Consider the following 279,897-nt stretch of genomic DNA (forward strand, 5'->3'; position numbering starts at 1 on the left):
TATATCCTTACAGTCACCGGGCACAGCTGATCGTATGATAAAATTGGCCATTTTCGTCTCTTGCTCTTTTTTCCTTTTCTGACAAGTCCCCTGTACGTGAAGTGTAGTAGAAGGTGTTTCTTCATTCGTTTCCCAGGGGCTTCCGCTCCTTAGTCAGTCTGGGACCCTGACCCGGCAGAGACGCCACAAACAAGCCACGGTGCTCTGTAAAAATCCAACGACGAATCGTAGAAGCGAAGTCCAGTCATCCGTATTTATAAATGTCGAAAAGCCTCTAGCCACGCCCACCTTTCTGTCATAGCCAATTACAAATTGTATTACACAATTCCTTCGTTCTAACCCAGCCTCTTCGCGTGTAGATAAAGTTCGAACCCTGACGACACAGTCCCGGAAATTGTGACGCACCCCAGCTATGATCTGCTATTACAACAGCGCCACATAGTGGTCATAAAGTTATTCTCTAGACAGAAACCATCACTGTTTGAATAAAAACTAACACTGATGTAGGTTTAATTACATTTTTTATCTATATCTATCTATATATAGATAGACAGATATATATCTTTATATATATAGATAGATAGATAGATAGATAGATAGATATAGTGATTTGATACAGGTGCCTTGTACTATCTCCTGGGGTAGATGGTGTTTATAGCAGCTAAGAGAATTCGCACACGTCCACAGGCTCCGTGCAGCTAGCTTCAGCCAGTTTCATTCAGTACGAAAAACAAATGAAAACTCCTTGCCAACTTGCTCCAACTAAACATTTGTTACTCTTGATGTCACTCCATATTTGCCAACTCTTCCGGAATGCCCGGGAGACTCCCGAATTCTGGGTAGGTCTCCCGGACTCCTGGGAGAGCTGACAATTCTCCCACATCTGCCCACTTCCTAGTGAAGTGGGCAGATTTGAAGTCTCCATGATGCGATTCTCCGGGAATCGCATAATTTTGGCCTGCCCCCGTGCTAAAATGACGCGTTTGCGTTGTTACATCACAGGGGACGGGGCCAAAATGACGTGATTCGTGGAGCCCCGCCCCCTCATACCCACCTCTACCCAGAGACACCAGGAGGCCAATCGTTAAAGGTTGGCAACTATGTGTTACTCTTTAACTAATAAACTAAAATAAAACACAAGCAGCATCAGCACATTTCACTTACAGGCAAATATCAGGCTTTTGTCTCACAGAGACTCTGCAGCCCCTGTCCCCAGGCAGTGAGAGATTGACTAAGCAGTCTTGCAGCCTTTTACCTGCACCAAAATATATATCTCGGCCACAATATTAAAACCATTAAGAAGTGAATAAAATTGATTACCTTTTTACATTGACAACTGTTAAGGGGTCGGATATATTAGACAGCAAGTGAACAGCCAGTTCTTGTAGTTGATGTGTTGAAAGCAGGAAAAATGGGCAAGTGTAAGAATCTTAGCGACTTTAATAAGGGTCAATTTGTGACGGCTAGATGACTGGGTTAGAGCATCTCCAAAATGGCAGGTCTTGTAGGGTGTTCCCAGTATGCAGTGGTTATTGGGCGTCTAAGACTCATTGATGATTGTGGGAAGTGAAGGGTGGCTGTCTGGTCCAATCACACAGAAGCACATAAACAATTTATTCAAACATAAAAATACCTAAAATTAATCAAATCGACATGATAAAAACTAGACAGCATACAGAGTAATGTTAGCTAAATAGCACTATGTATTCATCAATGGAGACTATGATTCATTATCAACCAACCAGGTTGGTAGCTTGTTCAAAAAAGTTTGAGGATTAATGTGGCATCTTATTCAATCCAATATGTAGAGAATCCTCATCGGGTGATAAACAGAATACGGCAGTTTTATGAATAGGCTGCAACACTATGTTGGAAGCTCCCTGTTGACAATACTTATCAGTCGTTATCTACTTGTGCTTTTTGCCCAGAATATATTGCTTGATTTTTAAATATTTTTGGTTATTGTAACAATTTTTTTATTGTATAAATAATACTCATTATTAGTTATATATTTTTTTATTATGTTTTCTATATTGTTGTATTTTTATGTTTTATATGTATATATTTATATTTCTTTTTGGCTTGTTTATATATGGATGTTTAGTATGTGAATATACTTCTTGCAGTAAAATCCCTTATTGGAATAATTATTTTATCAAACCAATTACGGAAAAAAAACATCAGGGTCTTGCTGATTTGCAACAGATGAATTTAAGTTGCCTAATGAGAGTAATTCCCTCTATTTAAAGACAGTCACTTGGAGGTCAAGCTATACTGCTTGAGAAAGTCTGCATGAGGCAGACAAAAAACACGTCGTAATCTGTGTGTTTCAATCTTTATCTCCAACCAACATTATTTGTATGCGAGAACTTCAAGCAGTGGTGATATCTTGTAATCCAGAGCTTCTAATTATGACCTGCTTCAGAAAGGAACTTATTTGCGGTTACTATCTGTCCGGACAGTAAATTTGGTGCGCACCACAAAGGAAGTTCCGCTTTCATTGTGTCAGTGAGCCGGTATTATACCAGAGGAGGCTGTAATCTGAAGATCACTGCTGCAGTATATATATTTATCTGCAGCAGTGATTCCTCCCAGGCCTCCGTATGGTTGTCAGCCACGTCAGTATATATACACACTCCCCCTCTCTGCTGCCAGATACTCCATCTGCCACACTCCCGAACCCTGCTGCCACGTAGTCCTCATGCTGCCATTGGCTCCGCTAACACATTTGTCCTTCCTTCTCCCAGACATCCCCTGCTGCTGCACCTCACCTGTCCCACTGACCCCTACCAGACTGTAGAACAAAAACAGAAAGTGCTGAGAGTTGTCCGAAGCCCAAATAACAAATAGAACACCCATGCAGATTGAATACATATAAAAAAAACCCAATAATTTATTACATAACCATTTATATTCATATATGAATAAAAACAATCAAGGCTGTGCTGAAGAACATAAACCAAAGTCATACCGCAGCAGGAAAACCGTTCATCCTATTAGTTCATTCATTATTATTCTCTCTAGGGGCGGTGCACTCACACCGTAATTAATCATATAACACATGAAAAAGAAAAGAAAGGTATATGTATCCAGGCACTCCAATGGTTATATTTACATAAAATATTAAAGCATTTTATTGATATACATTAAAAACTGATTAGCAAAATATTTAAAATCCTGTGTAATGATTGACAGAAAACTTTTATAACATATGCTAAAAATAGCAGTTGCTCACTGCTATGCCATGTGACATAGCATTGGAAATATAACCATTGGAGTGCCCCGATACATACACCTTTCTTTTCTTTTTAAAGTGTTATCTGAATAAGAACACACAATATTATGTTAAATAGATGGAATAAAACTCTGCTGACACATCAATATCTGATATCATACTTGACCTAAAACAGTGGTAGAAAAGCCTGACTGGCTTGATTAGTGACGAAACACATAACCAATAACCTAGACACTTAGCCAACTGCAACCTATATAGAAATCAATGGAAATGTCACTTGATGTAGTAAGGATAATGCTTCTAATGGAATTACTGATTATATACCGACTGAAGATTTGTCTTTAACAACAATGAAGTTATGCACGTAAATGTTTCAGTACAAACTCGGTCATATGTGGGTCCGTTTGCTCCTCTGGCCACAGCAAATACCGGCTCTTCTCAACTGCAATACGGCCGGAGTAATAAAGTGATCAAACTGTCGGAGGAGGAGGCAAGGGATATTTGCTCCCACCACTGTAAGCTGCGGGGTGCCAACTACTCAACCCGCAGGACAGTGAAGATGGATAGCATGCAGGTCCTGAACTATCCACAGGCGCTCCAGTCGGAACAACCTTCTTTATAGTTATGTTTCAAATAGCATATTTTTCAAAGGAGAAGCAGCTGGCCAAATCATTAGTGTAGGCCAGTGTTGGCTAACCTGTGACACTCCAGGTGTTGTGGAACTACAAGTCCCAGCATGCTTTGCCATTATATAGCAGCTTATTGCTGGAAGGGTATGCTGGGACTTGTAGTTTCATAAACACCTGGAGTGTCACAGGTTAGCCAACACTAGTGTAGGCAGTGTAGAATCAGACACTATAAGCAATGCAACTTCCAGATAGTGTGATCAACAGCAGACACAAATTAACTGACTGGTAAAGCCATGCAGAAACCCAGTCAATAAGCTTTATAAGAAGCGACGATCATTTCAAATATCAATATAAATGAAATAAATCAAAGGAATGTATATCAACACTTGTGATCCATGCACAGCAATTGAATTTTATTTTTATTGACTATATTATTATTTACTTTACACAAATTTGTGAAATTCGATTATTGGGCCATATGGAGCAGCATTAGGAGGCTGTGTGTTTTTCTGTCTATACCCTACCAGACTCTAAGCTGGACTCCCTGCTCCTGTATCAAAAGAAAAAAATAAACTTAATTCCGTGGGCTGACCATGCTCCCTCTGGTAACTGGCTTTACCGCTCTGGTTGCTGGCCATGCCACTTAAGTGTTGCTACCATATCACGGGCCCCTTCCATTGCATTTCCCTTGTAATCCCTTAATACCCCAGTCTGACACTGCATATGTATCTACATCTTTACATCTAAAGAGCGAAAATTAAAACTCTTGAGAAACCAATGTACCCAAGCAAACCTCAAAAGGCAAATTTATGCGCTTTAATATACGTCTAAGTTTGAACCTGGGTTTGAAGCATCATCAGTGTGGAGCGCAGATCATAACTATTTTTTTATTATATTTCTATTTACTAAGTAACTTGGTCTTTCATAGCCACAACATTGTGGAATTATTAAAAGGTGAACCTAACCTAAAAAAGTCCAGACAATTTATTTTACTGGGACTTTTATTTCGGGAATGGTGGGGTATATAGGAAGAGGGTAATCTGCCTCTCCCCCTAAAAATGCTCCATTTAATTTACCCCTACTCAGACTGAACATACTTCTTTACTATATTGTAATTTACTTGGCCTGCAAAATAAACCATAAGACAGTATACAGTTATAGTGACTCTGCTGCAGGGTTTTATTGGTGGTTTCAAATCCCTAGCTTTTTGGGGAGGAACATACGTTCTCTAGCAAGTCCTGCAGATACATTCTGACATTACTGTATAACTGTATTTATAACATTTAAAGGTAAGATCAATGGTATTTTCCTGAACAGTTATAGGATTTTGGGTAAAAGCAATATCTTTATTGCAGCAATGTGTCCCAACCAGGTGATTTCCTAGTTAATCCAAGATTTGTGAGTAAATAATTATGTTCAATAACATCTTCAGTTGATGCAGGTATTTGGATGCCTACATACATCACTTAAGGAATTGGGTTACCAAACATATTTAAATTTCTCTTTCATACTGCTAAGGGTGGAAGAAGGAATATTAATAGGTAGCGCTTAAGATTTGGTGGTGTTAAACGTATAGTGGGAGACTGTAGGGTAGTCTTGCAGAACTTCGTGTAGAGTGGGCAGTGATGCTTAAGGGCTGCTAACAGACTAAGTTTATGTGTGGTTTAATTTGTTTGGGATCCTTTGAAAGCATCTGTAGTTCTTACTTTCCCGGCCAGTGGCTCAATAGATAGCACAAAAGTTAGAGGAGAAATGGTGCATTCCTGGAGGGTCCTAATGCTAATCTCAACTTTTGAGGACAAGAAACCATTACTAAATACCCTAGTGGACTGGCCATTAAATAGTGTAAGTATAGATTGGAGGAAGTGGCCTGAAAACCCACATTTAAATAACACTTGTTTCATATATCACCAGTGCAGCCTTCCGAATGCTTTGTCAGCATTGAGTGATAGAAGAAATAGTGGTTTTAGAATATTCTTGTGAGAAATAGGTAAATTAAAGACTCTCATGGTGTTATCTGCTGCATATCTCCTACTTGCAAAGTCGTCCTTTTCCTGGCTGATTAAGTAAAGAATAATTGGGTTTAATCTGTTGGCTATCAAGTTAGCATATGTTTTCAAGTTGGTATTAAACACTGTCAGGGTTCCCAAGGCAAGACCACGGAGAGAGAGTAGGTGAACAAAATGGTTTATTAGAAATACAGGTACTACAGGTTCAGGATGCAATAACTGGTAAGGCAGTAATATATCCACAGTTCTTAACAGCGGAATATGCAATACTGTAAAGTGATTGAGAGATGCAGTAGCCAGTGGGTTGCAGGGTGGATACCTCTGGAAAGATGGTGAGATGAGCAGCCTGCGGATTGCTGGGTTGGCTACCTCTGGAAAGGTGGTGAGACAAGTAGCCTGCGGGTTGCAGGGTCAGATACCAATAGAAAGGTGGTGAGGCTCAGAAGCCAGGTAATGCAGAAACACTTGAGAGCAGACAGCAGGTAAGAGTGGAAGTAAGGTGAACAGGTTACACTGAGAAGCAATGAGCTGTATAGAGCAGAAGCACAGAGATCCACACATGTGTATAACTCAGGAACTGGATGATGAGCTCTGTGTGCAGCAGAGGAATGAACAGCAAAACCACAAGGTCAGGTAAGCAAGTAAGAATAACCAGGAACAGGAGTCAAAGGATTGCTTCCTATCAGGTAGAGTGACTGTTAGGAACTCCCAAGCCAGTACAGTGAAACTCGGGGACTACTCTGAAGGCCCGGTGTTTGCTGGAGCCCCTAGTGGTGGGGACAGACTGGGCTGCGGGCCGACCGATGGTCGAGTAACGTATACTGACTTAAAGGAGTACCCAGGAGTGGAGTGATTGGCGGGCTGCAGTTTAAGAAGAATCCTAGGTCAAAGGGTCACAAGCACAGATGCAATATCCAGAGACAAGCGAAGGGTCAGACACACAGGCAGAGAAGCAAAATCCGAAATCCAGGCAAAAGGGTCGAGGTCAGAAGAGAAGGGTCACAGGTCCAAGAACAAGTAGGGGTCAAAACACGGGTAGTCAAAACCAAGGTAGCAAGAACCAAAAGGAATAGCACAAGCAGGCAGCAGGACTGAGGACAGAACGCTATAACCGGCAGTGAGGCTGCAGACCTCACTGCCTTAAATGTACAGGTGAGTTAAATCAGTCTAGCTCTGCAAATACTCCCAGGAGATGACTAATGAATAAATTACAGCCTAATAGCCAGCAGGCTATTAGATCTCTCTGCGCACGTGCCCGGCTGTCCCGTTGCCGGGATGCGGCGCTACACTGCTGGGCGTCCGGCTGTTGCCTCAGCAACGGTCGGGAGTTAGAGGGAAGTGACGTCCCGGTCGTCATGGTGACGGCCGGGACGCTGGGGCAGGCAGGAAGCGAGCCGCGGCGGCTGTGAGTACCGCCGCGGCTCGTGACAGTGACCTGATGATATGGCCCAGACTGCTGGGCGAGGCTGTCTTTTAAGGAGTAGCAGCAGGTGTAAATCATGCTGAGAAAACAAGCTTAGCTCAGCAGTAAGGAAAACAGTTCAAGTGCCACTGTGGCCCCTTTGGTGGCATGGTGGTACTGCAGGCTATATATATCCAGAAAGACCAACATAGCTCCTGGCAAACAGGAGCTGCAGGAGGCAGATCGTGACAAACAAGACTTACCTTCTCGACGTCCAGAGCGTTCTCCCTGATCCCACCCACTGTATACAAAGGGTGTGCAGCTCTTCTGGGTTGATATACCTGACGTCATGTGTCCGCTCTTGCAGGGCTGGTCTTTCAAATTAGAAGCACTATTTAAACCTGCTCTGACCATTGTATCAGTGTCAGAGCAACATGTTTCCCCCATAGAGTCTGGCTGTTTACTTGTGCTTTATCTAGGTTTATCTGGCTAGTATCTAGTAGATTTATATTTGCCTTGGCTGTGACTAATCTTTTTGAATTCTGATTTGGTACTTTTTTGATTCTTCTATGCACTAGTATCTGGCTCATCTGACCATCTTAATTTCTGTTTATTGCTGCATCTGAGTATACGAACTGCATTATGCCAAAAGTTAGTACAAAAGAGTGCAACCTGCAAGCTCCTTTTAATCCACACTACCTTGCAACAATTCCCGATGAAACACGGGGGTCTTTTAGACTCTGCACCTAATGAAAATTTTGGTTAACAATTGGAATCCACCTTATTCAGAGTAAGTTTGTCTCAGATTGGTCTGACCTTCATATATGGATTCCACTGATAATCCCGTGTCTAGGGATCTTCTACAACACCTCGTGGAGAGAACTTTAAAACAGCAGGTGAACCAAGATCACTTAACAAAGTTCCTGCAAGGCCTAACGAGTTGTTTGGATACCCTCCAAAACACTTTGACTGTTCAGGGTCTTTCTGCGGCATCTTCTGAGCCAGCTGTCCCTCCTACTTCTCAGCTTCGTATATATAATCACCCTAAACTTGATGGTCACAAGTTGTGCCAAGGATTTGTAAATCAATATGCCATTCTATTTAAGCTTCTCCCTGGACATTTTCCTTTTAAAGAAAAAAAAAAAAGTTGTTTACATAACTTCTCTCCTGTCTGGACAAGCCCTTGCCTGGGTTTTACCCTTATGGGAATGTAACTATCCATTGTTACATGATTGCACTGATTTCCTGTATACCTTTAAGAAGATTTTTGATGAACTGGGTAGAGCATCAAACGCTGCCTCAGGTATATTGTGCCTCCGCCACTTTGTCATGATCAATTCAAGACAATGGTCTCGGAGCTCCCAATGAAAATATTAGGCTTTGGTTGCTACTTTTTTCCAGGGATTATCTGATCGTATTAAGGACGAACTGGCTTTCCAGGAACTTCCATCCACACTTGATGATCTCATTACACTGTAAAGCAAAGTAGACATTCGTTGTAGAGAGCAAACTTAGGAGAAGGAACGCTCCTGCCATTCCTCCTTTTGCCTAGCAAATCAATATTATTAGAGCTCTCTGCAACATGTGCATATAATCAGGGTGGGCTCCTTTCATTGGTCCATCAGTGTTTTTAAACTCTTAGGGGCATATTCAATTCCGATCCGCGGTAACGCGCGTTACCGCGGAAAATGCGCACTACTGCCGGTAATACGGTATCGCAATAACGCGGATTTTTGTACGCAGCCCTACGGGCTGCGAACGAAAATCCACGTTATTGCGGTACCGCGGATTAGGTTTGCGGCCATTCCGGCGCGATCCCGCGAATCGGGATCGGAATTGAATATGCCCCCTAGTGTCTATCATTTGTGCTGGAGATAGTTTCTACTAAGTTAGTGTACCTTAAATTGATCTGTTGGTTTCACATGGAACGTTAGTTGACCTTGCTAAGTTTATCCTGTGCTTGACCAGTGCTTGTTATCTGGATTTGCTTTTGAAGTCTTACTGCCCTGACTTTGGCCTGTTGACCATATTTATCTCTGAACTCTGCCAGCCCTCACCTCAGCTTGTATTACCGATTATTCTCTTGTATGCATTCAGCCCTGACCTCAGTTTTTCGATTGATCTCTTTACGGATCTCAGCCTGCCCTGACTTTAGGCCAGTATCTGCTACTTCCTTCAGTGTCCTCTCCCCTCTATCAGTAATATCTTGTTTAATAAGCCTCTACTACCACAAATTAAGACCTGGAGGCAGCCGACTACTTTTGGAACATATTGTGTTTCTTGGAAAGGGAGCTGCTAGAGGTGAAGACATCATGAAGAAGGTTCTAGGGTTTTATTGCCTATTTCATAGTTGTCTTTTAATTAGTTTAATCTCTTTAAAGCTATTAAATTGAGTTTATGGTTATGATACTTTCTAAATGATTATTTATTATCGCTCTTACAAGATACTATAAGGCTTCACATACACAAGCATTGAAAAACCACGCTTATTAAAAGCATATTGGACTTTGTCCTCATTTTTCAGAGCATTAGCAAAATGTTCTCAAAGCTTCCATGAATAAAAGTGTACTATGTATTTAATGACCGCCCCCATAAAACTCTATTACAAAATACTGAGCTTTAATTGTTCTGAACACCACAGGCAACTTTGACATTGATCTAAAGCAAAGTGAATGATTGTCAAAGTGTTAAAGCACATTTACTAGGATTTACTATTGTTGGTTGACAGTGCTTACTCACATCTGTTAGTAAAAAAAACCAAAAACAAAACCAAACAATTGAAGTGTATTCATCAATCCAGTCCAGCCGTAGTGTCAACTAATAAATACTGTGTTTGTATGGAATTTAAGTGGGTTGGCTGGAACTAAGCGTCGTTTAGGTGGATCAGGGGGGCGACTTACTGGTGTCAGAATTTTGCTTTTTACAATGTTGGGAGGTAATAATAAAAAATAAATAGCAGCATCAAAACACATATCTAATGGGAGTTTTGCCACCACAACTTCAAAACTGATTCAAGTTCTGGAGACATTAAAAATGAGGATACAATTAACAAAACACATTGCCATGGTTTCAGGAGTTCACATTAATATTCACCAGAGCAATTAACAACAGTGAAAAACACCCATCTTACATGTCCTCAGCTGTCTATTCATTTTGCCTATGTGCCTTGGCAGCTGGGACCTCTGTGTCCTTCAATATGTATAGTGCAGGAAGAAAAATATGCTTTCAAGATCACTTTACCTCAAACATCTGCAATTAATGGGTTCCCACAACACACACACACATAAATATATATATATATATATATATATATATATATATATATATATATATGTACATACACATATGTGTGTATATGAATGTTATTAGCTGTGCTGAAATATGCAATAAAGGCATCCAAAAATATAAGAACATTGGGGTTAGGAAGGGGTAATAGAATAAAATGGCGCAACACATTAATAACGCAGATGTGTTTCTGGTCTGTGCTTTAAGAACAAGCTCAACGGTAGTTCCATAGCATAGTAATACTCCACAGTATCCATTTCATTGTTGCACGCAGGTCACATAACACGATTACCGTACTCTCTGCTATTAGGACGCTCTGCACTCTGCACCAACATATCTATGGTGTTGGAGGACTGGATTTGATTGACAAGTAACACGTGGGTGTGTCTTCGACAGTAACTTGCTGTAAGCCACAGAATTCGGCATTGAAGAAGAGGCTGATTCAGTCACTGTGACATATATCAATATGCTGCTCACATTCAGGTAGAACTCATTTCTGGCATGTATATATCTTGCAACGTATGCTGTGTCATGTATATGTCTCGCACAGTATGCTAACGCCCTTAGTAGAGAGAAATGGAGAGGAGGAGGCTGCTACAATTAGATGTTTGTGAATAAAATGTTATGTTACTAGAAATATTATCTTATTATGTCCCGTGGCTAGTACTGGTGAAATGTGGGCAGTGAGGGTGCGCTGAAGACAGCAAGGGCAGGGAAGGCAAAATAGTTGGTTCTGGACAGGGTGTGTACTTGTTACTACTGTGGTTGGGCTACAGGAATGTGACGGTGTTTGTGCCAAAATGCCATATGCAGGAGTACCTAGAGAGCATATAGCAGTCTTTTCTGTATTGTGGTGCCCATGGTTATTTATTATGAATTTGGTGATTATTGACATCCCTTTTACTGCTCATTGGTATTATACATTTAAACACCTTGAAATACCTATATTTTTATAATTCATAATTTGTGCCCAGAAATTAAATGATACTTTGGGTACAGTAGACAGTCTTGTTTAGATAAAAATAACAAACATTACATACTGTAATCAGTGTATCAAATTGACTTCACAGAATAAGTTTTCTTCATGTTAACTTTGACAAAAATAGTTGTTTATGAAATGTTTACTTGTGAAAATATAGAGCAAAGTTTACACAGTTATTGTGCAATTTGCTGTAACTAGTAGTGTGGTGGTCCCAGTTCATGGTATGTCAAACCTGCCCGATGACAAGAATTGCACATTGTAATAAAGGAAATTGTAACCAGGAAGCATTAATACATTGTTCCAGCAGTAAGGGGATTCAGAGTATGAGAAATGTTTCTATCTTTCAATATAGGCCCTGAAGTCACATGGTTTTATATTATAAACCTGCCCAAATTGTCACTAACTGAAGAAGACCATGGTGTCTCCTACATTTAAACATTTCTTCATCAAGCGATTGTCTTGCTCTCTACAGGACCTGATATCCCCACTTTGGACCAGCCCATGAACTACCTGTTAATACTGTAATGTTCAGGCCTCCTTGGGAGTTCATCTTGCCAATCAGTTATGGAATTCAGGGCCACCTGCATGAACTTCTCTCTTAAAGGGCCAAACATCAGAGTCCTTTAGGAGGTCCCGCTTGGTGCTCTCTTTCAGCCAGTTCCTTGTGTTTTCTCACTTGGAAGGGTGTTGCTTTTGTTATAGCAGGTGTCTGGCATGGCAGTTTTTCCCCATGGGTCTCTTTTCCTGACATTCCATGTAAACAAGGCCGTCTTGCATATGGTTTACTTGTTCCAACCAAAGGTGTTTTGGGTTTTCACATCAACTAAGAGTGATTATAACCCTTCTTGTGCTCTTACAGCTCAAATAAAACAGCATTTCACTCTTTAATAGATCTGCACTGTTTGCAGATCTATCCAAAACTCATGGGTTCTGTCGCTCAGATGCCCCGTTTGCCCTTTATGAGGGACTTAGAAAGGAAAGCAACACCTCCTATTAGTCAACCTCTCACTGCATCACAATAGCAGTCTGACAGGCCTTTTGTGGTGGGGTACCACAAAAGGTACCACAGATCTATGTAGGCTGATGGCAGACTTGACCAGGGAGGTAAGCCTTTCTCAGGTGGTATGTTATAAGATCATCATCATCATCATCACCATCATCAACAACATTTATTTATATAGCGCCAACAAATTCCGTAGCGCTTTACAATTGGGAACAAACATTAATAAAACAATACTGGGTAATACATACAGAGAGGTAAGAGAACCCTGCTCGCAAGCATACAATCTATGTAACAATGGGAGTTTGAAACACAAGGGCATGGGCTACATCATATGGCACACATATATTGGACCAGCTAGAATGCAAAGGTAAAAGTACTGAGTGGGCTGTGTGTGTAGCAATGTTGGTCAGAGAGTTGTTGTCTTGTGTTAGCTGTGTAGAGGGTGGTAATAGGGTAAACTATGGAGATTAAGATGCTGGTTGAGGAATATCATAAGCTTGTCTGAAGAGGTGGGTTTTCAGAGAACGCTTGAAGGTTTGAAGACTAGAGGAAAGTCTTACTGTGCGAGGGAGGGAATTCCACAAAGTGGGTGCTGCCCGAAAAAAGTCCTGTAACCGAGAATGGGAGGATGTGATGAGAGTGGAAGAGAGACGCAGATCTTGTGCAGAACGGAGGTGTCGAGTTGGGAGATATTTTGAGTGAGGAAATGTATGTTGGTGCAATTTTGTTGACGGCCTTGTATGTTAGTAAAATAATTTTATATTGGATTCGTTGAAAAGATGTCAGCAGACTAGGTTTGTAGAGCAGCCATATGGTTGTACACACATCTCCTGTAAATGTTACAATATTGAATATTAAGCAGAGGCCAGCTTTGTTCTTCAAGCTGCTGTTCTTTCCTCCCCTGTTGATGGTGCCTTTGGGACAATCCGTCTGCTTTATCCCCCATACTGCTGAAGAGAAAACGTTTTGTTTTCTTTTTTGTTTTGTTTTTTTTGTACTTATTGTTAAATACTTTTTTCTCCTGAGGCTAAAGGGGGACACAGAATAACCCACCGAGAAATGTGTGTGTCTGTTTATTTTGCTTTCTTTGTGTCATTGCTAGGTTAATTGAACACTGTGGAAGAAACAGGAAACAGGGTTTTACTCCTGATTCTGAGAAGTGAAACATAATTCAGTCTGTGTCCCTATACAGAGAAAGAGATTTAGCAAGTACAAAAATGACCTCCCTGAAAGCTGATGGTTGTAAGGGAAGCTATCCTTCTGCCTTGATGTCTCATCGTTTTGGCTAATAGTTTTCTTTTTCTCTCTCACTTGGGTGTATATTTGCTAAACTGCAGGTTTTTAAAAGTACAGATGTTGCCTAGTTATCATTTATTTAGTACATTCTACAAAATGACAGCTAGAATCTGATTGGTTGCTATAAGCAACATCTCCACTTTTTCAAACCCGCAGTTTAGTAATTATACCCCTTGGTCTTTTCTTTTCTTTCCAGACTTGGTGTGACCTGTCAGATGTCACGATTTCTCAGTAGATCTCTGATGACAGCTAGCACAATGTACTCTAAGGACCGACTACCAGACATGAGTGAAGGTAAATAAAGAAGAAAATGTGACATTTGGTTTTATTATTGAGGAAACTAACAAAACCTATAATATTTACAAACGTGAAAGTTGCGACCTGAAAGAAATTCTGTCTGCATTAGTGCCAGTTTTCACCCTCCAACTTTATCTCAAATATGTTCTGTTTTGATAAGCTCTTGAAGTCTTTACACTTATAATTGGACATACTGTACTATTAATAGCACTTAAACATATAACCTATAAAGCAACTTATATTTTAGGATTAGTGGGCCATCTATTGCAAGTTAGAGAATGACGGCAAACGTCTGATTACTGCCTGTTATCGTACATTTGTAATTTTGCACTTTTTTTTTTTTTACCAAAATAATCACTGTCTGGACAATAACTCTACAAATACCAGGGGAATGAAATTGCTTTCTCTTGAGAGCCTGGTTTAAAGAGTTTGTTAATCCAGTTGGGAGAACTGCTGCAGTGCTCGTTAAACTATGAAAAATTTGGAATGAATGTAAAATGTATTCACGTGCTGCCAACACGCACCTCATCGCAACCACTATTTAAAACTCTTTTTGGCACTCCACAGAGCACAGTACCTTTATGAATAATGTGCTTGTGGCTGATCCAAGTGTTCTGATATTCAGAAAAAGTGACCTCTTAACATTTACAACCACAAATAATTTCTATTGTTTTCTGTGACTGCCACAATGCTAATTTCATGTGGTTATATAGATATATGTATATATATGTGTATATATATATATATATATATATATATATATATATATATATATATATATATATTATTTATAAATATATTTTTTTTGTTTTACCAATGTAGTTATGCCATTTATTTTGAAAAACGACAGCCTTGTTTTCTGTTAGTGAATTTGATTAAAATAATAAATGATTATTCCAACACTCATGTTCTTCTTTAGTCAATGGTATGCTTGCATTGGCATGTTTATGGCATCAGACTGTACCAGCACTGCTGGAGAATGTACCTCTGCATGATGTGAGAACATTCAGTTTTAGTGCTGATAGCGCAATGTGCTGCCAGGTAGAAGTGTGAGTTCCTGCCGTTTGTTTTTTTAAATATTTTTGCATGTGTATTACATTACAGGTACTGTACTCCCATCGCATCCATAACATGTAACATTAGCAGGCTCGGCATCTGACATCAACTTATTTTCTTTGTTTTATGGAGACCCGCCCTAAATGGCATGGGAACTTCTCATTTGGATCGAAGTCTGCAATAAGATGCTTGTATCTACACCGGCAGTTTTCAGTGCATCTTAAATCTCCTAATCATAGGAAAATATGTTTATCAGTGTGAGGTCCAGTCATTGTGCAATATCCTCATCTACTACTAAATTATCTTCTTGTGACAGAGGTGGAGCCTTTTAATTGTGGAGACTTCAGCATAGTTTAGAACTTAAATGAAATTGATTTGTTAAGTTGCTGTTTGAGAGATTGCTGGTGTATTTTTAATGTCAACAGTGAAGCCTTCTTTATTCCTTGTTTTGAATAAAATATATCTTTCGTTACAGGATGCATACCTGTCCATGTGAATGACGGTGTGTGGTAACTTACAGCATGTTTATACCAGCTCACCTTTCTTTAAACTTTTTGCCTCCTGTGCATTTTGTTCTGGATTGCTGAGACTCAGGAAGTTAGTTGTTAAGCTGGGATTGTCCTAATCGATCACACTGATTGTCCAAAGCATAATGTTTTTAGAAGCACTATTGCAGTTTAATAAACAACTAAGCTGGATGTGTTGCTCCATGATTAACTTTTGACTTTTTGTAAATGAACAAAGTTCATTTTCAAATAGTCATTAATGTTCCAGTGTGAACACCAACTTAATGATAAAAAAATGTAAATAAATTTATTGTTCTAGTGACCATAAGATGATGATCACTTAGATTGTCATTTTCTGTCTTGGGTCATGGTGCACATGGATGACTATTTTACTACAGAAGTTTTGATGTACATGTGTTTTACAGAAATGGATGACTAGCAGAATAATGCAAAATTCTATCTTTTTCCCTGTTCTTATTCTATAACCGAGGAGGTAAATTGCTTAGAACTTCCTGACCAGAGCTTTTCTGGACATCAGGCCATCTGACCATTTTTGCCATCAGACAAATATTGAAGAAACTTGTAAATGCCCTCATAAATTATTCTTTGTTTTAAATACCATTTAAATGGTAGTGGTTCACAATCTTAACCATAGTTTATCAGGGAAATAGAGCTTTTTTCAATTACCCAATTTAGTTTTCTGGATAAATTAAAATTTTCCTCCTGTAGTCAGATCTCTCAACGCATTGCAGGCATCTCCCGCACAGGATGTAAGCAAAATTTTGACTTCTAGAAGGCGATATAGTGTCTCGAAGACATCTCTGAAGTGAGAACTCAATCAGCCTGACTGTATTCGGTCATACAGAAATTTAAAAACCTTTTTTGACAAACAGAAGTAAGATGTAGTTCACCTATTTTGTGGTGTGTGTATAGAAATGAAACTTTAATTAAAAATCAACTCGGTGAAACTATTTGTTTGGAAAGCAGATCCAGCCAGCAAAATGCTTTGTTTAATGTATTCTGAATTCCTGCAAGGCTGCACTGAATAGTCACTGTATCTTCTATTTACTCACTACTATACTTGCCTGCATTTAAGTATTAAAGTGCTATTTTTTCTATTTGCTTATGTATCATGTTAAGGCTGAGAAACAAGGGTGGCATGGCACTCCACTTTAAAGTATTTTCAGGGGTTTTTTCTGTTCTATATTTTGAGGGCTTTTCTATCCTTTTGAGTTCTTCCTATTGAAATTCAAACTGTTTTTGAAAGGATTCAACTTCCAGAGAGTCCTTAGTAGTATAATGCACACTACATTCCACACCTTGGTGACTCAATTAAGCTAGGTACACAGCTATGGCATTATCGTGCAGATCACACGATTCACGACCATTTGTTCAGATATTGCACGATCATGTTGTATCGTTCAAAGCACATCGCGACCAACGCTGAAACGATTTTGGGCAAACGTGGAAGTGTGTAAGCACTCACAACCAGCAACGTAGGCAGATTTTGCATCTCAAGTAAGAGTGCATTAGGTGTATACCCAGCTTTACTGTATTTCTTTCATATGTAGTAGTGAAGAGATTTGGATCAGTGACAGAAACACTCTTTCCTTTAAAATTATATGTGAGGTATCTAATTAAAAATTCTGAAAGTGGTACATGGGTATTTTGCATTGACTTACATTAGTTATACAGGCACAGCCCCTACTAATTTAGGGCAGTCATTTGTAATGTATATTATTGTCTATTAATTGAACAGTGTGGCGCGAAAGGAACTTTCACAAAATTAAAGTGAAATCCAATAGCTCTTGAATGATTTTCTAACAAATTAGACTTTTTCTGACATTCTAAAAATGACAAGACAATACAGATCTCTAATCCGTACAACAGATCTACAATGTTTCATTTTTACTTTCACTTTACTTTAGGATACATAAAACATTACTAAATTTGTATTTAAATCATTGACATTGGCATAGATCTTTCACTGTAAATTGTTATGATGTGGTGGGAGTTTCTAAATGCCGCTTGTCTTTCTCCTCTTCTTTTCTCTTTGCATGTCAGTCAGATTTGTTTTCCCCTGCACATTATTTGTGACAACCAGTAACCATGTCCATCTGTTTCTCATTTCAGTGCGTGATAAACTGAGGGAAATAGTTGGAGTCTCTACAAACTGGAGGTATAGTCCATTAACCTAATGAAACCTCTGGTGCATGGTTACCAACTTTTTGTAACTATTTTTACTAACGTAACATAAATTTACTGACAGCCAACTTTGTTCACTGAAATACTTTTTACAGAACTCTTAGGACCTAGAGGACAAAGGGGGACACGTGCTGAAAATAAAGGGTTAGTAACCTTATTTAGACCCAAAACAACACGGCACACATTTTGTTCTGCACTCATCTCCCGATTAAATGGAAACTTGGGGCATGCACTGGATGAGCTCTTTATATGTCACACCTGAGCGACTCTCCCAAATCCGTTTTGTTGATCCTGAAACTCCAGTTTTCATGTGTAAGCTTGCCTCAAAGTGGACCTCCAGAACCTTGCTGGCTTCCGCAGCCTGACTGCTTTGGTGTGTGGCGTCGATTGAGCCCTACGGACGGCCAGACTGCTCACTGCCGCTGAATCCTTCTGGTGGTCGCAGTGTGAGCGGAGGGATAGAGTGCGGAGATCCACTTGTGTGGCCACTGCTCTGCGATCTGGAGTGGCTGTAGACGTGGCTGCTGCTCCTTTCACGGCCTTCTGCCTTCAACATCCTCTAGCCTAACAAGCTGTGAGTGTTTTTCTCACCATTGTAGCCGCTATTATGCACCTCCCCGCCTCCACATAGAAGCAGAGGGCTGCAGTATCAGCTGGGTACGGTGACTGTGTATGCGAAAGGCTTGATGGCTAATCTGATTTCCCTATACATGCCATTGCACTTACCTGAATTGTTGCAATATCTGGCCACATAGTGAGGTTCTTCCTATTACATATATTGGGGAATCAACACCTCTGCTACTTATCTGTGCTGCAGCTACACTTTTGAGGCTGTGTCCCTTACTTCTGAACTGTGCCCTCTGAAACGGTTTTCTCTGCGAGGTTACGGCGGCATTTGGGTTTGGCTCTAAATTTGTGGGTTGGGTGAAATTGCTTTATGCTGCTCCATTGGCAAGAATGGGCATTTATGGCTTCACCTCCAGTCCATTTGCCCTGGGGAGTGGCATGAGACAGGAATGCCCTCTCTCTCCTACTCTATTTGCTCTTGCCATAGAGCCATTGGCCTGTCTTGTTCGCAGACATCCCGGGGTGTATAGTCTGCCAGTGTGGAATGTCATCGATAAAATAGCCTTATACACAGATGATATGTTTCCTTATTTGAAGTATGCTGATGTATCCCTTAATAATCTGCAGAGATAATTGCTGACTTTGGCACGTATTCGGGTTTCTGAATAAACTGGACCAATTCCAGTATGTTCCCCCTCTTTGGACACATACCCCGGAATGTATAGCTCCAATATATGACTCGGTTCAAGTATTTGGGGATACAGATTTCTAATAACTTGCTTGACTGTGTTACTCTTAACACCTAAATACCTTCTCTCTCTGGTCTGGGGGGACAATAGGGCGCGTATATGTTTGGATATACTTTGCCGCTCCAGGGCTTCTGGTGGCCTGGCCTTCTCTAATTTTAAATATACAGGGTTATACATACAAAGGCACTTATGGATATCCACGTAGACAGGATGACAAAATTCTTCTTGTGGTTATTAATACAACCGATATAGATACATGAAAGACTAAATCAAAAGAAACATGGTGTTGTGTGTATGTACTGATGGCTATCCTTCATCACAAACAATAGGCAACAGAGTTCCCAAGAGGACAGTGAAGAAATAAGACCACTCTTCAACCCCGTGTCATGAATATGCAGCCTTTTCTTTCAATTTATATGCTTACTTGATGAAATCTTGATTACTTGTGTTGTATATTGGCACAAACTTGTATTCTGCTCCAGTATGAACATCTATGGAGACTCCACTCTCACCATAATGGATATATGGAAAAGGGATATAGAACTTTCTAGTGTATTACCACTTTTAATTCAAAAGATGTATGATATACAAAAAACCAGAGTAAAAACCTACATAAATAAAATCCCTAATGATAAGGGAGAATGCCCGTTCCAGAAGTCCAGGTCTCACTAGCATGTAAGAAATACAGTCAAGATGTGACAGCAAGTCTTCTTCCCACTGGTGAAACTGGCTGGACACAGGGTCCTATCGCAATATGCCACCGCGTTTCTACTCCTTACTAGAGTCTTTTTCAAGGCAAAGTATCTAATTTTAAAGCCTATTATTTTGCAGCCCAGTCACACGTGAAGTGGAGGGGGGGGGACACTTACACTCTAACATGGGCAGACAGGGTCGTCCAAGTGTCCGATGCAGGTCCTTCTGGGGACCACGGGTCTCCAGAGGTACGGCCCCCCCTTAGACAGGCACTTGTGGTTTGGAACTTGGTGCATGACACCATGGATTATCTGGGCTGGGACCTGGAGATGCCACTCTGGGGAAACTTAAGTTGAGGGAAGTTCTTAAGTTGGGGATGGACACCTCCTGGCTTCGTTATGGAATAACATTCTTCCTGATCTTTTACAGAGGGATTTGCTTGTCCTTAAAGGTAGATAGGAAGAAGATTAGGAGGACTGGAACATTATGCTTGGTGTTGCTACTTCATGTCTCAGGTTTTGTCAGATCAAATTATATCTGCTGCACAGAGTTTACTACATTCCTGTGAACTCTCGAAATTGGGTAGGAGGTGGGACTCAAACTAAGTGTGGTACAGGGGTGCCAGGTTTCTTCTTTGGTTCTGTGCAGGGTTCAGACGCTCCAGGTCCCCCTATTGTCCCCAAGAATTTGCCTGCTTGGCCTCTCCCTTAATCTCCTTTTGAATACGTCATCCTCTCAGTATGTAATATATTTGCTTGCACTGGCTAAAGTTACTATAGCTAGAAAATGGATGGCTGCTGATGACCCTGCTTTTGGTTGCTGGGCTGCACTAGTGAATGACATAGTTGACCATGAGCGCTATATTTGATATAGCTAGGAACTCCATGCCCAAATATTCATATAGCTAGGAACTCCATGCCCAAATGTTCATATAGCTAGGAACTCCATGCCCAAATGTTCATTTAGCTAGGAACTCCATGCCCAAATGTTCATATAGCTAGGAACTCCATGCCCAAATATTCATATAGCTAGGAACTCCATGCCCAAATTTTACAAGATAGGGTCATTGTGGGTTGTCACGTCATGTGTTGCTGTCTCTGAGGACTCCGATGTGGATTCCTCCTAGGCATCCGGTCTGGTCGTTCTGTGTATACAATGTTGATGACTTACAATCTCTATACCTGGTGTTTGGTTATTCGTTTTCCAGACAGATGTGTACGGTGCTCGTATTTTGTTTGTTTAATACCCTGTTGATTTCCTAGGGTTTTGAGACTCTCTGTTTAAATGTTTTCTGTTTACATATGCCTTGCTCTGTGCTTTCTACCTGCAGCACCAGCGGATCTCATTCTAATTGCTATGTTATTGTATTACTGTACCTTGGGAAAGTGGGTTTCTTTTTTCTTTTGTATTGTTTTTTTTTTTTTCTGCATTTGAAAAATTAAATTAATTGAAAACAAGATTTGTTTTTAAAAAGGAAGCTAACTTTGGTATTGTAGTAAAACTAGACTAATGTGGGATAACCTATATAAGATAATAAATTAAGGGTCTTAGTAGAGCATTGTACCTTGAAGAAAAGCGAGACATTTGAATTAATATTTCTTTTTCATATGCACTTCGATGTGAAGAGTGGGTTAGTGGAAAAGGGGGTGGAGCTTATGAGCAGAATTGTGTGTGCATTTGGAAAGGGTAAGTAGTGCATGTGTCAAAATTAAGGCACCTGTGCTATACCAGGCCAATCCAATCAGGGCATTTTCTACTGATTTATTATTTACAGTTTTTATGTAGAAATAGCCTCACTCTCTCTATTTTTATTTTTTTTACATAATAGCAAGGTCCTGTATTCTATTCTGGTTGATTTAAACATGGCTTATATATAGGAATATATTTCTTTTTTCAATTATTTGAAAAATGACCATTTCAGAGAGAAATATGAATTTGTATTTAAGATTGTACTTGATCAGTGTATTAAAGGTAATGTCAGAAAATCATTTGAAGTGTAGCAGAGTAAGATTTATATGATATGTGTGCATGTGTCAAAATTAAGGCACCTGTGCTATACCAGGCCAATCCTAAATTTGCTGAAAACTTCTGCATTTTGATAGAGATCATGTACAAGCCATGGAGGAAAGGAAGACTCTACAGTCCCTACTAGCCAACAGGCAAGAAGATCTTCCCCCACGCAGGATGAAGGACAGTTACATCGAAGTTATGTTGCCACTTGGTAGTCAGCCGCAGCTGAGGGAAAAATACCTGAATGTATACAGCAATGTCCGGTAATGAGAACACATATAGCTAAAGAGTTTCATGAGATGTACCAGTGCTTAAAATTCCAGGCAGCATTTGAGAGTTTAGAGCCTATTTGTAAGGGTGAATAGAATAATCCAGAGATGCTGTTACTTTTATCTAATAAGACTGCAAGTTTTCTTTTACCCATTGAATTTTTATTACTATTAAACCATAGTTTTGATAATTTTAAGTAAATATTGCAATCTATTGTTTGTAGGTTTGGTAGAATACTTGAAGATCTGGACAGCTTGGGAGGTACAGTATTCATCATCATCATCATCATTTATTTATTTATATAACGCCACTAATTCCGCAGCACTGTACAGAGAACGCACTCACATCAGTCCCTGCCCCATTGGAGCTTACAGTTTAAATTCCCTAACACACACACATACTAGGGTCAATTTCATAGCTGCCAATTAACCTACCAGTATGTTTTTGGATTGTGGGAGGAAACCAGAGCACTTGGAGGAAACCAGAGCATACACGGGGAGAACATACAAACTCCACACAGATAAGGCCATGGTCGGGAATCGAACTCCTGACCCCAGTACTGTGAGGCAGAAGTGCTATACAGTACATTGCGATCCCTTTATTAAGCTTGGTGCCTGAACAAAATGTTTAATTTTAAAAACATGTATAATATACTCTAAAAATAGGCGTCCAAGTTTCCTAATTGTATTTTAAACAAATAGTTTCCCATCCAATGCAAAGTGTTGCCAGTCGCTTAGTATTTTGCTTTGTTGCTTTGTATCTCCAACAGATGTCAGCAAGTGAGCGAATACATAAGGGATTCTGTAACTTTTACTTTTTGTAGGTCCTTTAGATGGTACATGGAAGTTTGGTAAATATTTATTGTGTATATTGTAGAGCATGATGATCTTATGTTCTTTCTGCTACAGTTCTCATCTGTTACACTCACGCAAAGTCTGAATCCCTTCGCACGTCTCCTCTGTCAATAGTCACTGCCTTGGTGGACAAGATTGGTGAGTCATGCCGATATTGCCTTTACTTAAGAATTATCTAAAATATAAAGGTTGTTTTAGTGATTAACTCTTTTTGAGTACTGAAGAAAGAAGAGATTGCAATATAACTTACTGAATGATTTAATTAAATTTAGGAGCAATGCAGACCAATGTTTTCTCTTACATGAGGTGATAGCTTAGCGGTTTTGTTGCCATGGATACTGTTATGCTCCAAGTATCCTGGTACATTCTTCTAAAAAAATCATCATGGCGGCTTACCTTCTGCAAACTGATTAGATTTTACATGCTAAAAAAGTAGATATGCACTTTTTACATTTGTGTAGTACATTTATCAAACTGAATTCATTTGCAAATCTTGTCTCTTAATGTGGGGAGCATTTATTTGTTTTTAAATTTTATTTTGAAAGGACACATGTATTAAATAAAATCAGTACAGAAGATAATAAAAGTAACTTACACAAGGTCCACATTATTGCTACAAACATTTAAAATGGTTTTGAATAAACAGTAACTTCATACAAGCAGGATTTAGGGAGATGGGGAGGAAGTAATGGAAAGGGATTATCACGGAATAGGAGTTAAATACAGCTATATATTTACTCCCTGATCTCTTGTCAGGTCACTTCATCCTTCATTGGGGCGTATCCATTCACTTGAGACATTTATTTTAATTGGTTGATCAAAAGATGGACATTTTCTGTGCTCTAGTTTATGTAAATATCCCACATTTTAGTTTCATTTATTACAGAGAATCCAGAATTTCAGAGCTTCATGCCCAGCCGCTCTGATTTTGTTTAAAACACAATTGGAACGGCCAGGCAGCACAATTCAGAGGAATATTTTTATCAACTATTTTGTAAATGCAAGTTTTTTTAGTAGTTTAATTCTAGAAAACTCATTTTAAAAAGGCGCTTGGTGTGTGGCCACAACCAGCTGTCCTCTTCTAGGAATGAAGTGGGGCAGGGTCCATCAATCAAAGTGATGGCTTTCCCCTAAGAAAATGTCTAGGTCCACCCCTGTGCCTTGTAGATATACTGAGGGACAACTTTGGTAGTGGTTTTTTTTTTCTTCAGAGGGGCAGCCTCTGCCCACAGGAGAGTGCCTTAGTGGTGTAAGAGATTCCTCCCATCTGCCTGCTCCTGACATGGGAATCCTTCATCTTCACTCCCATCTCTGTACCTGCCATCAGAAAAGTGTCATGTGGACTCCCTGGCTATCTAGGATGAGAATGGATTAGTTATGTCTCTGGCTCTTTCATTCATGTTCTCCTTTTTGATTTAAATATGTATAATTTATTTTGCATAAAGATAAAAAAAAACAGACATAAAACACTATATTTAAGTGTACAGGATCGCAGTGCAGCTGAAACACAATACACCATGAAACATAAATTGGTCATGCTTTATAGCACAATACAAGACATTTGGCATACAATGACATCCTATACTGTAGCGCTATTCATTCATCACTTAAACAACTGTTTCAACAAAGAGCAATGGATGTGAGGGGAAGGCAGGTGAAGAGTGTTTAGGGAGGGTAATCACAGGCCCAAAGTTTTTAGCATTCAAGTTGTTCTTCCCCACTCACTTCAGTGCCGTGGGTAAGCAGTGCTCTATTGAGGCCTAATATTCCCCATCTTCCCATGTGAGCCACGGTTTCAACATAGGGTGGAAATAGTAGTACTGATGGGGAAGAGGGGACGTACCTGTGGGCATGCATAAGATGGCAGCTGCCAGTGGAAGATGGCTGCAGCATACAGGAGGGAGCAGCAGGGGCACCAGTGTCTAGAGGCATGTCCATTGGATACTCCTGAACAAATAGGGCAGGACCTATGAAGTGTAAGGAGTGAAATTCCAGTTGAGTCCTACACACGTGACATCATCTACCAAATGGTATCTTAGCACCCATCAGGTCCTGCTCATAGTCTCCAGCATTCTTGCAACACACCAGACAGCTCTTACTGGCAGCCACCCAGTTGTCCAGCCTACAAAGGGAACAGTAGAGCTAGTGACACAGACTCTCTGGACAACCTCTAACTCATGGAAGTATACCTATTTACTTCAACTGCCTTTTTACTTGCTCTGTTGTAGAAACCTAGTGACATTTCACTTCTTCCACTGTAGAGCGAGGCAGGGCAGATTTGAAACTACATCTTTTCCTGGGATGACATATGAGAGCCTGTGCCTAAGACTGGGGCTCCTAGGACTCTCACATTGGTGGTGCATAATTACATCTGTGCTAAATGTATGACTGTGTAGTCTGTAGGACGGCTGGGCCCTCTCTGCTGTACCTGCACAGCAGCCTCATCTGCACCCCCATTAATGCCAGAGTCAGAATGAGCCCAGTCACTTGCTGGCTATGCACCAGATTTCCACCTCTCTCGAATAGCAGGAGACACTGTAGGGCCAAAGTTGTACATTTAAACCCCAGGCTGAGTGCCCTGGAGCATCATGGAACTACATGCACTGACAGGAGTGAGTTTCTCCCAAAGTGCAGGTTCTTGAGCATGGACACACACCTCTTTGCTAGTTGGGAAGAGGGTGGTTTATTACAGAACAAATAAATTGGGGGGATTTTTTTGTTTCATTGAAACAAAAAAGGGGACGTTGTTTAATCATCTATATTTCTTGCAAATTCCCTCTTTAGTGAATAAGCTTTGTGTTTCTGGCTATCTATTTCAGATCTTCGTCAGCAATTAATTTCTCCTGACTGTGACATAAAGCTGACAGGCCATGTGTCCTGGGTTGGGAAAACATCAATGGAAGTTAAAATGCACATGTTACAGGTGTGTATAAAAAAAATGATCCTACAGCACAACTGATAATAGATTTTTTTTTTTTAACTTGTGTCTGACTTGGAGAAGTTTCATTAGGTTGGAATACATCTGTAAACTTCACTTGGTTTTCTGCAGTTAGTTATGGCATGGAGGCCTCCACCAGCAGTCCACACCAGAATGTGCATCCTAACATGAGCAGAGCATACACAAATTACGTAACTCACCATTTCAAGATCAGAGTGTAGAGAAAACATATCATTGCAAGAGTAGAGTAGAGCCTGATTCAGAATGCAATGTATGCCCGTTTGCTCACTGTCTTTTCACACTGCTCATGCTCAGTAAGTGAAGGCAAATCAGGCACTTCTCTGTTTCACGTTACGACCATTGGCCTATTCCAGCAAGGCAGGGGTGTTGTCGATGTCGCTTCCCATTCCTGCAAATAGGAAATTCCCAGGGGACAGGCATCGGCAACTTTGCTGCCTCCTTCAGACCAGCATAGAGCAACGATGAAACTTGGAAATATTGGGAAGATGCAGCACCACAGAAAAGTAAAACTCTGCATTTTTGCTTAATATAGTAATCGCAACCAAAACTAAATTTAAAGTTTTGTGTGGCATTTTTAAATTCCAGACATTGCCACTTGTAGGCTTCCTATACATGTTTTGCTTGGCCTGATGATGAATCTTGACTGATTGAGCTGTTTGGTTAGCCCTTTTAAGTTTTAATCTTATAAATCGGGCAATACTTATCATGTGAAGGAACCATAATGACAGAAATGCTGCTCAGTAGTGAAATATGGTGAAAGTGTATTTAATTTAAAATTATTAGTCCTGGGCGTATATTTACTAAACTGCGGGTTTGAAAAGTGGAGATGTTGCCTATAGTAGCCAATGAGATTCTATCTATTGTTTTGTAGAATGTACTAAATAAATGACAGCTAGAATCTGGTTGCTATAGGCAACATCTCCCCGTGTTCAACCCTGCAGTTTAGTAAATATACCCGCTGGTCTTAAGTATAATAGAACTGCTTACCAGAAGGACCTACTGCATTTATTCACTCTGTTCAAGTAATGTCTCATTGCTTGGTCACATCCTAAAGGGCTGCTGTCAAATTGAAAAACGTATGTTCTCTAGAGGTGTAATATTTAGGTGTGTTATGGCTGTAGCTGATTCAATCATGTGTATGAGTTCTACATAGACTCATGGATGTCTTGTGAGTGAGCAGTGCCTGACAGAATGGACCTACTAATTGGGTACCATCTCTTGGATGTGCGCTGTCCAGCTAATGTAACGTTTCTACATGGATACCTTCATGTTCATACATTTTCTGATTACAGCTCCATGGTGGTGTTTACAGTCCAGTGCTAGAGGCAACCTTTGTTATGGTGGCCAGAGATCCCGAGAATAGGAGGTAAATGCACCTGTTCATTATATCATGTCATCACTAACAAATCATTGGCTTCCGATGTTGTCATCACTTCAGTGCCCATTATTTTAAAGAAAACAAATTTCCCAAGTATAAATCATTACTGAAACTAGAAGTTGCCTTTGAGATCCATGACCCTTATAAAAGCTATCTCTCTATTGCCTCAGTGTATAATATCCTTGTCATGTACGGTAGGGGGTACATTATTCCCTACATAAATATTTAATACACAAGTTATGTTACTATATGTATAAACCCTTATAAATAATATCTGTATAAACAGTGAATTCGGATGCTATCACTTTAGTATCCATTAGGGAAATTTGTTTATTATCAATAATTAGAGATTAAATCAGAAGAATAATACACCCAGTACTGTACATTATTGTGTATAAAGGATTTTGCCCCTCATTCTATGACCTGCAGTCTTCTGCTTTTATGTGGTCACAAAACTCCTTGGTGACTTCTATTATCACTAACTAGTTTTACGGCAGGGTGTGCATTAGCCTATATATTAGCTGGTAAAGTTTTTGGAATAGGCAACTTTTCCCTATTTCATTCTTAAGTTTGAACTTGCTGTTTGTCATTTATGCTATAAGGCAATGTAAGTTTGTAGCGCAACCTAAATAAACCTATACATACAATGTAATATCTCTTGATACTGTTGTAAATGATATGAGATGAGAATCCTATGCTAAATGTGGAGCTGGTAGTATTGTAGAAAATAATGGTCTCCTCTTTCTCTATAGCTGTAAGCATACTACCCAAAAAAGTTTTAAAACAATGAGCAGATGTATGTTAAAAATTGCACTTTACTGGCATATAAACAAATAGTAATTCACTATAGTACATGACAAAAATGTGTAGAGTACTACAATCTTGCTAGTACTAATTGTCTGTGTGGTGTATTTTTGTAGGAGTTTACTATAATTAATCTCCAGAGGACATCTTCTCATATAGCTTTTTATCTTACCACATTCAGGCCAGCATTTGTTAATCCATTAGTTCCTGATGGAGCAGAAGAGGAACACCTTCTCAAGCAAGGAGAATGTATGTGGTTTCATTATTGTCCTAATAATATGGTGATCATACTAAGGTTTTATTCATAAATGACATGATTGTAAGCAGTCTTCAAAGTGGAAATTTAAAAGTGGCGGTATGAAAAATGTAATGGAAATGTAAGAATGGAATTTAGTAGTTTTACAATCATAGCAGTAGGAATAGTGGTGTTATGGCATGCCACAGTATAACAGCCATTTCAGCCGCTCATTGTAAGTAATTTCCCCTATTATAAATGAGCTATGGCATATTCACATCTCTACATGTATGGCGTGTTCTAAACGTCTCACAATTCCAGTTGGTACATAGAGGCTGCAACCGTTTCTGCACTGTTTTCCATAAATTCAATATGTAAGGAGCAGTCCAACAAGATGTAATTTATGATGTACATGTCTGCATTAAAATCTCCAATGAAATCTTTGGGGGGGAATTCAATTGTCGCAGGGGGGGGGGGGGAGGGGGGGTTTCCTGCCGAGTTAAAAAAAATAAAAAAATACCAGCACAGGTTTTGACATGCTGACGTGACCGTTTTTAGCTGCCGCCACGTAAAATATCTTGCAATTCAATTATAGAACAGGTAAGCCAGCCCCCACGTGTTAATCATTGGTGTTTGCTAATTTTTGAGGGAGTGAAGGGTTTAACCTGGTCATCTATAACATAAAAAATGCTTTGGCATACATTTAATTGTATTACACAACCTTTCTATTTTATAATATCTACATACAGTATTTTTTTTTTTTACTTTTTTTTTACTATACAATCATCTATACCATGACAAAACACATTAGTACATACATATTGGTACATATAACATACATAAATATATTAATTAATGATTAGTGTGTTTATTTTTATGAATTTTTTTTTACCTGCTTTTTGTAAAAGAAAATCACCTTTTTCATGTTATGCATTACTGATAAACATAATTTATCTTTTTTTTTACACTATTACATAATTTCAAATAGTTTTCTTATGTTTTTAATTTTTTGCACAGCCATGAGATGTGTGAGATAAAACTGGAGATTTGCAGTTTACCGCGCCGTGTTAAACAATTGAATAGCTTTTTTACTTGAAACCCGCGGTCAATTCCCCCCCTTTGTGTCATATTATGTGCTCTGGTAGAAGCTATGTTTATTATATTGGCTTTATTCACATTTTAGTCATCTACTTCTTGGGGTACTTTATTTGAATATGGGTGACGGTTTTTAATGACATTGCACATCAGCACAACTTTTCTAGTGTACAAGTACAAATATTTTGTGTTTTGCACTTTCTCTAGTGAACAAGCACAGGAGAATTGAATTCAGCACCGCATCATTACTGAAAATGGCTCCAACAGCAGAAGAACGGAAGACTGTACATGACATGTTTCTGAACACATTAGATACAAAGTATGTGTAAAGACCTTCATAACATACACGCATAGACATAAGTACCAAACCTGCTAATATGACTCTTTTTAACCAGGGGACATTGGCCTAGTCCTGTTTTTTTTAGGTGTTTTTGACTAGGGTGAGAGCACCTTTTCGTTATAACTGATAGTTGCCAGCTCATCCAGATGTTCTTACTTTGCTGTGGGTGGGGACAGAACAACCTCAATACGAGAGTATTTCAAGAGAGGAGTGTGCTGATCTTGTAGAAGACTTACCTGTCCACTTATGTGATTGTGAGTGGTGTCATGATGTGAGAAGGGGGATAGGGCAAATGGGAAGCCACTGAGAGAGGGATCTGCTACAGGGTTTGTTTATTTTTTCTCAAATTTTTCTTTAAGTTTTTAAAAATCAATCAAGAGTCAGGAAGGAGGAGCAGGGTCCCCAACAGCACTTAGTATTGGTGTGATGTCCTTGTCAGATTGTTATTCTGGACATGGTTAAGTAACTAAAAAAATCAATTGCTTACTTAAGCCCAGGTTCATTTAAACTACAATAAAATGGTAGCACACCAAAGTATGTGCATAAGGTATAATGTAAACTGTGAATTTTCAGGACAGCAATTATGTTGCCTCATTACCATTGTTTTATGTCTCCCAGACACTTATTAGGAATATTACTAAACTTTCAAAAAGATTGGCATTTGAATTCTAATATTTCTGCTGCATCCTCTTCCCAGCACCATCCTTCATATGACGGAGCCATGCCAACCATGGCAAAACCATACTTGGTTTTGGTAAACTTCGAAGCGTAGTAGAGAAGGTTCACTCCTTCGTGTCACTATATCATTGATGCTGATTAGGCAGCTGCCATTCCTACTGATCAGTCTTACTGATACAATTGCACTGAAAGTTCAATGATCTCCAGGGTGCTAATCCTTTATGAGCTGACTTTCTACTGTACGGGTGAGAATATTTGTAATTAAGAGGGACGGGACATCAGAACCTTTTTTTAAATAAATCAATAAACATGTCTGCTTGACTTAATTTTTATTAACTAATTAGTCCACTAGCTATTTGTGCTGCTGTACAATAAATGGCAAATTGCTATCCTACGCTCAGATATTGACTTATATTTGGGGTGTACCTGTTGCCTGCACACAGTGGAGGCAGCTATTTTGTGGGCTTAAGCAATATTTATAAGAATGCCACCCTTCAAATCATTCAAGTCAGTGATATCGCTGAGGCATGATGGGCTCATAAAGAGAATGCAGCCTATCGCAACAGTCCAGCCAACAACGATTGCCATCATTTTGTGTAGGTTGGAGATGCAACTCAAATGTACTGTCGACAACACCTCTATCTCCCCTGTCCCCCAACTTCGCTGCCTTGGTGTCATCCTCGACTCCTCTCTCTCCTTTGGCCCCCACATCCTCTCTCTTGCTAAATCCTGCCGCTTCCAGCTGCGCAACATCGCTCGCATCCGGCCCTTCCTCTCCCAAGATGCCACCAAATGCCTTATCCACTCTCTGATCATCTCCCGCCTGGACTACTGCAACCTCCTCCTCACTGGCCTCCCCCACTCTCATCTCGATCCCCTTCGATCCGTCCTTAACGCTGCAGCTAGGCTTATTTTCCTCTCTCGCCGCTCCTCTTTTGTCTCCCCCCTCTACCTAGCCCTTCACTGGCTCCCATTCCCCTTCAGAATCCTCTTTAAGCTCCTCACACTCACCTACAAGGCCCTCGCCAACTCCACTGCGCCCTACATCTCCACCCTCCTCTCTATTCATGCTCCATCCCGCCCTCTCCGTTCTGCCTCTGACCGTCGCCTCTCTTCCCCCCTTATAACCTCCTCCCACGCGCGTATCCAAAACTTCGCCCGCGCTGCCCCCCTCCACTGGAACAAGCTCCCTCCCTCCATCAGAACTTCCCCTAATCTGTCCAGCTTCAAACGGGCCCTAAAAACCCACCTTTTTCTTAAAGCCTTTCTGTCTCCCACTTAACTTCCTACCTTATCTTCTGCCTCTGTCCCCCTACTCTCCCTCTCTCCCCTGCGTCTCTCTGTCTGTCCACCCCTCCCCTTAGATTGTATGCTCCTCTGAGCAGGGCCATCTCTCCTCCTGTTTCCACCACTTCTAACTCTGCTCTCCAGCTACTTAGCCCTCCTCCTCGAGGGTCCTCCACCCCACGTCCACTCTCGCTCCCTCCTCCCCCCTGGGGGTCTCCCTGTCTTCCGCGCCCTCCTTCTTGGGCCCCGTCGTTTGCGGATCCTCCCTCCCCCTTCCCCGCCCTCTCTAGCTGTGCATTGAGCGTACTGAGTTGCTGTGTTTACTGTACTGTGCTGTCTCCCATTGTATTGTGATTTTGTTTGTCTCTGTACGGCGCTGCGGATGCCTTGTGGCGCCTTATAAATAAATATTAATAATAATAATAATAATAATAATAAAAATGTATACGTAAGCAAAAAATGTGCATTAAATCTTTATAATGTCTTATATTTCCTGGCGTGCTTTATGGATGTTGTGTTGAATTGTTGTTATACAGGACAGTGAGCTTCAGAAGTCGTGTTTTGCCTTCTAATTCAGTGTGGATGGAAGATGCCAAACTCAAAGGCTTGGAAATCTGTCACCCTCAGGTATTCACCACGTGGCATTAAAACATCACATACTACCACAGTGGTTTTATGACCTTTTTAGTGGTGTGACATAGTGGCGGAACTACCATTGGTGCGGCAGGTGTCGTGCACTGGGGCCCATGGAGAGAATGGGGCCTGCTGCAGGGGGAACTAGCGAGCTGTGGGCCCTGGCTCCTTCCTTCCCGCCACCCTCACCGGGGCCCACAGCTCGCTAGTTCCGCCTCTGTTTTTGTTATTTATTTTATTGGGTTCACAATTATAACAAAATTATAAAAGGCAACAAATAAGTGACCACACGTTTTCTGTCATGAAAGTTAGCATAAGAAATAACATAAAGTACATGAAGAAAAGATAGAAAAATTCTAATAGTAATTAACAATTACTAGCTGTGGGATAAGGGTCACGGTAAGGAGGAAGGGCAGCAGGAGGGAAAGGTACTACAGGATCATCCTGTTTTATTATACCACTGCAACATTGGTACAGAATTACACAAAAATATATTTTTGAGCTGTATATAGGGACTGTATGTTATGCATTTCACTGAAATGTGATGTATGCAAAGCAGACACTTTTTGAACTGGTTCCCATTTCTATAAGTATATTTGTTACTTTACTGTTCGTCTTTTTCTCTTCAGCAAAGGAATATATTCAACAGAATCTTTGGTGGCTTTCTAATGAGGAAAGCATATGAATTGGGATGGGCTACTGCATGCTCCTATGGGTGAGTTAACTGTGCACTACTGCTCCTATATCCAATAGGCATATGTAAATAAATGTTACAGATTTAGTTTTTCATGGCTCATCTCAATGATGATTATTTATGCATTGATAGCCAAAATAGCGATGAAGTTCTATACACAGCTATGCTCTACCAACATTTTAAGTGCTACAAAGCAATTGATTTCCATACACGGTTTCCCTTACCATGTGTATCTTTGTTCACATCCTGCTACACTCATGTTTCATGTCAGACTTCTGTGACTGAAAAGTGTCCAACTTTTAAGGCAAGAAAAAATACAATCACTTAAATGTAGACAAGCATCTATCATTTTAAGTAACATTATATTTATTGTAAATCTAGCTGTAACCAAAACAATTATTGTACTTGTCGCCAACAGTTTGACAAAAATAACAAAGGGAACAGCTTAGTCCTCTATGGGTAGATTTAATAAAACTTCTGAAATGGAAAAGTGGAGGTGTTATTCTTAGCAATCACTCAAATTCTAGTTATCATTTGCTAGGGTTGACTAGATAAATCATATCTAGAATCGGATTGGTTGCTATGGGCAACACTTCCACATACCCGTTTTAGAAGCTTTAGTAAATACCCCCTAGTCGTGCACAGTTATAAACCTATGTACATGTATAATACAGATGAATAAATAGATGGAATTCTTGTGATATTTGGCTACAAGTAGAGCTTTTTCTTTCAGTGGTTCTAGACCTTATGTTGTAGCTGTTGATGACATCATGTTCCAGAGGCCGGTGGAGATTGGATCTTTACTGTTCCTGTCCTCTCAGGTAAGGACTTCTCTCTAATTAGTAAGTATAGATATTGGAGTCAGAGATGGTAATTTGACCCATTTCATCTGGAATTTGGCTGTTCACAAGTGAACAATCTGCTCAGTTAATTAGTGAAGAGAGCTCTGGTTAATTCAGTAACGTAGTCGGTGCTAAATTTGGAAGCCGACAAATATCCCCAAGATGGGACACATTGCCATCTATGTAAAGTGTGCTTTTTCCTTTTTCTGTTTTTTTTTTGTTTTGTTTTTTTGTACATTCTGCTATGAAACAAAATATGTGTAATTAGTTGTTACTCAAATGAACTTATAAACAGTCAAATATTATACTGTATAGTGCAGGCCATACAACAAATATTGCTTTAATAGGGAACTAGTATCAGACATCTAGCCCACCTTAAAGCATTGGGATCATGTAGAATTAATTAAAAGAGTTTATAGATATATATAGGTAAAATAACCCAGAGGGACTGTCCCCAGAAATTTGAAAAGGTGTGGGCCGAAAACCCCTGGAATGTCTCCTGTGACGCTTCTACTGAGGATCCTAGTTGGACTGGTGATATTGTAGAATGTTTTGTAGTGCATTAATATTCTCTAATTGGTTTTAATTAGCCTAATTGCTGAAACTGGATAATCAGATCTATACTGGCGATATTGTATTGATTCAGTATGGATTACTGTTTATTGAATTCTGTGCACAACATATCAATACTTTGTATTAATGAGGTCTTTGTATTGTTTGTAAAATACACCTGATACGTTGTGCAATAAATGCAATAAGTGACTTTGCTTTTGGCATAATGCACCTAAACATGCAGATTTTAGAGCTTGTTTGTTAGCTCATAAATATCTGATGTGATTTAGGTGGAGGGGAACTACGTTAAACTTTCCCCTCCTAAAATATATATATTTTGCTGTAGAGTTTCTTATCCCATCTAGTCATTTCACCAACATCCGTTTTTCTCTGTTTTACATAGATATGTTACACAGAGAATAATTACATGCAGATCAGAGTACACAGCGAAGTATCGGATCCCATCACCAGAGAGCACCACACAACCAATATCTTCCACTTTACCTACATGTCAGATAAAGATAAAGAAGTGCCACAAATTGTTCCAAAGACATATGGAGGTGAGTATACAAGTGTACACACTGATGTTTCTATAATTATTGAAATCAGTTAATAAGAATAATTAATTTAGTGTCCAATATTTTGTTATCAGGAAGGTTCTTTAAAAAAAAAAAAAAGTTCAACTTAGTTGAAGAACTATTTCTTAATTAGAATATGCTGCCTACAGTGAAGAGGCAGCTCATGTAACCTATTACCTAACTAGAACCCAGTTCACAAGTACACATATTTGGTATAGTCCTAACCGATTTAGCTTCATGGTATATTTCTGGGGTTGCACTAATTGCATGAAAACAACTATGGGAAGAATTGTGAAAAGGTATCCCCTGCCTACGTTTTTTTGCCTGATCTACTCCGATTAATTGATTCCAACATGTGTGGACAAAGTAATATAATTCCAACCAATGCTAGTGTGGGATTGAACCTTCTCCTGGGTTTACATTCAGTACCACCAAAAATATTACACTGACTGCACATGAATCATTTTATTTGGAAATTGGTTTTGCACTTTCCTTAGGAATTGGCCAAACCCAGAAACATAGTGTTAGAGAGTGAACTTACTTTACCACCTTATTTTAGGATGGGTTGGTATTACAGATGTGTCTTGGGGTTCCTCTGCCATTACTGACCATTCCTCCTGGAACTACTTAACCACATTATAATCCCTGGCTGTAAATGTCAGCTGCACATCACTGTAGTGCCCCCAGTTGTAGAATAGTTGTTGCCCCTTTTTAGTCATGAAGACAGACCTCTTCTCAAACAGGTAAGATTCAAACACCGCAATTTAATACAGGAATGGTTGGTATTGGGGTGGTCACAGGGATCAATGGTGTGTCTAAAATGGGATTTAAACACCATTTAGTTTATTTTCTGATTCCTTGGGATAATTTTCCCTACTAGCCTTTCCTTATACAGGAAGATCCCCCACTGGGGATCTAGCACTCAATCAAAAGAATGTATTTGTCAAAGATACACACACAAACACTCCTTAACTCTATCATTTACTCTACATAATATCCATGAAGTTAAATCAAAATATTTAAAAATAAATACAAATTTTGGTCTCTCATGTAGGTAAAAAAAAAATTGCTTGGAAATCATTCACTGATCAAGTGGCTAAACATACCTGCATGCTACTACATGCCATTGCTGTGGCAATTACAGGATTAAAGGAACCTCAAACTCCCATATAGCAAATAGGGTATCCCCTCTGTTACATGAAGCTTGAGCCAGATTCTGTGACAGTGTGCAGCTCCAAGTCTCTATTACAACGTGTCCTCTCCAACAAAGCTGTACAGGGCTTTGCAACATATGTGGTTTTCTCCTTACATTTGTTTTGGATATAAGGTCATTTTTATTTTTGTATAAATGTGATTTTTGTTTCCTTTTGATCCAGAGTCGATGCTATATTTAGATGGAAAGCGACATTTCAATGCAGCGGTGCAAAGTAGAAATGGTCAGAGTCGCAGCTTGTAACCCATGAGCTCCATTCTACTGCAACATGTAAAAGACTTTGTTCCCAAAGAGAAAAATGCACATATAAGAGAACGACAGTGGGATTTGTCTCTTCTGCAATGTCTTCCAATTTGTTAACTGCAATTCTGTATATTCATGCTTGCTTCTTTAGAAATATTTTCAAATGTTATATTCTAGTACAGTGGTGTCCAACCTTTTAGCTTCCCTGGGCCACATTGGAAGACGACGAGTTGGTTTGGGCCACACATAAGATACACTAACAATAACGATAGCTGATCATCCAAAAAACCATAGAAAACATAGTTAACATATATATATGAGAAAAAAAGTGAGATATATATATATATCACTTTATTTTCAAATCCCCCTATACTTACCTTTCAATCGCCCTGTTCAAAAAATCCTCTCTAGTTATTATACTATAATCACTTTTTGTATTGTTTCAATGCAATATCAATAAAGTGCATTTAAGCCAGGCATTGTATATCAGGGTGCCCTTACCAGGCCTGCGGTACCTGACATATACATCACTGTGACCCCAAATTGTGACCTGTTTTGCTAATTACACCACTATGCTAGTTAAGGGATAACAACTTATAATGGGCCAAAGAGAATAATATATAATGCCCCATTAGTATTACAAGTAGAAGTATCTAGCAGGGAGATAAGGTCCATGATGCTCCAGAACCAGGTGACTTTTATTCACTGGTCAGCGTCCCTTGAAATAATAAAAAAAATCCCCCTTAACTTACCTTTTAATCGGCTTGTTCTCCTGTCCTCTTCTCTTCTTTTCTCCAATTCTGTGCTGCTGATTGTTCTTCTCACGCGGGAGACTCCTCTGTGCTGCACTCCGCAATGGATGTTGGGCGTGATGACATCACACCCGACATTCACTGCGAGCACCGCACAGAGGAGACAAGGGGAGGGAGCCGGAGTACCAGCTGACGTGACTGCATGGTAAGTATTTTCTTTTCTTTTTTTGCAGGATTTTTTTTTTACATTAACAGTGCTGTCCCCTTGCCACAACCAAAACTCCTTCTGGGCCACATTCACAGGCGTGCTGGGCCGCATGCGGCCCGCAGGCCGCGGGTTGGACAACCATGTTCTAGTCAGTGTTTGTACAAACAAAACCATTTTCTATGTCTGAATGCTTTAATATAATTTGCTGTTATTTTTTCTTTTTAAATGAAATTGGTTGTTATAAAATATCTTTTTCTGAACAACTGTAGATCTAGCCATTTGTTCTGTACAAAGCATCATCTTTTTGGTGCAATATTAACTGTAACTCTGCTATATTTCTTAAAATATTGTAGTTACTCAGAAAATTATTGGTCATTCACAAAGTACCCATTTGAATCCAACTATAAATATGGGGTAGTGGAAAGAATGTCAGGAATGCTTGTTCAGATGTGTCACAACTCAATATATATATGCAAGATTGGCTGATACTGAGGATGTCCACTCAGAAATGGCAAAAATTAGATTAATTATTTAACTATATAGTAGGGATGTGCACTGGCCACTTTTGGTGTCTCGTGTTTTGGATTCGGATTTGCTTGAGGTTTTGGGTTCGGATTTGTTTTGCAAAACACCTGACGAAAGGTTTTGGTTCGGATTTAAGGTTTTGGATTCGGATTTATTTTGAAAAAAACATAAAAAGTGTTAAAATCAAGTTTTTTTGTTTATTTTCACTCCTACGCTATTATTAACCTCAATAACATTCAATAACAATCATTTCCACTAATTCCCAGTCTATTCTGAACACCTCACATCTCATAATATTGTTTTTAGTCCAAAACGTTTCACCGAGGTAGCTTTCTGGACTGCATAGTGCAGTGGTCCCGGTACACAATTTGGTACCGGGGCCACAATACCTCCGCCTTCAAATGGTCTGAGATCCACTGCACAGCTGCCTGCTCCTACATCCTCTGCAGCATATACAGGGTGTAGTTCGAGCGTGTCAATACCTTTTTGTTTTTGACGATGACAGGTCATTTTCATTAATTTATGATTTGGCAGCAACAGTCAAAGTTGTTTAATATCTGATACGCCTCTATCTGGACTGCATAGTGGAGTGGCCCCGGTACCCAATTTGGTACCGGGGCCACAATACCTCCTCCAGCTTTCAAGTGTAGTGTTTATAATTTATAAAAACTACAGTAGTTATAGCACGTCAATAACTCTTGTTTTAGACGACCATGGTACAGAGCATTCATCATTGAGATCCCATCAAGTATGTGAAAGACAGACAGCGTCGAAGTGTTATTTGTTGACTTTGTTAACCAAAAAATTGTCAATAGGGTGACTACTATCGTATTTTGTGGTCATGGCAAACGACTGTTGGACGGTCAATTGTTTTGTGAAAGACGTAGCGGTCTTACGACTTCCCCTCTGGGAAGATGACCGACTAACAGCAGCAATGGCAGTAGTAGGCGTACCGCTGCAGGATTCCTCGGATGAATCCCGTATAGAAGAGGACTCAGTCTGGCTGGTGACATGGCCTGCAGTACTAAATCTGATGGAGATCGTGGAGGAAGTTGACGAGGAGGGTGTTGCTGGTGTGTATCGAACAGGACCAAGGGATTTAGGTGTCCCTGTACTGATGACGGTCCTAGGCCCAGTTCCTGAACTAACCACTGAACTATGAAGGTTATTCAGGTGACGTATAAGGGAGGATGTTCCTAGGTGGGCAAGATCCTTACCCCTGCTTATTTGAGCTTTACATAAGCTACATATGGCCATACATTGGTTGTCCGGATTTGGGTAAAAATAACTCCAGACCGAAGAGGTGCATTTTTTGGTCTTCTGACCAAGCATGACGATGGGCTTTTTCATCCCATGGACATCAGCTGTTTCCCCCCCTGGTGCCTCATTTACAATAACCACATCACCATCCTCATCATCAAGTTCCTCCACAGCGCCAGCTACATCAATAGCCTCCTTCCGATGTACAACATTGACACCTTGATTATCCAAATCTGGATCTACACTGTGGGTGATCCTTCCAACATATGCAGAGGGTGTGCTGCAAATGCTGGATGGAGTCACCTCTTCCCGTACAGTGATGGGAAGGTCAGGCTTCACAACCACCAACACCCTTGGACTCGCCTTGGGGATTTGTGAAGTCATCTGTTTAGAAGGCAGAGTTCTTTGCTGTTTTGTTGTTGTTGCTGACAGCATAACTCTCTTAAATTTTTTGTGGGGGGGGGAGGAGGAGGGCTTAGATCCTTGGGTGAAGCTGGACCACTAGTCATGAACACGGGCCAGGGCCTAAGCCGTTCCTTGCCACTACGTGTCGTAAATGGCATATTGCCAACTTTACGGTTCTCCTCAGATGATTTTAAGTTTCTCTTTGCTACTGTCGAAGTCAGCAAATTGGATAAAGTCATTTCAATTAAAGTCGAGCAAACTTGGTTGTCTTTGTCTGAAAAGATGCGTACGGTACGCTACGACGTACAAGGGCACGCTACGGCGTGAAAGGGCGTACGCATCCACTACACGTGGCAGCAACAGTAATTGGTCTTTTACCATACATTTGCACAAACACGCATACTTATAAAATAGTACACATTAATGGTAGTTGCAACACATAGTCTGTTGTGTCGAAATATAGTAGTATTTATATGTTATATTAGAGTTACATGCATATTAGTGAAATACATGGAACAGGTTGAAGGAATCATATCATGAGTGGTATCATAATAAACCTCTTTACATATCCTACTGTTTGATTCATTCTCTTTTTTTTATAATTATTATTTTTTTTTATAACTTTTTTTTACATTTTTTAGAACTTGGGAATAATGGGGAAATAACAATGCCCTTAGAAGGACAGAGCACAGGACACAGCACAGAACTGAACAGCACAGCACGAGATATAGCAGGACAGAGGACCACCTAACACAACCTCCCTCTACCCTGATCAATGCCTGAGTGAAGATGGCGGCGGCTAGCTGGGAATTTAAAGAATACGAGTATTGCGAGATCCGACAGCGGGATTATGACTCAGAGCCTCGGTTTCAGTTTTGCAATTGGCGGGAATACCCGGATCTGTCTCAGATCCGGCTCGGATCGGCAACGTTCAGGTGGGCTCGGATTTCAGATATCCGAGCCCGCTCATCTCTACTATATAGTAAATGGTGTGCAGTGAAGCGTAGGCCGGTTGTGGTGGTATTTGACTCAATTACCAGGAAAGTTTAGATCTGTGTGGTACAGGATCATGAATGTTAAGCAGCAGCTGCTGTGTACCAGATGTAAAGCGTTCATCATATTAATGTTTGAGTTGATTGATTCATGGGCTGTGAGATGCAAAGGATTTCCGGAAACTAATTTGTGAACAAAAAACAGGCATTTTTATTTAAATACTCCTGCGTGAAGCTTGTGGTCTACCTCTATAGGATATGAAACTCCCACCTTGATGGATCTGTAATTATTGGTTTAAAAGCCATAGTACAACAGGTCTATCTGGACCTGTACTCCCCGTCTGCTGCCTTTTTCATTCTATGACCTATCTTAACTTTCCACATTGCAGGAGGAACATGCCCCCTTTCTTGTAGAAATTGATTCCATCTTCCCCTTTGCCAACAGAAAAGTCCTGGGAATGAATTGCCTTCTGATTGAGTTTTACAAGCTTTACAAATATGTCCTTAGTCCTCTTCAATTACAAATGACTAATGAAGAAGCAGGTATTTTTCCCATGAGGGAATGTGATAGTTGTTCACCCAAAGTTTAGGAGAGTTCCATTCCTTAGCTCCAACAAACCCATGTGCCTCCTGCAGACTGATATTAAAATGTTCATAACATTGTTTCAACTTTTCTAGACAGTATTAACCTTTGTGTGATGCACCTGAACCAGTCAGGCATGATGCCTGGTAAATGTACATTGATCAACATCATGCGACTGCACACCTGGTGCAGGTGCCCGGGGTCCACCCTCATTCAACTACACTGTTGGTTCTCTCAGTTCATGTGGCAAACTCCAGCGCACTAGGGGCAGGGAATTTCCGGACATTCGCTTATACTGCACTGCTACTCGCCTGAGTCAAGCGGTGGCATGGTTTACCAAAAGACAAGGCCCTAGGTGGATTGATTTGGAAGCTTCCTGCTGCCGTGTGCTATCCCTTAGCTCGGCATTTGGAATAAAAATGGGCAATAGATCTCCCTCACTACGATCTCATCCAGCTGCTTTATTCACCTGTCAGATATGGGACTACTGCAAGCCTCATTTTGAAACCACCTGAACCCACTCCCATATAACGCCTCTCCAGGACAACCCAGCATTTCCCCTAATGCAATTTCATTCTCAGTTCAAAGCATGGCAGAAAAAGGATATCCAGATGGTGAGGGATGTTCTCACAGCGGACCAATGTATCTCATTACCGCTGCTACAAGAGAAATTTGATTTCCCTACTATTAGCCCATTTGCTTACCTTCAAGTGAGACACTATGTTGACTCTCTTTTCTAGGTCTGATATAGCGAGACCCCTTACTCCCCTGGAATATGTATGTATCCATTCTCCATTGCAAAGGGGAATAATTTCCACTTTATATAACCTCCCCATCTCCTTCAAACAACCCTGTACCCCTACCCACGTACTTTGATGGGAGGCTGACCTGGGTAGAATGCCGGATGAGGATATATGGGAGACAATTAGAGAAAGTGTCTCCAAGAATTCTCTCTCATCTCTTGTCAAAGGTAAATGCCTACAAAATGTATTACCTCTGGTATTTGGTACCTACCCAGCTGAAGAATATCTACGGGTCCACTTCCGATCTATGTTGGAGGGGCTGTGGGGATCGGGGATCCTTTGTCCACATCTAGTGGTCTTGCCTGGGTATAGCTTCTTTCTGGGATGATGTGGCGGCTTTGATAGAGGCCCTAGACAAACACTCATTAAAACTGTCTGTTCAGATTATCAACGCGGCCAGATGCCTGGTTTCGAAACATTGGAAAAGTCCAATCCCTCCTCCCAGGCAACAACTTCTCAATAAAATCTGGTATTTTGCATCTATGGAGAAAATTTCAGCGTACCTTAAGAAAACCCATAAATTCTCCCAAATTTGGGGTGATTGGTTAATTTACAATGGTCCTTTCAGTCCCAATTCACCACCTGATCAAACACAGATTCTCAGCCCTGTTCCTGTGAACAGCTCAGTTTCGGGAGATGGCCACATAATGCTCTTTTAGGTTTGACTTCTGACCGCCGGGGAGCTTAGACCTGGTCTTAATTTCCCCCCCTCCACCCCCACCCATCCCCTTTCTCATGTTCCCACTATTGCGTACAAAGTCACACTCCACAGCGTCTCTTTTAAGGTTCTTCATTGTTATATTGTTACAAAATTCTTCTACCTGTTTATGAACTTGTTCTCTTTACTCTGTTACTCAACTCACAATGTAACTTGGGTGTCGCCCTCTTGGGCTTCAGTTGTTTATCTACTTAATGTGTGACAAAATTCTACAAATAAACAATTTAAAAAAAGGATTGATGTATCTTAACCCACCCATCTGTACAAATGGTTCAACCTCTTGGTAGGTGCATGTGTCAAGGGTACCCTCTCTTTGCTATTGTAGATCATTGCAGTGGAGCCTCTAGCCAACAACATGATTATATACAGTATATTCAGTACTCGAGATTGTTAGGTGCGGTCTGGAATACAACAAGAAATCTCTAAGTGGATTTTTGTACTACACGTAAAGTCCATTTCTCTGAATCCATTTGAGGGACACCGCTTACCATGGGGTATAGAGGCTCCCTCCCTCTATGTCCCCTGAATGGAGACTCTTCAGTTTTTTAACCAACAAATCCCGAAGGATCGGACAGAAAGAACAATCAAACAACTGAAAAACGGAAAGAAGAACATAAAGGGGTGGGAGCGTAGTCTCCCCAAATGGATTTAGAAAAATGGATTTTACAGTGAGTACAAAAATCCTCTTGTTCTCTCTGAGGTTTAAGATTGACAGATGGTAGCCTTAATCCATCTCGCAACTGTCAGTTTCATTGCCGGCCATCCTCTTGTGTGTCTCGCACAGAACAAGAAAGCTTTCTGTTCTATGCAAAGAGACCAATCGATTCACATAAATCCTCAACGCCCTAATCACATCCAACAGGTGGAGTGATTCTTCCCTTTTAGATGAAGTCCTGGCCTAGTGCAGTGATAACCTAGTGCAGTGATAACCATATCTTGGTTGAGATAAAATCTTGTCACCACCTGGGGCTAGAAAGAGGCTTTGGTGCGCAGAACAGCTATGTTGTGAAAGGCAAAAAAATGGTGACCTGCAAGACAGAGCAGCCAATTCAGAAACGCTGAAGGGTTTGACAACAAGATTCCAGAGGCTGCTTCTGTAGCGTTGATGAACCATGGTGCTACTGGTGAAACAAAGGATTGTTGCACAAGAAGAGCCCCCAGAAGACAGGTCTGGACATCATGTATAGTAGCCAGTTTTCTCTGGAAGAAGATGGCTAATACGGACACCTTGATGCTAAGTGAGGCTAATCTATAAGAATGGACAAGAAGCAGGCCAATCTAAAGGAAAAAGTGGCAACACTTAAAAGTACACACCAACCTATGCAAGTTTTTCACATTCTGGCCATTTTTAGAAGAGACCGATTTCCTTGCCTTGATTATGGTATTGGTGACCTTCTCAGATAGGACTTCAGCAAGACGAATCATGGCCTCAACCACCATGCCCTCAAAGTCAGCCATGCTAAGTTCTGGTGGTAAAACGGGCCCTGACTGAGACTTAAGATCTTCTCTGAGTGGTAATCTCCACTGTGGTGCTACTGCCATGATTAGAACATCTGCGTACCATGATCTTTTTGCCTAGTCTGGTGCTACCAGAATTGCTGCTACACCCTCTCTTGGCTTTCAGTACCCGTGGTAGGGAGGGATAAGACACACTAGCAGGTACTTCAAGGGGACCGTCATGGCATCCTCTAAAAATGCTTGTGGATTCCTGGTTCTTGCACAGTACTGTGCTAAATTGTGGTTCAGCTGAGAGGCCATCTTGTCGACCTCCAGCTGACCACACCTCTCCACAATTTGGTTAAAAACCACTAAATGGAGAGACCAATCCCCAGGATGAATGGCATGCTGATTCAAGAAGTCAGCCTCCCAATTATCCACCACTGAAATAAAGACCGCCAAGATTGTAGGGACTTGACGTTGCACTCCAGGGCATGATCTTGTCTGCCTCCTTAATTGTTAGAGGACTTTTGGTGTCCGCTTTGTGATTTATATATGCCACAGCTGCTGTGTTGTCTGACTGAATTCAGATGGGTGTGTTAAAAGGGACTGAGCTTGCAACACAGTGCTGAGAACAGCTCGTACCTCAAGGATGTTTAGGGGTAACCTTGCTTCCTCTCAGTACCAAAGCACCTGAAGACAGATTCAGTGTTGCTACTCCCCATCCCTGCAGGCTAGCATCCGTGGTTACAATGGTGCAGTCTCAGACAGAGAAGATGTGGGTATGGTTAAGTTTCTTCTTCCTTAGCCATCCCAGAAGGGACTGATGAGTTTGCAGTGACCGTTTGAAATACTGTGCTGCCAAATGAGGATTGGACCTCAATCACCTGGCTAGAATCTCGTTCTCTGATGTCTGGGAGTGGAAGCGAGCAAACTGCACCGCTTTGAAGCAAGATCCCATCGTCCCAATCAGCTACATTCAATGGAGTATGGAGACCTCCCTGAGGAACAACAAGGCTTTCACTTGTTTTTGAACGGCCAGAATCTCCTCCTCTGTTAAAAATACTCTTTGATACCCGGTGTACTGAACTTTTGATAAATTATGACCTAGCTCTGCGATTGCAGCATTTCCGCTGTCAAGCGTGAGTGGGTTAGAAGAGGGGCAGAGTTTTCCTATATCAAGATGTAGTCCAGGTACGGTATGACCGTCCTAACTTTTGTAAATACCCTTGGTGCTGTAGCCAGACCAAAGGGTAGGGTTCTGAACTGATTATGAGAAGTCTCCACCGCAAACCTGGTTTGTCCTTCCCATATTGAGATGTGGAGATACGCATCCTTTACGTCCATGGAGGTAAGAAGTTTGACTCACTCCATTGCGCCGATTAATGATCGTATGAACTCCATCCTGAATTTGTCCATTTTCTAGTGTAAGTTTAGAGACTTTAGGTTCAGGGTGTGGCAGAAAGACAAGTCCAGTTTCTGCACAATAAATTAGGTTTGAGTAGTAACCCAATCACTCCTGATCCTTTGGGATCAGAACAATTACTCCTGACGTCAACAGTCACTGGTTGTCCCTTGCAGGGCCAGTATCCTGGCTTTGTCTTTCTGAAGAGGAGTGGATAAGAAAGTCTTTACACGGCCCCAAGAAGTTCATGATGTAACCTCTTTTTGCTATGCCTCGGACACACGTGTCTGAAGAACAGATCCATTAGTCCAAAAATTGCAGAAGGCAGGCCCCATCATGACGCTTTTTAGGTGGAGAGGTGACCAGTCATGCAGATTGTTTTTCAGTGGGCTTGGGACCAGGACTTCTGCCTGCTCAAGCCTGCTTACCTCTTTAGTGAACTACACGTGGGGCAAAGATTGGCCCCTAATGGAAGTCCTCTTGTTTTACCATCATAGTGATAGGACCGTAATCTCCAGCCTCTAGCCTTTGGGGTACTAACAAGAAGAAAGGAGCCTTTTCCTCATGTGGCCTGAGATATGATCTTGCCCAGTTCTAGACCCTCAAAAGGTAAGACCTCCAGAGTGTCTTTCAATCTTCCACCCATTACTAATGTCAGAGAGTTCGTCTTGCTCGATAAGGCCGAGGTTCTGGATAGATCCGAACTTCATTAAGTCACCAAAGCACTTGGACTCCCCCTTTACATGTTCCGCCAATGGCGTCAACTCTGAGGGTCTAGAACTGAGCAAGATCATATCTCAGGCCTCACCCAAGATTTCAGATAACTGTGGGGAGGAAGTTATCTTCTTCCTTTTGAATAGGGAAATGTCTGGAACTACCGGTTCTACATCCTAAATATGAAGGGTCTGTGGGACCACTACAATCAAATCCTCAATCGTCTACTGCAAGATTCATTCTCCCATCCAGTCAGGAAACTCAAAGTCAGAGGAGTGTTCCGGTTTGGAATCTCCTAAAATTTGGACCTAGGGCTGTGCCTGACGCTTAAGAGGCTTATTGGATGACAATGTCTCCAACAGCCTCGCCAGGGAGGTAGACACTTTAACTAGTCCCTCAGCTGACCTTTCATGGTTACAGACCCAAGGAGGTTCTTGGACCACTGTTTTGGAGTCACAGACGCAGCTTCCTAAAAAGGGGTATCAACAGATAAAAGAGAAAAGAAGCGTAGATAGAACAAATTCACCTACCTCCACAGGTCGTATTGCATTCCTTTTCAGCTCCATGATGGTCTAAGCTAGGGCCTTGGCCCAGGCTGGTTTCACAGACATACACGGACCTTGCTCCTCACACTCACAAGTCGCGCATCAAGCATCTGGTTCCAAACATCCACTAGGTAACTTTGTCTGACATTTTAAACAGGTAGTGTCTGATTCATTAGAGAAAGTAAAGCAAAAAAATTAGTAACTTTGTACTTTGTCAAAACCATGTTGCACTTGAGTGGGAGGCAAATTTAAAATGTGATGGCATATTTATAGTTTGGGTAAGGCATGTTGTAGATCAACTTTGAATTTCAGTGTATAAATAAAGCTATCAAGTATCTGTGTTCTACATGACAAAAAACAGTCAGTATTAATCTTATGTGCAAAACAATTAAATAATTTGTATCCCTTGCATTATAACATGGTTTTGTGCAGGAGAAAACGTACTCATTTTTTTGCCTTTCCTTAATGAATCAGGCTGTAAAGTACAATACATATCTTCCCCCGGCAGCCTTGATCTGGAAGTTGACCATTTTTCTGACATAATGAGAAAAAAAGAGGGAGAACCCGTAGAACCACAACTAGGACACAAAGAGTGATCTAGCAGGCTATGTATCAGTATATAGCACAATAGTGTGTTATTTTAAATAAGAGCACAGTAACCCAGTGTGAAATTAAGCCAGTAGTCAACCACACGTAGAGGCAAATACAATGACATCTAAAGAAATTTCAGTCAGTACTCAATGTGAGCCAGAGAGCGTACAGTGATAACAGAGTGGTGAATAAAGTCAGTACGCAGTAGATAAAAAAGAAAGTTTACAGTGACAGTAACTAAGAGTAAGAAATGGCTGGATAAGACTAAATTCACAATACGTCATAGGCTATTTTACAGTGAAAAACTTTTCCCACATGAGGAGCAACCAGGCACTGCAAAGGTGAAGCGCAAGTGCTTAATGGTGGACTTTTCTGTGCAGAAAGCCACCAAAGAGGGAGGGGCTATTGTTGGTAGAAGAAAGCACCTCCTTCCCTAGATCCAGCCCAATCATGGCTGCCTTCCATGCCACAATTGTCCCTGGTATAGGACTTACCCTGCACAGCCACCACCAGACCATTCCCCAGCTACCTGAAAGTCCAATGCTAACTGTTGTGTCTCTGCTCTTCTGCAGAGCTACCACGTTCTTAGGAGCAGGGAGAGCCCACAGCCAGACCCGTCTCAGCCATGCTGGAAGAGAGTGGGTACTTGTGCATTCCAAGGCTCCTGGATGCGGTCCGATGCTGTACTCTCCATTAAGTGCAGATCCTGGTCGCTGATCTGTGCAACCAACCAGGTGATCCTTCTCTGGAAGCCAGAAATGTAGAGTCAGGGAAGCGGCAAAGAAATGCAGATGGTGCCTGCCCCTCTCTCATGCAACTGTGTTCTCCAAAAGAACACTGCTATTGCTAAAATACACAATAAATGAAAACAAAATAATACAAAAATAACTAAAAGTGCTCTACTCTTTGAGCACTAATAAAAAAAACTGAAGGGTCTCCATACAGGGGGCTTAGAGGGGGAGCAGCAGGCTAGACAAGTCTTTAGTTGCACAGTGCTCTCTATACCCCATGGTAAGCAGTGGAATGAATGAGCTTTGGTCATATATTTATTTTTGTTCCAGCTGCATCATGATGGTTCCTTTAAATTGTTTCCATAACTCAAACATGAGTTAGGTATCCCCAACTGTTATTTATTTTGGTACCTACAACTCCAGCATGTCCTCTGCATTCAATTACACATTACAACTCCAGTTTGCAAAATTTCCTCTCACAGACATGTTGGATCTTGTGGGTGCCAAAAGTAAAATACCAAATTTGTAGTCAACTAAAGTTTTTGTAATTAAAGAACCAAGTTTAAAGGGGAACACAGTGTGGATGAATTGGATAACAATGACTGGGATGAAATACTAGAATCCCCTGAGCTGGTTTCACCCTAGCTTCTGGATACGCTATGACAATTTTTTGTTGTACACTAAGTATATTTCTGTGCCCATGGTTGGTCACCTTGCTCACAGTGACTTATTTCACCTAATTTGGATCTGTCTCAAGATGCATGTTTATTGGTCCCACATATTTTGCTTTGCACATACGACCTCGGGAACAGTTTACTAAGAATTATCTCCTTGTTCAGTCTAAAGTCCAACATACTTATACTACTTTTCGAGGCACTATTCCTGGACAGGGAACTAGTAGTTAACATTGGGCCTCCTATGAATGAAAGTCTAGCCCTGCAACAATGGCCCTGATAAAATCAACACTGTCCTATAAAGAGTGGATTTATACTACAGGAAATTGCTTATAAAAAAAATGCTGAAGTGTAACAGGCATAGATTGCCAGGTACTGCTACCTTGGCTCTCTGTGCTCATGAGAATATTATTATTATTACCATTTATTTATACTCTGTCTGCCCTTGGCCTCACGTTCCTCCTTAGTGCCACTAATAATGCATTGATAAGTATGCTTGTTGTTTTAATTTATTAAAGGGACTAGCTCCATCAACTTATTTATATTGTTGTTATTATAATTTTCTCTTATTTATAAGGTCGCCACAAAGAGTCTGCAGCACCGTACATGACTTATACAGAAAGCAGTGATCCATAACACATAACATGATACATGAACAAAGTACAAAGACCAGACAAACTGAATGAATAAAAAATACAGGTAACATGATAATGCAGATCAAATTATTTGTAGGACAGTCAGTGAGAGTAATGATAGTAATCAGTGAGAAGTAGGCCTCAGCTTAAGAAAACAGTTAGGAAAGCAGGCCTATATGGCCACAGAGGATGATGGAATATTAGGAGAACATAAGGATATCAGGCCCTGCTCACGAGATCTTGCATCCTAAAGGAAAGGGGGAGACACAAATAGGATGGTACTGATTTGTGGTGAAAGCCGGGACAAGGGAGCTAGGAGGAGGGCTAATAGACTTGAATAAATTAATGAGTCTTAAGGGCACGCTTGAAGCCTTTGAGAGTAGAGGCTAACCTGATGGAGCATGGGAGATCGTTCCGCAACTGGAGAGCAGCCCAGGCAAAGTCATGGAGGCAGGAGTGGGAAGAGGTGATTAGTGAAGTAGTTAGGCGGTGGTCTTTGGCAGAGAGGAGGGGACAGCGAGGAGTGTAGGAGGGGAGAAGATTGATTGAGAGCTTTGAAGGTGAGTTGTTTAAATTTAATTCTGCAGGCCATGGGGAGTCAATGTAGGGACTGGTGGAGAGGGACAGCATTGCAGAAGCCTATAGATTATTTTTATTATGGTTTTCACTTTGAATAACTACTTCTGTTTTAAGCCTAAAATGAGTGTATATGCAGGGAAGCCTAGAGGTAAAGAGGATAATGCAACAGATGAAGAAGAGCACAAGAAAAGAGGGCCCTGCTCATGAGTGCTTACATCTTAAAGGGAAGAGTAAGACATAAATAGGATGGCACCGAGTGGGAGAGTGGAAGTGATAGCTGAGGCAAAGGAGTTAGGAGGAGGGTTGATAGGCTTGAATAAAGAAATTAGCTTTAAGGGCACACTTGAAGCCTTAGAGCGTTGACGGCAATCTGATAAGGCATGGGAAATGATTCCACAGCCATGGACCAGCCCAGGCGAAGTCATGGAGGCGGGATTGGGAAGAAGTAATCAGTGTGGTAGTGAGGTGACAGTCGTTGGAAGAGAGGAGGGGAGGAAAGGAGTGTGAGTAGAGATGAGGTTGAAGATGTAGGGAGGGAGGATTTATTGGGAGTTTGCAGGTGAGGGTGAGGAATTTAAATGTAACTGAGTAGGCCACAGGGAACCAATGTAGCGACTACCAGAGAGGGACTGCAGATATAGTGTCTAGAAAAAAAAATAAGGCAGGCTACAACATTGAGAATAGATTGAAGAGGGACAAGGTGAGAGTTGGGTAGGCCTGAGAAAATGAGGTTACAGTAATCAAGACAAGAGAATACAAGGGTGTGAATAATGACGGCAAACTTGAGGGATAGAGAATAGGGTAGTGTTATCAACAGAAAGAGATAGGGGGAACTAATATATGCCATTATATCTACAGATACACCAGTTGCATAAATATAATAATGTCCAGAGTGATCATGGATGAATTGCATATTCTTTTACAATCCAAATAAAAAAAAACACAAGTTACTACCAAAACAAAGTACAATTAAAATAAACTATTACCTATACTTCAAAAAAGTTAAATATTAATCTGGCCCTAAAATACCGTATTTAATTAATATTCTACTATGTTTTGTGAATATTAAAATTGCATACTTATTTTAAACCGACAAAGTATAAACAAAGCCGTTTTTTTTGTTAACATAAAAAATAGAAAACCTAAAATGCGTGATGTATTTGTTTTGACAACTCATGTCCTAATAATCAAGAAATATGGTAGGAAAACCTATCCTCACTGTAGATTGCATCATCTGTAGTCTGCCGACAGAAAAAAATGACCTCTCATTGGAACCACTTCCGGTTCATATCATTTTGCAACCCTGGCACACTTGCTGATTGCTGAGAGAAAGGTCCATAATCGAATGAATGAACACACACGAGTCCACCATTGGTCTATCAGTTTACCCGAATATTCTCCCCGGTAGTGAAAGGGTGCACCACGCCTTTCAGCTGAGCGTCACTGCCTGTGGGCCAATCACAAGTTAGCACTCACTGTGGGCGTGGCGTGTTTCCAAATCGAAGACGAGGTATGAAACGCAGCATGTCCCGGAAGTGGGTGTAGTGAGCATTCTGGGACTGGCTGCTGTGTGCCGGAGAGTTCCTCTTCACCAAGATGGCGGGCGACGAGTCTGGAGTGACGCTTGGGCAGCCTCATTTATCGAGGCAAGATCTGACTACTTTGGTGAGTGCTTGTTACTTTATGAGACGCCGCTTGCTGCCTGACTGGCGGGGCCAAATGATCGGTGTACGGGAGAGTGCCGAGCCGTGGGTATAGGGTTAGAGAACCCATGACTGTGCGATATGCCGGGGCTTATCTTCTGCCTCGTGTGTCTGCCGGACTACAGACCCAGTGGTGAGCGCCCGAGTTACATTATGCCTTTTAGATTTTCCGGGCCTCTCCGCCCTTCCCGAGGCCGGCTGCCGTGCAGGGCCCAGCAGTTCAGCAGCTGTGCATGGACTACATGCAGGGCTCGGCTCATGCCTGGGTCTGTGCTGACTTGTAATAGTATATAATACTGCCAAAGGGGAATGCTATAAGGGAAATTAGACAGAATAGACCCATTTATGTTACCTACTTATACTGAACTACCTGTAACCATGCTGATTGTATTTACAGATCCTAGAGTTATTGTCTTTGCACTAATACATCATGTGTTGTGCTTGATTCCCACGGTTCATTGGCACATCGTCTACCTATAGGTAGTGGGTATCTTCTCAATGAGACTTATACGATCTTTCCAAATTTCTAGTTATGACTGGAAGCTGTATGATATGTTTTACTGGGTGGGTAGATGTAGCACAGCACATTATTTTTTTCCTCAAACCATATTGAAAAGCATAAGAAGTAATCACTGTACTTAAACTGTTTCCACATTGTCATTGACATCACAAAAGAGAAAATAATATTTGTTGCCTCATGTATCTATTTTATGTAACAAAATGTGAAAATGCCAATAACGGTAAAAATACCAATAGTGTGTAAGGTTTATGCTAAACCAAGGTGTATTCAAGGTCCTCTATGTCTTGCTGGTTACACATGCTGCAGTATGAGGCAACTGGACCGATAACCACCATAATACTGATAATTATCCTACTGCAATCAATATGATTACTATCTATCATACTGGCAAATGCCGCCAGAAGACCTCTGCTTTTAGCCGATGTCTGTTTCCAAAGACCCAGGAAGTGATGTGGTAGATTTTCCCAAAGGGCTTGCATCAGCTCAATTGTCCACCAAATTAAATGTGTGGCAGCTAGTTTGCTCTTGTGCAGGACCTCAAACTTTAACCTCTCTTTGGTCACATTATTTTTCCAAACCAATATTTTTCCCTTTGGAGAGAGGAATTCTGTTTATCAGGGCTGGACAATTTCCAGGCATTATTATTGACCATTATTTATTTGGTGCCAATATATACACAGTGATCTGCAGAGGATGTTCATTCACACCAGTCACAAAAGCGCGTTCAAATATTACAACTGTCCCCTAAATTTTTAGAAGACCAATAAGGCAAGAATTCTGTGTTGCACCAAACGTTAACCAATTTAAAATATTATGTAAATATTAACAAATAGTTAACTAAATTTGCACAGTAAAATAATTCAGCTAAAAATGTGTACATATACAAAATAAATTGTGCTGTGATAAATTCTATCCAGTTTAATAAATATATATTAACAATTTCTCTTACAAGTCCAAGTGACTTCATTAAATGGATAATACAATCAATAAGCAAATCATGTGCAACATCATAATTCATACACTATAATAAAGGTGACCGTATATAAATCAGCAATCAGACTTATTTTGTACAGTTGTTACTCTATCATTTCCATTAATGCAGTTTAGATGTGTAAGTAGGATCACAATCTTCTTTATGTAGTAAATTCAAATAATACCTCCTGTGGAGAAATAGTAATTCCTTGTAACAGAAAATATAGCACTCTCTGTTCTTAAGGTCTACAGTTAAGTGGAATAATATGCTATATTAATAATACGCTTAATCAGACTTTCCCACAGCCTTCAAATCTTTAGACGCTCTTTGAAAACCCATCTCTTTTTTAGAGGTGACTTTATCCAAGATAACACTAATGCGCCCTCACAACTGTCCCACTCTCCACTTGTTTCAGCTATGCCCTCTTCCACTTAGAATGTAAGCTCTCTAATGAGTAGGGTCCTTCATACCCTTTGTTTTCATGTGTGTTTATTTTGTCTACCTTGTATGTTCCCGTTTTATGTATGTACTGTACGGTGCTGCGGAGCACTGTAGCGCCTTGCTAATCTACCATAATAAAATTTACTTACCTCTGATGTGAGAGTGAGTAATACAGTTTGAAAATTAAGCTGCCATGTTGGGGTGGATTTTTGCAAGTTAATTAACAGGCAGCAGACAGATTCCAGTATTCAATAAAAAAAAAAAAGCTTTAATTCCTATAAAGAAAAATAAACCATACGGCTGTGTCCTCATTAAAAGAATAGTATATAGTGCCAAATCGCTAATGTATTTCAGAGAAGTAGCCACTTGTAGTCTTTTAAAGATGCATAGATCAGTGTTTTTGTGGTGTTCGTGTATGATTTTTCATTTGTTACTATACTACTTGTTTTATAAAAATACCAAACTATGGTGGGGGAGTTTTAACTTGGAATTTTCAATTGATAGTTTTAAACAGTGGGTACAAATAAAGGGAAAAAGCATAGAGGAGGACAACGATGGGGAGTAAGGTTATATAGCATTGCAGAGTACATAGCAATGGGATATATACACTATATGGACAAAAGTATTTGGCCACACCTGTTAATTATTGAATTGAGGTGTTTCAATCAGACCTGTCGTCAGAGGTGTATAAAATCAAGCACCTAGCCATCCAGTCTCCATTACCGAACATTGGTGATTCATAATGGGTTGATCTGAAGAGCTCAGTGACTTCAAGCGTGGTACTGTGATAGGATGCCACTCTTGCAATAAGATGGTTTGTGAAACATACAATTACACATACAAGCAGAAAGCCATGGTTGACGTTGACAAGCCAGAACGGAGGTGTCTAGTAGACATGGAATGAGGATGCTATGGCGGTTTTAAGTTTTTTAGAAATTTATTTTTAATGTAATGAACTCTGTCTACTGCTTGTTGTAAATGATATTGTAAAGATCCACCATAAGATGTCACACAGAAGTTTCACTCTGTACTACTCTCACGTCATATCAAAGGTGAGCAGTATATCATATTCCACCTAATTCTTCATCTTGAAAACACTGGATTGTATTTTTATTTATTTTTTAAACACAATTGCAATTTCCGCTCCTATGGTATTATTTGCACTTAATGTTTTAGAACCATTTCTGTTGGTCCTGCTAGATAGATGCACATCTACCGGGTTTCTTCAAAAATATGCTGGTTTATAGGGTTTTTTTTACTCATTGCTTGTGTTGCTGTTGCTCCCAGACTTCCACTTGTTAGTAATTTGATAAGACACAGTAAACTCTCGATAATACTACATATTTGATATTGTGTGCAAATTATTTTCCTCCAAAAAACTTTACTGCTTTAAATCCTGTTATAATGACATCCGGTTTTCCAGAGCACGTTAGTCTTAAAATAGTATTTCTGTAAATCAGCTGGACGTTTCTCACCAGAGTTTTTGGTGTGTTGTTTTAAATGTGCATATGATGTTTTGTAACAGCTAGAAAAGTATTTGAGTATAAGAATGTAATTATACTGTTTCTTTCTATAAGAGTCTATTGGTTTTAAATACACATAGAGTGAAAGAAAGTTTATGATCATCATTGGGTATTTGTGTGGGAACAGGAGCCAGTGTAAAAGTGATAAATTGTATGTATACATAAAAAAAAAAGGGTTCTTTGCATATGCACTTGTTCTCAGAAATGTGACACACCTTGAGTTTAGTTCTATTATACATATTTTCTAATCAACACTTTAATATTTACAGGATGTCTCCAAGCTGACACCCCTTTCGCGAGAAATCATCAGCAGACAAGCAACAATTAACATAGGTAATATTTGTAGACATAGTACACATGTATGCAGGTATCAGTCTATACTTGCCCTATTGATCCCTTAACCTTTCCTGTGCTTTCACATGGCTTGTAGTTTTTTTATGCAAGAAGGGCAGTGTTCAGAAGCCAGAATACATACAACTGTGTAGACCAGTTTAAATTGTGTCCAGTGTTCTCCCTAGCACTTATTTTCCAGTTGTTGCACCTGGTTGTTTTTATTTGCCACCCGGCTCTTGGAGCCCAACAGAGTCCTATTATAATAGAATAAACCATTGTTTCTCCTATTATAACAGGTCACTACAGCCAGCAGTGTGTGTTAGACCACTGACCACCAGTCTGACCAGTCCTGGCAGGTGTGGGGAATAACCTGCAACATTTTTCATTATTACAACTTCTCCTAACTGTCTGCTTTTAATGCCACCTGACTGGAATTTTTTTCTGGGACGAACACTGGTGTCAAACTGTATCATGTGAGCTAACTTCATAACGTTTTTAAGAGTGTGTTTATGACAACTGTTATATTTCAGCAAGATTAGGGTTAGCACACAAGTGATTTTGTGGCCTTAACACAAGCCCAGCAATAATCATATTGAAATTTATTACGGTTGTGTATGTAGTTTTGACTAACAACTCTGACTGTTTGGATATATTGGGAACAGCAGCCGCTGAACTGTTTACTTCTGAGCTCATGTGAATAATACAAAGGAAGACAGTTGGGCACATGATATACATATATTTCTTAGAGCATGCTGCTAACGTCCTCTGTGGAATTATAAAGTAGTCCACAAATACTGCAATAGAAAATCTTCTCAGGCATGTGCAGTGTGGTCATCTCCCTGACACATTAGCTGGCCTCAGCGAAGAGAGGTGCTATCTGGCCTTTCAGCTCCAGATTCCAACCAAATGGAGCCTTGTGTCACATACTGCAATTCTTTCATGTCCTAGACCAGTGTGGTTATTTGAAAGGAAATTAGTATTATCAATGGCTAAATATTTTCCCTAGTGAGAGACGTTTGGACACTCTCTCCTATAGTTGGCTGTAATGTAAACATGTATAAAATTACGCAGAGATTACACATTACACAAAACATCCAGTGTGTGTGTATATATTTTATATACATACCACTATTTTGAGTTCTATTGGCTCGGCTGAATATATGTTGACTACTCCAACTTGGTCCCTTTACCTGCTATCACAGTCTTTGTGATGAGTTCACATTACATTTGTTTTATTTTTTCAGGTACCATTGGTCATGTAGCCCATGGTAAATCAACAGTCGTTAAAGCCATTTCTGGTGTACACACTGTCAGATTTAAGAATGAACTTGAGAGGAATATTACCATCAAGCTTGGATATGCCAATGCCAAGGTCAGTTAATTGTTCTCTTGTATGACACTAGTGCTTGCCATGCCAAAATATCATTGGCAGTATCAGAAAATTGTCATCCTATCTTCACATACATGGCCCTTAATGATTGGCATGCCAGGGAAAAAAATTAAATCGATATGATGATTTGTGGACATACTCTAAAAACTGTTTGACATGTATGTGCTTATGTGCAGTCATCTGAAATGTACCCTGTTATGTATACACGGTCTTCGTTACTTGATTAGAGTGGAATCTTAAAGGACTATTAATAAATAATTATTAAAATATATATTCTTAATCTTTGCCTGCTATTCATTATTCAAATGTAGGAAAACTGCCAGTAGTTGATTAGTACTATTTACCAATTATATGATTGTCTTTTTTGAGTAGATTGATGCAAATTATAATGGAAGATTGATGGAATTGCATTATAGTTTGGGTTTTGTTACCATAAACTCTTTTATTATTTCAGATCTACAAACTTGATGACCCTAGCTGTTCCCGGCCTGAGTGTTATCGTTCTTGTGGTAGCAGCACACCTGATGAATTTCCTGCAGACATGCCCAACACCAAGGGCAATTTTAAATTGGTCAGGTAATAAGCTGCTGTTGGAAGTTTTGTTCTTTTTTGCTTTTTTTTTGCTTATGGCAGAACATTGAAATGATTTGTCTCCTCATTATCCAGTACTTATTAATTGCAAATGGCGTGTTCCATTTCAGAGAAGTACACAGGTGTTGCATATGTAAAAAAATAAACCAAACAGGCACAAAAGGTTGAAGAGTAGCTTGTCTGTGAGAGAATACAATCTATAGAGAACAAGTGAGATGCAAGGTGTGTGCCAGCAGTTTGAAAGGTTGGTGAAAAGACGGATGGTGCTTTATGAAGTATTTCTGAAACTCTTGAGGCAATTCCTTTTTCTGGGAGCGTTTTGTTTGGGCCGGATCTTGACAATATTAGTCAGGTGACAGGGTGAAAAGTACTTCCCTTTCTGTTAATACTCCAAGCCTAGGGTGTCCAGGTTTGGCTCCTTTCGTTCATCAGACAGGTTGTGGAGTCAGTACTCCAGAGGTCAGTTGTCCTCCCCCAGGGGTGGCATGTAGCGTGAATGCCAGGTCTAGTCTTCTTTTAATGAGCTGAACATCACACGACATCATGGCGGTTGTCATCCCAGAGGTGGAAAATTTGGAGGCCGGGTTTCTGAGCAGACAGACTCTTTACCACCCGGAGGTATTTTGTGAGTTGGTGGACAGGTGGGGTCAGACGTGGACATGATGGTGTCCAGTTTGATCCACAAAGTCGAGCTCTTTTGCTCCAATGCATGAGATCCTTGGGCAGTCTTCGTAGACGCCAAGTCCATTTACTGGCGTTTCCACCTGGTTGACCTATTTCCTACTGTAGCCATGTTGCCGAGTGTTTTAAAGAAGGCATAGAGAGAAGGTGTTCCGATAATTCTCGCATTGCCAGATTGGCCTCGGAGGGCCTGGTACACCAATGTTCTCTCCATGGCGGTGGGTCTGTCGTGGCTTCTGCTGCTCTAGCCAGACCTGCTAAGTCAAGGACTGTTTTGTTTTTTTTTTTGGGGGGGGGGGGGGGTTTCCATCTGTTCAGTCTGGTATTAACAGTGTAGTTGTGGAAGCTATACTCCATTGAATTTGTCTAAGCTTGTGGTGCAAACCATACTTTGGGCTTGGAAACCAGGTTTGGCCAAAAGTTATCTTTGTGTCTGGATGGCAGATATTGTCTGGTGTGAAAAGAAGGGGTTCCCTGCCTCTTTCAATTGTCCATGTTGCTTCTGTTCTTATATGATCTGGATGCTGATTTGTGCCTTAGATCTTTTACGGTTCTGGTGTCTGCTCTTTCTGCCTTCTTTCAAAGAAGACTCTCATTGATGCCTGATGTGCAGACGTTCTTGCAGGTGCTGCTTCGTGTGTAGCCTTAGTATATTCGTCTGGTTGCCCTTTGGGTTTTAATGCTTTGCAGCATTCCCATTTTGAACCCCTTGTAACAGTGGACTTGAAATTCTTTACGTGGAAGACTGTCTTCCTTTTTGCTCTTTCTTTTGGTCTTTTATGATATGCACAAGAGGGGCTGGCCAGCCTGTAAGGTGACCATTGCTTGATGGATTACTGCTGTAATTCGTCAGGATTATGGTGAGCCAGGGCAGCCTGTTCCGGAGAATCTTTGGGCTCGCTGCACCGGGTCAGAACAGCATGGTGCCTCGACTGAGCAGCTATGTCGGGCGGCTACCTGGTGCTCTATTAACACTTTTACCTGGTTGTACAGGTTTCATGTGTTTGCATCCATGGGTGCCAGTTTTGGGGAAAAGGTGCTTTGCGCTGTTTCATCAGTGTTCCCGCCCGTGATTGCGTCTTTGGGACGTCCCCAATGGATATGGGAGATCTAGGGTCAAATGCTAATTTATTAAAGTGCCTGGATCCCCTACATTATACCCCTATGGGCTAAGAGAAATCCATTTTATGCAAGTTTAAAAATGTGTAGCTTATTACACAGCCTTGTACATTGAGAGTATCATGATACAAATAAATGAAATACGACATGAAACCAAAAATAAAGATAATCCTGCCCAAATATACTTTCAATCTGAGATGTGTGAGGAGCAATGGATACATAAGGTATTTGAATGACAATTGTAGCTGGTGGTGGGGAAAGTGTGTGTGGCGACAGTAAGGCAGAAGCGTTATTCACTATCTGTATTAGAGCAGTCATTGGCCACTGATATTTTTGTGCAGCTTCTGGTGATGTGGTACGTTCGGAATGAGGAGAGATTGTGGAAGGTGGAGACATGAAAGATAAACTAGTTATTGTAGAAATCTTCAGAGTTTAGTGGGTTGTTTACAAAAATGGTCTTGTAATATTAAATATATTACAGAGGATTACTTGATGTACAGTTATTTTATGTTCTGTTCCTGCACCTCACAAGTTCCCCTCATTTTTGTTTGACAGGCACGTGTCCTTTGTGGATTGCCCAGGCCACGATATTTTGATGGCAACTATGCTGAACGGTGCAGCTGTTATGGATGCCGCTTTGTTGTTAATAGGTGAGTTTGTGCCTTCTATTATAGGCCAGGTAATCTGAAAGTGGGCAAGAAAAGGTCAATGCTAAATAAGAGCACCACATGAATGGTTGTGACTGCTCATAGCCAGTTGTATACCATCTACCACGGTGCTGAAAATCCCATGTCTCTCTTCCAAACTTCTCCTGGGCTGGTTAATGTCAAAGGCGATAACGGGCATATAAATCTTTAGCAGGTAATTCTGCTAACCTCTTACGTTGTCCAATGCTAAAACTTCTGTGTAATGTGTCTAGAAATAAGCTTCTATCAAATTGCTTATTGATTATTTTCCTCTTCCACTTCTTTTTGGATTTGCAGCTGGTAATGAATCCTGTCCACAGCCCCAGACCTCTGAGCATTTGGCCGCTATTGAAATCATGAAACTAAAACACATCCTCATTTTACAAAATAAGATTGATTTGGTTAAAGAAAGTCAAGCTAAGGAACAATATGAGCAGATTCTTGCATTTGTACAAGGTGAGATATGATTTCTACTCTGTTTATGCATCAAGAGCAATATATTCTGGGGGTAATAATCACTTTGATTTGTATGAGTTGCTCATGTAATTTGCAGCTCTTGGTTAGAGAACTACTATGATGCACGGTTTATTGTGTGTTCAGGTTGCTTAATTTCTATATGAATTTTACTGTGCTGTCTTCTGGAGGGCCTCTGCTAAACTACTGATTATCAGCCATATCTCTGTTCTTCACATTCTTTAAAGCCAAGCATCATTCCAGTAGCTAAAATCCAGTATTTTATTTTTATTTATTTTTTTAAGTTGGTTAATATATTTTTATATATATTAATATGATTTTCTTTGGATCATACACTAGATTTATTTCATATTTTAGTTGTGTTTCATAACAGCATTTTTGTGTGCCACCTTCCCCTCATTTAGTTGTAGAGTAATAATTTGACATTGTGTGTTGGACATGTTTGTCTACGACTCTGTGTAGTAATTTGTCCGTTGGATTGTTGAGTTACAAACATTTGGAATCTGGTGCTGTCACAGGTACAGTTGCTGAGGGGGCTCCTATCATTCCGATTTCTGCTCAGCTGAAGTACAACATTGAAGTAGTTTGTGAATATATTGTAAAGAAAATCCCAGTGCCTCTACGAGACTTCTCATCTAAGCCAAGACTTATTGGTAAGATTCTGCTCCATCCTACAATACACCATTTTATGTTTGTTGTGTCTACATAACCATATTTACCTTCACTTTCTTTTAACAATATAATATTGCATATAAAATAAGGTGACTACTGTACTATATTTTGCTTTGCAACAGGAATTTCAGCTTTATAAACAGTTTATTTGTTTCAAGTGTATTTACCAATAGGAGATACAAATTCATATGTGGGAAGGGTGACTTTTTTTTTTTTTGTGCGGAGAATAGTAGTAACCTTTTAACCCCTAGGAGGGGTTAAAAGATGAAGTCACAGACACAACTCTATGCCCTAAGTGCTGGTACATTGTAAAACATGGGGAGGGGGGCAGTTGAAGGGACTAGTATAAAGTGAATCATTAGCACACTGCATATTTAGTCATTTTAATGGTTAAGCATCATAATTCACATACTGGAGCAGCGAGTGATGGAGCCAGAATTTGTGAAAGGGGACATTGTGTTTTACTATTTGTCATATACACCCTAATAAGGAATTTATAGTGCTCTTTGTATACATGATTTTTTGCTGTCTCCAGTCGGAGGGTACATTAACTGATCTCTGTATCAGTACCATGTGCTTGTGTTGGTAATGGTGGTCCAGGGACCATAAATTTGTTAAAGGAAAACATTGTGTAAAACTAAATAGTATTGATCATTGAAACTTAAGTTACTAGAACTGGTTATAAAGATCTTACTGTGATATGTTTTTATTCTTTCAGTTATCCGATCTTTTGATGTCAACAAACCAGGATGTGAAGTTGATGATCTAAAAGGTGGTGTAGCTGGAGGCAGTATTCTAAAAGGTGTATTAAAGGTATGTCACTACTGCCCTGTGTGGCTGTGTATGGAGGGATATAGATAGTAGTGTTGCGTTAGCGTACAGGAAACATGTTCATTATCACTGCCCCATTACGCTAGCATATTCTTAGTAGACGTCTTACTATTAGAAATATTTTGTAGGGTGTTGATTGCTTTTTTTTTTTTTTTTTTTTTTTAGCTTTCATGAAACGTTTCTTTATTTAAAAATAATTTCACTGAGGGCCTGCAGTGTGTGTAAATAGCTGTCTGCATACACTTAAGCATTACATTAAAGTTCCCATTAATGCATTTACATAGTACCAGCTATGTGCAGCCTAGTTTTGTTCTCTGTGGAATGCTCACTAGTATGAAGGGTGTGCTTACAGGACCACACATACTGTGCATATGTTGCTTTGCAATGTGGATTTATCTTGTTAAAGGAATAAATTGTAAACTTGTTTCACATTGCCCCTTTAATGTTCCCCACTACATAAAATATTAGCTCCTTAGTCTAATAAGGATACTTATGAACTACTAAATAGATCAGTGCTGTGTAATTACTGTGGATGGTTTTCAGTATTTATTGACCTTGACATATGACCATTTCTGCACTTCCACTAACATCCGAGAACCAGTAGTGAACAGCTGTACAGTTCCCAGTTATCTGATGTTTAGTAGGATTATAAGGCCACATTTGCAATTTTTTTTTGTTTGTAATATTTAAGATCCCATTATCAAATCTGACAGTGGGTTGGCTAACATTAATTAGATCATAGTAAATTAGAAAGAATTCGGGCAATTTTAAATGGTGATTGTCATTCACTTTGGGAACAGACACATGCTAGTTAACATTAATGATTAATGCTGGGTACACACTACAGAAATTTTCTCCCAATGACTGATGAAAGGAAAAGCCCCGATCAGCATGCTGGTTCATTTGTACACACATGTTTTACAAGATTTACCTTCAGTTTCGTGCTCTTCATCTGTCAACCATCGGCTACAAAAATCATGACTCTGTAAACTCTTTGGAAACATTGATCATGAGTGCATACACACATGGTTCCATTGTTATACAATATTTTTAGTCCGATTTAAAAAATCAAATGAAGCGATACGATATGCTTTCAAGGGAAATCTGTTCATTGTTGCAGTGTACACACTAATGCAGTATCAGGCGAGCAGTCATTTATTGGATGATTTGGCCCGTTATTTGTCTGAAAACCCTGTAGTGTGTATCCAGCTGAAGTATTCAAGCTGTCTCAACATACATACTGCGTAGCAGTATAATTACGAAGTACTGTGTCGCCCTCCCACTTAAGTGGGCTGACTTGCATATTTCTTGCAATTTTCCAGGTGGGACAAGAAATAGAGGTTCGTCCTGGCATTGTTTCCAAGGACAGTGAAGGAAAACTCATGTGCAAGCCCATATTTTCCAAAATCGTTTCTCTGTTTGCTGAGCACAATGATCTACAATATGCTGCTCCTGGAGGCCTTATTGGTAAGATACTTCACTACTGCAGTCCTTCAATCCTAATCCGAAGACAATGTTATATCTCCTATAGTTATGAATTTAACTTTCTTTGTTTTCTGTGTATAAAGGTGTCGGTACCAAGATTGACCCAACTCTGTGTCGCGCTGATCGTATGGTTGGACAGGTCCTAGGTGCAGTTGGTGCTCTACCTGAAATATTTACAGAGCTGGAAATCTCTTACTTCCTTCTCCGCCGTCTTCTCGGAGTACGCACAGAAGGAGACAAAAAGGCCGCTAAGGTGAGGGCTTTTTCGCTAATTAGTAGCAAATTAGAGATCTTCACATTTGATTATTTAACTGGCATGGACTTGTTTAATTGTGATCTTGCTTTTAAAGAATTTGTATTGTCTTTCAGGTGCAAAAACTGTCTAAGAATGAGGTTTTGATGGTCAACATTGGTTCCTTGTCCACCGGAGGTCGTGTTAGTGCAGTGAAGGCTGATTTAGGAAAAATTGTACTCACAAACCCAGTATGCACGGAAGTAGGAGAGAAAATAGCTCTTAGCCGAAGAGTTGAGAAACATTGGCGGTAAGATTCTTTAGATATTCACTCAAAATTAAAATGGTTGGCTGTGATGGCGACTGTTGAGTTAACCTATTAAATTAAACTTTGTCATGTTTGAGGAGGTAAAACTTGGACATATACCTACTGAGCCGCGATGAGGTAACATGAGTAACAAGTTTTGTTGGGGTTTTTTTTTTTTTATTACACTAAAATATACCAAATCTATTATAGAACAGTTGAAAATTGCAAGAACAGATCAAGCGTTCAGGATATTAAGACTTGTAGTTAACGTTTGTTGATATGTATATAATAAGTGTTGTAAAATGATGACGCAGCAAGGCTGTCACCAGTCGTGCCTCACAAGAGAAAACTGCCCTAATTACTGTGACCATATTTGCTTTCCAGTCAGAATATTTGTTCAGAATCGCGTGGAGGCAATACATAATAAATGATATGCTCCTTATCCTATACAATAGTGTATAAGGGTCCAAATAACACTATGAACCATGAATAAATATAAATGCCAAAGTTTATTCCAATAACATCAGTAACCACGACCAATAGTGGGCAAACATCACTATCATGTATAATTAGACATTAAAATTAAGAAAATATATGTATAAATATACAATAAAAATTATAAATTGGATCACATGTGTGAAAATACCAAATTAGTTCATGTGGCTTTAGGAATCAACGCCCATATAAATTGCCCAAAAGCAGTCATTCAGTTAGAACCAGCAATCCGAAAAATATATAAAAATAGTTATGTTGCACTATTGGCAAATATGATCAGCGGAGTTGTGAGGGGGTAATAATAAAGGCATCAGCTTGCCCGATATCAAACCCACCATCAATGCGTGGGGTAATGTAACTGTGCAATGTATAGTCACTTGCCTCCTTACCAGATACCTGGAAATTTAATCCTTAGATGAACTGAGAAAGTGATGAACAGATGTAACAGTCTGATCCTTAAGATAAACTCTGCAGCCGTGGGGAGGAAGATAGTGAACAAATTCCTCTGGCAACAATGGTTACTGATGTTATTAGAATAAACTTTAGCATTTATAGATTTATTCATGTTCAATAGTGTTATTTGGACCCTTATACAATATTGCATATTTTATATTTAGATTATTTTTGTTATTGGGGGATTGCAGACCTCCTGCAATTAGTGTTTTTGGTCCAGCCCTAACAGTGCCAAGAGAAACATTTTCTTGTAGCTGCTGTTTACATTGTCCATAAACTGCAATCTTAATCCAGCAACACCACAAAGCTTCAGTGTGCTGCTGTCTTAAAGCCTTTTATATTAGTAACAATTGCGTAAAAGATCACAGAACAGCTGTGATGTAAAGAAAAGGTTCTCAAGTTACTCTTTAGTTCACGGACAGAAAGAGTTTTAAGCTACAGCTACATGATGTAGATGATACGCAAGTAAACAATTCCTTTTCAGGTGAAGTACTTATTTGTAAATGCAGTCCTTTGAGTCCGTGTTTTACCCTCTGATTACTCAAAGCCTAACATGGGCCAGTATGGAGACAGAATCCCACAGGATGTATATACTGGAATACTATTTTTATTTTATTTTTTGTCCCCCCCTCAATATACATTTTGGTAAGTGTCTCTTCTTTCTTTGCAGTTTGATTGGCTGGGGTCAGATAAGAAGAGGCGTGACAATAACTCCAACTATAGATGACGACTAGCCAGCAGAGACAAAAACCCCCAATGCTGCGAAAAATGTTTTTAGAAAATACTTGCCGTATACTTATTGAGGAAGTGCTACCTACCTGGATAAAATAACTCTTCATTCACTAGAAGTTCAACAGTTATAGTCCCAATATCTCATTTATAATTGAGCAATTTTGCAGCACAAAATGAACACTTGAAGGTTGGATGCTGTCAAGAAATCTGCTGTGTAACCCATCAAGTTCTATGCTTTTGTTACAAAGTATAATGCCATACTCTTCATTCTACCTGATGAGGCCCCAGCCTTCAGGACTTATATCAACAATGAATGAATGTCAACCGAATAAACTTCAAAAGACCAACTGTTTAGTTTTTTATTTAAGTACTTGGGTGCAGCTGTAAACAATGTAATTAGTGTTAAAAATGGCAATACAGCAGTCACTGATAAACCTTTCATTTTACAAGTAACCTAAACATGCAATTTTTTTTCTCCTCTGTATAGTATATATACATTAGTGATATACCTGATGACAAGGATGTAGTTGTGGAGAGATCTCGACCACCTTGAAATTTTAAAAATTTGGTTTTTGAATTTAAGTTTAATTTGTGTAGTTGAATTGGAATTATATCCAGTTATTCAAATAGTGTGAGCTTGCAATTACTATTAAATGTGTGAGGCTAGAAGCTAATGTGAATTTATTCGAAAGAGGAAGGACAAATATATTTTCAAGTTAATCCTTTTTGTTCTGTTTAATATGACCTAATATACATTTTATACCCATATATTTATGTTCCTGTAATACAATGCTATATAAATGTACAGTTCTGTGCATCAATGTGGTGCTGGCAAATGTAGCAGAATATTATTTGATGTATATAAATACATGAGGGAATATCCAAGTGTTGCCCCAACATAAATCCTGCAATATGTAGTGTAGCTTTGATCACAAACTTACCGATTTGACATGTAATTTGTATCTTATTACATTAAGGGCTTGTACTGAAGGTTTAGATTCCCTTTTAGAGTGCTGGTGTTTTACATGTCTTGCACTTTGGCCAATACAAATTTAAATAGGACATTCCACATGCTAAAATTGTAATACCATAAACATTTTAGAATGCAATGTTGGGATCTAGCACATAAGCAACCATGCATATTGTTATCAATACAGTTTTCTGGCTTTAGTTAGCAGATAAATAACATTGGATAAGTGTGACTGAGCCCTTAAGAGATACAATGGAGATAATTATTTGAACTGTGACCCATGGTTTGCCATCATTCAGCCCATCACTGAGGCACTAAGAGGTTTCATGGGACTTGAATTGTCATGACTGTGTTTAGTCTACAAAGTGACTGCCTCCACTTGGCGGTAGGTACATTTTAAGAAGTACAAAAAATGTTACCCACAAAGTGTGTTGGAACGTGTTGAAGTGGGTTGAACGTGGCACAAAAATTTTATTGATTTTTCTTTCTCCTGCCACTGGGGGATGCTTTGATAACAGGGTATAGTAAGTGGATCTGGAGTAAAGGCACTTTATCTATTTCTATTTGGATTGCTACTTCCCTACTATGTCCCTCCCATCTGGAGCCATATTCAGTTTTTAGTAAAGTGCTTTCTGGTGTAGGGTATAATTTTATTTTTTTTATTTTTATTTTTTCTGTTCGATTTGTTTAGTTGGTTCTTGCCCTGTGTTTAATGGTTTTTCACTTTCCGTATTTCAACAGATGAGGGATGCCTGCCCAGTGGTGAAATGCCTGTCTGCTGCTTTCATCCTGGTCAAGGAAGAGTTCCCTCTCCCCTGCAGCCTTCCAGCTTCTTTTCACTGTAGCAGTGACCGCTACGGTGGAGCACTCCATGCTATACCTTAGCCGGTGCACTGCTCCCACTGAACTCCTGTGTGTGTATATAATATATACTACACTCTACCGTCAGGCATGTTCTATTGGTGTCCCTTTTCACTTCTTTTAAGCTGTATAGGGGTTACAATCTTTGTATTGAGTTTGACATCTGGCTCACTTAGTACCGTATAACTTTTTTATAGTGTTATAATAGGGGAGGTCTCGTATTCTTCTTTTATTTCTTAGTGTATATTTGTAATTTGCTGCATCATATCTGAAAAAGGGCCTTCCAAGACTAAAGGGTTTGCTGAAAAGTCTGCAACACTATACTTATGTCAAATGTAATGCAAAATTATCTGACCAATCTGACCCAGATGCCATGTGGGCAATCTGTGAGATGGACCTCTGTGAACAGAGTTAGTCTGCGACTGCAGTGTCAGCCATTGAGGAACTGGCTTTTGCTAAGTCACATCCATAGCTGCCAGGGTAATGTCTCACAAAGAGGTAGGTAACCCTTTTCATTCTTAACCCGCACCACACATTCCACCTTCACAGCCTGTACCGTCCACTATTGGGCCTTCCCAGGCTAAGGCAGGTTTGGCATTGACTCAGACCAAGTTCCCCCAAGGTTTTACAAAGGTTCCCCCTCGGAGGCCATCAGGCAAACATCTGGTTTCTTAGCACCTGATTCATTATAGGAAAGTAAAGCAAAAAAAATGAGTAACTTTTCACCTTGGCAAAACCATGTTTCATTGGAGCGAAAGGTAAATTTAAAATTTAATGGCAGGTTTATAGTTGGGGTAGGGCATGTCTAGATCAATTTTAAATTTCAGTGTACAAATAAAGCTATGAAGTATGTGTGCTACATGACAAAACAGCAAAAAAACTGCCAGTATTTAGCTTATGTGCAAAATAATAAACTAATTTGCACTCCTTGCATTGTAAACATGGTTTTGTTCAGGAGAAAACTTTCATTTTTTTGCCGTACTTTCCTTAATGAATCAAGTCCAGAATGTGGAGGATTTAATCCTGTGTGTAAGAACTCTTTTCTGCCTGTCCGTGGCATGATTGCTCCAGTTCCATCTTTAAAAAGAGGGTTTGGGTTTCCCTCCCACCTCTTTCTGGTCCCAAAGCTGGATGGCTTGTTTTGCTCGATATTGAATCTCAAAACTCTCAACAAGCAGTTTCAGGTTTTGGATTTTCAAATAGTTGTTGCAGTCCGTGATCGCAGGCATGAAACATGGGCAGTTTCTGGCATCCTTAAACATCAAAGATGCTTACCTGCATGCATATCCCAAAATGGGAAGGACATCAGTCTTTCCTCTTTCTCCTCCATGGCAGTATACACTATGGTTTTAATCCCCACCCTTTGTACGTTAGGACAGGAAAGAAGACACACCCGGAGAGTATATAGGGCCACGCCTCCCTCCTTCCTGTGTCTTTCCTGTTCTTGTAGTAGTGTCAGGCAGTTCAGGTTTGTTTTTTTTCTCTCTTACCTACTTTCATGACCAGAAGAAGCAGAAGCAGAAGGATAGGAGTTTGCGCCTCATGAAAGTCTGGCAGTTGCACTTGAGTTAAACAGTGCATAGGTGGTGGGACCGGCCTACTCACGGAGTGACGCCCTCCATGGGAACTTGTATAGCAACAAATTGGAAGCGACACCTTTTCATATGGGAGCGTGAAACCTCTGACAGCCATATGAGCCTGCATGGCACCAATTTTAAGTGACGCCCTCCATGGGCGCATGCATCCTCCAGCAGCTAGGTGAGCTGCCTAACAACAAATTTTCTCTACTCTGGTGATACCTTTGCCCTTGGTGCCTCCTACAGCAATGGTCGCTGTTTTCTTGCTTCTCTCTTGTAAGGAAAACATTCTGGGAACTGACATTGTGACGTCCGGCACACGCAGTGTATGCTGAAAGCAAAAAATCTGCGAATATATCGCCAAAAGCAGGAGTGGAGCATTGTATGTAACGGGAGATCCACACGCTGTGTACCAAACAACAAAAACAGGCAAATATGGAGGAAAAATCCCAAGATTCCAAGGATGCGGTTAGGGTAAGCACCTTTATTATATTGGCTTATGTTTTTAGCTAGTTCGTATGCAGGTTGATTCAGTATGCAATATTGTCTCCATGTCTCCAGACCAGAAGTGAGAAGCTTGTGGAGGAAGCTGCACAAAACAACAAAAACAAAACCACAAAATCTAGTTGTGGTCATGGCGAAGCAGAGAAGGAGGGCATGGGAGTGTGGCCTTGCCTAAACGACATCCTAATGGAAGCATCTTCAGCAGAGAATGTAGAGAGCCACCAGTTGCATGCTGCAGGCCATGAAAAACCAGGGCTGGATAATTAAAACAAAAGAAGGAGTTTATATCTTCAACACAAAGAATAGAATTCTTGGAAGGTGTACAGATAAAGCATAAGGGAGGTCTTTTCTGACCTCAAAAAGAACAAAGATCTAAACGGGGTGTTGTGTCTCAAGAAGAACACATTGACCTATGGCAGAGAACTGCCTCAAATTGTTAGGGCTTATGGCTTCGGCCTTTGAGGCTGTGCCAGGGGCCAGATTACATATGAGAAGTCTTCAAATCAAATTGCTCTATCCAGGTGGAATAGAAGTACACTGGATCAAAGTCAGCTGATTTCATTAACAAAGGTGGTGAGACATCTACAGTGGTGGTCCACAAACAGCAGTTTGCAAAGTGACAGTTCTTTACAAATCACGAACCTATAGTCATTACAACAGACACGAGTCTATTTGTTGGGATGCCACACGCGTACAGATAGCACAAGGCCAGTGGCAAGAAGAGATGGCCACTACCCTCAAATGTATGGGAAATGAAGGCTGCGGTCAAGCATGCATTCACTCCAGGATTTTATTACAGGTTAGCATGTCATTATACACTCAGACAACCACACAGTAGTGTCTTATACAAATCATCACGGGGGCACAAAAAGCCATGTTATGATGGAGGTACAGCCTGTACTGCTGTGGGCAGAGAACAACTTGGCAAGCCTGAAAGCAGGGGCTGGCACTATCAACACCAGTGCAAATTTTTTAAGCCGAAACATCTTGTACCCAGGATAATGAGCACTGAACAAACAGATATATTTAGAAGCTTGTAAAAAGGTAGAGCCACCCACATGGCGATCTCACAAAATGCCAAGCTTAGGAGGTTTTATGCAAGGCATATTGGCAAAGAAGCAGAGGCTATCGATGCCTTCTCCGTAAACGGCAATTCCATCTGGGCTATGTGTTTTCACCAATGCCCATGATTTCTCAAGCTAATAAAAAAAAAAAAATAAGAGACAGGGTAACAGTAATAGCATTATTACCCCTTTTGACAGAGCAGACCTTGGTTCCCTGATGTGTTACAGCTAGTGGTGCAGAAACAGTGTTTCCTTCCACTACAACCAGACCTGATCCATCATGGTCAGGTAAACCAGCCAAACCCAGAGTTCTGGAAACTAGTGGTATGGCTATTAAGAGGAGACATTTAAAATACCAATGCTTTCTAGTAGAATAATTACTACGCTTGAAATGCAAAGAAAAGGTCAACATTTAAGATCGATTATGGAAGCTGGTCCATCCATAGGTACTATTGTTGAATTCCTGCAAGATGGGCTTGATAAAGGGACTAGTGGTTAATACACAAAAGTTCCAAATATCAGCTCTGGAAGCATTCTTACACTGAAGATTGGCCCTAACTAGGTTCGTAAAGAAGTTTATGCAAGCAACAAGGAGAATAAGACCCTTTCATCGCCTTCCTTTGGCTCCATGGGACTTGAACCTGGTAATGGAGACCCTGACCGAAGCATTTGCTGAACCTTTAGAAAGAGTTCCCATGAAATACTTATCAATGAAGGTATTTTTTTTCCTAGTAGCAATTACCTCAGCGAGGAGAATTCAGACCTACAAGCTCTCTAGGCAGAAGAATTTTTTTCTAATTATGCGTGAGGATAAGGTGGTGGTAAGTATTAACCCACCATTTCTGTCAAAAGTGGTATCGCAATTCTATTTTAATCAAAAACTTGTTCTAACATCACTATGTCCAAAACAAAAAAACTCAAAAGAATGGAGATTCCATTGTTTGGAGTTGGAGTCTATGCCATTACGATTTATTTAAAGAGGATCTGGATGGGCAAACGACCGCAAGTAGGGTTGTGTGTGCTTCAGAGATCCCCTAGGGGTGGTTTTTGGAATCCCTGAATTTCAAACGCTATTGTCTATCAGCTCATAGCGCTCAATGTGTCTTATGGTGCAGCCACGCCGTCCTCCAGGGTCTGGGTATCTGTTGAGACTGAAGGTCTGGGTCTACTCACCCATGCTGCTCTCCTCTGCCTCTCACGGGCTCGCCGTCCCAAGCAAGTACTGACGCATTCGACGCTTGCACCGTCCTTAGCAATTCGGGATTTCGCATCCAGGCGATATGGTTTCTCTCTGCAACCTTCCCCGATTATCCCTCTATTTAATTTTCCAGAATACACGCCGAGCTTACTACCCCCTGAATTTTCCGCATGGCACTCTTGGGGTGTTTGTTATTTAAATGATATATCCCGCTCTACCCTCTTTCTATAATTCATTGATATTCAAACAGCCATAGGTATCCCATTTTAAATACTTCTACCAGTATCTCCAGATTCGTAGCTTCAATACTTCTATCAAATCGTGCCTAACTGCACGCCCACTCAGTACGATTGAGGCAATGTGATTGTGCAGGGCATCCATGCCTGGTTTAATTTTTTGCTATATATTCTGAGCTCTCTCACCCATCCGAATTCACTCGGGACCCCTACGAGTTGGCATGGCAGCGAGATCTGGGTAGCCCTTGGATGATGATGAAGACTGGGCTGACATACGGGAAAATGCTGCCTCCAGCTCCATGTGTTCAGATCAAAGAAAATGTCTATAAGCTCCTATATCGGTGGTATTATGTTCCTTAAGGACTTCGCAAGATGTTACCCAATGCTTCAGGTGGGTGCTCTGTAACCCAGTTTTAGTGCAACATTAAGAACCTAATCCAATGTTACAGTTACCTCTCCTCGCTCCAGCGGCGTGATCGCTTCTGCATCGGGCTGGCGCTTCCGTGTATCGGCAGGTCACATGATTGCATGTCGGGGTGGGAAATTTGAATCGCCTGTGTATTTAAACCTCTCTGATGCCTGGCCAGCATCAGAGCATCTAGTGTGTATACTGACTCTGGCTAGTACTGTGTCTTGGTGCTATGCCTATCTTCTTTACTTTCCTGTGTTTTAGTTACTGCTTGTCTGACCACCCTGGCTTCCCTGCTCCTGTGTACCATTCATTGCGATTATTGTGTACCAGACCCCGGCTTATCCGACTACAAGTTTGCCTGATATTTCTGCTTTACTATCAGATTGTGTACCAGACCCTGGCTGACCTGACCACGTCTTTGACTGTTGATTCCTCTTATCAGACTGTGTTCTGGATCCTGGAGTGTGCATTTGTGTCCACGGATTCCTGCATTCCTCAGAAGTCTCCTATTCACCTCTCCCACAGTGCTACCTCTAGAGGCTGACCAGTGGACTGCGAGCCTCAGCAGGTAAGTCTATCCCACCTTTCGGAAGTTCTTGGTGAATATCAGGGGGTTCGTTAGATTCCGTTCCACTGGCCTGCCAGTGCCAAGCTAGTGTAGCGCAAGTATCCCATCAGTATGTTACATCCAAGCCACTCGGATTCCTTGCTGCGACTCGTCATCAAAATAAACTAATGCATCACATAATTTGAGCCGCCACAGTATGGGATCCTTGGCTGTCCTTCTTTCAATACTGTTCTCCCCCCCCCCCCTCTATAGCACAATGAGAACCATTGCCCTCTAAATCCGAATTGTAAAGCGCTATGGAATTTGCTGGCGCTATATAAATAAATGTTAATGATGATTAAATAACTATTTCCCCACCCCCCCCCCCCCCTCTGTGGTTTCAACCACACAGCCTCCTCCTCTTCTCCAACTATTCTCTCTCCTTTTTCCCCCTTCTTGTTCTCGTCTCCACACCTCTTCCTTTTTTTGTTTCCCTCCTTTTAGTCACGCTCTTCTGTTTTTTTCCTGTACCAAACCCCTTGAAAAACTACGGTTTCTTTAATTGGTTAATCCACATCTTCATATGCTGTAACCTGTGTGTATATATATATATATGTTTATTTTGTTACCATCGCTGATAAATACTTGTTGTTGGTGTATCATCTGTTTATGTTGATGACCTTTAATAAATAAATCTTTTAAAAAAATGTTTTTTTAAAGCGGGCACAGGAGTTTAGGAAAACAAAGCAGATGTTTGTTCTAATCAGCGGCAATAAAAATTGGTGCAGCCTCAAAGGCGTCAGTGGCAAGATGGATAACATCTTGCATTAGAAACAGATAAATAGTAAAAAAGGTGGATGTGCCTCAAACCATAAGAACACAGTCAACAAAAGCCATGGCAACTTCATGGACAGAGAAGGAATATGGAGGGGTTATGTAAGACTGCACTCGGGTCTTCCAAACATATTTTCTTTAAACACTGTCCGTTTAATGTCCAAGTTTCAGCCGATGCCAAGTCTTGAAGGAAAGTGTTAAGTACGGTAATATGACTTTAAAAAAAAACAAAACAAAAAAAAATAATAAGAAAAAAATAAATATATATATATATATATATATATATATATATATATATATATATATATATATATATATATATACACACATACATACACACACATACACACACACACACACACACACACACACACGTGTGTGTATATACATGTTAGGTGTTCAAGTTGAACTTCAAGTTACATTACGTTATAGGTCCCGCCCTAGACGAAATGTAGCTTTTGCATCACCCCATAGTGTATGCTGCCATGGAGGAGGAAGAGGAGACAGCAGTCTATAAAACTGGTTTCCTTTACTCCTCCATGGCAGCATGCTGCCCGCCCTAAGTTTTTTTTTTTCTTGTTGTTTGCTTGTCTCTGATATGAGTTTAAGATATTTTTCAGCTTTGGGAAAACCAGAAGACACAGGAAGGAGTGAGGCGTGGCCCTATATACCCTCTGGGTGTGTCTTCTTTCCTGTTTTGACTTAACGTGCAAGGGGCGATTAACCACATAGTGTAAGCTGCCATGGAGAAGTAAAGAAAACCAGTTTAACAGGTAATAACCTGCTGTCTCCTTCAATTTTCAATCAGAGAGGCGCATTATCCGTTCTGGGCTTTACCATTTTGGTCTTGCTCCCGCCCTGAGATTTTTTAAATTATGGCCAACATGGACGGTATTCTGTGCCATCACTATAGTGCCTTATTTGGATGACCTGTTTAAAGGTGCCATCTGAATATGTCTTCCTCCACCACATTCAACTATCAAGTTTCTAGAATCTCACAGCTGGATTCTCAATTTGCTCAAGTCATTCTTGAGTCATGCTTAACTGATGCAGTTCCTGGGCCTCTACTTCAATGCGGTGTGTCAGAAGGTGCTCCTCCAGGAGAAGGCCAAGGGTCTTTCACTTCAAATCAAGACCAGGTACCTTCTGCCCAAGAGGGAAGAGTCCCTTCTCTGCTGCATGGAACTGATGGGAATAATGATGTCTGTGTTTGAGGCTGTGGCCTTTGCCCAGTTTCATTCCCAGCTGCTCCAGTGGGAGCTTCTGACAAAATCTGCCCTTTATTTGGACAGAGTTCATCACTGAACTGTAAATCATGAATTTATTTAGTGCTGAACAAGTTTCCAAAACTGATTAAATGGAAGACAAGATACCCAGTTGATAGAGATTTGCAAGCAGCTAGATGGACATCCATATCTTTACTAGTCCTTATGGCTGAAGCCTAAGCTTGTCTTGCCTAAGATGTTGCTACTACTCATGTTGAGTGAGCTTGCAGAACCTCTGGCACTTTATGCTTTTATAATTACTTCCCTGATCCGTCTTGAAGCCCTGTAGGAACAACAAAGAGTTGTTCTGTACTTCTAAATCCTTTTGTCCTAGATAAATAAATTGAAGTTGCCCATAGTATAGTTTTCTTTCCTTCTCATCACTAAGGTGTGGACAAAAAGATAGCAGTACGAACTCCTGATTAATGTGGAATGTAGATGATGCTGTTGGCAAAAAGCTGGATTGGCTCTAAATACTTCTCTTCATAGATGTTCAGAAAGGGTTGCTTGCAACTCAGTGCTTCTAATTCCCACCTCTGTGAGCAGAAGTAAATACTACCTTCAGTTTCATCCATCCCAGAGACACCTCTTGTAGTGGTTCAAAAGTGTCAGACATAGCGTTGTGCAAAATTGAGGTACCATTGGGCATCAAGGACCAAATAGAATGACCGGTTCTCTTCATTACTTGAAAGAAGCAAATAAATCAACAGCAGCTAATTTGGTATCCAAGAACACACAATTACTTGTTGAAACCATCCTGAAAGAAGTCAAAGACTTTTTGAATGGCTGTTGCAGTTGGAATATATAGAGTAACACCAGGCTATACAATTCTTCCAAATTCTGTAATAGATTACTGAAAAGTGTATTGACTACCTTGAGCTGAACTGCTCAGGCATAACAGATTCTCTTTGGATGAAAAATTTGACCTTAATGCAGTAGATTTGACTACAGAGGCCATGGCAGCTCCTGGGGGCATCTTCCAGGCTACAGGAAGCTAAAAATCCATGCTTAAAGCAGACAGATCAATATAATTTCTGCCTTGTTTCAACTTTGTTCTGAGAGAAAAATCTGTGTGCCTTGTAATTTTTTTATTTTTTTTTGCTTTTTGCCATTATGTCTACTTGAGGAAGCCCATATTTTCCTATCAGTAGCTGAGATTACAAACTCGGCTATTACAGTCTGCTTATCTGCTACACGCAACATTGAGAATGCCTCCAGATTTCTCTCTGCTAAATACATGATTCATGGTTCTGCTTCTGGTACCTTCCTGGCGTGCTACAAACCGTGTTTTGTCTGACAATTTCTGAGATACTTCTTGTGACTGGATCACTAATAAATAACTTCTGGTATAAATTTATTTAAAGGAAATAGCGCAGGGCCCTTATTTATATAATTGCATATGCACTTATTTTTTATATTGTGTATATTTTGAGATAGGAAATCGTTATTTCTGATACCAGGGTAGAAAATTAGTTTTTCTGTTTTAACCTTTCTAAAGGAAATGCCTTATTTCTGATGCATATATCTGATATAATGAGCCTTTGTGGATAGAGGTCTTTTGTGTATTGGGATGTGTTTTGTATGGAGGTGTCATTGTTTGGGGTTTGTAAGGTTGCTAATGGAAACCTCCACTTAGGCATATGGGGAGGGAGTGTGATAGCAGGAATTGCTAACTAAGTTTTGTGATGAAGTGTCAAATGCCTGCTCTGGCCAAAGGCCCAGCAGGTGGTGGTTACTGTGTGGCCTTTTGTCAGAGTGTTCAAACCTTTCTGAACAATGTAAACAGCATGTGATGCAGGACATCACAGGGTCTCTAGAATTCCATAGATAAGTGTAAATATTGTTGGCTTTGCAATGCATGTAAATCCATGTTTGTGTAAACACATTGCTTCCTGATTATAAAAATAGCCTGTGTCCAAACTGTATAAAAGGCACTGGCTTGTATTGAAAAGTTGTTCTTCTTGTTTCATCTGACTTGATTACTGGTACCTCCAACCAGTGTGCGAGCAAATAAACATCACTTGCTCAAAGACCTGCTTGAAACCATCTTCAATATTGCTGTATTCCGGTGACCTGCAGATAAGACCCTAAATCTAATCCGTTCTCCGGCTGTTTCTGAGGTTGGACCCAGCTTTTCCGGTACCACCGCTCTGCTTGCTACCCTGCAGCCCTGGTCAGTGTGATAGGCCGGGGGGATACATCCACAGCATCCCTGATCCAAGAGGTCAGGTGTACCAGCCCAGGTACACCAGCAACGAGATACGCTAGCAGCGTCAGTTTCCCAGAAGAAACTCTGTTCTGGATGCCGGTATAGGAGTCCAGTGGTGGCAGCATTTGTAAGCCCCACCTACTGCAGCAAGAGGGATAACAAAAGGGAATGGTGGCAAAGTAAGTCCAGCTGGTTCCTAGCAGCAACAGACAGGGTGGCATAGGCGGTCCATCCTGTCACACTTCCCTTCTAGATGAAGGTGCAGTGCTGAATTGCTTTCCACACTGCTCTTATTTCCAAAACATTTCTGTGAATTCTTTTCACATTTCGTGACAATATCCCTTGTGCTAACTATCCCTGAAGATGGGCTCCCCAGCCTGTGACACTGTCCTCTGTCATGAGTATCATTTATTGCAGTTATAAAAGTGACACTGTTCTTGCCCTTAAATTTCGGCTCCACCACCAACTGAGAGATTATGATACCAATAGGAAACTCTGCATGTGCTACCTTGCTCAGGGGATGATCTGTATTGTAGAGTAAACCATTTCCAACAAGTAAAGTCCTTTCCTTAATGTTATTTGATGATGAGTCTGCAGTTGATATGCCAGAGACTGGATCTAAATACAATTCTTCTCTGACAAAGAAGCCTGGTTATGTGTCCCATTCATCTGCACCTTCAGAAACTTTATTTGTTGTGATGGGATGAAATGACTCTTTGCTCTTTTCACAATCCAGCCATGCTCTTGCAGAAAGGCTAACAATTGAGCGGGTTCTGAAGTTGACAAAGTGCTTCAAACTCCCCTCTACAAGGATATCATCCAGATAGGGCCATATCATTGCTCCTTGCTTTCTTAATTCAGCTACTAGTGCCTTGTTAAAAGTTTCTGGATTGGATAAATCTGTTTCCCCTTGTATATGTTAGGAGCAGCGGTGGCCGCGTGCACCGCCACGACTCGCTTCTCCCTGTCCCTGGCGTCCCGGCCATCTCCATGACAACCGGGACATCATTTCCGATTCTCGGCCCGACCGTTGCTAAGGCAACGGCAGGACGTTAATCTTTTCAGGTTAGCACGCGTCGGCAAAACAGAGCAGCCAGGCGCGTGTGCCGGGACACCTACAGCCTGCGGGCTAATTGATCTTTGCATTAATTAATTAAACTGCCTGGGGATGATTTCAGGGCAAAGCCCTGATTGGCTACCTTCTGTATTTAAGGCAGGGAGGGCTTAGCCTCCCTGCCGGTTATAGTGTGGATTCTGTCTGTTGCTGACCTGCTCCTGTCCTGTTCCTCTTTGTCCCAGTGCTCCTGTAGATACTCTGCCCGTTTACTATTGGACCTCCTGTTGTGACTCTATTGCTTGTCTCTGGATTCTGCTCTCGTGCTGGTGACCCTGACCCTTTGGCGTGTTATATGACTATTCTACTTGCTTGTGACCCCTGACCTCGGCTTACGTCTGACCATCCATTATCAGCTTAATACATTTACCTCTTCTCTGGGTGCACTCATCAGCTTCTTCGGCCTCAAGTACCACCTTTATGCTGATGACACTCAACTCTACCTTTCCTCTCCTGATCTCTCTCCCTCCCTTCTTTCCAGGGTATCCGCATGCCTCTCTGCCATCTCCTCCTGGATGTCCTCTAGATTTCTTAAACTTAATCTTGCTAAAACTGAACTCATTGTCTTTCCTCCCTCTCGTACCTCTTTCCCCTCTGACCTCTCCATCACTGTTGACAACTCATCTATCTCCCCTGTTCCCCAACTCCACTGCCTAGGTGTCATCCTCGACTCCTCTCTCTCCTTTGCCCCTCACATTCACTCTCTCGCCAAATCCTGCCGTTTCCAGCTTCGCAACATTGCCCGCATTCGGCCCTTCCTCTCCCAGGATACCACCAAATCTCTCGTCCACTCTCTGATTATCTCCCGCTTGGACTACTGCAACCTTCTCCTTATCGGCCTCCCCCTCTCTCATCTCGCTCCCCTTAGATCTGTACTTAACGCCGCTGCTAGGCTTATTTTCCTCTCTCGCCGTTCCACCTCTGTATCCCCACTCTACCGAGCCCTTCACTGGCTCCCCTTCCCCTACAGAATCCTTTTCAAGCTCCTCACTCTGACTTACAAGGCCCTCGCCAACTCCACTGCTCCCTACATCTCTAACCTTATCTCTATTCACACTCCCTCCCGCTCACTGCGATCGTCCAACGATCGTCGCCTCTCTTCCCCTCTGATTACCTCCTCTCACGCACGTATCCAAGACTTCTCCCGCGCCGCTCCCCTCCATTGGAACAGGCTCCCCCGCTCTATCAGAACTTCCCCTAATCTGTCCTCTTTCAAACGAACATTAAAAACCCACCTTTTCCTTAAAGCCTTCCAGTCTCATGCCTAAACTCCCACCGGTCGGCTACCTCTCTTTCTCATCCCTTCTTCCCTTCTCCCCCTTCCTCGACTCCGTCTCCGTTTCTCCCGTCTCTCCATCTCATCCATGTGTCTGTCTGTCTTCCCCTCCCTTTAGATTGTTCGCTCCTTTGAGCAGGGCTCTCCTACCTTCTGTTTCCATCACTTTTAACTTCGCTCTCCAGCTACTCAGCTCACCTCCTCTCAGTCCCTCTGCCCTCTGTCTCCTCTTGTTTCTCTCCGCTCCCCTCAGTGACTCTCAACCTGTCATCCGTGCCCACCCTCTTGGGCCATAGTTACCTGCCTGTACTCACTTTTCCCCTCCCTCTCTTTCATGCTGTGCCTGAGCCCCCAGAGTTATAGTGCTTACTGTTACTTGTACTGTGCTGTTTCACCTTGTACTGTGCCATTGTTTGTCCTTGTACGGCGCTACGGATACTTTGTGGCGCCCTATAAATAAAAATTAATAATAAAAAAAAATAATAATAACCCCCTGATCTCAACATAATCGAGTTTGTCTGGGATTACATGAAGAGACAGAAGGATTTGAGCAAGCATACATCCACAGAAGATCTGTGGTTAGTTCTCCAAGATGTTTGGAACAACCTCCCTGCAGAGTTCCTTCAAGAACTGTGTGCAAGTGTACCTAGAAAAATTGATGCTGTTTTGAAGGCAAAGGGTGGTCACACAAAATATTGATTTGATTTAGGGTTTTCTTCTGTTCAATCACTTTGCATTCTTTTCCATGATAAAAAATAAACTATTAACACTTCTATTTTTGAAAGTATTCTTACTTTGCAGGATCCACACCTGACTAAAACTTTTGCACAGTATTGTACATGAGAAACGAAATAAAGAGAATACATATTGTTCAACAAAAGACCAAGAGGATTATCGTGTTGTAGATTCGGGACTCTATAGTTTAATTATGTATCACGAAGAGGATTTTTTTGACATACATCCAGGACTTTATTTGTTAATTAAGGCTCACAATAATCATACTATTATAGTTCAATGGCAGCAATAATGATGTATAAATCAAACCCATTAAAGACTGCAGAAAGACCAATCCCCCTGAGGAAGTCATATCATGTAATGAAACGCATTGATCATGCCCTCTACTACACACAGCAGACAAGATAAACCAGAGCTCCCCTATGTGTTCCACGCTGTGGAACGCACGCCGGCTCTCTCACTTCTACACAGAATATCGGACTAACACACCACTTCTGATCAGAAGTTACGGATAGGACTCATTCTCCTTTGGGACAACTTTACAGCAAGTACTTGGGTGGCTACTTAACATTGAACATTTTGCTTACTGTTTAGTTGAAATACTGTTTATGATTTTATAATCGTTTTTATTTTCTTTGTACCAATAAATAGATACAATTCGATTAATTCACCTATCAATTTGATCATTTAGCTACCTATGAATAATAGCAACTGTTAAGTTTCTTTTCATGACAGTATAAATTGTTAATACTGATATTCTACACGTATCACCATTATTTATTTAAGTCACCTGACACCCAGAACATACATCTGGGCTGACAATCTATACCTTAAGATTTTTCAATATTTAAAACTAGCCCATAGTTTACATGTAGATATTCCATAGCTGAAAATGAGTGCTTAACATTTATGTATTGATATCGGGTCAGTCTGGAATGCCATGTTTGGGGTTTGGACCACCAAATGCTAAGAGGACCATCCGAGGCTGTGGAGTACAAGGCAGAGCTAATGGTGTAGATGTAGAAGGAAGGAGGATCTAAGTCAAGTGAGGAAGAAAAGAAGGCAGGGTGGAAGGCATCAAGGTTGCGTTTGGTGAGGGTGGACTTAGAACAGGGGTTTGACAGGGGGGGAAAGGCTAGAGGAGTGGAGAAGGTGGTTAGAGGGAGTATGCACAAAAGTGGGAGAAGACAAGATCAAGGCAGTGATCACTACAGTGGTAGGGAGTGGAGAAAGGGATAGGGGGGGAAAGATGATAGAGGGGCACGGACTTTATCCCCAGAGATGGGGGGAGGGTAAATGTAGAGGGGCCTAACCAGGGCCGGATTAATCCAAGGTCTAACTGGGCTAGAGCCCAGGGGCCTTGTGCATCTGGGGGGTCCCCTATATCCACTGTGAACATATCGGGTTTTCTGGCCCAAATCTACCCACTTCACACTGGCTGGTCACCCAGGAGTGCCTTACTATGCCAGTGAAGCCTACCCAGTACTTTCTAGGGTTCTTATAGTCACTCTGGCAAATACAGTTGGAAAAGTACAACAGTACATTTATTGTAATAAAAACAACACTAGAATATTATATACACACAGTAAATACCAGGCACGTTTACCACATCATCTGTCCTTTACCCCACTAGCTTGAGGAGTTACAGTCACCTGGCTGTTCTGAATTGCAGACACCAAAACCCATGGATCCCTCCCAGCTGCATATGTAGTCCACTGGTAGAGAACGGTAACTCAGCACTAGATCTTGCACCTTCCAGGAATCAATCCACAGAATGAACAACACCTCCCCCGCTGGAATGGCTCCTTATATCCAGGGTCAAATTTCCACAGTGCTTTCCCCTCCCTAGGCTAACCTCTGGCTCTCTCTCTCTCTCTTAAACATTGGTGGGTGTTGGAGTAGGGGGTTGGAGGGGGAGTAGAGATGAACTGTGGGTCACCTGCTGGGTTCCAGACAAATGTCTTGACTAGTCCTGAGGAGGACAATGGATACTAATTGGCCTTCCCCACCTTCAGATTTAGGAGAGCACTCAGCCCCTCCTGAAATTAACCTTTTACACTACTTTGTGAGGTCACAGGGTCCCCAGCTGTTCCATGCTTCCTGTAGAGAAAGGTTTGGGAGAATGAATGCAGCTCCAGCCCCCTCACCTGTATCCTGGACACCACCTGATCCTTATCCATAACCCAGCTGGCTTCAATTTGAGAACAATGCCTAACAGCATCACTGAATTAACAACAAACATGTTTTTACAATGGGTAATATGGAATGAAGAAGTCTCTTATATAGGCATGGCTACAATGTCCACTTATCCACATGTAATTATACACTGCAGTTGTATTCTGTTGAGCTATGGAATAAAAACAGGGCTATAAAAAGTTCATGTTATATTCCACATTTTGTGAGGGACAGGCTGGTTAAGGTGTTATCAAACTCGCTTCGTCACCGCCACCTTCTGATGAGATTCAGTTTCACGGATGGATACCCTGACATTCTCCAGTAGATTTGACAGTACAATCCAGAATTCATAGTCCCTTCAATAACGGCAAGCTGTCCTGGTACCATTGCAGCAAAACAGCTCCAAATCAGCGTGTTTCACATTTGGGATGCGTTTCTTATTTTGGATTGTCATGTTTGGTTTTCTCCAAACATAACTTTTCTCATTTAAGCCAAAAAGTTCTATTTTAGACGGATCTGTCCACAGAACATTTCTTCCAGTACCCTTATGTCTCATCCAGGTGGTCTTAAGAAAACTTTAAACAGGCAGATATCCTCCCAGGCTTGCTATCCTTCCATATAGTATTCTTCTTCAGTGTCTGCCTGATGGACTCAGGAACACTGACATTAGTCAGTGCAAGAGAGGCCTGCAAATCATTTGATGTTATCTTGGGTTTCTTTGTGAATATTATATGCCTTGCTCTTGGAGTGCTTTTAGTTGGGCAACCACTCCTGGGGAGTGTAACAATGGTGTTTTCTTCATTTGTACACTTTTGCCTGACAGGGTATTTGTGAAGCCCAAAGTGTTTTGAAATTGTTTTGTAACATTTTACAGACTGATGAGCATCAGCAATTCTTTTTCTGAGCTCCTCAGAAATCTCCTTCCATCAAGCCATGGTATCAGAGACGATCTCTCAGGGGGCTCCCACGGATCAGGTTCTGTTTGGCTCTTTTTGCTGCCCCCAAATGCCAGTATACAGGGGGCAGCACGGGATTCCGCTATGAAGTGCTTATTCAGCACTATACACGTAAGGTCACGTTACACTGGTTTTCTAGCAATACTATGTGCAGATGCTTTTTATTTATTTTTTTAAAGATTTTTGGACTTTTGTAATGATGACATTGTAGTTGCCGTGTCAAAGACATATATATATATATATATATATATAAAACTATGTTTTTAGGAACATTTCTACATTATACAACCAGCGGGTTTTGCCATTGCCCCCTTAATAGCCTCAGTCCTTACAAATGACGTGAACGTGACAATCGGCATGTCAGTTTCTCTGAATTGCGGTATGTCAGTATTTAAAGATGTCTAATTTTAGTCATTTCGCTAATTACAGTTGCCGCTTTGAAAGTGTCACATTCATGCATTTTGTTATTTCACCCAAAATTAAAGAAAGGTGTGGTCTATGAAATTGCTACTGTTTCCACATGTCCAGCTAGACCTGCAATCACACAAAAGTAGCTACCATACCCATTTTCTGGGGACAATTACCAAAAGCGTTTGGCACCATATCCACTTGTGTGTTTACCATACTTGCCAACTATGTCTCCTTGGCTTCAGGGAGATCCCGGGAAAGGTGGGCGTGCGAGGGCGGGGCTTGACTAATCACATCATATTGGCCCCGCCCCTAAACAATGTCTCAATTTTGGCCAATTACAGCAGGGGGGCAGGGCTAAGGTGACAGCCACCCCCCTCCCACTTATCTATTGCAGTGATGAGAACTGGGAGGTGGCATTCCAGGAGTAAGCAACTATGCTTAAAGGAAAGCAGCTAATGAATCTCTAGAGACTGAAGTTTCTGTCTCTATTACTGGTCATGTTGTCTTACCTGTCAGTCATTGATTAGATCTTGGCCTCCATGAAAATGGCCACCTCCACAGGCATCAATACATGGACATAGGACACAATTTCTGAACCGTGTCATCATGCCACAGATGGCGAAGCCAACCATGTCTTGTACTGGCTCAGCATCAAGAGAATGCCAGACTCTTCAGGGAGTGAGGGAGATCACTCCTATTTCAGTGAGTCTCTCTGACATTCAGGGAGAGTTGGCAAGTATGGTGTTTACTAACATTTGGGTGTGTTACATTTGACAGAATGCATCAAGTTAAAGAAACTGGGGAATCTTAGTGACCTTGTCAAAAAACATCAGTGGGTATGAGGCCTTATGCACCATAAATAGAGATGCTTGTACAAAAATCAGTGATATCTGTAGTGCAAAGGGTTATTTTATTATATAGAGGTTCAGCTATGCAGACTCCCCAAGGCACTACAGCTGGTTTAGTGCTATTGGTTTACAGTTTATACTTAATGTGACTCTGTAGCAAACCCCCCCCCCCCCCCCCCAGTAATTAGTAAGCACAAAACTTGCCACTCCACTTCAGTAAGCTGTGTGCGCTGGGCTCAAAGCACGTGTGCATTGGCATTTCTTAGAGGGAACATAGGGCCCAAGACTTTATTTGACAGTTAATAGAATAAAGTAAGATTATAACAAACACAATAATAAAACAATACTAGGTATTATAGACAGCTAGAGGGGTAAGCAGACCGTGCTCGTAAGCTTGCAGTCTATAGGACAATAGCTGTTTGATATGAGATGTAAAGTGCTACATTTTTTAACAGTTGATGATCGTTATTTAAGTGTTTATAAAGGGGTTGGGTACGATATGGCAACGGTCAATCTGTCGAGAGTCAGACTGTCTACACCAAATGAACAAGGAATTTGTTATTACTTTTAATTTTTTTTCAGATAAAATTATCTGAGAAACGAGGTGTGGTTCATTTAAATTTTGCCTTGGTGCACTACCGGTCATAGCGGGCCCTGGGTGCCAGGTCATGCTGGCATTTGTGATTCTCCAAGTGCCAGCATGTCCTGGCAGTCAAGGGTATGCTGGTGCTTGTAGTACTAGTATGGCCAAACTGTTAATGGCAGGGGTTTGGTAAGAGTCAAAGTGCTTTACCTCTAGGGGTGGAAAGGGTGGGGGCACACTGTTTGCTAGTACCAGCTTAGGCTGGCAGCACTAGAGTTAATCTGTTTGGAGGAAGTTGGGCACACTGGTTTTTACTTACTGCATTGTGCTGGCGTGTCGACAATCCTACTGTTGAAATATGACTACATCCCTTTATAAAGTAGACTGGTCAGAAGTGTTAAAAACCTCTTCAATATAGGAGTCACAAAAATGACTCTTGTGGCATAAATTGCTTCTGTAGTTAGATATTCCTGTCACCAAAACAGTACATGGAGGGCGAGGGGTTTCAGCACTGGTTGTGCCGAAAGAGGGACCAGCAATTTTCTCAGTACACTTAGGTGTGGAGCAGAGAGGAAAAAATTGCCCAGGTAAAACTATTTGGAAAGACCACCTGATTGTATGGGCCCCTATTGGCTGCCAGGTTAGTGTCATATTTTCTAGATAATCAGCTCATTTTACAAAACATTTGAACATATAGGGTGGAATTCAATTGACCGTATTGTTCGTGAGAACAACGTGGTCCGCGCACTATTACCATTCGTACAGTAATTTCAGCGCTGATTTTTGCTCGCAGCACTATGAGCCACCAACAGAAATCTGCGTTAAACTGAATTACCCCCCATAGAATTTAAAGATAGAACTACATAAATGTAGAATTTGGCACCAAAATCAATAGATATTCTTCCATAGCAAACTTATGAAGAAGCTTGCTACATTTTTGGAATCTGCTAATACTGGGGCACATTTATCAAAACTCGCAAAATATGAAAAATAGTTTTCAATCCTTATCGCATTGATAAGGATTGAACCATTTCTCATATTTATTAAAAAAGCAACACAGGAACAGCAGATCCAAAAAACTGCTGTTCCTGTGAAGTGGAAAACATACTTACCACTCAATCTTGTTCCCGAAGCAGCATGCGATGAACGGGGCTCCTCTTCTGACTCCAGTGCGCATGCGCCCAGTGAAACCCTCGGGCATGCGCACAGACATTTCTGCAACTATAGTTGCAGAGAGCAAGCGGTGAGTGACAGGGAGGGATCATGTGATCCCTCCACACATGCGCTGTTCAGCTCTGCAACTTTTCATTTATGATAATGTACGCCAGCTGAACATTAACATGTTTGAAAAATTAATTACATTTATTGTTAAATAGCGTTACTGAGCACTCTCCATACATTGTTATGGGGAGTGCTCAGTAAAACGAGAGGAGATGCAAAGCAGCAGATATGTGTTGCTGCTATCATAAATAGCAAATTAGTGTTTAATCCCGGAAAACTGTTGTTTTCAGGTATTTTACAGGGAGGAAACCTTTGATAAATAGGCCCCACTGTTTTACAAAATATAGTATACGAACACTTTGTAAAATTGATTGTCACCCTATTGGTACACATCACAATTTGAACCAAATACATGGCAGAAAAATTAAAACCTAGTTAAATCTAATATTATTGGTTTATTTTGTGAATAAAAGGCAGCACAGGCTAACATGAATTTATAAAGAACAAGCTACTAGCTATTACAATGTTATATTCAGAAGGCATTTTGTGAACACCACACTTGTACATACATATCTTATTAAATGACTTGTATATCTGTGTCATAAATCTTTCTACAGTAATATTAAAACGGTATATTTAATATGTACATTGCATACAAGAACAATAACTTTAGCAATGTTCTGCTGCATACAGCCAGCATTTTGTCCCCATATCTCACAAAAGTGCCTAAATTACCTAATATGTATGTTATAATAAGTATGCTGATTTAAAGCAATCAGCATACTAGTATATTCAAACAATAAATAAATAGAAAAAAAATCCAGTTTCGATTACATAATACTATATATAATATATTTATGATCTGTGTATATAGTCATTTACAGTGTTTTCGGGCGAATCGTGTAGCAATAAAAGTCTGTGACTGCAGTTACTCGGCTCCCCCTCCACCCCCCGGGTAACCCAACTCCCGAGCTGGGCCCTGGCCTGGCCTTGGCTCTATCGTTAACAACCAGTTTGCTTCGCATGCGGCCTCCCCCTTCCGCATTTTCCTGAGGCTCTGCGGCAGTGACGTTTACTGCTGACGGCGGCCCCGGCCAGGAGAGCTGCCCGCTCTTTTTTTCTTTCCCTCCTTCCCCCCTCTCTCAGCCATCGAGCTCGGCCCCTCCCTTTCTGCCTCTCGCACTCACTCTATACCTTCCCCCTCCCTTCGAATCAGCCATCGCGAACAGGCCTAACGGACAAGGAGCCCCGGTCCTGGAGTATTCGGGAAACCACGATAACGTTTATAGGTAAGGCCGCTGCGGGAGACTGAGCGGGGGCCTGGGCGGGAAATCACCGGAGTCAATGGGACGGTACAAGGCCGAGGATAGGGCTCGGCGCCGCTCCTCCACCCGGCTGCCTCGTCGATCTGCAATTAAGTGTCGGGGAGAGAGAAGCCGCGGCGGCTCGTAGTGCAGCCCTCGCCCCGTGGCCGTCTGACCGGTCACCTTCCCCTTACACGGTTACTGCTAGCTGACTGAATGCAGGCCGCGGCCTTGTGTGGCCCGCTTGTAGGCCTCCATGAGACCGCTTGCCCTTCCAGGCCTCAGAGGAGGCCGCAGCTAGGCCCTAATGGGGGTGAAAGAAGGGGGGCGGCAGCGGGATGGCAGCAACATCCTCCCTCGTCTAACTGCTGTTTATTATAAGACGTTAGAGCACTGCATTGACATCACCGCCATTCTTATCGAGCCCCCCATCATTATAAACCATGGATTTATAACAAGTTGCGTAGTTTGATTGCATTTTATATCGCATTGGAAGCAAGATGGCGGCAGCCCACATGCTGCATGTGAGAAAGGAGGAGGAGGGGATTTCTCCGCCATCTTGAATCATCGAGAGAGAGAGAGAAAAAAAAAACTATCAGGGGGAAGGGAAACAAATGAAAGCATTGTATAAACGCATCGCTTGTCCTATATATTTAGGAGTGTCTGATGATCAGACACTCCCTTGTAAATTACACTGTATGTACGTGCTGGCCTCCTCGGGAGTGTGTACCTGTCACCCTGTAACATACACTGTTATTAAGATCAAGAGTTTATTACAGTTTTTTTAAATTATGTTTATGGTGTCTTATTTAGAAATGTACTATTATTGTGATCTCTTGAAGATGTGTATGTTTTCCAATCACTGTGATCAATACAAGGTGTTTGATAAAGATTGTATAAAACAGTAGGAACTGGTTATTTTTGTTAGCCTCAGTTATTTTGTTTTCATAAGATTCACTAGGTAATTTACATTGTAAGGCATCCAACTTAAATCATTATTTTTAATAGATTCTGAAAATATTGTGAACAAGAGCTCCCAGGCACTGGGATTTAAAAATAAATAATATATACTCTTATGATTTCCAATATTCGATAAATGGTTTCTTAATGAAACAAATGCTTGAGACACGGCTAAAATCTACAATTGCATTGGTCACACATAATATTCCTCAAGGCGATATGCATTTGCTAATTAAAGCCAATCTGGATGGACAGTTGTTGGTATAAAATAGTAGAGAACTTGCTTGGGTTTAAATAGTAAAAAAAAATTATCTTAATGTAGTAAGGCTCCTTTTTGTGTTTTGGTTTAATTGAGTTGTTGCAAAACTGAAACAGTAATGAATGGAGCTGGAGCACAACAAAAAAATTATAAGGGTTATATTCAATTGTTGTTTTTCCACGCCGCGGAAATACTATTACCGTTAATACGGTACGGTAATAGATAGTTGGATTTCAGCTCGCAGCTCCCTGAGCCGCGAGTAAATTACCGCATTAACGGTTTTTCCGCACACGATTACCGTAATAACGGTATCCACTCTTTTCCAGGTGTAGTGACAAACAGTAATGAATTGGAAATCTGGTTTCCCTGCCACACTGAAAGCTTAAGCTATTAGAATGCTGCATGCATTGTTTTCACTGCTGAAACGCTGGCATAAAAATAAATAAATTAGGCAAACCTGATTTTTCCCTTCATTTTAACAAGCTGTTGTCTGTCTGGGAAAGTATAGCTTTATAATGTACCTTTCTGACAAACATAGAAGCAATAAGATGCTGTATTCAAAACAACTCAACATCGTGAGACTAACCTGTAGAGACTGACAGAGTGCCTCAACAGAGGAAGAACGGTTGGAAGGGCATGAGAGATGGGATGGTAATTTGAGAGAGAGAGTTTGGGTCAGAATTTTGTTTTTCAGAATAGGAGTAATCACTGCGTGCCTGAATAGTGATGGAAAGATACTATTAGAGAGAGATTACAGATTTTAATTAGAGGTGGAATGAGCACCGGAGACAGGAATCTACCAATTTGTGAGGTTATAGGATCAAGAGGACAGGAGGTAGAGTAGGAAGATAAGAAGAGAGTAGATGCTTACTCTTCAATTGTGGGTTCAAATGAGGGCACTGCAAAGGAATTGAGCTGATTGCTTGTCGAGGGAGATGATACCATTTTAAGTCGGATCGTATCAATCTTGTCCTTGAAGTAGTAAGCAAGATCCTGGGTACTGATGGTAGTCAGTGGGTTTGGGGTGGGAGGGTTTATAAGACATTTAAATTGGTTAAAAAGGCATTTATATGCAAGGAAGTCATTAGAGGTACAAGATTTACACAAGTGACGTTCTGCTTTACGAGTGAGTTTTTGAAGATTGCGTGTTACTTTAGTGGGCCTCGGTTAAGAAGGAAGTCGACGCGGCGTATGAAGATTAACTGGAGCCATTTGATCAAGGGCACTTGGTAGAGTGGTGAAAATGATTTACTTCCATATTAGAAGAAATTGAGGATAGAGGTGAAAAACAATAGATTCAATAGATTCCTGCAGGTATGAGGAGGCCTGGTAGTTTCGCAGCAGGGAAGTTAAAGAACTGGGGGTGAGCGAGTAGCTGATAAGGTGATGATCCGAGAGGGGGAAAGCAGTGTTCAGGAAATCAGAAACAGCATAGTCTAGAGAAAACAAGATTAAGACCGTGATCATCCCGATGAGTAGAGGATTCAATCCACTGGGAGGAGCCAAGTGAGGAGGTTAGAGAGAATAGTTTTGTAGCAGCATTGGAATGTGGATTAGCAGTTGGGATGTTGAAACCACCCATGATGATGGTTGGGATGTCAGAATATAAGAAGTGAGAGAGCCATGCAGAGAAATGTTCCAGAAACTGTTGGTGTGGTCAGGGGAGGGGGGGGGGGGGGGTTGGGGCGATAGATCACAGCAACATGCATAAAGAATGGGTTAAAAATTCTAATGGTATGTACTTCAATGATGTGAATGTGAGTTATGGGATGGTTGATAAAACTGAACGTATATTTATTAAAGAACCACCCAATCGCACCAGGATAATCCTAAATACTCTATGTTCAACATGTAGAGATAGGTGTGCCCACACAAATTATAGAATCTAAGAGGAAAACACCTTATGTGTTTTGGGGCACTCAAAGGATAATAGAATTACATTAAAACATATCCATATTTTATTAGTATCAATTAAAATAATAACACTTAATATGAAGTTAGAAATAGTGAAATATTAAAAACAAGTACATGACAAAAAAAAAAAACTGTGAACGTGCAATGTGGGGAAAGACGTAGTCCAATCCTGGCTGTTTCCATACTTTAGCTATCCTACATGTAGCCAAATGCTTATCAACATTCTGAAGAGGGTAACAAAGAAGTTAAACGGTCCAGTGATCCTTAAATAAAGGGAATTCCATTACTGAATTTAATACTCTTCTACTTTAAATCCATGGAGAAGATCTTGTTGGCCTGCCAAAATGCTTATTCTATAAATTCTCAAACCGCTTCCTACAGCTCTTCAATGTCCTAGCTCTAATTACAGTGCAAAAATGTGTGAGCTTGAAGATGTTACCAGATGCTACCATGATTACAAGCATCTATGGTGCTTTCCATTTCAACTACAAGTGTTAACTGAAGTTAGACTTCTGTATGCATAAACATTTGGAGCCAGGTAATACTATTTTTCTAAACTTCCTGACAACGAGGCAACAGCACCCAGTAGCAGTTTTGACCAAAAAAATACAGCTCTCCCAGAATGGCAAATGGTGTGATCCCATGCCTCCTGAAAAGCAACCCATTTGATTTGTCCATTCTGAATACGCCACTTAGAAGGCCAACTTCACCAGTGCATTAGACTTGTTTGCTCATGCAAGTGTTCGCTTCCTCTCATCTGTGCTAAATATATTAACCTTTATGGTTTTAACAAGTATATCTAGAAGTGAAGTCTGTAATTGTTGGGCCACTGCTCCTGGGCTAGTTGACATAGATGCCAGTCATTTAAATGTGTTGTGCTCCTTAAACCGGGTCCATGAAAGTATATCAACTTACTTAGACTTTTAGCTTCCATAAGTTTAATGTTTGGTATATTTTATATAAAGCAGGCTGCAACCTCGGATCTGAAACTCAAAATTGACCCACCATTGCTTTACAGAGCTGGGATGGAGCTCTTTTAATGAGTGATTACCGTAGTAGTCATGCTCCTTTATAGGAGGCTTTTCTATCAAACAGAGGGAGTGGAAAAGGGGATATTGCATTAAGCTTCTTTTAATATATCAGTACATAACGTCACCTGCAGTTTTGGCAAATCATTTTTACCAATCTTGCAAGGATGATTTTTGACCTGCAATTTCTCACATGCAACCTCAAGTGAAAATTGCAGGTAATCTGGTATACAAATGTAATAGCTGCTCCCTTATGAGATTCAGACACATGTCACACTTTCCTACTGTTGGAAGTCATCCCCGCAGTCTTTATTGACAGACACAGAAGTCTGACATGTTTAGGCAGTTCCAGAGTGAGACGGCTGTTATTTTTATATTATTATATTTTTTTTAATGTTCTTTTTTGATTAAGCATGGATAGAACAAAAGGGAATCGAAGTATTCAGTATACACAATCCGCAATATTTTTTATAACAATTGGCCAAGTCTATTGCACAAGAAAATATAAAAGCAGTATTACAGTACTTAGAAATAACTAAACAAAGAAGGGAGGGGAAGGGAAAACAAAGGAAAGAAAGAGCATATACATATAGGGTATGGGGAAGGAATGTGCCACCTTTTCCATTACTATATCCATTTTTGCATTGAGTTTAGCTAGAAGATTTCTATATTTCTTCACCTCCACATTCCGAGCCTGCGACTCGTCCTCATGGAAACAAAGTGCTCTGGTTAAATTAAGCTCCTATGAACTTTAGACACTTTGCATAGAAATAATAAATATTTCATTTTTTCCGCAAATATCTACAGCGGACAATATCTACCGGGCAGTACAGTGGCTTAGTGGTTAGCACTTCTGCCTCACTGCGCTGGGTTCATGAGCTCGTTTCCCAAACACGGCCTTATTTGTGTGGAGTTTGTATGTTTTCTCCATGTTTGCGTGGGTTTCCTTTGGATGCTGTGGTTTCCTCCCACAGTAGGTTAATTGGCTGCTATCAAATTGACCATAGCCTGTGTGCCTGTCTGTTTGTGTGTTAGGAAATTTAGACTGTGAGCTCCAATGGCACAGGGATTGATGTGTATGACGAATATTCTCTGTACAGCGCTGCAGATTTGGTGGAGCTATATTAATAAATGATGATGATCGTAACTTTTTTTTTTTTTATTTGGTCATCTAAATGAATCTTTTGCATGTGCGCAGTTAATTTTATCAAGGCTTTGAGAGGAGGAGGATGGGTCCTGCTGTTACCATATTTTAGCTATCCTACACGTAGCCAAATGCTTATCAACATTCTGTAGAGGGTAACAAACAAGTTAGGTCCAGAGATCCTTACATAAAGGGAATCCCATTACTGAATTTAATAACTTTTGTACCTTATTCCGAGAATAACTTCTTTTTGGGCAGTGCCGCTACATATATTAGAGTGCCCTTGTGACCACAATTTAGCCAACAACCATTATTTACTGCACAATAAATTCAGGATAGGTGATCTGGAGCGTAGTACCACCTATACTCTTATAGGCAATCTCTATAACTAGGAAAGACGAAGAGGCCACGTTTTCTTTCACATCCTCCAGTAGTCCTCTTTAGGCAGAAGGCCCAAATCCCTCTTATATTTCATGCCTATCTAGTGGTCCAAAGTACAAGAATAGCAATGGGACAGAGTAGGACACAAATCGGGATAATTCCATACTGGATTCATAAGAGAATTTGGAGTCTGGACATTCAGTTTAGCTCTACATGTTTCACAAATTGTTGCAGTGATTTTATTGTAGCAGAAATCCCAAATTTAGCATTTGCAAAGATCTTGTGAGGTTTGATCTATGTAGGAAAGAGTTATCAGGTTAATATATTTAGCTCCCAGATCTATTCACTCCATTCTGATGGGAGGGGCAAAAGTATCTATAATTTAACTAATATGGCTCAATATCCATGAAGCCTATACCCTCCTACTTTTGTAGGTTTTGTGAGTATTGCAGCTTGTATTCTTAGTGGTTATTTATTACACACAAATTCTAATAATAATGTTTGACTATCATTGACCTCTGAATAGGGAACCCTAACTGTTAATGTTTGAAAATAATAGAGCAGCTTAGGGAGAATATTCATCCTGCCCAGCCGTGAGATTATCGGGGTTCTCCAAGAACAAAGATCAGCTCTGATCCAGTAGATTTTTTTCCTGGTATTACTAGTCAAATTATGCAGTAATATAGAAACCAAGATTTTTATTTAATTTTTTCTGTGCCATTTGAAATTATACTGGCAGATTTTTTTTCTCAGTTCCGAGTGGCCACATTCAACAAAATTATTTCTGTATTTTGTACATCAGAGATAAAGCTATATGACTCCATAATTTTGTATAGCTTGGGAAGAGAGATTCTGGGCTGCAAAAGTCAGTAAGACATCATCTGCAAGTAGCAATATCTTACTTTCCAAATCCGCCATCCTCATCCCATGTATAACCATAGAAGTCCTAATGATTGCTTCCAAAGGCTGTGTTACAAGGGCAAATAGAAAAGGTCACAAGGGTCTTCCTTGCCAGATTCCATTACCAGTAGTGAGTAAATCTGAAGGCAGGATTCTTGATGTTGCAATGGAACATAAAGCTTGAACACCGGTAAGAAAATCTCCCTTTATGCCAAAGTGCTTCAATGTCTGGAGCATAAATTGCAGAGAAATCCTGTTGAGAGAAGGTACTATAACAGGGTTCTCTCTAGCATTAATAACATGAATCGGTTCAATGGCCCTCCACCTATTATCTCATGCTTATCTACCAGAAAAAAATACTATTATATAATTTTAGTTAGGATTGTTGTTTAGGTTCATTTTTTATTTGTGCTACAAAGGCTTTGGCACCAAGGTAACCGATTTCAAGCTGTGTTTGTTAAAGCTGCATTACTAACTGACGTGGAACATTTGTATCCACCACTTTAAAGTGGATGGGAGTAGGCGAACCAATTGGAAGCTGCAGTGTCCGTGATTGTGGCTCCCCATAGCGGGAGCTAGGAAATGGAGTGATAGAAAAGTGGCTGCATGGAGCATCTCCTGGGGTTCCAGCAAGAGGGAGGAGCTAATTAGCTCCAGATGGTAATGCAGTTTTAGGACCGTTCCTCCTTCACTCAAGCATTGCTATAATACATACTAACTGCTTCACTTTACTCAAAACACTATATGCAAAAGTAAATTAACTACAGAACAAAGAACACCGAAAAGAGTATTTAAAAATTGACATTTTTTCCTATGAAGAAATAATGAAATTATATTAAAGATATGATGTCATAGTATTGCACATTTTTTAAAAACATACTTTCTGTTCAGACAACCTTAGATTTCACTTCCTTATGTTTTCATTTTGAATGGAGCTATATTTTGTCTATTGTTGTTTTGTTCCTATCTCCATGCTGCTATCAGTGATTGTCCATGGAATACATTGAAACACTGTTTTCAATACATGTTTCTATTGACAAGAGTGGTATGTGTCCTTTGGGCTTGAGATAATTAAACATAGCATTTACTGTAATACTTGTTTACATTTTAAATAGGTTATTTTATGTAATTTTTTTGTTTCAGAAAGACCAGCTAATGATTGTTCACAGTCATGGAAGAGGATGTAGTCGAGCTTGCACTGCAAACGGAGCCGCATGCTTTTTTCCATACTTCAGGTACTTGCAGGTGTTCATGGAGGTGGTCGGATCACCACTTATATATGATTACATGGATGACTCACATGAGCAAATTCACAGAACATTCAGAACACTTAATCCACTGCAAAGAGGAATTGGTCTTTTTAAAAGATAAACACATAAAAGATGCCTGCATTCCAGATGATGATAAATGTTTTGGGAATTAAATCTATAATTAAGAGTTCTGATGACATTGATGTAAATGTGAGATGTTGCTTCAGGATCTGGAGACCTCATGGCAATATCCAATGTATAATATGGCTGATGAGCTTTTTTTCTTTTAAATTGCTGACACCATTCAGTCTTTAGTAATTTTGGTGGCATTAGCAGTGTCCTTGCTAATTTTTGTCTTTTTAGTTGCTTTCATTTATGTTGCAAGTAAATTTTAAATAACCACATGTAATGTAATTCTTGACTTTATATATCATATATACATGATTATATTATTATAGTGTGTTGAAACATTTCAATTTAACGACTGCTCAAGTTGAGAATGGACCTTATATAAAGCAAACGCCCACCATTTGGAAGGAACATAACCCTCCCCCTCAACAAAACTGAATATGAAAGTTGTAGATAATGAAAGTTTACATCAAACTAGGTTTAGTGAAATGAAATGTGCATGAAAACATGGATACAGATGTGAAAATGGGCTTACTGATGTGTTTTGGATATTTTTAATAAAATATACGGCAGCACAATCATAAAATCACTAGTCTCTTCTGTTCCTTTAATGGTTTTGTTGCAACAGGCACCCCACATCTTAATGGTAATGAAATCATTGTGGAGATCCAAGAGACAGTCTTTGTTGGAGATGGAGGCATGGCTGTTCAAGGCTTTCCAGATGATGCTGACTCTGTGGTGATTCAAGATGTAATTGAAGATGTGGTGATTGAGGATGTGCAATGCTCCGATATTTTGGATGGGACACGGGTGTCAGAGACTGTTATAATACCAGAGCAGGTTCTAGAAGATGAGATTGGCCCAGACACAGAAGAGCAGGAACTGGAAGAGGATATGTTATCCAACTGTGATGTCCCTGAGAGCGTCTTAGACTCTGATTTAGTGCAAGGTGCATTGTCCGTTCCAGATGCTGAGAGTGTTGATCATTCGGAACATGTAGTGGCAGAGGAGATCACAGAGGATGACCTCGGTGAAGACATGATTTCAGAAGAGGTTCTTGTAGCAGACTGCGCCTCAGAGGCTGTGATTGATGCCAATGGCATTCAAGTGCAAGGGCCTGATGGGGAAGAAGTAAATTGCGATGACTACCTCATGATTTCATGTAAGTTAAATATAAGTTGATTACCAGCTTTATGGTTAAATATTTTTTTGTCCTTTTGTAAGATATGTATAATAAACAAGTGATGCAAATGTATGTGGTAAATTCTGTAAATCATTTTCACATAAACAGCAAGTTCAGAAGTAAGTTACCTTGGAACTCCTAACCTGCAGCCTCCTGCCTTTAAATGGTTACAGAAGAACTTGTGGCTTATAATATCGTTTCTATTTTCCAGTAGGGGATACATATATACATAATGTCTACAAATACCACTCCATGTGCTTTCTATATGATTGTCATGGCTTCTGCTCAGATATTGATATGGTTTGATGCCACTTTTTGTCTACTCTAAGTACAGGCTGTTTTATTTCTTTATAACTCAAAATGTTATTAAATCCATATGGTTGACAGCAATCTTGTATAAGATAACAGGGAAACAAAAATCAAACACTGTCACAGTCACACTGTTAACAATTGATATGCATAGTGAAACAATTATTAAATGAAAAGTTGTACAGCAATATAAAAATTATTAGTAGGGTGATAGGCGGGGTGGGGGGTGGTCGTCAGAGAGAAAAGGAAATGACTCCACGTGCAGGAATGTTATGAACGGGAGTGTCGGGTAAGGAAGAGGCAATCCATAAGGGAGGGGAGTGTACTGGGCGCATTACTGATACAGCCAGGGAGCCCAGATTCAGTAAAACTTATTTTCTTTATCTCGTAGGAGGAAGGTGATTTTCCTCATGTTAGCTATGAACCAGATATAGGATTTTAAAGAAGAGGTGCTGTGCTTTTCCACAATTTGGCTATCGTGCACCTAGCGGCCGCCAGGACATGCAAGGCCAATTTTGCAGAGTAGACATCTGCATCTTGTATAGGATAGCAGAGGAGGAAGGACCATAGTTCCTTCCTTATAGGGCATTGGAGAAGGGAGAACAGGAGACTAGCTATTTTATCCCAGAAGGAGGAGATATGTATGAGGGTACATCTATGACCTCATTCCCGCATTCTTTATCAACCGAAGTGTAAATGTGCCACATATGAGCCAATGAGAAATTACCATTACAATTTGTGCAAATTGGGTTATGAAAGCAAATGTTTGGTATTGGTTGCTGTTTATTTGTTCTTTTGCACTCTAATTGTAAATTAGACTCATTTGGAACATGCATTGAAACTGGGGGATCTGAAAATAGGACATATTTCTTTTCCTTAAGTGACCCTCATCCCCACCATGATAGTTATAGAAATGAAGATCCGCTTCTATTTATTGGATTGTTTGGTTTTTCTTTCTGTTTTATCTGTGCCTGCACTACTCCAGGTGTATTGTGGTGTTAACTGTGCAACTTTTTGAAAGAAATCGTAAAAGGATGGAAAATCTGCACCTACAATTATAAACCCTATGTTGTGTGCAGCATGTTTAGCACTTGTTTTGCAGTACAGGCATTTTAATAAATTTTGGTTAAATGATTTTGTAACTGCTGTTGACAGTCTTGTCACAAGTAACTGCAGTTTGCTACTACCTGTAGACAGTCTGAGGCTGATAGAAGTCCTGAAATGAATATGCCATCAGTGTTTATGCTTAAAAGAAACGAGTGAATACTAAAAGGGGTTTTCCACTTTATTTTAATGGAATTGGGTTAAAATTAGGGATGATGTTGGTATTATGTTTCAATTGGCTGTTAACACATCAAGGTTTCATTTCATTTAGTAGTTTTTGCTGGTAATTTTGAGTGTATATTTTGTACATATAGCTAGAGGAATTGTGATCAATGGAGCAGGAACTACTGACAAAGCATATACCCCTTTTTTCCTTTATGTATTTATTTTTTCTCTTGCCTTTTTTTAGTAGATGATGCTGAGAAAATAGATGAAGAGTGTGCAGAAGAAATAGCAATGGGAGGTGAGGTTGATGGAGACTCGGGCAAGTTAGATGGATCATGCCCAGAAGTCATCAAGGTTTACATCTTTAAGGCTGACCCCGGTGAAGAAGACTTGGGTAAGAAAGTGTGTTTGAAACCCATTTACTTATTTGGAATACATATCCTGTTACTATTCACTGAGATAAAGATACAAAGCGTATTTTACATCTTGTATAGAAGGTAGGTAGTAGATACCTAAAGGATTGCCTTGAGGATTCATTTGGGTTTTTTTAAATAAAAAAAGTAGATAGCCTCACTACTGGCCCATTTTGTTTTCTTTTTCTACTTGAGACTGTTTAGAAAATGTAACAGCAGGATAAAATGTTCCTGTTTTGATCATTAAGTCCTGCAAGTAAAATAAAGTGTGGTTACATTGATCGCATTCTCTTATTTGTCAGGTGGCACAGTAGATATTGTGGAAAGCGAGTCTGAGAATGACCATGGGGACGAACTTCTTGATCCACATACTGGAGGTCGTCTTCCTCGAGAAAAAATGGTTTACATGACTGTGAATGATTCTCAGAATGAAGACAACGATTTGGGTCAGTCCCAAGCACACCTCCAGGCATGCAGCGTTGCATTTTAGGTTTATTTTGGATCTTCTACTTAAAGACAAGACTTTGTTCCTGGGCAACTTGGTTAGCCCTTTAACGCCTGTCCAACATCTTCTGACGTCAGATAGGCATGGGCTTTAAACCTATGCACCATCTTTTGGCTGCACACTGGAGTAGGGCTGTGAATGGCAAACTGGGACTCCAGCGAGAGGGTCAACAACCACTCTGAATGGTCATTTCCATAATTTCTGTGGAGCGTACAATAGAACCCTGTGCATTGTATACTGGATGCAATACTTTTATGTCCTGTATCTACCCTGTTATCATAGGATCGCCAGGGCTTCACTGCAGTAGGGAGTCTAAGAACACCCAAATTAGTTCTCATTATAAAATAAGTCAGCTGTTTTGTTTCAGTTCTAACTGGAGTTGTCATGTCCGCTCCAGTTAGAGCAAACAAACACTTGCTGTGAAATTAGGAGAAAAATATATTTAGTGTCCCCCGAAGTCTATTCTGACCTAATGGGAGACATTCTGATTGAAAGTGAAATTAAAATTAAACCTGGAAAATTATCACCTTACTAGGGGCAAGCTTATTATTGGCTTAAACATTAAAAAGTGTGTTGTTGTGTTTGTTTCAGTACCCATTGCTTTGTATCTATATGTAAATTCCCTTTTCTCTTTATATTGTAAGAAGACAGGAGACATTATTTAGTGTGATGGTGGAAAACCCCTTTTAATATGTATCATGTCACTATGGCCTATTCATAAAGGATTGTTCATTTTGTTGAAGCTGTATAAATAAAATTTAATGCTATATTATATAGATTTTAAATTCAATAATCTATTGCCCAGAGTTGCCAATATTGTTATTGTTGAGAAAGAGCTTTTAAGTATTTAATGACATGAGCTTTGACGCTTTCTTTGCAGTATAACAGAGAAGTAATGTATGCTGTTCTTTCTTTTTCAGATGTGGCGGAGATTGCTGATGAAGTGTATATGGAGGTGATTGTTGGAGAGGAGGATGCCTCCATAACACATGAACATCAACTGGATGATGCTGAACTAAGCAAGACATTCATGCCAGTAGCCTGGGCTGCAGCTTATGGTAAAGGAATCTATGAAGCAAAAAAGAATGAGGCTTTTCTAACAAACATATTTACACATTAATGCAGCTTGCATTCAGTATGTACCTATCTGTTTGTTGCTGTGGAGCCCATGCGTGGAGTCCCATAAGTTTGGTTTTCCTTGATTTCAATATCCAGACTGGTGCTGAAAATGGTGTTGTGGGAGCAAGAATCCAGGAATTCATAGTAGAAATATAGATTGAGAGAAATAAAAAGTATTTAATTATATACATTTTGATGATAAACATTACTAGCTTGTTAAAGAAAAATAAACTCTGGGTTGCAATGAGAAATAGAACAGGGGAGGCTTTAAGAATTATTAAACTAATAAGGTAAATTAAGTTAATGATTATGTTAAATGATTAAGGTTATACTCCTAAAGTGATAGCAAGTCTCTTTAAGTTCCAAAATCTCGTTTGAGAGCTGATTGTGGTAAATAAATATTTTTGAGTATGAGTATAATCATGCAAATTAAGTAACAAAGTAAATTGAAAAAGCAACAATGAAAAATAAATAATACATCATATATGCTTCAGTTATCCAGCAATGTATATTCTGAACTCTAGTGAGTGAAAATATTACTATTTAAATCCATAGTTGTAATAATTAAAAAAAAGTGTCTTCAATTTTAATGTGGTTGTACGCTCCGGCATTTATTTAGTTCTCACTTCTTAAGAAGTGCTACTCCTTTATATAACTGAATAATTTGAAAACATTTAAGTCTGTTTGATAATTAGATATGCTATTAACCTACAAGTCCTGTATTTGTATGATGTAGGCAATAATATGGGTAACAGCCTGGAGGGAGTGGAGCACAGGAACGGCACTGCTAGTGCCCTTTTGCACATTGATGAATCTGATGGACTGGATAGGCTAGCAAAGCAGAAACCAAAGAAAAAGAGAAGGGGAGAAAACCGGCAGTACCAAACAGGTGTGTATTCTGGATGTGTATTGGGTTCACTGCAAACATACGCTACTTGTGGTGTTTATGGTAAAGGAGAAACCGGACAGGTTTATTTGGTATGGTGTAGCGTTAAAGGCGCTATTCACCCAAACGTTTCTGCTAATAGTAACATTTTGCTCTGTAACCTATTTTATTTATTTTCTTTCTCCATCTTACCAAATAAAGAAACTGGAGGATATTTATAATGAACAAACAGCACCATTGTAAAAGCTCATGTTACAATTTTGTGATATTGCAGCTGACTGAACAGAGCCTGGTTTTATGCACAAACTTGGCAACTTTGTGGGTGTGCATTGAAGTAATAGTTTGCTTCATAATGGGTGGATTGGGACGAGCCCTAGACATAACTAGTTAAATAGTTATGACATTTAAATTGTTAAAGGTGGTGTCTACTGAGTAAAAAAAAAAATGTAATGGGCGCTAGCAAATAAAAGTCACACTTCCAGTTTAGAGTGCAAGTAGGCTGGATTTTTATGCCGTCTTTAAGAACACATTCAAATTATAGTATTATTGGTGCAGAATATCATGTATGTATGTATAGTATGATTGTAAAAAAATCTAAATCTTTAAAATTTAATATGCAAATATTTGTCTATGCAACCTAGAACAGTGTCAGAATTTACATTTTGGGGTTATTAATTGGGGCAGCATTAATTGTGCAAAAGTACTTGGGGGGGGAAATGATCATTGAAAAGAGAATTTCTTTCCTATTGTTGATTGTATTTCCCTGAATAATGGCCATAAAATATAGACATTTATTTTGCTACCAAAGGCAGGGGTGTATTCAGGCATATCACTAAAATGTGAAAACTTGCCTGGTCATGAAAGAGGGACAGGGGGAAACCATAAAGTGGTTACATTTATTTATTTTTTTTATTTCACGTTTTTAATTTTATTTTTGTTTCATTTTTTCTTGTTGTTGACTTTTTTTTCCAGCAATGCACCACTTATTATAAATAAAGCCCAGGAAAAGGTACTGTGTAAAAGCCAGTATATGAGAGAGATGCAGACTGCTTACCAAGATACCAGCTATAATAAACTTGCCCATCTGTTAACTGTTTATTGTATTGTTTAAAAAAGGAAAGCTTAACAATGTTGTCTAAAGTTTATTTTTATCTGTTCTGTTAATAGCCATAATTATTGGTCCTGATGGCCATCCGCTTACTGTTTACCCATGTATGATCTGTGGCAAGAAGTTCAAATCTCGGGGCTTCCTGAAGAGGCACATGAAGAACCACCCAGAGCACCTGGCCCGGAAGAAGTATCGTTGTACTGACTGTGATTACACCACCAATAAGAAAGTGAGTTTACACAACCACCTGGAGAGTCACAAGCTTACTGCTGCTGTCATTAAAACTGAGAAGGAGTTGGATTGTGACGAGTGCGGCAAAGTGTTTCTACACGCTAATGCTTTGTTTGCCCACAAGCTATCGCATAAGGAAAAAGCGGGCAACAAAATGCACAAGTGCAAGTTTTGTGATTATGAGACAGCCGAGCAAGGGCTACTTAACAGACACCTCCTGGCTGTGCACAGCAAGAGCTTTCCACACATCTGTGTGGAGTGTGGGAAAGGTTTCCGTCATCCATCTGAGCTGAAGAAGCACATGCGCACTCACACTGGAGAGAAGCCTTACATCTGTCAGTATTGTGATTACAAGTCAGCTGACTCCTCTAATTTGAAAACCCATGTTAAGACAAAGCACAGCAAGGAGATGCCATTCAAGTGTGACATATGCCTTCAGACATTTGCAGACTCAAAAGACCTGCAGGCGCACGCCTTTCTGCACCAGGAAAGTAAAAGTCATCAGTGCCTGCACTGTGACCACAAGAGCTCTAATTCTAGTGACCTGAAAAGACATATTATTTCTGTGCACACCAAGGATTATCCCCACAAGTGTGAAGTTTGTGAGAAGGGCTTCCACAGGCCCTCCGAGCTTAAAAAGCATGAAGCTGCGCATCGGGGCAAAAAAATGCATCAGTGCAGGCATTGTGAGTTTCAGATTGCGGACCCATTTGTGCTGAGTCGACACATTCTGTCTGTCCACACTAAAGAGTTGCCATTTAGGTGCAAACGCTGTCGTAAGGGCTTTAGGCAGCAGGCAGAACTGAAAAAGCACATGAAGACTCACAGTGGTAAGAAAGTGTACCAATGCGAGTACTGCGAGTATAATACCACAGACGCTTCTGGTTTTAAACGCCATGTCATCTCTATCCACACCAAAGACTACCCCCACCGCTGTGACTACTGCAGTAAAGGCTTCCGACGGCCATCAGAAAAGAACCAACATACAATGAAACATCACAAAGAGGCCAGCTTAGTGTGACTTCGCCTATGCTGAGCCCCTTCAGAAGACTGCAAACATGTATACCCGTTCTTGTAAAGGATAGTGTCTTTTTTTTTTTTTTTTTTTTTTTATTAATCTGTGTGCCTCTAAACTAATATTATTTTTATATTCCATTTCTGCGCTTTGTTTATTAAATCTACAAAGTTGCAAATCTGAGGAGGCCGCTGGAGATGTATGTTTAGTTCTTTCTTTCAAATCTGTCTACCCTTGAAAATCAACTGCTGTTCTTGTTAAATTTGCTTATTTGATCCTTGACATGAGCACATTATGCTTGCTGCTGAAAGACTATAAAACATGTTACAGAAGCTTTGTATAAAGAGTTTTTGTATGAACTTCTAACACATTATTTCTGTTTGGCAGAGAGGTGGCATCTTAATGTAACCATGTGTGGAAACCTTTTGAATCTGGTACACAGAAAAAGGTTGTCGTAACTCGTAGCAGCCAATCAGATTCTAACTGCAGCTCGTACAGCTTACATTACTAAAGCAAACGTCTGATGTGGTTGTCAGGGGTTGCTGCACTTTTTTATGTAAACCATTTTTCATAATTATGTCTGAAAGTATTTTCTATAGCCCAGAGATAGGCAGGCTGTCGCTTTCCTGACATTGCTAAACGCCATGATAGGGTTCCTTGGAATGTTGAACAACTGCTTCAGCTGCACAGTTTTCCTATGCATGATGTGGTATAGTTGCCAAAATTGGACACGTCTTAAAATAATGAATAAAACGTTCTCCCTGATCATAATTCAACAATTCCTTATTGAATATTCTCCCTAACATGCACAATACAAGGCATAAAACTGGACTTCATCATATGTTATTACTATACCGCCTGCGTTATACTGGGTTGCTGCTTCCTCCTGCATCTGTTTTACAGACAGTGTTATTCATGTGCAATTTGCATGTTTCTTGTGCATTTTCCATTAAAAAAAAATTAAAAACCTCTAAAGATAGGACATATATTAAGAAAACATGTTCCCTGTATTTTTAAAGAGCTTTTATATTTGTTTTTCGCCTTTTTAATAAATATTAAGAACAATTTACACTTTCCAAGATATGACTGAGGGGAGTTGATGAAAAATGCTGCATTGTACTGTAGGAAGTTTGAACTATACTTAAAAGTAGAGATTTGAATATAGATGGCTTTGAAGCATAAACTGTTGACAGTTGGTAACAATTTTATTTACATCAAAATAAACTTGGAAACTATGCAGTACAGCACTATGGATCCTGGTAGCAAGTTGTATCAGTGAATATATTTAATATTTCTCACTTTCTGTAAGTAAGAACAATTTATGTATATTCCCTTCCTATAAAAAGAAAAACATGTTGTGTTGTACTGACATTGCTCCATTTAGATTCATTCTGTGTATCCGTTTGCCCTCGTCTTTGGGGGGAAAAAAAGAATTGGCACATGGAGCCTTGGTGGTGGACGATTGTGTTTACAGTTGTGAAATTTTGGAGCATATTTTAATTTGGGTCTTAAGTTATTAAGAAATGAAATGTGCACTTTTTACTATAACTTTTCATTTGTGTTTTGCTGCATATCTCCAAAATGTTTGTTTTTGTGAGAAGAACTGGCAATGCATGGTAAAGAAATACAGCAACGACAAACTACAAGATGCATATTGTGGGGCACTGTGAGCTGTGTGTATGTGAAACTCCCATTATTGTCCGTTTTTTTGGGTAATTTTTTGAAGGCACTTTCACCCGTTGACCTTTCCTACTATACTACGATACAGCAGTGTGTTGGTATCGCTCAATATGCTTCATTTATCTTAACTTGATATCTAATAAAGGCATTTTCTTTCTGTGCACATTTAACACTAAAAGCAGTTCATAAGCTTTTATACAAATATTGCCTTGTGAAATTTCTTATATGTTACTTTTTACCTTGGAGAGATTAATATACCAAGAAAATGGCGCAAACTTAGCACAATACCAGATCTCATTGAGGGGAGCGAACAATATTCTCTTTTACTGGCTTGTACTGTAAAAAGGGCTTCATTTTTCAAATGAAGTTGCCTCTAAATTACCACAATGTATTTCATTAAAGTCTAGTAGCTGTTAAGACTGCTCAGAACTAGAGGACATGTGGCAAATACCTGCAGTGCAGTGTGTAGTATACCCAACATCCATATTTCTGTATTTCAGTGCTATTCTTTCAAAACTAATTAGAGTAAAATATACACAACTCTTCAGTTTTTTTGTTATTACTACAAGAACGGGACTGTATAGATGTACATTTTTTTTAATCTATATATATATATATATAAATGCATTATAAGAACTAATTGGCTTTTGTAAATTGCACACCTGTATAAAGAGATTGTTGTATTGTTCATGTATGTTCTTTTGTTTTATTGGTTTTAACTTCTGCTAAAGTATGTATGGCAAGTGCTCCAAAATTTAAATGTCTTGTTTTTAAAAGGTACAGTTTTTTTGTTTTGTACAAGGACATAATGTAAGTTATTCATTAGATACAGCCTGTAAAATATTGTATTGTCTTACTCTGTACAATTTTGTATAAAAAGTAAACTGAAATCAATATAGGGATTTGAGATGACATTGTAATTGTGTACTTGATAATGTGCTAAAATAAAGATCAGAATATTTTTCTGTTGGCGAATGTTCAGTGCTTCATATCCAGTGAAAGAAAGTGCCCTTACAGAACTAAACATATAGTGCAAGCAGAGCTCAGAATAGTGATTGAACACTTTGCCGATACTCGCTGAACATGTCCCTGAACTTGGCTTGTTCTGCTTTTGGTCCATCCATTGTGCAGTGGATATACAGATACCACTTCTCTTATTGAGCAATACATTTGTGCAGCCTTTACTCTTGTTTTGGGATTTAATTTACCCTGGAAAATACTTCCCTCTTATGGACACCCTTTATGTGTTTGAATATTTATCATACCATCCATTGCTCTTCTTTGCTCTAAGCTGTACATCTAATTCTACATTTAAAATTGTTTTGTCACTGTCTTCTCTCATCACCATCAATGTTCTCTGTAAACATAAAAGGGATTGATACTCGCATTTGTAACCTAGTGGGTAAGGCTTTGCTTGGGGTGGTTTTAATTTTTTTTTTTCTTTGTGTTCGAAGTATCCTTCAAAGGACGCATACATATATTGGAAGACATAATGTAGCACATCATAAATAACAATTCTCTTACCCTCACACTCTTCATATTCCTAGCTAGGCACATTTTAATATACCTAGGTAATAAGATAATAAAGGTTCATCTTATAGATAATGTGTAAAGAGTGTATACACCCTCCTCTGTGTCAGCTGATATTGCACACATGTAACCCCATTTCCAGTCATTTATTGCACATATTCCTATGCTCTGCCTTATATTGCACTGAGATGTTTGTAATTTGTATCCTCATTTTGTAGCCTTTTTGTCCTTTTGTGTATTTGAAAGTATGTTGACTATAACAATTTACTAAAGTTACTTGAAAGTGGGTTTACTTTTAAAATAAACTACACTGCACAATCTAATATGTGATTCCCTTTAATTGTGATGAGTATTTTGCCATTCATCTGGAATGTTTAGGGATACTTTAACGTTCCACCTGCACAGCTTTTTCAATGTTTTTTTTCTTTTTCTGTTTAGTGAATTTAAACTAATCATGTTGCTTTAAAGGGTGAAGAGTTTCAGGACCAGTGAAGAATATTTTTTTTTCTCTTAATTTCTTTACTTGGCTATTTCTTTGTAGATGTGAAAGACTACCTTTCACTAGAGCCGAGGTAGGGCAGCATGTGATTGTCCTTCTTTTGTGCAGATGCAGTCTCCTAAATGAAGCTGAATGAAGTTGATAGCGGATATATATTTTAATTCTAAATTTATCGTTTGCGAAGAATTTAGTGCCTTTAAAAGAAATATGATATCTTGTGGCTAATTTTTTTTGTAGGGAGGCAAACTGAAAGGGAATTTTAAGGAATTTTCTTTAGAGAAAGAGTGATGGATCAATTGAACGGCCTCCTGTCGGAGGGAGGAATATGCAACATTTTATTCATTATTACATACAGATTCAAGCCCTAGGGATCCAAGATCTGTTCTGTATGAAATATTGCCTACTCCACACTTGATCTGCAGATTTCGTTTGGGGAAGATCTTGCAGAAAGCACCCATGAGGTAGACATGTTTCTGGAATAGTGAAGGCTCACTGCAATGGTAGCTGTAGACAGCTGAGAGTTTTCCAGCGAGTTTAAAAAGTGGAGATGTTGCCTATACCAGCCAATCAGATTCTAGCTATCATTTTGCAGAATGTACTAAATAAATGATAGGTAGAATCTGACGGGTTTTTCAAACCCGCCGGAAAAGTCTCAGCTTGATACATTTACCCCCTGGTGACTCACACTGGGACCTGAGTGTAGGACTAAGGAAGTGTGTGTATGGAAGTGTGTGTGTGTGTATGTATGTATGTATGTATATATAATATATATATATATATATATATATATATATATATATATATAATATTATAAATATCACACACACACTGATCAGCCATGACATTAAAGCCACCTGCCTAATATTGTGTAGGTCCCTCTTATGCTGCCAAAGCAGCTCTGACCGGTTGAGGATGGGACTTCACCAGACCGCTGAAGGTGCCCTGTGGTATTTGGCATAAAGATCCTTTAAGTTGTGAGGTGGGGCCTCCATTGCTTGGGCTTGTTTTACCAGGACATACCACAGATCCTTGATTGGATTGAGTTCAATCTACCAAGTTTGTGCAACCTGTTTACTTTGCAATTCGCAAAGCAAACAGGTTCTTTAGCATGCCATACAGGCAAATAGCAAACTTCTGTGCATAGGGTTTTGCTTTGCACAACAAAACAGGTGCTGAACAGTTCACAGATATGTTGGTACTTTCTTTGTCTCTCCACAGGCAAAATATTGGCTTTTTCTGCAACACAGCAACCTCCCCACTATATCTGCCATCATAATAACAGTTTGGTGTGTGATAGTGGTATTCCGTAAGTTTCACTCACCACTATTGCATCTGATTGGCTAGGTGGATAGCTGTCCTTTGCAATCCTACTTCTGCTTGTGACAGGTAATCCTCTGGTGATACACACACATACAACTTCTTGCTGTATAAATGTTACTTTTATTGTTTTATCAAAATAAATCTGAATACATTTCCATAATGATGACTCCAGGCAACCTAACACTACCCAGACACAGGCCTTGTGTCTAGACACTGGCCACGACAGGCAAGGACTTAACCTATATATTATATTTAGTTTCTAATCTCTTCTTATCTTCCTACTCTACCTCCTGTCCTCTCGATCCCATACCCTCGCAAATTGGTAGGTTCTTGTCTCCTGTGCTTTTTCCACCTCTAACTAAAATCTGTAATCTCACTCTACTGGTATCTATCCATTACTATTCAAGCACACAGTGATCACTCCTGTTTTCATAAAAACGAAATTTTGACTCAAACTCTCAAATTACTGCCCCATATCTCAGCTCCCATGCTCCTCCAAACTTCTCGAGAGAATTGCCTACACTCGCCTCATACATTTCCTTTCTGCAAACAACCTATTGGATCCTCTTCAGTCAGGCTTTCGCTCTCAACACTCCACAATGACTGTGCTGACCAAGGTTATCAATGATTTGATCACAGCTAAAACTGAAGGCTATTACTCTTCTAATTCTCCTGGATCTCTCTGCTGCATTTGACACTGTTGACCACTCTCTCTTCATACAAACACTACAATCCCTAGGTCTTAAAGACACTGTCCTATCCTGGTTCTCATCATTCTTTCAGTGTTAATTTCTCTGGAACAACCTCCACCCCCGTTTCCTTTATCAGTTGGAGTACCACAAGGCTCAGTCCTAGGTCCTCTGCTATTCTCTATGTACACAACTTTTGGAAAACTAATAAGCTTATTTGGATTTCAGTATCATCTATTAGCCACTAGCTAATAGTATAGTGTGTCTGTGTGGCTTATAGGGTGCGTATTTTAAATGTAGCGCGTGTGCAGTACTTTAATATAATATGTGAGGGAAGGAAGGATCTTAATATAGTGTGGGAGGTAGGCTATTTAATAGTGGAGTATAGGTGGGGGCTAATTATTTAAGGTGAGGTGAAGGAACCTTTAATTTAATGCTGGGGTGGTTTAGGGCTATCAGTTGAATATGGGGCTGATTTTGGGGAGGATGGCTATTAAATGTGAAAATGAATTATTTATTGCTGGGGATGGTTGTGGAAAATGACTATATTTATTAAACTTTAGTGCTATTTAATTTATTGCTGGGACTGTTTGGAGGGAGGGAAATATGTTTTGATTAAATGAGTATACTGTTAATTTAATGTTGGGGCTGGTTGGAGGGAAATAGGTCTACTTATTAAATGTGAATATTATTATCATGGGGACTGCAGGGAGGCCTTATTATTATATAACACCAGGGCTGGTTGGAGTTTTCTAAATCTCATGTACCCATTTTTATTTTTTTTTCAAAATAGGACATCCAATATTCCAGGATCACGACAAGAATGAACTGAGCTAATAAAACCAGCTGCCACAAGTGGTGAAAGTGACCAAGACAGGTAGGAGAGAGCAGGACAGTCTGCCAACTGTCCTGAATCTGGTGGAGCAGTCCTGAATTTGGGTGACTGTCTCACTTAGTCAGGATTTGGACCGACTTTAATGACAGTTGGCAGGTATGTCCCGCTTCATAACGTACTGCTTGTGAAGGCAGAGCTGTGTGCTTCTAACAGTAGTGCCTGTGTATTTGTCTAAAATGATAACCATGTTACATAATTTGGGCTCTGATGTCTTAAATACCCTCAGCCTTAATCCAGCTCTGGTTAGGGGAAGGGAACTGATAGCTGCTCCCAGTTCCCGGACAGGACACAGACTGCAGAGCAAGCCGAGGAGCTCTAAGTCTCACAAGATTTTGTAATCTCGCGAGACAAAGAGCTTCCCTGCTCACTCTACAGGGAGTTCCCACCCTTATGGATGTGAGCAGCACCAGAAGCATAGATAATTACAGTGGGCTGGGGGTGTCATAATGTGCCTGGGGGGGTGGCATGATGTGGCTGGGAGGGCGTGATAAATGTAATGTTATAATGTATGCATCAATGCCCCATGTTGGCCACGCTCACAACACAATGTGGCCACGCCCCTTTCAGCGCCGCCGCTGTGTGGCAGCACATGGTTTCTTTCCAGTTGGAACTGAGGTGGGCCTGTGTACTTTAAATGCCAGGGCTGATTTTAAGTCCCAGTCCAGCCCTGTCTAGAACCTTGTTCATGTTAATGCACAGGTGGCAATGCCTTTAAAGACCCACTGTAAGTCTTATGCAGTATTAAAAGGATATTCATCTACCTGGCCCCAGTGTATGTGTGACTTGCCCCAATCTAAAACTAAAGCAGTAAAATCTTTTTTTTTTTTTTTAATAAAGGCTTGTCTTTCAATTTGAAAGAACTGCAAAATCGGATCAGAGAAGATGGATAGAGCATGTCCTATATACTTGTTAACACCCTCAAATTGGAACAAGTGTCATTTATCAATATGACACTAGATGCATTGACCACTTATATGAGAGATGTTACGGTACTAGGGGGTAACTTCATTGTAATATAGTAACCCCTATTAAACACATCCATGTGCCATCCCTCTTTGTCACATTATGCATTAAACAGGATAACCCATCCACACATGAACGGCACTGAACCTCAGTGTAAAAGATACCATTTTTTTCACACCCCCATATATCATCTGAGATTAGATTTTCTCTTACTGGAGGACACTGCTAGAGATGCGGGTATAGTCGGTGGTCCCGGGAGTCAAGGGACTTAAACAGTTAAATCTGTGAGTGCACCATGAGGTCCCTACTATACAACTCCCAGAGGAAGGAGTACTCAGTTTAGTTTTAGTGCACTCAGGAGTCGGGCATGTTTTCTAGGGCTTCTGCCCTGGATTTTACTTTTATTAATTTTATTCTATTTATTTTACTATCTATTTTTAGGGGGGAACTTTGCTGTGCTCAGGGATGCCTCCCAGGGGGTGGACAGACAACCTGCGGACTTCCTCCACCCTAGATCCCTGAGTCGGGATGAGTAGTGAGATATCACCGTTTTACAGCGAGGGGGCAGCCATTTTATAAATAGGAAGAGGAGGTCCTGGACTCCAGCCCTGCTTCGTGACGCCTTCACCAGAGGTTTCAGAACGACCCATTTTGTATTACAAATGTTTGCAAATGAAGACTGCATGGCTAGGTGCTTGATTTTATACACCTCTGGCAATGGGTCTAATTGAAACACCTCAATTAAATAATTAACATGTGTAGCCAAATTCTTTTGTACATATAGGGCTAGATTTACTAAAAGGTAGTTTGCTCAAACCGCTGCTTTTCGGCTATTTTTCCGGCATTAAAACAGCCAGAATTGACATTTTTCAAAACCACCACTTTACAAATCGCCATCCCTTTTTTAACACTGATGAACATACAAACGGATTTACTAAGCTATGGTTCTCAAAACCGTTGCAAAACATCCATCCAAACAGCCAAAATGAAAGAGGTGGTTGTGAGTGGCGAAATTGCTCAAACTGCTGCTGTTTGAACTATTCAGAAGAGAAAGCATCATTGACATTTTAATTATTTGGAAAATCATTATTGATTAAGGGGCAAAATTAATTTAATATTAACATATGAGGGAATTCTTTTTTTAAGCAGACATTGTTTTAGCATTATATTATGTGGGAAATGTGAATATATAATATTAAACCGATTATTAATGGTGGATATAATTATTTATGTTGCACAATTTGTCATTACATAGTGTCCAAATAATATAATTATTAAATCATTTTGTCCCCTTAATATAATGAAATATAATCATATAATATAATGAAATTTTTGTTGCCCTCAGAAGTTAATATTAAATTAATTTTGCCCCTTAATCAATAAATAATGATTTTCCAAATAATTAAAATTTCAATGGTGCTTTCTCTTATGTTCTGAATGGCAAAATAGTTGAAACAGCATGTTTCATCTATCCAGCCATTCTGAATAAGGTATTAAAACTGTCTTGTCTTTTGGATGGCGGTTTTGATGGCAGTTTCTACCAAACCACCGGCGGTTTAGTTTTTTCAATCAGCCATACATTGCCATTCATTTTAAATTGAAGCCTCAAACCGCGCTATAGTAAATTTAGCGGTTTGGACAACTAAATTGCCGGCGAAGGGTGGCGGTTTCAAACCTCCACCAAACTCGATTCTTAGTAAATCTAGCCCATAGTGTATATTACAACATGGGTATATATATATTAGAGATGTGCGTTAACCCTTGTGTTTCGGTTTCGAAACTGGTGTAGGTTCTAAACCGACTTTGTGTTTAGGCTTTGTTACCGTTTTTTTGAACAAACACGAAGGTTTGGATTTTAGATTTAATTACAAATTCTGAAAAATAGGTAAAATAATGTCATTTTGAGCTGTCTTTGCTCCAATATTATTATGTATAGCATTAGCATTCATTTCCAGTCTACTTTCTAATGATCCCTTCATGATTGTCCCAATTTTTGCCAATTTTGACCAAAGTCTGCAGTGAGCTGACTGACTAAAATTAGTGACAGCAGTGGCACAAATATATGGCACAAATACATGGTAGTTTAATAAAAGATACACTCCCTAGACTAGGGAACACAATAGATTATCTGGCAGCCTTGCAAAAAAATACTTTGGAGATCATAAGTACCTTCATTAATCTTCAGATGTGTGCGATTCAGGAAAGAAGGAACAATCAACAATGCAAAATTTGATTTCATTAATACCTCTAAGACTATGCAACTGTCACTCTTTGACATTGAGCACTTACTCTTTGTTGCAGCTAAAATTATGTTTTACATGGAAAGAAGAAAAATTATGGTGGCCAAAAAAAAATAGATTACTCTGACAAAGGAATTCATGGCTTTAAAAAACAGCTTTGCTTTATCAAAGTTGTATGAAGTTTATTGCTTCCCCAGTGAAGAAACTACATCTATCCATTAACAAGGTGACTTGTAAAATGAGAGCTTAAATTCTAACAGGATGTATTCTTCGTTGACAACATCATAAACCAAGCTCGGCCTACAAAACCTGATCTGTAGAAACAGATGATCCAGGACTGCAAACAGCAATTGGAGTCCCAGATAAAACACAGCGTTTCGTGTGACAGGATGGACCTTCTATGACCACCCTCTCCGTGCTGCTGGGGACCGGCTCCAAATGCAGGAGGACCTTCTGCTGTCCACCACTAGGCTTCTTCACCAGCACCTAGGACCACTTCCTTCTAGGTAACACTCAGTGCTAGGACACTTGAGCTGGTACTCCTGACCTCTTGCCTTCAGATCAGGGTTGCTGTGGATGGTTTCCCCTGGCCTATCACACTGGCCAGAGCTGCAGGGTAGCGGCCAAAGCGTTGGTACCAGATGCTGGGTTCCAACCTCAGAATAGCCAGATAACGGATTAGATTGGTCTAATCTAGGTCACAGGAATTGTCTCAGGTAGGTAAGCGTCAAAGCAGGATCTTGAAGCAGTGATGTTTGTTAGCTCAAGTGTCCGTATAAGGACAGTTACACTAGTTTGTGGAAGTAGTGATCTTCAGAAGGTACAGATAGTGTAATACTACTACATGGTCAAATAGTGTGCTTTTTATACAGATTTATACCTCCTAGCTAACCACTCCAGGCTGCATTATGCAGCCTGCACACAAATCAGCCTGAAGTTGTTGGCGGCACCACAACGTCTGGATTTTATATTGAATGTTTACCATCAGGATTTAACATTTTCTCTAATCTTGCTTTTAAAGCAATTTAACTTGTCAACTAGTATAATTCCCACCTTCTGTGCTTTCAGTCTCAAGAGACGTGTTGGTCACTCAGTGATGAAAAGGTCTTATTAACATGAGATTATCTGTCTCCAAACAGTTGTAAAAACACATCCCCTCTACACATATACCTACTTGGGATTTCCGCTAGAAAAGTTACAAAACCCAAACATGACATACTGTCTCAGAAATCAATACATTTCCATACAAAACACATACCAATATAAAAAGATAAGTACATTAGCAATGATATAAGTTGGTGCCTGCACCACTATGTGAAATACATTTCTACAGTAAAATGTCTATGTGATCCTGCCACAAATGGACAGTGGTACAGTTAATACATTAGACATTGATAGCCTACACCTTCATCTGTTTTTTCACTATGCACTTATCAGTAGGTAAAGTATATATCTTGGAAGCCAAGAGTAGAGCTTTCAAACACCTTGTTTTACTATAAGTGCTTTTTATGGTAGGATTATAGTAAATCTGGCTGAATATAAATTAGTATGTGCCATAGTGCTGCCCTTGTGAATCAAACAAGGGGACTTGTCACTCGCATATTTGCAAGTATAGGAAATATGTCATGTATATCAATATGGGATGTATATAAGCATGGAACGTATAAATAATACATATATGTTATATTAGTGATGTGTAAAAAATATGTAAACCAGACAGTTCAGATTGGGAAATAGTTGGCATTCCCAGATTATGTATTACTCACATTGATGCAGATTTGGTTGCCAAACATCTGTCTTGACAAGACAATGCAATTTTATGAGACAGAATTTGGCATACTGGTCATCCAAACAGCAGCCAGTTGACAGTTGGCGGCATTAGAAACATGTTTCCCAAAAAAGGAATTTTAGTGCAAGTATGTACAACAACAAAGGCTTCAGAAGACTTTTGGGGAAAAGTGGAATAGCCAATATTGTACAAGGTAGCATTGTCCTCAGGGCCACCTATATGTTGAAAAGGACATGCTATAGAGTACTTGGTTTGTTAACCTATGTGCGACACGCAATGACCCTTTTATAACTTAAGTGCTTAATTTGTTTGGGCCCACACAAAAGCCAACATTTTGGTTGTTCAACTAAAGATTGAATAGGGATGTTAACAAATGAACCATGGGCATTTGGATAACAGTGGTCATCTTCCTCAATGGTAACCAATCATCCTCCTCATTGAAGATGCTACATCAATTATATATTCCTTTGAATATAGAAGATGCACCAAGTAGGTACCTGTTAGGCAGCATGTGTGTCACATTAGAGAGAGTCAGCAGCAAATACATTGGACAGGGTTAGCACTGCAGCAAATACATTGTTGAGGGGACATCAGTGACAATATCAGAGCTCATTAGATGGACAGCGTCGGCATCAGTAGACATTATTTAACAGATGATGAGACAACAACCAGGTGTGATATATACATGTGTTTGTCAGCTACAGGATTTACATAATATGATTGGTGGGCAGCAGAATAGACAAGGTTATAAAGTTGACAACATAGTGACATCCACAGTATGTCAACCTAATAAATACTGTCTACATTTCAATTGTTGTCCTAATAAGGACAACAATTAAAATGTAGACAGTATTTATTAGGTTGACAATTGAAATGTAGACATTATTATGCCTAACTCTATCCCTAACCCTGTCCCCATCACTGTCCTTAACCATATCCCTAGCTGTATCCCTAATTCTATAATAATACTGTAGACATTTGAATTGTCAACGTAATCCACTATGTGAATTGGCGACCTAATAAAACTGTTGACACCTGAACTGTCGACTGTTACACAAGTTGATAGACCATGACCAAAATGTAAAACGGTGCAAGATGGAATTGTCATTGGGCTCACCGACCCACCCACCCATATGTTAAAAAGGACATGCACATGGTTTAACAAACCAAGCAATTCAGCGACAGGGGCTGACACTTTCATGACTGACGTGCTTGGTTTGTTTGGGCCACCACAAAAGAGAACATTTTCTTTGTTGCTCGATGAACTGGACAGAATAGATTGCAGTTTAATTTTTTTTACAAATTACTAATGGTCATTTGGCTAACAGTGGTCATTTTCCTCTATGTTGATGACCATGTCATCATCCTCATCACTAATGACATGATCATCATCATCACACAATATTAATTCATCCCCACTGGAAAATACACATTCTGTTGGTAACTGGCAGCAAGAACGATATTCTTCATAAGGATGATGACTGTCATACTTGTTTCCTCATGCAAATGCTTGATTCAAAGACAATTGTGTAAAATTATGCTTAGTTGTCTTGCTTCACTTCTGTGTCGATGTATCACCCCCAGCAGCAGCAGTTGTAGTGTACAGGGATATTTCTTCAGATTCATGGATTGCATTAGGGAAGTCATTTGGAATGTGAAAATTGGATGCAGGGCTACATACTAATAATGAGGAGGATGAAGGTGTTGACACCAATGAGGATTGCAACTATCCATTCAGCTACTAACTGATGCTGGCTGCTTACTATACACAATTTGCCACTTTTGGAAACACAACTTGAATGAACGTGATGCAAATGACATATGAGGGAGGAGGTGTCTTGATGACCAACATTCCTACCTCTTATTTTGAAATGACAAAGGCTACAGATTGCTAGACAAATGTCTGGGTTTAGATAAAAACATTTCCAAACAAAAGAGGTACTTTATTTCGTCTTCTGCCCATTCATTTTCAGATCCCCAATTATGGCCCTCATCCTCTTACACATTTGCAACTTGCATAGTAGCCTCTCCAATTTCTATTGGTAAATCATCAACACTAATACTACTACTACTACCCATCCTTATGTTTCCAAATGGTTGAGGACTTTTCGAAGGAGGCTGCTCTATTATTTTAGTGTCTGAATCTGAAACCTCAGACTCATATAGCACTTATGGATACCCTCCTTAGACTCTCCTCACGATTCTGTGAGTGGCCAAGTTGTTCTTCAACTTCAGTGTTATCTTCAGGCAGTGATTTGACTGGTTTGGAGGTGTCAGTAACAGACATACACTCTGAGCAACAAGGTGATGCATGGGAAGTTGAGAAAGATGCACAACTGCGTTGGGCACTCTGTTATGGAATGGCCATTCTAGTATGTATACCAGTACCAGCAGTAGCAGGACCCCTACTAGCAAAAAGTGGTCATAGTCTGAGCCTTGTCTTGCCACTGCAATTGGTGTATGGGATGTTAGCCATTTTCCTTTTTTTGAACAAATCTTTCTCCTTACATTAAGAGCTGAAGTTTTCTTTGAGATTGAATATGACAAAGTGTTTGGATTTTGAGGAGGATTTCTGCAATTTTTTTCCCGCATGACCTATTTTACTATTAGAGATTGTAACAGTAGTACTACTGCCAGAACTGGCAATGGTCTGCTCCTGATCTGTACAGTGATTCATGGTTGCCAAGAGGAGTGATGCTACTTGAACAGATTGGAGCTACTTGGATGCCTGCCATCACACCAGGTAATGCCCAATGAGATAGGGAAAGGACGGAATGTTATCTTACAATTCTTATGACACTGCTCCAAAATATACTTCTAACAAACAACTTTTATATTTTATTTGGGGGGTTGTGCTGCACTGAGTGAAAGACAAGAACACCCTCTTTACTTTTTTGTGGTGTGTAGCTGCTGCTGTCCCTCACACGCAAACTTTTTTAAATATAGATTTCACCCTTCCAAAATGGACATATATTGAAAAATAGAAAAACATTATATATAGTGGGGTTTTTGGGTATGCAGCTGCATGCTGAACCTTTTTTAAATATAGATATCTCTGAATGACACTTCCAAAATAGACAAGTATGGAAAAATAGAAAAGATTAGAATATAATCATATATAGCCTTTTTTTTGGGGGTGTGCAAGTGCTGCTGAATCTCACACGCAAACCCTCAATTTCTTTCAAAATTATTTCATTTGTTACTACCCCATACAAAATTACTTTCACCAGAAAAATTTTCAATTTTAAATGAAAGAAATCTATATATAGATAGATAGAGATATTTCAAAAGCTTGTAATATTTCCTTATCTGAATTGGGCTAGAGGTTCCTTTGGTTGGATGCAAATTCCTAGTTCCCTGGAATAGGTACTTCGTTCAAATCATTGATGCATTGGCCTGGACAATGGCCATTGCCTTTCCTCCCCTTTGGTAACCACATTGTACTCCCTTATCCAAGATTACTTCCATGCTGCCCCCTCCCCGGCCACTGGAATGATCTCTGTCGTTCTAACAGACTATCACCTAGCCTGTATAGTCATTGAAAACCCACCTGTTTATAAAAGACTACCAGTCCTCCACTTCATTTTTCTCTGTGTTCTTTTATTTCTGGATAACCCCACCTATTCAAGCACCTGCTGTGAACCTATAAAATGATTCAGCAACTTCCATTTTTGTACAGTCCTCTTAACCATTTCACCATGTAGTATCCCTCACCCTCTTTCATCCTCCTTTTCTCCCACTCTTGCTTCTTGCCATCAGATCCCCTTACTTTGGCTCACCCCCATTGTAAGGGGATATGATGATCTTTATTGTAGAATATGGAAATATTTATTGGGTGGCACAAATCTAAAGTACCGTATATACTCGTGTATAAGCCGAGTTTTTCAGCACATTTTTTGTGCTGAAAAAAGCCCCCTCGGCTTATACTCGAGTCCCACTTACCTGGTCTCCGTTTTCCAGTCTCCTCCGCTCATCTGCAGGCATCTGCAGCCTTTGTGGATCACTGTCAGCCACCATTTTATTGTAGCCCGTTTTTGTGTGTTCATTGCACATGGAACAATAAAGTTAAATGAAAAGGAGCCTGTCAGTCAAAGCTAAAGACCGGGACATTTCCATCTAGCCCCGCTGGTCAGAGACACATGTGAGTACCCTGACTTGTCCACTGCAATTATTTGCAGCAGTTTTATAAAGTCCAATATTTTCATTTTTTGTCACCTATTAATAAGTGTCTGAAGATTCTTTTGCATAACTGTGAAATCATTGAAAAGTCTAAAAACATCCCAAACTTCAAGTATAATAAGGGTTAAATCACACAAAGCAAATTGTATTGTTCTGTTAAAATGTTTCTTCCAGCAAACAAAATCAAACTTATCTTTATCTGAGCTATTATATCAAATTCTATTTAGTGTATGTGCAGCATCTTTTGCATTACTAAAGCCTAAATTACTGTACTGTTCTGAACACTTAGGAGTAACTGCTCATCAACTTCTAAAGGCGAATAAACTTAACTGGCACATGTATTTAGTATCCACAGACTGTCTCATTGATTTATATATTAATGATCTGAGTTGTCTTTAGTGAATGTTATTTATATCTGTGTTCACCTATTAGGCTTGATACCAAGTGCAGAGGATTTAGTTTAACCATTTGTGTACAATTTATTAGGATATGGGTATATATTATGTACTTATAAAATTTTATTGATGTTTAATAACAATAAATTTTGATATATTCATTTACAACCTCACGTTTGTATTATTGGGAGCCCAGTGTTAACGATATCCAGCACTGTTTTTATTTTTGAAACTTACCAGTAGCTGCTGCATTTCCCACCCTAGGCTTATACTCGAGTCAATAAGTTTTCCCAGTTTTTTGTGGTAAAATTAAGTGCCTCGGCTTATATTCGGGCCGACTTATACTCGAGTATATACGGTAATTAATGCACTAGAAGTTAACATGCCTTAAATACTGGACTTGCTTCAAGAAGCTTTACAGAAAGAACTTGCAGGACTTGATAGGTGTCTGCATTAAGTGTGTTTCTAGACACAGGATTAATATCAAAATTACCTATTCAGAAGTTTCTTTCAAGCTGCAAAAAGAATTTGACCTTGAACAGAGTCATTTGTGGCACATTTGGACCTTAATCTTGTTTTAAAAGTTCTAACATTAGAAACATTTGAACCATTACAGAAAGTATCACTCAAAATGCTCACTTTCAAAGTAATATTTTTCATAGCTATGACCTCCAGCAGAAGGGTAGGATTAATTCAAACATTGTGGTACAAAGAACCATTCTTAAATATACATTCAGACAAGGTTGTTATATGAATAAATCCAAAAAGTAGTTTCCACATTTCCTATGAACCAAGAAATTGTACTTCCTGCTTTATGTCCAGAGCTAACTAATGAGAGAGAACAAAAGTTGCGTATTCTGGATTAAGTAAGAGCAATACGCGTGTATATCTCCAGAACAAAGAATGAAAGAAAAACAGATCTTCTCTTTTACTTCCTGAATGTCCTATAAAAGGTCAATTCCCTTCCAAGAGTACAAGGACAAGAAGGATTACAGAAGTGACTGCACCGGTTTATAAGACTAAAGGGCATGACTTATTATATTGACCACACATTCCACAAGAGCAGTGGCATCATCCTGGGATCAAAAGGCATCAGCAGAAGTCCTTTGCAAGTCAGCAGCGTGGTCATCAATTCATACATTCTCCAAACATTATCTTCTGTCATAACGTCTGAGGATACTCAGTTTGCAAGACAGAATCTTCAAGCAAACAATCAATAAAGTCATTAAAATTATCAGTGTAGTTTTTTTTATTTCCACCCCATACTAATAGCTTTGTTACATCCCAAGCTGCCACAAAATCTTATAAGAAAATATACAAATTATGTACTTGATTATTTATTTTCCTTGGCAGAACTCCATGGCAGTTCCAATTTCCTATGCATGTTATTCGGAGATATTTTTCAGAGACTGTTGGGGCAGACATTTGAAAGACAGAGAAGCATAGGAGGAGCTATATATCTTCCAGAGGTGTCAATCTTTTTTCCTGTCTATAGTCAGCTGACTAAGGGACTAATCCCATATGAAAGGGCTGCCATGGAGTACTTCAATGAAAATAAATAATCAGGTAAACATCATTTGAATCTTTATGCATACTATTAAATATTATCATTTATTTACTTCCATACTGCTTTACAACTGGGAACAAAACAGTAATAGAATGAGACTGGAGAGCGCTGAATCCATTAATTAATATTTATTATATTAAAAATCAAATAATATATATTGTAAAAATCAATCAAGATAATATCTAAACAAACAGCAATAATACAAATGATTGACACAGTAAAAACATGGACTCAATACAAATATGGATGTAGGATCACTGGAATACATACACACACTCAGCTTTCAGGAATCGCCGCCAACAAACGGGTGGATTATAATATACCGAGATCAGCTGAAGCAAGAATGCTGTAAATGCGGATGAGAGCGCTTGTCCCACTTGAGAAGAACACTCTCCTCGCTGCCGGAGATCACTATCGACCAGGCAGGAGAGTTTTAGCATGCAAACAACAGCTGCAGCAATAATGCTGTAATGGCACTTGTCCCACTTTGAAACTGTTGGAAGACGAAAAGGCAATAAGTAGATACCCCAATTGCAATCTGCTAGATAGACACTCTCCTGGCTGTCAAAGATCACCGCCGACCAAACAGGTAGATATTAGCATGCAGAAATAGGCTGCAGCAGAAGTACTAGAGAGTATAATGAAAAACTCTTGTCCCACTTGGAGGCCAATTGAAGGCGGAGAGGCAATGAATGAGTGTCCCAATTGTGATCCGCTTTATCTAGACTCCATAGACAATTAAGTGACCCCGGGGTGCTGATGTTAAGAAGTCCAGTAAAGACTGTGCCAATAAGATATAAAATGCTGACGCGTTTCTCCGTATCGATTACGGTTTCATCAGAGGAATAACAATGCTTATTAAAAGACGTACTATTTAAAGCCAGGCCAAAGGTCACCTGATGTCGTCCAGCCAATCAGATAATGATTCCGATTGTTCATATGATTATTAGCGGTATACAAATAAAGCTGTTTGAATGTAATCATGGTAACCATTATAAACAAATCGGAGAAATGTAGAAAACCCAGTCTCCTTCAATATCCTGCCGACATTTAATAAATTGAATAAATATAGAGATAAAACAAATGAATAAGAATACCAGAACAATAAATAATCAAAAAAGTCTACATACAAAACCGCTAAGGTACACTCATATAATAACAAAAATGAAAAAACTAATTTTAAGATCTAGAGCTACATGATCCCACTGGTTAAAATAAAAATATTTATTAATAAGAGAGTATGTAATTAATAAAAAGTGAAAATTAAAATATATAATACAAAATTATGAACATATATAAATAAAAAATTGAAATAATTACAAAAAAATCTATATAAATTGAAATATACCTATAATTAATTAATAAAATAGCATAAATACTTCAAGATATATGACAGACATATTAAAAAATAATACAATTATGAAAATTCATCAGAACTTAAATGAAACATAGACCAAAAATTAGAAATTTAAAAATTATTGTATATTATTAAGTTCTATAGTCTCATTTAAAGCACGAGGAACCAAGGTATTCAATCTAAAAATCCACAATGCCTCCCTACAGCAAAGGAGATTAAATCTATCGTCTCCCCTAGGGGTAACGTCTACTTGTTCAATGGCTCTAACTTGTAATCCTTCTAATAGAGCCCCCTCTACAAACATTGTTTCTGCGGTGTTCTGTGAATCGTACTCCCATAGAGCGGATTGTGCGCCCACATATTATAGCCCGCAGGAACAATTAATTAAGCAAATCACAAAGGTAGATTGACAGTTCAAAATTTTATCAATAGGGAATTTCTCCCCAGAGAAATAAGAAACAAATGATACACAGTTATGATCCACAAATCTACAGGTTAAACATTTGTTTCTGCCATAACGGTAAAAACCATTGGGTCTGGTGCTGAGCCAACTACTGGTCAATGAGCCAGCAGCTGGCTGAGCCAACTTTTTGGGACCAAAAAAACTCGGTGCCAACCGTTCTTTAAGATTACGGGATCTCCTGAAGACCACATTGTTACCTTTACAGATAGAAGAACCTAATAAAACATCAGCTTCCAGTAAAACAGGGTTCTTATTAATAATATGTCTAATCTGATGAGCATAGTTATTATACTGTGTAGTGAAAACCATAGATCTCGTATCAACTTTTTTCTTTTTCTTAAGTATCTGTTTAAAGAGGTTCATTCTATCAATATCCTTCACAACATTAAGAGCCCCCTGTAGGACCATAGCTGGATACCCCTGTTCCAAAAAAGACGGACATAGTGTAGGAACATTTTTCTTAAAATCTTTCGTAGTTGAGCAATTCCTTTTCATCCTCAAAAATTGGCCCTTCGGGATATTATCCCTCCAAAGCCTAGAATGATCACTTTTGTAATGCAAAAAACTATGAGCATCAACTGGTTTGGAAAATGTTTCAGTATAGATAACATTATCATTTACCTTTAAAGTGATGTCCAAAAAAATAATAGATAAACTACTATAGTTACCAGTTAACTGTAGACCCAATTCATTAGAATTTAGATGTGCAAGAAAGGAAGAGATAGATATCAATATCAATATATCTGCCATAGAGGACCAGGTTTGCCCTGAAAGTAAAGCCCCAAATGTATTGCTCTTCAAACAACCCCATATAGCGGTTAGCAAAACTCGGGGCAAACCTGGTCCCCATGGCTGTGCCCAGTCTCTGTAAATAAAATTGTGACTCAAACAAAAAATAATTAATTTGAAATATAAACTGAACTGATGACAAAATGAAGTCACATAACAAACCATCCATATCTGAAGATGTTAAGAACTTCGACACTGCTCTGATACATTGATCATGTGGAATATTGAAGTAGAGGGCCTCCACATCACATGTTAAAAATTGATATATATAATTGAAGCTTTCCAATGGAGGCCCTTCAAAAGCTTTAAAAATGACATGGTATCTTTGATATGTGACTTCAATAAAAAAAAAAGATAGGGCTGAAGATGCGCTTCAACAAAATAGTATAGATTACTAGTCAAAGAACCCACACCAGAAATAATAGGCCTACCGAGAGGTGCGTGAAGGGATTTGTGTATGTTTGGCAAATGATAAAAGGTTTGGATCACCAGATGTTGTGTAAAAATAAACCAAAATGTATCTTTGGAAATCACGTTATCAGCAAGAGCAGAGCTGAATCCAAAATATCTCTTAATTCATATTGAAATATACATGTAGGATTAGCCATCAGTGTGGTATAGAACTTGGTATCATTAAGTTGTCTCATAGCTTAAAGAACATAATCTTCCTTGTTTTGAATGACCAGTCCTTCCCCCTTATCCACTAGTTTAATCACAATATCTTGATCTGCCAAAAGATCTTTAATAGTCTTTCTCTCCAGTGGAGTTAAATTATCTTTCAGGGGTTCGTTTACCGCTTTTTCACACAATTTTCTAATCCATAGTAGTTTTGTAGAAACTCTCGACAAAGGGACCATTGAATTGTAAGGGGTAAAAATTAGAAGAATTTTTAAAAAGATTTTTAAATTTGTTAGAGGGTTGAGCACAAAGCTTACAGTCAAGGGTTCACCCCCCAAATTCTCCTCTCTCAGAGACTCAAGAAGACCCAAAACTGGCATATAATCTGATTTGAAAATGATAGGCAATCCTTCCTCTTTTGACTTTTTTAGAGCTTTAAATGAAAAATATATTTTCCTACTAAGTGACCTCATCATTAAGATCTACGAATAAATTAAAAAGGTTAGGTTTAGATGCTAGTGCTAATTTAAGGCCCTTATTTAAAAGTCTCAATTCCGGTTCTGACAGTTTTTTCTTAGACAGGTTAAATATCCCTTTATAGCTTAAAGCAGCGTGTGTTTTTTGGAAAATTTGGCAACTCCTCCTATATATCCTCTGGTTCCACTTCTCTGTTTCTTTTTGAGGTTGGGGGGCCCCATCCTTGTGATATTTGAGCATAAGTTTGTAAATTGGGACGTCCCCCTAAAAAAAAGGAAGAGGAACATGCAATACTAGATTTAGGGGAAACATCAATCTCTATAGATTTTCAGAGTCAAGAATAAACTCTCTATTTGGCCTTTTAGGTTTAGCTCCCTCATTTACCTTCTCCACCTTATTTCTATCGGAATAGCTGATAGTGTCTAGCAGATCTACTTGTGGCATTAGGGCTATTGGAATTTCTCCATCTTTCATTCAGCGTAGAGCGGACTGGAGGAGAATGGGGTGGTCTTTTGATTTGAGAAGTGGAATTAGATCCAAAATTTCTTCTATGAGACCGGGACCTAAAAGTAGTTTGTCTTGACGTGGATCTGCCTAGTCCAAACCAATTTCTGGATTGTTTATTAACTGATCTCACTCTATCGTTGGTACAATCATCTTTGTCTCTTACCAACTTAATATCTTTCCAAATAATTAGTGATTTTTCAAAGTCTTCTAATCTCTTATTAATTTTGAGATCACACCCTTTGATACCCTCTTTCTCAAAATCTTTCAGAGAGATTTGGATTTTATCAATTTCTGCCTCAATAAGATCTACCTTAGTGCTCCTATATTTAATCAAAAGTTTCATCAAATTAAAGGAACACGTATCCAAAATGGTATTCCATTCCCTGGTAAAACCTGGATCATCCTGAAAGGATGCTGATTTAAAAATCTGTAAACCTCTAGGAATAATTTTATCATCTAGATATTTCTGTAAAGTTAATTGATCATACCAGTGCCTGGTCTCAGCCAAACACAAGACAGACAAGTAAGAGGGCTCTGCTCACAAGCTTACAATCTATAGGGCAAAAAGGGTTTGATACATGAGGTTAAGTTCTACATATTGCATATTGGCCCAGCCAGATAGCAAAGGTAGAAAGTGCTTAGTGGCCATATGATCCAGTCTCACAGCAAAATTGCTAAAAGTATTGAATATCTAATTTTTAAAACAATATTCGTATATTGTGTGATAAGTTACTGAAAGCTCATATAGTTAACAGTCTGTGGATTAGTCAAGAAAACATGAGGGAGGAGTGTGAATATTGCTTGTTGAATATGTGTTTGTAGCTGACGCCAAAGTAATAAAGCTAAACAAATTTGCAGAGATGAAAACACAATCAATTGAACATCTTTGTGACCTTTGACTCATAAGATATGTTATGCCTAGAATATGTGTTAAAATTGAACATTGTGCTAGATGTAGCTCTACTGCCATCTACTGTCTTACTTATTCGTCTTTAATTTTACATTTTTGACATTACTTGTGATGCACTGACTAAGGCAAAGGCTCTGGGTATATAAAGGCCTAGCTACACTCATTGACCAGAAGAGCTTACATATACATTTTACATATGTGAGTAACATTTTCTTCTTCACTACCAACAACAATACATGGTTAAAAGTTCGGATACCCCAGTGCCACTCCTTATCTACGTGGACATTCTCCATCGTTAGAAGAACTGAGCAGTGGCGGATCCAGGGGGGGGGAGGGGGCGATCGGGGCGATCGCCCCCCCCCCCCTAGCAGACACTTGCTGCCGACGGCTGCACATTATGTGCAGGTCCGCCCAGCCGTGACAGGCAGGGACAGTGTGCTGCCCGGCTGCTCTGATTGTGTTTACAATCAGAGCAGCCGGGCAGCACACTGTCCCTGCCTGTCACGGCTGGACGGACCTGCACATAGTATGCAGCCGTCGGCAGCCTAAGATGTTAGAAAGGGGCGGGGATTAAATCGCCCCCCCTAAATCGCCCCGGGTACACCAATTTTCTAGATCCGCCCCTGGAACTGAGCCAACAAAATTATCCCTTGAAATTGTTGGTGGCTATTCACTATGTATACTACTTGGCCAAAAGTATGCTAACAGGCCTCTCTTGTAGTTGGTGTTCCTATTGATCTCAAAGGTGTTTGATGGTTTTGATGTCAGGGCTCTGTGGAGGTTTGTCAAGTTCTTCCACACCAAACATAGGAAGCCATGTCTGATGGACCTCGCTTTGAGCAGCAAAAACAGGAAAGGTTCCCCAAACTGCTGCCACAAAGTTGAATGTTGGAAACTCGCAATTCCCTAGAATGTCATTGTATGATAAAGCATTAAGATTTCCCTTCACTCGAACTAAGGAGCACAGGACCAGGTCAAAAATTGAAAAACAGACCCAGCCCAATATTCCTCCTCAACCAAACTTAACAGTTGGCAGTATGCATTTGGGTAGGAAGCATTCTACTGGCACCCGACAAACCCAGATTCGTCTGTCAATCTGCCATATGGTGATGCATGATTTGTCACTGCAGAGAATGTATTTCCACTGCTAAACAGACCAAAGGTAGTGTGCTTTACACCACTCCAGTTTTGCATTATGCTTGGTAATTGAAGGCTTGCTCTGCCACAGAAACCCAGTCTACAAAGCTCTTGACAAACAAGTCTTGTGCTGAGATGTTATCTACTTAATTAAAGCACAAGTCAATACTGTGTGGACGCCCTTGCTCCCAATATACTTGGTGGCAGATTCAATTCGCCCATGTTAGTCTAGGATTAACGCAGCGTTAGTAGTATTACCTTTAATACGGTAAATTTAGCCTGGAATTTTACTCACGGCCCCTAGAGGTGCGAGCAAAAATTAGCATTAAAATGACCGTACTAACGGTAATAGTGCGCAGGCTGTGTTATTCCTAGAATAACGCGGCCGAATTGAATTGGACCGTTGGAGTCATTCATCTACTGAGTTGTTTCCTTTTTTCCGTCCACTACCTATATGTCACGGGCACTAGGAGTTGCTACCCGAGTTTCACCAGATGGTACTCTGCTGGAGAGGCGGGGATATGGCACACACCGCAAAGCAGGCAGGTGAATGATTGGAGCGACACAACAGCAGGAGAGTAGAGATAGTCTGAGGCAATCAATGACTTGGAGCTGTAAACTGGAGACTGAAAATAAGGTAGACACGAGGAGTGGACGTGGATAGGTGATGGTAGGTAGAGGAGGAGTCAGTGGTCTGCGTACAGCAAGTTGTACCACTGCTCTGATGGGAAGAATAGGATTGGTGCAGGTAGGTAGCAGGGTAGTCGGTGGTCTGCGTGCAGCAAGTTGTACCACCGCTATGGTGAGGAAACGGATCCACTTTGCATGTGTTCCTAGTTTTGCAGTGGGTGGAGCTAGAATAACCTGTAACCTATGAAATAATCAGAATGGCCATAACAGCACAAATTGTTTTAGGATAGGAGTGTGCTTATATTGTGGGAGTAGTGAACTGTACTCTGGTGTATGTGAGAAAGTTAGAGCAAGACTTAATGAAATGGGCAGAATCCTGATGCAGGTAGGGAATTGGGGGCAAATGGGAAGCCATAGATAATGGAAGAAGCACGTTCCTTCAACAGCACAATATAGTTAACTGAGGCTCCTCCTAAAATGATGCAAAAATATTGTGTAAAATAAAGTTCATACAACCAACATGTTGTTAATCTTCATCTCTAAATCTGTGTCCCAAGGTTTCAAGATGGTGGGGATGGAAAAACCTGTAGCCAATCAGATGATCAGCATGTTTACGGCAGCACAAAACATTTCAGAAGCCAAGTATGCTGCTTTTGTGAAAGGCCGTATTTTATCCATTCATGTGATTCAGTAAGTACAGACAGCGCTGCATGTGCCAGGTTGTATGATGATGTAAAATGGAAACAATGTTATTAAATTATTTTATGTGTGGGGTGTCTGGTTGTAGTCTATAAGTATGATCACTCAATTTAAGCTTTAACAAATTGGTTATAAAATCTGTACTAAAATCATTGATCTGAATTTTCACCAAATAAATATTTCAAGCATAAATGAACCAATGTGTTGTTAGGTTTTGTGACTTCAATAATTCATTAAACAACTCAGTTGCCTAATTTTCTTGGTCCACACTGGTATAGCCAGTACAATAATGTCCCAGTTATCTCTTGCAGCAGGGGGAAGTGCAGCCATAGAGTAATAGGCAGGACAAAGAGGTAATTTGCTTTGGATCCCCAACATTTAATGGGCCACAGAAACAGGATTTTTCCCAGTTTCATCCATATAGTTATAACTGTATTTACGCTCTTCGCAGTTTCCAAGCAGTGTTGTGTTAAATCTTGTAAATAATGCTATCTGGTATGTAGCCATACAATTTTTATTATTATTATTATGTAATTATATGATTTTTTTTAAATACATGATTAAAACTGTATTGCCCTAGGCCCCTTTTTTTAAAAATCCTGGACCTGATGATAACTTGCCTTCAAATTGATAGCCATTATTCCATTATACAGTAGTTCCTAATTAATATACATCAAATCAGCCCATATTTCAGACATGACTATTAATCTACTACTGTAGTATTATACAATGTATCAAGTCAAAGAATATTTACATTTAATATAATTTATGAGATACTGCAGAACATACCCTCTCTCAGTGTCTGTATAATGGACTGCTGCAAATGTCATTCCTATTTATTATATATTTATTATAGTTTAAAGCAAAATTAAGAAAAGTGCTTGTCCTAAAGGCTGTATTTTCCATTTCAAATGACAATAATCAATAACCTGTATTATACAAACCTTGCTTGCAGCCAGACATAAGTGGTCCTCATTAAAGATGTTCACTTATAAACTTGGAGTAAACCTTTGGTTTGCGCATGAGCCTTTGGACTCTTTGTTATGCTGGGCTGTCAAGGTGCAAGTGCGCATGCGCAGTGATCTGGCTGTGACAAGTGTAGATAAACCGGCTAGGAAAGGAAGCTGCTGCAGTGCACCCATCCTGCCGGGCACAGAACAGAGACAGCCAGTGCTTCTACCTACCACACGGCAACGATCCACCACACATCTAGAAGGAATAGTGTGGAACTACATCTCACCTGAAATTGCACATCAACCTCCAGGCACCTATACACAAGGTGCCCCTTTCTCCGCATTACCAATACCTGCATTCGTCCTGCCTTTCATTTATCCACTGATTTGTTTCTGGGGATACAGGCTTATGAACAGCCAGCAGAATATCCCTCCACTGCCATCTCTGCGTACAGAGTAACCAGAGCACCAGATCACTGGGAGGAGATACCTTTGTAATCACAAGCAAGATCAGATACCAATCTGCTATGGAATACCAGTAACCTGGCAGCTTGACCAGCACCTATTGCCAGGATAGCAAGCATTCTGCTATCATCAGAGCATCCTCTTCCTGAACAGCGAACCGATCACATACACCTCACCCGAGGTCATCTGAGCGCCTGTTGGGTGCTGCTGAGTTATTGCCACCAGCATGTCAGTAGCATTCTATTTACTAACCACTCTGGGTGGTTACCTGGTCACCTCAGTCCTGCTCCTGAAATTCCCCAGCCTCCTACATAAAAGGAAACAGCAGAAGTTCCGTTGCAGACACATCTCACACCGGGGAGGTAAGGACGCATGGTGACTGGCATCACATAAGTTACCATCCTTATTACCAGTAAAAGCTTCCTTTGCAGCATAAACATGACACATGTCATATTATAAGTTACTTTCATGAATTTAATACATTTATTTCACGTGGTCTGCAATGACAGCAGTACACATTAGCACATGTATAATGTGTGATATGTTTCTGAGTCTGCTTGAGAAGTACATTATTCTACACGTTTTGGTTCTTGCTGCAGAATCTACTTTTGCTTGCAGTCACTTTTAATAAGATCTCTGATAAGTAAAGATGTAGAAGTTGTAAATGCTGTAAGTGTACAAACAAACTAGATCTTCACTATAACCTACTGCAGGCTTATACATCCTGTGGCTGGACAGCTGATGTGGAACTACAAGTTCCAGCATGGCCTGGCAGCATCTGGATCTGGTAACATTGTCTGTTATATTTCCACTACAGCTAGAGGGCCCCAGGTTGGTTATTTAATCTTAAAGTGTAAAAAAAAGATACATGAAAATTATCCTGAAATATAAATTGTAGCTAATTTGACCTTTGTGAATATTTATTTATTGTACTCCATTGGTCTTGTGGTAGCAAACAAATTCACCACAAGTTTATCCCGCTTGTTTGCACATTTAATATTGCAGAATAGCAGATTTACGTTCTCATCTACTATATAGTACTAAGTGTTCAGTGTATTTCTAGAATGTAGTAAGAATACATGCACGATTATTGATTTTAACATTATTAACCTATGTTTTAAAAACCACCTTACTGCCAATAAGATCAAGTAAAGTATGTACCAATATATGCCATAAATAATCCAATTCTCAAGGTGCTGATTTTTTGTTACCTCAGCAAAAGCTGCAAGCTAAGCACTGACTGCTCCTGGTAATTGGTTCTGCAGCAATAAATATTAGTAGCAATGGGTGTGAATGATACAGTGAATGTAGTCAGAACCCTGCAATATCACTTAAAACTGGATAAACTAGCCTTATTATATAGTTTCACTGTCTGCTAGCCTATATATAAATCATTGTTTACTCAGTTTTACATGCTCTTCTATTTGTTTATATTATCAGACTATGAGTAGTGTAGCTACCACATAAAACAATGACATCTTTGTTCAGAGAGTTGGTTGCCTGTAAGTGTGCAGGGAAGAACAATGTCATTATGCTGTGTAGTCTTGCAGGGCCTTACATTATGGATACCGCCATATATGAGCACCTGCTTTTCTGCAACAACCATGAGATTAGCATCAGTGGCAAAGCTGTCCCAACCACAAAAAGAACAGCTGCAGTGTGCCATTATCTAAGAGGTAGTGTGATAGATGGCACAGCTGCACTGCATAGTGTGCAAGATATGCTAAGCACACCATGACACTTGTGTGACCCAGATGGATGTAAGAGCCATATGCCTCTCATATACACTGCAAACCTGTGCTTACTATTGTGATTAATAATGAAGTTACTAGGTATTTAATAGAATTTTCTTTATTTACAAAGAGGTCATTCACATGTTTCAGTGTTTATGTAAGTGACACTGGTAACAAAATACCTTCAAGGAACAACCATGATTTTAATGATCAGCAAAAACTTCGTTAGACGTCTTACTTCTACTGCTAATCTCTGTGTTTGGATGCTTAACAGCCTAGTTTACAGTGTGTAAGGTACATGAACACAGTGTATATTGTAGTAACATGGGGACAGATGCAGAGAGGGATATATGTCATTTTGCATAGCCTCTTTTGCATGAAATCGTTCTGCATATGCCCAAAGTTTGGGCGCACACACATGTGCCAATGAAGAGTTGCGTGACTCTGGCATTTACGCCCTCCTGCATGTGGAGGGGCATGGTGGGTAGAGGAGGGGTGTTCTAACGTAGGCCGAGTACATTAAACTCATATTTGTGGAAATGTGGCTCATACAGACCTGCAGAAACACACATATACGCCTGTTAGGAGATGTATCTTTTGCACCTGTTAAAGGGCAGGTGCAAATACACCTTGATGACCACAACAAGGCTATATGTGGAGGTGGACACGTCTCAAGATGTGTACAGCTGTGCATGTGGGTGGATATACCCTCATTTTCTGTGCTCTTTATTTTGCCAATAACTCTACATCAGCCCCATTGATCATCTACTCCCTAATGTCTGTATATCTAGTATTTCTTATTAAGTGCCCTTACCCACTGCAGGGGCACACGCAGGATTGTCAGGGGGGGGGGGGGAACGGGGGGGTTTCCCCCCCTGACCATAAAAACAAAAACAAAACACGCGGGCGCATGCGCAGCAGCTCCGTTTCGGCAGCACTGTAGTATACAGCAGCCACGGCGCTGTCAAACAATACACAATACAGCACCGCCGCGGACGCTTCTTTGACAGCGCCGCGGCTGCTGTATAGTACAGTGCCGCTATGATGGGCACTTAGTTAGCGGAGGAGGGGTTTCTGGAGACCCAGAAACCCCCCCTGCGTGCGCCACTGCACTGTGGTCAGATACATGCTCTTACTAGTGTTTTTTAACGCTAGTAAAATCATGTAAATGGGTGTGGGAATGAAACCCAGTAGTTCTAATGACCCCATACACACTAGCATTTCTAATTATGATTGGGAGCGCTAACGTTATGGCATGTATTGTTATGATGCTGCCTCATTCATGCTGCCTGACTCTATGGCACTGCATGTAAAACACAATTGTCTTTCACATAGTGTTGTCACTGGTGTTTAATGCAACACCAATGAGTAAGGGGCCTTGGTGATGCAGTGATTTGTAATGTGCTAAGGAAGATGCTGGCTCTATATAAATAAATATTAATACTTATAATAGTAATAATGAGAAGAAGTTCCTTGTGCCTCATTAATATCACTAGTTCCTCTTGAATTGCTAAGTTTCATTCTCATGAATATTGGTTAGTCCACAAAATGTCGGCCTCCACTGTGTAGACGATCGGTACACTTAATGGACAAGACAATGTTGCCTTTCCAAAGTTGAGAAACCTTAACACTGGCAGAATGAGACATTACACATCTGCAGAGTGTGCACACACCACAAAGCAGAATGGTTTACATGCAGAGCAACATACATGACAATATAAAACATGCTGTATTATAAACACCAAATTTGAACACGGGCTCACCATTTCCATACCATAATTTGTCTAAATTTGTAATAATATCTGAAGGACACAAGACATAAGAGAAGGTGACCTTCAGATTAGCAGTAATAACAATAAAACTAATATAAGAGTAAATACAACAGTGTAAGACTGAGAGATACATGGCTGCTTGTGCCACAGTGGTGTTAATATACTGACTGGCTCTGGTGTTATTTAATTCTAAACAGAAGTCTAACTTACAATACACAACGTTAAATCTGGAATAGACAGTACAAGCTGGCTATGTGTATCATCAGCGTTTGACAGGTGCAAGGCACCACACTGCTGTCCTTGCTGGTATTCAGCATATTCCGCGTGAGAGCTCTATATCCAAACAATAGTCAAATCAGCTGAATGTCAGAACAGAAGTGCGCACTGCAATGTCTCCTGCCCCGAGAGCGGGATGTGTACTTTATGATGCTACTAATTTGATTTTTGTTTTATTGATGTTAGGTTCTCTTTTGTACTTTCAGCTCCTAATAAAAATGTTTATCTGATTATGTTACTACTCGATATCTAATTGTTTACAAAATAGACTATCTGACTGTAGACTGCTAGATAATAGCTTGGGCGGACAGGGGTGTGGCCTACGCCGCTATTTTCTGATTACAAGTGTTATACTGAATCCCCTCTCCCAATACAAATATTTCACAGAAAGACAGACATATTATAGGACTGTCGTTGTATTTCACATGAATATCTAAGCCATAGTTATGCCCATATTGAATAAGATCATGCCCATTTTGATGAGGCCATTCTCCCTTCGCATAACACGATTTTGTCCCTTGACCGGTATGCTGCAGTCTAAACTCATCTTGCTCCAAAATAAGGGCTCCCATGTCTACTGGTTTTCCCAGGATATTCCCAATTTTTATTTATAAATCCTTGACTCATATTACTTTGTTCCCAAAATTCTGGTTTCTGATGTATCCTAATTAAGAGGAAACGTGAGAATAGGTTCCTATAACTGTGTTACCACGTCTGGTGAACAAAGGCTGTATGAATTATTTGTCTCTGTGTTGTCTACAGTAGTTATCATTATTTTATGTAAGAGATGTGTCATTCCCTCTCCATGTGTGATGGGTCCCCTCATCCAGAACTCAGATGTTACCGTTACTTTGTTATTGTCCCTGGATCTGGTGGATTTTGTCACCAGGAGCTGTAGAGCAGAAAGAGTTGTGAAAAAATAAAACCCGTTTTGAAAATAGGTGTGTAGTGAAGTACGCATAATTGGCACCTCATTACACAGCTATTGGGGGGGTGACATCACCTGTAACCCCCATTTTATTTATATCATGGTAGTATTTGTGAGCTTGCCTTTGTGAAGCATGGTGTACGTTTCAGCGTTATACCAGTTGTTCATTGGCTCAGTGTCAAGAGCCAGTGCGTTTGATTGAATGTGCAGGTTGAGGCCAAGTGCCAGTGTTACATGAAAGATGTTAGGCAAGGCATCTTCTCCTGCATGTATGAGCATGGCTTCTCATGTAGCTGAGAGCCTGTTCTAAAGTCAGACATGCTCCCTCACTGAGATAGGATCAGGGTTTCTTATTCGGTTTGGAGTTAGGGTTATACTAAGGTATTGATTTCTTTCCTCCAAACGTTTGAATCTTGGTAATAATTGGGGTGCTTCCTTGGAGAGTTCAGGGTAATGGTACAGTTAGTGTTTATTCTTTTCACACCCTAAGTAAAACTTCAACTCTTATGACTTTGTTTTCAGAAAATGATTGGTGAGGCTTAGGAATGGGGCTGCCTGCCTCCTAAGTGGTATAAATGCGTGGGGGAACCATCATTCCTGTAACACTGGGTTGAAAATATTATAATGCAATTTTCCTTGATATTTTGACATCCATAATATGTATGAAATTGTTAATACAATTTCTGGGACCAGTGTTTCATGTGTATTGCGTTGTGTAGTGATAGTGAGTGTGTAGTGATTAGAGAATGCAGTTACATGTAAAGCAAAGTGTATGTTGCTTCTGGTATTGTTTTAAGAATGCTAAAGCAGTATGTTATTTATTTAACATAAGATTACAGTTATTTGCATTGCATATATAAGAGATAGGAATCCTTCCCTGAGTGTCATAGAAAACAACTGTTGTGTTGGAGACTTTCACTCCCTCGATACAGCCAACATCGTACATATAAAATACATTGGGCCTGAGTCATTAAGGAGAGCAAAGCATAAATGGAGTAACTTTGGACCTGGGCAAAACCATGTTGCGTTGGAGGGGGAGGTAAATTTAAAATGTGGGGACAGATATATAGTTGGGATAGGGCATGCCGTAGATCAACTTTACATGTCAGTGTAAAAATAAAGTATTTGTGTGTTATATGAAAAACACAGCCAGTATTTAACTTATGTGCAGAATAAAAAACAAATTTGCACCCTGTGCATTGTAACATGGTTTGTCTAGGAGCAAACTTACTCCTCTTTTTTTGCTTTGCTCTCCTAAATGACTCAAGCCCGTTGTGTGAAAGTGCCTGTGTGGGGAAAAAGCACGGTCATGTGATTACTACTGTACTGTACCACAGAGCTCAGATCCCTCTGATACGCGACCTACAAGACTATGGGTGCCATACTCTCTTTCAAATTTATGTACTATATATGTTCCCAAATATATATTTTTTATACACAATGCTGAAAAATATAATAAAAATGACCTTCCAGATGTCAGTCATGTATTACTTGGGAGAAACCTGAAATGTGTTTTTATAGCTAGACATATTTTCCAAGTAGTGTTGTTTCCCAGGGCACAGCTACTGAGGTGACTGAACCTGGGTGTGTCTATCAAATGTGCATTTGCTGTTCTTTCATGCATTGAGCAATCATATATGCTTTGAGACACTATCAGCAACTATAGGACTGATAATTGCTCTTTCAACATTGTCTGTTTGTCCGTTTCAGCTTTTGTGTTCAGTGTATGCAAATTATATTTATTATACCCTGTTTAGACTTTGGGTTGGGTTGCTCCAGATAGTTAGCTATTGGCAGTTGTGTACTTTGTGGTGACAGCAGTTCAATAAATTCTCATCTCTGCATGGACAGCTGCTTAATCATAATCTTACATGATACCAGAAGACAAAAGACAACTACTGCATTATATTCCTTATGTGAAAATATCAATAGTAATTATGTGAGTTCCCTTTAGTCTCTTTCCTTAAACACAATTATGAATGTCCAAATATCTATCAGGGAGGTGATAATACTATAATCCGTAAATATAAAAGACTACAGATTAGAGAGCCAAGATATGTAGTGCACTTACCAGATAATATCATGTGATTTAGTGATAACATTATATCAGGTTACAATTATTTTGTATTAAAAATTAACCTTGTAGTAATAATCCATTGAAAAATGTTAGAACATTTGCACAATTACCAGAGAGTTTTTAAAATGTGTAAGTGCACGTGGTTTAAAACAACTTTATGTTGAGTGTGATAATAGGTTCCTTATATTTATATTTTACTTATAATCAGTTGTCCTTTTAATTATATACTCTATAATATTGGTTGAGGTCGTGTCACAATCCTATTATGATATTATTTCTGTATGTCCCTGTACGGCGCTACGGATAACTAGTGGCGCCTTATAAATAAAAATTAATAATAATAATAATGATATCCATAGCCCTTTTGTACTTAAACTATCAGCGCAATTCGCTAGACATTTGTATCATGTAATAATTCTCAGTGCCATGTTTCAATATAGATTCCTTAGTATTTACTAATGAATAGAGCAAATAGATAAATTGCAACAATCGCTATGTAGCTTTCTAAATTGTTACTGTATTGGCAATATACTAGCAATGCCACATTCTTTCCACCCAAGACCATGTTAATTCTCTATCCCAGCTCTGGTCCTTGCAAACTTGGTAATATATTGGTATGTAATATTCATGGTAGCTAGGACATAAGTAAAATAGATTATACTGTAAGAGCCAGGTCATAAAACTTTGCAAACATATGTTTTCATAGCAAAACAATCATTTGATATTAGGCTTCATATAACACAGCAGATTTCACTTTCTCCCACACTCAACAAAAATATTTATTTTTATATACACACAAAATCCTACAATAAATACATGAGCAATTAAGAAAACACCCAGCAGCTTCAGAGGTGAATGAATATTTTAGAAGGGTGAAGTCTACATTTTTGCAAGTCTTACTAGGAAATTGCTTGTTTAAGGTGCTTCTCATATCTAGGTGTGTTCTACCATAAATGATCGCAAAGCATTCTGTCATGGAATACAGAAAATGACTTGAGTTTTGTGACACAACTGTGTGAGGTCTGTTTAGTGAGCACTTGCAAAAGGCCAGCGATTGGATTCACGGGGGCCGAATCAATTCAGCCACGTTAGTGTAGGAATAACACGGCACTAATTGTATTACCGTTAGTTAATTAATTAATTAAGTAAGTAAGTAACTTTAACCTGTTTTTTTACTTGCAGTTTTATAATTACTGTACTAACGGTAATACTGTTCATTTTTACAGTAGTAAAGGTAATAGTGCTCAGACCGCGTTATTCTAGGAATAATTGAATCGTCCCCATGTAATAATAATTTCTTGGTACTGTAAGAAAAAGATGGCATTTATTTATTTATTCGTTTAGCCATGAAACGTGTCATTTTGGCGCCACCACCGCGGTGAAATGTCGCAATTGTGTGACGCGGTGTCAATATTACATGATTTGCTGTACCCCACCCTCTTCACACTTACAGTTCAATGGAAATTCCAGAGGGGATAAGATAAAAGTTGGCGAATATGCTTTGAAGAGAATACTTAAACATTCATATCAGTCCCTGCACCAGTGGCGCTTACAATCTAAATTAACACACACACACACACACACACACACACGTTAATTTTTGCTGGCACCAATTAAACTATCATTATGTCTTTGGAGTGTGGGGGGAAACCTGACCACCAGGAGGAAAACCACTACAAACACAGGGGGACCATTCAAATTCCTCACAGATAGACATCAAATATAAAAGAGGATACAGAATGGAATTTTATTATCAAGGTGTTGCTGGTATTTAAAAATAATGATGGTAATCTCAAATATAGGGATATTCTCTTTTACAAATAAGACTCCAAGATAGGAATATTCTCTTTTAGAAATAAGGGATATAAATTATATGGATTTTGTTAATTTATCTGATCCCATTCTTCCATAGTAGCCCGTCACACTTGTTTGTGCACTTAATAACTGCAGTCACGGAAATGAAAACTTCACTCATCATCTTCCAAGATAATTTCCTGAACGCCACGCGTAAAAATAAAACATGATGCTACTATGGCACTTAATGGCAAATCAGCCCCTATATGCTGGTATTTAACATGAGATCACTTTTCTTGTTGGACTTTCTTCTTGTTTTATGTATTGTAAAATGCAGAGACTGTATTAAAGTGACTGCATTGCAGTCTGCAGAGCTGGCTCTATGTACTATCACTTAGCAAATCTGCAGAGGTGTCTGTAAGTAAACATCCCTATAATAAAGTCAAACGTTGAAAGCTAATAATGGTTAGTAAGATTATACTAAACCCCTTGTATTTGTAGGTCAGGCTTTTGATAGTCATCCTTTAAGTGTTGCTGTGCCATTTGGAGAAAACCAGTTTCACCACTTAGGGCTCCTTGGAATAGAAAGATGTGCAGATGAAGCCAATATTTCAGAATAAACTTGATTCCCTGTTTAGTGTGATGCAAGCTTCTTCAAAGTGGCATCATTTTTGAACAAGTTAAGACAAAGGCAATCCTTTTTGCAAACTGCTGAGATTTTAAGGACATGAGGTCTGATTCATTAAGGAAAGTTAAGCAAAAGTAAGCAAGTAAGGCAAAACCATGTTGCATTGGAGGGGGAGGTAACTTTAAAATGTGATGGCAGATTTATAGTTGGGGTAGGGCATGTCATAGTTCAACTTTACATTTCAAAGTACAAATAAGCTATTGAGTATTTGTGTGGTACATGAAAAAAATAGCCAGTATTTTCCTTAATAATAAACTCATTTGCACCCCTTGCATTGCAACATGGCAGGGCCCGACTGGGTCTAAAAATCAGCCCTGGCATTTAAAGCACACAGGCCCACCTGTGTTTCAGATAATAATAATATTACACTACTTTTTGCAAAGGTCATTGTTATACAGTGTCCCGTGAGATACAAATGTATTACGAGCAGTTTTACTCAGCATAGAGCTTGCAGCATAGGGCTTACCAGTATCAGATAATGATGTATACAGGACCGGCAAAAGAAATTTGGGGCTTTTAAGACAGCAGGGCCCCTATTATGTAACATGGTTATCATTTTAGACAAATACACAGCTAATACTGTGTGCACTACTGTTAGATGCACACTGCTCTACCTTCACAAGCAGTACATTGTGAAGCGGGACATACCTCCCAACTATCCTTGCAGTCAGACTAAATCCTGACTAGGCCAGACAGTCACCCAAATTCAGGACTGCCCCACCAGATTCAGGACAGTTGGCAGATTGTCCTGCTCTCTCCTACCTGTTCTTGTCACTTTCACCACTTGTGGAAGCTGGTTTCTTTAGCTCTGTTCCTGCTTGTCTTGATCCTGGAATCTTGTATACCCTATTTTGAAAAAAAATGGGTACATGAGATTTAGAAAACTCCAACCAGCCCCGGTGTTAAATCAATAGCACTTACGTTTTATAATTAGGCCTCCCTCCATTCCCAACAATAATAATATTCACATTTAACAAGTAGACTTATTTCCCTCCAACCAGCCCCAACATTAAATTAACAGTATACCCATTTACTCAAAACCTATTTCCCTCCCTCCAAACAGTCCCAGCAATAAATTAAATAGCATTTTAATAAATATAGCTATTTTCCACAACCATCCCTGGCATTAAATAATTCATATTCACATTTAATAACTAGTCCTCCTCCCCAAAATCAGCTCCATGTTCAAGTTAATAGCCCCAAACCACCCCAGCATTAAATTAAAGGTTCTGTCACCTCACCTTAAATAATTAGTCCCCACCTACACTCCACCATTAAATAGCCTACCTCCCACACTATATTAAGATCCTCCCTTCCCTCACATATTATATTAAAATACTGCGCCCACACACACACATGATATTAAAATACTGCGCCCACACACACTATATTAACATGGCCGCACACACACGCTATATTAACATGGCCGCACACACACGCTATATTAACATGGCCGCACACACACTATATTAACATGGCCACACACACACTATATCAACATGGCCGCACACACACTATATCAACATGGCCGCATACACACACACACTATATTAACATGGCCACACACACACAAACACACACACACTTACCTTGTTACATCCGCAAGCGCACAGTCCGCTTTACTTCACGATCCAGCCATCTGCATGCCCGCTCGAGCAGCAGCACCTCCCTGCGCGCTGCATGGCGATCGGAGACTCAGTGACATGCGGCCTATGGAATTACCACATGACCGGTGCAGTCCCATGTGATACACCGACTTATAGTGACTGGGATCTGTTATAATAAGTGTCTGTTGTAGCATGACGCATATATTGCTGTTAAGGTGCATGTTTAGCTTATATACATTTTTGTTGCACATTTTGTTATACCCTAAATGGAATTTTCTCTAGGATCATGCACTTAGTATTTGTAGCAAAGTACCAAGACAATAAGCTAATTGGATTGAGGCTTTGTATTCTGTGACAACTGGTGGGTGGTCCATGTACACGAATAATTTGCCTGTTTTTACTGCCTCTGTATTTTCCGGACATCTGCTGCTTATTGCCTCTAGTTTTATTTTCCTGTCATCTTCTGTTCTCATTGTCCCCAGTTCCCACTGTCTTCCTCATGCCCTCCTGCCTTGTCCACTATGCCACTCATATTCCCCTTTCTCCTTGAGGCCACTTTAGGCCTCATTAACTGACCTCATCTCCCTCCCTCTCTCCTCGTGCCCTTTGTCTTCCCCGTCACCTGCCGCCGTCTCTCTCTGCTACTGTCTGCTCCGCCCTCCCTTAGCCCCTTCTCTGTCTCCCCTCCGCCGCTACCTCTCTCCGTGCTGCCCCCCCTTTTTCCCATCTGACCCCTTCCCTCCTCCTCTTCCCTTCCACCCTCCTTCCTTGGCTCTCTTATCCCCCTTGTCCTTCGCTCCTCTCTGCCCCCTCCGCCTCTCTCCCCCCTCACTATGCCCCCTTGTTCACACGCCATTCCCATTCTCTCCTGGCGCCCCACCCCCCCCTCTTCCCCCCGCCCTCCCCAACGCACTGCCCACCTTGCCAACCTCATCCCCATCTCTCCTCTTCCCTCTTTCCCCCTCTCCTGTGCCCTCTGGAATGCTAGATCCGTCCGCAACAAACTCACCGCTATCCATGACCTCTTCTTGTCCAACTCTTTTAACCTTCTTGCCATTACTGAAACCTGGCTCTCTGACTCTGACACTGCCTCCCCCGCCGCTCTCTCCTATGGTGGCCTCTCCTTCACCCACTCCGCCAGACCCGGAGCCCGTCAAGGCGGTGGTGTGGGTTTCCTCCTTTCCTCTGCCTGTACCTTTCGTGTCATCCCCCCTGAACCCTCTCTTTCCTTCTCCTCCTTTGAAGCCCACTCTATTCGTCTCTTCTACCCCATCCACCTCCGCGTCACTGTCATCTACCGCCCCCCTGGTCCCACCTCCCTCTTCATTGACAACTTTGCCGCCTGGCTTCCTCACCACCTCTCCTCTGACCTCCCCTCCATCATCCTTGGCGACTTTAACTTTCCTATCGACAACCCCACTGACCCTGCGTCTATTAAACTGCTCACCCTCTCCTCCTCCCTTGGCCTCACACAATGGACCTCTTCCTCTACCCACTGCCTTGGTCACTCCCTCGACCTAGTCTTCTCCTTCCTCTGTAATCTCTCTGACTTCTCCATCTCTCCCTTTCCTCTCTCCGACCACCATCTTCTCTCTTTCTCTCTCTCTTCCTCTCCTGCCCCCCTCCCCATGCCCATTCCTACTCAATCCAGGCGCAACCTTGACGCTCTTGATCCTACCACTCTGTCCTCTACTCTCGATACTCTCCTTTCTCCCCTTTCCTCCCAGGCCTGCCCCAACCTGGCGGTCTCCCTCTACAACCTTACGCTCACCTCTGCTCTCGACGCCGTCGCCCCGGCCCATTCTGTCAACCCCCGTTGCTCCAAACCCCAACCCTGGCACTCCAAATTCACCCGCTTCCTCCAAAAATGCTCCCGAACAGCCGAGCGACACTGGAGAAAATCCCGCTCCCTGGCTGATTTTCTCCATTTCAAGTTCATCCTATCTTCCTACAGCTCCGCCCTCTCTCTCGCCAAACAATCTTTCTTTAAATCCCTCATCTCCTCCCAGTCCTCCAACCCCCGCCGCCTCTTCGCCACCTTCAACACCCTCCTGTCCCCCCCTCCCCCTCCTCTACCCTCCTCCCTTACCGCCGCTGACTTTGCCTCCTTCTTCTCCTCTAAAATCGAGGCCATCCGACTTGAATTCTCCTCCTCCCCTCCCCCGCCTGCCCCCCCCACTCGTCCTCCCTCTCCCCCCAGCCACCAATCCCTCTTCTCCTTCCGCCCCACTACGGGCGAAGAAGTCCACTCTCTCATTTCATCCTCCCCCCCGTCTACCTGTCCCCTTGACCCCATCCCCTCCCACCTCCTCCGCTCCCTCTCCCCCACCACCTGCTCCCACCTCGCCCACCTCTTCAATCTGTCCCTCTCCACCGGTATCTTCCCCTCCTCCTTTAAACACGCTCTTGTTTCCCCCATTCTCAAGAAACCTAATCTTGACCCCACCTCTCTCTCCAACTATCGCCCCATCTCTCTTCTCCCCTTTGCCTCCAAAATACTTGAGAGACTCGTCTGCAGCCGCCTCTCCACCTTCCTCTCTGAGCACTCCCTCCTTGACCCTCTCCAATCTGGCTTCCGCCCTCTCCACTCCACCGAAACTGCCCTGGCCACAGTCTCCAATGATCTCCTTTCTGCTAAGGCCAGGGGCCACTTCTCCCTTCTCATTCTCTCGGATCCCTCAGCGGCCTTTGACACCGTTGACCACCCACTCCTGCTCCACACCCTTCAATCCTTTGGCCTCTCTGGCTCCGTCCTGTCCTGGTTCACCTCTTACCTTGCTGACCGTTCCTTCTCGGTCACCACCTCTGGATCTCTCTCCCCCCCCTCCTCCCTTCCAGTAGGGGTCCCCCAAGGCTCTGTTCTCGGACCCCTACTGTTCTCTCTTTACACCTCTTCCCTGGGCAAACTCATCAGCTCCTTTGGTCTCAAGTACCACCTTTATGCGGATGACACCCAACTCTACCTTTCCTCTCCTGATCTCTCTCCCTCCCTCCTCTCCAGGGTGTCCGACTGCCTCTCTGCCATCTCCTCCTGGATGTCCTCTAAATTTCTCAAACTTTATCTTGCGAAAACCGAACTAATTGTCTTTCCTCCTGCTCATTCCCCCTGCCCTTCAGACCTCTCTATCACTGTACTCAACTCCTCTCTTTCCCCTGTTCCTCAAATTCGCTGCCTCGGTGTCATCCTCGACTCCTCTCTCTCCTTTGCCCCTCACATTCTCTCACTTGCTAAATCTTGCCGCTTCCAGCTGCGCAACATCGCGCGCATTCGGCCCTTCCTTTCCCAAGATGCCACTAAAGCTCTTGTCCACTCTCTTATCATCTCCCGGTTAGACTACTGCAACCTCCTCCTTACTGGAATCCCCCGCTCTCATCTCGCCCCCCTTCGCTCCGTTCTCAATGCTGCCGCTCGACTTATTTTCCTTTCTCGCCGCTCCTCCTCTGTCTCCCCCCTCTACCAATCCCTTCACTGGCTCCCCTTCCCCTACAGAATCGTGTTCAAGCTCCTTACACTTACCTTCAAGGCCCTCTCCAACTCCACCGCTCCCTACATCTCCAGCCTCATCTCCATCCATGCTCCATCCCGCCCTCTGCGTTCGGCCAATGACCGTCGCCTCTCTTCCCCCCTGGTCACCTCCTCCCACGCTCGCATCCAAGACTTCTCCCGTGCTGCCCCACTCCACTGGAACCAGCTCCCCCGCTCCATCAGAACTTCACCCAACTTGTCCAGCTTCAAACGGGCCTTAAAAACCCACCTCTTCCTTATAGCCTTCCAGTCCCCCACTTAACTGCCCTCCTTCCTGTCTCCCACCTACCTTCCTCCTCGTCGCTCTCCTCTCCCCCCCTCCCCTCCGTCTTTGCCTCCACTCTCCCCCTCTCCTCCTCCTACCCTTGCGTCTCTGTCCGTCCTACCCTCCCCTTAGATTGTACGCTCCTCCGAGCAGGGCCTCCTCTCCTCCTGTTCTCCACCACCTTAACTCTGCTCTCCAGCTCCTTGTCTCTTCTGTGAGGCCCTTCTACCCCTCTAGCTACCCCGCTGGGGCTCTCGCCTGTCATCTAGCTGTACTTTGAGCTTCTGAGTTACTGTGCTTTTTGTTAACTGTTCCGTGATGTCTCACCCTGTACTGTATTTCTGTCTGTCCCTGTACGGCGCTACGGATACCTAGTGGCGCCCTATAAATAAATAATAATAATAATAATAAGAAGAAGAAGAAGCTTCACCTAGTATCTAAGGATAAGCCACTTAGAAAGACAGGGCTGTTTTGGCTACCAAGAAGTAACTGTGGCCACAAAGCTAAATGCACTAGTTCGGAGCTGATATAAATGAAAATGTCTTTTGAGGTGTAAGGAACTTGGAGGAGGAAGGTGGGAAGGTGGACATTTTCCATTCACAGGGCAGTTCCAGACCAGTCAGACTTAGGCTAGGTGCACACTGGCCTGATGATGGCACGAAAAACCTCCAATCAGCCGACATCCGACCGTTTGATCAGATATCGTGTGAGTGTGTATTGTAACACAATGATCTAAAGTTGTCCCAAAGTGCCGATCATCGTTTCATTTGGTTGGTCGTACTGTTTAATATTTTCCGACCAATCACTGTCTGATCATGTAGTGTGTATGCACTCATGCTCACAATCTCTATAGAGTTTACAGAGTCGTGTATGAATGAATATTGTGCTGTTATTCTCTGAAGACTAGAGGATCAGATGAAGGACCAGATGAAGAGCACAGATCTGAACGGAAATTATGTCAGTGTGTATGCATGAATTGCCAGACTGATCGGACCTTCAGTCGTAGGTTCAATTGTTTGAGATAATACATTGGTTGGAAAATTCTTCAGTGTGTAGCTAGCCTTAGAACTGACAAAATAAATAAAATGGCATTACATAAATTATTTTGTCAGTAAAATAGGCCTATTTGATGAGGAAAGGCAATTCTTTATATACCATATATTGAGGTTACACTAAGAAGCATATCTTGAGATAATACAAATATCCTGAATGCATACTTAATTAATATTCGTCTGTAGAGAGTAAACAGTTGTGGCCAAAAATATTGGCACCATATCACTTTTTCCTATACAAAATGAATTGAAATGAACAGAATTTGGTTTCCACAATTCTTTTTCTGTTATATTACAGAGCTTATCTGTATTTAATACTGTATATCCTTTTAAGCCAGAAATTTAATGAAATGACATTGGCAAAATTATTGACACCCTAGACTTAATATTTTGTAGCACAGTCAATCAAGCAATTCCTATAGCTATGGATGACCTTCCTGCACCTCTCTACTAGCAGTTTGGTCTACTCTTCTTGTGCAAACTGCTCCAGTTCTCCAAGCTTTGAAGGCCTTCTCCCAAATGCTGTTTTCAGATCTTTCCACAAGTGTTCTATGGGATTTAGATCTGGACTAATTGCTTATTGAAGTGTGTTTGAGATCATTTTCCAGTTGGAAGACTCATGACCTTCGATGGAGACCCAGCTTTCTGACACTGGGTTCAGCTCTACAGAATGACCTACAGAATCTCCACATTTCATGATGCCATGCACACGTTCAAGGCACCTAGTGCTGGATTTAACACAGCAACCACAAAACATCACTGAACCTGCATGTTTATAGGGAAAGTGATTATTTTCTTTGAAAGCTTAATTTTGCTTTCTGTAAACATAGGAATTAAGTGCTTTACCATTGTCTGAAGGTCAGCTTGAATGTGTTTGGTAGTTGACCAAGGTGCTTTCTCCACTATTCGAACAATCTTGCGCTGCAGTCTTCAATGAAGTTTTCTCTAGTGCCTACATCCAAGGTGGTTGGCTACAGTGCCTTAAACCTCCCGATAACTTTACGTATGGTGGAAACCTATACCTCAAGGTCTCAGGAGATTAATTTCTAGCCTTGATATTGCCCATGTTTGGTCATAGATCTATGATCTATGCCTGACCTCCTCGGACAATTATCTGATTTTTTTCTCTCCTTGCTTATTGCAGCACACGCAGCGGCACAAAAGTGGAGAATGAGTCCTTTCCTCTGTTCAAGCTCATTTAATGAGTGATTTTTATCTTGCAGGCACCTGCTCACTACAGGTGAGTTCAGTTTCAATGTGCTGGAGAATTACCTGTTTGAAATGTAATTATTTCTAACCTTCTAAAAGTTGCCAATAATTTTGTCTGGCCCATTTAAGGATTTCACTGTGGAATAAGCTGCAACTTTCTTACATAAATTGTTCTTCTTTTTGTGCTTAATTCCACAGCAAACAAAACAAATACATATGTGGATACCAAATTATTATTTTTTTTCATTTCAACATTTTGGAAGAAATGGTGTATTATTAGAAAAATCTGTAAAGGTGTCAATATGTTTGGGTACGACTATATCACAAAACAAATATATGTAGTGATATATTTAGGTCAAAACTCATACAGATGCAAACACTTTTGCAAGTGGGTGATCATGTGTATCTCCCTACGCTCATTGTTTATACTGTGCTTAGGCCTCGATACACATTATAGACCAGTTGTTTTTAAGAGCCATGGCCTTTCTCATAAATCTATTCTACTTCTGGAGTGAATTATTTGCATTTTTAAAGGGTAGTTATTTACAGGTTAAAAATGCATTCCTGGCTGGGACTTCTTTACTGATAACATTAAAAGAAGTGGCCACCTTTGGACAACTACCCCGAGGTTGGTAGCTTCCAACCCATGAAGACATCTGCACACAGGTTCCATACCTCTCAACTGAAGCTGGGAATCGGGACAATGTGCCGCGCAAAGTAGGGTGTGCAGAAGAAGAGGGCATGACCACGTACCACCTGGCCCAACCACCTTCAAAAAACCCTTCTCGTGCTTCTCAATAAAAGCGAACAGATTAACCTAAAACATCAGTTGATCTTCTATATTTAATGGGAATGTTTCTTTTTATCTATAAACATACCAGTGGTCACTTTTAGGTTAATCTGTTCATTTTTATTAAGGTTGATTGATTTGGGTTCTCAGCAATGACTATTCAGCCGACACAGTTGTTTGCTGTGTCAACAATTTGGATCTTGTATTTTATATAAGTGCAACCCCCGTTTCCAGGCTCCTATGTGAAATGGTGTGGGTATAAGATTTCCTCTTACCTCTCTTATTCAGAACAGTGCCTCCACCCAATTTTAGACATGTGTCATGAATTCAGAGTCAGAATGGGCCCCGAGGACTGCTTCGCTAGACACTACCTACAAAGACCGTTCTACCTCTGCTGAGCCACTCTGTCAGTCCCTACATTGGCTGCCTGTATTTCAACAAATCCAATATAAAATTCTTTTACTAACATACAAGGCCGTCAAACAAAATTGCACCGACATACATTTCCTCAGTTGTCTCAAAATATCTCCCTACTCGACACCTCCGTTCTGCACAAGATCTGCGTCTCTCTTCCACTCTCATCACATCCTCCCATTCTTGGTTACAGGACTTTTTTCGGGCTGCACCCACTTTGTGGAATTCCCTCCCTCACATAGTAAGACTTTCCTCTAGTCTTCAAACCTTCAAGCGTTTTCTGAAAACCCACCTCTTCAGACAAGCTTATGATATTCCTCAACCACCATCTTAATCTCCCTAGATTACTCTATTACCACCCTCTACACAGCTAACACAAGACAACAACCCTCTGACCAACATGGCTACACACACAACCCACTCAATACTTTTACCTTTGCATTCTAGCTGGTCCAGTGTGCAATATGATGTAGCACATGCCCTTGTGTTTCAAACTCCCATTGTCCCATAGATTGTATGCTTGTGAGCAGGGTTCTCTTACCTCTCTGTCTGTATGTATTACCCAGTATTGTTTTATTAATGTCTGTTCCCAATTGTAAAGCGCTACGAAATTTGCTGGCGCTATATAAATAAATGATGATGATGATGATGATGAAAGAGACACGGAGTCTAATGTAGAGAGAGGTGTTCACCAGGGATCCCCGCAAGAGAATATGGACTATGCAGCTCCCTAGCCACAGGTTGCGGCCTTCTAGTGAGTGACAAGTGAGACCAGGTGGAAAGCCCAGAAGCTAGGGCCGGTGGGATAAGAGTATTTGGCAGTGGGAGCGCAGCGTTGCCACAGAGAAGAGGCTGGCTACAGATGGGACCAGGTAGGAGCAACAGGCCCCGGCAGCAGGTTTAGCGGGTCCGGTGCGTAATGCATTGCATCTCTTCTGGTCAGTGTCCAGAACCCACGAACCAGTGTGAGAAACGGCGAACCCCTTGCCCATCACTAAATCACCATAAACATGAAAATCACTTTAGCAGGACACAGGAATGGTGTAGAGGCCACCCGGCACATTTATTATATGAGGATTGGGCAACAACTACAATTCTGTATTTTATAGCAAAAATATATTTTTGACATGAAATAATGACAGGCATAAATTCAACATACAATATTAAATGCAAAAATTATCTGAATATCAGAAAGCTAACAGTTTGTAAAGTAATTTCTCTTGCATTACTACCTATACCTCTCACTTACTGCCTATAGATGAGGTACATGTGGCACTCTTAATTACTGTAGCTGGATTGATTGCACAACAGCCTGCAGCAGTACTTCCCTTAGCAATTTAAATGTTTACATATTGTGCAATAATATCACAGTTGTTTACACAGTTCACATTACACTGTACCACACCAAACCCTTTTAACATGTAAATGCACAATAATACAATTATACCTCTTGTTGGTGCGTACTGGTGGCCTGTGGTCCTTCACAGTCTATACATTTACCTAAACTAGGCAGATAATCCTTGAGGTGGACACAGTAATTTAGGGGAGTGCCAGACCTTTGTAGGAGATAGTGTACCCCACTACAGCTTATCTGCCAGTCATCCCTCATACACTGAGACTTACCAGCAGAGACTCATTCCAGTCGCAGACCAATGGACCTATATATTGGAAGAAACCTATGGGGATCTCCGCGAGTATCTGTGTTTTCACAGTGAACTTCTATTGTTTAATCTACATTCATGTACTGTTTCTAGTTGGATGATTTATGTGCCATACTGTTGAATCGTTTAACTGCATACTGGTTGGTGTATTGGGACAGTTGTTCTGGAATAAGTACTCACAATTTATGTACGGATTCGTTAGTATTGTAGCATGAATTTAGTTGGAAGCATTGAACTCTTCAGATAGTTGTCCCTAATTTCCAATAGCAGACTATTTTATTATTATATTCATTTTTAATTGAGTATATGCATTATCGTAGTCCGTGATATAAGACATAAGAAGTAGGAGCTGCAGGGTATTTGTGACTTGCTCACATTTTCTTGTGTATATCAGCTGATATCACATGCTTAGAGAGGTTGATTAATTATTTGCAACTCCTTAGTTTGTCAAGGATAAGTAATCTGGTACCATGCTTTAAGGAGACACATTAACCATGGTATTTGATGCTTGTTGTCTGGATGACTGAAAGGTTCATGTTGCAAACTCAGTACTCCCTTTACATCCAAATTATTGATGATGTCACTGAAACACCTCCTTGCCTGGTGATACTGAATAATATATAATTCATACATTGATGTTATCAGCTCCATTTCCATACCAAAATGTTAAGGTACGTAGTTTTGATTTATTTTTAGCAATACCATGTCAGGATAGACTAATATGTTTGTCTAGTATAATCGTGACAGATGGTGTCATAGTTTCACTTGGTTACTTATGCATAAAAAGAAAAGCGCAGCTAGTTTAAAATATGTCAGCATCCTAGACTTACACAAATTGCTAGTATGATTTGGTTCTCTAATTCTAAGTGCCTCAACTTAGGTGTTTTGCCTTCACTAATAGTTATTTCATTTATTTTTCCATCATATACTATACTAATGTAGAATATGCTTTTTAAAGAATTTTATCTATTGTCTATAAAGGCATTCGTAAGTCTACTTGTAGATCTCTTCATTCAGAATACTACCATTGCTTTTGTCTCTTTTGCATAACCCCATTATCTCCTCCCAGAGTCCTCCTGTAATTCTTGCAGTATACCATGTGACGTAGTATATGTAATGTAATAATTTCAAAGAACAAAGATTTTTTTTTTACATACCGATACCATAAAACAACAATAATCTTATTGCACAGCTCTCAGCAAAAGACTGAGACTGAGGTTGAGCACTTCCCTGACTAAATGGAGAGCTATAGTTGTAGCTTATCTAGATTTTAATAAGGCAGTAGACACTGTCTCACATCGCTGACTGTTAAACAAACTCAAGAGCTTGGGATTGGATTCTAAGGGGCAGATTCAAATTAAAATTAAAATTGCCATACTAACGGTAATAATGAGCAACACAGGGAATTGAATCTTCCCCTAAGTTGGTTGAATGGATAAGATCTTGGTTGCACAGAAAACAGAGAGTTGTAGTTAATGGAGTCGATTCACAGGAGGAAAAGGTTGCCAGGGATCTGTACTTGGACCACTGCTTTTTAATATCTTTATTGCTGACAGGGCAAATGGTATTGAAAGGAACGTTTTCCTTTTATCAGATGACACAAAGATATTCAACAGTGTGGAAGCACCAGGAGGGGCAAAACAAATGATTGATGATCTAGGTAAACTAGAGGAATGGTCAAAAGCGGGCAACTACAGTTCAATACCAAAAAATGCTAAATTATGCACTTGGATCTCAAAAACCCAAAGGCTAAATATAGTATGAATGACACTATAATGGAACCTACTGAGGAAGAAAGGGATCTAGGAGTCACTATATCAGGTGACTTAACAAAGCAATGAGGAAGGCAAGTCAGATGCTTTGTTGCATATGGAGAAGAATCGGTAGCAGAAAGAAAGAAGTAATAATGCCACTGTATAGGTTATTGTTGCGGCCTCATCTAGAATACTGGGCCTGATTCATTAAGGAAATTAGGTAAGAATTTGAATAAGTTTTCTGGACAAAACCATGTTGCAGTGCAAGGGGTGTAAATTTGTAAGAAGACTTACTCAATTTCTTGCCTAAGTTCCTTAATGAATCAGGTCCATTGCGTTCAATTCTGGAGGCCATATCTCCAGAAGGCTATAAATACATTAGAGACTGTACAAAGAAGGACAACTAAAATGGTGCATGGCCTACAGCACAAAACTGAACTGGAAAGATTAAAAGGTCTGGATATGTATAGTTTGGAGCAGAGAGGGAAAGGGGAACATGATAGCAACATTCAGATATATCAAGGGTTTTAACAAGGTACAGGAGGGAACTGTTCTTCAAAGGTAGAGAAATATTAGAACACAAGGACTTGCACTGAAACTGGAGGGAAGTAGGTTCAGAGGAAATTTGAGGAATAATTACTTCACAGAAAGGGTAGTGGATAAGTGGAATAGCCACCGATTAGAGGTGGTTGAGGCTAATACAGTAGAGCAACTTAAACTGCTTGAGATAGACATAAGGATATCCTTACAATGAGCTAAGGATCAAATAGAGTTTGACGTTACATAGGTTAAAATATGAGCAGTCTAAATGGGCCAAGCAGCTCTTATCTGCCGTTGAATTCTAAGGGCTAGATTTACTAAACTGCGGGTTTGAAAAAGTGGGGATGTTGCCTATAGCAACCAATCAGATTCTAGCTGTCATTTTGTAGAAAGTACTAAATAAATTAAATCTAGAATCTGATTGGTTGCTATGGGCAACATCCCCACTTTTTCAAACCCGCAGCTTAGTCAATATACCCTTAAGTTTCTAAATGCCAGTAAATACAGCAGTATTGTACAGTGTTGTACAGCAGTGATATTAAACGCAAACCTGTATTCTGATATAACCTCACTGAACATTCTAGAGAACAATAGACAAGTGCTCACTGAGAAGTACACAACTTATACAATTTAATAATAACAATACACAAAAGAAACAACATTAAGGAATAAATAAATAACAGTTGCATTGTATAAGCTATGTACATACAGAACACGCATGTACAGTTCCTTTCTTGGGGCAGATTTTCCCTTAGCCCCTTTTCATTTTGTTTTGTTTTTGTGTGCCATAAAACACCACCAGTAGTTTCCAAAATGTCTGTTATCTGTATTGAAGATAACAATGTCCACATTGGGTTTTATTGTCTGTTGTAGCACTTACTAGTAGAAAATGCACCTGTTTGCACTACTTTTTTGTTGTATGAATGCGCATCCCTGGCAGAGCCCAATGCCAGACAGTTCTGTAAGTGGTATAACGGAAAACTGGTGTTTATAAGATACGTTTTCTAAAGTCCTGATTACAGAATCTCAGATAACTCAGACAAAGAAAAGGAGGAGTTATAGACTAGGGGGTAAATGTATCAAGCTGAGAGTTTTCCGGCGGGTTTGAAAAGTGGAGATGTTGCCTATAGCAACCAATCAGATTCTAGCTGTCATTTTATAGAATGCACTAAATAAATGATAGCTAGAATCTAATTGGTTTTTCAAACCCGCCGGAAAACTCTCAGCTTGATACAAATGTGGGCAGCACAGTGGCCTAGTGGTTAGCACTTCTGCCTCACGGTGCTGGGGTCATGAGTTCGATTCCCGACCATGGCCTTACCTGTGTGGAGTTTGTATGTTCTCCCTGTGTCTGCGTGGGTTTCCTCCGGGTGCTCCGGTTTCCTCCCACACTCCAAAAACATACTGGTAGGTTATTTGGCTGCTACCAAATTGACCCTAGTCTGTGTGTCTGTGTGTGTCTGTGTGTGTGTATATTAGGGAATTTAGACTCTAAGCTCCAATGGGACAGTGACTGATGGGAATGAGTTCTCTGTACAGCGCTGCGGAATTAGTGGCGCTATATAAATAACTGATGATAATGATGATGATACAAATACCCCTAGAAGTGTGAAAAACACAGAATAGCCATAGTAGCAAATTGTCCATTGTTTCAGGACAGTAACGCCATGTTTGCACTTTCGGTAACTGTCCTCCTTTAAATTTGTATAAATTTACACCCAGATAACTGGATTAATCACCTAATAATGAAACTAAATTATATATAGCTGTATATAAGTCAAATAAATAATGTAATTGCTGGAAAAAACTAAATTAGGTTGCAATGTTATGTTATAATTCAAAAAAAAAAATCTTTCCAGTAGATCCCCTTTGATTTGACTTAATAATTCAGCCTTGACCTCCTGGAGCTAGACATTTTTGTCTACATTCTTTTCCCATTTACTAGCAGCTTACACTCATTGAACAAAGGGCGTCATTGTATATGCAGTAATAGTTATTGCTGAGATTGGCATCGTCAGGCATTTTGGGATCATTTATTAAGGTTAATAACATTTTATTAAATTCTCAAACAAGTGTTGAAAAGAGTATTACATGGGTGTTCAGATTATGACTAGGGTTGGCAACCATCTGTAAATCTATTGAGAGAAAAAGATGTTCACCTGTATGTAAGAAAAAATATATTTTTAGTAAAAAATAGCACTGCAATAATGCACACAAAGGTGTTATGCCAATGATTAACCCCCCATCTGCTACACTGCTCCCCCACTTTGCTACAGATTCTATTTGATCTTTCAGCTGTGGACACATTGCCCGATAGTGTGTCAGTAAAAAGTGCTAGCTGTCAGGAAATTTTATACAGTTGGCAAACCTGCTTATGATGCTCCTTTGACATGCATTAGGTAATCACACAGCTCTGCTTGCAAGGCAGTTTTCTAGTAATTGTTCCTCAGAGCAGTTCTTGTTTGTGTCTGCAAATCTCCCACATCAGGATGATTCTATAGATCCTTAGATGACTCATGTTTACTGAGTTGTGTAACTTGTGTACAGAACTGTTACTGCTCTCTCATGTCAAAGGTACAGAGTGTCTTGGGGAAAATTAAAGCTGTAAGACACAAACTGCTAGTGTAGGACTCAACACTTTATAGTGTTCAAAGACAGGCGAAAACTTTTTAATGCTTTCAAACAACTAGAAATGTTTTCAAACGCATCTGCAGCAATATAGTCCTTTAGCAGGTGCTTATACTAATATTATTCCTTTTCTGGTTTTCAGACCTCTGGGGGATACTCAATAAATGTGGAGTAAGTTCAGTCATTTGTTTATTTTAGGTAGTAAAATCATCCTCACAAATGGCAGAAACAGTCAGGGTCCCATAACCAGAACCCCAACAGATCTGCAATTACTAACCCTGCCGCTGTCAGTAACTTCTCCTCCTGGACTCAACACACTAGAGACATCTAAATGAATACTTTGCTCAGTGAAGTGTTCTTAATAACGCTGATTATGTGACTGCTATGTCTCATCAGCAATCTTCAAATCATTGTTATCAAAACACTGCTCTGGGAGATACAAAGGTACTTACTCATTTATCAAATAATTTTTTCTGTATTTCCTCTCCTTTACATTTTGTAACAAGTACTTTTTAAATGCTTTTGTTATTTACCTTTTTGTGGTGATTGACACCAGTTGTGGATAAGAGATTTACCAGTTCAGAATATTTCATAACACTATACCGGGATTTCTCAACATTTGTGTATCCTGTATGATGGTATTATTTGCCAAGTACCCCCTGTTGTGTGAATCTTTATCCCATGCACCTCATAAAGTGTGTAAATTTGTTCAACGTATCCCTCATATGTACAAATGTTTACAAAGATATCCTCATATCTTTAAATGTTTAAAACATACTCATTCTAATTTGCTTTGAATATGTTTTATTAATTCCTAGTACATTAACAGTAATTTGTAGTCAAACGTAATAGATTCCCCTTAAATCTCTCTGCTGTGCATTCTATTTCCAGCAGTTCTATATGTGAACGGCCATTATAATTTAGGCTTCAACTCACTGGTATTCTCTCATCACATACACAGTACTTTATTTTGCTGGTATTCACATGCCTTTCGCTCCAGCTTATCACGTTTCTTGTAAACTGAGTGATTTGGAACTTGTTAGAAAACATCCATCTTGCACTGAACAACATAATCTCAATGCAGCCATTTACAGGGCGCAGACCTCTTAAAGGGTATTTCTACCCAAAATCTTACTTGCTGGTTCTCAGTGGGTTAGGGGATTCCCCCAATACATGTAATTAATACCTGGATTATCTATTAGTCAACCTAGGCTCCAGCCTAGGGCCCAATGAGCATGGAGGGGCCCGGGCAACTCTTAATACATTTTGATGTATCTATGTTTTGGTCACTCTCTGATATAGCTGAGATTCTCCCTCCTGCTTCAATAAACCTTATTCTTGGTTAATTTGATGCAGTAATGTGAATACAGGAAAGAATGTGTCATATTCACACTAGTTGTTTTATTGTAAAACAAAAATTATCAAAATTGGAAAATGTACCTGTTTTTGATTGATGACAAAACATTTTATGTTATGTTAGAAATATATTGTAAGGATCATTATCATTCATTCACCTGCTGCTAAATTTATCATGTTAGATAAGATTCAAAAACAAATCACCATTATTTGTGTGAATATTTTACAAACTTCTGATCAAGGTGGTAAAACATTTGTGAATTTATTGTTACATGAAAACTTTGATTTTTTTTTTCCTTTGCAAATTTGGTCAATTCTAGAACTGATTGTGTATATTTGTTGTGTTTATTATAAATAGTACACACATACTTGTGGATAAACAAATATTTTCTCTTTTTTAAGGCGCTGGAGAAAATCTAGAAAATACAATGACTGCTTTCAAACAGTGAGTATAATGTATGTTGTGATAACTAGATTTTATAATGTTTTTTTTTACAAAACAATTGTATACCCTGTATAAATGTAGCAGTGTTTTTCATAAACACTGCAGAGCTATTTAGACATAGGGAGATTCATTTAGATTTAGGAGCAAAGCAAGAAAAAGGTGCAAACTTGGTCCTGGAGAAACCATGTTGCAATGTAAGGAGTGCAAATACATTTATTTTTTTGCGTGCAGGAAACATACTGACTGCTTTTGCATGCTGCACACAAATACTGGACAGGTTTATTTTTACACTGCAGTTTCGAATTATGCTAGAAGACTGCCAGCTTTAAATCTGTTTGCACATTTTAAATATGCCCCTCTCCTGCAGAGAAAAAATGGTTTTGCCCATTTCCACCTAACTCTAAATTTGCTCATTTTGAACTGCAATGTGCTGTAACTCTTAGGGGTATATTTGCTAAACTGCGGATTTGAAAAAGTGGAGATGTTGCCTATAGCAACCAATCAGATTCTAGCTGTCATTTTGTAGAATGCACTACATAAATGAAAACTAGAATCTGATTGGTTGCTACAGGCAACATCTCCACTTTTCCAAACCCGCAGTTTAGTAAATCTAGCCCTTAGTGCCAATTTATACATTTTATTTTATTAGCTTACAGTGTTCTTGTCACTAACACACAGGAAGGAACTAGTGACATAAAAGTTTATTGTGTAATGGCTGGCTGGATATATATATTTTTTCTTTTTTTAAATACGTTTTATTAGTAACATCTTGTCTTGAACAATATTACAGAATAGAAAAATTCTTGAAAGGGTACATTAGCGAGAAAACATATACACATGTAAGTTGAACAGTATATATGGCAATCGCTCACATCGCTTTTACAGTATAAACTCAACTTCATGTCAACATGGTACCATGAAGATGTTATTTTGTTTTGAGCTGTACAAACAAAGGGGAGAAAAGAAAGAAGAGAGAGGGAAGGGAATAGCACAAGGCAAGATAGGGGGGGAAAGAACAGGTTGGTAGGACTAGGGGAAGGGAAGAGGAATTTACGCTTTTAGCAAGAGAGGACAGTTTAATCTGGTGGTTCCAGTAGCGAATCGGGTTCAACTAGAATTGAAGCAGTGGTTGATTGTAGTTTGAAGCCCAGGGGGACCAGGGCTGGATATATTTTTATTCTTCAAAATGCCTGCAGGTGATGGGTACGTACACATGACACTAGCCTGAGGAAAGCTAATATCTTATTTGTTGCTATGGCTTGCAGCCTATTTTACACCATGTTATTAATTACTACTTGAACATTATCTTATAAAATTTCAAGCAATTTAGGCAAAATTGGGACAATATAAGCCCCTCTTATGAATCCACCCAAACCACGTCCCGATCCACACAAATGACACATATGGTCCCACAAAACTATGCCCACCTTCACTGAAAGATAGGAGTGAATTTAGACTTTGCCTTTAGGGGTGGACGGGGCAGTTTAGCAGTTTCCCCCATCTCTATTAGGTTTATGATTAGTGGATTTTTCCAGCAAATCACCAGAGTGTTGGCCAGCTCCATCCACATATCAGTGTGCTACTGGACAAGACACATTCATACCCAGTAACTGTGCAGGCAGCACACTGCATGGCGGCACCTGATAGCTGATAAGCAATCGGAGGATGCCACCCACCACAATTAGAGCGTGCAGGCAGAATTCTATGCCGCCTCTCTGCTACCAGGCACATCTTTATAGTGTGCAAGCCGCAAATATTAAATTTAACTGGCTGACAGGACACACCCCATTAATGGACCAAGAATAGGGACAGTCCGACTAAAATTGGAAATAGTTGGTTGAGATATGGCTTTAATCTAGTAGAAAAATTAGAATACAGTTAGTGCTCCATGGCTAGTACAGTACCTCAACCAGCAGAAGGTAGTTTAGAAACTTTTGGACAGGCCAGGTCCTTCTATTGTGTATGGTTCAGCCAATACATACAGTGTACTTCTACAAAGCAAGTCGGCCAAACTGTCAGTCACCATCCGCCTCTTTAGTTAGAGAAGAAGTGTGAACACAGTGGACATATTTAATTAAGTATATACTTCAGGTATTTTATGTATATTATTTACTTGAGAATACACAGTCTTTAATATATTTGTTTAAAATGATATTTAGATTTGCTCTTGAAGATGGACTTTTTCATAGTGCCTATGTGGAAAGTGTTAAAACATAGGCCCATATTGTATCCTGAATCTATATTGTTGTATCCATCAAAGGGAACACAACCTCTCTTGAGTGAAGTGTAATTTTAAAAGTAGAGAAGTTACACATCAATGCATTGACATGAGATGGAACTCACATGTGGCTTGGACCATGTGGTATTTCCAGAATGACAGAATGCAAAGTTCAAAAACAGAGAATGGTGGTAGACCACAAATTCCTCATACTGACTGACATACATATTTAAATAGAAGCGGGTCACATTTAATACTTTTGCTGTGTTATTTATCTGACCTTGGAACACAGAAGTGTGTCTCAGAATGATGTCATCGTAGCCAAGAAGCCATCGTAGCCTCGCGTGATGAGACTCTACGGCAATGTTCTGGCTAGAATCTCTGCTCATTTTCCCTCGCATCTCATAGAGGTATGAGCAAAATTGAACGGAGATTCCTCTACTGTAACAAGAGGAAGTGCACGCAGGAGTAAATCATGCAAGTCTCCGGGGGGTACCCAAACAATTATCTGACTTATGACACAATCTAACAGTCTCCAAAACTCTATTGTGAGGGATGCAGGAAAGTGAAGGGTAATCAGGGATAACAAACAATTCGGCAATATAAATCTGTATTTGCCAAAACATAAAAAATATCCTTTAAATAGATCTGTCCTTCACGCTCTTCAGTCCTCTAAAATTTGTATTTGAAGTTCTATCTTGGGATGCCTCGGGTGTTTGGTCATTATGAGGGCGCTACAAGCCACTAATGATATACAGTTGTAGATATTTAGATACCTGCTAACCAATAACACAGATCAGTAGGGTCTAACCGACAATTGTAGAGCTCTATCTGCTAAAGCTGAAAGAGAGGTCCATGGTCAGTAGTAACACATTTGTAAAACTGTTACCTGATATGACCTTTAGAAAAGCTTGTTGGAAAAGGAGGCAAAATTAATTTGTAGCACATTAGTAAGACATCACCTGCAAAGTTCAATATCAAGGTCCAAAAAATCAGGTTTGTAATCAAGATAATTTTATAGTCATGACCTTGTAGATATTCATAACTGTGATTTTAGCCAGTTAGCCAGCAGAACATGAAACAGACAAAATCAAACCATAGCATATGATAGTTCGCATCTCTCATTTTCTGAAATAAAACAAATGCCGTCTTTTTCCTTGATGGCTGTACAGTCTGTATCTCAAGTGCTTACCTGAGAGCCAAGTGAAGCTATTAGACATGTTTACTTCAGGTTTGCAGAACGTAGGACTATTTTGAGACGAGAGACACTTATGGGTGCCCGACTCTTTTATGTTATCATCTGACTCTCCATCAAACAGATACAGTTACTTATTCAGCTGAAGATTTTATATCTTGTAGGAACATTGTTAATGCAAACACAGTGCATACTGCATTTCTGACATCTGATAGGACAGCTCTAGGTGGTAATCAGTTATTTCAATTCTAAAACTCCAGACAGCTGTTATGTAATAATGGTACATACTACAGTAAGTACTTCAGCAGTAAATCCAGAGAAGGCTACCATTCCTATGTAGAAAATGTAAAATACATGTTTCAGGTTGAGTATAATATCTTCCTGATTAAGAATTTAGTCTTGCTTGTCTTTCTAATCAGCAGATTAGTAGAAAAAGGAGTCTAATGTTATCCTAAAGCATCCAATCAGAGGACAGAGATATGCACAGTGCTGTAGGCTTTCTTGGTCCCAGGATTACTGATTCATGTCTTTTTCTCTCATCAAGTTTATGTTAATGAAAGAGCAGTAGGAGCCTTAGGATAGATACAATTACAGATATTTTGTAAGAAGAATGGTCCCTGGGTGCCTAAAAGCATACATTTTGTTATTAAATAGATATGCACAATCCCTTAATAGAACATATCTGCCATGTTATATCTTTATACAGATATCACAAGCCATATTGAATATAACTTGACAGAGTGCATACACCCTGATGCCATTACAAGTGCCATCGTACTGCTGTGCAAAGCTGAAAACAGCCCCGATCACACTAGTCTTTAGCAGTAATGTAATTGTAACGTTGTCTTATGTGCACCTCGCCTGCCTTTTACACCTTGTCCACTTCTGTAACCTCACTGATTTTGAAAGTTGTTCTTAATGGAATCAACATCAAAACAGTCAGGGCAAAAAACACACACATAACCCCCCAAACCACTAGATAAGATGCCACCTTCAATAAAGGGCATCATTATGACAGGAGTCATGTTGTCATGTTGCCAATTGTAGGAGGTGCCCCAAGCTCTGGGGCTTCCCATTGAAGCCCCATTCAAATGCTATTACTGGCACTGGTTCCACATTATGCAAAATAGGTGGCAATAACATTTTCTGTTTATTAGTTTGGGCATCCAGCTTCACCAGCGTTACACCAGTGCAACGTCTATCTTTATTAGCTGACCCACTCCAGGCAGGCAATGACAGTGCATAAAATTAGGGTTTTTTATTTGGGTGGCCTCTCAGTTATGTCAGGCAGGACTACCGGTAATTGTTTTGGTCTCCATAGCCAATATTAGCGGTAGGATGGGTCGTAATGAAGAGCTCAGGGACTTTCAATGTGGCACTGTCATAGGATGCCATCTTTCCAACAAGTCAGTTCATCATAACAGCACTTACATTTGACCAAGGCAGCTCTAGCGGGGCAGTAATTTGAAGGGGAAATGTCTAGAAGAACTAACAGCTCAGCCGCAAAGCGGTAAGGAATGCAAGCTCACGGAAGGGAATTTCCGAGTGGTGAACTGCGTAGCACATAAAAATGGTTCTTCCTTGGTTGCGGTTTTCACTTCCGAGTTCCAAACTGCCTCTGGAGGCAATATTAGCACAAGAACTGTTAGTCAGGAACTTCATAGATTGGGTCATCACTGAGCAGCCACACACAGGCTTCAGATCACCATGCACAATGCCATTGACTGAATAGGTGTAAAGCACACTGCCATTGGAGGAGTAGAAAACATTCTCTGGATAGAAAATCATGCTTGACCATCTGATGGATGAATCTGGGTTAGGTGGTTGCCAGGATATCTATTCCTACCTTAATTTGTACTGCCAACTGTAAAGGTGGGTGGACAAGAAATAACGGTCTATATATATATATATATATATATATATATATATATATATGTATGTGTATATATACATACACTAAAGTAAAGGAACTTATTCCAACTTATCCTTTTAATTTGGATTTGTTAGGATACATTGGAGCCTAATTACTCTAATGTTTCTTTTAAGGCATCATGAATTCAGGGGAGATAATTATTAGATCAGACAGATTTACAGTAATAAAAAGTGAGATTGTCAAAAGTATAGCCGTCCGCCAAATAAATAATCCTGTGGTCCGTGGTAGTGGTGGTGTGGATTGCGTCATAATAAATGTGACATCAAGTCAAGTAATGAGTGTGCATATGGGTTTTCAGTCTTCATTTTTTCAAAGAATAAAGAGGACATAAAACTGACATTGCATGAGCCGGTGTCACATGTTGGATGTCTAGGCTTTAACTAATATTGATAAGAATGGATATGAAGCCACTGCCTGCCTAGTCTGCACTAAGCTACCTCCAATAGTAGTCTTGCCTACCTCCTCACTGGACAGTATGAATAAGCACTTGGAAATTGGCTTCTTGCAATGCCAAGGCTCCAGACATCTAAGAACATAGCAGTGCCATAGTCTCTGTACAAAACACCTGGTCCAAGCATGCGCTGTCGCAGGCATTAGAAATGGCAAATGCATTTGTCACTATGGCCCGCAAGTGCACTGTTGGAAGAAATACATTTGGTTCAGCTGACCCTGTAAGGATAGTACACCTACCTTATTACCTGGCATACATGCTGAAAGTTTGTAGTTTTACTGTGCTCATCTGTAGAGGTTTGATGAAAGGGAGTGATCTGTGCTGTTGATGAGAGCATCTGATCTGTGTATATAGGCAAAAGCATGCACATGCAATTCAGATTTAAAGAACAAACTCAGTACTGCAAATTAAGTCACAAAAGGATGCATTTGCCTCTCTATATTCCAGTTTGATGTCTTCTTACTTTTTAAGATGAGCATTGATATTTGATTTATGCTTTTGGTCGTTGGAGTTAACAGTGCTATATGTTATTAACACAACAAACCATTGTTTTTTCATTGTGCCTTCAGTGCAATCAGCCTTGGAACAGATATGCTGGAACTCGACTGCCATCTCACAAAAGATGAAGAGGTTGTGGTGTCACATGATGGGAATTTGAAGCGGTCAACTGGTGTCAGTATGAATATATCAGATCTGGACTACTGTGTGAGTATCAATAGCTGTCTTCTTTCTAATTCCCATGCTGTGGGGTTCTCCACCACTTGGAGAAGCTTTAATGCTATCTCAGAATAGGATTATGCCTTTTAATGGCATTACCTTCCATATGTGGATCTTGCACATGATTACAAATGTGAAGTGGGTGACATTTGTATATACACTAATGTGCTTAGCTGTAGTGGGAGATGATATGTATATGTATATGTGTCACTAAACACAGTGTACTCCACCTAGTACAGAGAATACATACCTAATACTTATCCATTCATCTCTGTGGAGCTCTGTGTGGAATCACTTAATGTCTGGAGTGTTCTTGTAGAGGAGCCAGACGTCCACAGTTTTGTTGTCAGGGATGAGCAATAGGGATGTGGAGTTGAATGGTGAGGGCTGCTAGGGGGCATGAGAACTTAAAAAAATCTAGGAGAGATTGAGATAAATGTATGTAAGTAACATATATTAGTATGACTAATTGGGAAATGTGGATAAGCAGGGGACAGGAGAATGAGAGATAAAGACAGAGGAACATACAGGGGAAGAGAGAGAAGTTAAGAGGCAAATAGTTATGCATGATAAAAGGAAAGGAAAAGCCAAAAAACAATGGAGGGGATGGGTACTGGTAGAGTAGAAGGGGGGTGATAGCAATAAAATGCTGGTTGTGTACAGAAAATTGTTACAGTTCCAACAGGTAATCTATAAAAAAAAAACAGACATGTCATGTGTTGTTAACATTAACCGCTATTAACTTGTCAAGTATTAATATTAATGTCAATAATATTACTATTAAAAATATAAATAATAACATGGTAATAAATAATATATAGGAAATAAACAGATAATAAAGGAAATAAAAATAAAGAGATGATCAAACTGTGTCTGTAATGGTCAATGTCCAAATTCACTTCACCACCCTTAGTGAACTCAATGAGAGGAGAGGTGAGTATCTGCTGATACTTGGATTAGGAGCTGTACATTACAGGTAGAACGATATTTGTGTTAACTTTCATGTTGCATGAAGGTAACATTTTTAGACAAATTATGTAAAATATGGTTGAAATATAAAATACTAGTAGTCCCCCAAGATATTTAAATCTTTATCTTCAACTTGGCTCTGTATACAGTTGACACACAGTCACTGTCCTCTACAAGGTTCTTGGTTTTAGTGGGCTCACCAGCCTGCCAATTTCCTTTTGAAGGCCTGTGACTCGTGGTGCCCCCTAATCAGCTATCAATTTTAGATATGGAATTGAACCAGGACTTTTTGTTTCTTAAAATGTTTTTGTAACATAAAATAATGTCACAAGATTGTATTAGAGTTACTGTCTTTATGGGTAGACGGCTGCAATTCAAACAGAACAGCCAAGGATATCACACCAGTCAACTGTTTTTGGTTCAACTAGCCGCAGCATGTTTTATTCACCGTGTTAAGGCTTTTATGCACTGAAAGTCAGTATAATTCAGACTTCAGTGTCTGACTGCTAATAACAGTGGACAATAGTTTCACAAGGTTACACATAAGCTAAAACAGGGTATGGAAAAAATGCATATTGTAATAAGGTTTTTGTTTTTTTTATCATAGTGGACCAATGGGAATTTACATTTTCAGGATCATTATGACTTGCAAAAACTTGTTAATGGGATAAACAGATTAGCTGCATATTCATCTGTTTAAATTTTGATGACATCATATTTACTAAGCAAACATCTAGCCATATCTCCAGTCAGCTTCACGATCTCATCTAATACACATGCAGAGTTATGAGTTTATTTTTAAACAAATTGGAAACATACACCCATAAATGGGTTGTAAATATAAAGTAATGATGCAATTTCATGTATTATTAAATTGCATAGCTAAATCCCGCTATTAACTATGTAAGAATATTCCTCTAAAATGAAACTGTAGCTAAGAAGTTCAACAGGGATCATGGGACTGGGAGTGATACATGCCAGTCAAAGTAAATATAAAATACCTTTCTCAAAGAACTGTTAAATGACACAGATATTCTATATTTTTTGAAGTTACCATGTTTTGTACATACTGTATGCATGGCTGAGATGGTTCTTCAAGCTGACCCTGAGATGCTATTAACAATAAGAAGCCTTCAATGCATATTGATCTTAAGAAAGAGGTTAATAGGTTTTTGAACCCACAGCCATGAAATGGAAAGTTATAATACAATACATACATTAAACTGGTAAGAAATGTCACACAGGCAAGTAAATGGCTAATTCTTTTGGTTTGTAAGTATGAAATTGATCATAATGGAGGACAGCTGCCAGTAACTGTAACACATAAAAAAAATAACGCTAACAGCCAGTGGAAACATGGAGTTGAGAGATCAAAGTATTCTGCAAGTCACAGCAAAGATGTGAAAGAGATGGGCAGATTTAGTTGAGTAAAGACCCTTTATTTAATTAACAAGTTAACCCGTGCATGATACTCATGCATTCTAGTCAAATCAAGCTACTTAAGGTGTTAAAAAGGTTCTTGTCATGCATTTGGGCCTAGCCCAGGCCTCCTCAGGGGAAGAGCGTTACTTCCCGATGCAAGCGCCCTTTTTTAACGTGGTTTTGTCCACATGTCACCATCTCATCATTTTTCTCCATCACCTCATCCTTCATCTTCATCGCCACATCCTTCATCAAGCTACTTAAGGTGTTAAAAACTCCCCACTGTCACCCCCGGCAACCACCAACCACTCCCAACTGTCACTTCTCCTTCAAGAAATATATAGGTCAGTGTATAACTCTGCCCAGCAGGTGGCGCTACAGCTTGGTTTTTTTTTTCACACACGCCACTAGGCATTTATATAGTAGATTACCATTTATTTTATATAGAACCACCAAATTACACAGCTTTGTACAGAGATTATTTATTCAGTCCCTGCCCCAGTGAGCTTTCAGTCTAAATTCTCTACTACACACATGGCTCCATTTTCATCAGCAGCCAATTAAATTACCAATGCGGTTTTGGACTCTGAAAGGAAACCAGAGTGCCAGGAGGAATCCCACATAATCACCAACTCCACACAGATAGGTCCCTGGTCTGATGGAACCCATAGCCCAAGTGCCGTGAGGCTGCAATGATAACCACTCTAGCCAAGCTCAGTTACTTAATTTATACTCTATAATAACACACAGCTGATATATGTATTCATAGGGTGAATCCAATTAACTATTACCGTTACTACGGTAATAGTGCGCAGTATTACCGTTAGTACGGTAATAGTGCGCAGTATTACCGTTAGTACGGTAATAGTGCGCAGTATTACCGTTAGTACGGTAATAGTGCGCAGTATTACCGTTAGTACGGTAATAGTGCGCAGTATTACCGTTAGTACGGTAATAGTGCGCAGTATTACCGTTAGACATTTAGGCACATTTGTGACTATAGAAGTGCTCTACATATGCGTATGATTTGCCCTTTCATAGAAGATCTTTTTGGTTCTGCAGAAATCTATTAAACTCCTGCCATTGCCTTCTTTTAATTAATATAAGTAAAGACAACTACAATTCCTGGGTAGTGTTGGTTTGTATGAAAATGCTATACAAACTATTTATGTCAGGAAATGCTGGAGTTTAGACTATTAACACTCCACAACCCTGGGAGCTGGTGATTTATCCAAAGACGCATTTTCTCTTACGTTGGAAATAGGATAAAGGTCACTTATTGTTGCATTAGTGCTGACATTATAGACTTGATTAGAATTACTGCATAGAGAAATAACTGTGTGGAATACATACAACAATCCACAAATATTAACCTGAGAAATATGCAGTCATTTTAATATATTTTATAATTGTTCATTTTATTTAATAAAATTCAAAATAAAATGGGTTTATTCTTTGCAGCATTTCTATCTTGTAAAGCTGTTGTTATTGTTAGAAACATATTTATTCTTAAGCTGCATTCAGAATTATGGAAAAAAAGGCCTCACTTGAACCTAGTACTTTCTTAAGAAAAAGTTTGATTTAGATTGTTTTCTAACAGTTGATTCTAGACTTGACTTTTACTTGAAGAAGATTGTCTCATTTCATCTCCTGTGTAGATGTAGATCAGTGTGGTGTTGAGCACCGAAAGGCCCGGGGATTGGTGGATGACTCACCTGCCCACCTTAGCCCCAGTGCTTGTCCATCACCAAACACTAGTCATCTATTATAAGACAGACAGAATATAAGACGTTATTCTTCTGGTTGATTCACTTGGCGCTGAATCCATTCCTTTCCCAAGATCCCATTGACAGCATGTTTCCAGGGAGGACAGTGGCCATAAGTGTGCTATGTCCCACAGCTGATCCAGGGACGTGCGACACTTGTTTGATGCCATAGAAATAGTCTTAAAAAATACACTTAGGTTTATTTGTCTAATTGCAGAAAGGATGCCAGCAATTGCAATCATGTTAAAAGATTATTAGATGCAATGACAATAGAACATCTGCATACAAGTTGTCCTTTAATATTGGTGCCACATATAAAATAACAAAATGGAGTATTACAGGGAAATCTGTGAGATGTCCTTTATATTAGAAATTGAGCAGAGCAGATAGTGTGTCACGTCAAGACATGGGTGGTCAGTTTCCACTGGCACTGTTTAATATTGTGATCTAAGTATTTAATTGAAATAACCCTACATATTGGTTGTATATTTCTGCTACAACTTGACAGCATATAACTAAGGACTATATGACAGTTTAAGCTTCCTTTCCTCTGTATACTGATAATACAAAAACTAAAAAGGGCTGATCTGTACTTTGACTTATATGACAACTTTACTTCTATATGGGGAAAGGTTCTCCAAAAATTTTATTTTATTTTATTTTAAAATATAACTAAATGCCACTAAAGAAAATGTTATTGCTATTACAACATGCATGTAACCATTGTATTATTCAGTTAGTTAGTTTGGGGGGTGGTTAGCACTGCTGCTTCACAGCTCTGGGGTCATGGGCTCTATTCCATCCAGGGCCCTGTCTGCATGGAGTTTGTATGTTCTCCGCCATGTTTGGGTGGGTTTCCTCCGGGTGCTCCAGCTTCTTCCCACATTCCAACGACAGTCTGGTAGGTTAATTTAACTCTGATAAAATGGAGCCTGTAAGTTTCTTTATGGAAGGGACCAATGTGAATGAGTACATGTTCTCTATACATGTACAGCACTGCGTAATATGATGGGCACTATATAAATAAAACAAGAATAATTATATTTTATAAATAAAAATCCTTTTACTCCTCCCCAATATAGAAATTAAAACTAAATAAAAGTCATTAAATGAAAAATAAAATACAGTAGATAGAGGTAATTCCATGTGAGAGTATAAAGGAGAGCAGCACCATGGAGGACAGACCTCCCAACCCTCTGCGCAGTCAGAACAAAGTCTCCATTGAAGTGGTACATCGCCATAGGAGGCCTGTTTTGCAACACCCAGGGGGTGTGTCTCTCCCTACCCTCATTTACCACATCATCATCACAAAGTCATTCCCTGCAATCAATATAGCCCCAATTGTTTGAACTTCCCATTCTCCTCCAGCACATTGATTCCCACAGTCTCCCTCCAGCAGATATTTATCTGCCTTTTCTTTCTCTCTGTTCTCCATGCCAGGACTCCCCTGTATTACGCAGGCTGCTTAGGCTGCACATGGGAGGCAGAGCTCCAGCAGTGATGTCAGCATTGCGTGGAGCACCAGCATAATGAGACGGCCTCACATGAGAGTCATATTAAAGGGCAGAGAACCCACCACTGTGACACTGACAGGGTGGTGGGGGGTGTATCTTAGCAAAGTAAGTTGTTGGTAGATGACTGGTACTGCTCTTGTAAACTGGTTCAAAGTGGTGTAGGAGGTTTTGGTTGGTACAGCTACTGTAAAAACTATACCAGCCAAACAGTACAGTTGGACAGTATGCCTATATTCTATTTTTCCTTATTAACCACAGCATTGCCTACTTCAATTCCCCATGTCTTCTATGTCCACTTGCATCATGTCTCTCTCCCAGCTGCTTTATATCCTCATCTCCTCAGCCCATGCCTGTCTGCCACATTGTCTCCACAATATTTCTTCTGCGAGATATGAAACAAATAAATAATTGCAGTGTGGCTTCCTTACCAAGCACCTCAATTTGTACAAGTGCGCTTAGATTTCCACAAAGCATGATGGGTTTATGGAGCTAGATGCCGTTTGTCGAGGAGCAGAAGTTTAATGTGCACACCTATGAGACTCATTTTTCAGAGCAGTGCAGTGTAGTGGACTTTTGTAATGATATACAACATCACTCTTTCTCCTGTCACCCAAACCCGCTACCTTGGAGTCATCCTTGACTCAGCCCTCCGCTTTACCCCTCTTATCCAGTCCCTTACCAAATCCTGCCACTTCCTCCTCCATAACATCACGAAAATCCGTCCCTTTCTCTCTCTCTCAGGAACCAATCAAAATCCTGGTTCATTCTCTCTTCATTTCTCGTCTCGACAATTGCAACCTCCTTCCTGACTCTCACATTTTGACCTTGAATCCATACCGAATACTATGGCTAGGCTCATCTTCCTCTCCCACCAAACCTCTTCCGAATCCCCTTTCCGTAAATTCCTTCATTGGCTCTCTATACGTTTCAGAATTCAGTTCAAGCTCCTTACCCTCAGTTACAAAACCCTTACCAACACTTCTCCCCCTTAAATCTCTGACCTTGTCTCGAGGTACATACCTTCCCGGCCACTCCGCTCTGCCTCTGACCTCCATCTCAATTCACCTCTCATTACCTCCACCCGTGCTTGCCTCTGCCGTGCTGCTCCTAATCTTTGGAACTCCCTACCCAGTCTCACTCGACTCTCCCCCAACCTTCAGTACTTCAAATGCTCACTAAAAACTCTCCTTTTCAAGCTGGCCTATCCTACCACGTCCTAACCTTTCTATCCATCACCTCCTCTTCCTGGTCTCTCACCACCCCTCCTTTAGAATTTAAGCTCTCTCTACATATTGTCCCACGTCTGTCTACTATCTGACTCCCTCGTTCGTCTCCCTCGTTCGTCCTGGCACATCTTTTGCTGCACTCCCTATGAGTCCCATAGCATTCCTCACACACATCTGTGCTACTTATGTGTATTACCTCATCTATTTGTTACTTGCTTCTGTATCCGGTGCTACGGAATCTGTGGCACCTTATAAATTAATTAATAAATAAATAAATAATAATATAAAGTGGTGAAAAGAGAACTTTTATTGCCATAAATGATGCTAAATCAAACTGTACTTTAGAGGAAACTGAAAAGTGTATTTTATTGAAAGGGGTGACACACCTAGGCATACTTTTGGCTTGTGGAGACGTAAAGGTAAGGCGTGCAAATTGAAGAGCGATGGACCGACCGTCCAGGTGCACCAATTCAAATCCAAGGCATTTTACGGTGTGGATCTGGTGACCTCCAGTATTTTCAAATCAATAGGGAGAAACGTTACATTTATATTTTATGTTTGTAACATTTGTTACAGGATATTTCCTTGTATGTATATTTCCCTGCTTAATGTTATATTTTTAAAGTAAAATAATGGGTTTGCTGTGCATGCAACTAAATTTATCTTTGCCTTTGTAGGATCTGCCTCCATATTTGTCCCAACTGGATGTGACCTTTGAAAAAGGTAAATACATTATTCGTATTATTGCTTAACTGTTCTATTATCTCTACTTAGTAAACATGAACTATGCTATTTAACTGAGTTTTCTTGTGATAAAGAGCTTAAAGGAAATGTATTACTATTCTTTGTAGTCATGGCGTACCACATAGTTACAAAAAGTTACATAGTTAGTAAGGTTGAAAAATGACACGTCTTGGCATTCACCCCCATAATGTCATCTGGTAATGATAGCTACAAATACTATCATACCATCCTTGTGACAAAGACATCCAAGACATTTTTAAATGATGTTAAAATCCAAGGTGGATTTGACATCACCACTTCTTGTGGTAAGAAATTCCAAATCTTAACCACCCTTGTAGTAAAGAACCCCTTCCTATGCTGATGGTGAATGCATCTTGGACCCATGAGTTCTCCTCTGTCCTTCTGACAGTGAGGTGCCCAAAACTCTTTTCATTCTGAAGACTTGGCCTAACTAGTGACTTATAACATGGTAATAGTATGTTTGCATCATATGCATTTATCCCACTTTTTATGCATCCCAGAATTGTATTCACCTTTGTAGCCACTATCTGGCCCTGTGTGTTTCTACTTTGATCTCTGTTTACTTGTATTTCTAAGTTATTTTCCATGACAGTTTTCCCCAGTTGTATTCCATTCAATACTTATGTAGCATAGTTACTACCATGGCCTTCTTGCATAACCTTTTATTTACCTACATTAAATGTCATCTGCATTTCACATCACAGTTTGCCATGTTGTCTAAATCATTAGATGTAGCAAGTTACTAGTCTGCTCTGTGCTAACAACCCTTCATAGCTTAGTGTCAGCAGTAAATATGGGCGCCTCAGTTTTTAGGGCATTTGCATGGTAATTAATATAAAGATTGATGAGAACAGGCCTAACAATGATCCCTGTGGTACACCACTTATAGCTTTAGTCCATTTTGAATATGTTCCATTAGTAACTATACTTTGGGAGGAATTCAATTAGCTGCAATGTTCCTGAGAACATCACGGCTGCATACCTTTACTGTTACTACCGTAAAAATCTCTGCTCAGTTTTCCTCGCACCTCTATGGGCCACGTAGAAAAATGAGAGGAGATTTTTGTGAAGTGTCTCCACAATGCCCGTGAGACACTTCATGGCTAATCGAATTTCCCCTTTTATCTTCTATCCTTTAACCAGTTGGACCCATGTACATATTTCACTAGAACTGGTATTCTCACCTGCACCAGATTGTTATAGTTTCACATATCAAAACATCATTGCAAAATCCAAACATATCACATTTATTGCATTGCCAAGATTCAGTTTGAAATTTACCTCTTGATAAAAATGTATTAGGTACGGATTCAAGGGGGAAGGGGGAGAGGGGCCATTGCACACTGCCGCCTCCAGTGCAATGGCACAGTGCCTCGCTCCCTGCACCCTCCTAGTCATTGACTGTTGGACATGACATCATTATGTCCCAATGTGGTCAGTGAGAAAATGACCTCTCAGTCATGGAGCTCCCCAGCCTTACCTACCTCACTTACCGCTGGCCCTGGCTATGAAGAAATGGGTGGGGGGAGAAGTGCCGGTATATCATACCAACAGATACTGCCCTACTTCAAGCACTGGTCCTAGTATAGGGTTTACATGACTGGCTCATGCCTATTTGCATGGCCTGCCTAATATAGGTTTGTTTACCACTATTTACCTCATCGTGAAAGCGGCTAATCTTATCATCAACATTTATTTATATAGCACCAGCAAATTCCGTAGCGCTTATGGGACAGTGACAGGCCACACAGTAAATAACCTGTGCCCTAACTCTTCCTCCATTTTATCCTGCAAAACTAATGTGTTATCAGAAAGAAAGGACTCATCTTCAGATGAAAGTTATTATGTAGCATTCAGAAATACATGTAAAAGTTTCATTACAGATCTTAAAGAAGAAGATCAATGTTTTTGGCTTTTCAGTAAACACAACAGAATTTTAGGTATAAAAAATAAGGAAAAGTTTTTTTGTTTTGTTTGTTTTGAAAAAAACTTTATAAGTGCAGCAGTTACAAAAGTAATACACCAAAACATTTATAAAATATTCAAACAAAAAGAGTTTGGGGAGGGGAAAAAAGAAAAACCATAATGTAAGTGTTGTTCATTATCACAAGTTAACATTACAGTGATAAATCATGAAAAATAAAATAAAACTAACAACAGAAACATACTGTTTCTAGAACCCCTCTCAAATCCTCTGATAAAATAATTTAATAAATTAGGAAAATAAAAGATCCTAAAGAAAATGCTGATTTTGCATTTATTTTTATATAGATGAATGGGAGGGTAAGGGCAGGAAATACCCACTAAATATAAACATGGGTTTAATTAAGACCGGGAATTGAAGTGCCATTTAACAGGTACCAGGGACTCCGAACTTTACGAAATTATTCTTAGAAGTTATTCTGGAAGTTTATTCCAGGGAGGCAATAAAGCCTACTCTTTTCCAGTATTTTGCTATAAGGGTTTATATCTACGCTAATAGATGTTTTAGCTGTGCACCTTCTAATGTCATCCCATCCCTCGTCGTCCAAGGATGTTCCAAGTCCTACAAACTTTTCAAAATGAGCAGTGTTATAAGAAGACATATTTGTCCATCATACATACTTATATACATAGTAACACATGTACACATAATTGGTACATGGATATTTTGCGCCATACACCCAATATATTACATACACTGTACATAAAAGATATATTTTCCATTGATTTAAAAAAAAAAATGAGATCATATATAATTCACTTATTTCTACAATCGTGTTCATTTAGAGAGGTCTACTTATTGCTTACTGACTAGTAAACACTTAACAATGTCTTAGAGACCATTCTTTCCTTTTCTCATTATCCCTTACAGAGATCACATTGACATATCTGCACATATAGGGCCTGATCCATGATCGTACGCAACTTAAAAAAAAAATAAAAAAATAGCACACAGAACTTGAGCGTAGTTTCGACCGTATTTAAATTGAAGTGGATCTCAAGATGTGTTTTTCTATATGAATCTAGGTGAAAGTACGCTCTGCCTAAACGGTACAATCTTTATGTAGACAGACAGAATAGATTACAGTATACGCAGTATATGTGCAATATAAGGTCACATCAAAACGAATACAAAAATATTTTATTATAAGATAATTGAACAATTATTGACATTATAATCATTCATATAAATATGAATTTTAAATGTTTTTAATTTTGTTTGTACATTATTACATAAATCAATCTTTAAGTATGTACTGTAGATAAAATGGGTTTTTATGGTCTATCTTACTTGCATACACATGTTCTGTGCTAGCTAGTGGAATGTATACATACAGTTTTTAAAACAAAGACCATGCCATATCAGTCTTCACTGTCAATTAGCACTTACACCTGCCCTGTAGCTGATGCAAATGATACGGTTGAAACTGCGTGTATATACAAGAAACCCAGGACTTGAATGGTGTATCTGCATCGGAACACGTCCTTACTGTACATTGCGTACATTAGTCTGCCCTTCCTTCCCCTGTTCCACCCTCAAGTCATAGGCTGTCTTAAGTGTCATTTGTGTTTGAACATGAATTGCCTTCATTGCTATAATGTCCGTTTATGAGCATGCCCAGACCTATTTCACACAATATACGATACCAAATGGACATACGTCCGAACATGAATCAGGCCCATAGTATTCAGTCCATTTTATGGCTTGCTGTGTGATAGTGAAGAAAGAAGACTGTAAAGGTGCAGAGGGCAGTGTAATAGAAGGAGAGCGATGGATTCATCTGGAGTTCACCAATACACAAGATTTCAGCAAATTATTGAGCTGGCAGCTTCTGCAAATTTCTATAAAATGATCCCAGCAACAGCTATATATTTGTGACTGGTATGAAGTGAACAGCAGGCATATTAATGCTTCATGTTTCTCCAAGAGCACCTCCCTTCCCTCTCATGACTGGTTCCTAGCTCCCAACATGCAGAAGAACCAATCAGTGAGAAGCCAGGGAAGGTGTTCTGAAGCTAGATGTGACTTGGTATAAAAGTATGCCCTGCACACTCTATACGTCTGATTTAGAGTAGGCCTCAATTTTGTGACTCAAACATAGGCATAAACCTAATGGTGCAAAATTGTGGTCTTGTGTATTATGAGTTGTACATATCTTAAGAAACGTACAAGTAGAAATATGTATCCACAATGCAAATGAATGGAGAAGTCAATACGCTTCAGCCAATAAGAGCAGCTTGTGTCTGTTTGGCTGGAGCTTGAGAAAATCACTCTAGCTGTTCATTTATTTATCCCTTGAGGTAAATTAAGTTCATTTAATCATTTTGTGACTCCCTTTAGAAGCCAGTATCAACGCCGTTATATGCTTATTTACTTTCATTCCAACTGAACCTTACCAGGGCTTACTGGGATTTGTAGTTTAATAACAGTAGCTTATAGTAAAACACACAGACACTTATTGTTTAAGTATTTTAATTAATCCATTTAATAATAATTTTTCCCCACAACACTATCACCTTAGCATCCACTGCCCAAGTAATTCCAGGAGGAGCCCCAGTGCCTTCTGCTCAAACTGGTTTGCCCTGAAGGTGGTGTTTTCGGGTATGATGTCCCTAGGGAATTCCACCCCATGCTGGGGCTGGGTCACATTATGACAGGTACGCAACGCTGCGGATCTCCCTGGTTCTGTGTGACCAGCTCAGGCTGACAAAGCCTGGTCATGGCTGCTGCTTTTGTCTCAAGCACTCTTGCTTTAGTGGTGACCTGCCCAGGCTATAGGTGCTGGATACTTATCTTAGGAGGGGGCAAAGCACTTTTTTAAAATAATTGAACACCATAATCACTTATCTTTAGGCCTTTGTGAGTGGCTATAGATATGCCTCCTAGAAAACGTGGCTGTTGCTGTGGCCTAGACAAAGTAGGCAGCATCTCCTGGGATAGTAATGTGGCTACTCATTACAACGTGGCAAAGTGCAGTTTTGTGGGCTGCAGTTTGCCTTACATCCAACTTTAAATCAGGCCCTATATGTTCGGACCATAAAATGCACAGATATTTTAAGGGAAAAAAATGAAGATATTAAAAGTGAGTCTTATGGTCTAAAAAATCTGGTACTCACATTCCATAAAAGCTTAACATATCTAATGCTTCTATCTATAGGCTATAATATTATTGTCACTTTGAACAATGTACATACCTTTTATAATCAGTCATGTTCAATATGTTTATGACACTCTTCCTTCTATCAACGTTTATCTGAAATATCTAAAAAAAAATGATATATACTTAAGCTTGAGATATATATATATATATATATATATATATATATATATGTGTATATATATATATATATATATATATATATATATATATACACACATACACATACAAGTTAACCCGTGCATGATACTCATGCATTCTAGTCAAATCAAGCTACTTAAGGTGTTAAAAAAGGTTCTTGTCATGCATTTGGGCCTAGCCCAGGCCTCCTCAGGGGAAGAGCGTTACTTCCCAACGCAAGCGCCCTTTTTTAACGTGGTTTTGTTCACATGTCACCACCTCATCATTCTTCTCCATCACCTCATCCTTCATCGCCACATCAATCCAGACACAGGGATCTCTCTCAGCGGTCCTGAGTATCACACTCCTCTCGCTCTGTCACCCCCGGCAACCACCAACCACTCCCCACTGTCACTCCTCCTTCAAGAAATATATATATATATATTTAAAATCTTTATAAACACTTTTAACAATTAACAAATTAAAAACATCTTAGTATACCAAATTTCAGCCCTTTCTGAGTTTTTTCCTCACACACACTAAGAATTTAGTAGGTCAGTGTATAACTCCGCCCAGCAGGTGGCGCTGCAGCTTGGTTTTTCTTTATTTTCCACACACACACAGACTAACACACGCCACTAGGCTTATATATATATTATATATATATATATGTGTATATATGTGTGTGTGTCAGTGTTGTGCCTACTGTATAGTGTTATATATTGCTCTGATAGTAACTGATGAGGAACATTCCGCAGATTGCTGTTGTTGTGCTGGAGAAGACAAACGTATCCCGCTGCTGAAGGAAGTGTTCGAAGCATTCCCAGAAACACCCATCAACATAGATATCAAAGTGAATAACGACATTCTTGTGAGGAAGGTATGTGAGGACTGTTGGCTGTAGCTTTACAACTGGCCAGTGCTGTGCTCAGTATCTTACAGACTCATTAGGAGTGATGGTAAAGCTCTATGTTTTCCTCCTTTTCTGCTTCTGATTTTAGGTAATTGTTAGATATTTTTTTAAAAACTGACCCTGTGTTTACTGTGACCCTTTGCCACTAATTGGAAGTAAGTTCTAAGTTCTGTGTTAGTAGATGGGTGGGTACTGTGTTGCAGGCCATCACAACTGCCACCAACCAACCTATTAATACTGACCTGCTGCTCTTCTTCTCCATGCTGGATACACCGGCTGCATGTCGTTTCCAGAAACAAATGTATAGTCTTGTCATTTGCTCACAATAGAAATACAAAACTCAATGTCACATTTATACTTTTTAACTCAGATGCAGTTTCACCACTTAATCTCTCTTACTTTCGTACTTTTCGTACAAGTTAGAATATTTAGTGAATTCACACCCAACATCCTACAAAGACTAAACAGCAGGACAGAGAGCTAGGAGATGGAGTGATGGTCTGCGCACAGCAGGAAAGAGCGCTAGGATATGGAGTGATGGTCTGCGGACTACAGGCTATTACCACTGGAATGGTGGAGGTTGATCTGCGGACAGCAGGACAGAGCTCTAGGAGATGAAGCGATCCACAGCTTGATCTCAGGTGGATGAGGACCAAGAACAGGCAACGAGGGTAGGAGGAAGGTGCCTTAAATAGGGTGAGGCAGTCTGAGGACAACTGAGGGCAGACTGGAGGCTTTAAGAAGAAGTCGGGTCTGCGCATGACTCGAACCTAAGATAGCGACCGGCCATGGGGAAGCAAGTACGCCAGCGGAGAGGTAAGTAAGCCGGGTCTCGGTTTAGATGAACCGAAGACCTGGCGTGTGACACTGGGACAAGGGTCAAAACAATACATTTCAGTGGCCAAAATATTACACTCTAAGAAAAGTTTGTACATTTTTTAAAGCATCAAGTAAACAACATTTTTAGGTTGCATATACTATAAATACAGAGATTATATATTTATGTGTGTATATATATATATATATTTGTGTGGAGAGAGAGAGAGGAGAGAGAGAGAGGAGAGAGAGAGAGGAGAGAGAGAGAGAGAGAGAGAGAGAGAGAGAGAGAGAGAGAGAGAGGAGAGAGAGAGAGAGAGAGAGAGAGAGATTCTATACGGGATCAATATTTCCACATATGCTTTGAGGTACAGCTAAAATTGTCATTCTTACATTTCAACTCCCTAGGCATATTCAAATATCTGATAACTTCTTGCCCATACAACATATAATGATAATGGTATATCATCTTCCATAGCCCATTATGATGGGGGGATACACAGCAAACATGATTGCTTTATGATATTTCCATCCCAAGATATTAAAGGGACACTGTTACCAAAATAATAAAATAACATTTTACAATATAACACAGAACCGAGTGTTGCTTTATCATCATCATCATCACTATTTATTTATATAGCGCCACTGATTCCGCAGCGGTGTACAGAGAACTCACTCACATCAGTCCCTGCCCCATTGGGGCTTATAGTCTAAATTCCCTAACACACACACACAGACTAGGGTCAATTTGTTAACAGCCAATTAACCTACCAGTATGTTTTGGAGTGTGGGAGGAAACCCACACAAACACAGGGAGAACATACAAACTCCACACAGATAAGGCCATGGTTGAGAATTGAACTCATGACTCCAGTGCTGTAAGTTGCTTTACTATATATTCTGTCTGTCTGCCTCTCTTACCACACTTTCAGACTTTAATTCCTGGGAGTAAAGTCTCACTTCAGGGCTACAGTAAAATATTTAGAATAAATGCAGCCTGCTGTTTACTTTAGCTTATAGCTGATTGAGAACTGTCACTGGGAAACAATAGGCAGCTTATACCAGTGAGAGAAATAGTCAAACGTACACAAACAGATGTTTCACTTTATTTGAATTTAGTGTGTCCTTTACCTTATTAGAGAAATGGGTTCTCGCTAACTTACTATTTTTAGTTTAGTAATAAGAACCACAATTTTTTTTCTTTCCTTTCTGTGATCAATTTGCAATCCCTGCAAAAGTATTGAATATGTTGGGAGGGAATGGGTTAATGCAGTCTGGCCGGATGCAAGTAGTGCTTTGATATACAGTATATACACCAGGATCTGTATTATGAATGATAACACTGAGTGGCTGCTATTGTTTATGACATGTACACAATAACAGAAATTAGAGCTGTGAGGATATTAGGTCCTTTAAACTTTCCCTGCCTTTTCAAATAGACTTGCCAGCATTATACTGTGTTGTGTTACTGTGCAGGGCTGTGTAATATGGTGTCATTTTATATAGAAAGGATTCTAATAATTACTGCTTGTTTAGTCAGTACATTGCTCGCTGTATATTTAGATTTGACGGCTGTGTCATATCATTTCCTTCCTGTACAGCTTTTGCTGTTAAGGAAAGAACAACTTAGAAACAAATGGTTCCTAAGGCATCTCCAGAGCTTCCTTTCTATTCTCTTTTGAAGAGGGATTTCACATGAGGCAGTTTGTGTTTATTGATATTTTCCTTCACTGAGACATCCAACTGGGAGTTATAATTTATAGCCGTTCAACAAACCCTGCACTCTGCTGTTCTCTGATAGTAACATCATTGCTCTTTGTTTATTGGCTTTGTGTTTTTTCAGTGTAACACTTTGCTACAACAGCTTCAGCGGTTATTATACATGTATCGGCCTTCATGCTCATGTAATTTAATTAAAGAGTCAGTGATTATGATAAAATAATTTAGAAAGTGTTGGATATAGAGTTGTGTTTGACACCACAATCTTCCTAGATCAGTTTGATAGGAGCCTCTGAAATCAAATCAATACATTTCTATGACAAATAAAGGAAACGCATATTGATTTTTTTCACATGTTTTTAATATTCTTCACATAAAATACAAACAAGTGGACACATTAATATATATTTAGTTGTGTTGTGGTGAGTAAATCTATGGTTGCCTTGTAGAGGCAGTACTCATAATATTATATAAAACAGAAGTTTAAAGTAGTTAGATTAATTTATGCTATATTTATTTGTAATAAAAGTTATCAAAATGTATATTGTTTATGTTTAACCAGTGGGTAGTGGTTCATTGGCAATCTTCCCAATCTAGTGCCACTGGGTTGTGAAAGAGAAAAATTAAAGATTTCTTCACTCACCTTGTGTGAAACTGCTGAACACATGAGGAAATAGGGTGTAGTCAGCATCGGTATGTTGACTACCAACGGGAATAGGCATGCAGTCAGCTGACAATGGCTCCTACATCCTGGCTCCTACATGTCTGCGCTCACCTGCCATATTGTTTGAGGAAGTCTTTAGCAATTCTACCTTACCCAGTTGAGGAAGCAACTAAAAACCATGCAACACTAAGATAGAGTTCAAACATTTACTGTTGGATGTATTAATGTACATAATAAATTAGTCAAATAACGATAGTGACTTGTAAAAAGAGTAGGGTGAAACAGACTAAAAAATGCTGTGAAAGTTAAACAGTTGTGTAGATCCTGAACAGGTCAGTTATCATGCTACATCAGTTGACATTAAATATAGAGGATATATATGTCCTTTCTTGTTATCTAGGAGACCAGTTTTAGAAGTCAGTCTCAAAAAAGCCATCAGCCCTATAACCATAATGGTAAGGCAGGGATGGTCATTGCTGCTAGAGGGCAATTCTAATTCCATAGAACAAATTAAGATGCAGATCATAGATTTCTGTTTTGCTCTTCTGGAAGCTTGTCACTTAGCAACACAGCTAGTGGGTTAAATATCACAGACATTGCAATAGCTAAGAAACTGGACATTCTAAAGATCAGATTATCTCCACTAATGTTTAACAAAGATGAGGACAAACCTCCTGCTCACATGATAGAGACTAAGGGAATGCCTACTGATGCCATTCTTGTTGCTGCTGCTCCTCTGGTAGAATGTTGCTTGAATGGAAAGTATCAATGTCTGTGTGTAACATTGCAGAAACTGTCCAACTCCTAAAGGTATTGGCTTTTGCTACCTGGAACGCCCTTCTGCAAGTGATACACCGTTTGGATGGACTATTTTTATGACGTGAGTCAGCACTAAATTGTAAGATAGACAGACAGCTAGATATAAGGATGGATCATGAGTATCTCTGACAAAATCAACACAAGAATAACCTTATGATGCTAAAATGTCTAACTATTGAAAATAACAATTAATTTTAATAGAAAAGCTGCTGCTAAAGGGATATCTGCAAACCCCAAACAAAGAAACATTGATTTAAAAAGAAAGCAGCCCCCAACCAAATAACCTAAAATAATTAATAATAGTAAATTTTTATTAAATTAACCTGTCTCTCCAAAACAGTAGGTGAGCCCAAATCGAGCAATTATTATATTAATTAACTTATAACATATAGCAAAGCATATAATAATACAAATTAAAATACAATGATATTTGCTTGTTAATATACATATAAATGACCTGGAGCCAGATTTAAACCTCATGGGGCCCTAGGTAAGATACTGGTTTTGGGCCCCCCTCCCTGAAAAAATCCATAGCACTATAATTTTTTAGCATAACATACACCCCTATTCAGGGGCTGGCTGGCAGACTTTAGCCTGGTGGGGGGGTGCAAGCACATAGCACTGGCCCATAAATAGTGGCCCATTTGTAAAGGGTGATCTTTGGTACAATATATATTTCTCAATATAAAAAGAGGCTATTTTAGTGTTATTTAGTTTTATCTTAATTAATGAAAACAAAAACTTAAACAAAAAACAAACCTCACTTTATATTGCATTTTATTTTATATGTACCTTCTCCTTACAGCACTTTTTTTTTTACATACCTTGCTGATTATAATGGGGTATAAATCATAATATAGCAATAGATTATATAATATTCTATTACAGTACTGAATACAGGGGCTGATTTATCAACATGCAAAAAGCCCTTTTGCTTTAAAAACCTGTTTTTGCCAGTAAAGGGCTTGTTTTGGCTTCGTCCTATATACTAATAGGGTTATTATTTGTTTTAGGGTTAACCTAAAACAAATAATATGAGCGGTGCTACTGGTAGGATGAGCAGAGCACTAGGTGTCAATCTGACACCCTGGCCCAGAGCTGGATTAAGGCTCTGGGGGACCCATGGTACTTTAGACAGGGGGGACCCATATAATGTAACATGGTTATCATTTTAGACAAATACACAGGAAGAACTGTGCACTACAGTTAGGTGCGCGCAGCTCTGCCTTCACGAGCAGTACACAGTGAAGCGAGACATACCTCCCAACTGTACTTGCAGTCAGACCAAACCCTGACTAAGCGAGACAGTCACCCAAAATCGGGACTGCTCCAAAAAGATTCAGGACAGTTGGCAGACTGTCCTGCTCTCTCCTACCTGTGCTTGTCACTTTCACCACTTGTGGCTGCTGGTGTCTTTAAATCAGTTGCTGCTTGTCTGGATCCTGGAATGTTGGATGCCCTACTGAGAAATAAAATGGGTACATGAAATTTAGAAAACTCCAACCTGCCTCTGTGTTAAATCAATATAACACTCGCGGTTTATAATAAAGCCTCACTCCAGCCCAAAATTAAAATAGTATTCACATTTGATAAATACATCTACTCTACATTTAATAAATCTAACAATTTCCCACAAGCATCCCATTACAAAATTTCTAATCACATTTAATAAATAGACCTAATTTTCCCCAAACAGCCCCACATTCAATTAATATCTCTGAAACCACCCCAGTATTAAATTAAAGATCCAATCACCCCATCTTAAACTTCATAGGCCCCACTATTAAATTGCCCCATAATCCACAAATAAAATAGCACCCATAATTAGCCCCAAACCTGCACTCCACCATTAAATTAATAGCCTACCTCCCACATTATATTAAGAGCCCCATTCCCTCACACATTCTATTAACATACAGGCCCACACAAACACACACACACATTATATTAATATACTGGCCCCCTCACACACACACACATATTAATATACTGGCCCCCTCATAAACACACATATTAATATTTTGGCCCCCTCACACACATACATATTAATATACTGCCCCCCCCCCCCTCCCCGCCACACACACACACACACACACAATGTACTGGCCCCTCCTCTCACACACAATGTACTGGTCCCCTCTCTCTCACACACACACAATGTACTGGCCTCCTCTTTTACACACACACACACAAGGTACTGGCCCCCTCTCTCACACACACAATATATACTGGCCCACACAAACACACACTATATACTGGCTCCTTCACTTTGTCTCAATCTATTTTTCATTATCTCTCCATGTCTCACTTCTGTGTACCTTTTGTCTGTCTCCTAAACATCTTGTTTACCTCAACCTATGTGCCTCCGTTATTTTACTTACCTTTCTATTGAATTTTTCTCTTCTGTATTCCTCTTGTCTGTTGCTCTTGTCTTCTTTCTTCTCCGGGGCGCTGCTCCTCTCTGCTCCTCGGTGAGTCCTCACTGAAAATGATGTCGGGCATGATGACGTCACACCCGACATTCAGTGGGACAGAGCAGAGAGGAGGAGAGACTGCTGGGAGCCGCCGCACGGTTAGGTGACTGATTTTTTTTATTGTTCCCGAACGCAATTTGCTTTACTATGTCGGCGGACAGAGGGGGGTGGCAGGCAGAGGGGAGCGCCCCTCCGTCTTGCCACTCACCGCTGGCCCTGGAGGGGCCCTCTGGGGACCACTGGGCCCTAGGCAGTTGCCTAGGTTGCGGTAAATTCGCCCCTGCCTGGAGTCACACATGGATAGTACCACACAATAGTAGGGAGTTGATATCCCTTAAATTAAGAACAATGAATATCCCAAATAAAATCCAATTAAATCAAAAGCTGCTGAGTTAAATGCCATATATAACAACTCACATATAAAGAAAAATGTAATGAAACGTTAATTAATAAACCATTAACACTAGCAAAGTTTCTAATATATCTGTCTGTCTGTGTGTGTGTGAAAAAAAAAACAACAAGTTGCAGCGCCACCTGCTGGGCGGAGTTATACACTGACCTACTAAATTCTTAGTGTGTGTGGGAAAAAAAATTCAAAAAGGGCTGAAATTTGGTAGGGCTCAAACTCATTTTCGTGAGGTAATATTACCTCATGAACACACATGTGTAGAGGCGTACGTTAGTGTGTGTGTGTGGAAAAAACTATTTTCTCAGAAAGGGCTCATCCAATTGACCTGAAATTTGGTATACTGACATTATTTGACAAAAAAATTAGAATAGTCAAGTCGGTTAACTTCCATCATCCCCCTTTCCCCCCGTGGGAGGGGTAGTAAAGGCTAAATTTACGAGTTGAGGGGTCAAACTCATTTTCGTGAGGTAATTTTACCTCATGAACACACATTAAAAAGGCCGCTTGCGTCGGGAAGTAACGCTCTTCCCCTGAGGAGGCCTGGGCTAGGCCCAAATGCATGACAAGAACCTTTTTAAGACCTTAAGTAGCTTGATTTGACTAGAATGCATGAGTATCATGCACGGGTTAACTTGTAATTATATATGTATCTCATAAAATAATACGGGCTCACATGTCATAAAAATATATATTTTTTAGTAGAAGAGTTAGGTAACTATATAATTAAAAAATAAATTAAAAATATAGAAATCTATAACTAATTGTAAACTTAAAGGTGCAAGCAAACAAACAAAGCAAGCAAAGTGATTTTATCATTACTGTAATTTCTGCTATAAACATACTGCACAGTGCTATTACAATTGTGTATTAGAAAAACAATAGAGGAGGAGATTGATATCAGACCCTATGCAGGAAGATGGATCTTTAATCTTAGCTCCTTTTTCCCAGAAGGTCTCAATGAAACTATTGAATTAAATATTTTTTATTATTATTTAATTAGTGGGGGTTTTTCAATGCATGTCCTATTTTTGCTTGTATATTTTTTGTTTCCTTTATAGGATGGTGGGTTTTAATACTGCTCCATTCATTTATCTGATTTTTTAAATGTATATATAAACTATTATTTTTTATGGTTTTGAATTTGGGGATATACACATTTTACTTATAGAGTGTTTAAGTATATTTTTTATATACTTATATTGGTTTAGCATATAGTATATTTTGTTTATTCTTGTTCATATGTAAATAAAAAACACATCATTTGTATAGGCACGTAAGGAGTTAGGCTTTGCATATTATATATAGTTCACCTTTTGGAGTAACTGTTCACTATACTTTTGAGGAAATCAGCTTCAATAGAGAAGAAAGGTGGTGGGTAGGGAAAAGGGGACATTGTGCTATATATATATATATATAAATATAATTGTTTATCTGCATATGACAAGCGATTGTCATTGGTTATTTTCTAGGTATTCTGAACCGCAAGTGATTTTTTTGTGGCTAAGTTTTGCACAACCATCGACTTGTTTAATCACCCAGTTGGAGAACTTTGGTTGTGTAGCCTGCATTGCAAAGGGGAAGGAGATACATGTTGTGCCGGTTCTGTTACTCGTTTGGACTCTAGGAGATCTATTTGCTAAACTGTGGTTTGAAAAAGTGGAGATGTTGCCTATAGCAACCAATCAGATTCTAGCTGTCATTTTGTAGAATGCACCAAATAAATGAACGCTAAAATCTGATTGGTTGCTATAGGCAACACCTCCACTTTTTCAAACCTGTAGTTTAGTAAATATACCCCTAAGTAACTAGGGGAGACTTCCCCAGAGCCATAGTTATAACTATGACTTCCCCCATAAGTGACTTCTTTACTGGATTGGAGTATAGCTCCAGGTATCAGCATAGTGGAATTAATGTTCTATAGACTCAATTCAAGCATCGTGGATCTATATTAGCATTTAAAGTGTGTCTTATGACATTTGGAATGATGGGTTTGTACTTTTGAGTGCAACATCGCTCCGTTGAAATTGGAAGTTTCCAATTACAGTACTACTGTGATTTATTTATGTTACTTCAATACATCGTGCAGTGACTGATTCTTTGGCTCCTAGGAGTATATTTATTTTTTCTACACTGATGTTAATTGACATATAGTTATTCATGTATGACACTTTATATGTCTAAGGAGCCTTATGGTGTTGTGAGATGTTTTCTATATAGCTGTACAAGTAACAGATTATATGTCATGTGAATCTACAGCACTGTTCTATGCCGGAGAGATTACTATGTTATAGAACTATAATTTCCTTATTTTAGATGTTATTTTAGATGTTATATTGCTATTTCTATTTGGTAATAAATGTATTTTTTAATGCTTAGCCAGTAACAATATTTATCTTTATTTAGTGTATATGGATATTTGTACCCTTATATACTCTCACAATTTGTGACTGTTGCCTGCAATTGTATTTTATTATAGAATCCTTTTGGAAATTTTCCATTTACTGTGAGCTTTGTTTGTCCCCACAGGTATCAGAACTTGTAAGAGAATACAAGAGAGAGCAGCTGACTGTGTGGGGTAATGCAGACTACGAGATTGTTCAGAAGTGCCACAAAGAGGTAAGGACAGATTACATCTGGTCCAATCATCTGTATTTCTGTACTGCTGTATAGTATGTTACAGTCAGTGTCTCCTCTAGTGCCAGTCACACACTCTGGACGTGGAATAGTAATAGAGGGCTGAAGTGAATGACACCTTGCTTACATAAGATGCATGAAATTATTTCCACTGGTAATCTGGTGATACCATGCTTGTGTTATACACTGTAAGCCAGCTATGCACACTGCACCTCTATATTTGCTGCATATATATGTCCTGCACCCACTGCCAATTTTAGTGCGGACACCATTTACTTTGAGAGTACATTTTTTATTTTATTTTTTATTTCTGCAAGCTGTTTTAGTATATCATTGCTGTTACTGAGTCACATGTGTACTATATATTGCTTCCAAATTCTCGCTTTTCTGTGGTCTGCTGCCATCTATTGGCTGTATTATGGAATAGTAGTTAATAGGAAAGCCTCATTAAATAATTCAAATATACTTGACAAAATGATAAACGGTAAACCTTCCCCTTAATATTTAATTTATCTGTGTGGAGTAAGCACTTAATACACTTTCCCCTGATTGCATATTTTGTTGATGTATCATTTTTATAAATACATTACATATTTCTGATAAACCAATGCAGTCTTAGGCTGATTCCTGTCTGGAAACAGCACATAGTTAATACAAAACTACTTTTGCAGCCTTTAGAAAGGTTTTATTTAAATGAGTCATTATGCAATCTGTTTTCTTTTATCATTTACGTATTTGTTGCAACTCCATATAGAAGCCTCTCACTTTTCATCTGATGTCGGAGTTTTGAAACAACAATCCCATATCAGTGCCACCTGCTGGAAGATGCAGTGTGGTGCATGCGTCATCCAAGGACATGTATTGATCAGTAGGTGACTCAATGACTTCTGTGCATTTAGCTGAAAAGTGACATTTTGCACAATGGAGATTCAGGGTTGTGAACATGTTGTAGGAGGTTTTTCTTATAAGATTACAAGACTGTAAATTGTATTATTACTATACTATAACAGTTCTATAGCTTCAAGATAAGCAAAATAGAATAATTGCTTTTGTTACATTTCTAGAACTGCAACATCCCTCTGCTCTTCTGCTTTCAACGGGTCCTACTCCTGGTTGGGTTATTTTATACAGGACTCCTGCCCTTCTTTCCAATCCGGGAACAATTCCTAGAGATTCCAATGCCATCTATAATCACCAAGTAAGGCACATATACACACACTCTCTCAATATATATATATATATATATATGTACATATATCTAATATATAAAAGCCTAGCGGCGTGTGTTAGTGTGTGTGTGTGTGTGTGTGTGGAAAAAACTACCTGGTGACAGTGTGCTTAAGCTGCAGCGCCACCTGCTGGGCGCAGTTATATACTACACTGACCTACTAAATTCTTAACATTATCTTCTAATCTAATATATAAAAGCCTAGCGGCGTGTGTTAGTGTGTGTGTGTGTGTGTAAAAAAACTATTTTCGCAGAAAGGGCTCATCCAATTTACCTGAAATTTGGTATACTGACATTATTTGACATAAAAATTATAATAGTTAAGTCAGTTAACTTCCATCATCCCCCCTTCCCCCCGTGAGAGGGGTAGTAAAGGCTAAATTTACGAGTTGAGGGCTCAAACTCATTTTCGTGAGGTAATTTTACCTCATGAACACACATTAAAAAGGGCGCTTGCGTCGGGAAGTAACGCTCTTCCTCTGAGGAGTCCTGGGCTAGGCCGAAATGCATGACAAGAACCTTTTTAAGATCTAGTTTAATTGGCTATGTGTGAAGTCAGGGATTTATTACCACTGCAGTGGGCAGCTAAATGGTAAAAGATGATTTAAAGGGTTTAATGTCAATGCTTATTCACACCTATGATGGCCTGTTGGATAATATTATTTTTCTTGCAAAATGTTCTTACCTCATGAACACACATGCTGTGTTAGTGTGTGTGTGTGTGTGTGGAAAAAACTACAGGGTGACAGAGTGCTCAAGCTGCAGCGCCACCTGCTGGGCGGAGTTATATACCACACTGACCTACTAAATTCTTAACATTATCTAATTTATAAAAGCCTAGCGGCGTGTGTGTGTGGCGATGAAGATGACAAGAACCTTTTTAACACCTTAAGTAGCTTGATTTGACTAGAATGCATGAGTATCATGCACGGGTTAACTTGTGTATATATATATATATATATATATATATATATATATATATTTATATATATTTATATATATAAATGTGTATATATATATATATATATATATATATATAAATGTGTAATATAAATGTGTAATATATATATATATATATATATATATATATATATATATATATATAGTATTTATATATTGAACTCCAACAAGACATAGGTAAAATATAGGTTATGTGTATTTCCGTGGTAAAAGTAGTAATTAGTAATCAGCATAATATTGATTGACATAAATGGACCATATACTTAAATAAAAGTAAAGGAAAAAAAAACAGGAAAAGTGTGACATGGGAAGCCCGGTGTACTAGAACAATAGACATAAACAGACTATCATATGTCTGAAATACTTACATATAGATAAACTGGAAAGTCTGCAAATGTTAATCTCAAATTCTGTTTTCTCCATTCTCTGCAGGCTTAAGGATCCTACAAAAATGAGCAGAAGTCACAAATTTGTAGTGTGGCTGGCAGATGCGTAAGCAGTGCTTTCTTTATTTCTATTAAATATTATATGTGTAATGTTGTGCTGTCCGACATCATTGTTACAGAGGGAAGTGTTTGGGATCCATGCAGTGGGGAAAGCCATATACACAATGATGCATTCTTTCATGATAACAGCAACCATATCATTCTCAATACCTTACAAATGCATAAAATAAAAGCAACAAGAATTAAACAAGTAGCATCATTTCCCAGGACACACATTTCAAGTACCTCAACCCTGGACAGATGTTGCACTTAATATTGCTCAATATATTTAACTTGTAAAGTAACTGAATGATCAGGACAGCATACGTGAGTTTAAAGAAACACAGTGCTCTCCCCAGAAAATTTTGCCAGCCGAGCTGCATTAAAAAGCAGCCGGGTGGCGGTAGTTGTAATACTTTGCAATAATATTGAAAAATGTTGGAGGTTATTGCCCACACCTGCCAGGATTGATCAGACTGGTGGTCAGTGGTCTAACACACACTGCTGGCTGTAGTGCCTGTTATAATAGGAGAAACATTGGTTTATTCTATTGTAATAGGACTCTGCTGGGCTCCAAGAGCCGGGTGGCAAGTAACAACAGCCGGGTGGAGCACACGGGAAGTAGGTGCTGGGGAGAACACGGAAACAGATTAAAGCTTCATTCACATCTATACTCTGTATTTGCAGTTGATTACAGTGCATTTTCATAGGTTAAACCATATAAAAAGAACAGCCATAGGGAACAGTGAAGAACTCTCCTGCTCATTCAATACTAACGTACACTAAACTTCAAGGTGCTGAAATAAAAACCATTCTCAGCACATTGAAGTTTGGCATTATCATGGGAAATAATGTTCTTCATGGCTGCTCCTTTTTTTTCTTCCAGTTTAAATTAGGGATGAGCGCGCTCGGATTTCTGAAATCCGAGCCCACCCGAACGTTGCGGATCCGAGTCGGATCCGAGACAGATCCGGGTATTGGCGCCAAATTCAAAAGTGAAACTGAGGCTCTGACTCATAATCCCGTTGTCGGATCTCGCGATACTCGGATCCTATAAATTCCCCGCTAGTCGCCGCCATCTTCACTCGGGCATTGATCAGGGTAGAGGGAGGGTGTGTTAGGTGGTCCTCTGTGCTGTTTAGTTCTGTGCTGTTTAGTTCTGTGCTGTTTAGTTCTGTGCTGTTTAGTTCTGTGCTGTTTAGTTCTGTGCTGTTTAGTTCTGTGCTGTTTAGTTCTGTGCTGTTTAGTTCTGTGCTGTTTAGTTCTGTGCTGTTTAGTGCTGTGCTGTTTAGTGCTGTGCTGTGCTGTGCTGTGCTGTGCTGTGTTCTGCAGTATCAGTCCAGTGGTGCTGTGTGCTGTGCTCTGTCCTTCTGAGGTCAGTGGTGCTGCTGGGTCCTGTGCTGTGTCCTGTTCAGTCCAGTGGTGCTGTGTCCTGTGCTCTGTGCTTCTAAGGGCATAGTTATTTCCCCAATATTCCCCTGTGTTTAAAAAAATAAAAAAAAGTTTTTTTTATAAAATACCAAAAACTACTTTAATATTTTTTAATTACCACAAAATTTTCACAACCAATCCTGCAGTATAAGCCCATTGGTACTGCAATATTACCAAGTTCACACATTCAGCAGTAAAAGTCCAGTGGTACTGCAATATTACAAAGTTTACACATTCTGCAGTATCAGTCCAGTGGTGCTGTGTCCTGTGCTCTGTCCTGCTGAGTTCCGTAGTGCTGCTGGGTCCTGTGCCGTGTCCTGTTCAGTCCAGTGGTGCTGTGTCCTGTGCTCTGTGCTTCTAAGGGCATAGTTATTTCCCCATTATTCCCAAGTTTGTAAAAAATAAAAAAAAAGTAAAAAAAAATAAAAAATTTAAAAAAAAAAAAAATATATAATAATTATAACCAAATTTGCAAAACCAATCCAGCATTATAAGTCCATTGGTACTGCAATATTACCAAGTTCACACATTCAGCAGTAAAAGTCCAGTGGTACTGCAATATTACAAAGTTTACACATTCTGCAGTATCAGTCCAGTGGTGCTGTGTCCTGTGCTCTGTCCTGCTGAGTTCCGTAGTGCTGCTGGGTCCTGTGCCGTGTCCTGTTCAGTCCAGTGGTGCTGTGTCCTGTGCTCTGTGCTTCTAAGGGCATAGTTATTTCCCCATTATTCCCAAGTTTGTAAAAAATAAAAAAAAAGTAAAAAAAAATAAAAAATTAAAAAAAATAAAAAAATATATAATAATTATAACCAAATTTGCAAAACCAATCCAGCATTATAAGTCCATTGGTACTGCAATATTACCAAGTTCACACATTCTGCAGTATCTTGTGCTACATATAATGGAGACCAAAAATTTGGAGGATAAAGTAGGGAAAGATCAAGACCCACTTCCTCCTAATGCTGAAGCTGCTGCCACTAGTCATGACATAGACGATGAAATGCCATCAACGTCGTCTTCCAAGCCCGATGCCCAATCTCGTAGTACCGGGCATGTAAAATCCAAAAAGCCCAAGTTAAGAAAAAGTAGCAAAAAGAGAAACTTAAAATCATCTGAGGAGAAACGTAAAGTTGCCAATATGCCATTTACGACACGGAGTGGCAAGGAACGGCTTAGGCCCTGGCCCGTGTTCATGACTAGTGGTTCAGCTTCACCCACGGATCTTAGCCCTCCTCCTCCTCCCCCCCCCTACAAAAAATTGAAGAGAGTTATGCTGTCAGCAACAAAACAGCAAACAACTCTGCCTTCTAAAGAGAAATTATCACAAATCCCCAAGGCGAGTCCAAGGGTGTTGGTGGTTGTCAAGCCTGACCTTCCCATCACTGTACGGGAAGAGGTGGCTCGGGAGGAGGCTATTGATGGTGTAGCTGGCGCTGTGGAGGAACTTGATGATGAGGATGGTGATGTGGTTATTGTAAATGAGGCACCAGGGGGGGAAACAGCTGATGTCCATGGGATGAAAAAGCCCATCGTCATGCCTGGTCAGAAGACCAAAAAATGCACCTCTTCGGTCTGGAGTTATTTTTATCCAAATCCAGACAACCAATGTATGGCAATATGTAGCTTATGTAAAGCTCAAATAAGCAGGGGTAAGGATCTTGCCCACCTAGGAACATCCTCCCTTATACGTCACCTGAATAACCTTCATAGTTCAGTGGTTAGTTCAGGAACTGGGGCTAGGACCCTCATCGGTACAGGGACACCTAAATCCCGTGGTCCAGTTGGATACACACCAGCAACACCCTCCTCGTCAACTTCCTCCACAATCTCCATCAGATTCAGTCCTGCAGCCCAAGTCACCAGCCAGACTGAGTCCTCCTCAATACGGGATTCATCCGAGGAATCCTGCAGCGGTACGCCTACTACTGCCACTGCTGCTGTTGCTGCTGTTAGTCGGTCATCTTCCCAGAGGGGAAGTCGTAAGACCGCTAAGTCTTTCACCAAACAATTGACCGTCCAACAGTCGTTTGCCATGACCACCAAATACGATAGTAGTCACCCTATTGCAAAGCGTATAACTGCGGCTGTAACTGCAATGTTGGTGTTAGACGTGCGCCCGGTGTCCGCCATCAGTGGAGTGGGATTTAGAGGGTTGATGGAGGTATTGTGTCCCCGGTACCAAATCCCCTCGAGATTCCACTTCACTAGGCAGGCGATACCAAAAATGTACAGAGAAGTACGATCAAGTGTCCTCAGTGCTCTTAAAAATGCGGTTGTACCCACTGTCCACTTAACCACGGACATGTGGACAAGTGGTTCTGGGCAAACGAAGGACTATATGACTGTGACAGCCCACTGGGTAGATGCATCCCCTTCCGCAGCAACAGCAACAGCTGCATCAGTAGCAGCATCTACAAAATGGCTGCTCATGCAAAGGCAGGCAACATTGTGCATTACAGGCTTTAATAAGAGGCACAACGCTGCCAACATATTAGAGAAAATGAGGGAAATTATCTCCCAGTGGCTTACCCCACTTAGACTCTCATGGGGATTTGTGGTGTCAGACAATGCCAGTAACATTGTGCGGGCATTAAATATGGGCAATTTCCAGCACGTCCCATGTTTTGCCCACACCATTAATTTGGTGGTGCAGCATTACCTCAAGAGTGACAGGGGTGTGCAGGAGATGCTTGCGGTGGCCCGCAAAATTGCTGGACACTTTCGGCATTCAGCCAGTGCCTACCGCAGACTAGAGGCACATCAAAAAAGCTTGAACCTGCCCTGCCATCACCTCAAACAAGAGGTTGTGACGCGCTGGAACTCCACCCTCTATATGCTGCAGAGGATGGAGGAGCAGCAAAAGGCCATTCAGGCCTACACAGCCACCTACGACATAGGCAAAGGAGTGGGGATGCGCCTGAGTCAAGCGCAGTGGAGACTGATTTCCGTGTTGTGCAAGGTTCTGCAGCCATTTGAACTTGCCACACGAGAAGTCAGTTCCGACACTGCCAGCTTGAGTCAGGTCATTCCCCTGATCAGGCTGTTGCAGAAGCAGCTGGAGAAAGTGAGGGAGGAGCTGGTAAGCCATTGCGATTACAGCAAGCATGTAGCTCTTGTGGATGTAGCCCTTCGTACGCTTTGCCAGGATCCGAGGGTGGTCACTCTTTTAAAGTCAGAGGAATACATTCTGGCCACCGTGCTCGATCCTCGGTTTAAAGCGTATGTTGTGTCTCTGTTTCCGGCGGACACAAATCTACAGCGGTGCAAAGACCTGCTGGTCAGGAGATTGTCCTCTGAAAAAGGACCGTGACATGCCAACAGCTCCACCCTCATTTTCTTCCACATCTATGGCTGCGAGGAAAAAGCTCAGTTTTCCCAAAAGAGGCACTGGCGGGGATGCTGATAACATCTGGTCCGGACTGAAGGACCTGCCAACCATTGCAGACATGTCTACTCTCGCTGCATTGGATGCTGTCACAATAGAAAAAATTGTGGATGATTACTTTGCTGACACCATCCAAGTAGACATGTCAGACAGTCCATATTGTTACTGGCAGGAAAAAAAGGCAGTTTGGAAGCCCCTGTACAAACTGGCTCTATTTTACCTGAGTTGTCCCCCCTCCAGTGTGTACTCGGAAAGAGTTTTTAGTGCAGCGGGGAACCTGGTCAGTGAGCGGCGAAGGAGGTTGCTTCCTCACAACGTTGAAAAAATGATGTTTATAAAAATGAATAATCAATTCCTCAATGAAGTACAGCACTGCCCTCCAGATACTACAGAGGGACCTGTGGTTGTGGAGTCCAGCGGGGACGAATTGATAATGTGTGATGAGGAGGAAGTACACACTGTAGGGGGAGAGGAATCAGAGGTTGAGGATGAGGACGACATCTTGCCTCAGTAGAGCCTGTTTAGTCTGTACAGGGAGAGATGAATAGCTTTTTTGGTGTGGGGGCCCAAACAAACCAATCATTTCAGTCAAAGTTGTTTGGTAGGCCCTGTCGCTGAAATGATTGGTTTGTTAAAGTGTGCATGTCCTATTTCAACAGCAGACCTCTCAACTGCAGCTCATCCCTCCTCTGCGGGGATAATGTCTCCTGTGCTCTGACACGTCACTCTGTGTACTCTCAGCCTCAGGATCTGACACTACAGCTACCATGCCTCTTGTAGCAGCCCTCACTCCAGGGCCTCTTCCATGTGCAGTGTCCCCCTCTCTCTTGGGTTCACTATAGTGGCATGGAGTTCTCCCCCTCATCCAGGGCACACATTCCTTGCCCTGGCTCAGTCACCACGCTCAGACTTCCAGGCAATGCTGGGGGAGCCTGGGAGCTTCCACCCCAGGTCCCCAGCTACAACTCTCCTCTCCTGTGTCTTCTCTCTCTTTCTGACACTTTAAAGATCGTGCCTTTAAATGAAAAAGTCAGTCTTGATTGCACGACTATGTGCAAGTGCAACAGGGACATTTTTTTGGGTTTACAAAGTCAAACAGTAACACTACGACCCTGTCTGTCTGGGGTCTGTCAATGACGAATTGTCTGGAGCATGTTTTGAGGAGGTATTGTGGCCCCGGTATCAAATTGGGTACCGGGGCCACCCCACTATGCAGTCCAGATACTTGTTTGGTGGAATTCCGACACGTGGAGGGTTTTTTAATTATATTGTGGCCTCGGTACCAAATTGTGTACCGGGGCCACCACACTACGCAGTCAAGATACTTGTTTGGTGGAATTCAGACCAGTTGAGGGTTTTATTATTATATTGTGTGGACCACTCTATCTATACCACACTACAACTCTATACCACTCTATTTCCTACTTTAATTCTATTTAATTCTATTTCCTACTTTAATTCTATTACTAATTAATTACCATAAAGAGGAACCAAAAAAACCAATTTTACCAAAAGTATAATATGACTTAGACTTACAAACACTACACTTGAAAGATCGTGCCTTTAAATGAAAAAGTAAGTCTTCATTGCACGACTATGTGCAACAGGGACAGTTTTTTTCTTTACAAAGTCAACTAATAACACTTGGACCCTGTCTGTCTTTAACATACTTAATGGGATCTCAATGACGAATTGTCTGTAGCATGTTTGGAGGAGGTATTGTGGCCCCGGTATCAAGTTGGGTACCGGGGCCACCCCACTACGCAGTCCAGATACTTGTTTGGTGGAATTCTGACACGTGGAGGGTGTATTTATTTTATTGTGGCCCCGGTATCAAGTTGGGTACCGGGGCCACCCCACTACGCAGTCCAGATACTTGTTTGGTGGAATTCTGACACGTGGAGGGTGTATTTATTTTATTGTGGCCCCGGTATCAAGTTGGGTACCGGGGCCACCCCACTACGCAGTCCAGATACTTGTTTGGTGGAATTCTGACACGTGGAGGGTGTATTTATTTTATTGTGGCCCCGGTATCAAGTTGGGTACCGGGGCCACCCCACTACGCAGTCCAGATACTTGTTTGGTGGAATTCTGACACGTGGAGGGTGTATTTATTTTATTGTGGCCCCGGTATCAAGTTGGGTACCGGGGCCACCCCACTACGCAGTCCAGATACTTGTTTGGTGGAATTCTGACACGTGGAGGGTGTATTTATTTTATTGTGGCCCCGGTATCAAGTTGGGTACCGGGGCCACCCCACTACGCAGTCCAGATACTTGTTTGGTGGAATTCTGACACGTGGAGGGTGTATTTATTTTATTGTGGCCCCGGTATCAAGTTGGGTACCGGGGCCACCCCACTACGCAGTCCAGATACTTGTTTGGTGGAATTCTGACACGTGGAGGGTGTATTTATTTTATTGTGGCCCCGGTACCAAATTGTGTACCGGGGCCACCACACTACGCAGTCAAGATAGATAGATGCGTATCATAGATAAAGTACATTCAGTGGTGTGGGGCAAATTGAAAAATATTCAAAATGCACTGACATTATCAAAAACAAGAGGTTGTCACACGCTAAAACTCCAACATGTATATGATGGAGAGGATGGAGGAGCAGCCGTATGTGTAGTGTAATGCAGACCTGTTGAAGGTTTTTTATATATTTTATTGTGGTGCCCAGTGCCCACTCCTCTACGCAGTCCAGGTACATTTATTGGTGCGAATCAAACAAGTTGATGGTTTTCTTATTATATATATTGTGGTGACCCACTCCTCTACGCAGTCCAGGTACATTTATTGGTGCGAATCAAACAAGTTGATGGTTTTCTTATTATATATATTGTGGTGACCCACTCCTCTACGCAGTCCAGGTACATTTATTGGTGCGATTCATAAAAGTTCAGGGTTTTTAAGATATTGTGGTGACCCACTCCTCTACGCAGTCCAGGTACATTTATTGGTGCGATTCATAAAAGTTCAGGGTTTTTAATATATTGTGGTGACCCACTCCTCTACGCAGTCCAGGTACATTTATTGGTGCGAATCAAACAAGTTGATGGTTTTCTTATTATATATATTGTGGTGACCCACTCCTCTACGCAGTCCAGGTACATTTATTGGTGCGATTCATAAAAGTTCAGGGTTTTTAAGATATTGTGGTGACCCACTCCTCTACGCAGTCCAGGTACATTTATTGGTGCGAATCAAACAAGTTGATGGTTTTCTTATTATATATATTGTGGTGACCCACTCCTCTACGCAGTCCAGGTACATTTATTGGTGCGATTCATAAAAGTTCAGGGTTTTTAATATATTGTGGTGACCCACTCCTCTACGCAGTCCAGGTACATTTATTGGTGCGAATCAAACCAGTTGATGGTTTTCTTATTATATATATTGTGGTGACCCACTCCTCTACGCAGTCCAGGTACATTTATTGGTGCGATTCATAAAAGTTCAGGGTTTTTAATATATTGTGGTGACCCACTCCTCTACGCAGTCCAGGTACAATTATTGGTGCGAATCATAAAAGTTCAGGGTTTTTAATATATTGTGGTGACCCACTCCTCTACGCAGTCCAGGTACATTTATTGGTGCGATTCATAAAAGTTCAGGGTTTTTAATATATTGTGGTGACCCACTCCTCTACGCAGTCCAGGTACAATTATTGGTGCGAATCATAAAAGTTCAGGGTTTTTAATATATATTGTGGTGACCCACTCCTCTACGCAGTCCAGGTACAATTATTGGTGCGAATCATAAAAGTTCAGGGTTTTTAATATATATTGTGGTGACCCACTCCTCTACGCAGTCCAGAAAGATACCTTGTTGCAACGTTTTGGACTAATAACTATATTGTGAGGTGTTCAGAATACACTGTAAATTAGTGGAAATGCTTGTTATTGAATGTTATTGAGGTTAATAATAGCCTAGGAGTGAAAATAAGCCCAAAAACTTGATTTTTAAACTTTTTATGTTTTTTTCAAAAAAAATCCGAATCCAATACCTTAAATCCGAACCGAGACCTTTCGTCAAGTGTTTTGCGAGACAAATCCGAACCTCAAAAATAACGAAAATCCGGATCCAAAACACAAAACACGAGACCTCAAAAGTCGCCGGTGCACATCCCTAGTTTAAATGTTGGTTGTATAACTGGACATACACTTGAATGTGAGCTAATAACAGAAACTAGAATGTGTATTCAGCACTCTGAACAACATGGTAATGTACAGCTGCCCATATACACACATTATCACATAAGAATAACATCCAGCATATGAAACAGAAATAGTGCTGCACAACTGGACTTTCAAATGTCAACAAACAAGGGAAGATTGAATTGCTGGCGAAGTGCCGAGATGTCCGACTGCGGAAATTGCCGGCCATTACAGTAGGAATATTCTCTCATTTTTCTGTGCACCTCTATAGGGTGCGAGGATAAATGATCAGAGATCCCTGCCATAATAACATTGGTGCGATGTGTCTCCGTGGATGTTCCGGAGATAGGTCACACGGAATTGAATCACCCCCATGGAGTCTTACATTTTAAGAATTAATACAAAAGTGGAAGCTGCTCAAATCAATTTATAGGCCATAACAGGTGCTTGAAAGGGTGGGGTTATCCTACAAGGAACATACACACAACATTTTTTCCCCCAGCACACTGCTATAGCCAGCAACAGATCTGCCATTTCTACTGTAGATAAAAATGCAAAAGAATTAACCAAGGGAAATGGTGCAGGAAAATTATCATGTAGAGAATACAAAAATATATTGATGCCTTAATCCAGCATACAATACAAGATGCTTTACAAATATCCATGTGTAATGCCCCCTTTGTACTGCTACGGTGTGTATGTAAGCATGTCAATATGCGTGTGTCCTGTATATGGGTGGGCTGAACGTTCTCTATTCATCAGTAGTGTGAACAATAAAATCACATAAAATTAGCAAAAAACATACTACAACATTTTGTACATAATACCTAAAACAGATCTCTCTGATATATGATAAATTAGAGGTATCTCTATTACCACTAATATAATACTTGCTGTGCTAAAATAGTGATACAAAGCTATATACAGATATCTGTCTAAATCAATTTAAACATCTATGAACACTTCAAATAGTAATACAGTCCAGAAGCAAATAAATAAATATCTGTATGGATATGCAACTTTATCAGTTAGTTGGAATATAGGCTCTTTCTTCTTTCAGCTCCAATATAAAGCAGTTTGCAGCCTGAAGTGCAAGACAATGTCCAAATTCATATAATAGGCTCCTTGCTAAATAAATTATCTCCTCTCTGTAATATTACTTGTCTAACAGAAGACTTTTGCCGTTTTCTCTTGATTTGATTAAGTCCAATCACTCTAACTAACTATCCCTATCTAGCTAACGAATATGGCTCAGTCCAATTACTTGAATAATATTAGAAACATGGATACTTATCACTCTCTCTCTTTTTCTCTTTGCTCCTCTGTTCATATCTCTCACAGCAGTCCAGCTTATAGTGTCTCCTGTTATGGCATCTTCCTCTGTCTATACAGCGCTGGTCTCTCTCATCACCGCTGTATCCCAAGTTCAATACTGTTTCCTCTCCTCTCCTCCATGCTCCTTCTCCTCTTCCAACTGCTGCATCTCCCTGTCAGTCCTTCTCAGAAATCCAACTACTGTTTTCAGCTGCTACTTCACAGCTCCTCTTCCCCACTGCATGCTGGGAGATGCTGTTCTCTGCCTGCAGGGGGGGGGGGGGGGGGGGTATCTAAAGCAGATGTGCGACCTGCTCAGGTTGCCATTGCTACACATGCATACAGAATATGACACACTTCCATAAAAATACAGGTGATGTTTATCAAATAAGCAATTTTATGCCTATATTTGCTTGTTGGTTTCAATCAATTGTGCTCGGTGGAAAACAATAGTTATAATACATGGTCTCCTTTTAAATAAATTTTCCCAGTTTAATCAGATATTACTCTTTATACATATATCTATGACTTAATTTGATGAAATTAATTTGCCCCATTCGTAAACAATATTTGAATGCTCACACCCCCACATGTACTCCCCAACGATTATCCGTTTAAAAATAAAAATGTGGCCCTTCACATAACTTTTATAGCCCTGAAGAGAGTGGTCTCTCCCTACTCTGGTGCTCTTGGGGTGGAATGACTGTAATGAAATTGAAGGGCTTTAGTCCATAGAGGCCACAGGTGGTTTTGGCCGGTGAAACCACTTGTGATTTTATGCAGGTAGGGATAATGATTTTTCAATTAAATCATTTGGTCAACCAATGAAACTGCAGGCTCCTGTGACCTTTTGTGATATAATTAGTAAGTAGCAAATACATATGTTGTCTTACCAAATATACACTTACACCCACCAGAGCTGATACAATGAACCCAGAGTTCAAACAAACAGTTTTTGAAATCAATTAAACAAACATTTTTACCACTGGCCATTAAGGACATCTTTATTTTTTATTGCTATCATGTTCATTTCAGACACCTTCCACCCACCTCTCCCCCATACACACAAACAATCTGTGCATATCATCATAGCTCTGTTTTCACTATATAGATTTTCTGGAAAACAAGATCTTTCAGGAAGGTTAAGATTTTCACGATCTGATATTAATGTTTTACCTTTTTTTTTGTTTCAGATTAATAATGAGAAAGGCTCTATTTGAGCATCTGAAAGCACGAGGAATTCAGGTACAGTATATAAAATCTCAACTCTCACAAAGGCGGGGTCTGCTGCAGCATCACACTCATGGCCCTCATCGGGTCCCGGCATACTTACCTCCTCAACGCAGGGCTCTCTTTCGGCGCTGAGCGCTGTGATCTCCTAATGGTGGATGCCTTCTTGGATTTGGGTTGCAGTATCGATATGTTTTATAATCTCTCTTTCCCCTGCTATTGGCTCTCCTATCATCTACATGATATTTAAGGCACCTGACCCTGCAGTCAGGTGCAGGTTCTTTGTGTCAGTCTTCTGGCTCCTACACAGACGTGGCTCTTTGTGCTCGGTTTCTCCTGCTGTTGATTCCTCGATTTGCTGTTCAGTGGAACTCATCTGCAGACTATCACCTCCTCGTGTCAAGCTTGTTGTCTAGTAGTAACCTCTTCACAGACTATGTCCTCCTGTGCTCAGCTTGCTGTTCCAGTGATTCCTCTGTTCGCTGTTCAGTGAAACTCATCCGCAGGCTATCACCTACTCCTTTATTCTCCTAACGAGTCTCGCCTAGCACTCTTTCTGCGCCTTTGGGTAGAGTAGCGTTAAGGTAGGCAGATCCAGGAATCCTAATCTCAGCCATGGTTTGTGACAGTAAGAAGAGGCCAAAGTATGGGTCTTGCTGGAGAACGTTCAACGAAAGATATACTCCCAACACTTGGGAAGAGTGAAACAACAAGATGCCATGCAACGCCAGTTGTTTGATTGCTTACAAGTCCACGGCCGCACGCCTTAACACCTTACAGGTAGCGCAGTTTCTGCTCCACCTCCAGCTGAACCCAGTGCTCCGCTTCCGCCTCCTCTACCCTTCGACTTCTAACACCTTCTTAGTTCTACGTAGACCACAAGTGGGTTTTTGAACCAGTGTTCAATTCAATCCAGCCCCGCAATTTCCCTACCGACCAGACAAAGGTCGCCTATATATTATCTCTGCTAACCAAACAAGCTTTGGCCTGGGCTTCTCCTCGGTGGGAAATGGAAGATCCCTTACTCAGTGATTGCATCGCCTTCATATCAGCTTTTTGTAAAATCTTTGAGCCTGGACGTGTCACTTCAGCAGTGGCTAGTATTCATAGGCTCTGGCAAAAGAGCCGTTCTGTGGCTCAGTATGTAATTGAATTCCGCACTCTCTCATCAGAGCTCCGGTGGAACAATGATGCTCTAGTGGCCACTTTCTGGCAGGGTCTATCCAACCGTGTTAAGGACGTTCTGGCTTCCCACCCTTCATGCCCTATTTCCTTGTGTAATCGGGAAGATTTATGGTTCCAGAAAAGATCAGCTGAAAAAGAACCTTCTCACCGGCCTACCTTTAAGTTGGTTCCCCATTTCCAATCTTCCATACCCCCTAATGAGCCCATGCATTTTGGCTGCGCTCGCTGGAGGAACATCTCCGGAGGAATGAGAAAAGAGGCAAAATTATAACCTTTTCATTTATAGTGCTGAAATGGGTCACTTCCTCAACTCCTGTCCAAAAAGATCAGGAAATGCCAACCCCTAACCTGCTCAGGGGAGGTCAGGCTGTCTCCTAAACTCTCTCCAATTCCTAGTGTTTGTTCTATTCTTGTTTCTTTACAGTGTGCCATGGGTAAGTGCCAATCGTCTGGTCTCTTGGATTCCAGCACAGCTGGAAACTTTATTTCCCACTCTTTGGTATCTCAGTGGTCCTTGCCTACGATCCCCTTGAAGACTCCAGTTGTCATCACTGCCATTGATTGCTCTAGTCTTCCTAACAGAGCTATCCATCTGCAGACCAGGCCCCTCACTCTTCAAATAAGGGGCATTACAGAACCTTTCTGGTTCTGACCCAAACCACTCTCTCTCTTATTCTAGGTCTACCCTGGCTCCAGCTAAATTCCCCACAAGTGGATTGGAATTCCTCGCAAATCCTTTCCTGGGGTACTACCTGGCAATCCCATTGCCTGACCCAGGTGAAACCTCTTCAAATGATTTCTACTACCTCTGACCAAGTTCCCTCAGCTCTCTCTCATCAGTACTCAGTCTTCTTGGATGTGTTTGATAAAGGTCGTTCTGAGCTTCTGGCGCTGTCTTATCAACTTTCTGCCGTTTAAAACTCACCCCTGCGGTTCGAGTATACCCTCTCTACCTGAGAGGCTATGGCTGGCTATATTAAAAATAATCTCCAATGTGGCTTCATCAGACCTCCCAGCAGGAGCAGGGTTCTTTTTTTTAAAGGAGGAGGACGGGTCCCTGCGATCCTGCATTCATTTCCTAGGTCTAAATGTGATTACTATTAAGAATCGTTACCCCATTCCACTAATTACTGAACTTTTTGACCGTAACAAAGGACCTAAGATCTTCACCAAATTAGACCTTCGAGGGGCTTACAACCACAGACAAATGTAAGACCGCATTTAACACCCGAGATGGTCATTACGAGTACCTGGTTATGCCATTTGGACTCTGCAATTCCCCAGCTGTCTTTCAACGTTTTGTAAATAAGGTTTTCAGAGATTTCCTTTAATCCTGTGTGTATACCTCAACTATATTTATATTTTCTCTCAAGATGTTGCTTCACACCCTCTCTACATCTCTGAGGTCCTCTCCAGATTCCGTAGGAATTGACTCTAATGCTAATTAGAAACGTGATCCTTTGAAGCCTTCTCAATGCCTTTCCTCTAATACATCATCTCAGGTTCTGGTCTACAAATGGACCCTGAGAAGGGTTGAGCCATTTTAGACTGGCCACTTCCATCCGGCCTCAAGACAATCCAGAGCTTCCTGGGGTTTTTTTAACTATTGTAGACAGTTCTTTCAGAATTGCTTCACCATAGTCGCTTCTATTGTGGCCCTTACCCAGAAGGTAGCTGATACTAAGAACTGGTCTTCAGGAGCTCTGGAAGCCTTCAGTTTTCTCCAAAAGGCCTTTTAGTCTGCTCCCTTCCTCAGACAACCTGATATAACCCAACCTTTCTTTCTTGGAGTTATGTCTCCGCAGTGGGAGTGGGAGCCGTTCTCTCCCAAAAATCTCTGTCCAATAAACTTCTTCCTTGCGCCTTCTATTCTTGCCCACATAACTGGATTACACTATAGGGGATAAGGAACTATTGCTCATGAAATTGGCCCTTTCTAAATGGCGCTCTTTGAAGGTACACTGGTATCCAGTTACCATCTTTACGGATCACAAAAACCTCCTTCGAACAGCGTAGTGCCTTAACCCTGTGCCAGGCTCGCTGGTCACTATTTTTTTTCACGCTTTAACCTTTGTGTGACATGCAAACCAGGTCATATGAACAAGAAAGCTCTCTAGGGCCTTCGATTACATCCAAGACTCTGATCAATCCTTTGAGCACGCCATCTTGGACCCCAAATGCCTTCTCTCCTCCGCGGTGTCTTCCAGTATCTCCAGTCATGCAAGCTCCCTCAAGACTTTTGAACTCATCTATTGGAACTACTGGTGACCCACTCTCCGTACTGATGTGAAAGATTTTGTGGCCACTTGTAGCATCTGCGCTCAACACAAACCTTCCCATCAGATGCCTTCTGGTCCTCAGCTGCCTCTTCTGTACCAACTAGACCTTAGTCACACATTAGTATGGACTTTGTTACTGATCTCCCTCCTAGCAGAGGGTTTTACACTATTTGGGTAATTGTAGGCCGTTATTCAAAAGTGGCCCATTTTGTTCCTCTTGTTGGTCTTCCTTCCTCTCTAGTCTTAGCGCAGAAGTTTGTAAAAGAGATTTTCCTCCTTCATGGCTGCCCTCTGGTAATAATATCTGATCATGGAGTCCAATTCATCTCCAAATTTTGGCGAGCGCTGTGTAAAGTTCTCAATATCCAATTAAAATTATCCTTGTCTTATCATCCGCAATGAAACGGCCAAATAGAGAGAGTCAACCAGGATCTTGAGACCTTCCTCAGAATCTTGTCCTCCATCAACCTGGACAACTGGTCCAATCTGTTATCTTGGGCAGAATTTGCTTACAACAATTTATTTCATGAATCCACTTCCACCACTCCATTCTCTGTGGTATATGGTCTGCATCCTCTTCTTCCCAAGTTTCCGGTGGGGTTCCTGCAGTCAAACACTCTCCAATGGGACTTCACCTCCATCTGGTCTCAAGTTGTGACTTGCCTCAGAAAATTGTCGGATTGATACAAACGTTTTGTGGACAAGAAATGCCAAGCAGTTCTTGCACTTAAAGTGGGAGATAGGGTGTGATTCACATTATGAACTCCTAGATGGAATGTTAAAATGGATATAAAATATGGATGGAGACTATTACATAATTTGACACACTTACAACAGGTTTAGGTGCATATTCCCATTCAAACTGATGTTCAATATATGTAATGTATGAAAATTAAACCCATGTTCACCCCACTGACAAGTTACAATGGAACATAATTAAGTATTTGTGAGGGACAATTATTCTAAATAACAGTCTGTAATTTAGAGAACAATGAGAACCTAATAGGGGGCTCTTTTCTTTTCCAATTTTTAATCTTTTTTCACACAAATTCCATATCTTTATCAATAACATTTTATTACTCTATATTTTGCAGCAAAACATTACCACACTATATGAATAGAATTTGAATAAGTTGGTATAAAAATAAAATTTGTTTTATTATAAAAATTGGATAATAAATAGATTGTACTATAGTTTTTGTACTGGTATTAATAACAATAGTGCCTCTAGTATTAGAACTTTGTTTTTCTTCCTTTTTGACAATCATACACAATCCATCCCATATGTCGGACTGACATCTTAACAGAACAGGAAACCCCTCTGCTCTATCAAGATCAGAGTAGTGGCAGTGGGGAACGAAGGTGTCGAAGGGGAGCAGGGGCCTTGGAGGTGGGTGGCTGCCTGGCATTGTTGGTGCCCCCCCTCACCTCCAGGCTTCCTGGCCCTCACACTCCTGTACCAATGATGGTTACATTCTTCCTGATTACAGCTTTTATTCATATATAGACGGATTATTCAGAAATGACTAATTATTATTTATTTATTGAATTACGTATTTATGTATTAAGTATTAATAAGTATTTTGCCAGGAATAAATACATTGAGAGTCACCTCTCGTTTTGAAGTGTGTCCTGGAAACATCATATACAGTTGCGACCTAATATAGATAAAAGACATTAGCATTAAGCATTACAATTTCAAATAACTTTATAGAGACAAATGGCATAAATGGCAGCAGATTTAAGTGATTCTGGTAGCATCCAGATTCCTTGTTGAATGTAGGAACCATTAGACAAATTGCTAAGCAGAATAGTTTGATTTGTCAAGTATCTTAAAAAACTATAAAACGTAATACATTTTGAGGGCACTATCAGGATAATTGAGCCAAACTTACTCTGAAAATGTCCTCAAAATGTTTATAGCGCGCCAGTCTCCTACAAATAATGTATAATGTATTTTGTGTGTTGAACCAGAGAATACAGCCTACCAATTCACCACTTTGTGCTTCAGTGATGTCACTGCTTCTTAATGAATTCATAAGCTGCATTCTCAGAAATATTTGTTTATCCCAAAGAGGGGATAGGTGCACTTTAAAGACGTTCTTCCATTTATGGCTTAAAAATCTAAGCTTTGAAAATGTCACAAGCAAAATTTAAAAGGGGAGACGTGGGTCGACAGTGGCATGTGTTTGAATATCTGAAGCACCTGTTCATTTATATACTATTGTTACATGGAGGTGTCCTGTCTGGTCTTCAGATTTTAATATAAACTTTGCAACTGTCTGTGAAATATGTTTTTCCTGTGTGTAGAAGATCACCACGTCACAACATACGTGAAAACAGGTGCATAATTACTAAATCTAATCAAAACTATGGAATACATTAACTAGATTCAGTAGTGTCCAATTTTGCTTTATTAAACATGGTATTTGTAATTGATCATTAATTATTGATTCTAAAACTTGTTTTTTTTTCAACTTAAATAAATAATAGTTGGTTTCTTTATAGCAAAGCAGAGCATGAATACATTTCTCTTTACTTATAGGTATATATTTGGGTGTTGAACAATGAAGAAGAATATAAAAGAGCCTTTGATTTAGGCGCCACCGGTGTAATGACGGATTATCCCATCCGGCTTAAGGAATTTCTGGAACAGTACTCTCACTGAGACAAGGGAAGGGTTTAAAGAGACAACCGCCTGACTGAGATGTTACTGTACAATAAGGTCATCATACCTCATGCACGGCCGTGTAGTAAATACTTAGGTACTTATACATATTTATTTAGGGTATCTTGTATAGTTTACATTTGTAAATAGTTTAAGCAGAATCAGGATGAAACCACTAAACTGTAAATTCAGGAGAAAGACAACATCTTTTCCTATGGACAGTCTTTGTGGAATGTACGCAGTATTTAATTCCAGAAAATCAGACTTTTTATTTTCCATTTCTTAGTTTTCACGCTTATAGCTACAGAATATCACTTAGGATTATGTCTATTATTGCTGTTATTGCAAGGGGAAAGATATGCACACATGAGGGGATATTTGCTTGCTTATTTCTGTTTTAAAACCCGATAATTAAGATGCAGTCTATGTACAAATAAGACAAAACCACACAGTAACAGTGTTCATAGAAACAAGTTGCCATGCTGTCTTTCAGCTTGATGACTATTTTATAAAATATCACAAAGGTTCTCCACCTACCCAACCCAAGTCCAGCAGTGACTATACACACCATTAATAGAAAATATTTCCGCAATATATATCTGAGGGGAAAAAGTTTCATAATCATTGGATAATATGTGTTTGTTTTTTTTTGTTTTTTTTACATTGTGATGGTTATTTACTAACATAGCTGAAAGGTGATATTTTAAATCATAGCAACAAATCATCAATTATTTTTATCTATTTCGAGCAAGATATCCAATGGAAGCATGCCAATGTCTGAGTAGTTGTTATGGTTTTAGTGTACATTTGCATATTTGAGCATCATTAGTAAATAACCCTGAGTATTCAGAGTAATATTATTTTTAATATATGTGAAGCCCTTTAAAATATACCCCTAAGATACTGATCAAAAAGATCTTCTGTCCTTTCTATATTGAATCTATTTTGAAGGAAAAGCTCATAAATGCTTATTAACATTATTATGCTACATACATCATTTCCTAGACATCTGAACACAGCTACTAAGCATTTTAAAACACATCAATTTAGATGCATAGAGCTTGCAGAATATTTATCCCACTACACATCCAGGTATACAGTATACATTGTTTCACAGTAAATATTATACACATCGTAAACAGTATAAAGAGTGAGTTCACAATCATTCCAACAAACACTGCAATGTTTTACAGTAAAATGAATGTTGTATATAAAAAGTGAACATTTTGTTTTATGTTGTATTTATCAAAGACCACTAAATCTAATATACAAGTTGGCTAATATAAAACCGTTATTATCATTCATAAATATAGTGGTTGAAGTGGGAATTTATAAGTGCCAGTTTGGAATTTTGCGGTGAATTGCCGGGACTTGGTGAACACCAATGCCCCTAGAAGCTTTAGGGATTTTGATAGTGTGAAATTAATTTTAGATACTTTCTGCTTATGTTTTTCAGTTTGTCTGCCTGTATGTAACATTGTTATTGGCGCTAAACAATTTGATTTTTTACTTGATTAAAAAAACTAATTTATTAGAAGTGATACTTGAATGATTCATTGTGATTTGCAGACATTCAAACAAATAAGATATTCTAAGAATGATAATACCTATGTAGAAAATGTAAGTAAATATGTTTTATTCTGCCGCGTTAATTGGAAATTGATTAATTAGACTAAAAGACTGGTTTACCGTCTTTTGATAATCAAGCATATTGCAGTGAGAATTTAGAGTATGTCATACTGGCCCACTTTGATATACATAGTAGGTTAGCAGAACAGAAGATGTGTGAGATAAACTGTGATTGTGGGGGAGATATATTACTGTATGCGTAAACATCCTGTCAGTAATCTCAGTAAAGATCACAGCAGTCAGCCTCTTTTAGCCACCATTTGGAAAGATGATTGATGAGCAATTGCTTGCACTCAGCTGTACAAAAAATGTAAAGTCTAAACAGTGCACCAAGCACGACCAAAATCATTTTTTCACAGGGGCTTGAATGATATTAGAATGTCTTTTATATAACACAACTTCTATGTTGGGATTAGTGGTCCTTCAAAGGCACATATTCTTTGCTGGTCATAAGCCCCCTGACTCCGTTATTGAGTAATGCTGTGTGCACACAATTCTGCAGGTGTCTTTTCAGATGGCTAAATTGCACTTTTGTTTCAATTTCTAAATTGGATTTTGTGTGACAAAATTATATAAGTTCTTCCATTAGGTACAACGCAATGTAAGCACACATGCTTTGATCCATTTGTAAGATCTGAATAAAGTTGTCTAGCTTCAAATGAGGGGAAAACACTAACATAGGGTGCTTTTATTGGGTAATTATGGTACAGTTATGTTCCCTGTTCTCCAAATGGAAATAATCAAATGTTCATGTGTGAAACGCCATCTTGTACACGTGTTCCTCAGACCTGGGTCCAGATTCACTTAGCAGGACTAAATGATACTTTACTGGACATTGCCCAGAACTGCATGGTACATTCTTTAGCATGTTGTAATTCCCGTTCATTCTCTGTGATAATTTATAGTGGATCTGTGTCTACGGTTCATACATTGTACAGATCTCAGCTGATATTAATAAGCCATGACAAATAAATAAAAAGTAGACAGCAACGAGAAATCTGTGAAATCGTCTGGCCTGCAGAAATGTCTTCATTCTGTACGTATTGTTGAATATGTAATACAAATCATGAAGAAAGTCCTATAATAAAATCTTTTATATATGAAACAGTGATGTTTATGTTTTATTGACAAATTAATGTGAAGCACGACAGAATCTAGTATCATATAACACCCTCTTTATAATGCCCCCTTTCTTTTCCCAATGATGATACAGGCTTTTGGGGAATATATTTCCTTACATGGGGATGTTCCTGGATCTTCCTTCAAGGTTTTTGGTGATCCTTACAACAGGGACTACCTTAGCTATTGTGCAATTACCCGCACCTCCCTCTGGCAACCAGGCATAGGTACTAGTACCACAATAACAGTATAGTCCTCTAAGAAGAGATTGCCCCCTGATAGAGGCATACCCATACATGTTGCCCAAAAACATTTTGGTGTTATTACCTTCCTCTGTGTACTGACTCTTATTATGAATACCTCGAGAATTTAAATAGATATCGTACATCATTCTATTTAGTTTTCAAATGGGTATCCTGTAAAGAGAAATGCTGATGAACAGTTTATATATACCAAATTCTACCCTTTCTCTAATTCGTTTGGGTTACCATCCCCTTCATATTCAAATGGCCAAAACTTTCCCATATGTCTTACAAAACTTGTTCGATTATACCTCATACAGTAGACTTGCAAGTTATTAGCAACTACTAGTGGAACTCTCAGTGGGGGTGAATATATCATTGATCTATTCGCAACATAGGTACTTGGAACATTACTCCAATCAATTTTCATAATTTCTCCCCAAGATAATGGGATTTCCACTAGGGGAATACCATCTCTAGCATTCAAAGGAAGGTGTGTTGTGTACAGACCCAACACTTTGGTTCATAGTCTTAGCAACTTTTGCATGTATCTGTAATACTGAGTTCTCTCCAGAGGAGTAATAATAGATAATTCTCTTGTTTAGTTTTTGCTTGTCTCATGATCAGTAGACAAAAAACAATGATCCACTTCACGGCAGGACCCATTCTGAGCCCCCAGGAGTAGCCTGTTGCCGTCTTAACATTGGGGGCGTTATGTCCCCAAAAGGGCCTAGGTGGTTTCTCTTAATCAGGTACAACAGGACTGCGCAAGTCTTAGCTGTCTGATAGGATCTCATCCACTTGAGCTGCTGGTTTAGGAGGGGTTACCTTCTTACAGTGAGAGTCGTGTATCCACGTCGGCTTCTCCTTAACTTTCACGGCAGTAGATGATGTCCGTAGTACATGGTATGGACATTTCCATCGATCTGTTAAAGAACCAGAACCTAAGAAACTTCTTATCATTACCATGTCTTCTGCTTTCATGGAGTGGCATATGGAAGGCAGCTTTGGTTGTGTGCCTATCACAGATGCTTGCAACTCCTTCAAATAATTAGTTATTTTTATCAAATATTTCACTGTCACATCCTGGACTGTAGCCAAATCAAAGGCTGGGCTTAACACCAGATTAAGGAGTTTCCCCAAAAAATGTTGTATGGGGAGATGTTCACATGCCCTCTTGGTGTTCTTCTGATAGCATGTAACACAAGAGGTAGGGCCCCAGGCCATTGTAGACCAGTCTGTTGGGTGATTTTAGTAAGTTTAACTTTGATAGTACCATTGTACCTCTCAACTTTACCACTAGCCTGTGGGTGATAGGGGGTATGCAGTTGTTGTTTTATCCCTAAAAAAATCACACAACGTTTCCTAGATCAGAGGAGATAATTTGGGGTTTCCCATACCTGCATACACATTCTTGCACTAATTTATTTGCTGTTATGCATGCAGTCTGTGAGTCACCTGAAAATAAATCTACGCATACCAATACATATTGTAACATTCTCACTTTAGGAAGTTGGATGTAGTCAATCTGTATTACCTGAAAGGGTCTTTAAGTAGGTGGGAGATGAGATGGTTCTGTGTGCACTGGCCTGCCTGAATTGCTCCTCAAACAAATTAGACAGCTTTCACAATGTTTAGTAGCAGGTAGAGAATTCAGGGGCATACCAGTAGGTCTTCATTAGACTTACCATGCCCGTTTTACCTACATGGGATAATCCGTGTAACAGTTCAGTTAGTGCAGGTAGGAGAGACTTAGGTGCTACTGGCTTATCTTCTTTACTGCACCACAATCCTAGGGCATCAGTGATACATCCCCCATCCTTCCATCAAGACACTTCCTGTTGAGAACAAGTTGATTGTATAGATATTAAAGTCTGTTCATCAGGTACCATAACAACATTTAGAATCACCTGGACATCAAGCTTTTTTTCACCTGCTGATTTTGCAGCTGCATCTGCCCTACGGTTTCCGCTTGAAACTTGAACCTGCCATGATGTGTGTGCTTGACATTTGATCACCGTTATTTGTTTAGACAACAGTACACTGTTAGGAGGTCTGTTACTGCTTTTGCATGTGCAATAGGGGTGCCATTTGATATAAGGAAATTCCGGAGCTTCCAGAGAGACCCAAAATCATGCACCACGCCAAAGGCATAGCGAGAATCTGTGTAAATGTTCACGGTCTTTGCTTCTGCTAGTTTACATGCTTGTGTCAATGCTCTAAGTTCGGCTACTTGTGCGGAATGTGGAGGTGAGAGTGCTTCTACTTTTAAGATCTCATGATCTGTGATTATTGCACAACCTGATGTGAGAGTGCCATCATTAGTACGTCTGTGGCAACTACCATCTACATAAAGTGTCAGATCAGCATTTTGGAGAGGGATCTCAGTGAGATCTGGGGGTAAATGTATGAATCTCCGGATTCTTCATCTCCGGCGTGTTCAGCCTCTTCAGCGCTTAAATTTAAAGCGGCGCTGCATTGTAAAGGGAAACTTCCCTTTACAATGCAGCGCCGCTTTAAATTTAAGCGCTGAAGAGGCTGAACACGGCGGAGATGAAGAATCCGGAGATTCATACATTTACCCCCTGGGCGTGATGAAAAATTTTGCTCAACTATTTGTAGGCAATCATATTGTCAAGGTTCCCAAGGTAAGACCACAGAGAGAAAGTAGGTGAACAAAGTGGTTTTATTAGAGACACAGGTAAGACAGGTTCAAGATGCAATAACTGGTAAGGCAGTAATATAACCACAGATCTTAACTGCGGAATAGGCAATACTGTAAAGCGATGGTGAGAAGCAGTAGTCAGCGGGTTGCAGGGTGGATACCTCTGGAAGAGAAGGAGAGATAAGTAGCCTGCGGTTTGCAGGGTTAGATACCTCTGGAAAGGTGGAGAGATGGGCAGCACGGTGGCTTAGTGGTTAGCACTTCTGCCTCACAGCACTGGGGTCATGAGTTCAATTCCCGACCATGGCCTTATCTGTGTGGAGTTTGTATGTTCTTCCCGTGTTTGCGTGGGTTTCCTCCGGGTGCTCCGGTTTCCTCCCACACTCCAAAAACATACTGGTAGGTTAATTGGTTGCTATCAAAATTGACCCCAGTCTCTCTGTGTGTGTGTGTGTATGTTAGGGAATTTAGACTGTAAGCTCCAATGGGGCAGGGACTGATGTGAATGAGTTCTCTGTACAGCACTGCGGAATCAGTGGCGCTATATAAATAAATGGTGATGATGATGATGATGATGTGAGTAGCCTGTGGGTTGCAGGGTTAGATACCTCTGGAACGGTGGAGAGATGAGTTGCCTGCGGGTTGCAGGGTTGGAGGGTTGGATACCACTGGAAAGGTGGTGGTAAGCTGAACAGGTTACACTGAGAAGCAATGAGCTGCAGAGAGCAAAAGCACAGAGATCCACATAGGAGTATAACTCAGGAACAGGGTAGATGAAGCTGTGTCTGCGGCACTGGATTGAACAGCAAAAACACAAAGACAGGTACACAGGTAAGTATAACCAGGAACTGGAGTCAAAGGAGAATGCTTCCTATCAGTTTGAGTGACCTGATGATCTGGTCCAGACTGCTGGGCGAGGCTGTCTTTTAAAGAGTAGCAGCATGTGTAAATAATCCTGAGAAAACTAGCTTAGTTCAGCAGGAAGGGAAACAGTTCAAGCACCACAGTGGCGCCTTTGGTGGCATGGTGATACTGCAGGCTATATATATCCAGAAAGTCCAACATAGCTCCTGGCAAACAGGAGCTGCAGGAGGCAGATCGTGACACATGTTGGAATGCCTACTTCTCCCCTTCCTCTGATACTGTCCAGTATCATTAATTGGCATCAGTACATTAAATTACAGTGCATTACATCTCTGTAGTATAATGTTACTGGGGGCCAGAAGGGCCAGTTCCCATTTGGTGAGACAGGAGGAGGTAATGGGATGTGTTTGCTGACAAGTGAGAAGCGAGGCTACGATGAGTGGAACATAAAGAAACAAAAGAGAGCCTAGAACAATGTCAGTCCATTTTTCAACAAGTAGAGCTGCTTCAGCTACTGCTCGCAGACAGACCGGTAGTGCTCTGGCAACAGGGTCAAGAGGACAATTGTAGTATACTACAAGTCTCTGATGATCACCATGTCGCTGTGTGAGGACTCCTGCAGCGAATCCCATGTACTCGTGACAAAACAATGAAAAAGGTAAGTCATCATTTAGGAGACCTAGAGCTGGAGCCTCAGTAAGAGATTTTTTTCAGCTGTTCAAAACACATTTCAGTTTCATAAGAGTTTCAGAGAATTCTTTAGTAGTCAATGCATAGAGTGGTGCAGCTAACTGGGAATAATTAGGAATCCACTGTGGACAGAATCCTGTCATGCCTAAAAAAGCACAAACTTGTTTTTTATTCTTTGGTAATGTCATTTGGACCACTGCTTGTATGCGTCCTATTGTTAAATGGCGGTAGCCAGCGGAGAGAAAGTGTCCTATGTACGTGACCCTAGAGACACGCAATTGAAGTTTGTCTTTGGACACTTTGGGGTATATTTACTAATCTGTGAGTTTGAAAAAGTGGAGATGTTGCCTATAGCAACCAATCAGATTCTAGCTGTCATTTTGTAGAGTGCACTAAATAAATGAGAACTAGAACCTGAGTGGTTGCCATAGGCAACATCTCCACTTTTTCAAACCCGCAGTTTAGTAAATCTAGCCCCTTATGTCCGTTGTGAACCAAAAAGGTAAGCAATTGTTCTGTGTCCTGAATGGAGGCTTCTTTAGAGGGTGAGCAAAGTAAAAGGTCATCTACATATTGTATGAGAGTAGAGCCCTGTGAAGCAACAAAACCTTGTAAATTATCACTCAAAGTCTGACTGAATACCATAGGGCTGTCAATAAATTCCTGGTGCAGTCTGGTCCAGGTGCGTACCCCGATATGTGAATGCAAGAAGAAAGTGACTGTCAGGGTGGATGGGGACAGAAAAGAAAAGCAGAACAAAGATCAATTACAGAGAAGTGTGTGCTGGTGGGTGATATCTGCATGAGTATTGTGGCTGGGTTGGCTACAACAGGAAAAAGAGGCTGACCTACAGAATTAACAGCCCTCAGGACTTGAATGAAGGGCCAGCCAAGCCCACCACATTTTTTAATTGGGAAAATGAAAGTGTTTATGGGGCTTGTGGTCCTTACAACCATGCCCTGTGATAGTAACTCTTGAAGTACTGGAAAGATGCCTAGCTCTGCCTCTGGTTTAAGAGGATACTGCAGTATTTTGGGTAGCAGCTTGTGAGGTTTACAGGATATGTTTACAAGGGAGATATTGGACATTGTTTCTACATCCGTAGGGGATGTGGTTCGCAACTGTGAAGGGACAAGTGCAAGCATATACTGAACCTCAGAATCATGGGGGGAATGAGTGGTCTGTAGTAAGGCAAGAAGTGAAAATGGGGGGCTTAGTAAGTCTTGCACTTGCTGTTCATTTTGTTTAGGGACTTGCAAGTATACTCCATCTGGAGTACAAAAAACAGTGCAATTTATCTGACACAATGGGTCACCTCCTAACAAATTAACTGGTGCATCAGCAGCCACCAGAAAGGAATGTTCAGTGCTCAAAGGACCCAGAGTTACTTGTGCAGGGTTAGTTTCCTGTAATGTGAGGGTTTTATTAGCCACCCTTAAGCCTGAATTGAATTGCCAGATAGAGGAAGGGGATGGGGGTCCTGCAATAAGTGATATAGCAGCTCCTGTGTCCACTAAAAAAGGATAGTCTCTCCCTTCTATAGTAAGTTCAACAGTAGGCTCAGAGTTTTCACAAGGGAAGAAGGGGAACTGCAAGTTCCCATCATTGGGTCTCTGTTTGCATGAGGTCATCGTCATCATCTGCATCTTGTTGATGCCGAGTTGGCTGAGCCTCTGCCCTCTGCTGTTTTGGTTTTCTATAATTTCTTGCTATGTGCCCTTTCTTTCGACAATGATAACATATTATATCAGTCATCCTAGTCCTGCCCATGGGTGGACCTCTCCTGACTTGGGTGTTTCCTCGTCTAGCTGCAGCAGCCATCACACAGGTGGCTTCTGCTGCTCTTAGTTGCATATTCATCAGTTTAGTGGAAGCATTGTCTCTGTTTTTTATATGTTCTTTTTGTGTTGTTTTGCCTCTTCTAAAAGTTCAACTAAAGGTTTAACTTTCCAAGCAGGAGAAGAGTGTTTTAGGCGGTCTCTAATAGGGGCCCTAAGACCCTCTACAAATCCTGTTACTAACAGGGGTTTTAATTCAGCTTTGTCAAATATATCAGTGAGTCCACTACAAGACTTAGCCATATGGGAGAAACAAGAGTGATATTCATTTACTGTCTCCCTATGGTTTTGGTGTACTGTCATGCATGATCTTTATCCAATCAATTTTAGGAGGGAATAATTTCTCTACAGCCCCTGTGAACCGTGTCCACTGTGTATCTAATTGATCTCGAGTTTCTACATCGTCTTTTCTATCCGCCGTCCACCCAGCTCCCGAAACAATGTGTCTACATCTCCTTTAGTAAAGATTGTAGTAATTAACTGTAGCAGGTCCCTGTATATGGGCTTATGAATTTTGTATATCCGTATTAACTAAGTAGTATAACCTAAGGGTCAGTTTTGTATGGAGGGCATTCCTATAGGATACTACGAAGCTCAGTGGCAGACCAAGGGACACGTATAGTCCATAGAGTTTCTACATTGTGCGGGGCTACAGCTCCTGGAGCTAGTGGTACGGTGACAATACACAAAGGATGTATAGGGACAGAGGAGGAGGGAATATCTGTGTCTGATCCTCTACACCTCCTGGTACCTACAGGCTGAATATTGCTGGGTATTATTCTACTATAATCAACAGTAACTGAGTGGGTAGATTGGGGGGATTGTGGTGCCAGCAACACCTCCCCCTGCTGCCTCTCTCAAACCCAGGTCTGGTACCTGGCCCTCTTCAACAAGTGGTACTTGCACTGTGGCATGTAACAAAGGATTATGGGGGCTCATAGCGGCCAAAACAGGAATAATTTCCTCCTCAGAGGCAGTGGGTAAATCAGGGTACAATCTGTCTGTTTTCCTTTCTTCTCTCATCTCCATGATTTGTGCTACATATTGGGGTAGTATACGCTTTCCATTCATTTACATCCTTGCCCAACACAGTCTGTAATTGTCCCAAAACATGCAGGGCAAATGAACCTGTCGTAGGTAAGTTAACATGATCTTGAGTCTTTTTTTTCCATTTATACAAGTATCTCACAGAATTCAACTCATACTTTCTGTACATAACTGCCGCTGGTGTCCCCTTTGGTAATTCTATCAATGCTTGGCTTGCCCCATTTGTTACCCGCAGAAATTCTTTATACACCAACAACTGCTCACACGGGAGTGTCTGCATGCTGGCAGGACGTAAGCCAAGTTACCTCTGCACTTAGTGGAACGTTGATACGTGTCCAGTAAGAAGGCTTTCTACACACAAATGGCACAATCAAATGCACTCTCTGTGATCTGGGTCTGTGGGTGATTTTGACAGTAGATGGCAAAATTCCCTAATCTGTGATCTGACCCAGTCAGCCTCAAGCAGTTACATCACGAAAATGCAGATGACCTTTTTCCACACACAAGCGTCGTTAAGGTCACTCACTGGCCCCTCATGGATCAGGAGAAAGTTATTTCCTTGTCTCCCCCAAAACATAGTCCTTTCTTGTCACACGCAGGGGCCTCCTTTCATTCAACCGGTGTTTCAACAATGCAAGACTCAAACTTATTAAGTAAAAATACAGAATGTGATAGCACAAAGAGTAATACAAATATCTGCTGTTTTGTGTAAAAGAATAACATTTGGATCTTATCCAGAGAAGTCATGGTCATTTTCCAGCTAAGGCAGCACCTCTCAAAGTCAATAAAACTTTATCTCATAAACCAGGAAGTGGAATAAAAGGCAGTAAAGCTTTCCTTTTAATTGCGGCTACAGTCAATTCCTGTCCCATGATTAGGAATTATCATCCTTCTTCGAGAGAGAGCAGTCTTGTGGAATCCGAGTCACAGCACCAACTGTTATGACCTAGCTTTTAGCAATCAGTCTGAACTTAAAGTCATAAGCCCAATGATCCAATATGTGTGCTCCTTTATGTCATACAAGCATGGGTGCAACCAGTGTTTTTTTTCTAAGCAAAAAGGTGCCGGAACTCACATCACGTAGTCAATCACTGTACACACACCCACACACGTCAGTTGTGAAACGAAACTTAACAGTCGCCGCTCGCAGTAAGCACTCAGCGTGCAACCACATGACCAATCACAAGCTGAGCAGCGTCACAAGCCAAGCAGTGCCATCACAACCAGTGCGGACGATTGATGCATGCATCAGACTAGACACACAAGCAGCCCGCATGCACCATTTTAATGATTTTGCCGCCGACCTGCACTGCTCGACAGAGCGATTCAAGTCCACATGGACCAAACATCAAATGTTCAAAAGTTACTTTTAAAACTTGGAAAAGCCATCGAAAAAAGGTGCCAGAACTCAGTTCCAGTGAGTTCTATGACAAAAAAAAGCACTGGGTGCAACACTCTAACAAGAGTGTGAACAAGAATCAATGCATTTGAACAATCTTATATACCTTTACTGTTGCTGGGCAGAATATTAGTACCACACCTATCTTAGAACTCCCCCCATATGGAATTAGAATATGAGGGTCCCACATACATCTGGTTTAATCTAGTCTTCTGGTACGTTGGTACAGTCAAACACGAGGAATGTGTCTCATCTCTTTCTTTGTTAGTTATAGTAGTAAGACTATCATTGCCTGCAGAATATTCACCTGTATTATATATATTGTATATATTTATATTGATTACTTTAATTCATCCAAATTTCATTAAATTTATAACAAAGGTAAGATCCTTACTTTTCTTGGTGTAAGACAGTGTTTCCCAGTCCTCAGGACCCCTAGCAGTGCAGGCTTTCCAGGTCACAAGTGAAATACTTAGTACCACGTGTGGATCTTTCAAAATGTGTCAATCAGTAATAAATACACCTGTTTTTGATTGAAAAAAAAATGAATACACCTGTGCTCCAGGAAAGGGATGTGGAAAACAAGCACTGTTAGAGGGCCCTGAAGACTGGCTTTTTTATTTAATTTTACAAATTGTTAATTTGCCCATTATTTGTCCTTCCGGAAATCTGGGATTACCAAAAATTGAAGTCATGGGGGAAATTTGAGACTCTAGAGAATGTACTGTCAGGATAGTAGTCCAATGTAGGATAGATGTCTATAACTTATCTTACTTATTCTTGGGGACGGTTGATGCATAGGAATAATTCAGATGTGAAAGCAAGATAGCATTTTTCAAGACTTTTTGTACATCCATTCATTCCAAATTTTTTTTAGAGTACTGGAAAATATCAGACCTGACTGCTCTCAAGTAAGCCTTGTCTCCATATAAAGTGGTTTATACGTCTGGAAACTCTGGGCCTCTGAGCATTGAAAGGGGATGAGAAGGTGCAAAACTGTAAGCCAATCTAGGAAGATTAATTTAGCCACAAAAATGCAACCTAATTAAGAAATACTATGCTTGTTTACTTGTTTCAGTATTTAAGAAGAAGCCTGGTGCAGCACTGACCGTTCTCCGTCTTATGAGTCAGAATTCCAAATCCCAAGAAGCAACAAATTCTATCTAAATCTTCAATAGGTAGGGGATTGTCAGGGTTAATAGTATGTCATCTGCAAACAAAGCTTCCAAATAACCAGGAGCACAACTAGACATTTGTGGGCCCCATAGCTAAATTTTGTAAAGGCTCCCATTTACCCCCAATAGTGAAAAAAATGCATATACAGATGGGGGCTTAGTGAGAGTAGGCATCTAAAGATAGAAGCATGGATGGGATATGGTTTAATTTATCCAAATTACACAAAAGAATGCCTTATATTGTCAGTGTCTGGCCAGAATGAACCCCGCCTGGGGGTAGATTTACTAAAACTTCTACAAACAGTGGAGGTGTTGCCTATAGCAACCACTCAGATTCTAGCTATCATTTATCTAGTAGATTCTAAAAAACATGATAGCTAGAATCTGATCTGATCTCCACTTTTCCTTTTTAGAAGCTTTAGTTAATCTACCCACAGGTATTGTATGACAAGATATAGAAGAAGAACACAGTTTACAAGGTTATTGGAATATATTGTGTAAATCAAAGATATTGATCTTTAACTCTCACAACACCTCCTGATTGTTCTCTACTGCATAGCCATATGCCATTCCTCTCAGGGATAAAACCTCTGTCACCACTTCTTTCTGCATAAAGTAAGTACGGCCAGCAAAAAACTTCCGAAGCTCCTTTACCTTTGGTGTTCAGGAACCCATTTGATTGTTCACCTTATTCCTCCTCTTCTGAGAGATCTATAATATACTGCTGCTTAAGGAAGTCAGTGATCACTCGATTGGCTCTCTGAAGCATTGGAAGATATGATTGTGCTCTACACCTGCTCCCCTGCACTTCCCAAACAAAAGCAGGGCAAAAGCAGGGCAAAAGCATGGCTTGCTAGCCTAATATTTACAGGTGAGGTGTTTGGGGTTGCCAGAATAAGTAGCCATCTTATCTCATGACACACATGACTTATAGCAATTTTATATAATATACTTAGATCATTGCACAACTTCAACACAAATACAGCTATAATAAGCTCATATTTAATCTTTTATAAGTGTTATTTCAGTGAATGTTAGGAATTAATAGAAATGTGGAAATATTGGTTGTGTGGATCTGGTCTTTTGAGGTTTTAGCAAAATCCCTAGAGAAATTAAAGATGTCTTCTGTTATGCAATCTTTATCAGTCTGTGAGCAAAGGGAGAATACATAGCTGAATATATAGATTGCTGGCAGTATGTTTTTAATTATTATTAACAGTTTTATATATATATATATAGCACCTTCATATTATGCAGCACTTTACAGAGATTATTTAATCAATCACTATCCCAGCAAAGCTTACAATCTATATCCCCTACCACATGGACCTACACACACTAGGATGAATTTCGTCAGAAGCCAGTTAACATATCAGTATGTCTACCTGGAAACCCACACATACACAGGGAGAACATACAATTTCCACACGCTCTGGTTGAAATCAAACCCATGACCCCAGTGCTGTGAGGCAGCAATTCAATCCTCTGTGAAGCCCACGAAAACCAGGAAGAACATGCATACTCCACACAGATTGAGTGCTGTCTGGAATCAAACCCATGACCCCAGCAATAAATGCAATGCACTGTGCCACCATATCTGTCCCATAAAATATTATATTTTTATTATTGATAATTTAAAATATTAGCAATGAGGATCAAAGAAAACTTCAATCCAGGGCAGTTGGGTATATCTTTTTTACTCAAATGCCCTTGGTACCTCTTTATTCCCACTACTGTTGCTCTTTTGGACTTATTCGATCTTACAATAAATACATTGTTTTAATTTTCCTCTGCCACCCGCTTAACTTCACTCGGTTGCCTTGTTACTGTCACACAAAACAACAACCCTCTGACCCCATGACCAACATTTCTGTGTGACTGGATTATATAGAATACAAATCACTTTTTAAGTTTGTACTCTGGCTGGATTGAAACGCAATATGTAGACTTAACCTCATGTATCTAACTCCCATTGTCCCATAGATTGTAGGCTTGCATGCAGGGCCCTCTTACCTCTTTGGGGCATATTCAATTAGCTTTCCGGTTCCCGGTAACGCGCGTTACGGCGAATCCTGCGCAGTATTGCCGTTAATACGGTACCACATTAATGCGGATTTTTATACGCAACCCTATGGGCTGCGAACGAAAATCCACGTTATTGCGGTACCATGGATTGACTACGCGGCCCGTTCCGGAGCGATCCCGCGGACCGGAAAGCTAATTGAATATGCCCCTTTGTCTGTATTACCCAGTATTGTTTTATTACAGTGTTTGTAACCAATTGTTAAGCGCTACGGAATTTGTTGTCACTATATAAATGTTGATGAAGATGAATTTTCATGTATACAAGTACAGTCATCTCTGTTCCTTACCTAAGAGGGAAAACTAGAGCAGAGATATATGTTTCTGCTATCTCCGTTTTTACATTGTTACTCCAGACCTGTAAATCATAAGGATAGCTGAAGTAAACTGCAATCATACAAGGCACAACATCGGCTGCATGAAACAGTAACTGAAATTATATTAGTACAGTGTATACTATCAAACACAATGGTTTCCTTAACTACTGATAAGTCTACTAAAGTAGAAACAATTTATTTTTACTTTTTTTGTTGTTTCTCTTAATTTTGCTGCTTTTCACCCCCTGGTTCCTGAGATAGCTGCCACAGGTTAATTTAGCTGTTATAGGCAGTCAACTGAGAAACTATCCAGGTATCTCAGAATAAAGATTAAAGATTATCTGTCATCATAATCTCATATTTTCTGATTCAAGAGAGTATAAAACTACCTTTATGTTCTATTTTGTATTTGTTCTACAAAACAGTACTGACATCATTTCATGTTATCAGTATCATTTTAGGATACAGTGTTATTCTAATATCTAAGTGGACAGAATAAAAAATTTAGACAATTACTAAAATACTCCTTAAGGCTCAATTACTCAGATTTTTCTGTTGTTCTATATTCTTAAGCACTTTGCACTGAACACATGCTTTATGCCTATGAAATGTGTCATGGTTTACTGATTTATATCTGTTGTATACATTGACAATTTTAAAAGCGTTTGTCTTGCATTTTATTTATTATGATAGTCAAACTTTTTGCTATATTTAGGCTTGAATCTTGATTTTTTTTTTTAGATTATAACATAGTATAATCACATAAAAATTAAAATTAAAAATTAATCTGTGTATTTTTCACATCTGTTGGGAACATTGAGGACTCAATTTTAAAGATGGCTGTAAAACGCAGCATAAAAATATGCACATAAAACACTCATTAAATGCATGAAAAAAATCTCTAAAAATGCAATAGTTTGACAACCCAAGGGTACAAAATAGACTAAAAATTAGAACAACAGCAGGGACCTTTTGAATGCATAGCAACGTGTATCTAATTTTCCAAACACGGCTTATGTAAACAACCCCTGCTGTTGCTATCCTGTGTTTTAAAAACACCAGCCTAGTGTTATAGTGAGATAAAATGTCCAATTTTAATTAGCACACAGTTTAGAATAAGGTTAATCAATGTATACGTTTTGATGAATTTTTATTGAGTGTTTAAAGAAAAATGCTTCTCTTAATACAGGTTTTTATATATATGTTTTAAAGTAATGTTTCAGAGTTATATGAGCGAGAGTAGTATGTTCTTCTGACACCTTGTGATGGTACAAGTATCAGTGATATTAACAAATGTAATATAGTGTAAAGCAACATAAAATTTACAAATAGTTTTTCTATGTAATGTAGCAATATAAGATTTTGTTTGCACAATCTCAAGGCATGGGTTAACTATACACACTACACAGATTATATCAGCTATACAGATTTGTGTTTAATAGCATTTGCCATGAAAACATTCAGATATATGCAGTATGTGACATACACTGGCATCATGTAGCTCATATTGCTGCTCTCATTGTTCGGAGGTATCTTCAGTCTCTGTAAATTGAAAACATGAAATTATTTATTAGTTGTATATTTTGTACACTGTGATAAAGCAATACAAAACAGTAATAATATTCCAGAGGTTTTTTTGGCACATTTATTTGTCATCTGAAGCAAAATAGAGCATAATATAACTGCAGCAATCACAGGGAAATATATTGCTATATATAAGTATACAGTAAAAATTGAAAGTCTTTTTTTACTTGGCACAGATACCCCAAGTCCCTCTGCCATGAGTTCATTTTCTCTATGTAACATATGGCACAAGTACCCCAAGTGCCTCTCCCCTTGAACTGTACAGGTTTTGACATGAAAATATATCTGAAACATCAACCCTATTAAATCTCTAGTTCATCATCTCATACCTGATCCACTCTTCCTTCTCCTCCAAGGGCTCAGATCTAATTTGCGGATCTGAGAGCACTTTACATAAGCTCGTGGATAGCTGTTTGCTAGAAACACATTTCGAGGGACTTCGGTGATCTTTGTGTTGTCACAGATGATTCCAGACATTGTTACTCTTTCTATCGATGACCGTTGAGCTGGTGTGAACTCTGAGGCTCTCTCGTAATAAAATCTGCATAGAAAATAATTAAAACAGTGTTCATTCAAAGCCATTGAGCCAACTCAATGATGTAATGTAAAAATAGTTAAAATACCATAACATTTACAACTTGACAAAACAATGGCATTCTACCTTTGTCATGATAATCTGCCCACCTGGAACACTGTCCTCATGAAAAGCTGTATCTCTCAAGGTACCTCTGTCCCCCTGCTCCTAATCCTAAATCTAACCACCAATGGCTTTGTCCTAATATCCCTCAAACATCTAACCCTTGCCTGACCTCACCACCTAACCCTAAACAGCCTCACCTGAGATGATCTTGTCAATCTCAGCGTAGGAGCAGCACTCAATGGGGGATAACAGCAAAAGACAATAGATCAGTGGAGGACTGGAAACTCTAGCAATTGCCTCTGAGCAATTTGCCCTGCTATTTTGTAAGCATGGGATTATCCACATACAAACACAGCAGCCAACTGAAAACTATTCCATTGCAATGAGAATGGCTTCTGGCTCAATAAAAACTTTTTTGCAGAATGAAACAATGAGAGGGTTATCAATTAATCATATATCATCCGTCATCACAACAAAAATAAATGTCAATGTCAATAAATATTCTGCATTTTAGTTCTTATTTTAAAAACTAAAGTTAATTTATTTTTTGGTAATTGGTTAAGACAAATGTAACCAAAACAATTATGCTACCTAACACCTAAAGGAATAATAACATCCAACAAAATAATTTTATATGTATGTGAACTTTTTGTTATCCAGTTGGATACATTTATGTTATAACTATATTACATCATAATATAACAAACAGTACGAGGTATTTCAGGGAGCTACGTGTATAGGCATTGGTTACCACATCTGGCCACAGGTATGTTCGCTTAGCCCACTATTGGTTTCTGTCGTACTTACCGATCTCCATCACGGGTTCTACGGAATTGGTTTCCAATCAAACAGGCCAACAGTTCACCCACTCTACCATTAGGCAATAGAGGCTCTGCAACAGCTCCAACCCAGATGTCAATGTTTTTTGGTGTCCCGTATAAAGACATGAATTTCTCTGCTAGTGGTCTATTATTTAGCACCTGAGCTAGTTCAGTTACATTGGAGGGCTGAGAGAGCCCACAAAATTTCCTCCATGTATTGTATCCTACAGAAATAAGTAGGTGAAAAACATGTGTTAACATTATATAAAAATTAGATTTACAGATATCAAATTATATAAATATTTCTGAACTAGGAATAAAATAAATTTTCACAGAGAAATCTGTCCTCAGATATTTATTTATTTTGCCCAGTTTTGACCCCAGGCTTTTGCGGTAGAAGCTCTATAGTTACCTGGTAGTCCATGTTCCCGACCACGTTGCATATTGAGGGCCCCCAGATCAAGGCCAAGACGTTTGAACAGCTCAAAAAGGTGGTCCCGGAGTTCATCTACTAAAATTTGGTTCTGCCGGTTCAATTTGGCTTGATTTGCCATGAGGCCACGAAGAAGAGGGTCAACGCCACCTGCAAGGCCACAATAAATAGGATGATTGTTAAAAATACAAATGCATGATGTTAAAGCCACGTCTGTGGAGGAAAGCTGGTACCTACATGTAAATAATTATGACAATATCGAAATATGGGATTGGGCAAATGAGAAACAGCTTGACATTAGACTGGAATGTGAAGAAAATGTATCTCTTTTTTATGCAACTGCAGTACGTATAAGAACACTGAAGGAGGTCAGATGTACATAACAATGTACATGACAATTTGTATGTCACTTGTCCAAAAGCAAACCTCTTGTCTACTAAACTTACCTTCTCTCACAACTCTCCAGGTGTTGAAGAAGGTAAGGTGCAGAGGGACTGGAGGCAAGGTTCGTGAGGTCCGGTACCTATCCACCAGTCGATAAATGAATGGCTGGATCATGGTATGACCCATGCGGAATGCCAAGCTGAACACATTAGATGCTCCTGGGTTAACAGTTTCATTGTAACCACGGTATGTAGGAATCATCCGGGACATAGAAGAACCCAGCAGTAGGGGCAGCCATTCCTTGTAGTTTATTTTCTGAAAAAACACAATGACAGATTGAAGCCATAAGAAACACAATAAGTTGTAGCTAAGAGGACACTCCAAAGAGATATGTTTACAGGTACACATAACCTAAAATTTGAAATGCAAATTAAAAGCATTCACAAATGTACATAATAACAATTAATAATAAATGTATTATTTATATAGCGCTTTTCTCCCAGTAGGACTCACAGCGTATACTGCATTTAAATGTTTTGCAGAAGGTGAGACAGCCAACTTGTACCGACTCAGTTGCTTTCCAATGTAATCTTTCAACTCAGTCCCTGCCCCATTGAAGCTTACATTCTAAATTCACTGCCACCTATACACATACACTAGGGTCCATTTTTGTCAGAAGCCATTTAACCTACCAGTATGCTGTTGGACTACGGAAGTAAATTGGAGCACCGGAAGTAAACCCACGCAAACACACAAGAACATATATAACTTCACACAGATAGTTCCCTGGTTAGACTCAATCCCATTGATGCTGGTATTTACAAGCTGCACAAAACAGCATAAAATGCCTTACCTGAGTAATGGCTCCAATTATTTTTCTTGTTTCCTGATAGAGTACCTCTCCTGACCAGTTTGGGTTCAACCTCCGTAACTCAGTAGCTATACGGTTGTGTTCCCGCACAAAGATGGTGTGAAATGCAGTTAGACCTGGCTGCTCACTGACACGACCATCCCCTGAGAAACACATAACAGGTTGTCTTTCTTTGTGTGCTGAATTGCAAAATCCCATTTGGTTTATTATTCCCTATATTTCTTGCTATTCATTAGATAAAATAATCTTCTTTTGCCATGGTGGAAAAAAGTTCATATACACAATTAAAAAAGAAGACACATCAAAAAGGGGTTAATTCATATGCTTCTTTAAATATTTTCTTTGTTTAATATGTATATTTTTTCGGCTTTAATTTAAGAGAGGCAGAGCATGAAGCACATTGCTGTCTCTGCTTCCTATGCTTTGAGTGGCACTTGACATGTAGGAGAGAGAGTACAAGGACATATGCTGAAACATTTCTGCTGCATTGTGGTTAGGTGGCATTTGGAGTAGGCACCCAATAGCCAAAAATTGTATAATGATGCTTGGGTGGATATACAAATTATCATCACTATCCTTTATTTACACAACATATTACTCTATACAGAGAATTTTATCCAGGCACATCGGATCCTGCTCCAATACAGCTTGCATCTAGGTTTTCTACCACAGGTGCACAAACACAACCGAGCCAGGCTAGTCAACAGCCAATTAGGTTTACAGTAAGTCTTTTGACTGTGAGAGGAAACTGGAATACCTCAAGGAAATCCACACAAACATGGGAAACACATAAAATCTCCATAGGGTTGGGATTAAATTATGGCCCCAGAGCTACACTGGTACCTGCTCTGCCACTGGGCGGCCTGAGAGAACTTTTCAGTAGAGCAGCTCTGAGAAATGAAAGTAGCCTTGTTTTCAGGAGAACAAATGACATTTAGAATTTAATTATTTGCTACGGGTTACAGCTTCTAGAAGTCACAGAAATCCAAGATCACATCAAACATTGTTATTATTTTATAGTAGGGTTTTTTTTCCTTATAATACACATTTTCTTAATGAACACTGATATGTTGAAGTCAGAACAGCCATTAAAAGCGATAACATCAGAAACATAAATACAGCTGTTATTTGCAGGTGTTAGATATAAACATAGTACCTACAGGGCCATCTAGTCTACTCTTTTTGTGTTAGCCTCACTTTTCAGATTAAAATGTTAGTTATTATGATTCTTCAAACTCACTGTAAATATTATAGAACTGAATGCACAAAAAAGGACATTGTTTTGCAAATATTAAAAGTATATTGTTTAGAGTTAATAATATCAATATATAAACAATACATATCTAGATTATTTGTCTTATCTAATATTCAGATAGCAATATGGAAAGTCATTTGTGCTCACCAGCCAAGAAACATGGGAGTCCAGATGTCCTGTTAGTCTGTAAACAAAAATCTTCCTCAGCTGTGCTGAAAGGCAGGTAAGCGAGCCCATTATCATTAAACCGGTTATTAACAGCCATGAGGCCAAGCTGATTGTTGTTGTTACGAAGTCTACGGGCCAAGCCATTGTCGCTGCCATATACTTGACTGGCATCAACGTATGACGTTAGAATATTCATCTGTTCACGTATAGGGGATTGTGGAACAGTGGCTGGAGATGAGCGGAAAAGTGGGATACAGTCGCTGCGATTGGTTATTCGAGGGTCATTTGGAGGAATCTATGAAGTTAAACACATAAGGATGTTACAACATCCCACTTTTGTAATATCGTGAATTCATAGAGGCACAGTGGAATAATGCTACATTTTGGTCTTTAACTTGTTTGCTGTTACTCAAGTGTACACAGTGCATATGAGAATTGGACTGCTTATCGCTACGCTTGCTGAAAATCCTCCACTGATGCTATTATGTGCAGTATGGGGGAATGCACAGAAGCACAATGAACCTGATGCTAGCAAAATATGTATATGTGAAAAAGTCTATAAGTCCTACCCCTTAAAGGGGTTCTATTCCTTCATCAAATGGTATAAACAGCTTTTAACCAAGAGCGCTTGAATAAGGGCTATCGGTCAGTGTAGTACAGGACACTTCTCTAAATCAATCAGACGGCTCCTTCTATAGCAATGAACATGCGATCCTCACTCTCAGTGGAAAGCTGTCAAAGCAGTTCAATAAAAAAACAAGAAATGGATCTCTATCAGCCACAGATACCAGGTGGCAATAGAAGCTCTGTCTCCCTGAGTGTATCTCTCTTCCATTACCTCTGCTTAGTACACTACTGGAGTCTCAAAGGCACTGTTGTGATCATTATTGATGTGATCACAGTAGTGTACTGAGCATACTGTCTGCATGGAGTGTAATGGAATTGCATTACGATCATATCCAGTGGTCATGATGATTAAATATAGTATCCTACATTTTTTTACAGTGTACCAGAATTGAATTATGACTACATCCAGTGGACAGGACATAATTGATAGGTGTAGTATAGAGCTTAATAGAATTGTATTATAATCAGGTCAATTGGGCAGGTCATGTTGAGTAAGTGTAGTGTGCCATGTCTGTAAAATTGTATTATGATTATGGCCAGGTCATGTTGTGTAGGTGCAGTGGTCTATGACTGTATAGAATGTAATAGAATTGTACTATAATCACACCCAGTGGTCAGATTATTTTAGGTAAGTGTGGTATTCTGTGTCTGCATAGAGCAATTTTATATATTTATGTTCAGTGCTCAGGTCATGTTTGGAGGTGTAATGTCCTATGACTATATACATTGTAATAAGATTGTACTGTAAGCATGTGCAGTGGTCAGGTCATGTTGGGTAGGTGTAGTATACTATATTTGTATAAAGTGTAATAGAATGATATTATAATTATATCAATTGGCTATGTCATGTGAATTTAATGTTCTATGTCTACACAACATGTACATTTTACTGATGTAAATTGTTTATAATTGTTGGCACTACAGACTGTAAAACATTAAATCTACACAAAAATAGATAGTAATTATAACTTTGCTACCTCTAAGTTCCTTTCCTACTCCCTACATAAAACATATTTTAGCAGAAAGGTACCCGCAGAGGAAAGCATGGTAGTTCCCGAACACAGCTGTGATCACAGTCTATGCCTCTTAGAAAGGTGGATTTTGATGGTGTCTCAGGTGCAAGGTCGAGGTCATGGTCAATCCATTGGCCCCACTGCATGAACATGAGAGATCTCTGATTGTCAAGAGTCTGCTCTCTCTCTGGGAATCGAATAATGTTATTAGATACAGCCCGTGCCTGCAATAACAAAAAGACATACAATAAGTTTAAGACAGTGTTGGGAAAATTAAAATTAGATTTTTAAAATAAAAAATTGTGGAATATAAAAAACTGTGTCCTGATGTGTCTCAGGGCTTAGCTCAAATTTACATGACAAAAGAAATCTATTGGAACTTTATTACAACGTATTGTTTAAGCTGAAAGAGAAAGTTTTAGACATAGGAATATAATGTCTTAGTTATAAAAGACCTACAGAGGTTTTTTTCAATTTATTAGGCAGTTGCGCTATATGGCATACACTGCTACAAAGCTATGGAAATCATGGAAATCCTTACAGTAGCAATATGATATAATGTAGTAAATAGTTACTTAGAACTCAATTGGAAGTCAGTTACATATTATGCACTGCATATATTATGGGGGATTGAGCGATGACCTGCTGTGCTCATTATCGGCTACCCACGGTACCCGAACATCACAGATTTTAGATCACTCTGGAGTGCCTTTACGGCTGTTCCGAAGGCACTCTGCGGCACATCGCTAGCAATTGAATTCCCCCATAAACTGATTAATAGGGCATGGTGTAAACAATACATTTAGAATTAGTATTTTTTATAATCATTGTTTTAGGGAAGTGGGAATCAATGACAGCAACAATAAATAGTCTATGGACAAATATTGAACTTAAGTCTCATTGGAGATGCTGATTTTACCAGCCGGGCAATCTGGGTGTTTTCAAATAAAACTGGTATAACATTGTACTGAATGGATGTCAGAAATTACTATTGTGACCCATTAAAATCCAGTGGGGATTGATCACATTTTGATAGGGCTGATTGGAAAACATGGCCATTTCATTGGCTGGCTGCAATGTATAAAACCCTTTCAAGCTGGATGTTCCCTTAAATCTTTGAGTATAAAATGGTAGTTGTTACTCCTAAAATAAAATGTTTTTGTTAGACATTGGGAGACATCAAAATATATAGTCACCAAAGGCAAAGGGAAGCCATTGATCATTCGGTTTTCTGTCCAACCTTGGGGGAGGGATCTCCCGTCCTCATACTGGGCAGGAAGTAAGCGTGTATAGGGCCTATTGGAAGCTCCAAAGTTTGGAAATCTCCTGGAAAAAAAAATGTCAGTGTTATCAATGTGTAAGATCTAGGAATGCATAACTGTCATGAAGGTAAAACATATGGAGATTAGGAGCACCTCATACAAGCAATTTTATGTTTCAAATTAAAACATATGCATTATAAGGAATAATTTCTTCTTTGCTGTAAAATAAAAAGGGTATATAAGATAACTTGAAGTACCTATGACCTCATGCATTTATATGGTCACAGAATTCCTTGCAGAATTCTAATATTCTTATATTTTATAGTAGGAGGTACATTATCCCCATTATATATGGTACTTAGTAATATCAGATAGTGATAAAGACAATAATAGTTTTAACAATAACTACTGCTTCATTCCTCAACCATAGTCAGTTACTATAGCTAGAAATTACACCACCCAAGGTTGGTACTAACAAGTATAATCTGTACCTAAACCTGCCACAGCCTATCTTATATATAAAACCACCCAGACTCTAGTCTTTAAATGGTCACAAAACTTCTCAGTGACTCGTAATAATCTTATATTTCACAGTTTAGATACATTATTCAAAGTTATAGTAGCTAATTTACCACCACTTTTTAACACCACAATTTGTGAATATAGTATTACATAGATCATAGCAACACCAAATTAGCCAAAGTTGTCTGCATCTTTTGATGACAGAGCAGATGAAGACAAAATGTAAAGACAAATTTAATACCAATTTAATTCTGTGTCCATAAATAAGGCCATGTTCAACACACAAGGGAATGAGCAGAGGTAGAAATCTCTGATCTAACCTATTTATGGGAATATAGTTATTTGTTTGTTTTCAGGTATTCTTATTCTCACCTGTTATTGCACTCTCCAGTGATGGTACGATAACGACTTTCAGGACAAGTTTGTGGAAGATGCAGGAAAGCATATCCAGAAACCTTATGTAACATGTCTAGCTGGCTGACAGTCAGCAAGTCTGTTGAATATATGCAATAATATTGTGTAAGGTTATTCAGGAAATAGGAGGTTAATTATAGTCATAATAACCTGTCTTTCAACTAAGATCTATAGTAAGTATTTTCTTTATGAATATTTGAATTTGGGAGTCATATTTGAAATAATGCTATTTTAAAATCAGAAGTAGTTATGGTTAATCTAGCTTTTTTATATGATCTGATTTTCTATACTGGTTATAACTCGAGAATTTCTCTATAAAATAATACCACAATGTCATCATAGTCAACAAGCCAAGGAATATAAAATAACTATACCAGTATTATGCTATACTAGTAGTACTTGTTGTTAAAATAAACAATTTAAAATAAAAAATGTCTTGCCAGGAGCTCTGTAATGCCACATGATATGTTATGGCTTAGTGATGTCACTAGTTTCTAGTAAATGAATAAACTCCTTTTTCATGAATATTGGTTCAGCCCAAAAAATATCTACTTCCACTATATTTATATGATAAGTGCTCTTTAGATCCTCACTATACCAGAAATGTTGAAGGGTCTGCTGTAGATGCTCCGCACTTTCTCAGTCAGGAGATCAAAAGTGGTCTCTATGTAGTCAGCGGCTCGGATGAATGTTCTGCTTGTGCCCACAGGCTGTTTAAAGTACGTCATGACATCAGATGGACTCATGGTTCCCTTCTTTAGTCTCTCTTTAAGGCTGAAATGAGGAAATAGGTGACACCCAGTTAGGATATACATAACGTTTATGTTACAATAACCCAATATTCTACCAAAACACTGATTGTAGTGTAATGTGTCCTAACTAAAGAGATGAAAATTTAATTATTTGTGAAAGGAAATAGATGGAAACTCCAGTCTCCATAGTGTTATTTAATTCTTGCTTGTCAGGAAAACTGTGAAATGCTGTTGAAAGTTCTTCAATGTTTTACGCTCTGAACAGGAGCTTACACGTCACGGGTGTGTTTGTAGGCAGCATCCACCAGCTTCTTTGCTTCCTGGACTGAACTGAGAATAAGGTTGTTATCCAACTCTTCAACTCCATCTGAATTGTTGAAATAAAATGATTAATGTAATTGTATGGCAATTTAGAAACCAAGCTACTTATACTATAGGAGTTGATTGGTCACAGATTAATACATGACATTCTTTTAAAAAAAACACTTCTAATCCACTGGTATTGGTGGTATAGAATACATTTATTTTTTGTTCACTAAATACTGAGGCTTGTACATTCTTCTAAGGATTTAAATACTGTATACTATACAATTACTGTATTGAAGTGTGTTGGCCCAGATATATCAATATTCAAGCACACACACACACACATATACATTGTACACCTATCCAAATGCATAAATGTATTTATACACATGGCATATGAACCCAAGTGTTCTGAGTTTAGCTCTCCTGTGTCTTGTCATTACTTTATACTCACTTATTAATTTTACTATCAATAACACCCATTTATGAGATACACTTTAAGTTATGTTTTACTACTGAACATAAATTGTAATCATACATCACACTTTTAGACTTTTTCTTTTCTCACTATCACAAGACCACACCCTCTAGTATGCTCACAGTCTTGTACATACATGGATAATGAAACGTAATAATGTACAGCAAGAATAGGCATTACTAATACAACCATTTCTAACAGAAGCCCATGCAAAGGCTCCTCTTTGTAAACAAATGCCTATAAATTGTCCTGCAAAGTCTATATAGTGAACATAATGTAATTATATATACATAGGTGTGTCAAAACTGTAAAACATGTATGTAAATAGAGTATGACAATGTAGATAAAAGGTGGCAAACCCTTGTGAAAATCCTGTGCTTGCTCTGGTCATTTGTTAAAAGGTGAATTGATAAATTCTACACCCTACAATATACAAAAATATACCATGTATGAGACTTAGGCTGACCCATTCATTTAACAGAAAATCCACCTGTAGATTGAAACTCGAGTGTGTCTCTATAGCATGCTTGATACATGGAAAGCATCAGAAGTGTGACTTTTCCCCTCTGATATGACAAATGGTTGCTACCTTATATAAAATATTCATTTAAATTCTATAGTGGATCCTTGCAACTGGATTTTCTGCATACCCCAGTCCAACACTGCAGTGTACCTATATGCAATAAATACAGCTATCAAGCAAACTACAGGCGACATCACCACGTACTCCTCCATCAAGTGTTCCCCATTTCTATGGCAGTTCATAATTAAGACTCCCATGTGTCAGGGATTTTCCAGGACAGCCCCATCATTTTCCCAGGATTTAGATCCTGATTAACTCAATTTCACAAGTCAAGTTGGAATAGGTTAATATAATGGTTTTACTTTATTTGGGACCTAAAAGGAGCATGAGGTGGAACCTCTCACCTGAGCACTCTGCGGGTCCCATGGCTATCTCAGTGTATGTCATAAACTACTTATCTTCTTTATTTAATTTTCAGCATTAAAACATGTGCCCGATAGCACTAACACATTTCAGGCAGCACCTAAAGTTAGTCAGAGCACCTCAGTAGAAACCCACGTGAACACAGGAAAACATGTAAACTCAGCAGACAACACCCTGGTTGGATTTAAACCTAAGCGCCCAGTGCTGAAGGGCATACATCTTAACCATTGGGCACCCACTTACATTTTATAATGAATGTTGTATCATTCTTTTATGTTTTTATATTATAGTTCAGTTATTTATTTTTTTATATTTATAAACATTATTTTATACACAGCCATTCAATCATCAAACAAATAAAATGCATACAGAACAAATAATTTAAGAAAAATCTTATGAATGCAGAAGAAATATCAACAACAATCTTAAGATTATACACTGTGGAAAAATTGAGGTTTAATTAATTTTAAAGTCTAGAGAACACATTAGTTAAAAACATTGAAACAGTTACACAAAATAATAAAAAAAACATAACTATTATGTTGTATAGCCTCCAAAACAGAAGTAAATTAGATTCTTGCTTGAGTTCTACAAGCTGAGGTACTTAATCAAGCCACAATATTTAAAACAATCCAAACAGTATTCAAACATCCTCTATAAAATATATGCATCTTTCAGTATCAATGTGCTTCAATATTGTGGACTTGATTTGCTGTTTGTGAAACTGTTTTAAGTAGCTATTTGGTCAAACTATATACAAATCGAATGCATTTAACAAGTGAAAAACTGATGCTGCATCTTGGTGAGCTTAATATAAACACTACCCACTGTACAGGAAAGATTGAAGTCTGATTGCTGCACTTTCAAAACCCTTAAATTTATCTATTTCTATAGTGGATGCATTCAAATTTAAAATAGATATATAAACCACACATGTAATGAAGATAAGTTGATAGGTTACCGTAAAAGGAAGATGTGCCAATCTGCAGCGATCCAAGAATCAGAAGGAGACAAATACTTATGTGCAATGAAGCCATAGTCTAGCTCCTAGGAAGAAATTTTTTACATTAATGTTGGCTAGGGAATAATGTTAACAAAGAAATATACTATAGTACAAAACTGTTGTATAGACGGTAACTAATGTTACTGAGCACAACATGTCTCACCTTATCAGTCCTAGATGTGATCAACTAAGAGCGGGCTGACCTTATAAGGGGCATTGTCAAAGGGGATGTGAGTGCTGTGATCATTTCTAGGAGGAAGTTATTTAAGTAGAGGTTGCAGTAAGAGGGTTGCAGAAATAGGAAAAAGTTTTTTAGGCAATGACAATGCACACATTTATTACAGAATGCCCTGCATTATGAAGTTTGAGATGTTGTCAACAAGAACAATGCACTTACCTTAAATTACCCATATATTATTGTATATTCACACAAATATATACTTCATAATGCAATAATTCTGCAATGTAAGTAATAGCAATGTAAATTAGCATTGCCAGATAAATGTTCTCACACACACATATAGAGACAGCTATAAGCATCGGTTGAGTGATGTAAAGCACACCGACACGGGACTGTGGAAATGTGTTTGGCAGTCAGAAGGGTGAGTCTGGTTTTGGCAGATACCTGGAGAACGTTACCTGTCTGACTGCATTATGTCAACTGTGAAGATTGCTATGGGGCTGTTTTTCAGGGGTTGGGATAGGCCATGTATCTCCAGTGAAGGGCAACCTTAATGCCTCAGCATACCAAGCCACTTTGGACAATGCTATACTTCCAACTTTGTGGCAACAGTTTGGGGAAGACCCTTTTCTATTCCAACATAACTGTGCCCCAGTGCACAAAGCAAGGACTACAAAAACATGGTTTGATGAGTTCGGTGTGGAAGGACTTGACTGACCCGCGCAAAGCCCTGACCTCAACCCTATCGAACACCTTTGGGATGAACTAGAATGGAGATTGTGAGCCAGGCCTTCTTGTCAAACATCAGTGCCTGACCTCATAAATGCTCTACAGAATTAATGGGCACAAATTACCACAGAAACACTCCAACATCTTGTGAAAAGCATTCCAAGAAGAGTGGAAGCTGTTATCACTGCAAAACTCCATACTAAAGTATATGTATTTGAATACAATGTCATTACAGTTCCTGTTGGTATAATGGTCAAGCGTCTGAATACTTTTGTCAATATAGTGTATTTAAACCCAACAAAATGTTACAAGATTTAATTACATTTAATCTATTTAGGGCTAGATTTTACTAAGCTGCGGGTTTGAAAAAGTGGAGATGTTGCCTATAGCAACCAATCAGATTCTAGCTGTCATTTTGTAGAAGGTACTAAATAAATGAAAACTAGAATCTGATTGGTTGCTATAGGCAACATCCCCACTTTTTCAAACCCGCAGCTTAGTAAATCTAGCCCTTAGTGTTCTTCCCCTCTCTTGGCTTTATCACTGCAGAGTAGACCAGCTTAACTTCGTCAACAAAAAATTATAAAGCGAGTCCACACCACTGGGGAGGTCATTAAAGTCTCAATTTGTATTGTTTAATCCCCAAATTGGAGGACATGTCCATATAAACTAGCCATACACACACACTGCAATCCATTCTTTCAGTTAAATAGTTTTTTATTGAATTGTTACAAATTGAATCTGTGTGCGTGACAGTCAAATTTGTAAATTTTGTATGATTGTAGATCTAATGATTCTACAGATTTCCTACATTGAGCATGTACTGAAAATGTCTTTCTGCCCTGTCAGATAAAAATTATAATATATGTCAAGCTAGAATTAATTTTTTATTTATTATCTGAACAAAAATTATTGGATTTCAAATTATAGGATGGGGACAGCATAGAAATAAAATTGGAAGTGGATATAGAGCATTGCTGATCATACATAATCTGATACAGGCAAGCCCGCATTTACAGTCATGGCCAAAAGTTTTGAGAATGACACAAATATTATTTTTCACAAAGTCTGCTGCCTCAGTTTTTATGATGGCAATTTGCATATACTCCAGGCTGTCATGAAGAGTGATCAGATGAATTGCAAGTAATTTTGAAGTCCCTCTTTGCCATGACAATAAACTTTATCCCAAAAACAACATTTCCACTGCATTTCAGCCCTGCCACAAAAGGACCAGCTGACATCAGGTCAGTGATTCTCTCTTTAACACAGGTGAGATTGTTGACGAGGACAAGGTTGGAGATCATTTTGTCATGCTGATTGAGTTAGAATAACAGACTGGAAGCTTTAAAAGGAGGGTGGTGCTTGAAATCATTATTCTTTCTCTGTTAATCATGGTTAAATGTGCAGTCATCATTACTTTGCACAAAAAGGGCTTCACAGGCAAGGATATTGCGGCTAGTAATATTGCACCTGAGAGGCATGTTGGTGTCAGTAGCTGAGGGGGAGTGCTGACATTGGATTGCTATTTGGAGGCTTCTGGGGTACCTCTTTGGTAAGTTAGCTCTCAATTTAAAAACACATATGTATGGCCCAAATATAGGGACTCTCATTGTTTAGAGTAGGACCATCCTATATGCAAAAGCGCCTTGGCGTGGCAGGATGGCTTAAACATACATTTGCAAATGTGTGCAACAAAGACTTTTGCATTTTTATCTACAGTGGAAATGGCAGATCTGTTGCTGGCTATAGCAGTGTGCTGGGGAAAAAATGTTGTGTGTATGTTCCTTGCAGGATAACCCCACCCTTTCAGCACCTGTTATGGCCTATAAATTGATTTGAGCAGCTTCCACTTTTGTATTTGTCTGAGAGGCATGTTGGTGTCAGTAGCTGAGGGGGAGTGCTGACATTGAATTGCTATTTGGAGGCTTCTGGGGTACCTCTTTGGTAAGTTAGCTCTCAATTTAAAAACACATATGTATGGCCCAAATATAGGGACTCTCATTGTTTAGAGTAGGACCATCCTATATGCAAAAGCGCCTTGGCGTGGCAGGATGGCTTAAACATACATTTGCAAATGTGTGCAACAAAGACTTTTGCATTTTTATCTACAGTAGAAATGGCAGATCTGTTGCTGGCTATAGCAGTGTGCTGGGGAAAAAATGTTGTGTGTATGTTCCTTGCAGGATAACCCCACCCTTTCAGCACCTGTTATGGCCTATAAATTGATTTGAGCAGCTTCCACTTTTGTATTTGTCTGAGAGGCATGTTGGTGTCAGTAGCTGAGGGGGAGTGCTGACATTGGATTGCTATTTGGAGGCTTCTGGGGTACCTCTTTGGTAAGTTAGCTCTCAATTTAAAAACACATATGTATGGCCCAAATATAGGGACTCTCATTGTTTAGAGTAGGACCATCCTATATGCAAAAGCGCCTTGGCGTGGCAGGATGGCTTAAACATACATTTGCAAATGTGTGCAACAAAGACTTTTGCATTTTTATCTACAGTGGAAATGGCAGATCTGTTGCTGGCTATAGCAGTGTGCTGGGGAAAAAATGTTGTGTGTATGTTCCTTGCAGGATAACCCCACCCTTTCAGCACCTGTTATGGCCTATAAATTGATTTGAGCAGCTTCCACTTTTGTATTTGTCTGAGAGGCATGTTGGTGTCAGTAGCTGAGGGGGAGTGCTGACATTGGATTGCTATTTGGAGGCTTCTGGGGTACCTCTTTGGTAAGTTAGCTCTCAATTTAAAAACACATATGTATGGCCCAAATATAGGGACTCTCATTGTTTAGAGTAGGACCATCCTATATGCAAAAGCGCCTTGGCGTGGCAGGATGGCTTAAACATACATTTGCAAATGTGTGCAACAAAGACTTTTGCATTTTTATCTACAGTGGAAATGGCAGATCTGTTGCTGGCTATAGCAGTGTGCTGGGGAAAAAATGTTGTGTGTATGTTCCTTGCAGGATAACCCCACCCTTTCAGCACCTGTTATGGCCTATAAATTGATTTGAGCAGCTTCCACTTTTGTATTTGTCTGAGAGGCATGTTGGTGTCAGTAGCTGAGGGGGAGTGCTGACATTGAATTGCTATTTGGAGGCTTCTGGGGTACCTCTTTGGTAAGTTAGCTCTCAATTTAAAAACACATATGTATGGCCCAAATATAGGGACTCTCATTGTTTAGAGTAGGACCATCCTATATGCAAAAGCGCCTTGGCATGGCAGGATGGCTTAAACATACATTTGCAAATGTGTGCAAAGACTTTTGCATTTTTATCTACAGTAGAAATGGCAGATCTGTTGCTGGCTATAGCAGTGTGCTGGGGGAAAAATGTTGTGTGTATGTTCCTTGCAGGATAACCCCACCCTTTCAGCACCTGTTAGGGCCTATAAATTGATTTGAGCAGCTTCCACTTTTGTACTAAATAAATGAAAACTAGAATCTGATTGGTTGCTATAGGCAACATCCCCACTTTTTCAAACACGCAGCTTAGTAAATCTAGCCCTTAGTGTTCTTCCCCTCTCTTGGCTTTATCACTGCAGAGTAGACCAGCTTAACTTCGTCAACAAAAAATTATAAAGCGAGTCCACACCACTGGGGAGGTCATTAAAGTCTCAATTTGTATTGTTTAATCCCCAAATTGGAGGACATGTCCATATAAACTAGCCATACACACACACTGCAATCCATTCTTTCAGTTAAATAGTTTTTTATTGAATTGTTACAAATTGAATCTGTGTGCGTGACAGTCAAATTTGTAAATTTTGTATGATTGTAGATCTAATGATTCTACAGATTTCCTACATTGAGCATGTACTGAAAATGTCTTCTGCCCTGTCAGATAAAAATTATAATATATGTCAAGCTAGAATTAATTTTTTATTTATTATCTGAACAAAAATTATTGGATTTCAAATTATAGGATGGGGACAGCATAGAAATAAAATTGGAAGTGGATATAGAGCATTGCTGATCATACATAATCTGATACAGGCAAGCCCGCATTTACAGTCATGGCCAAAAGTTTTGAGAATGACACAAATATTATTTTTCACAAAGTCTGCTGCCTCAGTTTTTATGATGGCAATTTGCATATACTCCAGGCTGTCATGAAGAGTGATCAGATGAATTGCAAGTAATTTTGAAGTCCCTCTTTGCCATGACAATGAACTTTATCCCAAAAACAACATTTCCACTGCATTTCAGCCCTGCCACAAAAGGACCAGCTGACATCAGGTCAGTGATTCTCTCTTTAACACAGGTGAGATTGTTGACGAGGACAAGGTTGGAGATCATTTTGTCATGCTGATTGAGTTAGAATAACAGACTGGAAGCTTTAAAAGGAGGGTGGTGCTTGAAATCATTATTCTTTCTCTGTTAATCATGGTTAAATGTGCAGTCATCATTACTTTGCACAAAAAGGGCTTCACAGGCAAGGATATTGCGGCTAGTAATATTGCACCTAAATCAGCCATTTATCGGATCATCAAGAACTTCAAGGAGAGAGGTTCAATAGTTCTGAAGAAGGCTTCAGGGCATCCAAGAACGTCCAGCAAGCACCCGGACCGTGTCCTAAAGCTGATTCAGCTGCGGGATTTGGGCACCGCCAGTGCAGAGCTTGCTCAGGAATGGCAGCAGGCAGGTGTGAGTGCATCTGCACCCACAGTGAGGCGAAAACTTTTGGAGGATGGCCTGGCATCAAGAAGGCGAGCAAAGAATCCACTTCTCTCCAGGAAAAAGATCATGGACAGACTGATATTCTGGAAAAGGTACAGGGATTGGATTACTGAAGACTGGGGTAAAGTCATTTTCTTTGATGAATCCACTTTCAGATTGTTTGACATCAGGAAAAACACATGTTCAGAGAAGGAAAGAAGAGTGCTACGATCAGTTCTGTGTCATGCCAACAGTAAAGCATCCTGAGACCATTCATGTGTGGGGTTGCTTCTCAGCCAAAGGAGTGGGCTCACTCACAATTTTGCCAAAAGAACACAGTCATGAATAAAGAATGATACCAAAACATCCTCCAAGAGCAACTTCTCCCAACCATCCAAGAACAGTTTGGTGATGAACAATGCCTTTTCCAGCATAATGGAGCACCTTGCCATAAAAGTGATAACAAAGTGGTTAGGGAATCAAAACATCGTGATTTTGGGTTCATGGCCAGGAAACTCCCCAGACCTTAATCCCATTGAGAACTTGTGGTCAGTCCTCAAAAAGCGGGTGGACAAACAAAAACCCACAAATTCTGACAAACTCCAAGCATTGATTAGGCAAGAATGTGCGATCATCAGTCAGTAGTATGTGGCCCAGAAGTTGATTGCCTGCATGCCAGGGCAAATTGCAGAGGTTTTCAAAAAGAAGGGTCCACACTGCAAATATTGACTCTTTGCATAAACTTAATGTAAATGTCAATAAAAGCCTTTGACACTTATGAAATACTTGTAATTTTACTTCAGTATACCATAGCATCTGACAAAAATGTCTAAAAACACTGAAGCAGCAAACCTTGTGAAAACCAATACTTGTGCCCAGGGGAGGGCTGGCAGACTTTAGCCTGGGAAGCAAGCACACAGGATTGGTCCATAAGTAGCGGCCCATCCTTAAAGGGTGGTTTTTGGTACAATATATATTTATCTATATAAAAAGAGGCTATTTTAGTTTTGCTTAATCCATATATATATTTTAATGTCCAGGCCCAGAGCTGGATTAAGGCTCTGGGAGGCCTGGGCACCTTAGACAGGGTAACCCCCTATGATGTAGCATGGTTATCATTTTAGACAAATACACAGGCAATGCTGTGTGCACTACTGTTATGTGCACACAGTTCTGCCTTCATGAGCAGTACATGGTGAAGCAGGACATACCTCCCAACTGTCCTAAGCGAAGCAGTCACCCAAATTCGGGATTGTCACACCAGATTCAGGACAGTTGTCAGACTGTCCTGCTCTCTCCTACCTGTTCTTGTTACTTTCACCACTTGTAGCTGCTGGTTACTTTAGCTCATTTGCTGGTTGTCTGGATCCTGGAATATTGGAGGCCCTATTTGGAAAAAAAATGGGTACATAAAATGTAGAAAACACCAACCAGTCCCAGTGTTAAATCAATAGCACCCACATTTTATAATTAGGCCTCCCTCCAGCCACAACATTAAAATAATAATATTCACATTTGCTAAATAGATCTTTCCCTCCAACCAACCCTGACATTAGATAGCAAACACATTTAATATATGAACCTATTTCCCTCCCTCCAAACAGCCCCAGCAATAATTTAAATAACATTTACATTTAACAAATATTACCATTTCCCACAACAATCACAGTGTCACTCACCGGACTGTGAGTGCTACTTCTAAGGTAGCTAGGAACCGTGTCCGACCATTATAATGAGGTACTGCACATGTGCAGTCCCTTTTAACCTTCAGTTCTGTTCCTTTAACTTAATTGGCTGATCAGGCAACACTCCCTATATTAAGCACCTGTGGTCAATACCACGTGGCCTGATCTTGGAGTCTCATTCCTCATGAGTCTCTGAAGGTGTTCCAGTGCCTGCTCGTGTGTTCAGCTGATGCTGATTCCTGTTTGCCGTTTGTGGTTTCCAGACCACTTCTATTCCTCGTGTTCCTAGTGTCTCCAGCAGCTGATTCCTATCCGCTGTCTCCGTATATCTACAGTTACAGATTACTGCAAACTCTCCTGTGTTTCATCGTGACTCCAGCAGCTGATTCCTATCCGCTGCCTCCGTATATCTACAGTTACAGATTACTTCAAACTCTCCTGTGTTACATCGCTACTGTTCCAGCTGATTCCTGTTAGCTACTTCAGCGTGTCTACAGAGTCCTGCTCGTCTCAGCGCTCCAGTCTGCATTCTACCTGCCGTCAGCTGACCTGCTGCCTACTGCTTCTACAGTGTGTCTGTTTGTGTCAACTTGCCTGTTAGCATCGAGTCTACGCTCCTCGGCTTCCAGCTCTGCTACATCGCTTCTACTCTCCCGTGGTCTCCTGCTGTTCTATTCAATATACTACTGCTTCCTGAGTATTTGTCGTCCTTGCTGGCCTACCTACAGTGCGCTGCACCTACCTGCCGCTTCCATTCTGCAAGGACTTCTCATCTCGTCTGTTCCCTGCCGCTCAGGTATCCCTGCAGCTATCTCTAACAGCCTGCTCATCTGAACCACGGTATGCATACTTCTCATTGACTGTGCTGGTGTATTGCATATCCATCTGGACTGAGTTGTTCTCCTCCGGAGTTTCCATCCTCTGAGACTATTGCTATTATTGACTGTGTTTCCTTTTGCTGGACTATTTGAGTGACTTTGTTTATCTGTGCAGTGCTGTTCATTCATTATTATTATTGTGTGCAGTTCAACGTGGGATCAAGTTCAGTGTACCTGTGTAGACTCTGCATTGCATTTATCTCCTCGTGTCCTTCCTCACATATATATTCAGTGGTACAACTTGCTAGAGGCAAACCACTGATTCCTGTTTCCCTGTGTCACCAGTTGCATACATCCTCTCACATAAGCAGTGGTACAACTTGCTACACGCAAACCACTGACTTCCCCGTTACCTTCACCTGGATTCCATTCCTTCACTACAGACAGCGGTACAACTTGCTATAGGCAGACCGCTGACTTCCACCTACTTATTACTCCTGGACATTCTTCTCACTAGAGCAGTGGTACAACTTGCCGTGCGCAGACCACTGACTACCCTCACGTGTCCTTCTCCATCCAGATCCTCGTGTTCAGTTACCTATTGTTTACCAGTGCTGCTAGTCATAGACTTTCTGAGCATTCTCTAACCATCTGCTGTTTCCAGTTCCATTATCACCCTGCCATCAGAGTATCATACACCAACTCAACTGCTCTGATAAGACCATCAGCGGGTGATACTGGGTAAAGACTCCTAGTGCCCGTGACACACAGGCATTAAATAATACATAATCACATTTAATAATTAGACCTCATTTTCCACAAACAGCCCACAATCAATAAATAGCTCCCAAACCACCCCAGCATTAAATTAAAGGTCCAATTACCTTATTATAAATTCATGGGCCCCACTAATAAATTAAATTGCCCCACCATCACCCCACAAATAGAATAGCACCCAATAATTAGCCCCCACCCGCACTCCACAATTAAATTAATACCCTAAACCTCCCACATTATATTAAGACCCCCCTTTCCTCCCACAATACATTAATTTACTGCCCCCCCTTCCCCCACACACACAATGCATTCATTTACTGCCCCCCCCCCACACACACACACTGCATTCACTTACTGGCCCCCGAACACACACACCAACATGCATTAATTTACTGCCCCCCCCTTCCTCCACACACACACACACACACACACACACTGCATTCATTTACTGGCCCACACACACACTGCATTCATTTACTGGCCCACACACACTACATTCATATGCTGACCCCTCATACACACACACTACATTCATATGCTGACCCCTCATACACACACACTTCATTCACATGCTGACCCCTTACACACACACACTACATTCATATGCTGCCCCCTCACACACACACACTACATTCATATGCTGCCCCCTCACACACACACACACACACACACTACATTCATATGCTGCCCCCTCACACACACACTACATTCATATGCTGACTCCTCATACACACACTACATTCACATGCTGACCCCTTACACACACACACTACATTCATATGCTGACACAAACATGTCAAAGTCGTATAATTGGATGAACGAAAGTATATTGGTTTGCCGTGCGTATTGCGAAGCGTACGCCACGTGTTACGTGACGTGGTGCGTTCGCACGGTAAAATACGCACGCACACACTCGCATTACAACAGTTAGTTATTTATATAATTTCATATTGGTTCTGTTACACTGTAATTCAGGAGCAGATAGTATTCGGTTTATTATTAGTCTATATATATATATATATATATATATATATATATATATATATATGTTGATTATATGTACATTGTAGTGTTATTAAAGGTTTAGGTAATAGGAAAGGTGTCATGCCTGATATCATATTGAAGCCCTAATCATCAGCAGCTGTCCGGTGCAGTCGGCGAAGAGATCGCACATTGCATACTTTAGTTATTGATATTAGAGAGTAAAACCTTTGTATGATACTGGCTATGAAAAGGAGAAGACCCCCACCTTTGGATTCCTTAGATTGAATCAACCTATTACCTGTCTGGCCTGGACCCACCCAACGTCTGGACCTATAGAAACAATCTACGTCATCTCTATTGTTCACAATGAAACACTGACTGTATATATATTAGCTGCATCTCACTGGGGAGTCAGTCAACTCTGACACAATATTCTATACAGAATATTGTCCATCGGGTCCCGTGGTTGCGCAGCGTGCGCAAGCGATTGCAGCGGTATGTATGTATTATCTTTTGGTATTGGCTGTGCTGTACTGTACTTTATCATGATATAATAATGTATTGAATTGTTGACTATTTACATCTGTTAAAAATAAATCACTTTGTGCTTTGTACACACATTCAATTGATTGGGCAATGCTTATTTTAAAACGATAGAATTACTTTAATAAACACTACATTCATATGCTGATACACACTTCATCCATATGTTGACACACACGCTACATTCATATGCTGACCCCTCACACACACTACAATCATATTCTGACCCCACACACACTACATTCATATGTTGCCCCCTCACAAACACACACTACATTCATATGCTGACCCCTCACACACACACACTACATTCATATGCTGACACAAACACTACATTCATATGCTGATACACACTTCATCCATATATTGACACACACACTACATTCATATTTTGACCCCACACACACACACACTATATTCATATGCTGACCCCTCACACACACTACAATCATATGCTGACCAATCACACACACACACACTACATTCATATGCTGACCCCCTCGCACACACACACACTACATTCATATGCTGACATTACATTCATATGCTGACACACATACTACATTCATATGCTGACCCCTCACACACACACACTACATTCATATGCTGACACAAACACACACTACCGCACCCCCCTTACTTACTTGGTTCCATCTGTGTGCGCGCACCGTTTCTTCCTCTCTTCTTCAAACATGGGACAGCATAAGTCATGTGGTGAGCGTCCCATGTGACTACAGTAGAGAAGCACACAGAGTAGGAACTAGGGGGGACGGGTCAAGGATCCGCGGTGAATGGGAGAAGGCTGGTACTGGGAAAGGGGCCAGCCACCTAGTCTGACTGTAGGGACCGACCCAAAGTAATCTTTTTTTGGCATATGCCCCCCTGCCCCTCAGCCCAGCCCGCCCCTGCTTGTGTCATTCTCAAAACTTTTGGCCATCACTGTACTAGGACGACACATAGGCCTGACTCTAAAATAAGAAGATTAGAGGACAGCATCGTAAATAAATTAGTACATAAACTAAAAACATTCAAATGAAGGATGGAAATACAGACATAGGTAAATTACTACATTTTGTTGCTTAAGGATCCTACAATTTGGGTTTTAAGTAACGGTTGTATATTTTATCTACTTCTAACCCAGGGGGCGCCCCCAGAAAGGTAAGCAGAGCCGGCAAATTGTCTGGCTGAGGTAGGTGACATTAATAGTGTGGGGATGTCAGGGAGACCTGCCAAGCAGTTAGCACCATGGCCCAGTTATGTAGCTTTTAGATACACAACGGTTTTAATCACCAGCACTGAGCTGCAACCCCAAACCCATAAAGCCTTTATAAAACCTTCCATTACATTTGTTGGTGGCAGAGGGGCTGTGTGCTGGTGAGGAACAGTGCAAAAGAAGACTGTAACATGCTCCAATGTGTGCTGCTGTTATCATTCCTCTGATGCCACCAATGCAGTGCAGCAACAGTAAAGTAGTGGGATGTGTATTTTATGTGTTATGTAATGGGTGTGATAGAAGTACATGTCATTAACATACAGTTTACATACATGTAATTAATGTGCAGTTGATGTGTCTGTCAGCCTTAGTTAACATGTTAAATAACATGCACAATATGTTACATCAATAAAGTTGCGGTTACCATGTTATTTTGTCTCAGGCATGCTGCTGGTGTTCTATTAGCCTTGGATCCCACTGTTGTATCTCCTGGCAACATTAATGGACAAGCAGAACAGTAGGTGTGGAACACTGACCGCAAATAAATTCAGGCAATGACAATTTGGGCTTCAGCTGGTAATTGAGCTGACATACACACATTCTCCATTCTGTAGGAGCATCCTAGTGAGTATGATGAAGGTGCAGACATGAGACTGAAAGTAGAAGTGGCCCTGCTCATGAACGTTTTCAGTTGTGGTTGAAGTGGAAATTTAAAAGTGGCGGCATGAAAAATGTAATGGGAATGTAAGTGAATGGAATTTGATAGTATTACAATGAAGGCAGTAGGAGAAGTGTCGGTATGGCATACCACTGTATACACCCCCACTTCACCACTGGTATATAGGCAATAAAGGTGTGGTTTATATTAACTTAAATATATAAATCATTATATAGACTTAGCAATACTTCATAATAAAGTCGCTGTTGCAATTCAGTGTTAATTAACGTTTTGTGGTAGAAATGTAAAAAAAAACAGCAATCAAACAATTTGCATCTAGATCACCATATAGTCTGTGGTCTTTTATGAAAGAAAAAGTAAAATGGTTACCCCCCCAAGCAGTGGTAGTCATTTCTGCGAATGCGAAAATGCCAACCAGAGTTACAGCAACATAATAAACACAAAGGGCTAGATTTACTAAGCTGCGGGTTTGAAAAAGTGGGGATGTTGCCTATAGCAACCAATCAGATTCTAGCTATCATTTTGTAGAAGGTACTAAATAAATGAAAGCTGGAATCTGATTGGTTGCTATAGGCAACATCCACACTTTTTCAAACCCGTAGCTAAGTAAATCTAGCCCAAAGGCTGTAGTTCCCAGCAACAATTGCGATGCACGAAGATACCGTCACACAGATGGACGTCACTTTGAAGAGCGACACTTGCAAGACCAACTGTTTTAATAATTATTTGTGTAGAAATTGCAATTTACATAAAGATGATTTTTATTCACCTGTAAATCCTATTTTACTCAATATGGACATATGGGGTGTTAATAGTCATTTCTTGTGATGAGAATTTTAAATCTCTAGATTTTGACATTGACTTGGTGGTTAGAAGAAAAACATCTATTTGTTTTTCTACAGAAGGCATATTTCAATCTAATATCAAGAATAGAGGAACGGTCATTGCAATGGTTGACTAATTTCAATGATTTTGAAGAAGCAGTATGGAAAAAAGGAACCTAAAGCAAACCTCAAGGGTAAGAGCAATGCAACCTCAAGTGGTTATGTAAGTTTGGCTTGAGTAAATGTAGAGAAGAGGAAGATAAGCAGAGGGAATTATAGGGCTTAAATTAACACAGAAGGAAGTAGGCAATTTCAGAAATGGCTGTAAAATGGATACACTAACGGTTTAGAAACATTGCATTTAGGGAATGCTTGGCTCATTGACCTGAAAATGACATACACTAAAGGAGATCTCCACTTTCAAATAATTCCATTGTCTAAACAGGTTTATTTTTTCTGCGGCCAGGAAGGGAAAACAAAAACAAAAAAAACTTACCAATCCGGTGGCTCCCAGGACCCAGCAGCCTCCCTCCTCGCTTCTCACTGAATGTCAGGCGTGACCTCATCAGGCCTAACATTCAGTGACAAGCGGCAAGAGAGAGGAGGATGATGAGTCCCGGGTGCCGCCGGATTGGTAAGTTGTTTGGTAAGAGTGTGTGGATGGAGGGGGCACAGTGTGTGGATGAAGGGGTACAGTGTGAGTTAGCTGTAAATTATTATTTAACAGAAATATAATTGAACAAAATATTTCTGTCCTGACCTAAATGCTTATTACGTTTTTTTGACCCAACTACTTATAAAACGGGACTGCTCGGTAATTATTTTGGAGGGGTGCCTTGAAAAAATTATGGAGACTTTAAGGGTGCCGCAAACTGCAAAAGTTTGGGAACCACTCTTCTACAATATTATGACAACGTTGTTTTCACAAAGCACTTAACTTGAATGGTGTGTCCCATAACCCAAATGCTTGGGAACCACTGCCTAAAACACATTTTAAAATTCCCATCTTTTTCCACTGCATCTCACCCCATACCCCCTGACTTACACACACATTAAATTGTTTAACACAACTGCTCAGTAACTTTAGGAAGAAAGTTGTTAATCATATATGTTTATATGAAAAAATAACCAAAATACAGCAATAATTTACTTCCTTATCTTCCATATTTCAGAATTTTCTGATTAACATGTTTCTAGATAAGAGATGCATTACTTGCTTTAACATTTGTTATGCAGGTGAGCACACACTATTGTCCACTATTATCATCCATTTCAGGCTGAGGAGTAATGTTATTACTGACAGGAAGTACAACACGTGTAGGAAAATACTTCTCTTCACAATCACAAAACGTATTCAGTTTTAAATTCTTTAAACTTTTAAATATGTATTTGTGCGTATTATTAATAGGTCTTAATAGCCGGCTTGCATTTTGGTCAAGTGATCCTTTAACCTCTTGGCTGCTTCACTCAAAAAATGCAAAGGGGATGTTCCACTTGTCCTGCAGTCCAGGGGTTAGAAGAGAGTCCAACAATCGCTGCCCACTGTGATCAATAGTTTTTCTTGTAGTGCAGCAGTACTGCTGCAACACCATGAGGTCACGGACATGTTGTGATGTCATGTGATGCCCTATAGGCGATGAGCACTAAAATCGCCAGAGATGGAGAGGCCCTCAATCGTTCTCTCACTGGCTCAGAAAAACTGGACAGCACCCTCATTTGGAAGGGGAAAGTTCCCTCTTTTATACAAGGGTACTCCTGTTAAATTACTACCTGCTCAACGGGTTTGATCAGTTGGTAATAAATAGCATTAAAGTAGATAGGAGAAGGGAGTGGATCTCAAAGAGAGCTCAAATCTCAACCTCCTTGCCCAAAATGAACAGGGGCAACCTCATTATAAAAAGAGGAATCCCCTATTTGGAATAAGTGCACTCCTGTTTAGTTATTGCCTGCTTATTATTTTGATCAGCAGTTAATAAATAACATTTAAGTAGATAAAATGGAGGAGAGTTATATATATAAAAAACAACAACACAGATTTTACCCCCCCTGGGTAAAAAACAAAATAAATGCAGGCGCATTCCTCATTTTAAAAACTGGAGTCACCTCTTTTAAATTGGGCTGCCCTTTAGTTTTACCATCTAAAAAAACTAAAAGAAATAGCTCTTTCAAAGCAATGCTACAGCCCCCCCATGTTGCTTAAAAAAGGGCACTCTTGTTTTAAAGAGTCCCATCTTTCAATCTAGGGTGTACTTTTTTATTTGTAGTCTAGTGATCACCAAATCCAAAAACCCACAATATTCTGCCCACTCCCCATTTTCAAACTACACATGGATCCTATATTTGAAATATGAGAGCCTCTTCCTATTCGTTGCCTGATGAAGACTTGTGCTCACCAGACAAAGGAACATATATTTATACAAATAAAAATAGCATGTATATTTCTACTCACGGCACCCCTTTATGTTAAGTAATCATAAATGAAAAAATGTTTTGCTATTGCACAACTATGGAAACTATTCCATAGCCATTCCAGGCTTAGACATTTAATTGACTTCTCATTTCATGTGGTAAGTTGTTTAGCCTCCTAAATGTTATGCCTCCCCTCATTGTGACCTTTGCAATGCCTTTATCTATTTTCATATTTGCAAAAAACACCAAGACATGATCACATGGTGGTTGCATATTGGTATTCCTGGCACACCTTATACAAAGTCAACCATTCTTATCAGGAGACCTGCAGCTATTCAAAAATGCATGACAAACTCCTGTTTTCTACTATTTATCCAGCTTTGTAAAGTAAATAAATGAAACATGTATTATTTTCCTCCCCACAAGGTGAGCTTGTGGGGTACCGTACTACACAGAAAAATTACTGATATTCAAGATTGAATGTAATGAGCCTTAAAGTGCCAATATAGTCTCAGCACAGGGTTAACACCCCCCATCCCTTAGCAGCAAAGAAGTTATTAGTCAATGATCCCCACAGTCACTTCCCTTGTTACAACAGATTACTTACTGAGATTACAGTATTAGACCAGGGGAGAGAGGGTAGGAGGGAACACAATGATGTAAGGGAACCAAAAAGCTTGCAGTGTGGTGTTGAGGAATTGTGAAGTTAGTTCCTGAAATTGGCCACAGAGTATAACCAGAGTTGGAAGAAATATCAGGTTTGGGGACTGTTGATGGCATCCTTTAGGAGGAGAAAAAGAGACACAGCAGTAATATATATTTTTATAGCTTGTGCACTCCAAAACTTACATTTTTTTCTGTGACTGGTGGAAAAAGATTGGCATTTTCAAATATGTTTTAAGTTGTTTTTTTTTTTTTTTTATTATTTACACATCTTTAATGAGCTGTAATTGCTATATATTACCCATGTTAGAAAAATGTTTTGAAAAAGCTGCACACAATTAAAATGTAAAAACAAAAACTCTCCAGTATCAAAACTAGAAAAAGCATTGGTAATGATGATTAATGCTTTTTTTTTTAATATATAATCTATTTTTATTGAAGTGAAACAGCATATACATATGTATGCAACAGTATTAACACATAAATATGGTACTTCAAGCATTCCGATGCACAACAACAATTGCAGATTCACACAAAGTGGTGTATATGTGCTTAATCCTTCTTATAAAAGATAATAAAAGAAAGTAAGGGGGATAGAGAGATAGAAGGGGAAGGCTGGGAGGGAAGGCATGGGTGGGCGGGGGAGTTGGGCCTCATACATTCCACTGAGCAAACAACACTGTGTCTTTAAACTCGATCCATTCCGACCACAGCACGTAGAATGCTCTATTTCTATCCTCTGCCAAATAAATCACTTCATCCATTGCCATATAAAAGTCTATTCGTGTAAACCATTCTTTTATAGTGGGGGCTAACGGTGATCTCCAGTGGACCGGTTTCACAGCCTTAGCAGCGCTATTGAGAAATTTTACTGAGGACTTTTTGTAATGAGAGACTGGCATATTAGTGTCATTGAGTAGCCAAAATCTCGGGCAGTTTGGTAATTCGGTTCCCACAATTGATTTGGATATGAGAATAACCGCATCCCAAAAGGGTCTGATTGCCGAGCATTCCCACCAAATATGTAAAGGGGTGCCCGAAGCTCCTCGACACCTCCAGCAGAGATCCGGGACCCCAGGGAACATCTTTGTCAAGAGACTGGGGCACCGGTACCACCTAGTTAATATTTTGTAGTGTGTTTCAACCACTCTTATACTAATTGAGCTGGCTTGAGTGCGCTGAAATATGTCTCCCCATTCTGACTCAGGTATGTTCATGTTTAACTCCCACTCCCAGTCCCTGGTGAATTTGGGTAGTGCTTTGAATGAATGTACGATCAAGATCTTATATATAGATGATAAGGTGTGCCTAGGGCGCTCAGTTGCCGTACAAAGGGTCTCAAACTGCGTGCACGTCCTACCTGCCTCCTCACGGACTCCCCTAGAACCTGAAAAGTGTCTCAATTGACTATGCCTCCAAATTTCCACATTGGGTAAGCCCCATTTTGCCTGTAAATCAGCAAAAGGTATGACTCCAGACCTGCCCACCAGCTGGCCGACACGGGTTATCTCCGCTTGGATCCAATGTTGGAAAGACTGTCTTGAGCGGCCCGGGGGAAAGTCTGGATTGTCAAAAAGTGCCGTCCAGGGAGAGTGTTTTGTGGAAATGTTTGGAGTAGTACGCAGCTTTGACCATCTAGCCAGGGTGGGGGAGATAGTCGGGTGTTTAATCGTGGGAAGAGAAGACTGCCATGGGACAAGATCAATAGCTGTATCTAATACATAATCTTCAATCCAAACCCATTGCCTGTCTCCTCTTCCTCTTGTCCAGTCAAGAACCCTGTTCAGCATAACAGCATCATAATATGTTGAAAAATGTGGCAGCTGAAGACCACCGTCACATTTGCTCTTATATAGTATGTCATGCTTGAAACAAGGTTTCCTGCCCCTCCAGACGAAATGTCTAATAGCCTTCTGTAGTTCATTGAACTATGAAGTGGGGACATGGATTGGGAGTGTGTGAAGGAGATATAGAACTCTCGGGAGTAGGTTCATTTTTACAATGTTAACTCTACCTATCAGGGAAAAGTCCTTCTGAAGCCAGTCCCTTAAGTTGGAACGTATAGTTGCAGAAATGGGTAGGAAGTTATCCGTGTAAATCTTTAAGTTGTCTTTATTTATGATCACCCCCAAATACTTAATATGTGTGGGGTGCCAGGCAAATGGGAAAGCCAACTTCAAGCCTTTAATTATGTTAGGTGGAGAGAAAATATTGAGGGCCACTGAAATTAATTTTAAAATTAGATTTTAAAATTAGATAACTCTCCAAAAACCCGGAATTCCGATACTAGGTTCGGAATAGAGACAATTGGGTTCGTGAGAATAGCAAAAAGATCATCTGCGAAGAGTGCTAATTTAAATTCTCTCTCTCCCATCCGGACTCCGGAGATATCCGGGTTTGCTCTAATAGACCGCGCGAGTGCCTCCATACATAAGAGAGAGGGGGCAGCCTTGCCTTGTTCCATTGGCTATATTAACGGGTTCTGATAGATCTCCATTAACCCTAACTCTGGCTGTTGGGTGTGTGTATAATGTTTGAATTCTTGCCAGTCCCACCGGCCCCAAACCCAAATGGCTAAGTGTCCCCTGCATAAAATCCCAGTTGACTTTATCAAATCCCTTATTTCGCATCTGTGGATAGTAGATTAATGGTTTTTATGTGTTCACACTATTTGAAAGTACGATTCGCAATCGCCACAAAAAGAAATGCTTGTGGGCAACACATAAGATAAAAGATATTCTTTATAAAGGCAATGGGCCTGATTCATTAGCGATCATCTTATCTACCGTCTTTTGTGAATCTTATAAAAATCGCCTCTGCGCATGCCCAGAAAAGAGAGATAGGAAGGAAAATCCATTGCGTAGGTTAAGATTTTCTTAATTTAAGATGGAAATCTTTCTTAACTTCACTTAAGAAACTCCTCAAACACTTAAGAAAAACTGGGTTAAGAAAGGGCGGGGAATGGGCGTAGATGGTACTAACTTAAGAAAAATAGATGGAGATTGGGTGGAGACCATACAGACTTAAGAAGAGTAGGCGTTTACCTCCATCTCTGTCGGATAGTTAAGAAGCAGTGCTTAGCGCTTTTCTTAAATTTTTGCTTAACATTTAAGGAAGCTCAGGGTCATGTTTAAGTCCCAAAGCCTATACCAGCAGTGCTGAATAACACAACTGAAGTGTTGAAAATTCATTGTTTTGGTTTAAAATACCCATAATTCTAACTAAAAACACAAAACATACACCTGCATTTATTTTATTTTTTTTACATTAAATGTCACTAACTAAACACAGTACTATTTTTAAGAAAATACATGGTGGATGCACACTTTAAAGAAATTGCAATGTGAAGTGGTTGATGTGTAATCTCTAAAAGTTAGCTTGTTCTTTTTTTTCAGCTAATAATACGCTAGCATAAATAAAAGGCATTGCAGTTCCAAATTATTTTTTTTTTACTTATCTCTCGAAAATGACAGTCCATAAACCATGCGTACTCTTCCATCAACAACACATTGGAGGCAACCCACGGGGAGGATATTTAAACTTCACAGAGATAAGGCTGTGAATCAGGATATGAACTCCAGACTCCACTGTTGCCAGGTCAAGCCGCTAACCATTAACTTGCAGTTGGAAAGAAACATACATTATATAGGTTTGACCGACAAGCTTGAAAGTCATATAAGTGCTACATATCACATGTGGCAAACAGAATAGAGCTGCTATAAAACATACAACACAAACAGGCACTAAAGTGTTATTGCGTTTGTCAGGATGAGAGCATAAATTTGATATAATGCAATAGAATATTGAATGTCGGGCCCAAATATTGCATTGATATATAGGAGTGAACCTGATCTTCAACTCAGATAAATGTTTGACCAAATGTTTTTAAAAAGGAAACAATTAGCCCAGTAGGAGGTAATTAGGTTGAAGAAACCCTGTGCTGGGAGATCAGCTTAAGATATGCAGATCCTAGACATCCATTGTTTTGATCCTGTATTCCACTTCCTAATTGACTTTCTTTCAATGGGTAATGTAAACACCATAGAACCATTAGGTGTGAATTAGAGAAATAGCCATATGCCTAGGTGAGAATCTTGCAGCCAAGGAAAGCACGTGAAGGCTACAGGCATATAGAAATATGAGCTTCAAAAGGAAAATGTCTTCTTAGCTCATATTTTGGGAAATCTGGGTGGCACTCCACACTGAGGAGCAGAAATCACACACTAGGGTTGTGAATGACAGGTACTGGTGGTATCTGAAAACAGCTATACTCACATATCTTTGGAAGAGGTATGTCACATTGTCATAATTGCATCATCTTTGGTATTTAATTGTACGGGAGATTATGACCGTTTTTTTGAAGGGGGAGCTATGTCTCTGGGATATATCTGTGAAGAATTATCCAAAGGTCAAAACTTTGGGAATATTTGTGAGAAAACTATAGTGACACCCAGGGGACATCTCTGACCCCCTATTAGCATTAACACGCCCCTGTGAAGAACATCCAATTTCATTTTGCTTAAAAAACCTGTGTTGGGAAGGGGCAAGTGGTCAGCTTTTTGGGGATCAATCTAATTGAAGGACTCTCCATCTTTTCTGCCTGCCCCAGGCATACAGATTATTATATGTAAGTGATGCTCTGTACTTTCATTTGTTTATATAACTGTTTGTTGTTTTTTACTTGTATGTCAAATATTTATCGAATTGTTTTTTTTATTCTCTGTAAGCATTGTACTTTTTGTATATTAAATCTAACAATTTAATAGTACTGTCCTTATTGCTCTAAAACAAATGAATTGCCTGTTTACAGGCGCGGGCTGGCAGGTATCAGTCCGGGGGGCGCACAGGCGGCCGCATCACATGACACGCGTCATAATGACGCGGCCGCATCGCGTGTCATGTGATGCGGCCGCCTGTGCGCTGACGCGCCGCTGGCAATAGTAACCTATTTTTTGCATCCACGGGGGGGACGGGGGGAGGCGGCCGGACCAAACAGCCGTTAGACTGAGCGACCCGGGTGCCCGCTGCCCCCCGGTCCTGCCGCCCCTGCCTGTTTAGAAGAGACAGATTGCTTGATGGATTAACTCTTTAGAAACCAGTGTGTGAAGGGTTAACTGTTGGGTGATTAAGTCATAGGTTTGCTACGGGCCTTGTACGTAGCTCGTGGCAGTTGTTGAGAGGTGTGAAGCGTGCTTATGTGTTGGGAAAGAGACCAGTGAAATCTGTAGCCTGAAAGAGAGGTGAGTGTGTGGTTTAGCCTGGAATCCTGTGCGTTCCCTTACAGTAAGCTTACAAGTCACAAGTGTGCAGAGGGCGGTTTGTGACCGATAAAGGGGTTCAGGAGCAGTTTCCTTACCAAATAGAGGTGATATATTGTATGACATTTGGAATATATCATAAGATATTTAATCAGGGAGTAGCTAGAGGGGCTTATCCATGACAGAGTTAAATTAACAAACACACAAACCCTCTTGTTCTCTTATATGACATATCACTTGGAATGTTGTTTGGGGAAAGAAATGTTGATGCTAATTCAACGACTAATAATACGCAAACATAAAACATAGGCATTACAGTACGCTTATTGTTATTATGAAAAGCAATGTTTATACTAGCGTACGCTTCGATTTGAGACACATAGGAGGAAACTCACAAAAACTTGGGGAGTTGTTTTAAAGTGTAGCATCAGAAATTGGGGATTGCACACCTGGAAAGTACTGCCAGTCAAGTAATATATTTTTTTGCTACATGCCCTAAGTCAGTGGTTCCCACACTGTGTGCCTTGGCTCTTGGGGGTGCCTTGGAGATCTCACAGGGGTGCCTCGGCCAGGGCCAGTTGTAAGCAAGAGGCGGGGATCTACTTGGTAATTATTTTGGCTTAGGGGTGCCTTGAAAACATTTTGGAGACCCTAAGGGTGTCTTGAACTGAAAACATTTGGAATCCACTGCCCTAAGTGTTTTTTTTGTTTTTTTTTCAAAAGTATCGTGAACATAGAGAACTTAGTTATTTATTAGGGTTAGTCTATCACATGAATGTGGGGAATAAGGGATAAATCATAACTGCAGTGTAAATGTTATATCAAACGAATCCATTGATAAATTGAGCTATTAAAGTGTAATATGTGAAGACAAAGTTGTTGTGTCTTCCTGTGTGCGAAGATAACAGTGTCACCTGTGGCAGCTTCAAAGAGCCCCTGCTGTGAGATACATCCTGGCCTGGGATGGAGTTTTGACAACTGAGTAGACTTCTTAGGAACCTCTCAGCATGGTGTCTGGCTCACAGAGGCCATGTGCTAATTTAACTATACTTTATATAGACAAATAGAATTCAGTTTTAAAATATGCCACTTAAAATCAATAAAAGTAGTGATCAACCACATATTCTTCAATAGCATGAAGAAGGGCAGCTCATATGGCAAATTCAGAATTCTGCCCCACAGAGAAGTTAAGAAAATGAGTATAAGCTCTACGATTACACTGTATCTGGGCGTGTTTGATATCAAAAGATAGACAAATTCATAGGGTATTTATTAATAACAAAATTGGATCTGTGTGACCCTTCCAGAAAAGTTAGGTCACATAGTAGAATTGGTTAGTAAATCAGACATTATACAAATGGTGATTGAAAAGGTGTCACAGGACACAACCCCTGGGAGTAGGAAGAGGTGTGGAAGTGTCTTTAAAAAACTGAGACCAGGTACAACAAATTGTCTAACTTTTGGGAAATCAATTCATATTGATAAGCTGTCCATCTTTCAAGCCAATTTCTCTTAGCCAGAATATACTACTTATCTCTAAGTTATGCTCTGAATTCAATTCCTTTTATTTTAAACAGTTTTTGCTTGTGTATGTTATATCAATTTATTGTTTATTATTATTTTTTTTATCTGAATGCCCTGGACTTTTGTATATTAAATCTATAATTTAATATGTAGTGTCCTTAATACTCTAACGAATCCATTAGCCTGTTGAGAAGAATATAGCTCTACCAAGTTAACCCTTTGAATGCTGGTGTGTGATTTGTTGATACATTTGATTAACAAGCTTAGTGTGTGCTTGTATTTACATTTATGTAACAGTCTGGAGGTGTGAAGAGCTAACACTTTGTTTGCTGGTGTGGGCCTTGTAAGCCTGTGCTAGCTAGAAGCCTTGTGAGCCAATATATTGGGGTCCTATTGCCTGTATTTAATAGGTGGTGGCAAACCTGAAGTGTATAGAGGGTGTGAGAGCACTGTGTGGGGGAAATTCAGTAGGTCTATAACCTGTGTGATGGGTAGAGAGAGAGAGACTGCGGGCTGAAATCCTGTGTAACCTCATACAGCAAACACCCAAAGTCACGGCAACTGGGAGCGTTTTCGTGACAAAAAGGCAAGAAGACAGCCAGATTGGGTTCCAGCATGACCTGCATTCCAACACCTCGACCTATGGACTTAAAACATCCATGCCATGGTTTTTTTTATGTAATAAAAAGTTTTTTAATTGTGAATTTTAGTTACATTTTTTTACATGTGTAAATGTTTTTTGTTTTTAAAAATAAAATAAAAATCTAGATATATTGATTTTTCAGTAATTATTCTCCTGTACCTCTCTTCTGCTTTGGACACGGTTGAACAGCCTCTATCTCCTACACTTCACTCCATTGTCCTTTGTGACATATATAGGTCATGGTTAGTTTTATAGTTTAGACCTCTGACACATACACCCCTAAACTCCCACTATACATTTGGGGGCCCAACAATGCTTTGTTTACAGGTTATTTGGCTTGTTATTATTTAACCTGTGACAGGATGGACCACCTATGCCACCCTGTCTGTTGCTGGGAACCGGCTGGGCTTACTTTGCACTGTTCCCTATCGTTATCCCAAATGCACCCTCTTGCAGCAGCAGGAGGAGATTACACGTGCTGCCACCACTGGACTCCTTACCGGCATCCAATACCGGGTTTCTTCTGCTTAACTGATGCTGCAAGTGTACCCAGTTACTGGTGTACCTGAACTGGTACTCCTGACCGCTTACTATGGATCAGGGTTGCTGTAGATGGATCCCCCCTAGCCTATCACACTGACCAGAGATGCATGGGTAGGAGGCAGAGCAGTGGTAATGGAAAAGCTTGGATCCAAACCTCAGAGACAGCCAGAGAACGGATTAGATTTAAGGTCTAATCTGCAGGTCACAGGAATACAGCAATGTTGAAGATGTTTTCAAGTAGGTCTTTGAAGCAATATGTTTATTTGCTCTTCACTGGTTAAAGGTACCAGTGAGCAGGTCAGATGAAATCAGAAGAACAAGTTTTCAATAAAAGCCAGTGCCTTTTATACAGTACAGACCCAGGCTATTTTTAGAATCAGGATGTAAGCTGTTTACACATACATGGATTTACATGCATTGCAAAGCCAGTAATATTCACACTTATCTATGAAATTCTTAAAAACCTTGCTGTGATATTCTGTATCTTTTAGAGGCAGGAGACCTACTAGCAAGTCAAAAGGTCTAACTAGCATTAATACTTCAGACAGTCGCAAAATACACATTCCCAAAGAAAAAGTACAACCCTCAAACAAGTAATTTCCCCACATCACAATACACAAAATACTTTGTAAGCAAAGGCTAATTGTATCAGATATATACATCAGAAATGAGACATTTGCTTTAGAAGGGTTAAACAGAAAAAAAAAATTTCTACCCTGGTCTCAGAAATAACGATTTACTATCTCAACATATACACAATATCAAACATAAGTGCTTGTGCAATTATATAAATAAAGCGCTGTTTCCTTTAAATAAATCCATACCATAAGTTATTTATGAGTGATCCAGTCACATAATCCCTCTATCTTGTTCCACTATTTAGCTCATTTGCCATCTATTACCACTTGTTAGCTTCCCCTGACCTCTCGCCTTCTGTACTATGTTGTGTCCAAAACTGTGTTTGTGCTGTCAACATGGATGTCCCTACGCTACCTACAACAGCACATTTCCAAACCCAAATTAATTATTTATTCTCCTTTAGACGGTTTTGCCTAAGAAATCATTTTGTGCCAGGCGACCTTATCCTTGAGAACAATATTTACATGTAATCCACTGTCCCAACTTGGCCGGTTACATTTAAAATGTAAGTATTCTAATGAGCAGGCTCCTTAATGGCTGTTTTAATTTCTGCATTTATTGGATCTAACCTGTTTAATGTCTGAACTGTTTCCCCTACTGTATAGTGCTGTGATGCACTATGGTGCTTTTAGGTTTTGAATTTTAATAATAAGCAATAAAGAAACCAAAAATAGGTTAAGGTTCAAAAGCTCCAACAGGGAGTAAAAAAGAGCAGGAATGAATGACCTACATCAGCTGTAAAATACTCTACGCAGGTCAGTTTAAATTAAATTTGAAATAGGTGTCTGTAATTGCGAATAGCTGTTTCCACTTCTCATAGATCCGTCACACCGATATTTTGCAGAAAATTATGCAAAAGATCCGCGAATGACGTGAGCTCGCCTAACCAATCAGAGAGCAGAGTATTGGTGAGTAGTAGAATTTGCAGAGAAAAAATTAAGGCAAGCACCTTTGTGAGGAGAGCGTTGAGGGTCCTTGGCGAGGACATGGACAGTATGCCTGTCAGATACATTTCTAACTAAATGAAGCTGCGGGCATACCGGTGTTTTGTCCGCCATATATAGTGGCGCTGGAGTGACCTGCGGCGGCACCAGCCGCAGCTTTTGGTTGAGCTAAGACAGGAAATAATTAAACATGAGTTCTTTATTAATTGGATAAAATACTGTAAAACAAGCACTTGCTTTACTTTTATGAATAGTTTCAAAGTTTGCAAAGGACATGCCCTACCCCAAATATAAATCTGTCTCCAGATTAGAAATATAATTCTCCCTCCAATGCAACATGCTTTTGACTGTGATATAAATATTTTTCATTAAATTGACTTCTCTTACCGATTGAGGCCCAAATTCTAGACCAAAAAGGCATGTTCCGGATTCAAACTCCAGTGCTTGGAAGCAGAAGTGCTAACCTCTAAGGCAAATATGCTGACATTGACTTCCAGACATTTAGAATATATCACCTAAGCCAAATCCAAGGTTTTGTACCAGCCATCTAAAAGTGTTGTGTGTCCTGAATTTTGAAGATTTGGGGTATAAAATACTACTTTATTTCTATTGCTAAATGCTTCATAATGTCTGCTCACCTTATCTGACTACGTGTATATAACTGTGAAACAGGAAGAACATTTTGCAAGAAAATAATATTATCCAACAGGCCATCATAGGTGTGAATAAGCATTGACATTAAACCCTTTAAATCATCTTCTACCATTTAGCTGCCCACTGCAGTGGTAATAAATCCCTGACTTCACACATAGCCAATTAAACTAGATCTTAAAAAGGTTCTTGTCATGCATTTCGGCCTAGCCCAGGACTCCTCAGAGGAAGATCGTTACTTCCCGACGCAAGCGCCCTTTTTAATGTGTGTTCATGAGGTAAAATTACCTCACGAAAATGAGTTTGACCCCTGAACTCGTAAATTTAGCCTTTACTACCCCTCCCACGGGGGGAAGGGGGGATGATGGAAGTTAACTGACTTCACTATTCTATTTTTTTTTGTCAAATAATGTCAGTATACCAAATTTCAGGTCAATTGGTTGAGTCCTTTCTGAGAAAATAGTTTTTTCCACACACACACTAACACACGCTGCTAGGCTTTTACTTTTATATATTAGATAATGCTAAGAATTTAGTAGGTCAGTGTATAACTCCGCCCAGCAGGTGGCGCTGCAGCTTGTTTTTTTTTTTTTACACACAGACTAACACACGCCGCTAGGCTTATATATATTAGATATATATGTGTGCGTGTGTGTGTGTATATATATATATATATATATATATATATATATATATATATATATATATATATATATATATGTGTGTGTGTGTATACAGGGCCGGACTGGCACTTCTGGCAAATGCCAGAAGGGCTGATGGCCAGATGGGCCGGTTGCTAGCTGGCCGGCCCCACCGCTCAGCGCACAGACTGTCATGCCAGAATTCGGCATGACAGTTTGTGCGCTGAACGGTGGGGTCGGCACTACACTTACTTCCTGGTGTGGCCGCGCCTCCCCTCCTCCCCTCTCTTCTATGAATAGCTCTGGAGATGTTACATGGGACGAGCACCATGTGATAGGTGCCGTCCCATGTGTTAGAAGAGACTACACAGCGCGCCACGGAGCGCACAAGGTAAGGGGGGGGGGTTGTTTGTGTGACAGTGGAGCTATTTATTTGTGTGACAGTGGAGCTATTTATTTGTGTGACAGTGGAGCTATTTATTTGTGTGACAGTGGAGCTATTTATTTGTGTGACAGTGGAGCTATTTATTTGTGTGACAGTGGAGCTATTTATTTGTGTGACAGGGGAGCTATTTATTTGTGTGACAGGGGAGCTATTTATTTGCGTGACAGTGTATCTATTTATTTGTGTGACAGGGTATGGTTATAGTGTAACAAAAAATAACACAGAATTTACTGACAGGCGCCAATAAAAATGGGATCGACAAAGTTAAAAAATATATAAATCAAGCTCTGAATGACAATGAATACAAATAACAAAAAAAATAACCCAAAAAAAAATATCCAAAGAATGACCTTTATGATTATAGTGTGTATGTGTGTAACAGTATAACTATAGTATGTGTGTGTGTGACAGGGTATGATTATAGTGTGTATGTGTGTAACAATATAACTATAGTATGTGTGTGTGGGTCGGCGTATGACCATAATGTGTGTTTTTGAGGGCCGGTGTATGACAATAATGTGTGTATGGGAAGCTCTTAATATAATGTGGGAGGTAGGCTGTTAATCTAAAAGGGAATTGCAGGTGGGGCATAATTATTGGGTGCTATTCTATTTGTGGGGTGATGGTGGGGACAATTTAATAGTGGGGCCTATCAATTTCAGATGGGGTGATTGGATTTTTAATTTAATGCTGGGGTGCTTTGGAGAGAGGGAAATAGTTTTATTTATTAAATGGGAATACTATTTAATGTCAGGGCTAGTTGGAGGGAAATAGATGTATTTATCAAATGTGAATACTAGTATTTTAATGTTGTGGCTGCAGGGAGGCCTAATTTTAAAACATGGATGCTATATTGATTTAACACCAGGGCTAAATTTCATCTGCTCATTTTTTTCTCCAAATAGGGCATTCAACATTCCAGGATCCAGACAAGCAGCAACTGATCTAAACACACCAGCAGCCACAAGTGGTGACCATGACAAGACAGGTAGGAGAGACCAGGACAGTCTGCCAAATGTTCTGAATTTGGTGGGTGACTGTCCCACTTAGACAGGATTTGGTCTGACTACAAGGACAGTTGGGAGATATGTCCTGCTTCACACTGTACTGCTTGTTAAGGCAGAACTGCGTGCACCTAACAGTAGTGCACACAGTATTGCCTTTGTATTTGTCAAAAATTTGTCTAATAGCCAAATTACATCATAGGAGCCCCCCTGACTTAAGTGCCCGGGCCCCCCGAGCCTTAATCCAGTTGGTCAGCAGGAGGATCTGTGCTCCGTCCTGGACAGGGCACAGCCTGCAGAGCAAGTTGAGGAGCTCTAAGTCTCACGAGATTTATTAATCTCATGAGACTAAGAGCTTCCCTGCTCACTCTACAGGAATGTCAGCAGCATCAGAAGCATAGATAAGTACAGTGGGCTAGGGGTGTCAATGTATCTGGGGGGGTGGCGTAATGTGGATGGGGAGGGTCTGATAAATGTAATGTTTTATTATAATGTATGTATCAACGCACCATTTTGACCACGCCCCCAACATAATGTAGCTACGCCTTTGGCGGCACCGCCCACTGCACTTCGGCACACATTTTTTTTTCCTGCTAATCAACAAAGGTGGGCCTGTGTGCTTTAAATGCCAGGGCTGATTTTTAGTCCCAGTCCGGCCCTGTATGTATGTATGTATATATATATATATATATATATATATATATTATATCTATATATATATATATATATATCTCTACTATATAAATGCCTAGTGGCGTGTGTGAAAAAAAAACCCCCAAGCTGCAGCGCCACCTGCTGGGCAGAGTTATACACTGACCTATATATTTCTTGAAGGAGAAGTGACAGTTGGGAGTGGTTAGTGGTTGCCAGGGGTGACAGTGGGAGTTTTTAACACCTTAAGTAGCTTGATGAATGATGTGGCGATGAAGATGAAGGATGAGGTGATGGAGAAAAATTATGAGGTGGTGACATGTGGACAAAACCACGTTAAAAAAGGGCGCTTGCGTCGGGAAGTAACGCTCTTCCCCTGAGGAGGCCTGGGCTAGGCCCAAATGCATGACAAGAACCTTTTTAACGCCTTAAGTAGCTTGATTTGACTAGAATGCATGAGTATCATGCACGGGTTAACTTGTGTGTATATATATATATATATATATATATATATATACACACATGTGTGTGTGTGTGTATGTGTATATATGTGTATATATGTGTGTATATATATATATATATATATATATATGTGTGTGTGCGTGTATATATATGTATGTGTGTGTGTGTATATATGTGTGTATATATATGTGTGTGCATATATGTGTGTATATATATATATATGTGTATGTATATATGTTTGTGTATGTGTATATATAGCATCATCATCACCATTCACATCAGAGAATGCATTCACATCAGTCCCTGCCCTGTTGGAGCTTACAGCCTAAATTCTCTAACATACACACAGGGTCAATTTTGATAGCAGCCAATTAACCTACTAGTATGTTTTTGGAGTGTGGGAGGAAACCGGAGCACCCGGAGGAAATCCACGCAAACACAGGGAGAACATACAAACTACACACAGATAAGGCCATGGTTGGGAACTGAACTCATGACCCCAGCGCTGTGAGGCAGAAGTGCTAGCCACTTAGCCACCGTGCTGCCAGTATATGTGTTTATGTGTGTGTGTGTATATATGTGTGTATAAAAAAATAATTGCGGCCCCTCCCCTGACTCGCGGCACCGGACCCCCCCCCCCGGGACTCATGCGGGGGGTCCGATGCCGCGAGTCAGGGGAGGGGCCGCAATTATTTTTTTCCTTCCTCTTGTCCCCCCCATCTGGGCCCCCTGAGAGCCGCTGGGCCCTAGGCAGGTGCCTAGGTTGCCTAGTGGTAAATCCGGCCCTGTGATGACATCACGCCCGACATTCAGTGCGGACGGAGCAGGGAGGAGGAGTGCCGACGCCGTGGACAGGCGAGTATTATTTTTTTTCTTTAAAGGGCCTGCTCTGCCCACCAATGCCGAACCAAGCCTAAAATTAGGTATCGGTTCTGGTGAACCGGTGAGAACCGGCTGAATCTCACCACTGAGCCTGTCCCATGAAAATCAACACCCCCCCCCCCCCCTCAAGTGTTAGGGCATTCATAGTAATAGATGGCAGCATGCGCACAATGCAAAGGAATGTGTCCTGTGGGCTAGATTCATTTTGGTTATAAAAACATTGTAATAAATAAATGCACCTTGCCCTAACCAAGTTGCATTGGAGGGGGGTGGTAAACTTAAAATATGAATTCTGATTTATAATTGGGGTAAAGCATGTCGTAGATCCATTTTGAATGTCAGAGTAAAAAATCAAGCTAACAAGTGTTTGTGTTATATGAACAAATAAGCAATTTTTCACTTATGTGCTAAATAGTATCCTAATCCCTTGCTAATTTAAAAAATATGGGTTGGAAAAAGTTTCCCTTTTGGTCGTTTACTTAATTAATTAGGACCACAAACTGTACACAGGTGCTAAGGCCATATTTGGTATTTGACCTCATAACGCCAATGCTGTGATACAGAAATTGAAACCACTAAGCTAACCATGCAGAACTTAACTGGCATCTTTTTTTTTGGAATAAGGAAGAGTATGCTAGATTCAAAATGTGTCTTCAAAGGACAACTATAATGTCTGCACTTATTTATATATGCGCTTTATTAGCCGTTGGAATGAAATAGCCTTCACATTTAAATCCAAAAGTAAATTACAGGTTACACATCCTTCATCTCTCACAAAACCAGTGTATAGCTCTTACTTCAGTTGCACGCATGCTGTATTGTTGTGCTTCTAGTTTTGGTCTATATAATGTATTTATTTTTCCAACTGAACGTTGCCTTAGTGGTTAGCCAATCCACCTTCCAACAATGGAATCATGAGTTCGGTTCCTGACTGATGACCTTTATCTGTGTGGAGGTTGTATGTAGTCTCCTATGTATCAATTATGGAAGAGTATGCTAATCATTTTAGAACGTCAATGATATACATTTTTCTAATAATGTTTATTTTAATATGCTTGTTTATTTATGCTAGCGATTTTGAGATGAATTTGCATCCACATTCTTAGTTGAAATCAAATACATTATACGATCTTTCGAGTAGGTGAATAAGAAGGGTGTGTTGATTTAGCTCATTAACACTTTAAAGCCATCTGTACCAGGTTATATAAACGTAAGTGTTAAAACGAATAATTAAATTACAACAGTCCTGCATTATACACTCCGATTGTGTTTTTACACGTGCACCTCCCACATTTTTCGTTACATAACACGTTCTTATCTTTAAATAAGAAGCGGAACTTAAGATGAGCTAATTGCTTATTTTCAGTTGCGTAAGAGACTGAAGGTGGGCATGTCTTTGAACTTTCCGCTCCTTGTTGAATTGCAAATTTATTATCTTACTGTTTGTTCTTAAAATACTCATTGCAACTTCCACACAAGATAAGATCAGTAATGAATCAGGCCCAATAAGCCAATCCACACTTTTGTTTTTAGAATTCTTTATTTTGAATGGTCAAACAATAAAAGGCATACAAAATACAGTACGAAAAAGTACGAAAGTTAGTGTGTACATAAAAGGACATTAACATTGTAGTGGAATCCAGAGAAGGAGTCCTCAGAAAACGTGGGACATAAATTGACCATATTTTTGTTATTTTTTGCTTTTCTTTAAGGATAACAGACAATAAAACAAAAAGGAAACTATGCCTGAAGAAATTCTTCAAAAAATCCTGTGAGGGAAGAACAGATGAAACAAACAGCACCACCAAGGAAGACACCCCGTATGTCCACACAAGCCTCAACACCAAGTCCAATTTCTTCCCGCAACACATGAAAGGAGCATATATAAAAACCTTCGAATCGCTAGTGGAAAAAGACCTAGAACAACTGAAAGTCCAAAAGGTAAGACCTCATAATCTTTCTCCATAGGAAAGACAAGCCCTCAAAGAACTCAAGAGGAGCAAAGACATCGTCCTGAAACCAGCAGACAAAGGAGGAGGGATAGTCATCCTTAACAAAACGGATTATTTAGATGAGGCCAAAAGACGAAACTACATACAACCTACTGAACTGCGACCCCACAAGCAAGTATCAGAGAGAGCTCCAGAAACTACTAAACAAGGGCCTAAAGGAAGGGATACTAAACAAGAAGGAGCACGCATACATCTCAAAACCACATCCCAGGGTCCCAGTGTTTTACTATTTACCGAAAATCCACAAAAGCATCGAGAAACCTCCCGGAAGACCAATAGTCTCTGGGATCGAATCCCTAACCAGTAACCTATCGGAATACATCGACAAATTCCTACAACCCCTAGTGAGCACACAGATAAGCCACCTCAAAGACACGACTCAAGTCCTGAAAATCCTGAACGAGATCGAATGGAACGAAAAATACACCCTAGCAACCTGCGATGTGACCTCCCTCTACACCATCATCGACCACAAGAAAGGATGTGAACACAGTAGGCACTATCTGAGAGAAAACCCAAACCTACCCACCAAACAAGCAGAATTCATCGTAGAAGCCATCTCCTTCATCCTTGACCACAACTACTTCTGGTTCGAAAGCGAACATAACAAACAGACAACAGGAACTGCAATGGGGACGAAATTCGCACCCAGCTATGCGAACCTCTACATGGCAAAATGGGAAGACGACAACATCTGGAACAACAAACCCCACCGCACCAACCTAGTGACATTGACGAGATACATAGATGACGTCTTCTTCATATGGAAAGGGAATGACGAAGACCTCTCCTCCTTCCTGCACTACATCAACACCAACAACCTGAACCTGAAATTCACCTCCAACACAAGCAAGCAACAAGTAGAATTCCTGGACCTCACCATCTACGTGGAAAACAACAGACTCCACACCAAAACCTACACGAAACCAGTAGACTGCAACAGTTACATCCCAACAAGCAGCAATCAACACAAAACTTGGCTTAAGAACATTTCGGGAGGACAATTTAGAAGAATTAGAAGAAATTGCTCCTCCATCAACATCTTCAAAGAGCAGACGGAACCCTTAAAAAAGAAATTTGAAGAAAGAAACTATGACACGGAGCACCTCAACAAGGAACTGGAAAAAGCAACCAACTTGATTAGAGAAGACCTCCTCTCCTACAGATCCAAAGAAACGAAAAAAGAAAAAGACATACCCCTCTTCATCACAAACTACCACAGCCAACACAGGAAACTGGAAAACATCCTAAGAAAACGCTGGCACATCCTACTCCAGGACGAACAAATTAAGGAATACATACCACCCAAACCAAGAATAGTATACAGAAAAGCGAGGAACCTCAAAAGCATGATAACAGCCAGCTTCATCCCTAAAAACGAAAAAAGAACAAGGAGACCTGGATGAAAGAAGGAAGAAAGGGATTCTACCACTGCAACAGGTACATAGCATGCAGAACAACCAAACACAGCACAACCAAACCCACCAGAAAATTCAGCTCCAACTCAAACGGAAGCATACACGTAATAGAAGAGAAAATTACGTGTAACTCCACAGGAATAATCTACTTACTTGAGTGCCCCTGCGGACTACAATACATAGGAAGAACCATCAGGGATCTCAAGACGAGAATTCCAGAACACATAAGAAACATAAGAAAAGGAGTACAGAACCACAGCGTCTCTGAACATTTCAGGACACATCACAACCAAGACCCCACAGGACTGAAATTCACAAGCATCAAACAAGTCCCGAAGCCTTGGAGAGGAGGTGACTTCATCAGAATCATCTCAAGGGAAGAAGCGAAATGGATATACAAGATGGGATCTCTAACACCTAACGGACTCAACATAGACTTCGAACTAGGAATCTTCATGTAAGTATATACCACCATACCGAACCCCCCCTAAATTCTACTCCCACCCCCACTCTCCCCAATCCCTCCAACCCCCCCCCTCTCCCCCTGCACTCCCACAATAGCCATATGTTCGACCCCCATCCCATAGGCCCTGTCCCCCTAGCCCATACCCCTAACTCCCGATTCCCACCTTAACAGCCCCCCTCCGGCTAACCCTATGTCCCAGCAGCATTTCATTCTTAATATCATCCTAAAAATCGCACCACTTTATATTTAATTTGCCTTATAATTTCCCAAGCACCCCTCCCCCCCATCATCTTCCAAATCCTTACACTCAGCATCCCTAAACTTAAGCCAACACACTCTAGACCAGACCCACCCGTACCAAACTGTCACCATGAGCCCAAATATTTGCTCACCCGTCTGTCTGCACATTAAATTCTCTCTTTCCATCATATGCTAAAACCCCATCACCGGGTCCACAAAAGCTATCCGTTCGCACGCATCTTAAACCTTCTCAATTACACTAATCATCACTCCACTGTCCCCGCTTAATATTTGACCTATTAATCATTAATTATCCCCATCCAGCCAACACAAAAATCTGGACCAACTAGCCTGCCCCAAACACGCCCACTGACTGTTAGGAACTCCCAAGCCAGTACAGTGAAACTCGGGAACTACTCAGAAGGCCAGGTGTTCGCTGGAGCCCCTAGTGGTGGGGACAGACTGGGCTGCGGGCCGACCGAGGGTCGACTGACGTATACTGACTTAAAGGAGTTCCCAGAAGTGGAGTGATTGGCGGGCTGTTAAGTAGAATCCTAGGTCAAAGGGTCACAGGCACAGATGCAATATCCAAAGACAAGCGAAGGGTCAAACACACAGGCAGAGAAGCAAAATCCGAAGTCCAGGCAAAAGGTCGAGGTCAGAAGAGAAGGGTCACAGGTCCAATAACAAGCAGGGGTCAAAACACGGGTAGTCAAATCCAAGGTAGCAGGAACCAAAACGGATAGCACAAGCAGACAGCAGGACTGAGGACAGAACGCTATAACCGGCAGTGAGGCTGCAGACCTCACTGCCTTAAATACCAGTAGTGGCCAATCAGAGCCTAGCTCTGAAATCACATGGGCAGGCTCAATCCTGAATGTGGACGTGCGTATGGCCAAATTACAGGTTTTTAAAGAAAATGCTAAATATTTTCATTTTGCATGCCTTAATGAATTAGGCCCCATAAACTTATTTTGGATGCGTCACTCAACCTATTTGTTTCTGATCAGTGAAGAATCTTCTGTCACTGTAGATTACTCTTTGGCTGGTTGTCCCTTTCTAATACTGGCGTAAGATCATACTTTGTCAAGTGGAGAAGAGGTCAGTTGACAAGCGCAGGAGGGGGAGTGGTAATGCAGTGACCACGTCCACTGCTAGGAAATACCAAAATTCACGGCATTGCATAGAGGAGGTAGGGCTTGTTGAAGACTCTACCAAGACCCAGGAGAATGTCTACTCTTCCGGTCAGACACCTTGAAATTTGGAACCTCCAGCAAATTCCGGGAGAGTAGGCAAATATGTAAGATAGACAAAGGAAAATAAATAAATAAACTGCATTTATTTTAATAAATAAAGGTTGATGGGATTAAACTGCACCCAGTGGCTAGTAACAGGAAAGGTGGATATTTTATTTGCTGAACCAATATTCATGAGAATGCAGAATTTCTGTTCAGTTGGATCTAATGGAATCACTGAGGTAACCTAGAACAAGAACTGGCAACAGTAAATTGCGTTTTAACTTCTTTATCTAACAGGGTCCTCTGATTACAACTTCACTATTGTTTGTGTTATGGTGGACTTGACATTCTCTTTTGTTGTCACAGCAGTCTCATTTAGCTGAAAACTCTAAAATCTTTTAGTCAATAAAAAAATTGTTAAAATTCAATACATGAAAAGCTTTAAACAACTAACACACCCCTTCCCTGCTTCCCATTGATATAATACATAAAACTTAGAGGAAACACCTTGTACATTCATATTTCTTTTTGAGTATTATGCTGTTTGTATTTTTCCTATTTCCTCTTTAGATAAAGAATAAAAACAAAACAAAAAACAGCTAACACAACTGCTGCTAAAACAGTCAAAGTAGTCCTATCACACTAAAAATTCAAACTTAAAATTCAACAGCAAAGTGTCACAAGCGTTGTTCAATAATAATATTGTCTGACAATAAACACTTCATTAACATTCTTTGCACAAGCACTAAAATATACACATAGTGCCTGATTCAACTTCATATGCTAGTATATTTGGCTACATATCTTGCGTGAAATAGCCTTGCACATGTTTAGAAACAGACCTAATGCCAATGAACGCAACTGCTTGCTACTCCTGCCCAAATGAAAATGGCACTACTGCCTACGACTTCAAGGACCAGAGTGGGAAAGGACAGACATAGTCAATGTACAGTAAGAGCGTACTGATGCCGCAGATCCGGCAGATTGAAGTAATGGGATTCTCTTAAGTACACTTGTTTTCAGACGTATGATTACACCAGCTACAGGGCAGGTGTAAGTACCAACTGATAATAGTGAGAGTCAAGGCATAGTCGTTGTTTGAAAAAGTACATGTAAGGAGTGTCACAAGCTAGCATAGAACATATGCAAGTGAGATGGACTATAAAACCACATACAGTACACATCTTGATTTATGTGTTTAATGTAAAAATATGAAACAATTTTCGTTCCCAAAACCTTTTTTTCTGTTAACGATTATACTGTTCAGAGTTGTTCATTTTGTAATACACAGTTTTTTATATGTATTCTGATGTGACCTTATATATTGCACATATGCATGTATTCTGCTCTGTCTGTTAACATACGGCAAGTAAAGTTTAGGCAGAGCGTTTTTATACCTAGATTCAAATTGAAACGCATCTTGATATCTGTTTCAATTTGCTTGTTCCATGCTTCGATTTTAATCAGGCCCACAATGTTTATGTTTTTATGCATTTACACTATTTGTAAAGGTCAGCAGGTGAATTAAATAACAAGCAGATTAAAACAACCAATAAGAGGAGACAAAGAATTTGTACTTCTAAAGCCTAGTGTAAATCAATATCAAGGAAGTGCATATACAAAGGGCTGTGACTAAGGAAAATTCGGATTTAAAAATAAATAAAACTAAAGTTAATCTTTAAGACATGTACACAAGAAATTTGTCATTAATCTTGTATATATATTTTCCCTTGATATTTTAGTGAGTCTTGGTTTTTCAGAAAGGCAAAATTTCAGAATGGTTTATAAAACACTGCCAACTTTACAAACCCTGATTTGATGTTTTTTTTCAAAAAGCAATGTTCCTTTTGTGTGTGTGCATGAAAGCTCCATATTGAATGCCCATTCTTGTAATAGTCCATAATGAATATCATCCAGAACTTTACCTTTTGCTCTGTATGAATTACATATAAATGACAAAAAACATTGCTGTAGTGAAAATATACTTTATTATAATAAAATGTATTTGCGTTTGTAAACAATGAACATGTTGCAACACCAATGGGCGTCACTTAATGTTTCCAAACATTTCATGGGTATAAACCCGAACTTTCAAAACAATTTCATTTTCTTCTTGTTTTCAAACATGCAAAATGCTGGTCACAATTGCACAGAATAATGGCTCTGATGATGAAAGAAGATGATAACAAAAAGGACGATGGAATAAAACACTCTCCATGTCGGTATGTATATATATCACAGTCTTCTAACAAACATTTTTGTTATCTGCTCACAGCAGGTAGAACATTTGTAAACAAGTAAAATGCTTAACCAGATAAAATAAGGCAAATGAACATTCAGTTTTTTTCAACATGCACACAACATAACAAAGCTATTTTTCCTTGAAAACGGATAAGCGCTATGAAGTCTCACCGAGGTTGCTAGTTTGGCATTTATTCTCTCCCATATAGAGTTGAGCAGCTGTGGCAGAAATATTAAGTTCTGCAGCGCACTTCCCAAAACGTGGCATAAAGTGTCGGGTAGAAAACACAGTGCAAACATTCCTCATTGTCCTAAAAGGCATGGTCACTTATCAAGTGCACATAACAGCAAAAGCTTGCAAAATCCAGGCTTCTGGTTCCCTTTTGTATCTCTTATTTAATCAGTACTTACAATCATTTCCTGTCCTGGCTATGTTCTCAGACACCATCCATGTACATTCATAGTTGTATCTTGCTGTCACAGACACCAAGAAACTTCACAGACCAATTAACAATAAATACTATTTACAAGTGGCAACCCTGACCAATGCCAGGAGGGCCAGCGGATGTACTGTAAAGAACAAAAGCTTCCACATCATGAAGTGGTATTATTGCTGTAAGACAGCTTCGGCAGCCAGGCCATGTTTACAAGTTCTTTCCAGTGGAACCTAGCTTTTTAAAGAGTTTTCTCCCTTTAGAAAAGAAGCTTTTCTTTTTCTTAGTATAGGCGATCCCTTGATACATCTCTGTTCTTTCGGAAATCTCCTCAGATTCAACTACGTGGTCCCTGGAAATAGATTCATTCAGAGGGGAATATGGCTGGTCAATGGCAACATCAAAGCTAAACTACAAAAAAGCAGAAAAAAAACAATTAACACACAAAGTGTATATAAAGTATTGTGTTAACAGCCCCGTTTCCGAACATTTTCACATAGAAGATGTGTAACTGAACTTAATCTACACTTTACCATTTAAGTATTCCTAGATCATGAGATATTTTGGGGGCCCTTATTATCATCAAAACAATTTACCATAACAAAAACAGTATTTCTTGTTGTTTTCCATTATAAAGGAAACAAATCACCTAATAGTTTTTTTCTAATTATTAACCCTCTACACCCAATCATCAGAATGGTGTAATCCCACCAATCCCAAAAAATTATTTGCATTTCAAATTCTCCAGGTAGGTGTTAAGAATGCTTAATTTTTATTCTTTTATTTTTTAATTTGGCCATTGTCTGCAATTAAAAAATGAATCAAATAAACACCTTTAAAAATCTATGCACCATTCCCGGGAAAATATAAAATGCAGAGAGGACCCTATAAGTGCACAGTCACAATTCTACCAGTAGTGAATAAACAGAAAAACCACCTTATGGTGAGTACCATTTACGTGTACCAGGACAGTATTCGATTACATTTGTTTGCAAAGTGATACCTTTACTTTTTTCTTCTTTAGTTCTACATTTTTGTACATGTAATTATTATACTAGTTAGTATTATGTATTAGGATTACATCACACACAAAAAAAGTAGTGGTACTGAGCCTATACATTGTTTGCAAAATACTGGACTACAAACAACAGTCACTGGGGCACTGAGGAAGACAAAAGGGTTTGACTACACCAATTACAGTGAAGGGGAAGCAGGGAAAAATATCTATCGTATCTACTAGTGCTGGGAAAGACATTCTCACTTACATGTCTGTCTGTCCCTTTCTGTCTAAATCTACCACTTGGTTCTTCTTCGCAAGCTCTGTCGATTCCAAGAATGAAACACACAGGCACAAAGAAAGAGATAATACAAATTAAACTAAAAGCAGCATGATTATACCAGGAAGTCAACTGCTGCACAAATATATATGGAATATTCTATCCCCTAGTTTAAATAGCAAAGCTACTAAAAGTCACCAAGGAGTTCCATGACCATATCAAGACATAGGGCTGCAGGCCAAGTGCTTTTATACAGGTAACAGGAATCCAAGGTGACTTCTGATATATGTAATAATTTACTGTGCATTTTTACTTAAAGTCTTCCAAATTAACACTAAATTGTTGACATTAGAACTCACTGATTCTGAGTGATGACAGATATTATTTACAGGAGTTTATACATAAACTATCACTACTTGTGTATTATAAAAATATTAGAAACTTGATTTACTTTAAAGTATTATCTAAAGTACAATTAAGCTTAAACAGAAGAGAGGCTTTCACTGGAATGGCCTGAAAATAAAATAACAATTAAGAAAAAGTATTTAAAGAAAAACAGAAATTTAATTGTGAGAGTGTTTTCACTCATCTTTTCCATTTGCAATATACAGTACACACCGATCAACCACAGGATTAAAATCACGGACAAGTAAAGTGAATTAAAATGTATTATCTTGTTACAATGGCATCTGTCAGGGGGTAGGATATTTTAGGGAGCAAGTGACCAGCCAGTTCTTGAAATTGATGCGTTGGAGGCAGGAAAAATGAGCAAGCACAAGGATCTTAGAGACGATCACAAGAGCCAAATTTTGATGGCTAGACGACTGGGTCAGAGCATCTCCAAAACAGCAGGTCTTGTGGGGTATTCCCGGTATACAGTGGTTAAAACCTACCAAAACTGTTTCAAAGAAGGCCAACCGGTGAACCGGTGACATGATCATGGACGTCCAATACTCATTGTTTGCATGTGGAGGAAAGGCTAGCCCATCAGGTCCAATCCATAGAAGAACTACTGTAGCGCAAATCGTTAAAAAATTTATTGGTGACTATGATAGAAAGGTGTCAGAAGAACATAGGAGACTGGTCAGAGTGCCCATGCTGACCTCTATCCTCTGCGGAAAGTGCCTACAATGCACATGTGAGCTTCAGAACGGGACCATGGACCAAAGGAAGAAGGCGGTCTGGTCTGATGAATCATGTTTTCTTTCACATCATGTGGACGGCCAGGTGCGTGTGCGTGATTTACCCGGTGAGAGATTCCACCAGGATGTACTATGGAAAGAAGGCAAGCCGGCGGAGGAAGTGTGATGCTCTGGGCAATGTTTTGCTGTGAAACCTTCTGTCCTGGCATTCATGTGAATGTTACTTTGACACGTACCATCTACCTAAACATTGTTGTAGACCAAGTACACCTCTTCATGGCAACTGTATTCCCTGATGACAGTGGCCTATTTCAGCAGGATAATGCAACCTACCACACTGCAAAAATTGTTCAGGAATGGTTTGAGGAACATGAGAAACAGTTGTGTTGTCATGGCCTCCAAATTTCCCAGATCTCAATTTGATCGAGCATCTCTGGACTGTGCTGGAAAAATAAATCAGAGAAATTAAGCCCCAACCTCGTGATTAAAGGATCTGCTGCTAATGTCTTGGTGCCAGATACAACACACCTTCAGAGGTGTTGTGGAGTTTATCCCTTGACGGATCACACCTATTTTGGTTGCATGAGGGGGGAACTACACAATATTAGGCAAGTGAATTTAATGTAGTGGCTGATTAGTGTATATGTAACTAAAGGAATGCCCTATTTGGAACATATGGAAGAAAAAACTTGCATAGGCAAAAACCATGAGTGCTCTTTTGCAGATATGTAGTCGTCATCAGCTTTTAGAAGCAACTTTATCATTTGGTTCCAAATGATCATTTTATCAATGTAGAAAGCGGACCACATGCAGTAATTTGGTACTGCTGGAAAAACTGGTCAGCAGATGTCTGTGACTTACTAGCATGTGTAGGCATTAGCCAATCAAATGAATTGGTCCTCATAATATAGGGAGTTCAGAGTGAACGCTGAATGGCTGGATCTGTCCCATTTGCCAATGTATAGATACCTTATTTTGACCATTTTGAAAATCAGGTGATCCTTATTTAAATTACAGAGAACAGGATTCGTTCTGTAAATCTAAAAGTAAAGATTACTCTGGATTCTTTATTATTGTACATGACCAAAGAGAGAATCCAGAGCAATGTTGAAACATATACTGCGCGCTTCTCCCTTAAGAAATCTCATAACTTAATCTAAGAGCTATAAAATAACTTAACTAATGACCAGCAAATACATTATCTTTTGCAGACAGCCTTTTACATGTTATAGGGTAAGATAGGGGGTGAATTATAGTGAAGGTTTTATTAATAGAAAGATCTTGGTGCCAAATAAAAATTTACATAAACACAGTAGTTTACAAATCTGGTAATTACCACTACAGGAGCAGTGTGCACTCTGACAGACTTATCAGAGGTCTTTGCTAAAAATTCATGCCAGGACGTCTCTCATATGCAAAGACCAGGAAGAGCAGCGCTTACACAAAAACTAATTAAATGACATAAATTTCATCTAATGGATTTCCAATCCATACTTTAATCACCATAATAAAATCACAATTGGTATTGCTAAGGGTTGTAAGTCCAAAATACAAAATGAATAAAACAAATATTGAAAAGATACACAAAGCAGCAAATGATTGTCCTGAACTCTTACTAACATTTGCTAAACGAGAAAGAAAATTGCCTCTTCAATTATACAATGTATTATACCAGATATATTGGTTTCTGTAGATAATATATGAAATCTCATAGTGGAGCAAAAACATCATAACAATTAAGGCATATCTATAAGTATACATTGGTTTCTTAGCATTAATGATCTTAAAAAAGTATTTAAACTTATATTTTTTAGATTTCCATAAAAAAAAAATCGTAACCCTAAATCACATGAGAGATATTAAGTCTATCTTGATTATAATTTAAACTGATTCCAATATACTCAGATCTGAAAGGTTAAAACAAATAAATATTGGTACTTGTGTAGGACATATCGCTCTAAGAAAAATAAATATTTCAAGTCCACCTGAAAGATATCAATTTAAATTTAGTTTACTAGGGTGAAACGTGTTGTTAGTGACGTCATTCTGTACATGTGCCCTATCCATAAAGGAGACTTAGAGTCAGCGCTGAACTCCCTGGTTGGATGTTTAAATGAGAGATTTGTAAGTGTCGAGTCTCAGCAGAAATTGCGGATCTAAAGTCAGCAAGAGCAGCATAATTTGCCCTTAGCAGAACAAAGATAATTCTATTAACATATTCACTGCGCTCCCTATTTTTTTTATCTATATATATATATACACGTTTACTATATGTATAAAATTAAAAACATGGCTACAAAAGCATTTATAGAAAGCACAAAGGTAAGCGAAATGTTTAATTAAATTGTAAACTGGAAGTGACAAAGATCTCTAGCTCCAGAGCAGTGACAGAACAATGTGAAAATGTGTACACTTGGCCAACGTTTGTTTCATTGTATCAAGCAATCAAACTGACAATATTGCCCCAAAAAATTTCAAGAAAATTAATGGTGAAGGCATTGTAAAAAAAAATCATCTCAGCAGCTACTCACCTCCTTTTCACCTCTTATATGAGCTGTTCCTTGAGACTTTGCTTCTATAGTTTGAGTCTGGGAAGCCTCCAAGTAATTAGATGGTACAAGTCCTCTTTGACCATTTAGCTCCCCCTGTTTATAAGAAAGGGAGAAGTGACAATTCAAGTTTAGTGTGTGGAAAAAAATAAATAAATAAATAAATTATATATATATATATATATATATATATATATATATATATATATATATATATATATATATATATATACACACACACACACACACACACACACACACATATATATCACTATTTCCTAAGCATTAGCACTATTAGCACTCTAGCACTTTACTAAGATGGCCACCG

At 39.8% G+C, this 279,897-nt stretch overlaps 7 protein-coding genes across 23 annotated transcripts in view; 4 read left to right on the forward strand and 3 right to left on the reverse strand.

The window, feature by feature from the left end:
- SAT1 (spermidine/spermine N1-acetyltransferase 1) overlaps positions 1-232 on the reverse strand; it is a 3,103-nt gene extending 2,871 nt beyond the window's left edge. Inside the window, exon 1 of the mRNA XM_075196580.1 lies at positions 1-232. This exon is cut by the window's left edge and continues 15 nt beyond it. Within this exon, the coding sequence (XP_075052681.1) occupies positions 1-51 (51 nt within the window). The 5' untranslated portion in view covers positions 52-232.
- Positions 233-10,882: 10,650 nt separating this feature from the next.
- Positions 10,883-37,789, forward strand: ACOT9 (acyl-CoA thioesterase 9). Of its 2 annotated transcripts, XM_075196581.1 has the most exons (17): positions 10,883-11,043; positions 14,038-14,135; positions 15,670-15,696; positions 17,834-17,879; positions 22,017-22,187; positions 22,418-22,455; positions 23,103-23,186; positions 25,868-25,971; positions 27,300-27,373; positions 28,371-28,438; positions 29,727-29,838; positions 32,361-32,451; positions 33,087-33,172; positions 33,885-33,972; positions 34,949-35,105; positions 36,500-36,760; positions 37,693-37,789. In XM_075196581.1, exons 1-16 carry the CDS (start codon positions 11,027-11,029, stop codon positions 36,577-36,579), a joined length of 1,341 nt encoding a protein of 446 aa, XP_075052682.1. In that variant the 5' UTR covers positions 10,883-11,026; the 3' UTR covers positions 36,580-36,760; positions 37,693-37,789. The 2 variants fall into 2 exon arrangements, with proteins under 2 accessions (XP_075052682.1, XP_075052683.1); XM_075196582.1 differs by lacking the exon at positions 15,670-15,696.
- A 13,866-nt stretch (positions 37,790-51,655) lies between these two features.
- On the forward strand, positions 51,656-66,124 carry EIF2S3 (eukaryotic translation initiation factor 2 subunit gamma). Its single transcript, XM_075196583.1, has 12 exons — positions 51,656-51,801; positions 55,566-55,629; positions 56,874-57,001; positions 57,474-57,595; positions 59,966-60,060; positions 60,394-60,552; positions 61,089-61,223; positions 61,961-62,055; positions 63,396-63,540; positions 63,642-63,811; positions 63,928-64,100; positions 65,716-66,124. The coding sequence occupies exons 1-12, from the start codon at positions 51,733-51,735 to the stop codon at positions 65,777-65,779; spliced, it is 1,419 nt and encodes a 472-aa protein (XP_075052684.1). The 5' UTR covers positions 51,656-51,732; the 3' UTR covers positions 65,780-66,124.
- A 21,610-nt stretch (positions 66,125-87,734) lies between these two features.
- Positions 87,735-129,530, forward strand: ZFX (zinc finger protein X-linked). Of its 6 annotated transcripts, XM_075196590.1 has the most exons (9): positions 87,739-88,062; positions 95,807-95,898; positions 96,671-97,204; positions 99,048-99,197; positions 99,519-99,662; positions 100,642-100,779; positions 101,577-101,729; positions 110,592-110,675; positions 112,098-112,311. In XM_075196590.1, the coding sequence occupies exons 2-8, from the start codon at positions 95,835-95,837 to the stop codon at positions 110,633-110,635; spliced, it is 1,227 nt and encodes a 408-aa protein (XP_075052691.1). In that variant the 5' UTR covers positions 87,739-88,062; positions 95,807-95,834; the 3' UTR covers positions 110,636-110,675; positions 112,098-112,311. The 6 variants fall into 6 exon arrangements, with proteins under 6 accessions (XP_075052687.1, XP_075052688.1, XP_075052689.1 ...); XM_075196586.1 differs by lacking the exons at positions 110,592-110,675; positions 112,098-112,311 and adding an exon at positions 102,894-106,729 and having other exon boundaries at positions 87,735-88,062; positions 99,051-99,197; XM_075196588.1 differs by lacking the exons at positions 110,592-110,675; positions 112,098-112,311 and adding an exon at positions 129,272-129,530 and having other exon boundaries at positions 87,737-88,062.
- Positions 129,531-130,516: 986 nt separating this feature from the next.
- On the forward strand, positions 130,517-210,292 carry GDPD1 (glycerophosphodiester phosphodiesterase domain containing 1). Its single transcript, XM_075196591.1, has 10 exons — positions 130,517-131,193; positions 157,304-157,346; positions 163,713-163,848; positions 171,435-171,480; positions 177,542-177,663; positions 187,127-187,216; positions 188,299-188,432; positions 189,855-189,914; positions 201,388-201,439; positions 207,434-210,292. The coding sequence occupies exons 1-10, from the start codon at positions 131,058-131,060 to the stop codon at positions 207,554-207,556; spliced, it is 942 nt and encodes a 313-aa protein (XP_075052692.1). The 5' UTR covers positions 130,517-131,057; the 3' UTR covers positions 207,557-210,292.
- Positions 210,293-223,756: 13,464 nt separating this feature from the next.
- LOC142139190 (myeloperoxidase-like) lies at positions 223,757-236,364 on the reverse strand. Of its 2 annotated transcripts, XM_075196593.1 has the most exons (14): positions 236,266-236,364; positions 236,061-236,146; positions 233,643-233,736; positions 233,216-233,391; positions 232,576-232,696; positions 231,616-231,745; positions 230,437-230,643; positions 228,759-229,074; positions 227,339-227,499; positions 226,548-226,800; positions 226,081-226,251; positions 225,655-225,892; positions 224,537-224,748; positions 223,757-224,165 (listed from the first exon to the last, which is right to left on the reverse strand). In XM_075196593.1, the coding sequence occupies exons 2-14, from the start codon at positions 236,134-236,136 to the stop codon at positions 224,140-224,142; spliced, it is 2,181 nt and encodes a 726-aa protein (XP_075052694.1). In that variant the 5' UTR covers positions 236,137-236,146; positions 236,266-236,364; the 3' UTR covers positions 223,757-224,139. The 2 variants fall into 2 exon arrangements, with proteins under 2 accessions (XP_075052694.1, XP_075052693.1); XM_075196592.1 differs by lacking the exon at positions 236,266-236,364 and having other exon boundaries at positions 236,061-236,218.
- Positions 236,365-273,895: 37,531 nt separating this feature from the next.
- TSPOAP1 (TSPO associated protein 1) overlaps positions 273,896-279,897 on the reverse strand; it is a 341,002-nt gene continuing 335,000 nt past the window's right edge. For 7 of the 10 annotated variants that reach the window (XM_075196596.1, XM_075196605.1, XM_075196597.1 and 4 more), the window contains 2 exons: positions 279,552-279,665; positions 273,896-275,012 (listed from right to left, as the gene is read on the reverse strand). In XM_075196596.1, the coding sequence (XP_075052697.1) occupies positions 274,812-275,012; positions 279,552-279,665 (315 nt within the window). In that variant the 3' untranslated portion in view covers positions 273,896-274,811. Of the gene's footprint in view, positions 275,013-275,866; positions 275,922-279,551; positions 279,666-279,897 lie in introns of all 10 variants that reach the window. The other 3 variants (XM_075196600.1, XM_075196601.1, XM_075196602.1) reach the window with 3 other exon arrangements.

The sequence above is a fragment of the Mixophyes fleayi genome, chromosome 2, assembly GCF_038048845.1.
Source record: "Mixophyes fleayi isolate aMixFle1 chromosome 2, aMixFle1.hap1, whole genome shotgun sequence".
NCBI lineage: Eukaryota > Metazoa > Chordata > Amphibia > Anura > Limnodynastidae > Mixophyes > Mixophyes fleayi.

What these genes read in the sequence shown, in the direction of transcription:
- ACOT9 (XM_075196581.1), top strand. An exon ending in GGAGTCTCTACAAACTGGAG is followed by an intron (nt 17,880 to 22,016) that starts GTATAGTCCATT and finishes GCATTTTGATAG; the next exon opens with AGATCATGTACAAGCCATGG. An exon ending in TGGAAATCTGTCACCCTCAG is followed by an intron (nt 32,452 to 33,086) that starts GTATTCACCACG and finishes TTTTCTCTTCAG; the next exon opens with CAAAGGAATATATTCAACAG.
- EIF2S3 (XM_075196583.1), top strand. Translation starts at nt 51,733, where the DNA reads ATGGCGGGCGACGAGTCTGGAGTGACGCTTGGGCAGCCTCATTTATCG. An exon ending in ACAAGCAACAATTAACATAG is followed by an intron (nt 55,630 to 56,873) that starts GTAATATTTGTA and finishes TTATTTTTTCAG; the next exon opens with GTACCATTGGTCATGTAGCC. An exon ending in AGAGTTGAGAAACATTGGCG is followed by an intron (nt 64,101 to 65,715) that starts GTAAGATTCTTT and finishes CTTTCTTTGCAG; the next exon opens with TTTGATTGGCTGGGGTCAGA.
- ZFX (XM_075196585.1), top strand. Translation starts at nt 95,835, where the DNA reads ATGGAAGAGGATGTAGTCGAGCTTGCACTGCAAACGGAGCCGCATGCT. An exon ending in TGACTACCTCATGATTTCAT is followed by an intron (nt 97,205 to 99,047) that starts GTAAGTTAAATA and finishes GCCTTTTTTTAG; the next exon opens with TAGATGATGCTGAGAAAATA. An exon ending in GAATGAAGACAACGATTTGG is followed by an intron (nt 99,663 to 100,641) that starts GTCAGTCCCAAG and finishes TTTCTTTTTCAG; the next exon opens with ATGTGGCGGAGATTGCTGAT.
- GDPD1 (XM_075196591.1), top strand. Translation starts at nt 131,058, where the DNA reads ATGTCAGTAGCATTCTATTTACTAACCACTCTGGGTGGTTACCTGGTC. An exon ending in TATCAGATCTGGACTACTGT is followed by an intron (nt 163,849 to 171,434) that starts GTGAGTATCAAT and finishes TTGCCTTTGTAG; the next exon opens with GATCTGCCTCCATATTTGTC. An exon ending in GGATGTGACCTTTGAAAAAG is followed by an intron (nt 171,481 to 177,541) that starts GTAAATACATTA and finishes AACATTCCGCAG; the next exon opens with ATTGCTGTTGTTGTGCTGGA.
- LOC142139190 (XM_075196593.1), bottom strand. Translation starts at nt 236,136, where the DNA reads ATGGCTTCATTGCACATAAGTATTTGTCTCCTTCTGATTCTTGGATCG. An exon ending in CAGACCCTTCAACATTTCTG is followed by an intron (nt 232,697 to 233,215) that starts GTATAGTGAGGA and finishes TATATTCAACAG; the next exon opens with ACTTGCTGACTGTCAGCCAG. An exon ending in ACTGGAGAGTGCAATAACAG is followed by an intron (nt 231,746 to 232,575) that starts GTGAGAATAAGA and finishes TTTTTTTTCCAG; the next exon opens with GAGATTTCCAAACTTTGGAG.